The 224,652-nt window shown below is 45.2% G+C and overlaps 8 protein-coding genes, 3 long non-coding RNA genes and 1 other non-coding gene across 19 annotated transcripts; 7 read left to right on the plus strand and 5 right to left on the minus strand.

Moving 5' to 3' along the window:
* Nucleotides 1-3,334: 3,334 nt before the first annotated feature.
* PEX6 (peroxisomal biogenesis factor 6) lies at nt 3,335-16,850 on the plus strand. The gene is made up of 17 exons (XM_020914059.2): nt 3,335-4,311; nt 5,982-6,145; nt 6,614-6,697; nt 10,908-11,010; nt 11,276-11,409; nt 12,040-12,151; nt 12,814-13,022; nt 13,590-13,785; nt 13,981-14,057; nt 14,199-14,331; nt 14,413-14,618; nt 14,756-14,817; nt 15,001-15,109; nt 15,420-15,536; nt 15,651-15,728; nt 15,887-16,026; nt 16,221-16,850. The coding sequence occupies exons 1-17, from the start codon at nt 3,430-3,432 to the stop codon at nt 16,355-16,357; spliced, it is 2,943 nt and encodes a 980-aa protein (XP_020769718.2). The 5' UTR covers nt 3,335-3,429; the 3' UTR covers nt 16,358-16,850.
* Nucleotides 16,851-16,954: 104 nt separating this feature from the next.
* Nucleotides 16,955-20,420, minus strand: GNMT (glycine N-methyltransferase). The gene is made up of 6 exons (XM_070456414.1): nt 19,962-20,420; nt 18,608-18,735; nt 17,869-17,985; nt 17,589-17,731; nt 17,363-17,484; nt 16,955-17,265 (listed from the first exon to the last, which is right to left on the minus strand). Exons 1-6 carry the CDS (start codon nt 20,222-20,224, stop codon nt 17,094-17,096), a joined length of 945 nt encoding a protein of 314 aa, XP_070312515.1. The 5' UTR covers nt 20,225-20,420; the 3' UTR covers nt 16,955-17,093.
* A 7,519-nt stretch (nt 20,421-27,939) lies between these two features.
* Nucleotides 27,940-36,359, minus strand: CNPY3 (canopy FGF signaling regulator 3). Of its 3 annotated transcripts, none has more exons than XM_070456416.1 (7): nt 36,082-36,174; nt 32,501-32,624; nt 31,784-31,850; nt 31,591-31,687; nt 29,228-29,350; nt 28,878-28,995; nt 27,940-28,600 (listed from the first exon to the last, which is right to left on the minus strand). In XM_070456416.1, the coding sequence occupies exons 2-7, from the start codon at nt 32,544-32,546 to the stop codon at nt 28,383-28,385; spliced, it is 669 nt and encodes a 222-aa protein (XP_070312517.1). In that variant the 5' UTR covers nt 32,547-32,624; nt 36,082-36,174; the 3' UTR covers nt 27,940-28,382. The 3 variants fall into 3 exon arrangements, with proteins under 3 accessions (XP_070312517.1, XP_070312518.1, XP_020769719.1); XM_070456417.1 differs by lacking the exon at nt 36,082-36,174 and adding an exon at nt 35,540-35,638; XM_020914060.2 differs by lacking the exon at nt 31,784-31,850 and having other exon boundaries at nt 36,082-36,359.
* Nucleotides 36,148-37,115, plus strand: LOC110150961 (uncharacterized). 2 transcript variants are annotated; one of them, XR_002317913.2, is made up of 4 exons: nt 36,148-36,237; nt 36,489-36,648; nt 36,773-36,870; nt 36,984-37,115. It is a non-coding gene; the product is annotated as an uncharacterized lncRNA (long non-coding RNA). The 2 variants fall into 2 exon arrangements; XR_011483913.1 differs by having other exon boundaries at nt 36,773-37,115.
* A 1,925-nt stretch (nt 37,116-39,040) lies between these two features.
* PTCRA (pre T cell antigen receptor alpha) lies at nt 39,041-44,379 on the minus strand. The gene is made up of 5 exons (XM_020914143.2): nt 44,322-44,379; nt 42,154-42,186; nt 41,406-41,726; nt 40,284-40,328; nt 39,041-39,713 (listed from the first exon to the last, which is right to left on the minus strand). The coding sequence occupies exons 1-5, from the start codon at nt 44,377-44,379 to the stop codon at nt 39,208-39,210; spliced, it is 963 nt and encodes a 320-aa protein (XP_020769802.2). The 3' UTR covers nt 39,041-39,207.
* On the plus strand, nt 42,824-57,124 carry LOC139031432 (uncharacterized). Its single transcript, XR_011483914.1, has 3 exons — nt 42,824-42,956; nt 49,300-49,382; nt 56,636-57,124. It is a non-coding gene; the product is annotated as an uncharacterized lncRNA (long non-coding RNA).
* Nucleotides 57,125-72,180: 15,056 nt separating this feature from the next.
* On the minus strand, nt 72,181-77,690 carry RPL7L1 (ribosomal protein L7 like 1). Its single transcript, XM_070456911.1, has 8 exons — nt 77,653-77,690; nt 77,255-77,361; nt 76,638-76,777; nt 75,840-76,003; nt 74,172-74,309; nt 73,389-73,498; nt 73,039-73,253; nt 72,181-72,623 (listed from the first exon to the last, which is right to left on the minus strand). The coding sequence occupies exons 1-7, from the start codon at nt 77,688-77,690 to the stop codon at nt 73,045-73,047; spliced, it is 906 nt and encodes a 301-aa protein (XP_070313012.1). The 3' UTR covers nt 72,181-72,623; nt 73,039-73,044.
* On the plus strand, nt 74,832-74,904 carry TRNAR-CCU (transfer RNA arginine (anticodon CCU)). The gene has a single exon. It is a non-coding gene; the product is annotated as a tRNA-Arg (tRNA).
* Nucleotides 77,691-84,078: 6,388 nt separating the features above from the next.
* On the minus strand, nt 84,079-189,238 carry BICRAL (BICRA like chromatin remodeling complex associated protein). 3 transcript variants are annotated; one of them, XM_070456418.1, is made up of 13 exons: nt 189,187-189,238; nt 160,192-160,457; nt 117,963-118,008; nt 117,442-117,490; nt 117,284-117,352; nt 112,796-114,475; nt 96,253-96,358; nt 95,311-95,411; nt 93,597-93,658; nt 92,875-93,020; nt 91,526-91,620; nt 88,859-88,961; nt 84,079-87,904 (listed from the first exon to the last, which is right to left on the minus strand). In XM_070456418.1, the coding sequence occupies exons 3-13, from the start codon at nt 118,001-118,003 to the stop codon at nt 87,117-87,119; spliced, it is 3,240 nt and encodes a 1,079-aa protein (XP_070312519.1). In that variant the 5' UTR covers nt 118,004-118,008; nt 160,192-160,457; nt 189,187-189,238; the 3' UTR covers nt 84,079-87,116. The 3 variants fall into 3 exon arrangements, with proteins under 3 accessions (XP_070312519.1, XP_070312520.1, XP_020769643.2); XM_070456419.1 differs by lacking the exon at nt 189,187-189,238 and adding an exon at nt 167,249-167,322; XM_020913984.2 differs by lacking the exons at nt 160,192-160,457; nt 189,187-189,238 and adding an exon at nt 118,840-122,648.
* LOC139031434 (uncharacterized) lies at nt 167,387-174,602 on the plus strand. Of its 3 annotated transcripts, none has more exons than XR_011483916.1 (3): nt 167,387-167,619; nt 168,372-168,596; nt 173,331-174,602. It is a non-coding gene; the product is annotated as an uncharacterized lncRNA (long non-coding RNA). The 3 variants fall into 3 exon arrangements; XR_011483915.1 differs by lacking the exon at nt 173,331-174,602 and adding an exon at nt 170,148-171,795; XR_011483917.1 differs by lacking the exon at nt 173,331-174,602 and adding an exon at nt 170,476-171,795.
* A 111-nt stretch (nt 189,239-189,349) lies between the features above and the next one.
* TBCC (tubulin folding cofactor C) lies at nt 189,350-192,287 on the plus strand. The gene has a single exon (XM_020912600.2). It carries the CDS (start codon nt 189,477-189,479, stop codon nt 190,512-190,514), a length of 1,038 nt encoding a protein of 345 aa, XP_020768259.2. The 5' UTR covers nt 189,350-189,476; the 3' UTR covers nt 190,515-192,287.
* A 13,444-nt stretch (nt 192,288-205,731) lies between these two features.
* PRPH2 (peripherin 2) lies at nt 205,732-222,167 on the plus strand. Its single transcript, XM_020912602.2, has 3 exons — nt 205,732-206,536; nt 217,585-217,831; nt 220,588-222,167. The coding sequence occupies exons 1-3, from the start codon at nt 205,956-205,958 to the stop codon at nt 220,798-220,800; spliced, it is 1,041 nt and encodes a 346-aa protein (XP_020768261.1). The 5' UTR covers nt 205,732-205,955; the 3' UTR covers nt 220,801-222,167.
* Nucleotides 222,168-224,652: the final 2,485 nt, after the last annotated feature.

Raw genomic sequence — 224,652 nt, forward strand, 5'->3', positions numbered from 1 at the left:
GGTGAAATGAGATGAGAATCCAGGATTTGTTCCAGCTTTGAGAATGGCATCCCCGTTCCTACTGCAGCAGGCCTAGGGTTGGGGAACCAGCTAGACACGAGCCCTTGGGAACGCAGTGGACATGCTACCTCATTCTTGAGCGTCTCGAGAAATATATCCCTTACTCCCCCTAAGCCAGTGCCCTAAAGGAGTTCACAGTCTGGTGAAGTTCACAGCCCTGTATAAACCTGAGTAAGATATAATGTAAAAAAAAAGATACAACGTAATAAATTACACCAAACTAGAGGTGGCTGGAGGAACGTTTCAGAAAGTCAACTCCAGCAGCAGGTTGACCACATGAAGACCCTGAGGAAGGCTCGAGAATAAGCCTGTGGTCCTTGTCCAGGAGAGCAGTGTTATAAGGCAGTATAGGCATGGAGAAGAAATTACAACATTGGGAAACGTGTAGAACTAACAGGATTTGGTGGGTAATCCGATTGCGAAGAGAGTGGTAAAAGGAGGAGCTCAGGATGACTTCTGAAAGCCATCAGAGACGTGAGAGGAAACTGTGTGTCATAATGACAAAGGAAGTATTAGAGGATTGGTCAGTAATGTCAAATTCCAGAGAAAGGTTGATCAAGATCGAACAGCATTAAAAAAAAAAAAAAGATCGAACAGCATCAGGGCTTCTCTGTGGTTAAAAATCCACCAGCCAATGCAGGGGACCCAAGTGCAATCCCTGGTGTGAGAAGATTCCACATGCCACGGGCCTACTAAGCCCACAACTACTGAGCCGGTGAGCTGCGACCACTGAAACCCACACCCTAGAGCCCATGCTCCACAGCTCCGCAGCAAGAGAAGCCACCTCAATAAGCTTGCACGCTCTCAACCAGTGAGTAGCCCCTATTTGCCACAACTAGAGAAAACCCATGCAGCAACAACCCAGCACAGCCAAAAATAAATAAATAAAATTATTTTCAAAAAGGGTACAGATAATCTTTGCAGGAAAGTTTCAGAAGAATGGAAGGAAGATTATAGTGGGTTAAAGAGGAGCAAGAGGTATGGAAGTAAAGGCAACAAATCTAGGCTGCTAGCTGTCTTACAGAAGCAATTATTTGACTTTCATTGACTAATGATGATTTCAAGGTAATGCAGAGTGGGTGACATGCTAACCATTATTTGCTCAGGGAAAAAACCTGAGAGAAAAGCACATTTATCTGTGAATGGATATTTGCATCTATGTGGATGCCAACCCAGGCAGGATACCAGATATATTTACCCATTCACAAGACCTCAAAGAACACCATAGCTTGCCTGATACTGTGTAAAGGAGACATATTCTCTTTGGAATCACTCCACCATCCTCTCAGTCCTTGGGTCTTCTGAGAGACAGGGGACAGAGACACATAACAGTTCCAAAGTGAAGTCGTTCAATTGTGTCCTACTCTTCGTGACCCCATGGACTGTAGCCTGCCAGGCTCCACTGGTCCATGGGACTTTCCAAGCAAGAATACTAGAGTGGGTTGCCATTTCCTTTCTCCAGGGGATATTCCTGATCCAGGGATCAAACCTGGGTCTCCCACATTACAGGCAGACTCTTTACTACCTGAGCTACCAGGAAAACCCCTAAGAAAGTGTGAAAGTGTTAGTCACTCAGTCATGTCCAACTCTATGCGACCCCATGAACTGTAGCCTGCCAGGCTCCTCTGTCCATGAAATGGGAACATTCATCCTTGTGAATTCAGGTACCTAGTACATTCCTGAAAGTGAAAGTCGCTTAGTTGAGTCCAAATCTTTGCGACCCCATAGACTATACAGTCCATGGAATTCTCCAGGCTAGAATACTGGAGTGGGCAGCCTTTCCCTTCTCCAGGGGATCTTCCCAACTCAGGGATCGAACCCAGGTCTCCCACATTGCAGGTGGATTCTTTACTGGTTGAGCCACAAGGGAAGCCCAAGAATACTGAGTGGGTAGCCTATCCCTTCTCCAGCGGATCTTCCTGACCCAGGATCAAACTGGGGTCTCCTGCATTGCAGGTGGATTCTTTACCAACTGAGCTATCAGGAAAGCATGCTGTTTTAAAGATGTACACCTCAGCAATTTCATGTTTAGGACTAGAGGTACCTCCAGGAACTATAATCAAACATTAAATATATATATATATATTTTTTTGTTTTTCTAGGGATAGAAATAACTTACAATATGTAAATTCACCTCTCATATTTTCAGGAAATTTTCAGGAATGCAAAATGTACAAAGTAGAAGACTACCTCAAGATGAAGGAAAGCAGAAAGTTGGGCAGAGAAGGCAAGGAAGAGAATGAAAGGTCCAGAAATAGGAGATTGCCACCAACCAATCCATTGATTCTTTTTAGTTTTCAGTCACACTGAGCAGCATGTGTGATCTTAGTTTCCTGGCCAGGGATCAAACCTGTGACCCCTGCAATGGAAGCACTCAGTCCTAACCCCTGGACTGCCAGGGAATCCCCCAATCCATTGATTCTAAATGCAAGTATACTGTTAATAACTGGAAGTGTGGCCAGCTAGTGTCCAGGTGTCTATACAGAGCAGCAGAGGTGGGGACAAGGCAGGACTGTTAAGTAACAGCCCAGATGAGAAACAAGCTGTTGGTTGGTACTCATGACTGAAGCCTTGAATCTCTCTCTCTCTTCTGCTGTCCGCTTCTCTCTAGGGTGGAAATAGGAATGGATCTCCAATCTACAAGGATTGGTTGGAGAGAGCATCTAGTTTTGGAGAGATGAGAAAGGGAAGCTGCTTTGTCTCTCTTTTGAGCTTGGTGGGAGTAGAATGAACAGGACAATAAGCAGAACAAGAAACACTGGAACGTGGGTTTTGTGTAGGATGTGTTGGAATAGGTGTGGCAGCACCAAAGGAATCATGAATCACTTGCAGTAATTTAGCCAGCAGCCGCTCCACATCCAAAAGCCTGTCTGAGACATATAACCCTACCACTCCCTCCTGCAACCTTCCCGCAAACCTCCAAACCTCAGTGCCTAGAGTTCCACGAGTGGACACCTTCCTAAACACTCCACCCACAGCTCCCAGCAGAGGGCCAACTTTGGTCCAGGGCACATGGATAGTTCACTGATCATTCAATAAACTGTTGAGGACATGCCGGCGGGGAGGTTAGTTGACAGACGTTTCTCCCCAGGCAGGCGCGGAAGGTAAATCCCTGTACACGCGTCTCACAAGCAGTGTGCGTAGACTACCCGACCACAGTGTCTGTGTTACTGTCACCGAGGCACACCTTTCGGATCGATCCAAGGCGCGGCTAACTCTCCGGGAGCACGCCCTTGAATCCGACGCCCCGCCCACTTCCCTAGGGCCGCCCCTGACGGAAGCGGAAGCGGCGTGTAAGTCGCCTGGACGTCTAGCTTTCACGCTCAGGAAGCCGCCCTGCTTCGCTGTGCTTTTTGGTCTCCTGTCACCATGGCACTGGCAGTCTTGCGAGTCCTGGAGCCCTTCCCGACCGAGACACCCCCGTTGACGGTGCTGCTGCCGCCCGGGGGCCCGTGGCCTGCATCAGGGCTGGGCCTAGTACTGGCGCTGAGGCCTGCAGGGGAGAGCCCGGCGGGTCCGGCGCTGTTGGTGGCCGCCCTGGAGGGACCCGGCGCGGGCACCGAGGAGCAGGGCCCGGGGCCCCCGCAGCTGCTGGTTAGCCGCGCGCTGCTGCAGCTCCTGGCTCTGGGCTCCGGGGCGTGGGTGAGGGCGCGGCCGGTGCGGCGGCCCCCGTCGCTGGGCTGGGCGCTGCTTGGCACTTCATCTGGACCCGGACTCGGACCGAGAGTCGGGCCGTTGCTAGTGAGGCGCGGAGAGACCCTGCCCGTGCCCGGACCGCGGGTGCTGGAGACGCGGCCGGCGTTGCAAGGGTTGCTGGGTCCAGGGACGCGGCTAGCTGTGACTGAGCTCCGTGGGCGGGCCAAACTGGGTCCAGAGGCTGAGAACAGCAGCCGGCTCCCTCTCCCGCCGGTGGTGTCTTCCTTCGCGGCCTCTGGCACAGTCCGGCGACTACGGGGCGTTCTGGGAGGGACTGGAGATGCACTGGGGGTGAGCCGGAGCTGTCTCCGCAGCCTCGGCCTCTTCCAGGGCGAATGGGTGTGGGTGACCCGGGCTGGAGAGTCATCGAACACTTCCCAGCCACATTTGGCCACAGTCCAAGTCCTAGAGCCTCGCTGGGACCTCTCTGAAAGACTGGGACCCGGCTCTGGGCAGCCGGGAGAGCCTCTCGCTGACGGACTGGCCCTCGTGCCTGCCACTCTGGCTTTTAATCTCGGCTGTGATCCCCTGGACGTGGGAGAGCTCAAAATCCAGGTAGGATACAGGATTGCGGTCAGGAATGCTTCCTTCTCTTATCTCTTCTTTGCCTTAACTGAAATGGAAGATGAGAGCTGTAAAATTTGGATCCTTTACTCCTTAGAGCTTGGACTTTTCCCTTAACACCTCTTAGCCTTATTTATCCATTCTCTACAATTAAAACATGTTGGTGCAAGGGAAAGGCTTTCACTATTCAGGTGAAAGGTGAGAATTACAACCAAATTACCATGTGTAGTAATCTACAAAATCTAATCAGTTATTTGTTAAATTGTTGCAATGTATGCAACATTCTGGGCTTCCCAAGTAGCCAGAAATCCACCTGCCAATGCAGGAGGCTTGGGTTTGATCCCTGGATCAGGAAGATCCCTTGGAGGAGGAAATGGCTACCCACTCCAGTATTCTTGCTTGTAAAATCCAGTGGACAGAGGAGCCTGGTGGAAGTTGGACATGACTGAGAATGCATGCACACACCTCCAGTATTGTATTGGGTAGTGTGGAAGATCATACCTCCATCTTTTGCTCATGCTGTCCTTGACTTCAAGTTCCTTCCTATTGTGTTAACCTCCTCCTCCTCCTTCAAGGCCCTTCTACAGATGCCACCTGCTTCTTAAAGCCTGCAAAATCTCACACCACAGGCTTAACATTGCTTCCTCCTATAGCATTTTGTACATTTCAGAAAGCTTTTATTTTATAGTTTTGTTATGAGCACATACTCTAATTCTCAATTGTATATTTTCCTTGAAGGGAAGGGCTTTTTATTATCCTTAGTGCTTTGTGTTTAATTTTAATATTAGATTAAATACATCCAAGAGGAGTTTTGGCTTTCTACCTTTAAGGAACTTACTTCAAGAAGATAATTGTGTTCAGGGGGACAAATATAGTCTACTGTTTAATTAAGCACCTGGATGTATGATTTAGGCCTACACTGACCAGTACAAAAGCTGCTAGCCCCTGGGTGGTTCTTTACATCAACTGAAAGTAAGTAAGTAAGTAAAGTAAAAAATTCAGTTGTTTGATTGCTTTAGTTACATGTCGAGTGTTGAGTAGCCACATGTAAGTACAGAACATTTCTATCACTGTAGAAAGTTATATTAGGTTATGCTGGCATATCTAGTTAGTGCTGTAGGACATCAAGAAGAGATAAAAGATATGCATGAATGGGAGTCAGGTGTGGCTTTCCTTCTAAATGGAGGAAAAATACTGGAGCTCTCAGGAGCTCATTCACCTGACCCAGCCCTTTCAGCTTCAGTGAGATCATGTCCTTTAACTGGAGCCTGAATTCAGTGTCTTCGCTAATGTCCAATTAATATTCCCAGTGGTTGCCTGGTGTCACTCAAATGACTTGTGGGAATTAAATGTCTTTACCATTTCACTGGCTCTGGGCCAGTATAAAGGTGTCACAGAATGGTTATCATCAGTGAACTTTTTGGAGCTAGAGTCAGGAAAGTCAGAATCAGAAGTCTCTTCCAGGTGTCCATTAGAAGGAGAGGTTTCTGTTTTCTAAGGAGGATAAAGGTCTTCAGCTCTACTCTCTTAGGTCTTCTGTCCCACAACCCTTGTGGTTATTGGAAGGATAAAGGATGGAAGTAGAAGTGTTGGTTGCTAAGACTGGGCAGAGCCTGAGTCCTTGGGAGAGGGTTCTAAGGCGGTGGTTATTTCTCTCATAGAGGTATTTGGAGGGCTCCAGCAGCCCTGAAGACAAGGGAAGCTGCTCAGTGCTGCCTGGGCCTCCGTTTGCCAAAGAGTTACACATCGAAATTGTGTCGTCTCCTCACTACAGCACTAATGGAAACTATGACCATGTCCTTTACCGGCACTTTCAGACACCCAGGTTAGCCGCTTCCCCCTTGCAGGAGGGTAGCACACACCACCCTCAATGAACTCCTCCTATCCCAGGCCTGAGATTGAGATACCAGAAAGCCTCTGATTTTAAAAAGCCGTAGTTTAAGGCAGTATGGTGGCTAGAAGCCTCCTGGTGTGTCAGATAGACAAGAGAAATCTGGGCCAGGAGGGTAAATCCAGACATTCTAGATTGAGAAACCGCTTTGATTTGAGGAGGCCCCCCAAAAAGCCAGGATCCTGCTTTGCCCCTCTCTCTGGTCTCTGATCCCCTCTCTACTGTATCCCAAAGCTCTTTCTAGGTCAGGCTTATTCTCTGGACAACTGCTTGGGATCTCTGGGTGGGCAGTAGGCCCTGAGAAACAGTCTGCCGGTTGAGAGGGTGGGGCATGCGGGGATATGTTAGGTGCCTGCCATTGACTCCTACTGTGAGCTGACCAGGCCTCCCGCTGTGTTACAGGGCAGTCCAGGATGGGGATGTCCTGTGTGTGCCAACAGTTGGGCAAGTGGAGATCCTGGAAGGAAGCCCAGAGAAACTGCCCAGGTATGGAGCTGGCTCCTCTCCTGCAGCTGGGATTCTTAACCTGAGTGCAGGAGTCCTCAAGTTGAATGGAATAATTCTGTGCATAAGAACATTTTGTTGTTGTCATGCATGTTTTTCGGGAGAAAAGGTACCTACTCCATGTTCTCAAATAGGCGTGTGACTGAAAAGAGAATTAAGAGCCACTGCCTGCTGGCTTTGGGAGGTGTTTATCCTCAAATTGATTGGTGGTCCTAGGTATTGTAAAGTACTAAGAATGGTTTAATGGCCTAGTCCAAGGTGGGATTCCTCACTTTCTTTTTTTTTTTTTTTTTTGGCTGCACCTCGTGGCATGGGGAACTCCCCCAACCAGGGATTGAACTCACAGCCCCTGCAGTGGAAGCTCAGCGTTTTAACCACTGAATCTCCAGGAAGTCCCCCCTGCTTTCCATTCTTCTTAAAATAGTTTTATTTGTTTATTTATTTATTTTATATTTTGGCTGTGCTGGGACTTCATTACTGTGTGGACTTTTCTCGAGTTGTAGAAAGCGGGGGCTAATCTGAAGCTGTGGTGCACTAACTTCTCATTGCAGCGGCTTCTCTTGTTGCAGAGCACATGTTCTGGGGCATGTAGACTTCAGTAGTTGTGGCTCCCCAGCTCTGGAGCACGGGTTCAATAGCTGTAGCACATGGGCTTAGTTGCTCCACAACATATGGGATCTTCTCTCACCAGGGATCAGACTCGTGTCTCCTGCATTGGCAGGTGGATTGATCCACCTGCCATCAGGGAAGCCCTACTTTCCATTCTCAACCAGTGTTGTTTGGGCCACACCTCCCGTATACTGAGCTGGAGGAGCCCCAGTACCATCATGGTTTCTGCTCTAATGGGTGGAATGTGCACATGCTTTTCAGTCTTGTCTCCCAAAACAGGAGAGGAAGGGATTTGCCCTTGAGAGGCCTGCTGTCCGTATCCTCAACAGAGAGTGAGAAAGAGAGTGTAACTGAGCCAGGGACCCAAAACAAGGAGGCCAACCTTTCTCCTCCTCCTGTTGATTCTGACTGCAGAGACTGCATATGAAATGGTAAGGCAAGGACTTCCTGTGGTTAAGACTGCACTCCCAATGCAGGGGAACTAAGATCCCACATACCACATGATGCAGCCAAAAAAATTCAGAATTCAGAGACTGCTTGGCTTTATGTGAAGGGGGGAAATGTGTAGCTTCCTACCCCCAGATGGATTTCCTATAAGGATTTATTAGAAGAAGAAGACACTAACCCAACTTTCCAGGAAATTCTAGTGAGGTGGTGGGACCACCCTGCAGAAACTTGGGCACAAGAGCCATCATGCCCAGGGTCTCAGGCCAAGCCAGCCAGGGTCCTCTGCTAAGAGAGCGGTGCCTTGTTTGGAGTACCTAATTCAGCTTTGGTCAACATTCAGAGCTTGGTTCTGGCCAGTGCTCAGTCTCTCCAATTTCAGGGCTGTGGTACCCAGAGGAGGGGCCTGGTGGTGCCATGTGTAATTCCATTTGGTGCTCCAGGGTGCTTCTTTGAGCCTTCCCATTAAATTTACAACTGGAGCCTGGTGGAGAATGCCCAACTGCTCTCTGTCACTTCCCACTTCTGTTTTCCATCGTGTGTGTGTGTGTGTGTGTGTGTGTGTGTGTGCGCTCAGTCGTGTCTGGCTCTTGGTGACCCCCTGGACTGTAGCCCACCAGGCTCTTCTGTCCATGGAATTTTCCAGGCAAGAATACTGGAATAGGTTGCTATTTCCTGCTCCAGGGGATTTCCTGACCCATGGATTGAACCCATGTCTCTTGCATCTCCTGCATTGGCAGGCAAATTCTTTACCATTCTGCCTCCTGGGAAGTCCATCTTAAATAGAGCAACTGTCTATGAGCTAGCTCTCTGTAGGAAAGCTGCAGAATGCCCACCCTTTGTACTTTGAAAGGAAAACAGGCACTCGACCCTCCTGAGACAGACCAGCAAGCCAGTTCTGTTCCTGGACTTCCACCATACCGGCCCCTTGGAGACCTGCCTCCCTCCTCTGGGTGCTGAGCATGTAGTTCTTACCTCTGGGTGGGTTTGGAAAGGCAGGGCCGGGTGGGCAGATGGGTCCAAGGACAGAGATGAGTGCTGTACCCCCTACTCCCTGGACTTGGTAAGAGGCTCCCTGGACGGAGGCTCCCCTGATCCCTGGCATGGAAGTCCACCGGGGGTGGTGCGGCCCATCCTGCACCCCTCGGCGCCACCTCCCACACCAGGCCGGGCGCCAGGATCGAGCGCCACTGTCTGCTGTCTGGCTCTCAGGAACGCAACCCCGTGTTCCCCAGCAGTGTCCAGATATGTTCCAGAGGTCTGGCCCACCTCACTGAGGTGGCCCATCCACTCTCCATGGACGGAGAGTGGGGGCGGGGGGGATTGTTGGGGGAGAGGTGGGCGTGTCTCCCTCCCCCCTCCCTGCCCCAGTGCTCTTCCTCCTTGGATTCCACTGGCTGCCAGATGCATCTGACTGAGGTGGTTCAGCCTGATTGAGAGTCTAGGTTGTAGACCCACCCATCACTTATTTATGGGCTTCCCTGGTGAAGGAATCTGCCTGCAATGCGGGAGATCTGGGTTCAATTCCTGGGTTGGGAAAATGGGTTCGATTCCCTTGGAGATGGGAATGGCAACCCACTCCAGTATTGCTGCCTGGAGAATCCCATGGACAGAGGAGCCTGGCGAGCTACAGTCCTTGGGGTCCCACTGAGTTGGACATGCCTCAGCAGCTAACACAACACTTATTTATAATGAAGAGCAGTGAGACAGGGAATTCCCTGGTGGTCCAGTGGTGAGGACTCACTGTTTTCATTGCCAGGGCTGGGCTCAATCCTCGGTTGGGGAACTAAGACGCCACCAACCACACAGTGCAGCCAACCTAACAAACAGAAAAAACTAGTGGGACAGCTTTCCTTATGTTCCAGTTCTTATAACAGTCAGCGCCTCTGGTGGTAGTTCCTAACCTAATATGCCTCCCCTTCCACGTGAAGGCGTTCCCACCCCCACCCCTCTCTGCTGCCAGAAGGAGCAGCTGTGTGACTGTGGGCACAGCAAAGGAATTTGTACCCCAGTTAGACCTGAAAGAGGCCCAGGCTCTGCCGTTGCCGTGCTGCCTGAGGCTTAAAGATGGGAGTAGTTCCTCTCTCTATCTGGAAAACTGGACTAGTAATTGCTGTCTGCTACCCTCGCCCCCTTAGTAGGTTAAGTAAGCCTAACTCACTCTAACACTAGCCAGTGACTACACAGCCCTGGTTATGGCTGGGAGCTTTTGAAAAATAAAAATGCCTGAGCCCCACCCCAGACCTATTAGAGCAGAATCAGGGTGAGGCTAGAGCCTGTGCAGTCTTTTTTTTTTCCCCCCAAAGGAAGGAAAATGTTCATTGTAAAATTCAGGTATAATTCACAAATAAAATTCACACTTTTAAGGTATATAATTCAGTGGCTTTTAGTATATTCACAGGGTTGTGCCATCAACATCACTAATTCCAAAACTTTCCTCACCCCAGAAAGAAACCCCCACCCACCAGCAGTCACTCCCCATTCCCTCCTTCCCTCTGCTTCTGGCACCCACTCCTCTACTGAATGGAATCACAGTATGTGAGAGATGTTGGGGTTTGTTTTGTTTTTTTTTTTTTAAGTTTCACAGATAATTCTAATGTACTGCCCAAATAGAGAATCATTAATCACTAAATGTCATTATGAAGGAATCTGCTTGCAATTAGATCTTGTGGGTGACCGAGTAAGAGCTGAGGACTCTTTCTTCTGAGGTTTTGGGTGGCCTTGGTGGTACATTTTTTTTTTGGTGGGTGCATATTTGAGGGAGAGTCTGCGTTCTCAAGCTAGCGAACACAGTCAGATGGTCACTGCTTGGTGCAGCAGTGGCTTCTCCCATTGGGGTGAGTAGGCAGGAGAAACACACCATCAAGGTGATGTTGGTATGAGGGATGCCAAGGACAGGCACAGCTCCTGCTCTCAAAATGTGTATGATCCCGTCAGAGAGATGAAGAAGACCACCTGCTTTCCTTTACCACCACATCCCCCACTTCCTCCCCACCTCCACCACATCTGGGGGGCATTTCTTTGCTCTGCTCTTCCGTTTGTCCCTGCAGTGGACCTCTGATTGAGGCAGTGCCTTCCCCTTAAGGAGGGGTGGATGGGGGCTCTGGATCTGGGGTTCATTGGGCCTCTTTCCCTGCAGGTGGCAAGAGATGTTTTTTAAAGTGAAGAAAACAGTTGGGGAGGCTCCAGACGGGCAAGACAGAGCCTACTTAGCCGACACCACCCATACCTCCTTGTACTTGGTGAGGCCCTGGCAGTGGGGTTGACCTGGGGAAAGGAGCAGAAAGAACTTCTAGAGAACAGACTTGTGGCTGCCAAGGGGGAAGGAGTTGGGGAAGGCATGGAGTGGGAGTTCGGGATTAGTAGATGCAAACTTTTGTATACGTGTATAACTGAATCACTATGCCGAATGGTAGAAAGTAACCCCACATTGTAAATCAACCGTACTTCAATAAAGTAAATTAAAAAGTACTTCTAGAAACTAAAGCTTCCTCCCACCTTTCACAGGTGGGTTCTACCCTGAGCCTGGTTCCAAGGCTTCCTTCAGGGGACTCGACTCCCTGGAGCAGCTTGTCTCCTCCAGGCCTGGAGGCCTTGGTGACCGAGCTCTGTGCTGCCCTGAAGCCTCGCCTCCAGCCAGGGTGAGTGAGGAGGCTGCAGCCTCAGTGTGAGAGAAGCCTGCCTGGAGCATCCCCGGAGGAGCAGCAGGCCAGACAAGCAGTGCCTGATGCCCTGGCCATGGTGGGATTGGGTGGGCCTCCCTCCAACCATCGGGCCCAGGCCACTAGCCCATGTCCCGCCCATAAGCAAATTCCCAGACTTCTTTTCTGGAGTAACCTCTGCCCTCCAAGGTCAGCTGTGGAGGGAGGCTTTCCCCCACCATCATTTGTCTCTGAGGCTGCCCTTCCCTTGGGGACCCCATTAGTCATCCCAACCTTCACCACCTGGGCCCTGAGAGACAAGGTCCTCATACCACTGGCCCATGTGTAGTCACAGACCCCTCCCTAATTCCCTCCATACAATCCAGACCAGACAGAACAGCCAAGGCTTCACTGATGACAAAAAGAATTTAGTCTGCTGGATATGCCCCAGGTCCCTGCCAGAATTCCACTGATGGTATGGGAAATACGGCTTTACCATGTAGTGATGGCCCTGGTGGGGAGGGGTGCCTCAAGGAGAGTGTCTGCTTTCTGGACCCAAGGGTGCCTGTGTCACTGGGGACTCCCTTCTGGGCAGGATGGAGGAAGCAAATGTCTTTTCTCTGGTTGCAGGGGTGCCCTGCTGACAGGGACTGGCAGTGTCCTTCTGCGGGGCCCCCCAGGCAGTGGGAAGACCACTGCAGTCGCCGCCGCCTGCAGCCGCCTTGGGCTCCACTTATTGAAGGTGAGGGTCCCTGGAGAGTAGACCCCCAACTCCATCTCCTCCACAGCCCGTATTCTCCCTCTCCCCTCTGACCACTAGCTAGGCTCTACCACTTCAGTCCATTGGGCCAGTGGATCAGGCATAGTGCTGTGATGCTGAGCTACCAAGAGATGCTCTCAAGAAGGACACTCTGGGACTTCCTTGGTGGTCCAGTGGTTAAGAATCTGTCTGCCAATGAAGGGGACACAAGTTTGAACCCTGATCCAGGAAGACCCCACATGCTGCAGAGCAACCAAGCCCATGCACCACAACTACTGAAACCCACGTGCCCGGGAGCCCATGCTCTGCAACAAGAGAAGCCGCCGCAATGAAGCTTGCGTGCTGCAACTAGAGGGTAGCCCCCACTCGCCGCAAAGAAAGCCCATGCACAGCAAGGAAGACCCAGTGCAGCCAAAAATAAAGTTAATAATTTTAAAAAGAGGACACCACCAAGGTTTTGGTGGGCAGTCCAGGGAATGTGGTTAGGGAAAAGAAGAGTTAGGGCTTGGCCAGTGTTACCTTCTGCCCCCATCCCCACCCTCCTAAAAGACGGGTTGTACCTTCTGACCTGTCCCCCCATTCTCCTGCCCTGGTCATGCCTGCCCCTTCCCTTGCTCACAGGCCCATTGGGAACTCCTCCCCAGGTGCCCTGCTCCAGCCTCTGTGCAGACAGTAGCGGTGCTGTGGAGACAAAACTGCAGGCCATTTTCTCCCGGGCCCGGTGTTGCCGGCCAGTGGTTCTCTTGCTGACAGCCGTGGACCTGCTGGGCCGGGACCGTGATGGACTAGGCGAGGACGCCCGGGTGGTGGCCACGCTGCGTCACCTCCTGCTGGATGAAGACCCGCTCGCCAGGTAGCATCCAGCACTGAGCGGAAAGGAGGGAGGTCCAGCACTCTCCCCCACCCCCTCAGTGGCTTCTCAGACAGCCACCTGGTGGCTCTCCAGGCAGCCCTGAGCTGAGGGGGTGGGGGTGCCCAGAGGGAGGAGGGTGCGGGCCCTGTTACTCCTTATATGTGCTTAGTTGCTCGATCGTGTCCAACTCGGCGACCCCATGGACTGTAGCCCACCAGGCTCCTCTGTCCATGGGATTCTCCAGCCAAGAATACTGGAGTGGGTTGCCATTCCCTTTTCCAGGGGATCTTCCCAACCCAGGGATTGCACCCGCATTCTCTTTCATTGTAGGCAGATTCTTTACTGACTGAGCCATGGGCTGTTTCTTGGGGAACGCTAAAGCACAGCCTCTGCCCTCATTGAGTTCCCTGTGTGTAGGGGGATGCCCCATCTGGGAAGCTTTGGGGCTCCCATCTCCCTCTCCCATCCCTGCCCCCCAGCCACCCTCCTGCACCAGCCTCGGGACGAGGCTGCACTCAGGGGCTGCTGGCCACCTTCCCACCCTCAGGACCCACTCCCTGTCCACAGCTGCCCTCCCCTGCTGGTCGTGGCCACCACCAGCCGGGCCCAGGACCTGCCCACAGACGTGCAGACGGCTTTTCCCCATGAGCTGGAGGTGCCTGTGCTAGCGGAGGCGCAGCGGCTCAGCATCCTCCAGGCCCTCACTGCCCACCTCCCCCTGGGCCAAGAGGTGAACCTGGCGCAGCTGGCGCGGCGATGTGCGGTGAGTACCCCCGACAGGGCGCCGGCCTCCTTGCGCTCTCTGTTGGGGGGCAGTCCTGCTGCCACGCAGGTGAGGGTAGAAAACCCAAGGCCTCAGTGCTGGGCCTTGGCACCAGCCAGGGGACCACCCCTCCCTCCCCCCGAGGGTGCCTCCCTACTGTGCCCTGCTGACGTGTGCTCTCCTGTGCGTCCCCAGGGCTTTGTGGTGGGGGATCTCTATGCCCTTTTGACCCACAGCAGCCGGGCAGCCTGCAGCAGGATCAAGAACTCAGGGTAAAGAAGCTGGGCGCGGGAGGGGCAAGAGGCAGTCTGGGCAGGCAGGGGGTGGAAAGGGAGGGAGGAAGGTGAGGGCCGCGGTTGGAAGGAGGCCTCAGGGCTGGTCCTCCACAGGCCTCCCCGGGTTTCTCTTCGCAGCTGGGCCGGCGGTTTGAGTGAGGAGGATGAGGGGGAGCTGTGTGCGGCAGGCTTCCCTCTCCTGGCCGAGGACTTCGGGCAGGCGCTGGAGCAGCTGCAGGCCTCTCACTCCCAGGCTGTCGGAGCCCCCAGGGTAGACACTCGAGGCCCTTGGGGGTGGGACCGGAGTGCCCTCCACCAGCTGGTGCCCAGCCACGCCCTTCCCGTCTCCTAGATCCCCTCGGTGTCCTGGCACGACGTGGGCGGGCTGCAGGAGGTGAAGAAGGAGATTCTGGAGACGATTCAGCTTCCTCTGGAGCACCCTGAGCTGCTCAGCCTGGGCCTAAGGCGCTCCGGCCTTCTGCTCCACGGGCCCCCTGGCACGGGCAAGACCCTCCTGGCCAAGGCGGTGGCCACGGAGTGCAGCCTCACCTTTCTCAGGTGGCAACCGGGCCTGGCCGGGAGGGTGGGTGGACTGGGGTCTGTGACTGGCTGGGGAGCAGGAGGGGGTGGCCAAGAGGTCAGTTGTGTGTTTCTGTGTCTTGAGGAGTCTCACCCTCTCCTATCACCTCCCACAGTGTGAAAGGGCCCGAGCTCATCAACATGTACGTGGGCCAAAGCGAGGAGAATGTACGGGAAGGTGAGTGAGTGGGGGCGGAGGGAGAGCCCTCAGGTTGCTGGCTAGTCTTCCTCTCCCCAGGTCAGGTTCCTGCCTGGAGGGGCCTCTACCTGAAGTGCTAGTGATCAGCTGTCAACCTGGGTTGCCCTCCCCGTCTCCTGACATCTAACCCCCAGCCTGTCCTATGGGCCCCTCTCTCCTCAGTGTTTGCCCGGGCCAGGGCCGCAGCTCCCTGCATCATCTTCTTTGATGAACTGGACTCCTTGGCCCCAAATCGGGGGCGAAGTGGAGACTCTGGAGGTGTGATGGACAGGTGGGGGTCTGAGCCAGGATTCTAGGGTCCAAGACCCTAGAGGGAGGGATGGCGGGATGTGAGACAGGTTGTACTGGTCTTTGCCGCCCAAAGAGTTCCTGCCCTTCTGGTTCTGTGATCATGTAGCAGAAGCTAAAAGGGGCCGTGGAGTTGGGTGTGGGGTTTTGAGGAGATGGGGGCCAGGGTGGCAGGGTCCACAGGGCACGATCGGGCAGGGGGCCCTGTGCAGACAGCCTGCAGAGGGGCACCCGGTGGAGGGGAGAGGGTGAGGATGCACCGAGCACTCTCGTTTTCACTCCCTCCTTCACAGGGTGGTGTCTCAGCTCCTGGCCGAGCTGGACGGGCTTCACAGCACCCAGGATGTGTTCGTGCTCGGAGCCACCAACAGACCAGACCTGCTGGACCCCGCTCTCCTGCGGCCTGGCAGGTGTGCACCCCGTCCCTCTCACCTCCACCAGGCCCCTCTGGGCTTGTCCCGTGACCCGTCTGTGCCTCTCCACCCTCACACCAGGCTCCCTGACACCCACCTATCTCCCTAAAGGTTTGACAAGCTGGTGTTTGTGGGGGTGAATGAGGACCGTGCCTCCCAGCTCCGTGTTCTGAGCGCCATCACACGCAAGTATGCCCCATTAGAGGGAGACCTCCCCCCGCCCCCAGGGGCTTGGGCCATGGGATGGTTAGATGAGTGCAAAGCCCTCAATAAGCTGGTCAGGGATGCCTTCTGATGGAGTCGGGGAAGCCAAGTAGGACTCTTTCTCTCCTGTGTCCCTACAACAGGTTCAGGCTGGAGCCCTCTGTGAGCCTGGTGGACGTCCTCGACCACTGCCCGCCCCAGCTGACGGGCGCCGACCTCTACTCTTTATGCTCCGACGCCATGACAGCTGCCCTCAAACGCCGAGTTCGGGACCTGGAGGAAGGTGAGCCACTCCCCCGGCCCAGAGGTCGACCAGAAACCTAGTGGGCACAAGGCCTGCTTCTGGATTTCAGAGGACGGTCTATTGACCCCTGGGGGACTCGGGCAAGAAGGTGCCTACCCAGGGTGCTCCCCTGCTCGGGCAGAGACCACAGCATCCATGCCCTAGCTGTCCTCACCTCCCCTTGTCACCCCCAGGCCTGGAGCCCGGGAGCTCAGCCCTGCTGCTCACCATGGAGGACCTGCTGCAGGCCGCGGCCCGGCTGCAGCCCTCGGTCAGCGAGCACGAGCTGCTCCGGTACAAGCGTATCCAACGCAAGTTTGCCGCCTGCTAGGAGCCCCCTGCTACCTGGGACCTGCCCACAGGGGCTCACGGAGCCCAGAGAGACCAAACGCCACCGCCCGCCCACCTGAACGCTGCCTACCTCCGGGCAACCCCCTGGGTGCTAAGTGCCATCAGGAGCCCCAGGAGAGCTCAGGACGCACCCTCTTCGGACCTGTCTGCCCTCTAGGCCAGCTCCAACCCTCAGGCCTCTCTGCTCAGGAGGAGGGGTCAGGTCCTGAGGGAAAGCCCCAGTGGGAACTATGGAAGTCACTCAGTTGTGTCCGACTCTTTGCGACCCGTTGGACTGTAGCCTGCCAGACTCCTCTGTCCATGGAATTCTCCAGGCCAGAATACTGGAGCGGGTAGCTGTTCCCTTCTCCAGGGGGTCTTCCAAACCCAGGGATCAAAACCCAAATCTCCCGCATTGCAGGCGGGTTCTTCACCACCTGAGCCACCAGGGAAGCCCCATTTGGGCCTGAAAATAAAGTGTGTGCTGCCCCCTGCTGGAGTTGCAGTCTGAAAGGTCGGTGTGGGGACGAGCGGGGCTGTGGAGGTGCTAAGCCCCAGAGCCTCATCCTTCTGACATGAACACAAGGGGAACAGGACCTGAACAGGCACAGACTGTATTGTTCAGCTTTCCGTCCTCCTGAGCCCAGCGGCAGTCTGCCCCTCCCCACACCCCCAGGATCCGCACCGAAGGGGCCACCGGTCCCCTCCTCCCCAGAGGGAGGGAGCCGAGGGCTCGCTCAGGCCATCTTCTTGAGCACATGGATGAAATAGCAGGGAATGTAGGCCTGGCCCGGCTTGTAAGGTTTGAAGTCGCCCAGGACGCTGTGCTGGCACTTGCCCCCGAAGGCTGTTCGAAGCAACTCCGTAAAGGATGCCAGGCAGTGAGGGTAGTAGGAGAGCCGGAACTTACTGCAACAGAGCCCCGGCCCCACCTTGACGACTGGTGGTCTTGGCACCCGCCCCCAGCCCCACCCCGCCCCCCGCCCCCACCTTGCCAAGTCAGTACCTCAAGCCGGGAGAACCGCTCTGGCCAGCCCCCGGCACCTGCACCGTGTAATCCAGGGTCACCATGTGGGCCTTGTTGTTCACGGTCAGCACTGACGTCGTGATGTCCTTGGTCAAGTCACTCTGCAGGCAGTGTTGCCAGCTGTGTCAACCTCTGCAACTACCATGAGGCTGGGACCCCAGGATCACACCTCCCGCCCTGGGCCTGCCCTGCCCAGGGGCCCCACCTTATAGTAGATGTTTTTTCCTGGGGGTGCGCACCCTGTGCTGAGGATGTGGTCGTAGTTGCGGTGATCAATGACCAGCACGCCCCCTGACCGCACCATGCTCGCAATGTTCCTCAGGGCCAGCCGGTGCTCACTCTGGTCCCCTGAACCAGGTGGGAACAGAGAGGCTGCGTCTGCTCAGGGCCCCCAGTACCAGTATCCCTCCCGTCTTTCTCCTCCCCAGGGGTCTGGAAAGGGTATAGTTCAAAGCAGGTTCCACTCCCAGGCCACCCTCTCTCACCTTTGCAGTCTGGCAAGTGGGCAAAACTGTTTCCAAGGCAGATGACAGCATCAAAGCCACCCCCTGGTGGCTGGGGCACATCTTTGTCCAGAGTCATCCAGTTAGCTTCTTCAATGACTGGGGGCCAGGGAGGGGAAGGGGGATCAGGGAGGCACTCACCTCCACCAAGGGCAGTCCTGCCTCAGTTTCCCCTTCAAGACACACATAGGGACTCCCCATCCGGTCAGGGGGAGGGGATCATTATGGACATGGAGGGTGAAGGGGACGAGGGGCCCAGGGGAGGGGAAACCATGGTTGGGAAGGAGGGCTCTGTGCTCATGGGTTTTTATTTGGGGGGACAGCACACTGCCCACTGTCCAAGATGGGCTTCCCTGGTGGCTCAGTCGATTAAAAAAAAAAAAAAAAAAAAAAACCTGCCTGCAATGTGGGAGACCGGGGTTCGATCCCAGGCTTGGGAAGATCCCCTGGAGAAGGGAACTGCTACCCACTCTAGTATTCTGGCCTGGAGAATTCCATGGACTGTATAGTCCATGGGGTCGCAAACAGTCAAATACGAACTGAGTGACTTTCACAGGACACTATAAACATAATAAAAACTAGTCCCTCATTCTGGTGTGTAAGGCTCCCTTTTCAGGGAAATGACAGTGATTTCCTCCTTTGAGGAAAACAGCTCCCCACCACGATTAATAAAGGAGCCCAGGGTAGGGAGAACTGAGGACACCTGGCCGGACCCACGTACCCCACTTGTCAAAGGCAGGATCGTGCCTCCGGTTCCAGCGCTCCTTGAGAGCATACTTGAGCATCTTGTCACTGGCATCCACGCTTGTCACGTTGAAGCCCTCTTCCACCAGCATGATGGAGTCCACCCTGGCCAGGACCAGGAATGACAGAAAGGGGCAATCAGGGAGGCCTGGAAAGGCAAAGAGGAGGCCCTGTGCTGGACACTCTTGTCCCTTCCACTCTTCAGAGTCCACTCCTCTGTTTTCTATCCCCAGGCTCTCTCCACTGACCTCAAGTGACCTGCCAAATATGTTTCTTATCACCCAGTGGTAACTTTTCTTTTTTGTTTCTCAGCACCAAGTCAGGTATTGTACAAATGTGCAGTTAATCCTTATGGCAATCCAGGGACTTCCCTGGTGGTTCGGTGGATAAGACTCTGCACTCCCAATGCAGGGGGCCCAGGCTGGATCCCTGGTAGGGAAACTAAGATCCCACATACTGCAGCGAGAGAAGTCTGTGCCCCACAGTAAAGACTCAGTACAGCAAAAATAAGTAATTAAAAAAAAAATCCTCATGGCAATCCAGTAAGGTAGGTGATGTTATCCCTATTTGAGAGATGGGGCAAACTGAAGCTCCTGCAAGTTAAGTAACTGGAGCACAGGAGGTAGTGTAGCATGGTGGGTCTTTTTCTTTTTGTTTTTGGCAGTCCCATGAAGCTTGCAGGATCTCAGTTCCCCCACCAGCTATTGAACCCAGGCCCTGGGCAGTGAAACCTCAGAGTCCTAACCTCTAGGCCACCAGGGAACTGCCAGATGGTGGTTCAGAGCACAAGCCAGACATTAACCAACCTGGGTCCACATCTTTGTTCCACCTTTACCTCTCTGAGGCCAAATTTCTGCAACCGTAAATAGCTATCACTGCTTACCAAACGGAGTTTTGTAAGGATTTTAAAAACTGATGTGGCAGAAACACATCACATTGAACAAGTGTTAAGTGTGAACGCTGCCGCTGGAGCTAGATTCGACCTTATGTGAGGCTGGCCCCAAAACCCGGTCCTTGGGCCGCCGCCCTGGCGAACCCGCCTTCCCCATCCGCTGTGCCCACACCCTCGCTCTCATCCTGGGTCTCCTCGGCCCCGTCCTGCCCGTTCTGCCTGGGCAAACACTCATTCCCCGCCCTGGCGTCGCGCCCCAGCCCCGGCTCCCGGGACGGCGGAGGAGGCTGCCCCGACGTGCCCGCCCGTGGTCCTGCGGCCCGGCTGCCCCGGCCAAGCCGACCCCATCCGCTCGGTGCCCCGGGTACCCGCTCTCCCGGGTCCCCTGCCCGCGCCCCGCTCGCGCTCACTGCGGCCCCTGGGGCCCCGCCGCGCTCACCCGGTGCCGCAGGCCACGTCGAGCACCCGCTGGCAGCCGTGCTGGCGCAGTAGCTCGAGCAGCCAGGCCTTGTACTCCGCAGTGCGGCTGCGGGTGTCCCCGATGTAGAGCTGCCACACGCGCGCCGCCTCTCCGTCCGCGTACTGGTCCGGGAGCCCTTCAGCCGCCACCCCCAGGGAGCGGGTCCGGTACACGCTGTCCACCATCCTTCGACACGTCTGGCTCCGCCGCCGCCGCCGCCGCCACCGGCTCCGGCTCCGCATTTATAACGCGGCCCCTGCCGGAGCGCCGGCCGCCCCACCTGCCCAATGGCAGGTGAGCGCGCGGACACGCCCCTGCCGGGCTCCCGGCCCGGGGCCGCGGGGAGGGCGCGGCCTGGCAATCCTGGAGAGCCCTACCCGCCCGCCTGAAGATCCGGCCCTCCGGACCATCCCTCGGCTGGAAAGGACCCTCCCAAGGCCCCGGCCCACTCAACCCGGGTCGCTGGAGGGCCGGGGAGGCGGGGCAGGAGAAGGGTAGCAGTGAGAATGCCCGCTCCACCCTCGCCCCAGGCTGGAAAGAAACTTGAGTGAGCAGAGTTGAGCGCCCAGGGCTGAACCGTTCGTTGCAGGGGGAGAAAAAAAGGTATTAGCATATCTAAAGAAGGACTGTCCAGCTGAAGGAGGGCCTGGTCAGCTAGGGAAGGAAGGAAGGGGGATAATGCTGGCTCGGCTATTCGAGTCCAGGAGCGGCTTAATTCCACCCGGCTGGGGGCAGGCGCTCCTCTATCCTGCAGGTGAGGCATCAAGCCTTTTCTAAACGCCTCAGATGCAGTCTGATTCAAATTCCTCTCCAACCACGCGCCCTTCTAAAGACCAACTGCTTTCCACGGAGGTGCCCACAGTGTGGGAAGTCCAGGGTCAGGGCTGGGAGTGTCCAGTGCTCTTGCTATCACATTGTTCGTTGTCATTTCATAAATTGGTCTTTTGCCTTGATTAGTGTACATTCAACCTTCCTTCCCAAAGCAGAAGGTCTCTTCCTGGGACAAGACCCTGCACTAAGATGGATGGTGCCCAGAAAAATGATGCTACCCAGGGAACCCCAAGACAGCAAGAACAGCCTTCCCCACCTGGCTTTGTTCTTCTGGGTTCAGAAAGAGCCAGGATGGGGCTTCTAACCCTAGTGATTAAGAATCCGCCTAGCAGTGCTTGCTTCGGCAGCACATATACTAAAAAGAATCCACTTTGCAATGCAAGGGACACTGGTTCAATCTCTGATCTGGGAAGACCTCACATGCCTCAGGGCAACTAAGCCCCTGGGCCATGTTGTAGTCATTCCTGGAAGCAAATTCACTCAGAAGGACAATGCAGACAGTGGAGTGCAGTTTATTACACCAGCGGGCCCAAGGCAGAGTCTCCTCTTGGTCAAGGACCCTGACCAGTTTTTGTGAAAACCTTATATACCCTAAGCGTACGCGCCCAAACCCACCTCCCCAAAATTTCCTGAAACTAGTCTGAACAAAGGAAAAAGAAAGATACAATCAAAGTTAACCCGTGATACATAAGCCTTAAGCCTAGATAGTTAACAGTGGACAATTATCAATAGGCTTGTGGTCATACCCCATTAAACATAATAGAATGTATGATTCTATTCGGTTACACAGATAATTAGGGTATTCTTTTAGGCGATGGAGAGCCCTGGGGCTCTTCCTTCCAGGGGCCCAGTTTTCCAGTTGGTATGTCGTTTCCATAGATACTGGGCATATAGCTCAAAGTCCACAGTCCGGCCCAAAATGGAGTCCGGCTTTCAAGATGGAGCCTGTTCTGTTTCCTCCTTCAGCCACAACTAGAGCCCACTTACCTGGAGCCTGTGCTCCGCAGTAAGGGAAGCTGCCACAATGAGAAGCTCACAGGCTGCAACTAAAGAGCGGCCAACACACAGTAACGAAATAAAGAGCCAAAGGACCCTCCACTCCCCTCCCACTTCTACCATCTATATAATCCTGCAGCTGGAGGAACTCCAAAGGTGTGTAATCCTTCTTACCTTTCAACAGAAAATATCAACACACAAAGCACCTCGAATGGGCCTGCCCATTTGCAGGTAGTGGAGTCTTGTGCTCACACCACGCTACAGATAGATCTTTGGCCACATGCTTAGAAAAACATTGTACTGGGGAGTTTATAATAGAATTTTTAAAAAAATAATATGGATGCTGATATAAATTTGGGTTTTTTAAAATATTTAGTTTATTAAAAATTATAGCTTCTAAATATACTTTTCATTTCAAAGATAAGATTTTTGTTCTGAAGTTAGTAATTATTTGATTTTTTTCTCATTCAGAGGCATTTTTTAAAAAGTCAAGATCAGAGTACATGTAAAATTTCATAGACCTTTTTGCTTTCTTTCTTTTTACTTTTAACTGTCAAAAGCATTCTTTCTTCTCTTGACCATAAATTGCTGGCCTTAAGCATCATTTTTGGCTACACTGAGAGGATGTGCTGTGACTTGTTTAATCACTCCCCATGTTATGAGCATTTAAAATGCGCTCATAATTTTTCAAAAGAGTGAACATGTAGATGGTTATGATGGAATCATTTTCCAAATGGAATTTTTCTATTAATTGATACTGTCACCTAAAACAAATATTTGTTTCAATGCTTCTCTACATGAAGATATTATTCATGGATATCTCACTGGGTAGAAAATTATACCTAATTGTTGTAATCTTTAATTACCACCAAAATGTACCAAGTAATTGCAGTCCTTCATTGCTAAATTATTTGTCCATGTCCTCTGCCCACTGAAATATATCAAAACTGCCTTTTATTTTACTTGGTTAGTCACTGTGAATTTTAGATAACCCAAATCTGAGGCCCTGGGCCGAGGAGGAAAGTCATAGAATATAAACCAATTTATAGTTTGACTCAGCTGAAAATAAGAATGGGATTCTCTAGGCAAGAATACTGGAGTGGGTTGCCATTTCCTCCTCTAGAGATCTTCCTGACTCAGGGATCAAACATGCGCCTCTTGAGGCTCCTGCATTGTCAGGTGAATTCTTTACCACTGAGACATCTGGGAATCCCCCCCAAATGTATAATATGTTTAAAAAGAGATTCTAGGTTGGGAATATGGCTGCAATGGAACAAACTCTAAGACTATACCTATTTAAGGACACATTAAAATCTTAGGGTTGGAATTATATACAGTAACTACAAATGGAAGACATTCTGGATGTCTTTGTTTTGATTTAGAACAGGTAGAAATTCATTGTTCAGAGGAGGGATGCCAATTTCCAAACTCTAGTTCAAGCTGCTGAAAAGAAATCTTCTCTGCTGACAACCCAGATTTACCACTGTGATGCCCACATGAAGTCTGCTAATGGATTTTTATCACAGTGGATCCTTTCTTAGCCTTTTCAATATATGATGTAAGACTCAACCTGCTTTAATAAAGTCCCATCAAGTAAGTGTAAAATTGGTCCCTATATTGGTGGGTGGTAACACTAATTGATGGTGTTACATTACTATTAAGCTTAGTGCATCTATGAGTATTTCATCAATGTGCTAACCTCCAGTAAAATCTCTTATGAATATATTGATCTCACTGATCTGGATTTTTTTTTTTGGATTTTTTAAAATTATTATTTTCTGTTTGTTTGTTTGTTTTGTTCTTTAGTTTTTTGCAGCTTGTGGGATCTTAGATCCCCAACCAGGGATTGAACCCAGGCCCTTGGCAATGGCAGTTCAGAGTCCTAACTATGGACCACCAGGAAATTCACTGAGCTGCTCTCCCATGTAAAAATGACATACATTTGAGCCCTGGTAACATACTGCTCCCCAAAACAGGTGACTGGGCACGTGCTGTCACATGTTGATGAAAGGAATAATAAAATACCAAGACCACTTTGGTGAGCAGTTCTAACAAAATAACACCTGGGGACTTCTCTGGTGGCCCAGTGGTTGAGAATCTGCCTGCCAACTCATGGGATGTGTGTTCGATCCCTGGTCCAGGAATATTCCACACGCTGCTGGGCAACTAAGCCAGTGAACCACAGCTACTGAAGCCTACACACCTTAGAGCCCATGCTCTGAAACAAGAAACCACCACAGTGAGAAGCCTGAGCCCTGCAACTAGAGAAAGCCCGCATGCAGCAACAAAGACCCGGTGCAGCCAAAAACAAATAAATACATATAAATTAAAAAATAACACCTGGCTTTTGAGTGTCTTGCTTTTTTTTTCCCCCCAGACAGAGAACCTTTTCTACTTTAGAAAAGTGATGATGTTAGGAGATGTTACCACCCCTGGAGCTGGTGATGCAGTTGGTCAACTTCTCCCATCTTCGGGTGCATCTACACCTCCCAGTAGAGAATCACAACCATTTCAGTGGAAGTTTAACAGGTGGAGAATACACTTTTAAAGAATGAGTAAAATTGGATTCCTTTTAAAGAAATTGTAAGAAGTCAGCCCTTGAGGGCAGCGATAAGGGTCAAGCTGCCTTTTTAAGGAAATGATATACATTTTTGGCTGCGCTGGGTCTTCGTTGCTGGCTTTTCTCCAGTTGCAGTGCAGGGGCTTCTCACCGCGGTGGTTTCTCTTGTTCTGCAGCACTGCCTCTAGGGGACTCAGGCTTCAGCACTTTATTACGAGGGCTCAGTAGTTGCGGGTCCTGGGCTCTCGAGCACAGGCTCAATAGCTGTGGTGCACGGGCTTAGTTGCTCCACAGCATGTGGGATCTTCCCAGATCAGGAATCGAACCTGTCTCCCCTGCACATGCAGGCGGATTCTTTACCACTGAGCCACCAGGGAAGCCCCCGAGCTGCCTTTAAGCTATACACACAACTGTAAATTTTGAACAGGGAGAAAGACTTGAAGGTTAATTCACTTTTAACTGCATGTCCAGCCTTAAACTCTGAAGACATAAATAGACTACTGGACAGCAACTGGTCTACCTTCTGGAGAGCCAGGTGAAGGGCAGGAGGGTGGATGAGCCAACCAGCTGTGGCTGCAAAGCTCTATCAGAGGCTGTACCACAGGACACTGAAGCCATTCTTTCTGGGTTCATAACCTGGTTGGCTCACTTCCTAAATGTGTGGTCTGGGAAAATTATTTGAACTTTCTGTGCTCCACTCATTCAACAGATATTTCATTAAGTAGCTACTCTGGGAATTCCCCAGAGGTCCAGTGGTTAGGACTCTGAGCTTTCACTGCCGAGGGCTTGGGTTCCATCCTTGGTGGAGGAACTAAGATCCCATGAGCCCTGTAGGGTGGCAGGGAGCTGGGGGGAAGCAGCTACTCGTGACGGGGGCTGTATTAATCACTGGGGATCGAGCAGTGAACAAAGTAGACCAAAATCCCTGTTCTTTTTGTAGAATGTGTGGGGGTGCTGGTAATAGTGTTTTGTGATCTTCCTGCTGGTTGATTTTGATATTCAGTTCATAAAAACTCATTGAACTGTACATTTTGATATAGGTACTTTGTATATTTTATTATTCTTCAATAATGTTTAAAACTCCATGGCCTTGTGTAGATCACAGCTGTATTAAATGAGTTAATTATGTAAAAGCATGTAGAGTGGTGCTTGCCACGATAATATGCATTCAAAAAAAGTGGCTACTATATTATTATTGTTCCAGTGAAATTCCTTAATAGTACAAACCAGGCCATCAGGTGATGGTCAAGAGGGATTCTGCTGGCTCTGCCGCTAGGATTAGTACACAGAGTCCATCCTTAAACCAGTTAGGCATGGACTGTGCATCTGTCAAGAAAAAAAATGTGCTTTTCTTTCAGGATCAAAGACTAAGAAGAGGAATTTTGCTTGTACTTGTGAACTAAAGTGATTTAGGGCTGCTCTGACGTGTGGACAAGCTGTGAACTGCACAAAGTTTCTGCATTTAAGGGGTTTCCACTCAAATCTCCAAACCTCAGGGGCTTTATTTATCATTTTCTGGCAGGAATTCTGGCAGTCAAGTGTCTTATTCTAACAAAACTTTTATTAAAACAACTGTCTGACAGAGGGGAGTCACAGGTGTGAAAAGCACCGCTAAGTTGCAAAAAGGTGTTGCAGGGAAACACCACCCAGGGACTTGGAAATAAAGAGGATCCTGCCTCCTAGGAGCTGTGGCTTCAAACAAATACACAGGGGCCCTGAGGCAGCCACTTCTGAGCCTACAGAGCCCCATCCCCTGAGACTTGACTGTCGCTGAACTTGAACAAACTGGACTTGTGGCTAGTCCATTAGCCTTTGAGGTTCTGGATGACAGAAGTCTTCAACACATCCTCTCTAAGGTGCTGACAATTCATGTTTCTGAGGACAAGACTTCCTTCCAGTGTGGCTTCACTGAGGTCCCGGCCCCTCTTAACACAACATCCAAATTCCTCCTGGTGAAGTGGGTTCCAGCCAACCTCCTCCTAACAGCCATGCCGACTCCTAGATCCCCAGACTGGCAAGTCTGAGCGGCACCCAGACATCTGTCTGACAAGCATCCAAGTGACTTTTAGGTCCACGTGAGGGTAGAAACCATCCTGGTTCACTGAAGCTCAGCCAGACCCCTCACCTTATGGAGAGAAGGGTTGTGGAAAAGTGGGAGGCTATAGTCAAGCTCAGAAAGGCTGGTATGTGTGGTGGGGAGAGGGAAAGGAAAACCTGGAAAGTGGATCCTGCTCTTTCTTTCCTAGGCTGGGCCAGGGAGAAGCTGCCTGCTAGGGTGGGTGGGTGGGTGGGAAGAGAACTAGAGTGTGCAACATGCCTGGCCTTGTGGGGACGGGGGTTGGGGGGTGCGGGGTGTGGGTGAGGGCGCTCATCCTCCAGCAGCCACAGGTCAAAGAGCAGAGCAGTCACCACGCTGCCCTCCCTCCAGTCCCAGCCTAGGCCTGGGATTGGGCTCCTGGTCTTTGTCTCATCCTATTCACAGGACAGTGAAGCTCTGGGGACAAAATTAAGCCAAGCACTGGAGCTGTGGAATAGTGACAGAAAGGGAGAGTCAGAGACTGGCCACCAAATTGTAGACAGTCCAGGGGGCTGCAAATGGTTCCCTAGCCCTGAGTTCCAATGCCTGACCTCTCCCCAGTCATCTACACTCAGAACAGAGTCCAGGATGGGACCAGAGTCTAGAGTGGCTTCTCTGCCCACAGCCCCTCCAACATGGGGACAGTCTCCGCACCGCAGTTGGCGGGGGGGTCACTAGACCACAAAGAATCATCCTCTCAGGGCCTGTTCCAAGCCTCATGACTCAGGGCAGCAGCAGCTTCCAGTCTGCTCCACTCTCTGTGGCCTGGCTGTCCCCAGCCCTGGGGAGGGGACCCCAGAGCATTTTTGCCAGAAGCTGGAGTCTGGGGCACCTGTAGGGTTAAAGCACGGACTACCCGCAGCCGTCATCACTATTGCTTCTGACGCCACCACCGATCTCTGCCCTCAGGACAGACAGGGAGGTGCCTCCCACCCCTTCTCCTCAGAGGCCAGCCTTGCTGTTCGTCCCCTGCTCCCAGAGAACATGGTGTAACCGGTGTTGTTGGGGGCTTGGCCGTCCTTCCCTGTGGGTTCCTGGCACAAGGGCTAGGGAGCGCAGAGTGGTCAGGTGTGGTCATCAGGGAACAAGGGTCAAGACCAAGAGGCCAGAAGCCAAGAGGCAGGACGTGGAGAGGAAGGGCTGGGGCTGGTGGGGTCACTGGGCTCACTTTACACAACCAACGGGAAGGCCTTGGAGGGGAGAGGGGAGGCGGGAGGCCAGGAAGGAGAGAGGGCGGTGCTCCAGGCCTGAGCAGCTCAGGGAGACCACAGGCAACTGAGGGCCAGGGCCGGGGCACGATGCCCACCCCATTCCCGAGGCCCGGCCCTCACCCCAGCCACAGCCCCGGGGCCCTCCCTGCACCTGCTTTCCCCATGGCTAGCAGGTTTCAGAACAGCCTCCCATCCTCAGCCCACGGTGGGAGCAGGGGGCAGGAAAGAGTGGCAGGGGGCTCCGGCCCCTCTGAGCAGCTGAAGGGGACTCAGAAATCTGAATGAAAAAGGCCGAAAGGTTTTTACTCTGTGAGCCCCAGGGGAGGGCCGGGCAGAGCACAAGGTGTCCACAGGAAGAGGGGATGCGGAGAGGAGGAGCTGGTGCTGGAGGAGCAAGGGGGTGGGGGGCTCTGGAGCCCCAGTCCCGGGTCCAGCTCGACACCTGCCCACCAGAGTTCACACCGGAGTCCTCGGCAGTCCTGAGATCACGGGGCCCGCCTGAAGTCTGGGTCGGGAGAGGAACGCTGGGCAGAGGGAAGAGGCTGGCCCGGGCTGCCCGCGGCTGATCCGAGTTCTCCCGGGGCTGGAGTTTCCACGGCAGGAGGCGGCACCGGCCAGGCAGGCACCGCTGAGGCCCCGCGCTGCTGCGTCTGCGGGAGCCAGGGGCCTCAGACCCTTCGGCTCCCAGCTCAGGCTCTCGGTCAGCAGGAGCCGCTAGGTTAGGCTCAGAGCTCATCCGGGGCGCTGTGTGTGAGCGGGGAAGCCTTCTGGATGCCCTCATCCTCCTCGGGGCTGGGGTCTCCCTCGAGGCCGCCCAGCTCCTTCCTCTGTTTGCTGCCGCCGCCACCCAGGGCCTTGGCCCGACCGCTCTTCTTCTTGGATTTCTTGCCTCCCAGGGCGGCTGTGTCCCCCTTCTTGCCAGACCACTGCTCTGCCAGGCAGCCTGCGGGGAGGAGGACAGACACCCTCAACAGGCTGGCTGGCTGGGTGGGGAGCTGGGGCTGCAGAGCCCCTGGGGGCGGTGATGGGATCTGGCCCCAGCCCTGCCTCGCTGTGGCCCCCCGGGCCCATCTGGGGGGCATCTGAGGCACCAGGCCCTGACCCCGCCCTGTACCATCCAGTTCCCTGAGGACGGAGGCTACAACGCCCCCAGTTCTTATTTCTTTTCCATCCTCTCCTCACCCACCTCCCCAAATAGCGGGGAGGGCCCTCGGACTCACTGGCGTCCTTGCCCTTCAGCACGTGGTTGGCGCAGAGGAACTGAGTCAGGTCCTCCTCCTGGTGGTTTCTGTACCAGTCCTCGATCACCTCCTCGAACTCCTCTACCAGGACGTCGCACTGTTAACCGCAAGGCCTCACGTTGGCAAAGCCCGGCCCTGACCCCTCCCGGAGGAGCCGGGAGAGCCTGAGCCTCGTCTCGCCACCCACGGGGCTGGTGGCTGTGACTCCGGCGAGGAGGCTGCAGCCAGAGGCGGGGTGAGATGGCTTGACCACAGTGCCCCGGCTTCCTGTGGCCCTCGTCAACCGAGGACCCGCCCCCACCGAACCCTGGGGGCGGTGGGGCCCCTACCTGCTTCTTGAGGTCAGCCACCTCTGCCGAGGTCTCGTTCCACAGCTCGTAGGGGATGTCCATCACCACCTTGACCCCTTTGTGCACCAGGTTGTGTAGCGTCTCAAACGTCTCTGACATGCCCTGGAAGACGCGATGGGATGTGAGAGGCAGAGTCCCTTCCCCTCCCTGCCCTGTGCCTCTCCTGGTGGGGCTGGAGACCCAGGGACCCCGCTCAAGGTCAGGACCCTTTCCGGCTTCTCGTCACGCTCATCCTCACCTTCCCCTCCCCAATTTGAGGCCTGCGTCCCACAACCCCTCAACACACACAGCCTGTCCTGCCTCCCCACACCTCCTCTTGGAAAGGTTGCTCTCGGGACCCTTTGAGCAAATACTCCTTTCCAGGTAATAAACTGGCCTTGTCTCTTTCCCCTCACTGTGGCCTCCCCTGTGTCCAGGCCACTCCCTGCTTCTGGTTCTTCCCACATGTATCCTTCCTTGCTGGGAAGAAGCACCGGTGAGGCAGGGAAGACTCTTGGTTCTGTACGAAATTACTTCTGCCAGCCACCTAGGTCTTCTCCACAGAGACAACACACTACCTGTTTCTTCTGTCTCCCAGAGACCACACATGAGGATACAAGCCACTACACACACAAAAATAGCCTCTCCTCCACCCCCGTACAAGCAGCTGTATGTATGTATCATACACGCTATTCTGCACCATGCATTTTTTTACTTAATAATATCCTTTGGAGAGGGCTTCCCGGGTGGCTCAGTGGTAAAGAATCTGCCTGCCAATGCAGGAAACTCAGGTTCCATCCCTGGGTCAGGAAGATCCCCTGGAGAAGGAAACGGCTACCCACTCCACTATTCTTGCCTGGGAAATCTCATGGACAGAGGAGCCTGGAGGGCTATAGTCCATAGGGTCGCAAAAGAGTCAGACACAACTTAGTGACTAAACAACTATACTTTGGAGGTGATTTTAGTTCAACTCATAAAGAACTACCTCATTCTTCATTGTACAGTTTGCCTAAGAGTCCACTGAATGGCCAACTTACTTAACCACTCCCCTACTAGCGCATGGTCAGGCTGCTTCTAATTTTTTCGCTCTAGAAAGTAAATTTAAACATTGTTACATTAAACATGGGTTTATTACCAAGTACAATGTTAATACAAATTATAAAGATAAAACCTAGGACTTGTGTGGCTTAGAAGTATTCCTCTAGGTTTCCCAAGGGTTTCTGAAGGCTCTCCTTTGCTAGAAGGGTACTTAGGTGGAGAAATGTGGGAGACAGCTCTTCTACCAGGCATAGAAGATGCAGAGATAAAGAAACATGGGCCCTTATAGGAGTGACAGGAGACATATGAGCCTCCAGACCCCCCACAGCCCCCTTTGGATCCTTGTGGAAAGACACATGGCAACAGGTATACAGGGAGGGGTGTGGAGATAGGTGGGTAGGATGACATCTTATCAATCTCCAGGAGCCCTGGCATCATTCAGCCACAGAAGAGAGCTTATTGTCAGTTTATTGTCAAGCTACACCCTGGAAATTGTGTGGCTGGTAGATTCTGTGTATGAGTGGTGAGCTCACACAGATATATTGACTTCTGAGCCGCTGCATCCATGTGACACAGTCTTCAGGCAGAATGTGTGAGATGAGGCAAGAGGGAAAGAAGAGGAAAGGGAAGACATCCAGTTTTTGATGGGACTTTAAAACCCTGGGCCAGGGCATGATTGCTATTGTACGCACCTGTTTTCCCATCGCACATCTCATTTTGGATCAGAACTTAAACTAAGTCACTTTATTTTTTCACACATTCATGCACCTTTCTTTTGCGGATAGAAAAGTAAATAGCACAAGGGAAAATGAAAAAAAAAAAGGAAACATGGGCCTTCCTGCAAGCAAACTCATCTACAGTGAAAGAAGCATTCATGTACATGGTGAGTGCAATAAATGTCATAAAGGCATCATGATGGAGGTCCAGGTAGGGCCCCTGTGGACCCAGAGAAGGGACATGGCAGTCATCACCCCCTCCCCAAGAGTTTTCTGACATCTCCTCTAAACTCCCACAGTTCTGCGCATCCTGAGTTCTCCCCACACAAAGTGCTCTGGCCCCCAGGGGGCTGCCACCTGGGAGCGTTTCTGTCCTAGGCTGAGGCAGGACCCCAGGGGGCAGGCCCAGACATCAAGAATGTGCCCACCCGCACTGAAAAGTCAGGCCGCTCAGGATGGGAGGGATGCAAACAGCAGTGGATAAAGAACAGGGAGCTGCCGAGAAGGGAAGCTCCCAGGGCATGATCTTCCGATGGCACCCAGACCAGGGGACACATTGAACCCCGAAGCCCGGGCCCAGCGGGGAGGAAGGGCGTATACAAAGCCAACCTTAGCGAATCGGTTGCTGCCGGTCCTCTCCTTGTGCAGGCTGTAGTCCAGGAGCCGCTTGCAAATGGTCTCCGTGACTTCGATTAACCTTAAGTCCCTGCCAAGACAGCAGCACAACACAGTCCCTGCCTGAGCTCCCCTCCTCGACCCTGCGGGTTAGGGGTCCAGCCCTCCAGCCCTGCTACCCCGGCACCTGCACGGCTCACCAACGGGAAGGCAGAGCTGGGAGGGAGATAGGTCATCGGGGGGGCTCTGAAATGCTGGAACACAGACCAGAGAGACACAATTTTAACAGCTCTATGAAAGAAAGTTGTTGTTGTTGTTTTAAATATAAAGTTAAATGATTAGCTAGATTTAAAAAAAAAAAAGCAAAATGTATGGATATTTGATGTCGAGATATTGTTTCATTTTGAAAGGATGATCATAGTTGATGGAAAAGCTTTTTGGTTTGTTTTTAATATTTATACCTAGCAAGATTAAAAGTTGGTAAGCCTGTTTTTTCTGGCTGCACTGAGCGGCTTGCAGGATCTTAGTTCCCTGACCAGGGATTGAATCTGGGCCATGGCAGTAAAAAAAATGTCCAGCCCTAACCACTGGACCACCAGGGAATTTCCCAGCAATCCTATATTTTTAAAGACTGGTCCATAAATTCCAATCACTGGGAGTCAATGATGAGGTCCAATAGTCTTGATTTTACAGATGAAGGATGTGAAGCCCAGAGGCACTTGGGGATTTAGGAAGGCCATACAATCAGTTCAGGGTAGAAGCAGTAGGCAAACCTGGGTCTCAGTTAGAGCTGCCTCCTTTTGGTGGGTCTGCCTAGCGGGAAGGGAGAGGGAACTTCAAGATGCTGATGCCTCAAGGAACAAAGCAGAGCAGGCTGCTGCCGCTTGCCCTCTCCTCTACTTACGACTTGGTATATTTGACGCCTGAGGCCTTCCGGTCCAGGATGCCATAGCCTGTGTCGATCACCTCCTTGGTCTTGCCAGTTTCCTCAAAGGCTGACTTCAGCTCCACGGCGACATATTTACACACTGGGGGAAGAAGACACAGCACCACCTGCTGAGTGCATCTGAGTCTTTGCAGGGAGCTGGCTCCCAGCAAAACAGACCCAAGCGGACGCCTCTCCAGGACTGGGTTGAGTTGATGCTTGGGGCAGAGAAAGGAGTCAGCACCAGACCAGCAGTAGAGTTCAGTGGGTGAAAGTAGGCTCCAAGATCCACTGTCCCCTGTCATCTCTGGGCCCTTATCCTACTGCTTCCTTCCATTTCTCCCAGCCCCTTCCTGCCCCCCACCCCCACCATCATTTATGTCACTGAAAAGAATTTCAAATATATAGAAAACCTGAAAGAGTACAATGAATAACCATATACCTTACACTCACAGTCAAGAGTTGTTAGTCAAAAAGAATAAAAATAAATTAAAAAAGAAAGAAAAAGAGAACAGAAAGAGCTATTAGTAAAAAAAAAAAAAAACCACAACAGTGATTTACCACTATTTCCGATTTATAATATAAAGCAATGTGATAATAATAGATGTCAATAATATACACAGCTTTTGATAAACCATTTTGAAAATAAGCTGCAAGACATCATGATCTTTGCTCCTAAACAAGTCATCGAGCACTTCCTGAAAACAAGGACCTTCCCCTACTAATCATAAAACAATCACCATTCTTGGAAAATTTAACAATTCCTATCTCATCTAATACTCACTTCATGTTCAAATTCCCCAATTGTTCCAAGATGTCTTTTATGGCTGTTTTATTTCTTGATTTCATATGTTATTTCAACACCAGTTCTCTAGTCCTACCAAGTTAATTTGCTCCATTTCCCCCCACAGGCCTGTTTCTACTGTTTTTGTACATTTATTTTCTCATTTCCTCTTACTCTTCTTCAAATAGTTATTAAGCAACTCCTATGTGTCAGGCACTGCCTGGGGATACAGAGAGGAAAACAAGGTCCCTCCCTCCCAGATACTCAGTCTAATGGAGCAGAAAGAAGTGTAAACAAATAATTACTGTTGCATAAGGAGTGCTACCACTGAAAGTGTGCAGTGCTTGGGGCCTTAGGGAAGTGCATGATGCCCTCTAGGGCTTTAGGGCCTCTCTGTCCTTTCTCTCCACCTCATCTTAAAAGCCTGCTCCCCCAGGAAGCCCTTCTGGATGAGTCCCACCTGCTCTTGATTTCATCCTGAGACTCTGTAGGACCATGTTCTCACCAAGGGCCTTGATCATCTCATGTGACTCTCTAATTAGACTACAAGGGCACTCTAAGTGAGGATCATGGGCTGGATTTCTTCCTTATTCCTCTATTTTGGGACTTGGTATGTGCTGGATACTTGATAAATACTGCCCGGAGAGACTGTGCCTTGTGATTCAGCAGCTTCTGATGCCTCCGAATGGAATATGATCTGCAGGCTAAATGTCAACAGCATTGTTTTAACAACAGCAGAGTTGGATAGAAAACCAATTTACCACCGAAACAAACAAATCCCCTACAGGCCTGCTTGGTGAAATTTTATAACATATGCATTAATAGATGGCTTGGAGAACTTGGAACACATGAAGATTCCAAAATGTCAGCCACTGATCCCAGAGTCTGGGATGAACTGAGGGTGTCTCACCTCCCTGGCTCTCCATCCAGGACCATCGAGGCTCCTACCCTCTTCTGTCCTGCATTCTGTGCGAGCTCATCATTTTTCTGACTCCAATGCTCCACCTCTCCCAGGTGCTCAACATGTAGTATGCCAGGCCCGGGGGGTTGGAACCCATCAATCCATATCTCTTATATCCATCAAGTACAACCTTGCTTCTCAACTCTTCCAGAGCTTACCTCTTCAAGACCCCCTCTGGGGATCCCACCCAGAACCAGACTTGGAGGAGACTCATGGCATAGACCCCAGATCCCCATGAACATCCACCCACTTCTTTCTGGGCAGGTTCTCTTTCCTCTGCCAAGGCCTCTTCCACTCAAGCTACTAAGCCAGAGGCAGGTTTTGTGGGCCAGTCAACACTTAACAACTAAGGTGTCACAGTGATAAATAAAAGTAAAAATACACTTAGGTTAAGCCATCCCGTGACTGAAAAGCCATCCCTTTTATTCTTTATCAATTACCTACAAAATCAGGTTGGATTAGAATGATCTAAAGATTTTTGCCAGCTCTATGCTTTTATGAGTCTCCTATGGAAAAGAAGTGTGAGCTTCTTAGGCTGTGAGAACAATAAGAGAAACCATAAGGGCTCTTTGGCATCAAAATAAGATAGAAAATGAGAAGGGGAAGTGAAATCCCCAAAGGATCTTAGCTGTGGCCAGAAGAGTGAAAGGAAGGCATTATAACCCTGTGACTGTCTGTTCAAGATAGTGAGGGAGAAAGTACAGGCTAGAACCCATACTGGAAGACTGACCCAGTGAGGTCAGCTCATCTCTGAAGATCACCTTTAATCTCTCAAATGGAAGGATTATGCCTCCCAAACCACCCACACTTCCCAGCACTCAGGAAATATCTGGCTGGCTACAGGCTTTGAATTAGGATGCAACTGGTTTATAGCCAGCTTTCAGGGGTGAGGGGCTGGGGTTAGAGAGGTGAGAACAGAACGTAGGAGTGTGTGTAAAGGTCTGAGGACATAACTGAGAAAAGGAGAGGAGGAAAAAAAAGGTAGGCCCTTGGCTGGTGTGTGTGTGGGCATGCTTCTCTCTCTCTCCATCTCTCTCCCTCCGTATCTCTGTTTCTCTCTCACGCACACAAGTGCCACACTTCCACCTCTCTGTCTTTGGGATTCACTCTCTTCCCATATCCCTAAAATCTCCCTCTCTCACCAAGTTCCCCCAGGTTCTGTTTTTCTCCTAAAGTGACCCCTTAGGTCTCAGACCCTCTTCCTTCCTCCACACACACCCACAGCACCCCCAGCTTCACCCACATTCACTCATGCCTGTGTGTGAACAGCTACCTGAGACAAGGTCCCTTGCCCTGGAGGAGCTCACGGCTAGTGGAGGAGACGGCCGGTGACACACAGCCGGCTGTGGTCAGGGCACAAGGGGAGCGTCTCAAGTTCTTCCCCCAAGACCGATCATGTGAATCTTTTCAGTTCCTCAAATTTGTCCTTTGCCTGTAGGCCTCTGCATCTGTGACTTCGCTTCTCTTCACTCGACTAACTCCTAACCACTCAGGGCTTCCAGGAGGAAGTCTTTCCCCGCATCTAGGGTCTAGATTTAGATGCTCCTCACCCAGCCCCAAAGCCCGGCGCCTCCTCTCTCATGGCACCTACCACCCCCATTATGACTGCTTGTTTTCACCGATTTCTGAGCTCCAGGTGCACCGAGACCTGATCTCTCGGTCGCCCCTGCGTTCCCAGCGTCCAGCACAGTGCCAGGCACAGAGGAGGTTCCAGGAGTGGAGACCCGCTCAGAGCCCGGGACGGTCCCTCCCCCAACCCTTCTCCGCAAGCCCCGCCCCCCAGCAGGATACTCCCCACGGGCCCCGCCCCCTCACCTTCGCATTTGCTGGGCAGTCGAACCCAGTCGGTGTCCTCGGCTCGGGCCTGCCTGGGGCCCAACTCCGGGGCCGGCAGTAGCAGCAGCAGCAGCAATAGCAGGGAAAGAAGCAGAAGACGGTGGGGCCTGGGTCGGGGCCCGGACGCGGGCTCAGGTAACGGCTCCATGGCCCAGCCGGACCCGACCCGACCGGACCGGGGCTGTGCTTCCTCCGGCCGCGCGCGCTGGGCAGCTTCCCGGAGCCGCTTCCGGGACTGCACACGTGCCTCGGCGTAACCGGGGCAACGGCGAGCCCCCCCGCCCCCCAACACACCAGCTCCCAGTCCAGCTACCTTGGCCCGCCCCCAGAACGACGTAGGCCCGCGGACTCGGCAGCCAATGGGCTTTTCGGGGTTTGCCTTCTAGCGAATGGGAGGACGATCTTTTTTCGGCCTCGGCCAATGAGGGAACGGATGGTGTCCTCGGTGACCTATGGCAACATCTTTTCCCACCTCCTAACGGAGGCTCTGAGAGGGACTCGAGAACCAGGATTAAGGGAGAGGAAGCAACGCTCTGGTCCTGAAAGGTATGGGAGAGACAGTTTACACTGCTTTCTCCGCCTTCTTGCACGCCACTTACCCCTAGGATCATAAGGCAGCCAGCCCTATGTCTTATTATTATTATTGCTTTTGTTGTTACTGTCACTCTAGTAGATGCTGTGGATGAGACCTGGACGATTCAGAGTCCCCTGCCTTCAAGCAGCTTTCTTTGTGCCCTGTAACCCTGGGCTTCCCCGACAGCTCAAACGGTAAAGAATCTGCCTGCAATGCAGGAGGCACAGGAAACACAGATTCGATCCCTGGGTGGGGAAGATACCCTTGAGGAGGAAATGGCAACTCACTCCACTACTCTTTCCTGCAGAATCCCTTGAACAGAGGGACCTGGCAGGCTAAACGCCGTAGGGTCGCGGACACAACTGAGTATGCACACGCCTGTCGCATAAAACCCTAAGTTTATCCCGGTGGTAACTAGAATAAATAATTTCCTCTCTGAGCCTCAGTTTTTATCTGACAACAAAGTGATCCTCCTAGCTGACCTTCAAGGCTTACCTGTTCCTGGGAAGCTCGAACGGGTTAATAGAATTAAAGCTTATCGAGAGGACTGTAAAAAGTTCATGCATTAACTTTCATATTAGTGTGTGATCTCGCTTCCTTTTCTGGCCTATTATTTATTTCTTTGGATTCTGAACTCCCACAGGCAGGGACTTGACTAGAGAACGATTGATTTCCCGTCCACATCCCCGGCATCAGGGCGCTTGGCACAAGGAGCTGCTGGGTGAAACCTCCTTATGCTGTGTCATCGGGAAGAGGACTCTCTGGGTTTTGGGGGATGGCTTCATGCTGCCCCTGAGCTCAATGGTCTAGGGACACACACAGAGCAAGGCTGCTTCTCGGGGAGGTTGCCTGCCACTTCCATTTTTGCCCATAAATCCCTGTTTCCAGTGCCTCCTGTTTCCTTCCTGGAGGTTGGATATTTATGGTATTTTATAAAGACTTTAAAGGACGGATGCTCAAGTCTGTTGACTTGTCGTTTTCTGATCTTAGCTTCTTGCTCCTAACAATTCTGTGGCTGACAGGGCACTCTTGGATAGCAGGAGCTGTGGTGTGTAGAATTCCACAATATAGAGGATCAGATCACCGTCCTGAGGTCCTCCATGCTCTCTAGGCTTCAGAAGACTTGGGGAAGCTCAAAGTCTGGCCAGGAGCCCTCCTGGGAAATGATGTTAAGCCAGCCACAGTGGGGATTCAGAGTCTGGGGCAGGGCAGGATTGGGGGAAGGCGGGCAAGAGGGGGAGAAGCACTGAAGCTCAGGGAGGTTTGCTTCCAGAATAAACAAAAGGGCCTCTGAGAGCACACTTAGTGAGACATAAATTAGTTTGGTGGGAGCTCTGGGTTCAACACATGGGCTGAGAGCAGGGAAGGGACAGTGACTGTAGAAAGTCTGCCTTTGCCCCTGCCCCCACCCAGTCGACCCCTTCCTCTGTGTGTTAGGGAAGGAGCAGACCCTGTGGGGCTGGTGGACAGATTGACCCCCAGAAGCTGTGTCCTCTTTCTTGGAGAATCCAAAACAGAGGTGGGAGAACCTCCTTACAGGCTGGTGAGAGCGTCCAGTGGAGGAGAGGTGAGGGTTTTCATGGAACAGCAGCTGAGAGGGCTTAGAGGCTCTGGGAAGCTGGGAGTGTCATTGACACCTTGTGTGTGTGTGGGGCGGGGGGCAGTGTTAGAATGGAGTTCACCACTGCCTCTTGGGAGAAGGAAAACTACAGTAGGGCCATTGATCCAGGTAATTGTCCTGTGCTGCCCTGGGGGACATCTGAATTCACATGTAAGCATCCAGATTCTTGGGGTGATGACTGGAGAGTCATCCAGAGTCCTGGATTTCCTGCCAGCACTGGATAAACAGGGGACATACAGGTTACACTCCATTGTGGGAGCCTCATTCTATCAGTGCAAAAACCCTGTTGAAGAAACAAAACAAAAGCCTCTCTAGTGCCTGGCTCAGAGTTGATGCTCAGTGAATATTTGTCAAGTGAATAATGATCTTAATTGATTAATGACGTATACCCTTGGAATTACTGTCAGTGCTCTTGCCCTTGGATATGATCCCATTACTCTGGAATCCTGGCCCTGATCATTTCCCTCGAGTCTATACAAGCCTTCACATCAGGCCCAGCACACCCTCTTCCTGGGTTCCTGGGCCCCTCCCCCTGACCTCTCAGAAAGTTTGGGCAGCTGTGAGGAGACAGAGGGGGCCTGCCCAGTGCCTGATGATGGGGAAAGGAGACAGAGGTGGGACTGCATCCTCCCTAACTCCCAGCCCACTTTCCAGGCTGTCACCCTCAGGCAGCCTTCCCAGATTTCTGCCTCCTCTAAATGTGCCAAATACCCTTCTCCCAGAGCAGACATTAATTAAAAGACTTTTTGTTTGCTTGTGTTATATAAGTTCTTTAATTGTTGTCAACTATCTGCACCTCAGATGTCCTGGTGCCTGGGTGGATTACCACCCTCAAGGGGTTTCCAATCTAATCGGAGAGACAAAGATTTTTTAGCTCAGAAAGAACCTCAGTCTGAAGGGGAGACGGAGCCTAGCCCCCGGGGAAGCTCGGGTCAGTTGGAGGAGGCAGAGTATAGAGAAATGCTCCAAGGCTTGAGGTGGGAAGACTGAAGGCGGGTCCCGAGCTCCAGGCCCTGAGAACCGGCGGCCCCTCCCCCCAGACTGGGTTCCTGGGATCCCGGCAGGGACGGCGGGTGTGAACCCGGCGGCGGCGGCGGTCCCGGGGCTCCAGCGCCGGCGAGGCGGACACGCTGAGACCTCGGCCTGTGGTCCCCCCATGACTGCGGCGAATCCGGTCGGCGGGGCCTGCGAACGGTCCCTGGGGCGGCGGAGGCTGCGAGAGGAGGCGGCTATCCGCCTGGGGGACCTCGGAGGGCGCGGGGAGACCGGGGGCCCCAGGGCCAGACGCCCCGGCCGGGTTCTCCCGCGCGGCGGGAGGGGCGCGGAGGCGGCTGCAGGTCAGCAGCACGTCCAACAGCAGCAGCTTGAAGAGCAGCAGCCGCAGCGCCCCGAGTCGCAGCACCAAGGCCCGCGTCCCTGCGGGAGAGGAGGAGCCGGTGAGCGGCCTGGAGGCTGGCGCGGCCCCACCTGCGACAGAACGTTCCCCAGAGGAGGGGAACCGGGGGACAGCCTTCCTGGTGTCTAACCTCAGCTCTGACTGCTGGTAATAATAATAGACACCTTCCTAGCCTTCATGTTATTTCATCCCACAACAACCAAGGGGATTGGTTGTTGGATTGGCCAGGCAGGAAGCAGAGCCTGGCTGTGAACACCACTCTATGTCCAGCAGGTGTCCAGTCTCCTGAGGCTCCCTGGACTCCCAAGAGTGTCCCAAGACCCTCATGCTGAGGCCAACCCTCTGGGCTGCCCAAGCACCCTTTTGCCAGCTCTCACCGGCGCTTCTCAACCTGGTGTCCAGAAAGGATGCTGGGGTCAGAGGATCTACCTCCTTCTGACCCAGGAGTAGACAGAGGCCCAGGTTAGCCAGTGCCCCAACCCAGGGAGGCAACCTGTTCAGGGGATACCCACCAACCTGCACTGCTCCCCCAAGGGGGCACATCAGCCCAGAGCCCAGCGTGGGCTGAGGTCCTGGTTCCCGGTACTCACCCCTGAGAGGCTCCCAGAGGCAGGTCCTGACCGAGGAAGCGTCTCCTGGCAGCCAAGGAAAAGGGAGTGAGTCTTTGGGATGGGCTGTGCTCTCCACCCCAGTGCTATGCCCCAGCCCTGCTCAGGGCAGCTCTTCTGGGCGTGTTGGATAAATGGACAGATGAACCAGCAGTGGGAACCCTGAGCCCATCTGTGGCAAGTCCTGTCAGGGGCCCAGATTTCCTTGTCTCCTAGCTGTTCCCTGTTCTCTGCCCCAAGAGATGCCTCAGCACGTTTAGACAAGGAATCAGTTTTCTTAGCAGTCTTCTTTGGAAGGCAGGACCTTTATTCAACAAACATTCCCATTTGGAGGATGAGAAAACTAACATAATCCTAAAAAAGGAAGTAAGTCATCTAGTTAGTAATAATAATAGCTGCCTTTGGACATGTTACTTGACCTCTCTGTGCCTATAAAATGAGAAGAATAACATGACCTACTTGTAATATGACTTAAATGTAAAGTATTTACAACAGTGCCTAGCACAGAACAAACAATAAGTAAGTGGTAGCAATTTGCTATTTAATTATTGTTTTGTTCTATAGGTAGGGTGTCATAGTTAGGATGATATAGATATTAACCCTGAGTATACATGGAGAGGGGCTTCCCTGGTGGCTCAGATGGTAAAGAAAAATCTGCCTGCAATGTGGGCGACCTGGGTTCGATCCCTGGGTTGGGAAGATCCCCTGGAGGAGGTCATGGCAACCTACTCCAGTATTCTTGCCTGGAGAATCCCCATGGACAGAGGAGCGTGGCAGGTTACAGTCCATGGGGTCGCTAAGAGTCAGACACAGCTGAATGACCAAGCACAGCACAGCATAGCACACACAGAAATGTATTGACCTCAGGATGGAGGAGCCATTATTACCTCTCAGAAGTCACACATCAGACCTTGGATCCGAATGAGATATCACAGTTGCAAATCCCAGGACTCAGGGGCTCTGAGCCCACCCTGCTCTGAGCCCAGGCATCACCTCACCTAGATGTTTGGTTTGGAGCCTGTGCTCGCTCCCACCACATCCTGATTCCAGAGTGTGTGAAAAGGGGCGAGGAGCAACCCCCGGGGGCCCAGGCCCTGTCCCCACCTGACAGCCGTAGGGGCTGTGTGCTCTGGCTGTGGTCCCCAGCTCCAGGCCCCGTGTGGCAGACCAAGGTGTCCCAGGCTGCCAGCTCCTCGGAGTGCAGGGAGAGCTGAGCCAAGCGAGTCCAGGTGCCATCCTCCGCCGGGGAAGGGCCATAGGTGAAGGCATCCAGTGAGCTGCCATTGCCAGCTGAGAACCAGATGGGACTCTCAAAGCCAGGGGGTGCAATGTCGAGGACCAGGCAGACCACCAGCGTCTGCTGCTTCCCGTCCACCAGCAGTGTGATTGGTGGGGCCAGAGAGGGGAAGGGTGTGCTGCCCACGCCTGCAAGAGAGCACATACTTGTAGGGGGCCTAGAACTGCCCATACCCTCCCAGGTCCTCATCTCATATCCTTCCATCTGGGGTTCTCTTCCATCAGTCCTTCCACCAACCATCAATCTATCCTACCCACCCATCCATCCTCTCCTTGCATTTACCTACCTAACCACCTTCCTTCCCTCCATCCTTTCTACCATCATCCGTCTTCCTACATCTCTTCTTTCTGCTTTCAATCTCTATGTATCCATCCATCCATTTATCCATCTTCCCTTCCTTCCATTCATCTATGCATCCTTCCATCACCTATCTGTCACACCTGAATCTCTGTGCCAAGCACTAGGGACACAACAATTAATTAAAATATTGTCCTTGCTCTTGATGATTTCAATCCCATGAGAAAGACCACAGATGAAAACAAATACTTATAGTACCTTGTTGTGCCAGCCTCAGGAGAGAGGTTCCCTCTGGGGAGGAAAGAAAGGAGGTAGGATATGGAATGAGATCAAAGGGACCTCAAATGCTCTGCACCTTTTTGTTTCTTTTAAAAGATATTTGATTCAAATGTGGCAACATTTTAACCATTTGCTAATCTGAGTGGCCTATGCTGGGGTGCTTGTTGTATTCCTTTCAGTTTTGGGTTTTTTTTTCTTTTCTGTTAAGTCTGTAGCATTTTTAACAGCTTTGTTTGGATATAATTCACGTGCCATACAATTCGCTGTTTAAAGTGTATGTCTGTATTATTTTATAATTTAAAAAAAGCAAAAATAAGTCATGTGAGTACTGCAAACATTTGTCCTGTATTTTTCAGAATAGTCCTGATTTTCCACAGACTTATTTGTTGCAGTAAAGATGACTCATTTAATATATAACAAAAATGCTATTTTTGAATGGGTGGCTGTCTTTTCATATAAACAGAATCTCAAAGGTTAAAACCTACAAATAAATTCCCAGCATGAGTTAAGTGCAGCCAAGCTAAAGAAATGCCTCAGGGTTCAGGGAAGGCACTAGAGAAACTTGTGGGGATCTAGAGGTAGGGGGTGCTCACAAAAGTTTTCTTTTTTTTTTTTTTTTTTTTTGGCTGTACCATGCAGCATGTGGGATCTTACTGCTCTGACCAGGGATCGAACTCGTGCCCCCCTACAGTGGAGGTGTGCACTTTCAACCATTGGACCTCTAGGGAAGTCCACAAAAGACTGCTTGAAGGTCAAATAACTGACCTAGAAGCAGGCAGATGGTAAGTAGTCCACTCAGGGTTTGGATTCAGACCTCTGTGACTCCCAGTCTCACAGACCACCCCACTTGGAAAGATGACCAAGATTTTCCTACATGTCGCAGAGGACCAAGCCTGGGACATGGCCTCAGGGTTGGTTTGACTTTTCACTCATCCACTAAATTTACTGAGTCTTAATTGTCCCATCAATACAATGGGGTTAATAACACCAACCCAGGGAAACTGTGGTGGATAATAAAGATCATGAATATAAAACACCTGGCAGATAAGGATTAGTATCATCAATACTAGTATTAATAAGGCATCATGAACAAAAGGAGGAGAAAAGGCTGAGAATGAGCTGCAGGAGCCTCAGCCTCTTGAGCCTTTCCAGCTGTACATGGAGAAACACTCCTCAAGTTGAGTTTAGCATCTGCCTCCTCCACGAAGCCTCCCAGAATTGCTCCTTTTCACCCTGGCTGCTTCCTTCTCAGAGCTCAGGTCTCCCACTACGGGCTCTCCCTGTTCCATGTGGGTGTGATTTATCTCCCTAGCAAAGGAGTGCTGGTGACATACTGGGGGCCAGCTTTAGAACAAGGAGATGTCCTGATTCAAAAGTCAAGGACCTGGAGAAGGAAATGGCAACCCACTCCAGTATTCTTGCCTGGAAAAGCCCACGGACAGAGGAGCCTGTCGGGCCGAAGTCCATGGGATTACATGACTGAGCATGTGTGCACGAGGGAGGAGGGAGATGGGTTGGTAGCAATAAGTGGTAGAACTAAAAAAAAAAAAAAAGTCAAGGACCTTTCCCCACCACAAACATACGAACATGCACATGCTACTAGATGAACCTGGAATTCTCAAAAGTTTAGTCCTTCGTCTCCAGCCCTGATCTTTGTAGGGGTGGGCTCAGGGGTCAATACACATGGAAAGTCACTGAGGCCTTGAAACTTCTAAGCACCTATTGGTAAGGGGAGGTGGGAGCGAACGTGAGATACACTGAGCCCTGAGGGCAGGAGACTGGACAGGAAGGAGCGGGGAACTCACCGTGTTGCTGTGTCCTATGGCCCCATATAGCGCAGCACAGCCAGGCTACCCCACCCTACCCATCATGCACACCTGTCCCACTCACTCCAAGAGGTGAGCACCCTCCCTCTCAACACGGTGGACTCCGGGGGAGCAGGACTTGGGGGCCCTGGAGCAAGGTAGCTGGGAGGTAGGGTACAATGGGGAAGGGGATAATGGGCTTCTGGCAGGACCCTCCTCAGGGGACCCCAAATACCTCTGTCCTGCCTCTCTGCATCCCTCCCACACCAGGGACACCCAGAGTGAGGACGTGGGTTTGGGCCCACTAGGGGGGCACAGAGAAGGGTGCAGGGGGGTGCTCACCTGTGGGCAGGGTTGGACACCCGAGGGCCAGGAAAAGCAGCAACCAAGACTCGGCCATGGCCCACCTGAGAGGAGGCAGGACCCAGCTGCAGACCTGCGTGTGGGCTGGGGGAGGAGGCAGCCACAAGACGGCCTCGCAGGCCACAGGCACAGCTGCATCTCAGCTGCTCCACCACGGAGCCGTTTCTGGGTGAGGAGCCTCCCACCCCCACCCTGGCCCCCAAACCCAGCCTTCTCTCACCAGTCCAAGGAACTCAGAGCGCCACACCCCCTCCCATCTGAAGAACACTCCGCAGTGTGCAAGGCCTTTTCCCAGTCACTGCCCCTGTCACCTACAGGATCTAGAGCACTTGACGGTATGTCAGGGGCTTAACATCCAGCACTTCATTCCATCACCCAACTACTGTGAGTTTCATTTCACAGGCTAGGCAACTGAAGCTCAGAGAGATTGAGTGACCTGCCCAAGGCCACCCAGCTGGCCAGTGGCAGAGCCAGGGCTTGAACTGTTTTCTGATGGCTAGCCTTACTATAGCCAAAAAGCCCAATAAGCTCATTTCCATGTAGTTAAATATAACCCTTTTAAATAGAATTTGTTTTCTAGATCAGTTTCAGGTTAATAGCAAAAGTGATTTCCCATATACTCCCTGATCCATCGCATCAAGCATCAAGCCACCTCCCCTGCCTTTAAAAAAAAATTATTCATTTTTGGCTGTGCTGGGTCTATGTTGCTGTGTGCGGGTAGTTGTGGCAAGCAGGGGCTACTCTTGGTTGGTGCTTGGGCTTCTCATTGCAGTGTCTTACTGTTGTGAAGCACAGGCTCTAAAGCGAGTAGTCTTCAGTAGTTGCAGCGTATAGGCTCAGTAGTCTTGGCTCATGGGCTCAGTAATTGTGATGCACGGGCTTAGTTGCTCTGTAGCATGTGGAGTCATCCCTGACCAGAGGTGAAACCCATGTCTCCTGCATTGGCAGGCAGAGTCTTATCTACCATACCACTAGGGAAGTCCTCAAGCCTCCTTTTTAAAATGCCATTTTCAGTGACTCCTTTAAATTTTAGCTGTAGCTATCGTTTTGACCCTGAAACTTTACATCCAGGTATATATCCTGATGGAAGAAGAGATTCAATCATTGTAAGACAAAGATTTCTGCACAAAAATGTTCTTTCAAGTATTACAGTAGAAACCAAAAGAGGGAATTCCCTGGTGGTCCTGTGGTTAGGACTTCATACTGCCAAGGGCCGAGGTTCAATCCCTGGTGGGGGAATTAAGATCCTGAAAGCCGCAATGTGCAGCTAAAAAAAAAAAAACACACAACTACAACAAAGTTAAACCAAGAGAAATAACTACCTAATGTCAATGCTTGGAGAAGAGTTAAATGAACTAATGCTTGATGTACTTATGTTAGTAAATATTATGCAGCAGCATTTTTTTGGCCATGCCTGGCCACTTGGGGGAATCTTAGTTCCTGATCAGGGATTGAACCCAGGTCATGGCAGTGATGAGTGATGAGAAAGTGATAAGTCCTAACCACTGGACCACCAGGGAATTCCCGTATGCAGTACCTTTTAAAATCATGTTTTTAAAAGAATATTTTAAATAAATAAATAAATATAAAAGAATATTTAATGACACAGGATATAGACCAGGGTTTGGTTCAGTGTGTGGGCTGTGAAGCCAGAACAGCTGACTTTCAATCCTGACTATATCATTCAGGAATTGTGTGATTTTCACCAAATTACTTACTTCCCTGAATCTCAATTTCCTTATATGTACAATGGGAATGATAATACCTCAACTTAAACAGATTACCCATGAAGTGGGTCTAGCGTTATTCTCTCTATATAGTAAGAAGTCAATAAATGTTCTCTTTCTTTATATATGTGTATACTAAATTACATATACAGAAAACTGAAACAAACCAGATTCAAATTTAAATGGAAAATATACACCCAATTTTGCATAAGATATATATGATTATTCCTAGAAGGAAGCAGATGAAATGTTAACAATGGCTATCTCTGCATGTGAGGATATTGGATAGTTTTTCTTTTCATGTTTATAATTGTTTATTTCTTAAATTTTCTATGATAAACCTGTATTACATTAAAAATCAGGATAATAAACATTATTAAAACATAAAACTACAGACATATTAGAGCTTATTTAGCCATTCCTTTACTTGTAGATATTTGGGTTTTCCAGTTTGGGGCAACAGTTATCTTTATTCATAAAGTATTTTCCAAATTCATACTTACTTCCTTAAAATTAGGTTAAAGGCCTCAATAATTTTGAGTGGTTTTGTTTAACTTAAAAATTTTTTAAATTGTAGTAAAGCGGTGGGGGTGGTAGTTAAGTAGTTTCTGACTCTTGCGATGCCATGGACTGTAGTCCACCAGGCCCCTTTGTCCATGGGATTTCCCAGGCAAGAATACTGAAATGAGTTGCCATTTCATTCTCTAGGGATCTTCCCAACCCAGGGATCGAACCCAGGTCTCCTGCATTGAAGGTGAATTCTTTACCACACAGTAAAGTACACATAACATAATATTTACCATTTTAAGATCAGTGATATTAAATACATTCACATTATTGTACATCTCTCAGTGGATATCCCTCAATGGTTGCTTCTCTGTTGTAACTATTGTGAACATGGGTGTACAAATCTCTCTTCGAGATCTTACTTTTAGTTCTTTTGTGTGTATTCCAGAAGTGGAATTGCTGGATCATACAGTAATTTAATTCTAACTTTAATTTTGACAGTGGCCATTGTAATGGGTGTGAAGTGTTATCTTACAGTGGTTTCAATTTGTATTTCCCTAATGATTAGTGATGTTGAGCATCTGAGGCCTCTGTGTTTCAAGTCTCCCTGATACACCTGTTATACTAATTTTGTGCTTGTGGTCAGTCACTCAGTCATGCCTGACTCTTCTCGATCCCATGAACTGTAGCCCTCCAGGCTCCTCTGTCCATGGAATTTTCCAGGCAAGAATAATGGTGCAGGTTGCCATTTCCTTCTCCAGGGGATCTTCCCAACCCAGGGATCAAACTCATGTCTCTTGTGTCTCCTGCATTGGCAGGCAAATGCTTTGCCGCTGCACCACCTGGGAAGCCCCTTATGATTTATGTTAGTATAAAACCGCCGCAATGTCTGAAAGGCCCACATCATCCCTACCCGAGCTTTGTTGCTGTCGTTCAGTTGCTCAGTTGTGTCCAACTCTTTGCAACCCCATGGACGACAGCACTCCAGGCTTCTGTGCCCTTCACCATCTCCCGGAGCTTGCTCAAACTCATGTCAATTGAGTCGGTGATGCCATCCTGTCGTCCCCTTCTTCTCCTGCCTTCAATCTTTGGCATTTCGTCAAAAAATAAAGTAAAAAATTGAAAAAATCCTACTTTAATCAGTTAATGGTATCTCATTTCTCTGATGACATTATTTTCCCATTTTAGTTGTTTCCTTTACTGTACTGTCTATAGTCCTCTTTTAGTCCTAGTGTCTACTTAATTTTGTAAGGGCTTTAACATATTAAAGGCATCAACTCTTTGTATGATGCACTTTCATCATTGTTGTTTTAGTCGATAAGTTGTGTCTGACTCTTTGTGACCCAATGGACTGTAACTTGCCAGGCTCCCTTGTCCATGGGATTTCCCAGACAAGCATACTGGAGAAGGTTGCCATTTCCTTCTCCAGGGCATCTTCCTGACTCAGGGATGAAATCCGAGTCTCCTCATTGCAGGCGGACTCTTCAGCACTTAGCTACCTGGGAAGCTCTACAATGCCCTTGACTGGAGCCTTTTCCCAATTCACTGACTACTTTTAATTTCACTTTAAAAAAAAAACCTGCACTTGTTTGTTTTGTATGAACCAACATATCCATCTTCCCTATTGGGATTTATCTCATACCTTTAAAGCCTAGAAAATCCTCTCCCCTCTAAAGGATGGATACATTTCCACTTGTTTTTTTGTGCAAGTGTTGTTTAATCCCCCACCTCCAATTTAACGCCATCGGGAACTGAATTAATTTTGGTATGTTGTAGAAGATGTACCTCTAAATTTCATTTTTCCCCCCAAAGAACAAATCAATTATCCCAAGATTATTCATAGATAATCCTTCCTGTCCTATTGCGAAACGTTCTTTATTACATGTTACTATCTTTTACATTGGCGGGTTTATTTCTTCCTGGCTCCCTGATTTCTTTATCCTGGTACCATCTTCACTCCGTTTCCGCCTGAATGGTTCTTTTAATAATCTTGTCGATGGCACTCTCCGGTGTCCTGAGGGACCCCCTGAAGCCCAGGTTGAGCTCCCACCCCTTTCCCGTGGGGCAGCCTGGCGGCCTCGGGCGCCATGTGTTCCCAGGCGCCACCCGGGCCCAGGTGCTCACACAGTCTTGCAGTCTCAGTGGGTTCCCGCCGGGAGGGGGAGGGAGAGAGGCAGGTGTCCTTAACGACTCCCCTGCCTTCCAGCCGGTGGAGGTGCTAGCTTGGGCTCAGTTACCACAATACAGATGGGGAAGAGCCCTTTGGCTTGCTTTGTTTTTGAGTTTCAAGATCTTCCCAGAATAAGGCGGCTGAAGACCCCCACCCCCATCAGTGCCATCAGCAGCCTGCCTCACCTGCTGTCTGCTTGGGCCACCTCGAGTTGGGACAGCTACCCTTCTACTAGCCCATTCCCAGCCCTCTGACACAGGTTGGCCTGGAAGATTTCTTTGCCCACTCTTACATTGGTTCCTTCTTTCCAGCAGCCCCAGGAATCTCCCCCCACCCTGACCCCACAGCCTGGCAGGTCCTAAAGATGCCCTCCCCCTAGGATGATGAGAATGCTGGTCTTAGATTCCAGAACTGAATCCCTGCTCTGAGCTCCTCACTTGGGACAGAACCTGCCATTTGTAGATCCTCAACTTAGAGCCGGATGGTGTTCACAGACATCTCATTTAATCCTCAGTTCAACCTCTCATCACATGTTATCATCCCAATTTTGCAGTCGAGGAAACTGAGGCTCTGAAAAACGCAGTTACGTCGCAGAGGATTCTCTGGTAGGCACGTGAAGTTGGGCATTCATTCCAGGTATGTGTTCATAGGTCTGTCTCTCTCCAAAGCTTTTTTCACAAGGTTGTGGGGAGAATTCAGTTTAATACAAGGACCGACCTGACTGCTGGGTACACAGCGGTTTATCCTTCTCCCCTCTGTTTTCACAGGCACAGGTAGAAAACCAAAGGCTGTTGTTAAACTGGGACAAGCCACATAGAATGTGAAAAAGAAAATTTAGCAGTGCTTACTAGAGAAGATTGGTGATGCTACCAAGTAATTACTGAGTGTAAATCTGACCTATCTGATTCAACTGTAACCAGAGGGGCAAACAGGGAGTCAGCATGTGTGTGTCTACTGAAAAAGCGAGTAGAAGTTTCTTTCAGTAATATGGATGGGAGACTTCCGTGATGGTCCAGTGGCTAGGACTCTGAGCTCCTGATGCAGGGGGCCCCAGTCCCATCCCTGATCAGGAAACTAGATCCCACATCCTGCAAACTAAGACCCAGTGCAGCCTTAAAAAAAGTACTAACAGGGATATCTGTTCCATTGATCAACTTAAAATCCTACAATAATTTTTATTTATTTACTTATTTTTTGGCCACACCCAGCAACAGTCGGGATCTTAATTCCCCCACCAGGTATCAAACCCACACACCCCACAGTAGAACTGTGGAGTCTTAACCACTGGACCACCAAGGATATCCACTCTACAATAATATTTAGAATGAAAAATTAAAATCACCTGAATGTTCAATGTTAAGGTAATAATTGAATAAACTAGGATGAGTCTACATGATGAAATATTATGCAGGCCTTAAAAGTGTCCTTTCATTCAGACCCATTTATTGGTCTGTTTTATGCCAAAGATTGGGGCTGGACATAATAAGACAAAAAGAGAAACTCCTTGTGGTCATGGAAGGAGAGGGGCTCATAAGCAGATCAGGGACTTGGAGTATGACAGAGGCTTTGACTGAAGCATGTCTGTGTATGTGTGTATGTTTAGGGGTAGAGAATGGGTACTAAAAGAGGGAGATTATTCTTCTAGAGTTGGAGTGAGAATCAGGAAAACTCTTTAGAAGATGATGCTTGATCCAAGTCTTGATTCTTTCTAAAAAGTTTATAATGTCATGGATGTGAATTTGGGCAAACCTCGGGAGATGGTAAGGGACAGAGCAAACTGGCATGCTGCAGCCCATGGTGTCGCCAAGAGTCAGACATGACTGGGCGACTGAACAATGACAGATGCCATGGTAAATTTTTATTATTATGTTAAAGGATTAAAAAAAAGAATATGTAGTATGGTCTGATGTTCATGGAGACACCACACCAGCTTGCATTGCTTAACACCAAGTTTAATTTACATAAGAAAGATGTAAATTTTATTCTGTGTACACTATTGTTATTTTAGGGTTTCTGTTGCTCATTGCCGAACTAATCCTAATTAAAATACACGTTGTATGTGCCAGGGTAATTCAAAGAGAGTTTAGTAAAGGGATTATTTGTAAAGGTGTGGGCAGGGTATAAAGAAATTGCTGAGGCTGCTGCAGCACCCCATGGCTAGTAATAGTGGGGTGTCAGCCCCTGAGGCCAGAAGAGGAGAGGGGAGCAGTTACAGGAACCCAGACAGCTGTGTGGAGAGGGTCCTTGACAACAGCTGTGACCTCCCAATAATGGAGGTGCTGCTGATCTGGCAGGGAGGGAAGCAGGAGAATAACGGACCTGACTTTACCATCCTCCCATCCTTAGACCTCTGGCTGGTCCCCCACTGACTGAATCCAAGTAGGGGCGTGGGAGTCCTCTGAGACTTTCCAGGGCACAAGGCTGGTGGGATGGGAAGAGGGAGGGAGAATCTGGAAGGCCACAGAGAAGCTCCTCTTAATCTTTGTGCAGATGAAAAATCCATATCCCCAGCACAGAGAACACTCAGGGACCCACCAACTATTGTATCATTGGGAAGTGATGTCGTATGTCAACTGAAACCTAAAATATTAGCTCCCATCAGTGTTTTTCACATAAGGTAGCAGGGCACAAGGGAGGTTATGAGAACTAAGTTCACATTCACAGCTGCCTCCTTTTCCCTCCAATGATGTATTCTTTTTATCCTTTGCCAGCACCTTGGGTTCTTTACCTGGTGGTGACTCAAACCTTTATTCCTATGGGGTCTGAGTCCTTGAGAATCTTGACATAGTGGGTTGCTGAAGTTTTCTGTTAACCAGGACAACTGAGCAGAGAATTCTTTTTTAGGGAACTGACTCTTTAAAAAAAAAAAAAACATTTATTTATTTGACTGCGCTGGGTCTTAGTTGTGGCATGGAGCAGTGAATTAAGAGGCACTTAGTGAATCCCCAGGGTTCCAGATCTAGTACCTACTTCTACAGTGTGGTAGCAAGCAAAATTTTCTCTGGTAATTGAGATTAGTCAACCCAGATATTACACTAACCTCTTTCTCTGCCCGCTGGTTCAGTAGCATGAGAAACCAAAATGGCCAGGGGTCATCTCAGCTTTTCTAAACCATTAGTACTAGGATCATTCCCCAGTGCAAGTGTTTCTCCTTTGAATGCTAGGATTGTCAAGCTCCCTGAGGTCAAGGTTATGGGGATAGGTAGCAAAAGTTCTTCCAGTAGATCCTAAACTTTAGCTATAATAGGGAAAAGCCAGCAGCTAGCCCCACCTCTTGGTTATATATATGTGTGTGTGCTCAGTCGCTTTAGTTGTGTCCGACTCTTTGCGACCCTATGGACTGTAGCCCGCAAACTCCACTGTCCATGGGATTCTCCAGGCAAGAATACTGGAGTGGGTTGTCATTCCTTTCTCTAGGGGATCTTCCCAACCCAGGAATCGAACTCACGTCTGCTGCATCTCCTGCATTGCAGGCAGATTCTTTACTCACTGAGCCACCAGGGAAGTCCCAGTGTATTGTGTGTATATATGTATACACACACACACACATACACACACATAAAGACACACACAATTCTGGTTTTGGCTTAAAGAATACACTGTATTCTACAGGATAGAACGTCCACCTTGTAGGCTATAGTTTCTCTGCTCTAACTGAGCCTAGAGCTGGCCCGTCCTCCATTCTATCAAGCCAGCTGCTCCTGGGTCATGGGGCACCTGGTAAGATTGGTGAATGCCTTGGGTGTGAGCTCATCTGTATGCTGTCTTGGCAATAATACATGTGCCCATGTGGAGGCAATGTTATGTGGCATGCTATGGTGATGGATAAGGTATTCTGTAAGTCCATAAATAGCAGTGATGACAGAAGCACTGGAGGCAGCAATGAATTCATATCTGGAACATGTGTCCTCTTGAAGATAAAGCATCAGCCCATCCATTCTAGGGGGGCCCAATCAAGTCAAGATGAGAATGGTGCTCTATCACGCTGTAGGTAGGATGGTCACTCAGCACTGGCCACAGCCAGACTAGCCTCAGGGGCCACAGGAAGTCCTCAGGGAAGACCATGTTATTAAGCCAAAGCATAGCTGCCACGCCTGCTACCATGGGTCCACTGAACAAGCCCTGGAGTGCCTGGGGAAAAGGCTGACCGTGGTCCATAGCCTGTCATTTTTGCCCACTTGCTGACCATTCTTTCCCATGCTTTATTCTGGGTCATTCTTTGGTTGTTAAACCTACTGTTTACCCCACTAGGATACCATTATTCTCATCAAAGATCAGGGAATTAAGTTTCACTATCTGGTATCCCTCATTAGCATCTCCAGCCTACAGAGGATGGCCATCAGAGCTAGTCTAGGAGCTGGTGGCCCTCACCAAGTCTTTTTTTTATTTTCAGATTTTATTTATTTACTCATTTTTGGCTATGCTGGGTCTTTGTTGCTGAGTGTGGGCTTTCTCTAGTTGTGGCGAGCAGGGGCTACTCCCTAGTTGTGGTGTGAGGGCTTCTCATTGTTGCAAACCACAGGCTCTAGGGCATGAGGGATTCAGTAGTTGTGGCACATGGGCTCTAGAGTGAGCTCACAGCTCAACGACTCCAGAGCACCAGCTCAGCAGTTTTGCCGCACAGGCTGCCTTGCAGCGTGTAGAATCTTCCCAGACCATGGATCAAACCCATGTCCCCTACACTGACAGGGGATTCTTAGCCACTAGACCATGAGGGAAGTCCACCAATGCATTTCTTAATCCTTTGGTAAAAGGGAGTATTTTCCAGACTGCCTTAAAATACATGGCTAGGAGTAGTTAAGCAGATTGCACATAATAAATTCAATCCAGCATTCCCATCTCTCTGAGATTTTGGATTCCTTCCTCTATAGTATGCCAGGGAAATTCTGGCATTTCAAGTTTATTAACTCTAGGCTACCATTAAGTCCAGGCTTTAATTAAGCATCTTAGGAGACTATTAATTCCTCTCCCAGGTGCTTGAGCCAACACATAAAATCCCAAATCCTGTATGAGCATCCATGGCCATGAGTTTGGCCAAACTGTATCTTATATTCCACACTCCTGGGTCTATTTCCCTTAGTACTTCTCCCACACATGTTCCCATGGCTCCTGCCAAGGCAGTTTGGCAGGGCCTGTGACTGTCTGGGCTTCCTTTTCTCAGCGTGGGCCTTGTGCTCCTCCACCCAGGCTGTGTTGAGATTTAACTCATGAAGGACCCGGGGTCAGAAGGGGTGGAGGGGGAGGGGTTCTGAGACTGGCCTCCCAGGAGACAGGGTCACAAGAGGAGGTTGTCTCTACAGACAAGACACTTCAAGAGAATCTGGGAATTCAAGTTCTTAGTCTTGTCCATGTCTGCCCAAATGTCCCCATCTCAAGGTCCCACCCTTTCCCATCAATGCCCTCATCTTAGCATAAGAGACCTAGAGGGGTGAATTTTTTTTTTGGCTATGGCTTGCTGGATCTTAGGTTCCCAATTGTCAGTTAAAGCTCAGAGTTACAACCACTGAACGGCCAGGGAATTCCCTAGAGGACTGAGTATTTAATAAGCCATATAAACCCTCTCTTGGAGATGCAGGTTCAATCCCTGGGTCAGGAAGATCACCTGGAGAAGGAAATGGCAACCCACTCCAGTATTCTTGGCTAGAGAATTCCATGGACAGAGGAGGCTGGCAGGCTACAGTCCATGGGGTCACACAGAGTTTGACACGACTTAGTGATTAAACAACAACAATGAACTCTATCTGTAGAAGGTGAGGGACTCCTTCAAGGTCCTATCAAGGAGTCCACATTGCTCACTCACTTTCCTCATCAGACACTTGTAACTCCCAGGTCTCCTTTCCCCTGCAAGTGTTCCCCAAGGCCATCAGAAGGTCACCCTGATGACTGAAACTGACACAGGCCACAGAGAGAAGGTGAGTTCTCCCTTCACCCAGTGTTCGGTTAAAAACCCCAACTGGAGTTCTGTGTTGTCTAGGACTCAGTGCCTGTAGTTAGCACAGATCCCACAAGTTCAAGAGCGACGTCCCCAACAAGATTGCACTTAGTTCAGATGCCAACTGAAAATTCAGAGTCCTGGGCCACAGGCCCTTTTGACTCACTGGGTACAAATTTGTGAGATGCCGCAACCCCTCGAGTTCAATAATTCGCTAGACAACTCACAGAATTCAGGAAAGTTCTACTTTTAAAATTATGGTTTTAAAAAATAAATAAATACATAAGATTATGGTTTTGTTAGTATGTGTGAGTGTGTGTGTGTGTGCACCTCTCAGTCGTGTCCGACTCTTTGCTACCTCATGGACTGTAGCCCGCCAGGCTCCTCTGTTCCACTGGATTCTCCAGGCAAGAACACTGGAGTGGGTTACCATTTCCTTCTCCAGGGGATCTTCCCGACCCAGGGATCAAACCCACATCTCTTGTATTTCCTGCATTCGCAAGTGGGTTCTTTACCAGCTAAGCCACCTTTTGTTAGAGAGGATATCAACCAGTGAAAGTGTGTGTATTAGTCACTCCTGTGTCCAACTCTGCAACCCCAGGGACAGTAGCCAGCTGGTAGCCTGCCAGGCTCCTCTGTCCTTGGAATTCTCCAGGCAAGAATACTGGAGTGGGTTGCAATTTCTGCCTCCAGGGGATCTTCCCAGACCAGAGATCAAACCCAGGTCTCCTGCATTTTGGTGGATTTTTTACCTTCTGAGCCACAGGGAATAAGAAGGGCCAGTCAGAGGAAGAGGCACCTAGGGCAAGGTCTGAGGATGGCCTGCATTCAGAGCTTCTGTGTCACCTCCTGGAGCCAGGGCATGCCACCCTCCGGACACTCTGATGAGGTCACCAATCAGGAAGCTCCACTGAGCTTCGTGTCCAGGGTTATTATAGAGGGTTCATTCCACAGGCACTGCTGATTAAATCATTGGCTGGAGGCTGAACTCAGCCCCACTTCCTGGACCCCCCATGGCTCAAAGCCCCAACTCTCTAATCATACGACTGGTCATTTCCAGTCCTGAAACCCCTAAACGAGTCATTTTCTTGGCATAAACAATCAGGGACCACCATGAATACCACTTGTAATACTTGGGAAATTTCCAGGATTTAGTCTCCTTGTGAGGAACTAGGGACAAAGGCCAAGTTCTTTATTATACGACACTAGTGTGGTCAGTTTCCTCCAGACTGGTTTCTATAGCTCACCCTTTCCAACTTTTTGACAAATTTCAAACTGTTTAGATTCACCAATTCTTAGCAGTTTTGCCACATAAACCTTTTCTCTCTTATCATGACATTCATGCATAAGTACCTCAGCATGTATCTCCTATTCCCCACATAAGGAAAGCACAATTACTGCACTTAATTTAACACTGATATAACATTGTCATCTAACATATAGCGCATATTCAAATTTTCCCAAGGGTAAAATGTCCTGTGTAACTGATTTCTCTCTTATCTTCCTCCAATCCAGGATGCACACTTTGCATTTTTCACATCCCCTTTAGTCTGACATAGACCTTCAGTCTTGCCTTTTTCTTTCTGTCTTTGTGTTTTATGACCTCAACATCTATAAAGCGTCCAGGTCAGTCATTTTTTAGAATGTTTCCTACTGTGTCTATTAATTTCCTCCAGTTTAGATTCAGAGCGAACGTTCTTGGCAGGAACGCTACAGAGATGTAGTGTTTCTAAACCTGTAGCGTGCTTCCATCACTTCAGGAGACAGATGAAGCTAGTTTGTCCAATTAGTAGTAATTAAGCTTTGCTCGCTTAATTAAGGCGGTGTACGCCAGATCAGGCTAGCTTTCGATAAACACAGAAACCTGGCTTTTATTGGTATTGACTTCCCAAGCAGCTGAAGGGAATGTAGCCCTCCTAGCCTGCCTTCATCTTCACTCCTCCACTCTGAATGCCAGGAATAGCCTCCACCGAAGGACGTGGGGGGAGAGTCGCGAGGCTCTGCAGGGGCGTCGCTTGTTCCCAGTTCTCCTGAGGCCAGCGGAGACATCGCCTCCGTCATTTTCTGTCTGGCACTACTGGGCCCGGGATGGAAGTTATCCCCGCACCCCACCATGCGCCACGTGTCTACGCAGTAGTCTCAGCCTGTGAGTGAAAGCAGGTGAGTTGCCATGGCCCGGGCATCTGTGCAAACTAGGGTCTTTTTGCTTGTATCGGCGTGTGCGCATACAGTTCCGTTCTGTGCAAGCCTTCCCGGCTTATAAAGCATTCTATGTCAGCGGCTCTGGGTCGAGCTAAGGGCTCTATTTGTGAGTAAAGCGTTTCGGCGCGGAGCTTGCTCCCCGCTCTCTGGGCCACTTGGTACGGTCTGCGCCCCCCTTCACTTCCTCCGGCGGTGGTTGCGCCTATCCAACCCGGAAGCGCCCAGGCTCCGCGCCCGCCATGGAGCCTCCTGGCTGTCTGAGCGAGTCGGGCCCGGCTCCCTCGCCCGCGGAGTCAACGCCGGCCTCGGTGACACTTGCGCAGCTCCTGCAGCTGGTCCAGGAGGGCCAGGAGCTCCCCGGCCTGGAGAGGCGCCAGGTCGCGGCGACCCTTGCCGAACCCACGGCGTCCCGACTCCCGCGGAGACCCAAGCCCTGGGAGGCCGCGCGCTCCGCGGAGCACCCAGCGCCACAGTTCCAGACCGGGGACGGTGGGCAGAGGAGCCGCCTGGAGGAGCCTGGCTCGGCCGTTTCTGAGGCTCGAGGTCCTTTGCAGCTGTGAATGAAAACTTTTGCTGTCCTGTCGACAAAGGACCCTGCAGCCACCCATCCGCCAGTACTGCAACCCCAAGGGACAGCCCCCAGAATGAAGGAAATTGGCCTGACAACTGCTGAGCCCTCAGCCACCACAGACACTCCCAACCGTGCACCCCGAGGTGCCTGCGGATAGGAAAGAATAAGATACTGGCCTTGGATAGCTAAGGTTCATAGCAAAGGAATGATTTTAGTGAGCCCGGACTCATGACTTCCTATGCATGAGAAAAGCTGAACTCTTTAACGTTAGCTGTCTGGTTTTCTTTAACAGTAATCTTTTGATGGTCTGACTACCCGGTTTTGTTGCAAAACTGTTGTATATCCTACACAGCAGTCCCTCAGCTATGTGAGGCTGCGTCCTGGGTTTGAGTTCTCAGTCTGCCAAATAAAACTATTTTCCACTTTTAGATTTTGCTTTTTTTTTCTTCCAGTCCACAGTTTTGATGACCACTGAGGAAACCCAGAGAAGACTTCTTTCCTTCGCCTGAACTCTACGGGGAAATGGAGCCTTGGTACTAGCAGAGTCTTCTTGTGCCCATCCACCTCCTCATAGAGTTCAGACGAATTTGGGTGAGTCTCTCCTTGTTCTCGGATCTCCTGATTTTTGATGGGTTATCCCGAGCTTTGATTGCAATGTCTAACAGGTACCTGGCTCCGCAATTGAAAGATATTGGGGAGTGACCTCCCTAGTTGAAAGATACTAGAGGAGCTCTGTTGAAAGACACTGGAAGAAAGTACCCTCCAGCGGAAAGATACAGAGGGAGCCTGGTTGAAAGACACTGGGATTTGCCCAGTAGAAAAGATAAGGAGGAGCCTGGGCTGAATGTTTCAGTAAGAGGCTGATACGAGGCCTTCCTCAAGTTGGATACCTTAAAAAGAATTTAAAAGTAAATCTTATCCCCGAGAAATTCACCTTTAAAATGGGAAATAGATTCTCTCAAACAAAAATGAGGGACATCAGAAAACCCACCTCAGACTAACACTCCATCCAGATTTGTGAATGTACAGAGTTCATACTTGCGAGTACATACTTAATTGGGAATTAAAGGAAATCCCACCCTGAAAACGACTTCAGTCGGGGCTCTTTTATTGACTATGCAGTTAAGTTAGAAAAAGCCAACTTGATAAAAAACATCTGAATTCTGACCTTAAACAAAAGCCCTTGTAGGGGGAACTTGCATTTCTCTGTGTCTTTGAGATGTAAATATTCTACCTCATCTTTTTCAGGCCTTTTGTGTTAGGCCTTTTGTGTTTTGAGAACTTGGTCTCTGCCATCCAGAAGTGCACATATGGTGTACACTTGGCAGATCAATCATATAGACTGGGATTCTGAACAGTCTTTTGTCTGACTACCAACTCTGACGGGCTCTTTGCATATATATGTATTTTTAAATTGGGGAATAGCTGCTTTACAATATTGTGTTGGTTTCTGCAATACATCAATGTGAATCAGCCACAGGTATACATATGTCCCCTCCCTCCGGAGCCTCCCTCCTTTCTCCCACCCATCTAGGCTGTCACAGAGCGCTGGGTTGATCTCTCTGTGTCACACACGAGGTTCCCACTCGGTATCTGTTTTCCATACAGTACTGTATATGTTTTCATGCTGTTCTCTCAATTCATCCCACCCTCTCCTTCCTCTGCTGTGTCCACATGTCTGCTCTTTCTGTCTGCTGCTCCATTGCTGCCCTGTAAATAGGTTTTCAGTACCATCTTTCTAGATTCCATATGCATGTGTTAACACACAGTATTTGTCTTTCTCCTTCTGACTTACTTCACTCTGTATAGTATGATCTAGGTTCACCCACCTCATTAGGACTGACTCGAGTGTGTTCTTTTTTATAGCTAACTAATATTCCATTGCATATATGTACTACAGTTTCTGTATCCATTCATGTGTTGATGGACTTTCGGTTGCTTCCATGTCCTAGCTATTGTAAAAAGTGCTACCATGAAATATTGGGGTATAGGTGTCTCAATTATGGTTTTCTCAGGGTATATGCCAGTAGTGGAGTTGTTGGGTCAAATGGTAGTTCTATTTCTAGTTTTAAAGAAATCTTCGTACTGTTCTCCATAGTGGCTGTGTCAATTTTCATTCCCAACAACAGTACAAGAGGGTTCCCTTTTCTCTACATCCTCTCCAGCATTTGCTGTTTGTGGATTTTTTAATGATGGCCATTCTTACTGGTGTGGGGTGATACCTCATTGTAGCTCTGATTTGCATTTCTCTTAATAATGAGCAATGTTGAGCATCTTTTCATGAGTTTGTTGGCCATCTTTATGTGTCCTTTGGAGAAATGTCTGTTTAGGTCTTGCGCCCCCCCCTTTTTTTTTTTTTTTCTGGTATTGAGCTGCATGAGCTGCTTGTATATTTTGGAAACTGACCCTTTGTTAGTTGTTTTGTTTGCATCTATTTTCTCCCATTCTGAGGGTTGTCTTTCAATCTTGTTTACTGTCTCCTTTGCTGTGCAGAAACTTTTTAAGTCGCATTTGTTTACTTTTGTTTTTATTTTCACTACTCTAGGAGGTGAGTCAAAGAGGATCTTGCTGTGATGTATGTCATTGTATGTCAAAGAGTATACCTCCTATGTTTTGCTCTAAGGCTTTTTGCCATCTTAACTTTTGTGGCAGCTGGTACCACAAAGGCCTTTCCTTTCCTAGACAGTTTTTGGGGAATACACTTTCTGGGTCTTGTTTAGGTGGCATCTTCACACACTCTTGTGGGGAATGCCTCTTGCATCTTACTGGTTTGAGTCACTATTAAGATACCTCTCATTAATGGCCAGATGATGGACCTTTTAAATTGGAGAAACTCTAAATTGGTAAAATTTTAGAGAGCTTTCATTATAAACACTGTTTTATTGGTATCTGTGAGGAGAAAGGAAAGTGGGGAAAAAATAGGATGGTTAACCTAAGAACTCCCTTAGTTTAAAACAAACAAGGTTTGGGACGCCTTCTTGTGGCCTCTTCTTCCCCTCAGTGGGTCTTATAGATGATAATAAAAACATTGGAATAATTAATTAGCTTGACTAACAGGAAAACAAAAAACTGAAGGGAAAGTCTACAGACTTCCCCTCAACAAGGTGGAGATTTTAAGGTGACTGGTCCCAAATGGATAAAGAAATCTTTAGATGGTTACTTGAAAGTGGGATAAATAAAACAGACGTTAACAGGATTAAATCAAAGGTTTGATAAAACACTACCTAAGGTTGGATGGGCCAAAGGGACCCATTAGTGGTCTTCAACTTTAAAGGGTACCAAACAAATCCACTCTATTTACCCCAGTTAAAACATATATTTAAATGGCTGAAAAAAAAATACACTGAGGTGCCTGACCAACAATTATTTGGGGTGACAGGCTAATTAATTAAGTTAAAAGATTGACTAAAGGGCCTGAATCCCTTGGCTTGACTGGGGACTCCAGAGCCCCAGTATAAAAATACAAAGTAGGTAAAATGGTTGGGGGAAATAAAGAGTTCTAGAATTTCTTGTAAGACCAAAACTTGTTGATGGGTCCTAATGAAAACTAAAGTTAAAGGTATAAAAGTTGATAGAATTGAGATGAAAGTTAATAAAAATTGTTTTATTCAAATAGGATTTATATTCAATAGTTACATCTCTCTTGCTGAATTATATTGTGGAATAGACATGTTTTGCTGGGGAATGCTTCCCTTGCTTGATATTATAAGAAGGGGCATATATATCTACCCCTCAGGAAATATTAAACATGCTAAAGGAAATCTGAGGATTATCTGAGCCCAGGCCATATAAAGAAAGAACCTGAGAATTCATATTCAGGAGCTAATAAGAGATTTTGCTCTGGGCCTAACCTATGCACTCAAAAAGACAGCCTTTCTTGAATGCCTTTTGCAAGATTTTATTTTAATTGCTAAGTTAAGTCCAACTCTTTGCAACCCCATGGGCTATAGCCCACTAGGCTCTTCTGTCCATGGGATTTACCAGGCAGTGGGTTGCCGTTTCCTTCTCCAGGGGGTCTTCCCCATCCAGGGATGGAACCCATGTCTCTGTATTTGCAGGCGGATTCTCTGAGCCACCAGAAAAGTTTTTGAAGGCATGACAAATTAAACCCTAAACTTCTAGAACACAGAACTCTGAAATTTATAAATCTTTTCAAAAATCTTTTAATATTATTTAGGTGACTAATCACCTTGGAAATTTAAGTTTTTGCTCACAAGTCTTGATAACTCAGAAATGTGAATACAACCCACAAGAACCTGAAACTGAGTCTAACTGACTCAGAAAGAACCTGAAACCAAGGAGGAAAAAAGGAAAAGGTGGCCTTTTTAAACTTAAACAGTTGCAAAGGCACCCTCCACCAAAATCTAATTCATAGCCTCCTTAAGGGTTTATCAAGATCAAATACAAATCTTAAAAGTCTTTTCCACAAGTAATAAAGCCTTTGTCATCTTAGCAAGCAAATTTAATTTACTCCAACTTATTTATGAACTAGTAAGCTTATATTGTAATAACTGATTCATAACTAAGTTTTAAAGTGAAGCTATGAGATCTCTAGTTTGTTTGTGTCCATGTGTACGTTAGTAGGAGACATTATTATGAGATGTCTCTACCTCTAGGAAATATTAAAATTATATGGTTTGGTTGGACAGGATGTGCTCTTCCGTTGTGTAAAGGTGCTGCACTCAACATTTTTTGTCCTTCAACATGGCACTTAGTGGAGTTTTTTTCTTTGGATTTCACTGTGAAGACATTAAAAAATTGTAAAATCATGTGACAATATCCAGTAGGTTATAAAAGAGGAATTATCAGCTTGTGTCTTCCCCATGAATAATTCAGAACTGATGTTTAATTTTTATCATGTTTGAATGTCCTATGAACGTTATATCCCTTGCAGAATATAAAAGATGATCATTAGTTTATTTAAGTGTGCTGGCTGTAAATGATGTGCAGTATAATATTTTATGCAATTAAGGGCTTATGGGACATATTACCACTTTTTTACTTGTACTGGTAATAAGGAATGTTTGCACCTCCACTGTTGTATTGCTTCTGGATGTGAGCCATGTGATGATTTCTGCTATTATATTAAGTGCCACAATTTTAATAAAGCAAATGTACATATGAAAAAAAATTAAATTTTCAAAAGAGCTCTATATAATTGACTTAAAAGTGAGATGTTATAAACTAAATATTTCTAAATATGAAAGAAACTGGCCAGAATGAATTTCAGGTTTACATGATCTAAGAACTATTCAATATTAATGTCTCATTAAAAAATGTTTTATTGACATATCATTACTTATAATGTGTTAGTTTCAGGTGTTAGTGCAGCACAGTGGTTCAGTTTATATACGTATACATACACATACAAATAGATATATATATTTTTTCTTTCTCAGACTCTTTTCTGACAAGGGAAAAGAAAATATTGAGTATAGTTCTCTGTGCTATACAGTAGGTCCTTTTTGGTTATCTATTTTATATATAGTATAAAATCTTATATTAAAAGTAGCTTAAGCTTGCTGGCTTAATCAATATAGACATGTCTTACTTTATTGTACCTAGGTTTACTAAAGGTCAATAGATTGATGTTTCTGTTAATGGTTTGTCAACAACACATTTACTTGGTATGGCAGTATTTTTTATAAGTTGCAAAATAAAGGTAACTATGATGAGAGTTTCAGGTGAACTCTTTTAGAAGTAATTATATCTTGGCTATGTCTATCTAAAAGTTTCTCCAGAGTTTTGGTAACTTGAGTTTTGCTAAGTTAACTGAGGAGAATGTATTGAACTTCCACATTATTTCAAATAAGAAAATGGTGATACATTAACTGCTAAACATGTCTACCACTTTTCTTCTTAGGAGAAGAAAACTAAGGGTTTATTAGAAACATATCTTGTACCACATTGAGGAAAGAAATCATGGTATATGTTTCTAAAGGTTTTGGAATATTCCAATCAGGGAAGGCTAATGTGACAATTTATAATTACTTGCTGCTTGTTGGTTTTTGCTAGTGATTAAGGGTTTTTTAAAAAACAAATTTATTTATTATTTATTTGGATGCCCCAGGTCTTCGTTGGGGCATGTGGGATCTAGTTCCCTGACCAGGGATCAAACTCTGGTGAGTGCAGTCTTAGCCACTGGACCACCAGGGAAATCCTGAGATTAAGATTTATAATGGTTAAAGTTGTAGTATGTAATTAGAACTACTAAAGATAATAAGGGAACTATTTCAGTATGCAAGGGAAGTAGGATGTGTGTTTTTAGCAAAAGAAGGTATAAGGAATGGAAATACATTTTATTAAGGGGAAAGAATGATTCTCTACAGCTGGTTATTTTTGGATTAAAAAATGGACAAATTAATACAAATACAAAAAGTTGTAGAAGATTTGTTTAAAAAAAAAGCAGCCATGAAAAAGTTTTGTACATGGGCAGGCTCAGATTAGATAAATTAGGTAAATGTATAATGTTATTAAAAGTAGGCTGGTGCAAGCTTGGATTTGATTTTGTCTGTTAAGAGAATGAAGTTTTCTTGATGTACTGCTTTTCGTAACTGATTGTGTGAAGTTTTTTTGAGTGTTCCGTTTTTTGTTGCTTTTTTAAAAAATTTTTTGTCACTTTGGTTAAGCGAGTATTATTTTACAGTGACCTATGATCCTATTTGAAATGGCTAGTTGCTCAGTCGTGTCTGATTCTTTGTAACCCCGTGGACTGTAGCCCTCCAGGCTCCTCTGTCCATGGGATTCTCCAAGCCAGAATATTGGAGGGGTAGACATTCTCTTCTCCAGGGGATTCCTAATCAAGGGATTGAACCTGGGTCTCCTGCATTGACAGGCAGATTCTTTACTATCTGAGCCACCAGGGAAGCCTGTGATCCTATTTGACCAAGTGTTAATATTTTTGACACATTTCCCAAATATCAAACTTTAAGGTTCATTTTCCTCTGGTTAAGTCTGGGATGTTTCAGATGAACCATAAGGCATCTTAATTAGCCTACTAGGCTAATTAGGCTTATTTGATACGTTCCACTACTTAAGAAACATTGTCAAATGATCGGAGATGAACCCAAGGTTATATTATATGGATAAATGTTATATTCCAAGTTTTATATGAATTTTCTAAAATTCTGATATGCTTTGGTATAATGTTATTAGTCATAATTCTAGTTATTATCTTAAAATATTATATGTCACAGAAATATCCAAGTTTCTTGCCAGTTGCATTGCAATCAGATCTTTAACCATGCCGTTTAAGTTATCATTTGTTGACAGTCATAGTTTTACTCTTATGCTTCTAAAAAAGGAAAATCTTTTAAAAAATTCATAAAAAGGAATTTTGACAAATGTAAATTCTGATAACTTTTAGATCATACCACTGAACTGGGTAAGAAATTATAAAACTCTAATGGAAAACCTGAGTATTTCATCCAGATCGTCAGAAATTGATTACATAGGACTGAACGAACTGGTAAATAAACATTATTTATAATTTTATGACTTTTTCTGCAAAACACTGGCTTTAAATCTTTATTTTCCAGAAAAACCTTTCCTCTGATGTTGATAAAGTATATACCTTTATAAAGATGAAACATTTATCTTTTTCTCTCTACCTAATGCTCTCAGAATTTGGCTTATCCAGCTAGGTCTCCTGTGGACTTGATGGCTTATTAAAACCAAATTACAAGTAGTTATAGGCTTCCCTGGTGGCTCAGATGGTAAAGGATCTGCTTGCAACACAGGAGACCTGGGTTCAATCTCTGGGTCAGGAAGATCCCCTGGAGAAAGGAATGGCTACCCACTCCAGTATTCTTGCCTGGACAGTTCCATGGACAAAGGAGGCTGGTGGACAACATTTCATGCATCACAATAAGTCAGACATGACTGAGTGACTAACATGTTCACTTTCGTACTAATCATTGTTTTAATTTGTTGTTTTCAGATTGTTTATGGTTTGTGTCTCTCTCTGTTGTACTATGATCTTATTAATGCTACTACCTCTATTACTTATCTCAGCTAGTTTATAAGATGGTCCCTTGCATTACTCAATGTGTAACCAGGTCTCTAACAAAATTAATGATGGTTAAGCATCTCAAGGAAATAGATCAGTGGTCGTAATAGTGTGATTCTAGATATGGGAAGAAGCAACAATGAAAAACCTTTCTTCAATCATAATAGACTAGTAAGACAAGGGATCCAGAGAATTTTAGATTGTCAACAGGGCCTGCTCCAAGAAAACTTCTCAACACATTGAATAGCTTATCAACCTAATCTTGGCCTGATCTAGGAATGAGCCTTCCTAGCACCATGGGACCATGTTGGTCATGAAATGTCTCCCAAATGTTGGTCGAATTTTATTACTAAGGGGAAGCACTGTGGATGAAAAATGTTGCCTGCCATATCAACAAACAAAAGGGGCTGTGGCCATCAAACCATCAGCTGCTACAGCTGCCCCTGATGGTGAGCCCTTAGGGAACTCAGTAGAGACAGGTGGGCTGCCTGCTGCCAGGCCCCACCTGGGTGCACCCTGAGGGAACTCAGGATGGAAAAGAATAGGATGCTGGTCCTGGATAGCTAAGGTGCATATCAAAGGAATGGTTTCAGTAAGCCCAAACTCTTGCATCTTCCCATACATAGAAAAGTATTAAACTTGTAAATTGAGATGTTTGGATTTTCTTTAACAGTAATCTTTTGATGTTCTGACTACCTGATTTTTATTGCAAAACTCCTAAATATTCTGGCTCCTTCCTCTTTGGAGCAGTCTCTCGGAGCTGTCTGAGAGGCTGCTTCCCAGGCTTGATTGCTCAGACCATTCACCAAATAAAACATAATTCTCCAATTTAAAGTTGTGTGTTTTTCTGAGATCTGGAGGGAATGACCATGTCCCACATAGACTCAGACCTTGGGTACTGGCCACTCTGCTCTTCTTCCTTTGTGGTTTCACCCCTACCTATCAGCTGGACTTAAGCCTCCTGGGAGCATCACTGCAGTGGTTTTGCATTTGTATCTTTGGACTGGGAGCCTCAGTTAAAAAATTATCTTTTTAGACTCTGTTTCAGTCCTTATATAAATTGAAACAAATCTCATAACTTTACTACTTGCAGTGCATAGATATGTTTTCATTTTTTAATACTACTTAGGAAACACTAAATGGTTCTGACCCACTGGGAATGATTTCTTAGGAGTTTAGATGTCAGTGTTTATCTCCTGGTTTAGTTTATACATGGTGGTTGTGGAAGTGAATTTGGGATCCAAGTGGCATTTTGATTTCAGATAACCATTCTCCAGATAGGCAGTGTTAAAAAAAAAGTTCTGATGAGAAAACTTGGCCCTAGAATGACAACGAATGAAATCTCAAAGCATAAAAAGAGCCAGTCAACAACAAACCCTAGAACCCTAAGCTCTGAGAACCAGCTGGGTCAGGCAAAGGGGCTAGAGGGTCTAGAGCTGAGGAAAAGCTTTAACTACCTTTTAATGTCAGTCTGTTTAAATCAGCTACTTGGCTCACTGTACCTACTCTTGCTTCCTGAAACTAGGTTTTTTTGTTCTACCTACACCTAGAACATATCTGGTTCATGACTCATGAACCTATATTAGCACACATTAATTAAAAGGACTAACTTTTCTCAGAAATAAGGATAGTCCCACAATTTGTTCAAGGAGTGGTATATATTATGGTATACAATACAGAGGAGCATAATTTTTAAAACTCCCTTTATAATAATACTCAACTATGAGAGGCAGATGGGCAAGACTATATTAGTTCCATTTTACAGGCAAGAGTAGGAACATTCTCGTATTTAGTATAAGATCTGGGATATAAGCCTTGGGCTTCCACACTCACAACTGCTCATTTCTCATGACTTTGATACATTATTTTAAATAAATCTGACTTCACAGTGCTTTATAGTATAAGATTAACATTTATTCCTGAAAGGTTAATTCCTGAGCCAATTAACTGTGAAATAAAATTCATATTTTATGGCAAGAGAAGAAAAATTTTAACAAAAAATCTCTGCCCTTTCGCCTCCTCTCTCCCTCTACTGTGCATTGTGTATTTGCATTTTGCATCAATCGAAACCTTCCCTATCGGTCGAAAACCTTTCCCATCTGTCAGAACTGCCACTCAACAGTAAAGAGCAACATTCTCCTAAAACAACTCCTTAAAGGTAATATTCCTTCTTGATAAGAGGTCATTTGGTGCTCAGATCTGGATTATGTAAATTGTCAACAATATGTCATTTAATGTACAGCCCTGTGTCTCAAAAAACTTACATAGCTTGACTTCTTATGCACATAATAGTTCTCAGAGCTTTCTGTGATGTTCTTCCTGGATTATAATTCTCAAACTTGGCTCAAATAAAAGCTTAAGTTTCTCTCTTAGACTTATTTTTCATTTCATTAATATATGCTTGGTATAGTCGACAGGCTGTCAGAGGTTTCTGCCAGAGGCTACCTGGGGTCTACTCAGAACCAGCGCTTGCTACTGGCATGGGCCCATTGAGCCCCACAAGCTTCTCAACACTCCTCGGTTCTTGATAAGTTCTCCTGATACTCAGATCTCATTGTTTGGGTGTTGATCCTAAAATTTTTATTTCAGCTGGTTTTAAGACTTGCTGTCTTTGGGGGCACTGGTGCATTTCCTAGGCACCTAGGGGGTCTGGGCAAGAGGACCAGGGAAATGTGTGCTTGGGTTTTGTCAAATTTGGCTTAAATTGAAAAAAAAAAAAAATGAGTTGATATATGGTCTGAACAAAATTTTACTAGTGAAATCAGAGGCTGAATTTTTCATCTCCAAAGAATAAAGGGACATTTTGCTCCTTCGAATTACAAGATACTCTTAGATGACAGAAGATCTCCTGGAAGTGTCGAAGGATCAGTTTTCATGACCTGTAGCAGTCCCATAAGGCAGCCCCATCATGATCATTAAGTAAGTACTGCTTATCTGGGGGCATGACAGAGGCTGATTGCCTGGTGCTTCAAGCACTCATGATGGTGTCATTGAGAGAAACTAAGCCACCTGAAAGAACTCAAACCAGGGAATTTCTGGATGGTCCAGTGGTTAGGACTTGGTGCTTTCACTAAGCTCCAGCAAACTGTGTGGTGGGGCAAAAATAATAATAATAGTAATAATATCTCCAGATCTTGGTAACTAGAAATTAAACCAAATTAAATTATGAGAATTCATTTGCTATCCAGGTCATTTCAAATAGGATGAAATCCCAGAACATTAACTGTTGGGGAGGTCTAAGTTCTTAAGAGAGGAAAATTAACACATTAGTTTGTCAATCAGGAAATACCAATTTCACAGCAGTTTACAATTACTTGCTTCTTGGTTTTCACTAGAGATTTTTTTTTTTTTTGGTGGCCATACTATGCATGTCAGGTGGATCTTAGTTCTTTGACTAATAATCAAACCTGTGCCCCCTGCAGTGGAAGCTCAGAGTCTTAACCACTGGACAACCAGGGAAATCCCGAGATTTAAGGTTTTAAGGTTAAGAATTATAAGGGAGACATTTCAGGATGCAAGGAAGGTAGGATGTGTGTTTTCAACAAAGAAAAGTATAAGGAATGAAAATGCATTTTGTTAAAGGGGAAAAAACGGTGGTGTCCTAGAGCTGGTTGTTTCTTTATAGGTAGAGAAAGTTGTGGAAGTTTCTGGAAAAGGACACTGAGAGTTTTGTGCAAGGTCAAGACTGGCTAAGACTGAACTCAAGAAAAAGTTTTAAAGTGGTACAAAACCTGAATTTGGCCTTCTAAGAGGACAAATTTTTCTTAAAATATTGAACTGCTTTTGTTACTAGATTATGAGTTTGAGTGACCTGAATTTGCCCTTGAGATCTTTGTCACTTTGGTTAAGTGAATGGGAATTGTTTCACAGTGACCTGTGATTCTATTTGACCAAGTGTTTTAAAACTTTTTGATATTTTTGACAACCTTTCCAAGCATCAAATTCTAAGTGAAGTTTGTTTGACCTCTCTAGCTAACTTTGAGGTTTTTCTAAATTGTCCCTGGATCACCTCAAAATACTTGTTTTCTCCCCATCTCAGAAAGAGGAATATTAAACTAATTAGACTTATTTGGTATGTTAAATGAGAAGCATTGTTAAACAAGTGGTGATAAAACTTCTTAGGTTGTCATATGGGTAAACATTTTTAATAGATATACACTAGAAATTATAAGGAACTCCTAAAATTCTGGTATGACCTGGTGGTATCAGTCATAGATTTAGTGTATGTCACAGCAGTCAGTAATCAAGTTGCTTTTCAATTGCAATGTAATCAGTCTTTAACCTTGACTTTTAAAGTTTTTGTCATGTATAGCTAACTATATGGTCAGTTAACCACTTATTTGGTAGAAATGAGGGTAATTTTAGAAAAAGATTGTTTCAGTGAACATTCTAGTTTTGTTAATTGAAGTATTTACTAAGACTCACTTCCCAGATAGCTCCTTGTAAGTTTAGTTATTAAAAGGACAGTTTTTGAAGTCTATCACAGTAATCTAACTTTGGGTTTTTTTGTGTGTGTTTGTGTGCATGTTTATTTGGGATATAGTTGCTTTACAACAGTAATCCAACCTTGGATGAGATTGGATTCACCATCATGTGCAACCAGGACATTATTCATACTGGAAAAGACATGGGGATAAAGGATTCCTTAAAGCCATGATAGAAGACCTCTCCTGAATGAACTGAAACTCCTGTTTTTGACACCTGACTTTAACTAAGACCAGCACTACCAGACCATAAGACATCCGAACTAAGACAGATGACCCAAGATTCTGGACCAGACTTGTGTACTATTTTGACAATTGCTCTTGGTTTTGCTTAGGAACCAAATGTTTTTCTTGGGCTCAAACACATGCAAGTTTCAAAAACCAATTATTTTAAGACAGTCCAGCACTGTGCACAGTTACACTGCCAGTATCGGAGACCCTTAACCAGCCAGTTAACAACGCCTCTTCTGCCATGTTGTTGCTGTGTAGTCACTAGGTTGTGTCCAACTCTGCGACCACGTGGACTGCAGCTCGCCAGGCTCCTCTGTCCAGGGGATTTTTCAAGCAAGAATACTGGAGTGGGTTGCCATTCTCTTCTCCGGGGGGGATGCACTGGCAGGGATTCTTTACCGCTGAGCCACCAGGGAAGCCCTAATGGTTGTGGCACACAGGCTCAGTTGCTCCATGGCACGTGGGATCTTCCCAGGCCAGGGATTGAATCCCTGTCTCCTGCATTGGCAGGTGGATTCTTTCTGCAATATATAATCCCTTGTATTAGTGGCTGGTAGTTCCTACTAGGACCCAGTAAAGTTTTGGTACAAGTTTATGACCTTAGCTCTCCCCAGGATGGTTAGGGGGATGCACAATGAAGTTTCCCCCGGGCTCAAGGATACTCACAGGCAGCCCGGGAAATAGTCCCTGCCGTTATGTCTGCCTTCAGCGCAGGCACACTGGTTTCTGTCTTCCAGTGATAGGACCATGTGGCCATGGTTATTTGTTCCCTCATCTTAAGACCCATGAAGAGGCAAATTTCTGCTTTGAAGTTCAGATGTTTGAATGACTTGAAACTAGACCACATCTATAGTTTTCTATAAAATAATGGACATACACAATGTACATGCAAGGAAATTTAGCTCAAGTCCCTTATTGGACAATCTAGAATTGGCTGTCAGTCCCTGACGAACACTCTTGCCAGCATAACCCTCCGAAGAGAGAACCGGGCTATCAGGACTTAGCATCAAGGGACCCGATGGCACTGAAGCAGGCAAGCAGCCACCCTTGCTTTGAGGGACCAAACACTTCATCACCTAACACTGTCAAAAGATTAAAGATTGACAGGGGGAAACTGTGAAGTACATACCTTATGGCAAGACTTTTAAGTGTTTTATTTGGCTGAGCCAGGTCTTCTACATGGGATCTTCCATCTTTGCAGCATGCGAGCAAACTTAAGACATTTGGGATCTAGCTCCCTGACTAGGGATTAAACCCTGGCCCCCTGCATTGAAAGCACGGAGTTTTAGCCACTGGACTAAGGAAATCTCCAAAACAAGAAATCTTCCCTTTGGCCTTCTCTCTCCTGCCACTGTGCATTGTCTATCTAGCTGCATTATGCACTGATCAAACTTTCCTCATTGGCAGAAATTTCCACTCAACCATAAAGAGCAATATTCTCCTAAGACAAGCCTTCAAAGCTTATGTAACTGTGTTTTCACTTCTAATAGGCAAAACAGTTCTTAGAGCTTTCTGAGATGCTCTGAGTTATGATTCTTAAATTTCACTTGAATAAAGTTTTCCACTTTTTAGATCGACTGATTCATGGCACAGGGGCTCAGCATTCTGTAGTGGATGTAGGGAACATCCACTTGGCTTGAAAGGGAAGAAAACCCCTTGGTAAGCTTTGGTCTTCCCACAGGGCACAGAACCAGGGGTGGCTGCAAGATCAGAGCCTGTGTGACCAATCCTGATGGTGCAGGACTTCTTCCCATAAGGTACCAGGATCCCTGAGAAGGAGCTACAAATACCCTAAACTTCAAAGAAAAAACTGGAGTGTATGTTTTTCTGGCAAAGGGCCCTTCTCACAGATCCAAGAGTAGGTTAAAATCCTGAGCTAGAGAAAAGCACTAAGCCAGCTGCAATGATAAGAAGGCACTGGATATACCTAGAGCCAGCCTGAGAGCTTGCCAAGCTCTTGCTGAAGTTAGAACATGAACTCACGGGATAGACAACCAAGTACTATATTTGTGTGCTTTCAATTTTAATTTCAAGTTCTAATTTAATTTAATTCTAACTTCAAGTTCTTCCAAAAACAAGGTCCCAGGAAACCCCAGGTTCAACATGCTCCTGGGCTTGGTCCACTGCTGTCTTGTATTCATAGCTAAGTGTCCATTCACCAAGAGTAAAGCCCAGGATAGACCTGATAAAAGAGGACTTCCTCCTTCATGGCATCAGTCCTTTGCTGGTTTCAGAGGTGGATGGTGGTCATCACAGAAAACACACAGGAACTTTTCCTTGGAACTGAGGTGGGATGCAGTGCCTGCTGTGAACATCACCATGTTTCCTCTGACCCTTTCCTCCAGTTTCTGAAGATATATTCTAGCAGAAAACAATCTTCCTTGAAGATACTGAGTGACAATTCCATAAAACAAAAACACATGCTTCCAGTGCACTGTTTTCAGGTACGCTGAGGAAGAAAAAACCACTTCATTAATACAAATGTACTGTAACCCTAACCCAAGTGTTAACCACAACAATAAAAATCAGTTTTGAAGGATTAAGATTTCTTCAACAGAGGTGATGGTTTACACCTTCATATCCTTTTTGAAATCAGTTTTTATTCTCTCCATCTCCAGCTAAACGAACACAGCAACACAGAAGGCCTTCTCGTCACTCGAGTGTTTTCTATCCTGTAACTCACACAGCCCCATGTCCTAACCAGGCATTCACTGTTTCAAGTATCTCCATCCATTTAATCTGTGAGTACCAGCCACCTCCCACCCAAAGTTATTCTCATACACGTGTAAATGCAAGGGGATCTTTTAGGGGGCAAGGCCTGGCCCACCGAGGGCCCACCAAGGGGCAGTTTCAGCCCCACCTACCTGGGTTTAGTTCAGTTGCCGGATGAGCTGATTGATGTGTTCACCTCGATAGCCCGGCGAGCCCACTTCCTTAAGGAAGCCCACTCTGTTCTTCGTCGCGTGACGGGCCACTGAGAGTTGGAAAGGGCGCAGGAACCTTGAGATTGCCTGGAAGTTCTTCCCCGGGAAGGCAATTTCGTGAATGAGATCTTCCAAGCAAATGACATCAAACTTCCCTAAGAAACGTTAAGATTCAGATTCCTGTATTTAGCACTTGCCCAGCACATAACGCAAGGCTCTGATATGCCAGAGCTCAGCACTCTGGCCAATTCTGGGGACCCTTTCTGCTGACTCCTCAGACGCTCACTCACCCAGGTGCTCCTCAATAACTGTGTTGTCTGTCAGAGGGATGACCTTGTTCTTGACCTTTGCTTGTCCACGTTTCAAGATAAGTTCCCGAACAGACTTCAGATTTGGAAATCTACGAGAGGCAGAATGAAGCTCAATCACAGAGCCACCCCGCCCCTAGCAGGCTGCAGTATGCTGGCAGCGCAGCCCTGTAGCCTGCTAAGGAGTCTCCCAACCCCTTCCCCAGGACTGTCCCCAACACACTGCGGCTGGGACACTTGGGAAGCATACACCCAAAGGAGGTGAAAAAAACCCACACAGACCCGACTATGTAATTAGAAATTTACAGATACAAATGCTCACCAGGTAAAGATGTTTATTTCCCAGCAAAAATAAAGTCTTGGCTTATCATCTAGGACTCTGGCCTTATGTGACCCCTATTCAAGACTTTGAAAAAGTCTGAAATGAAATCCAAGTCTTTTTTCGGGTTTTGATGTTTGAAGGAATACTACCCTAGCTCTGCTTCAAGATTCCAAGAGTTAATCTCTTATCTTACTCAGCCTTAACCTACAGCTGACCAAGCCCTACCACAGCCCTGTTCAAACCGTTATGAGCTGTACCAGGAACCCCTGCTCTACCTGCTCCATGTTCCAAGATTCTTAAGGCCAGCAGTTGATCCCTGATGACTGTGGTCGCGGCACAACATTCCCCTGACCAGCAACGTAAGTGCTGGAGAACAGTACCCTGTGCGTCCCAACGTTCTCCAGTATAATGTAATGTGAATTCACACAAAAAACCATACTCACCCCCAGGTCACATAAGGTTCCACAATACGAAGCGTCTTTATGGTTTCAGGGGTCACTTTCACAAAGACACCACTGAAAATCTTACTCAGGCGAAGTCTGGCAATGGTCCTTTGCACCACCGAACTCACCCCATTAATCCTAAAATAAACAGCAAAGTCAGGCTCTGCCCAGCAAGCACCACGAAGTGTGTGCCACTAATGGGCACCCAGAGGGCAGGGCACAGAGCGTGACTTACAGAGTTCAGCTGAGTGGGCAACAGCTGTGTAAACAGGCCATTTACCATGCTATGTGGGCACTGCCTGAGGTGCTACAGGAACAGAAATGCCCCTGGACTTGTACGGGGAGAGTTGTATGTGTCAAGCTAAGGACAATGAACTTGTGTCTGTGGGTATTAAAAGCTAGGGAAGATTTTAAGTAAAGGAGACCATTTTGACAATCACCAAAGACAGCATATAAAACAGAAACAAAGTGACACCAAAGTCTGGGAGGTTTAGCTAGAAAGCTGATGTGATGGTCCAGGAAAGAGACTATGGGCAATGAAAGCCAACTACACTCTAATTTTAAAAATACAAATAAAAGGTAAAAAAAAGAGAAGAGATTATGGGCAAGGGCAAGGATAGGAGGCTCACACATACTTAAAACCCACAGGTTTCTGGGACTTCCCTGGTGGTCCAGTGGCTAAGACTCTGTGCTCCTGATGCTAGAGGCCCAGGTTCAATCCCTGGTCAGGGAACTAGATCTCACATACCACAATGAAGATTGAAGATCCTGTGTGCTGAAACTAAGACCTGTTGCAGCCAAATAAAAAAAAAACCCCAAGTTTCTGACTTTGGATGACTGGCTCTAAAAGGAAGAGGTAATGCTGTATGTGCAGGTAGGAACGTGTAAGGTTATCGCTGAATGTGAAAAAGCTTTCTGTGCTCTCCCCAGCACTGACTATGCACTATCTGCTGGACTCTGGTTCAATTCCCAAGAAACCATCTTGATCCTACACTTGAACTTTCTGCATCTCTGCCTGGAAAGCTGCCCCCCAACCTTTTCACGTGGGCAGGCCGCAGCTTCCTGCTTCAGAGTGTCCTAAACCACCACAGATCACACTGTGGCCCCCGTGTCCTAACATCCAGCCCTTTGCCTTCATAGCAATTAGTGTATTTTCATGTCTGTTTGCTTAATGGCAGTCTCCCCAATATATTTAGGTATTTTTTGGCTGCACCGTGTGGCATGTGGGATTCTTGGTTCCCCCACCAGGGATCAAACCTACCCTCCTGCGATGGAAGCAGAGTCTTAACCACCAGACCACAAGGAAAGTCCCAATCTCCCAAATCTGTTTTTTTTTTTTCCAAAACCTGGATAACTTTAGTAGAAGTCTTTATTGAATTTATTACAGTATTGCTTCTGTTGTATGTTTTGGTTTTTTGGGTATAAGGGAGGTGGAATCTTAGTTCCACTGATCAAACCCACACCCCTTGCATTGGAAGGTGAAGTCTTAACCACTGGACCTCAGGGGAAGTCCTCCAGTCTCCCTAATTTTGAAGACAAAATCTGTTTTGCTTAGCTCAGAATTCCTAGCACAACTTGCCTTAAGGGCTTAAATCTCATCTCCCTAAAAAGGCTCTAAAGCTGAACAAATAATTTCCCCAGCCTCATGGAATCCACCAAGTTCCCTACCTTTCAATGCGTACAACAAAGGCCAAGGAATGTTTGTCTGGCACTTCGAAGGCATGAGGTTTCACTTTTAGCCGTCTGAGTCGCACTCTGTCCCGAAGCTGCCGCCAGGAATCATGTACAAACCATTCTAGTCGCTTAAACTTGACTTGTTTTCCTTTCCTCTGCTACAGAGAAGGTAGACCATCATCACCATTTTTTTTGCCTCTGTAGTCATCTTTTTCTTTCACAACGGTAATTCACTAGTCACTATTCATAGAGCTTATTGCCCCTATGCTCTGGAAAGGGGCACAAACAAACATCCTCCGTTTTTTTTTTTTTTAAAATTTTAACTTATTTTCTGACTACATCTCAGCATGCAGGATCTTAGTTCCCTGACCAGGGATTGAACCCGTGCCCCCTGCAATAGAAGGGAGGATTCTTAGCCACTGGAATGCTACGGACGCTCCCTCTATTCTTATATAATGAAAAAACAAGATCGACAAAAAAGAAGTGGAGAAAACTTGGGAACTATTGGGAAAAGTCCCTGATAAACAAAAAAAAGCAATTTACACGCTGTCAATGTTTACCATCAAGTGTTTAGGGACCCTAACACTGTGTTAGGCATCATAAACTGCCTCCAAAATGTATTTCTCCAAAATCATGTAGCAAATAGCAAAAATTGTACAAAATTGGTACATTATACCTTCCATAACCCAACCGATGGGGGAAGAGGCCATCGGTACCAAGTCGACTTCAACACGTACCGGATACAACTCAAACATAAACTCTAATTCCCTCCACCTGGTTCCCCACCATTACCTCCTTCCTTTGCAAAAGCGCCTGTTTTGCCTGGGTGGCTTTGAGGGCCTGATAAGCCTTCCTCTTTTTCAGGAGATTCTCTGGAACCAAAGGGATCTTTCTTCTTGGTCTGATACAGAAAATGGAGACCAGCGACAGTACTTAAGAAACAAATATGGACCGGATTTCCAAAAGATATCCCGGGCCTAGGGAAACACTATCTTCAAATTCGTAAGGGCTGTGGCCCGTCCGAAATCTGTGGTTTCTAACGCTCGCCCTCAAAATGGACCCCTCACATTTCCTAGGACCCAAAGCCTTAATACGGAGAAGGCAAAAGCACCCCACTCCAGTACTCTTGCCTGGAAAATCCCATGGATGCCTGGTAGGAGCCTGGTAGGCTGCAGTCCATGGGGTCGCTAAGAGTCGGACACGACTGAGTGACTTCACTTTCACTTTCACACACTGGAGAAGGAAATGGCAACCCACTCCAGTGTTCTTGCCTGGAGAATCCCAGGGACGGGGGAGCCTGGTGAGCTGCCGTCTATAGGATCACACAGAGTCGGACACGACTGAAGTGACTTAGCAGCAGCAGCAGCAGCAGCAGCAGCAGCAAAGCCTTAATAAGTCACGAACCCTACAGCCACTGGTCCTCATATACGTCAACGGAGCTTCTACTGCCACGGCTTTATAGACACTATCAGCGATGAGATTCCGCCCCGCGGAGTTGGGTCGCGTGCAGACCCAGCTACAGAAGTAACACTTAAGCACAGCTGGGAGAACCCAGCCTGCTCTCAGTCCGCTGCCCGAAAGTCAATCCTCGCCCCCTTGAGAAGACCCGAGCTCCGCGGCGGCCCCCTCTGCCCACCCACACCAACCCCTACGGCGCCTCACTCCTCCCTCTGTAATCTGAAGCCTTTCCTAGTCTCTTCTTTCAGTCCACAAATACCCCTATTTTCCGCCAGCGAGAAATAAACACTGTGGATGGCACCGGATGCTCAAGAAGCCACGCCAGAAATACATCTCCCCAAACACTTACTCTTCCTCCATCTTTCCAACGCGGCAGCTACTACTCATGCGCAGTTCCACCCCGCAGTGACGAGAAAGGCATCTCTATGTTTACTTGACCATAGAGACGTCTACTCTAGCTCAAGGCGGGGGCGGGCGGGGCGGCCCGGGCCGTTTTAGTAGTAGTAAGCCGCTGAGGTTTTGCTAGCCTTGATTCCAGCCAAAAGTTACACAAAGCTTCCTTCGCACTTCTTGGAAGCTTTTCGGAGCCGTGTCATCTTCAGAATCTAGTCCTATCCATTCCAGGTGTACTCGCTTAGTGCTGGAGGCCGGGATGTAAATAAACGAGACGCTTCCCACAATGCACTGACTTCCGGTGGAGGGTGGGCGCTGGGCCTCCGGTTTCCGCTCGTTGCGCTACGCGTCTGCGTGGCTGAGTGGGGAGAGCTGGGTGGGGCTACGGCTTTGGCGCTCTCGTGTGGGTAAAGATGAGTAAGAACCGTTTGGGATGGTGGAAAAACGCCGCTGTGATTACGTCGGCCTGGCTCCATCAGTGGATCTCTGAGGAAATTCTTTGACCCCTGTGTCCCTGTCCCTGAGTTTCTTTTACCCATAGATAGACATAATGGATCTTGCCTTATTACTAGCCTCAGGCGAGTTATATGAACTACTCCATCTAAAGCTCAGCACAAAGTCTGGCGCTAAGCGAACTTTAACACTGTGTTAATTGTTACTGGTGCTGAGCCGAAAACTAGAAATTCCAACCTACTATCTCAGGACCTTCCCTCATACAGCTTTTACCGCCTGGAATATGCTTCCTTCTTTTCTGGTCTTCATAAAACAATGAAAACTCACGTCTTGTCTCTTCTGGAAACCTTACGAGCAGCGTGTCTCAGACATTAATGTGCATAGGAGTTACCCGAGGATGTTAAAATGCATGTTTTTTATTCAGCAAGGGGCGGGAATCAAGACTCTACATTTTAAACATGCTTCAAAGTGATACGGGTGCTTCAGGCCTGAAAACTACACTTTGACAAGCAAGGTTTGTGGGTAGTCTCTGTCTTGAATTCTATCAGGAAGCTGTTATATTTTTAACATCTCTTCCCCATGATACTTGGAGAACAGAGATCATGCCTGCTTTGCTCATCACTGATCTAAGGGTCGTAAGCACAGGTTTTTCAGTATCAGCACTACTGGCATTTGGGGCCAGAAAATTCTTTGACAGGACAGGGACAGCTGTCCTGTGCATTATAGGATGTCTAGCATCCTCAGTTGTGACAAAAAAAAATGCTCCAGGCGTTGCCACATGTCTAGCATAGTACATATATTTATCTTTCAAATATATATATTTGAATATATATATATATATATATATATATATATATATATATATATATATATATATTTGTGACAAAAAAGAAAAAAATGCTCCAGGCACTGCCACATGTCTGCACGGCAGCCCACCAGGCTCCCCCATCCCTGGGATTCTCAAGGCAAGAATACTGGAGTAGGTTGCCATTTTCTTCTCTGCCACATTTCTAGCATAGTACATATATTTATCTTTTAAATATATGTATATATATTTATCTTAAGGTCTAAAGCAGTGTCATTATTTGACAGCACCTAACCAGGTAGCACTGGTGGTAAAGAACCGGCCTGCCAATGCAGGAGACATAAGAGACACGGGTTTGATCCCTGGGTTGGGAAGATGCCCTGGAGGAGGGCATGGCAACCCATTCCAGTATTCTTGCCTGGAGAATCCTTATGGACAGAGCACCTGGGGGGCTGAAGTCCATAGGGTTGTACAGAGCTGCACAGGACTGAAGCGACTTGCAGGCATATCCACAGATATTATCCTGTATTGTTTGCCTTATTGTTTCCCTGAGTAGATTGGGTTCTCTGAAGGCTGAGAACTTGTCACATACTCCTCTGAGTCTTCTACAGCACCTCTCAAAACAGTGGACACCTGCAGGGACTTATTAACCATCTAAGCTCAAAACATCATTTTGGTAAGTGCTATGTAACTATTAATAGTTCAACCATAAAGTGCCATGCACAGAGCTCAGTACCTGATGAATAAATGTCAAAGGACAACATGGTCTTCAGAATCACAGACTGTGGTGTGAGGCTCATTTTTACTTGCTCTTTCAGCACCTCACCATGTGTCTTACTTTGTGGAAAGGCAGAAACAGAAAGGCCAGAAAACTATGAAACATCTATTACATAGTAAGCAAGAAACAAAGTAAATGTTTTGTGAGTTCCCCTCTACACATAAAAGATAGGTTCTGTGGTACTAAAGCTTCTTTCAGAGGTGTTAGTAATACATAACACCTCTAGCTGAGACTTGGAGGCCAGGAGTCAGGAGAGGCTTTCCAGGGCCAGCAGATGGTGCTAGCAGAACACTTATTCTCAGACCCAAAGCCATCATTCCACCAGACTGATCCAGTGAAAAAAGAGATGGCCTACTTCTCAAGCCTAAAATGTTTACTGACTACATGTTTATAATGAATTGAGTATATGCCCTGAGCTCTGGGCAAGAGATTTTTTACTTGAAACAGGTTCCTGAATGAGAATGGGGCATAGCCATATACAGCCTTTAGAATCTGATTCTTTATAGCCAGACCTCATAGGCCTGTTTTATTTTTTTCTTGACCATTTCAGTTGTCCATCATTAGGGAATGGTTAGAACAATTTATGGAAGACTATGCAATTATTGATATATGCAGAGAGGTAGGTCTTTATGTCCTGAAATCTCTGGTATTTTTTCTTTTTTGGCCTACTGACCTCCATCCCCTTTTCTCTTGTGGGCTGAGTGAGCTCTCCTTCATCGTGTACAGTCTTTGGAGGGTGGGGCATCAAATCCAAACACACTTGACCTCCCAATACATCCATTGAAGGGGTTTCTGGAACATCTTTTCAACTCCCACCTGCCCGTAAGACCCTCACCTTCTCTTCTCCAGATTTTGAATCTTCAACAGAGTGATGATGGAAGAAACAGAATTAGTCCAGGGCAAGACTTCTAAGGATTTCTATCTCCTAAGGCCTCCTGGAGTTTTCTTATTCCTGTCTTTCTCAAGTCTTCAAGTTCTTTTGTTTTTGGAATTTGACCCCCAAATAATTTTTTTCTGGTTAAAGTGAGAATTTTAATTTTTATTTATTTTTTCTCCATGCTGTTTGGTTTGAGATATTTTAGTTCCCTGACTAGGGATCAAACCCCTTGGCCCCTGCAGTGGAAGCACAGGGTACTAACTACTGGATTAGCAGAAAATTCCCTTAAGTCTTCAAGCTCTTCAATCTTCCCTTTCATCTTTATCCTTCCTATAAAACTTTATGCTGTTACTGACCAGAAGGGTTTCTGTTATGTAAAACCAAAGAATCCTAACTATAAAACTCCCAGACATTTGGCTACATTTGAAAAATTAAGATACAGAATAGAGTAAGAAGGATACACAGGAAAGTGTGAGCTGCCCTGGTGGCTCAGAAGGTAAAGAATCTGCCTGTGATGCAGGAGACCTGGGTTCAATCCCTGGGTTGGGACATGGCAACCTGCTCCAGTATTCTTGCCTGGAGAATCCCCAGGGACAGAGGAGCCTGGCAGGCTACAATCCATGGGGTTGCAGAGTTGGACACGACTGAGCAACAAACACACACATAGGAAAGTGTTGACGGAGGTTATTTTGGGGAAATGGGAATAGGGCCTGGAATAGGAGAAAGACTTACACTTTGTGGTGTGCCCTTTGTTTATTACTTACGTATTAGTTTAAGAAAGCACTCTCTGGGTAATTAGATTCTTGTGATTTGCCTGTTTTAGAAACCACTTGACTATATGTTTGTTTTTTAGGACTCCTTGCAAGGGACTTCCCTGGCGGTCCAGTGGTTAAGACACAAATGCAGGGGCACCGATTAGATCTGATGGGGGAACTAGGATCCATAATAAAAAATTCAGAGCCAACATTCTGTGGTTCTCTGAATTGGCTCTGGGATTCCTTTCCTTATATCTGCATTTTGGGATTATTTTGAATCATGCCTTCTCAATAAGGCAAAAGCATCACACCCCACACACCCAAAAGTGGGCCCAACTTGCAATTTCCCATCCACCCCAGACCTCTTTCTTGGATTAGGGCCCTCCTTGTAGTTGACTTTGTTTCAGGAGTTCCTGCTCGCCTCCTCAGAGTGCCATGGGGCCCCCAGGCGGCAGGTGGGAGAGAGCAAACACGTGAGCCTGGAGTTGGGAAAGACAACATGGACAACAGCTTTAGGTCCTGATAAACAACGAGCAAAGGGACCAAAAGTGAAAGGGGAAAAGGAGAGAACTGGTGGAGGGTGGCAGCCTCCTGAGGGTCGACGGTAGACACTGGAGAGCTGAGGGGGTGGGCAGAGAGTGTGCTGTAGGTAAGACCAAATGCAAAACAGAACCACTCAGACCTCTTGTGAATTATTCTGGGGATAAAGGAACTTTAGCTTTTCCCTTCCACATTCCCTGAAGACTTCATTTTACACCTTAAAAAGTGGAGGATCAGGACAAGTCTTCCCAGTTGACAGGCAAGGAAGCAAAGGATGACAGTAACTTGCACGAAGCTGTCTGATGACAGTTTAGGTGAAGTCCTGGGGCCTGTTCCCAGGTTCTGCTGCTAAAGACACTTGCCGTGCCCACCCGCTCCCACCTCCCATTGTACCGCTTTCCTTGACCTTCACACATGATTTGCTCCAGCACATGCCTACAAGGAATACAGATCAGGGACTCATGAAGGCCTTTTAACCTGCAGTAGTGTAGATACATACAGCCTATTCACTTTAGCCTGTATGTATCCTTTATAATCTACTTGATAGTGCAAAGGTGCTCCTACAGTTTGTGTGTCTGCTGAACCAAATTTCTCCATATAGTTAACACTACAAAATTCCTCTATCTTCATTCATACAAAAAGTATCATACTTATTTTTTCTTAAACGTACCTCAGGAAATTGCACTAAGAACCACGGAATTAAGAGGGGCATGGGAATATAGATCATGGCTCTCTACCAAGTGGAGATCTGGAAAAATTTTAGCCCCAAGTTTCTTTTCTCTTGGAATGTAGCTATTTATGGACTTGTTTCCTCTCTAGACTGAGCTCCTTGAGTACAGACATCACACCCGAGTGATCTGTAGACCCCCAGGGTTTAGCACATTGCCTGCAAACTCCTCCATAGTTTGATACTTAATGCCAGATGCCTGGGAGTCCTCCCTCTGTCTATGAAGCTGAGCCAGAGCTCAGATCCAGTGCCACAGATATCCTGCCTGAACGATGCTGCTTCTGTGCCCCAAGATGGTAGAGTTTCTTTCCTTTCCCTTCCCGTTCCCCCAGTAACTCCCTGGCTACTCTCCCACATCAGGTAGTGCTAGGGCCCCTTTCCTGGGACGGGGCCTCTCATACACAGGGCTCAGGGCTCTCACCATCCTAAGAGCTTTTTCCTCTGTGCGTGCTCCCGTGCAACACACAGATTTCAATCCTAACCAAGTAGCCAGATGATCCTTCTCTTTATTCATGGGGCATACCCCCTGCAAATGGGCGGAGGAGGGGCAAGCGTGTCATGTTGGACACATATCTGTCCTTAGCAAGGGGAGAAGCTCGACAGCAGGACACCACTGTGGAAGACATTAAGGGATCCATCCACTGATGTCATTATTCTAACTTCTGTTAAGATAGAGGAGAATGACTTCCTCTTTATATATTGATTACTGAGGAATCTTGATATCCCAACTGCTACCACCTAATGGTGGGGGTGGGGAAGGGAGCCATTAAACCATAAAGTAAGGAGGCTATGTATAAATTCTAGGCCCCAAAGAAAAAGGTAAGCAGTCTTAGACCCTTACTCCACGAAGTTTCCACTCTGGTAGTTTTCCTGACCATTTTGGTAAAGTTACACTTGGGAGGGAGGCCAGGAATCAGAAGTGCCCCTGGGGCTGACTTTATAGATATAACAGGGGTTATTTCTCAATATAATTTGGTCAAATGTGTGAATCCAAAGGGAAACGTGTTTATTCTGGAACAAGTCTCACGTCAAACAGTTGTTAATCTTTTTCATTTTTTTTTTTAATCTTTTTCATTTTTTACCTATCCCTTAGCCTTCTTGTCCCTGCAGAAACAAAAGAAATATAACGACTAAAGGAAATTTCTTGCAGATTGAGACCCTTTTATCTAACCTTCAAATGACATCATTTTTCCTTCTTTAGTTAAGGGCCCATGTGGCAGGAGTCCTGGGAGGGATTGACATGTACATGACTAAACTTTCTTACTGACCAACTTTAATTGGCAACTGTTTGGAAAGGCTGATCAATTAAAATCCTACCCCTTCACTGGCAGAGCTAGTTTTGGGTAATAGGATTTAATAACAGAATGCCCGCTGGACACTTACTTACCCTTTTCTTCTGGGAAAAGCAGCCATTCTTCTTTGCAAAATCAAGACAATCACAGTTGCACATTTTCCCAAATCTTTGGCTGTATTGCAATGGTTGTTTCATTTTGTAATCTCCAACTAAACATTTCCTAACCATGGATTAACAATATAGTTACTGACTGGTTTCTTTTAACAGTATTTATCCAACATAACAAAATAAACTGCAATTTGTTATACTTTTTTTTACAAAACATTTTATAAATATTTTTACAAAATGTATACAAAGCAATTTCAAGTGAGACATACTATACAAATGAAGGTATTTAAGCAAATAAAGCCCACACCACACTGACAGTGAGTGACGCGTCCTCTTTAAGTCAAGTCAGTCTGTAAGGCCTCCCTAATCTAACAAAGTCTACTAAATTCTTCAGCACTAAAATAGTTCTTTTTCGTAATTGCCAGTTTAAAATTTGCTTTATCTTTAGGCAGTACTTAAGGACACAGAAAATCAAATGCTTAATAACAAATTCACACTCTTCCACAACAACAGAAAGAAAAAAAAAAAGAAAATGATTTTTGTTACTGAGTACGAGTAGCTCTAAAACTTAACTTTGACTAATGAACCTTAACAACTGAATGTTGGCCATCCGAGGCTGAGCTCTCACCCTCCACCAGAGGGGCCTCGACATGCGAGTTATGACCTAATCACAGGAATAAAATACATTTCGTAATCGTCATTTGTCATTATCTAGAATCTTTCCTCCGTTAAAAGTAAACTTACATACAAGGACACAAAAATTTACAAGTTTCATTTTGGTAAATTAGGCTCTCCGTTTTCTAGACAAGTGTCAAGTCTTTAAAAATCCCTTTAAGATGGTATATTGAAAAGCTGGGACTGGGGTAGCAGGGCAGGGTAGGGAAGAAGAGAGGTGACAAATACACATGAATCTATCTTGTCTCTTAAGAATTCCACTGATTTGGTAATTAATGTAACTCATTAGTAGCCTCCAAGAAGGCTTCCAGGTATAAATTTCCACAATGAGAAGAATTTGATCAGGAGGAACCACCTTTAAGTCTTGCTAGTAATTAGGGGAGCATGAGCCCTAAAAGAAGAGCCTGTGACATCAAGGGGTTCAGAGCAGGGTGTTACCCCAGGGCTGCCCAAACAGAAAGTTCCAACTGGCAATACCAACTTATCTTTCTAATATGTTACAATACGGGGAAAAAGGGGAAATCTGCAACTTGGGACATTGGCACAAATAAGGAAAACATGGCAACCGTGAAATGGCCCAGATTTTCCGGTTTCTATTGGCTCAGGGGTGGGAGTGGGGAGAAGGTATTTTGCTTTTGTGAATCCTGGCGGCCTCCCAGGATTTCTCTGTGTGTTGGGGGGTGGGGCACTCAGGGGCAGGGAGAGTCTAGGTCTTCTGTTGTTGTGTTTTATAGCAATCAGAAGCCCTCCTTTCCATTGCCGGCCAATTCAGAAAAGAAATGCCCAACATGATGACAGGGGGTTGTCCTCATTTTGGGGAAGGCCAGAAGTAGATCTTGGCAACGTGTTCGAGTGAAGACCAGTGGGAACTCCTCTAAAGCCAGAGAGGTGGACAGAAGAGATGAGAGCCTGTCCACATAAGAGGGAGGGTGACTGTGTACATGCTGTAGCCAAAATAACCTCTGTACCTGAACAGCCCAGACACACGCACACACGTATGTCAGACAGTGCACACAGAATGCCACGTGTAGCGTTCCCAGTGCTAGGGGACACTGACGGTTGCAGTGATCTTGAGAATGAAAGGGACGACAGAAATGGGAGGACCTGGGGCAGGTGTACAAGAAAGGAAAATAGGGAAAGCTCCCTGAAAAGAAATATAAATAAATAAAGCAATAAGTCACATCGATGAACATGAACATGGGCCAAACAGAAACTGTGACGGGGCGTGTCCTTTGGCTCTCCAGTGGGCATCCGGGTCTCAGATCTTTCCTTCAGTGGTGGGCTGGCTGGTTACCTTTGGTTTGTCTATGTTTTGGTAATGATTGCTGCCGGGGGGTGTGACTACTGTTCTCAGACAACAAGAAGCAGAAACAAGGCCAAAGTCCCCTTAACATTTAAACTGAAAAATTATAACACAGTTTTCAAATGAAAGTGCTTTTGACGCTTGGCTATTTGTTGTGGGAGGGGGTGCAAAGAGAGGTTGAATGAAACAAAACCCAGCAACCAACAGAAACATACATTGTATGTTGACGAGATCCAATTGTAGAATGCAAAACGCTTGTTTTTTTCTCAACAGTGGACATAATATATATGCTTTTACATATATACATATTATATTCCTCAAGGCTCGATCCTGGCCTCCCCCATACACGTGCCACTTATCTAGTTTCCATTTTTCCTTTATTTTGCCTGGTGAGATTATCTCAAGTCATGCTGTCGCAACTCAAAACAAAGTTTTCCCTAGATGAAATTCAACGTGGATATGCTGAAGAGGTGAGCTTTTGCTCAGGGGGCATCAGAAAAGCACTTGGATGAACAGGAAGCCCTGCTGTGCGCTCCAGGTGCTCAGGCCGGGGCTGTGGGTCCCAGCAGAGCAGCCGGGGCTAACTGCTCACAGATGGCCGGGGGGAGAGCCGTGCGGTCTCCTGGCCCATGACCACCCCGAGACCCACCCCCCTCAAAGCCCAAATTTGGAGATACAGTGGGGATATTCTTTAAAAAGTATCTTCTAACAGTCCTGTTTGATTTTCTGTAATAAAGTCTGTTCTTTTCAAATGACTTATGATTGTCAGAATTTTACCTAGGGCCAAGTGTACTGTGATCTCATTGAATTACAGTGTTTGGGAAAAAACAAAAAACAAAAAAATGACGATAAGCACTTTGAAAACACTTGAAATGTATAGGGCCTATCAGACTGCTTTCTAGTAACGATCAGCTTTACTGAAAGATCTCCCTGTAACCACGAGTATTGCTCTTAAACAAAGAATGGGATTGAAATTAGAAAGAATAACCTGTGATGAAAGATCAAGCAGGCTGGAGACAGGAGACCGTTTCCATTGCTTTTGCCAGGAAAGAATGTAACTTGTCCGGGGCGGGGTCTCGGGGCGGGTGCAGGGAGGACTGCGCTATTAACACTCTAGGATACTATTTACAGCTGCTTCTAAAATAGAGTCAGTTTCTACAACGCCTTCACTGTGGTCCGGGATGAACTTTTCCAGGCAGTTTTCCTGTGAAGCCATTGGAGAAAAGTTGGGGAAATCTAACTCGACAGAGCCGCTAACCGTGGGGTCACTCTGGGACTGCCGCCCAGCCTTTTTGAGTTCCAAAATGTTCTTAAATGTCGTTTCTAAACTCTTAGTGAGCTGGAGATCGGGCTGGGGCTCGCCTGACCCCTTCATGATGTCTGTGTGTAAAACTTCATTCTTTGGAGAATTCCGCAGTGTCTTGTCCTGGAAGGAGCTATTACAGGTCATCTCCAGGTGCGAATCTACGAGGAGGCTTGAGAGTTTGCTGTCAGGACCGTGATCTGCTCTGGATAAGTTTTTCCGGTGGCCTTCAGGGCCGGGGGAGCACTCGCTGCCTTTTGTGGAGTCTCTCCGGCTGGTTTTCTCTTCAGACGCGCTCCGGTACTGAGCAGAGCCTACTTTGTCAAATTTCAGTGCTCTGCCGAGGCAGTCGGTTTTTTTAGAAATGTTTCCTTCTGCGGAGACCACGATGTGATTAGGCACTAGATGAAACTGGTCATGATTCGTTGGTTCTGCCAGGCCTGCTTTGCCTCGGTCTCTGCTCTGGGCCTTGGCCGTCAGATGCACAGAACTTGTTGTTTTACCACCATGCTGGTCACTCCGGCCGAACTGCGTCTCATGGGCAGCTTTATCGAGTTTGAAGGAACAACAGAAATCAGCCTGAAAACCCTCTGAAATTAGGAACGAAAAGAACGTTAATGAAAGAAGGAGACAGTGAGGACGAGACAGCAGCCCCTCAGTGGATCAGGTGCAAACTGCCCCACCTCACCCTCTAAGTCAGTCGTTCACGTCCAGGAACGTGCAGAAGCACAGTTGGAGGGTGTCCTATAAAAGCAACCTGTAAATGATAATATGGAAGTGGGAACCAGAAGGGGAAGAAAACTTGTAGGAGTAAAAACATTCATAGGATGGTGAAAATATGGGTGAAAATCCATACTCCACAAATTTTTATAATGTTATTGGATTTAAAAATTTCAGAGGCTAGAAAATAGTATGGAGAATACTTTTTTTTCTATTTTTCAGCCATACCGTGTGGCATGCAGGATTTTAGTTTCCCAATCAGGAATAGGACCCATGCTGCCTCCACTGGCAGGCAGATTCTTAACCACTGGACCACCAGGGCAGTCCTGAGAATCCATTTCTAAAAGACGGGATGTAGGTTGACACTAGCATGATGCAAACGGCAGGGAGCTGATGGGGTGTTCAAACAGTACCCACAAGGAGCGCTACCATCCATTAGCTTATGGGCAGGGACTGGGCCTCACTGACTCCCCACAAGGTCTGGCACACAGTAAGACAACTCAATAATTGACTGAGGTTTAGTTGCTTCTGGGAAGGCTTCTGACTTTAGTTCTCAAAAACTAGAGAAAGATTGAGAAGTGCTGAGTTTACAGGAGAGAAGAAGATTCAGTTAACCGAATGTAAAATTCCAGTTTGGATTTTGCAGAACATTGACCTTCTCAGAGGATTCATATCCTGCTCTCAACTCCAGATTTTTTCTCCCTGGAATCCAGGATCTACCTTCAGGTCTCATATCGCAAGGTCAGTTCAGAAAGTCTCCCCAAAGCCACAGCCCCGGAACCCTTGCAGGAGCGCTCCTCGGCTTTCACTCTGACATTTCTTACCAGGGTCTACGAGTGCCAGACGCTTGTCCCGGGACAGAGAAGCTCTTTCCTCCTGGTTGAACATTCTGTCGATCATCACCATCTCAGCGGAGGGGTTGATCCGCTAAAAATGAGAGAGTCTAGTCATTTCAGATGCCTTTTAACAACTGCGAACATCTTGCTGCATTTGGGGGACAGAGGAAGCAATCAGAGAAGAAAATGTGTTTATCATTGACATATTTTTTAAAATTGTATTTTTTGGGAAAAGGTTATTTATAACATTGATACAAACTTCAAAAGGTACTAAAAGGGGATGTGGAAAGTAAGCCTTCCTTCTTTACCTGCCCTGTGCAATGCCTTGCCCACCCACCCAGGGCCCTCTCTGGAGGTACCCTCTGCCAAGCAGTTTAACAAACTCTTCCAGAGATATTTTATGCACACACACACATTATTCATTCTCTATTTTTTGCACACAAATTACAAGCAACGACATGCACTATTCTCTGCTTATTTCCTCTTCTGCTTAATAACATGTTGGAAATCTTATTGTTCAGATACTCTTTTACTTTATATTTTGCTATGCTATTTCTGTGTTTTCTTTTGGCCTTGCAGCACAGCTTGTGGGATCTTAGTCTCCTGAGCAGGGATTGAACCTGGGCCATGGTAGTGAAAGTGCAGAGTCCTAACCACTGAACCGCCGGGGAATTCCCCTATGATCGTGTTTTGTATTACGGCTTTCCTTAGAATTATTTCATGCTGTACAGAATCAAATCTTATTTATTCTTAGTTAACATAAAAATCATGGCAGACATAATTTGTCCAAATAATTAGTCCATTTGTCCAAATCTGTCCAAATGATCCTTTTCTCATGAATGACAGAGTTAGTCTTTTTGATATCTGTTTTATTACAGAAATGATTGTCAAAGTAAGAACAACTGTTTCAGACTTTGGTGGTACAATTTAAAATAAATATATATAGGTTACAGGCATATCTCGTTTCATTGTGCTTTGTAGATATTGCACTTTTTTTTAAACAAATTGAAGGTTTGTGGCACCCCTGCATTGAGAAAGTCTATTGGCACCATTTTCCCAACAACATTTGCTCACTTCATGTCTCTGTGTCATGTTTTGATAATTCTCCCAATATTTCAAATCCTCTGGCAGCAAAAAGATTACAATTCACTGAAGGCTCAGATGATGGTTAGCATTTTTAAGCAATAAAGTATTTTTAAATGAAGATATACATATTTTTGTTCTGGACACAATGCTATTGCATACTTAACAGACTGTAGTATAGTGTAAACATAACTTTTATATGTACTAGGAAACCAAAAAGTTCATGTGAATAACTTTACTGTGATAGTCATTTTATTGAGATGGTCTGGAACTAAACCCTCAATATCTCTGCGGTATGCCTATATATATATATACATACACACACACACACACATATAAACACATACATACATACATACATATTTACACTATCCTGTATACATATATAATGTAATTCACCTATTCTTCAAAGGTAAATTTTCAAAGCTGATTTCAAATTAAAAGCCAGCTGTGGACTCCCCTGGTGGTACAGTGGATAAGAATCCCACCTGTCAATGCAGGGAACATGGGTTCAATCCATGGTCTGGGAAGAGTCCCACATGCCTTGGGAAACTAAGCCCACATGCTATTAACTACTAAGCCTGTGCTCTAGAGGCTGGGAACTGAAACTACTGAAGCCCACGAACCCGAGACACGAGAAGCCACTGCAATGAGAAATCTGCACACCACAATGAGAGAGTAGCCCCTGCTTGCTGCAACTAGAGAGAAGCCAGTACATAGCAACAAAGACTCAGCGCAACAACAAAAAAAGCCACTTGTAAGAGACCAATTTATTAGTCTGTATGATTTTAGAACTTCTTCTAAAATCTCAGATAGACTTGGGCTTTCCATCATTTTTGGAGCTATCTTACTCCTTTCTCTAATTTGCTGTGCTTTAAAATAAATTTTAGTTTCTATTTGGAGGGCTGAAAATGCTCTGAAATTAGGGAGTGCTGATGGCTGCATAGTCTGTGAACATATTAAAATCCATCAGGTGATACATTTTAAAATGAAGCATGATTTTTATGACTTTAATGATCAACTGAAAACAAGACAAAATTAATTTTAATGTCTGTCACCTCATCTCTTAGGATATTATTCTGAACACCCTTCAGCAGAAGCGCCACCAGTCCGCTCCTGCCTCTTTCGGTTGATGAGAGGCAGTGGACGGCATTGGAGTATGGAGGGGGTCAGGTGGTCCTGGTCTGAATCCCAGCTCTGCTAAATACAGAGCAAACTTACTGGCTATGTGGCATCTGGCAAATTACGTAACCAAGCCCCAATTCCTCACTTGGAACCAGAAAAACAATGGCAGAGATTGAGAGTGATCAGTCATGGAAAGCACAGCGCTTGTATTTGGGTCGGCCAATAAGTTTGTACGGAAAATGTACAGAAAACCTGAGCAAACTTTTTGGCCAACCCACAGCTGCTGTTAGTAGTAGGTGCAGGCAAAAGCAAGTTTTTCTACAATTCTAAGTATCTGTTCCTTTTTAACTATGGTGGGAAAATGTAATTCCTTGAAGTTTTTGTATCTGAATTAGTAGCTGTGACCTGTGGAGTTTAAGAAACAGACTGTGCTCAGTGGAACTTTACCATGGCGTCCTCCAAGAGCAGGCATCTGTACTTGTTAAGCATAGCTTGGGTCCTTTTCAGGAGCTGAGTGGCGACTGTTTCAAATTCATTGTCAACTTTAAAAAGAGAGAGAGAAAAAAAATAGTAAGAGAGCGCACATCAACCACTAGGTCCTTCATTTCTCGCTTTTCTCTCTGAGTTTAGCTCTTCCTTGGTTAGACATGATGCTTCTGCATGGCTTTCCCTTACTGTTCACTGGCATGTGCTCTCAGAAACTCATTTTAATACTAGCTTGTTTTAACTCTGATTAGGAAACCAAAAACATAACTCCTTTAAGATTATCTATGAAAGAAAACCACGAAACACAGAACAGCAGCGAATATCCATGAACAGAGAATCATCTACTAGCTCAGGTCACCAAAGCCTCCACTTCCTTCCAAAGCATGAAAATCTGAAACCATTGAGATAATGAGGTCCTACTGTCTGGGCTGGGCAGACCAGGTTCCCGTAACCACACCAACTAGTCCACGGAATCTTGCAGGTCATGGTCTTGTGGCTCTGTTCTTTGTCTCCAAAGGTCTCACAGTTTCCACTTCGCTCTTCTCAGAGCCTCCACATCCCTATTTTATGCTGGATGAGGATGAAAAGCACCCTGGCCCTCCCAGGGAAGCTCTCAGTGGGCTGAAGGCTGTGCTCCCGTTAGAGACCATGGCCGGAGGGACAAGTCTGCGGGCAGCTGGGGGACTGATTCAAGCAGCGGAGGGGGCCTAACGGGGCCCAAGCTGGGAACGGTGGTGGGAAGGAGAGTAGAACTGGGCAGCATGGCTGGGAGAGGCAGCAGGGCCAGGCATCGGAATGGGCTGAGCTCAAGGTGGGATAAAAGGACATTACCTCTAAACATTTTGCCAGTTTCTGGATGTGGAGCAGTGCGTTGGACTGCCTTTGGAACCTCAAAGCTTTTGGAGGGCTACAGGATCTATCTAATTCATAAAGGTGATGCTAACAGCTCAGGGTATATGTGCACTCAGCCTAAATGCAAGGACTGTGCCTGAATCACCGTGCAGAGCACGAGCCCAGGGCTGTCCCACCTGCAGCCAGAGTCCCGACAATGTTCTGCATTCACTGCCCTCAAACTTGCCCATAAAATATCCAGACATTTGGGTACCCCTTCACAGAATGCTGAGAAAAATAAGTCACAATGCTCAACATGAACTGGGAAACCAAGTAAATTGGGAAGACGGCAGGTCTGCGATAAAAAAGAGTAACCCAGCGACCACCTGGGGGCACCGTGCCTCGGGTTCTCCTGTGGGGCGTGTCCCCGGCAGGCGGCCTGGGGGCAAGGTGGCACTCTGGGGCTCCAGCCTGCTCACCTTTCTTCAGGTCCTCCTCCGTGGGCATGGAGCCCTGGCACACGTGATAGGAGAGCAGCCTCTGTACCGCGTCACTAAGTGACCGGAACTGGCTTTTGTCAGGCGTCACCGCAAGGGCTTGGTCCCTCTGTAACTGCTGGAGAATGCTGTCAGAGAGAAATTGCCCATGGCTGTGTTGAGTCGTGTCAAGAAATCTAATCACAAAAATTCGCATGCAAAGACAATGAGACGCCCAGGGATGTTATCAAATATAGTATAGTTTTATACTTTGTACATCATGGTGGGTTTAGTTTAGTCTGACCCTGAGTTTAGTCTCAAACTATGACCCTGGCCTCTAAAGCACCATGTTCCCACCAACCACTCAAGTGCGGGTGCTCACATAGACCCTGGCAATGCCTCACCACTGGCCAGCTAAGCTTATGGTTAACATTTCTGTTCTGAACATAGGGATTTATCAAACCATTCTTCTCAGAGACCCTGAGGCCAGTCAAAGGGTATGTGGCTGCTAAGAAGACAGAGAACTATTCTTAAGAACAAAAGGGTAAGCAGTAGGCTCAAACTACATTTGATATATATACAGGTGCTAACAAACTAAAGGGAAGGACTTCCAAAATATACTTTTAAAAATATATAGTATCATGACCCGACTGCTGCTGTCTATCTGTTGAAGGTCAGGAACCTGGAAAAACATTCAGAATGGGTCACTCCCGACGGGGACTCACAAAGCTCCTTTAGTCAGCTGTTTGGCAGCGGGCCTCTTCTGTCCTCCCACGGGACCATCCACCTGGGGACAAAACACAGCTCTCCTTAGTCCCTTCTGCAGAAGACACAAGCAGAACACAGTTCATAAAGGTTGCTGTGGCTGCAGTCTTCTCAACTTTCCATCAATAGCACACTCTAAGAATGAAGAATTTGCCATGTTGGAAAACAAAACAAGGAAGCCCCATAGATCCATGCAGCAAAGCTGCACTGTGCCAAGATTATAGAAAGCTGAGCCATCAGCTCCTGGAAGGGAGTCACTTGCACCTTAAAGCCTGAATTCCTAGCTCCCTCTACAAATGCTTCATTATATTTTTGTTTTTTCCTTTGGCCACCTTGTGACACGTGGAACTTCCCTGACCAGGAATCAAACTCATGCCCCACTGCAGTAGAAACAGAATCTTAACCACTGGACAACCAGGGAAGCCCTTAAATGCTTATTATTATTTTTCTTTAATTTGGCTGCACTGGTTCTTAGTTGCAGCACGTGAAATCTAGTTCCCTGACCAGGGATCGATCCCGGGACCCCTGCATTGGAAGCACAGAATCTTAGCCATTGGATGACCAGGGAAGTCCTTTCGTTATATTTTTGAAAAAATAGTATTTTAAGTGCCAACTTCATAAACAACTGAAAATTCAGTAGATAGTCTTTAACTCATCTTCTCAGTGGTAAATAAGGGAGCAAACACATCTGAGCTCTTGTTACATCCAGTCCAGGTGTGTGATCTATCAGGGTATTTCTTAGATCATAGTAAAGAACAAATACTCCTTATGTCAGAACCTGAGAACTGAGCCAAATCCTTCACTGAGTATTCCAGGCAGGCCCAGACGATCACAAATTTCATTAAGCTATTAACTTGTAAAACTGATGGAAAAGAAACTAAGGCCTTAAAAAATGGAAGACAAAAAATTTGTTTCTTCTTTTTTAGACCAGTGGATGAGTTAAAAGACCACAGGGTCTGACTACTTCATATACTCTGACAGGGGAAAAAAATCTCTAGTATAACTAAGAGGAACAGATCCACTTTTGATAAGATAATGGTTATTATCATTCAACAGTAAACTACATTTTTTGAGTGCCCATGATGTGCTGGCTGCTGGTATATTATTTTTTATATTCAGAATCATTTTTATTTTTAAAAGATAAATTTTTGCACTGTTTTATTTAATAAGTACTTAATATTTTCACAGGAATACATTTTCCAAGAAAAATCAGAATGGAATTTTTCAACTAAAATGTAATTCAAAGGCTTTAAATTATTGTTTATTTAAACAAATGTATTAATGTATTACTACAATTTATTTTGGGACACATTCTATTTACTTTTTCTCTTGAGGATTAATTTTTTCTTTTTAATTAATCTTTCCGTTTTGGAGTATAGCTGGTTAATAATGTTGTGATAGTTTCAGGTGGACAACTGCTGGTATATTATTGATTAATGAGGAAATGATAGCACCGAAAGTATGTAAGGAAAAGATGCATTCATCCTAGAAACATTAACATTACAAGACCTGGCCCTTGGGGAAGGTCTTCAATGAGTACTTTTGTGGGCACACAGGGCATCAGGGCTGACTGTGCAGACGATGCCAGAGAGCCTCTAGTAAGCAGAAGGGGATGTGACATTTTCTTTCAATCACACTGAACATTAAGAAGAAGCCAGGCAAACTGTCTTCTACCTGCACCGTTGGCTGGCCAGGAGGTGATCCAACGACTTTTTCCTGTTGGGGCTGTGTGGTTCCTAAGGACGCTGGTATAACTTTGCTTCCAGAATCCTGCCCTATTAGAATGAACACATGAGACAACGTTCAACAGAAACAGTAAATCAGGCCCAGCAGGTAACCCCTAGAGTCCAGTATACACACATTACTGAACTTGTTGAAACAGATTTATCATGGATGTTGGCTATGAGAAAGGAAAGCAGGAAGTACATTTATCTACCAAAGCGCAAAAAGCAGAGGTAAGGGTTATGAAAGATTATTTAGGTAATACATAGAAATAAACATATACATAAATGGTAATAAACCAAAAGCTGTCAAATGCTACAGTTTCAAGTCATCTAAGGTCTACGGAATAGGCCTCAAGCCAGTGATCTGTCAGTACCACCGAACCTCCAAATACTCACAACTTAAGGAAAGGGAGGCCCAAACAGGGAACAGGCTACTAGTGTTCATAGTGTCATCTTTTCTAGTACTTATTGAGCAGTGTGGGTGTTCAAAGCTTTAGAAGAAATGGGAGACATGACCCATGATACTTTCTGTCTCAGATGGGTGAATTCTAAATATACCTATACAAAGCAATGTGAGGATAGCTGCAAAGTCACATGTGCCATATAATACTATTTTCATTTTACTATTTTCAAAATACTAGGTTTCACTCTTTCTAAGCAACACACTTTTTGAACATAACTTAATAGAGATGTTTTAATTTCTCATTTTTTATATAAAATGATGGCACAGATGCAACACAGTATATAACTCAGGTGGAAGGGATACAGAAAGCAGGGAGGATCAGAGTGGAGGTGAGGCGGAGTGAAAGAGATGCAGGATGACGGGTGTGCAGAGGGTGTCCCCTGGGAAGACGGGCACAGATTGAGGAGAGCTCACGGCGGGGCTCCTGACCTGGCAGTGCGGTGCTCAAGAGGCCTGGCATGGGCGCTGGCCTCAGGCCATCTGTGGTCTTGGAAGCAGAAATGGGGGAAGTCTGATTCAAGCTTTTTTTCTGAGCCTGTGAAAAACATGGCCGAGATGGAAAAATTAAATCCACGATAAAAGCTTTAAAAGATCACTTAAAATGCCAACCAAGTCAGTTAATGAGTCTCCTGCATCACCTTCAGGTTAGATTATAAAACAACTGTCCCTGTCACATTGGGAGAACTGCAAAGAGCACCTTCTAAAGTCTCCAGGCACGCTGAGTCTTCTTGACACCAGTCAGGGATGCAGAGTTCATTGACACCAGCTGCTTTCTTGCTCCTGGAACTCCTGTGCTCATGGTGCTCAGATGCAAAGCTGAGCCTGGAACTCAGTTTCTGCCCCCCAACAGTTTCTAGCTTCAGGAATGCTCTATCACACCTGCAAGGATTATGACCTTGACTATGCGGGGTCTGCAGGAATGCTGACCACCCAGTCAGGACCTAAGTGCCAACCCCAGTCTACTGTCAACGCTTGCTGTTTGCTGTGTAGATGATCTGAAGCACCTCTCCCCCTGCTGTCTGGGAGGTCTTTGGTTCGTGAAATGACAGCCTCAGGTGGCAGGTAACTGGGAAATGTAAATTCAGCTGAATATTAGAGCAAAATATCACTAGAAAAATTAATCTGATGTTTAAACTGTTATGTGCTTTTCTGTAAATAAGGAAGAGGAAGTGGATGATGTTTAAGGGCTAACAAGGTCTTTCTAGCTCCAAAAAATATTATCTCTATAATGCATTTAAAGTGATAAACAGTTTCTGGGCTTCCTTGGTGGCTCAGCGGTAGAGAATCTGCCTGCAGTGTAGGAGACACAAGTTCAATCTCTGGGATGGGAAGATCTCCTGGAGGAAGGAATGGCAACCCACTCCAGTATTCTTGCTTGGAGAATCCCATGGACAGAGGAGCCTGGCAGGCTAGAGTCCATAGGTTCGCAGAGAGTTGGACATGACTAAAGCGACTGAGCACAATAAAGGGTGGGTTTCTCAACCACACCCAGTTTTTAATCCTTTATGTCATGACTATTTCACAGTGCAGTAAGTTTCAGTTTTTCCTTCACTTTTATACTTTGTACACCAGCAGATGATTTAGTGTAACCATCTCCATGGGTGATGACATGTGACTCTGGCCTAAGAAAAAGTTTCCCACCAACTGTTCACGTGTGGACGCTCACACAGAACTGGGTAATGCCTGGTCACTAGCCAACTAAACCAGTGAACTAGATATGTTAATATTTCTGTTCTAAACAGTTAATTATGCTAAACAATGATCTATTTGGCTCCTTTTTCTAATACAAAAATGGAGAGGGATTTGACATCTTCCAAGAGAGACTGGAGGAGGTCATTACAAAGATGGAAATGGTCACCTTGCTCATCTTTCCATTAGCAGGGAAGCTTGGACCTACATCTCAAGTCTACAGGCAATATTCATATGTTCTTAGTCAGGACACCACAGGGGAGAACCTCCCAGTCCTCACAGTTTCCCCTGGAACATAACTCCACACTCTCCTACCGCAGAGAAGCCACAAGGAGGATATCCATGTTGTAGGGAGGCCTGCGGCTCTCCTCACAAATATCTCCAGCAGACAGACACTAAGGGCCACCTGGATCTAGTGGTTAGGACTCTGGACTTTCACTGCTGTGGCCCAGGTTCAACCCCTGGTTGGGGAACTGAGTCCCTACAAGCTGTGATGTGTGGTCAAAAATAAAAAGAAAGAAAGGTGCCACTTTGGATAAAAAAACAGATAAAAGTTGGGAAAATGTGGTCTAACAGGGTAAGGCTATATTCTAGATGGGACTCTGAAATAACAAAATCAACAGATGAATGCATGAACCAGAAGGAATATGTTCAAATGACCAAAGTCCTCATAGCAGTGCTGGCAGGACACAACATTTTTGGAATTTTCTTCAATATGCCTAGTTCACATGAAACAGAAGAATTTCATCCTTATTGCTTAAAAGCATACAACTTTGAAAAACTGAACAAATAAATGGCACTACACAGCCTGATCTCCCAACTTACTTGTCAGTCAGGACCTTGAATGACTCTTAGCTATTAAACAGACAAATAAAACAAAATCCGTGCACACGAAGCAGTGAAACCAGGGAACCCTCCAGCAGTTCAGTGGCTAGGGCTCCGAGCTTTCACTGCCCAGGGCTCGGGTTTAATCCCCGGTTGGGAACTAAGACCCCACAAGACGTCCAGCACAGCCAAAACAACAACAAAAAGAAAGTAAAAAAGTACGTAAGAAAAGCAAGGAAGAAATCATCATAAAAGTCAGGAGAAGGGCTGGGTTAGGAAGGCACACAGAAGGAGGTGGTTTGTGGGAGTACTGATAACATTCTATTTCTTGAGTGGTTACTCACACAGGCATTTGTTTATAATTATTTGGTTACTGTACATTTATGTTTTCTTTATTTTCCTAAATGTGTTTTTTTTTTTTTAATAACATAGAAGAGTAACAAGGAAAAAAAAATACCCTGAACAATCTAATCTAATGTCAAAGTTGCTTTCCAATTGTGATGTTGGAGGAGACTCTTGAGAATCCCTTGGACAGCAAGGAGATCAAACCAGTCAATCCTAAAGGAAATCAGTCCTGAATACTCATTGGAAGGACTGATGCTGAAGCGGAAGACCCAATATCTTGGCCACATGATGCGAACAGCCAGCTCACTGGAAAAGACCCTGATGCTGGGAAAGAGTGAAGACAAAAGAAGAAGAGGGTGACAGAGGATGAGATGGTTGGATGGCATCACCGACCCAATGGACATGAACTTGGGCAAATTCCGCGAGATAGTGAGGAACAGGGAGGCCTGATGTGTTGCAGTCCATGGGGTCGCAAAGAGTGGGACATGACTTAGCGACTGAATGACAATAATAGCAAAGGGAATAAATTGCCGCTGTGTCTGATAGTAAGGTTTTTATCTGCAGGATTCCTCTCATTTGAGCAGGTTCTGGTATGAGTGTTTTACAGGCCTCCTGCCCACCCAAGTGGGGATTCAATCCTTGCATCAGTGCATTTTCATCCTCCAGCTACTGCTGGTACCCCTCACTGTGTCCCTCCGCTGGGGACTGGAATGATCTCCCCAGTTGGAACACTTGGGGGTAACATGGAGGTTGGGTGGGCCAGGTAGGGCCAGGGTGGTGGGGGAATAGCAAGCCACCGGGAATGTGGGTTACACCTCCATTCACCAGGTCTGTATGTTTGGAAAGCTCTGCTGCCCGACAGGCCCGCTCCATTTCCAGATGTTACTGGTCGCTCCCAGTCCCCTGCTTTTCAGGGCAGGATTTTTGTCTGTCTGGTTCACTGCTGAATCCCCAGCACCGGAAGAGGGCCTGACACCACAGCGAGCACAGGGTGAATCGCTGTTAGATGAACACGAGTGAGTGAATTCCACAGCAGCATAAGTTATAGGGGCCTGTACTTCCTCCTAGTCCAATGCCCTCCTCAGCAGCCAGCAGCTTTCTGTCATTCCCCTCCAATTTAGGTTGCCCCCAACTGACCATCTTTTCCAGAAATAAAATTTGTCATTCTGGTCTTTTTTTCCTGAGCTCTAAGGAGAAAACTTCCTCTTGAAATATATTTTCTTTACAATAAACTATTGAAGGCTATTTTCTTGAGAACTTGGATCCAAGAACTCTGCTCACATCAGTGTATGATTTTAACTCTTTAGATCCTGCATTATCTTGATACTATGTGAATACAGAGAAATCCCCCAATGAATCAGAATACCGAATCTAGCCCTACCCAGCTCTGTGGTACACTTTGTAAGAAGCCCACAACAAACTAGCAAGATGATAGTCACCAGGCATCTGCTGAATCAGAGAGGCTGCTGGGAATCTTCCCAGCCCACACCCTCCTCTGGGAATTGTCCCCCGCCACAGAAATGGGGTGGAGCCGGTGTGGTGGGCACACAAGGGATGTGAAGAGCTAGAATCCAGGGCAGGGGCACCTCTTCTTCCTGTGGAGAAGCGCCAACCCTGCCAGTGAGCAGCTTCTCCCTCCTAGGGGCACCTTTCTTTATTTCCGCTCAGGGGGCACTTCTTCCTAATTTGAACAAAGACTCGGTACATAGCAGCAGTGGCCCCGTGTGGCTGCTTCCTCACGTCACTCATGACGGGCTCCTCTGGTCAAGGCTGACTGAACCACGGGGCGCCAATCAGATGCTCCTTGGTACTGAGAATGGGGGGGAGAGGGAGGGGTACCTAAGAGCAGTAGTTCTCAAGTGCAGGTTTATAGCCTAATTGTACCATGATCACCTGGGGGCGTTTCTGAAAGACAAAGTTTTGGGGTCATATGCACAAAGATGGATTCAGAAATCCAATGTGGCGTTTAGGAATCTATTATTTAAAAGAGCTCTCCAGGGGATTCTGATGTATTCTCAAGCTGGGGAAACCACTGCACTTGCCAGTCTCCGTTTTTCTTTTGTCTCTTTTTCCAGTCTCTGTTACATGGTTGGCAAATATTGTGACGTTGGCCTGGGGTGGCCATTTGGGGCCAGAAGGGTGAGAGGGGGCCGTGAAGGAGAGAGGCAGGCACATGCCATCTTGGAGAGGCCAAGGAAACAGCAGAGAGCCTGGTTCTGACCCTTATAAAGGAGCTGCACGCCACGAGATGTTCTCTTTTTTTTGCTAAACAAGTTAGAGTGAGCTTCTGATAGTTGCAACCCAAAGTACCTTGACTAAGACGTTTAGGCGTTCACTGTATATACTATACTACGGTAATCAAAGAAAGGGGCTGAAGGATACTGCTACGGGCCTTGCCTTCTGAACATGTACCAGCCAGAGAATACTCAGGCGGGCCCAAACACAGCCCACCAGTGACCAGTTACGGTGGCCGATCTCAGGCCCTTAGGCCTGACCAGCAACCCTTTCTTTCTCTGGCTAGCTCCCTGCTCATTTTCCACGAAGGCTATTTCATTGTCTTCAAACCTGTAAGCCAGGTGAGAATTCATTCCACCTTCTACCATCAAAGATATGACCTCACCTAATCCCCAGTCATCCCTTCCCCCTTCCCTGTTACAGTGGAAGAAGCATCTCCCCCTTTCTTTCTACAAAGAATCCCACTGATGTCCTGGAATTCATGTCCTTCTTCTTCCCAAGAGCTTTGGAAAAAAGGTCAAGGCTTTCCTGTATCTTATAAAAATCACCCACCAGACTCCACACATCTGTGGAACTACTGCAGGGTCAGTTACTGTCATTTTTCTGGAAGTTGTCCATGCTCATCACCACCCTCCTCATCTCCCCTCATCTATAATCTGGCTTCTGCACATATCACTCCATGGAAACAAATGTTACCAAGGTCAACAACTGCCTCCCTGTTGCTAAACATGTCAGAAACATTCCCATCCTGACTTCCGCCAGCCCCTCAGTGACACTCAACTTTATGGACCCCAGCTATCCCTGCCTGCCTCATTTTCCTTTCTTAGTTCCAAACTGCCAAGACCTTTTGGTTTTTTGGAATGTTCTGAGTCTTGCCTGCGGACTTGCCTTTCTGTGTCCACCCTCAAAGTGCTGAAGTGCGTTAGGGTTCTCTTCTGGTCACTCTTCCTCTCCACTGACACACTCTTCCTGATGCATTTCCTCCACTCTGGCCGCTTCCAGCATGATATACATGCCAGTCAGTCCCACTTCAGCTTGCATTTCGCCCTCTGCTTCAGCATATGGAGCCGTTTCCCATACAACTACGTTGTCACACAAGTACCTCACCCTTGACAAACATCCTAAACTAAACTCAGAATTTCCCTTCAAAACCACGACGTCTTCCCCTGTTCTCTATTTCAGTGAACTTGGGTGTCACAGTCGGAAATCTCAGTTCAGTTCAGTTGCTCAATCGTTTCCGACTCTTTGTGACCCCAAGGACTGCAGCATGCCAGGCTTCCCTGTCCATCTCCCAGAGCTTTCTCAAACTCATGTTCATCAAGTCAGTGATGCCATCCAACCATCTCATCCTCTGTTGTCCCTCCCCTTCTCCCACCTTCAGTTTTTCCCAGCATCAGAGTCTTTTCAAATGAGTCAGTTCTTCACGTCAGGTGACCAAAGTATTGGAGTTTTAGCATCAATCCTTCCAATGAGTATTCACAACTGGTTTCCTTTAGGATGGACTGGTTGGATCTCCTTGCAGTCCAAGGGACTCTCAAGAGTCTTCTCCAACACCACAGTTCAAAAGCATCAATTCTTTGGTGCTCAGCTTTCTTTACAGTCCAACTCTCACATCCACACATGACTACTGGAAAAACCATAGCTTTGACTAGACAGACCTTTGTTGGCAAAGAAATGTCTCTGCTTTTTAATATGTTGTCTAGGTTGGTCATATAGCTTTTCTTTCAAGGAGCAAGCATCTTTTAATTTCATGGCTGCAATCACCATCTGCAGTGATTTTGGAGCCCCCCAAAATAAAGTCTCTCACTGTTTCCATGGTTTCCCCATCTATTTGCATGAAGTGATGAGAACAGATGCCATGGTCTTAGTTTTCTGCATGTTGAGTTTTAAGCCAACTTTTTGGCTTAAAAAAGTCGGGAATCTGTATCACCCTTATTCCACCACTCCAGCCAATCAACCAGAAATTCTATCTAACCTGCTTCAAATCCATCTCACGCCTTGCCACTCCCACTGCCACCCGGGTGGTTGGTTTTCACTGTCACGCTTAGGTTGTGATACCACGATGGCTCTGTGACACAGCATCAAGGTCCCTACGATTTAGTGTCCGCTTACCTTTCCCACCTAAATCCTCATGCCTCACTTGAACCTGCTCTCCTCCCCCTGCAGAACCACACTGTCTCCCCTCCCCAAGGCCCTGCACTGGCTGATCCCACCGCCTGAACATTCTCAACTCGGACCCTCTTGTACTGGATAACTTGCTTTTCCTTTGAGAGGGCTCAGTCAGAAACCACTATTTCACGGAAACCTGCCCCATCTGGGTGAGAGGCTCCTTTCTGGAGCCCGGAGCTCTGGGCTGCTCCCACCAAAGCACTGAGGATGCTGGTCAGCTTGTCTGCCGCCTTCTGCCCCTGCAACAGCCTGTTGTAGCCCTGGGACATGGCCCAGGGCTGGCCACGCAGGTGCTGATACACTGCTGAATGAATGAATCAATGAAGGAAACAGTACAGTGAGTGATTATGTACCTCGTGGGCAGTGTAAACAAAAAGTGCAGAGAAGAGATCAATGGATGGTGTGAGAAAGGCTTTACTCTTTTAGAAGCCTGGATACCCTGATGGAGGGGAAGCCGTCAGGCCAGACAGGAAAGGACATCCAGTGGATACCCATAAGCAGAGGCCTGGGGCTCACGATGAGTCTGGCCTGTTTGGGGAACCATGAGGGGTCGTGCCTGGCTAACCTGAAGAGTTCAGCTTGAGTTCAGATTAAGGGCTGGGCTGGGGGTTTGTACTTTTCTCCTGTGCAATGAGAAGCTCCCAGATGATGTGGTTTAGGTCACCAAACAAATGTTTTGGGAAGATGAATGTGATGGAAACCAGACTTTGAGAAGAGGCTGAAGGCAGATTAATCACTCAGACAATGGTGACAGCCCCCTAATGATAATACAAATGGGCCTTGGGAACCATCTACCCATTGGCCCTTCTTCCTGTTTGCACTTTAGAATCAGTTGGGGAGCTTTTGAAAAATGCTAATGCCTAGAGCCTTTAATCCAGACCATTTAAGTCAGAATTTATGGGGGTATCCATATTTTTACAAAGCTCCCCAGATGATTCTATGGCTTGGCTAGGGTTTCCTCATTTTCAAGAGAAAACAAGAATTTAAGATATGAACTTAGATCACAAAACCAGTCAGTGGCAGAGGAGGACCTGCAAGTGAGCTCTGATTGCTATTCCAACTCCTGTTTTCCCCATTATATCGCTGTCCCTCTTAAAGTCTAGCCCCAAGTATGGATGCAGAAAGGAGAGCAATGGGAGACAGTGTAGTAAGACAGCTAGCAGGTGAAGTCTGCCTTTATAGCAATTCGCCCAAGCTCTGAACCTCCAACTCTGTGATTGCAAAATGGGAACAATAATGCTACCTGTGGCCCCAAAGTAAGGATTAGAAATAATACAGATAGCCCCTGCATGTACCAGTTGTTAATAATATTATTACTTTCACTGTTATTGGGAAGAATGGATATGAGACATAAAAAGAAGAATTTGTAGGATTCAGTAACCTATTAAAAGTACAGAAGGAAAAGAAAAAAGCAAGAACATCTAGATTATGAAGTCTGAGTGTCTGAGGATTCGGTGGTTCCATGGTAAGGTAGGCAGGCTGAGCTGGATGGGGAAGGAATTAGAAAGGGGCAGGGAAGGCTGGAGACTTCAGTGGTGACCACTCCTGGAAATCTCTCACACAAAGCTGTCAGGGAATTTAATTAAGATCTACTAAATCTATTAGTGATCTAAAGAGAGTTAGACTTAATTTGTTTACTTTTGTTTGACAGGTTAAACTCTTGCAAACTGCACCTCTTTCATCAGTGACTTGTGAAATATTAATCCATTCATGAGAAAGCCTAAATCCTGTAAATGACCCTTTGCATGAAGAGATTTAAATTCACAGGGCTCCTTAGAGAGATGACTGATTCTAGGTGTGAGGCAAGGAAATCATAAGACATGCCTGCAATGTCTTGTCCCATAGAGTGCACAAAGGAGGTGGGGAGGGGACAGAAGTACAGAAGCCATGTTAAGTAGGCCTTGCCTCCACTGGCCAAACTGGGGACAATTTAAGCATCAAAAGAATAAAGAAAGCAATAGATTGCAACATTAACTATGAAAGAAAATACACAATATTTTAGAGAAATACACTAAAAAATTAGGAGATGAACTTATATGTCTTGATTAGCTTCAGAATAATACTGGGCAGGGAAGCCTGAGTCAGGTATGGCTAACACAGAAGCAACTGTGAGTGGGTGAGCCCTGAAGCTGATTGAGCATGAGGGTTCAATACACTATCTTGTCTACTTTTGTTCATGTTTCAAGTTCCTCACAGGGACTCCCCTGGTGGCCCAGTGGTTAAGAATCCACCTTGCAATGCAGGGGACATAGGTTCATCCCTGGTTGGGAAACTAAGATCCCATACGCTGTGGAACAACCAAGCCCACGCGCCACAACTACTGAGCCTGCATACCACAACTGAGTCAGTGCATGCAACGATAGATCCCCCATGATGCAATGAAGATCCTGCATGCCACAATGAAGACCTGATGCAGCCAAATAGAGTAAATAAGTAAGTAAAAAAATAAAATAAAATCCTCCATAAGTAGTTTTAAAACGAATGAAAAAACAAACTATGATGTCGGGACTTCGTCCAGTGGCTAAGACTCCACACTGCCAATGTAGGGGCGCCTGGGTTCAATCCCTGGTCAGGGAACTAGGTCCCACATGCTGCAACTAAGACCTGGCATAGCCGATTAAATAAATTAAAAAGAAAAAAAAAACAACTATGATTTCATAGTGTTATATACACACATACACATATATGCTGGAGAACGCAATGGCACCCCACTCCAGCACTCTTGCCTGGAAAATCCCATGGACGGAGGAGCCTGATGGGCTGCAGTCCATGGGGTTGCTAGGAGTCGGACACGACTGAATGACTTCACTTTCACGCATTGGACAAGGAAATGGCAACCCACTCCAGTGTTCTTGCCTGGAGAATCCCAGGGACGGGGGAGCCTGGTGGGCTGTTGTCTATGGAGTCGCACAGAGTTGGACACGACTGAAGCGACTTAGCAGCAGCAGCAGCAGCACACATATATACACAATGTGAGAAGAAGAAAAAGCTCTCTTTTTTGGAAAAATCTCAGTCACTAACAGTAGATAGGATAATTAGAAAATCATTTTGCAATCACTAATGTAATATATATATCAGTGAAGTCAATGGTGAAAGGCTGAGAAACAAGAAGGTCACATAGTCCCAAAACACCGTCCCAGAGATTATGTCTTCCTTGTACTGGAATAAGATACTTTTTGAATACCTCGAGGAGAAACCTGGCCAGGGGCGGCATGGGAACCAAGTGATCACCCATAAAGGGTGATAAACAAACGCTATAAACAAACGCTATAAGTCAGCCACTCGGCCAGAATCTAATCATGAGGAAACAATCAGTCAATGCACTGAGGGCCACCCTTGAAACAATTGATCCAGGCTGCTGTAGCCTAAAGAGACGTGACAATAAGTGATCAGAGCGAGGCATTGTCATAAAGGGCATTGTCATAAAGGGCGTTACTGGCTCAACAGGAAGAAATCTGATATAATGTTATTATACAAATGTTAAATTTCCTGGGCATGATAGTGGTACTGAGGTTGTGTTGAAGACAGTCTTTGTTTTTGGGAGATACTTGCTAAAGAATTTAGCGGCCAAGGCTCATGCCATTTTGCAACTTACTTTCAAAATAGTTCAGAGGAAAGTGTGTGTGTGTTTGTGTGTGTGTGTGTGTGTTTGGAAAGAGAGAAAGACATCCAGACACAAACAGAACAAATGCTGCAAAACATAAACAAGTAGTGAATCTCGCTGAGGAGGTTCACTGTACCCTCCCAACTTTTCTGTGGTTTTGAAAGTTTTCATAAAAGAAAAGGTGGGGCGGGGACTTAAGTTCACTCGTTAAGAAGCTGGTAAAACTAGAGGCAACTGAGTGGCTGGCGACAGGAGGAAGAAATTTTTCACTGTAGTACACAACTTTCTGTACCTTTTGAATTTTGAACCAAGTAAGTGTATTTCGATGGCAAAAATAAATACAGTTTATATTTAAAACTCATTTAATATTAATGCTTTGTAGTATCAAAACTTGCTAAATGAAATTTCCCCAAGTAGATAAACCTTGAAAGCCCTTGATGATGGTATTTTTGTTCCTTACAATGTTCTATAAGGTAATTTATACAGAAATTATAAAGTAAAAGAGTCACTGTGCTTCTGGATTTCCTGGGGGGGGTAAATGTTAGATGGCACCTCAAGACTACTTTCCCAGTTTGTGCAGCCTCCAAGGTTATGCCCTCCTTATTCCAAAATACCTGATGTTTTAATTGTTCTGGAAAACCTACAGCAGAACACATGGAGTATAATGCAAGATTTAGTTCCCAATATTCTTTGACATTAAAAGTCACAAAAAATTACTTTGGAGCTGCTGGAATATGCTTCTTGTTACCTTTGGATAATTGAAACTTCGGGGAGTTAATAGAGAGAGATTTTTCCCCACTTCATTGAAGCATTATTGAAAAAAATGAAAAAGAAAGGAAATGACCATGCTGTGGCTGATTATGTATAATTAATTATAATAAACATAAAGTAGACCAATATATACAGATATCATGAGATCCTCAAGTTATCTAATTAAGTAAAAATGCATATGGTAATGAGTACAGTGTGTTGCAGAGTTAAGTGTATATGTGACGTGTGCTGGGTATGCAAAGGATGTCTCTGGGGGAAGAGAAAGAGAAAGAACACAGAAACACTGGTGGCCTCTGATAGGGAAATCTGGAAGAAGAGGGCTTACTTTTCATTCTAAGCTATTTTGGAACTGTTTCTAATTGTTACCAATGGGAAGTTTTACTTTTTAAAAAAATGCATCAATATGTTGATAAATGCTTTCCAGGTATCACCTCCTCTATGTGGGTAAATTTTTTAAATTAGAAGAAAACAGAGTATCTGTAATTCCACCATCCAAGGAACTGCTGTTAATGGAGTAGTACATTTCCTTTTAATCAAGTTTCTGAGTGTTTGGTAAGCAAGAGGGTTTTCTATTTTCTAGTTCACCATATTGTCTTTCATCATTTTTCTAAAAGAGAAAGCAAATTGCTTATTAACAATTTTGCAGTTAAATGTACATTTTAAATATGTCATGTTTAAATGTGCACTTAAAATGATTTTATAAGTGAAAGTTGCTCAGTCAGGTCTGACTCTTTGTGACCCCATGAACTACAGAGTCCATGGAATTCTCCAGGCCAGAATCCAGGAGTGGGTAGCCTTTCCCTTCTCCAGGGATCTTCCCAACCCTGGGATTGAACCCAGTTCTCTCGCATTGCAGGCAGATTCTTTACCAGCTGAGCCACCAGGGAAGCCCAAAATGATTTTATAAGCCTTCCCTCAAATCTTTAATTATTTTTCAAAAACATTTTAAACAGTTATATAATACTTCAGTATATTCAGTAATTTATATATATATAAATCCTATAGTAGGAGAATTACTATATTGGGTTTAGAAAACTTTTTTGCAACTGAAGTATAGAAGAATATCTACAGTATACTATATTTGAGTAAGAAAAGAGGGGAAATGAGAAAATATACATGTATCTGCTTACTTGTGTGAAAACAAACAGATGATAAATAAAGGAGAGACTACTGAGACTGGCAAATAGAGGTGATGGAGGGGAACTGGCAGGAAAGGATGGAGGGGTTGTGAGCAGGAGAGGGGCCAGCGAGGAGGGAGACTGCCCCGCACACTCTGCCAGCCCTGACGTGTGGGACTGCGCCAATGGTTCACTCGCTCAAAAGAAATTAAATAGATAAAATCAACAAAAGTAGCAGGAAAGAACTCTAAAACAAAATACAAACAGAAACAAATAAGCAAAAGCATAGTTCAAAAGAATAGCACAGCCACACCAACGAAGGAAAAGTAAGTACTAACCCTAGTAACTTTTAAACAGTGTTTTGACTATATACCTTTAGGGTAAAGAAGGAGCTGTAAGTCAGCAATCAAATCTGAAGTAGGTTTGTTTTAAACAGTGGAGTCATGTCTGACTCTGTGACCCCATGGAGTCTAGCCTACCAGGCTCCTCTGTCCATGGGATTCTCCAGGCAAGAATACTGGAGTGGGTTGCCATTTCTCCAGGGGATCTTCCCAACCCAGGGATCAAACCCAGGTCTTCTGCATTGCAGGCAGATGCTTTACCCTCTGAGCCACCAGGGAAGCCCATGCATTAGTGATTCTAAAAACTATTTTCTATGTATTCTAGGATTGGGCAAATAAATATATTATGGGGCAGGCTTTTTCACTATTAGAAAAGGGAGTGATAAATATGGAAAAGGAGACTTGAATAACGAATCTGGTGGTCCTGGATTAGAATTGAAGTAACAATATGAACCTACTGTTTTAAATATAGATATATAGATAAACAGATAATAGATAGCTACAGATGTTGTGTATGTGTAAATACACATAAGTCCCAGTTGAGACAATGTCAGTAGCAATGAATATGTAGTGCTCAGATCTTGGCTTCTAAGTACTGTTCTCCACTAGAAGGAACAAGGCCTTTGTTGAATGGTTGAATTCCAAGGCAGGGGCAGGAAAGTGAAAGGCAAACATGGAACATCATGTTTTCCCAGAAATTAAAAGGCAGTGCTCAAAGCAAAATGTAAACATGTCAGAGGGACCAGAAGCCAATTTGGAGGGGCACTCAATGGCCATCAAATCAACTTGAGTGGAAGTTCCCTGGTGGTCCAGTAGTTAGGACTCTGCGCTGCCAAAGCAGGCGATGTGGGTTTAACTCCTGGTCAGGGAACTAAGATCCCACATGCCATGCAACCAAAAAATTAAATAAACATGTAAACCCAAAGAAACCGAAGCATCAAAGTGGAAAAAAAAAAGAGCATATGATCTCAAGTTTCATGTTAAAAAATAATTTAAAAAATCAATTTGAGCATCAAAATAAATGATTGCAACAATTTTTTTTTATTGCAACAATTTTTAACTCATTAAATGAGAATCTATGAGTCTATACTGATAGAAGTAAAAGGGAGAAACAGGAAAGTTCTTCCTTAGAGCAGAATGCTAACAATTAAGGTAGAATAAACTTGATGGAATTAGAAAGTCTCTATGTGGTGACCATCACAGTAACAGCTGACTGAGTAATAACTGATTCAGTCGGGAATTATCAACGAAAGCTAAACTAGTTTGTTCAAGTTTGACAAGAAACAATATCTACATAATCTCAATGTAGCTCCCCAAAGAAGCTTATTAATGATACATCAGACACCACATGAAGCAGATCCCATCTTAAGCAAGTGCTCAACGTTAACATCACCAGGAATGGGACAAGTCCACACCATGAGGACATATACACCACTTCTGTGAAATCCTATCAAAACTGTGTTGCTGTTTAGTTGTTCAGTTGAGTCTGACTCTTTGCGATCCCACATACTATAACCCACCAGCCTCCTCTGTCCATGGGATTTCCCAGGCAAGTATACCAGAGTGGGTTGCTGTTTCCTTCTCCAGGGGATCTTCCTGAACCAGGGATCAAACCCACATCTACTGCATTGGTAGGCAGATTCTTTACTGTTAAGCCACCAGGGAAGGCCACCAAAAATGTATAACCTGAATTTCATCATGAGGAAACATTAGAGAAACTCAAATTGAGGGACACTCAATAAAATAACTGACTTGTACTCTTCAAAAAGTCAAGGTCATAAAAGATGAAGAAACTGTTTCAGATTTAAAGACATGACAACAGAATTAGGCAGTGATCCTAGGTTGGATCCTGGACCATAAAAACAAAACAAAACAAATTTTATTCTCTCTTGCCATAAGGGACATTATTGAGAAAATGAACTACACAGAATAAAGTCTGTAGATTTGATAGTAATATTGTAGTAATGCTGACTTCTCGGTTTTGATAACAGTACTGTGGTTATGTAGGGGAATGCCCCTGACTTCAAGAAATAAACATGTTAAGACTGAAGTATGTTGGGGTCAAGAGGCATCATGCCTGCAATTTACCCTTCAATCAAAACTCTGTGTGGGTGTTTGTGTATGTGTTTGTGTGAAACAGAGAGAGAGAGAAGAATAAAACAAATGGGGCAAAAAGTTAACATTTGGAGAATTTTGGTGAAGGGTACACGAGAATTCTTTACATTATTCTCACAACTTTCATTTTTCTCTAAGTCTATAAGTCTATTATTTCAAAATACACAGAGGAACTTCCCTGGTGGTTCAGTGGCTAATATTCCTCGCTCCCAATGCAGGGGTCCTGGGTTTGATCCTTGTTCAGGGAACTAGACCCCACATGTCACAACTAAGATCGAAGATCTGGCATGCCACAATTAAGATGTGGGGCAGCCAAATAAATATAAATAAAATTTAACAAACAAAACACACAAACAAACAGTTTTGATACCAAAAGTGTACACTGAACATCCTTAATCATAAATAACCTGTTTCCTTAGGATTCTTAATGGAATTACTAAGTCAAAGGTATACAATTTAAAAAATATTGACCTACGTGGTAGAGAGAAGTTTTTGAGTTCTTCTAAGTGTGGAGAAGAAAGGCAGGGAAAATGGAGGTGTTGAGAGGGCAGACCACAGCAGGAAGGTGGGGTATGGAACTGGAGCTGCAGAACATTCTCAGAGTGAGCAAGAGCCAAAAGCCACAGGAGTTCAAGGACTGGCTGATGGGGTGAGGGACCACAGCTGACAGATATTTGAAATGCTTTTCAGGAACATCATCTTCACATGGGGTAACTGACTGCCTGGTCATTCACCTGCACTGCAGCCTGGTAAGAACAGGCGCAAGTACTTGGTCCAATCCACTGCCCTGTATCCTTCCCCCTGTACCCATCCCTCTGTGCAGGCCAGTTACCCACTGCTGAGTCTCAGCGGGTACCTGGGCCTTTCCAGTTGGCATCCAAGAAACAGCCACGACTTCTCTACCCAGTCCATAGCCATAGGACCCCGTGGCTTCTATATGATGCAAGTGAGAGGGAAGCCAAAGTGTTAGTCACTCATTCCTGTCTGACTCTTTGCGACCCCATGGACTGTAACCTGACAGGCTCCTCTGCCCATAGAATTCTCCAGGCAAGAATACTGGAGTGGGTTGCCATTCCCTTCTCCAGTGGATCTTCCCAACCCAGGGATTGAACCCAGGTCTCCCACACTGCAGGAAGATTCTTTACTGTCTGAGCCACCATGATGTAAGTAAATAATCTGAAATAATCTTTCCTTTTAAATGCCTATAACACATTCCACCAAGTATATGTATTAATATTGGCTCTTTGATCCCCTGGAGGAGGAAAATGACAACCCACTCCAGTATTCTGGCTTGAAAAATCCCATGGACAGAGGCCGGCTAACAGTCTGGGTTGCAAAGAGTTGGACATGATGAGCTAAGCACATCTGAGCTGAGTGTTTGCCACTTGCCAGGGACCATGCTAAGCACTTTATACAGATTATTTCACTTAACTTTCTCAATAACTGTGTGGGATGGTAGTATTATTAATACAGACTACATTATACTGATGGAAAAACTTAAGTCTAGAGAGGTTAGTTAAGGTAAGACTTGTTCCCAGTCATACAGCCTAGATTGAAATCCATGAAGTCTCCACCCTAAACCACAATGCTATGCAGGATAGAACATTTTAACTAAGAAGAAAAGAGGCAATCAATCATAAGTTGAACATCTTAAGATAATAAATTGGGAACCTAGGATGAAAATTATATTCTTACAAATACATATTCCATTCTTCCATTCCGTAATCACCCAAGCATTTGTTTGATAAAGGGAACGTTACCTGACAGAAGAACTGTTGCTGGCTTCCTACTCCAGGTGTGTTACTGAAGGTGCTGGTAGACTTGGAAGAAGGAACTGGAAGACGATGGGACACGCTGACCGGTCCTGGAGTCCTGTTGGGCTGGGTCAGCTGATCTCCCGTAAAGTTTGATCCTGATGCACCAGACTGAACCGCAGACCCAAGACTAGGATGGGCAGTGCTGGACGAACTGACAACAGGGAACCGACTAGGTCCTGCCATGCTTGTCACCGAGGGCATGGTGGTGAAGCCAGGTCTTCCTTGGGAGACGCTGCTCTGCCCAGGGGACAGGTGCAAGACGGTGGGTGATGCCTGCTGCAAAGGCACCTGTCCGCCGACGATCTGAGGAGAGGCGTGGTTGACAATCACCGGGCTTCCGGAGGTGGCGAATGTCTGCCCAGACACTAACTGGACGGCGGCACTCTGGTTGTTCAGCATCTGTCCAGAATATGGTTGATTGGTCCTGAGCATGTTGGAAGAGTTTCTGTTCAACATGACATGCTCTGAGGCCACCTGGCCGGAAATGAGCTGAGAGGGCTGAGTCTGAAGAAGCTGCCCATTGATGGTCTGGACGTGGTGTACCGAGTTGGAACTGACAGAAAGGCTTGTAGGTATGAGGAACTGACTCTGGGGTGTGTGAGGCTGGCCCATGGGAGAATGAATAACGATACTGCCCCCGGCGCTGCTCACAGCCTGCGAGGTGACGGGCTTCCTTGTGTTCTGTTGGTTTACGATGTTCACGGACATGTGCGGACCAACCACTGAGCCCTGGGGTGAGCTTGCAGAGGCAAACGAGATCCCTTGCTGAACATGGTGCTGTTGTATTCCCAAGTTGTTCACATTGTATGTGTTTTGCTGACCCATCTGGATAGGCTTTGGCTGGATATTAACTGGGACTTTATTTGAATTTGGTGCAAGACCCCTTTGTATGATGATGTTATGCACAGGTAAAGATGTTTGGAAATTTGTGCTGTTAAACGGAACAGTAACAGGCTGTGCTACTGGGCTGGAACTGGAGTTCCCAAACAAGGAGTTGCCATTAGGAGTCTGTCTGTGAACGAGAAGCCCTCCACTCACATTTGAGGGGGCTTGCTGCCCACTACCCTTTAGTATTATTTGTGATCCATCTAGGTTATTAATAGTCATCATGGAAGGTTGATTACCAAATGACCCAATTAACTGTATTTGACCAGAACCACTAATCTGACTGCTATTAGACAAATGCTGGCTGGGCACACTGATCCCCACGTGGTGCATAAAGCCATGGTGCACACCCACCGTATTGCTTGCAAACGATGTGCCAACAGGCACATGAGTCACCCCTATAGGCTGCAGTGTCTGACCTGAGTAATTAGAAACATTAGAAGCCTGAGTAAAGGATGCTGATGAAGAGGGATGAAGCTGAGCTTGTGCAAACTGTTGGCTCGAACCTATACTGGCGTCCAGATATGCCTCTTCTGCCAATGTCTGTTCAGTGATATTGGCCTCCTGCAAGGATTTCTGAAGAATGTCGAAAGGTTGGTCCTCACTGAGATCAGGAAGAGGAGAAGACTCAAGTTCATCTTCGAGAAACTGAAGGCTACTTGAAAGTGGCAGTCCATCACTGGGCCCTTCTCCAAGCTGGCTGCTTACAGCTTTGAGGGCTGACTTAGGATCAGCATTCTAAAAAAATAAGCGGGAGGTTACACAGCATATCTCACCTCTGAAAGATTCTTAAACAAAAAACGAATCTCACTTTTGAATATGAATAAAGCATAACAGTCTGCTTTTTAGACTCAACTCTCCAAACTGCTCATCTTATTCTGATACTTGATTCCCTTAGTAATGATGTTTAAGTTTGTTTTTTGGGTTTTTTTTTTGGTAAGTATAAGCATTCATTGCTCTGGTAAATTATTTTATAGGGAACAGATCAATAATGCAAACATACTCATGGCTACCTGAGTAGCTTTATTCTTTGAGATAGTGGCATAGGCATTATTTTTTCAGGATCACTCCCAAGTCCAAAGCTTGAATGGGACTCAGCCAAGGGTATGTGTGTATCCAGGAGACAGCAGTGTCTAGTTCTTTGTACCACGGGATGAGACATGAATTTTGGGAGTTCTGAGTGTGGTTCTACTAGATGTCCCGAAGGTATCCCAGATTCAGCCTTGACTTTCAAGGTTTCTCAGAACTCCCCTAGTGCTAACCTGTCCCAGTCCAGGAAAAATCAGTCTGGATGAAAAGAAGATTCTGATGTGAAATGAGTGAATGGGCATTTGATTTCTTAGAAGTAATCAGCTCACTATGATGCTTTAAAAACTATATCAGTGTCCTATTCAAGAGTAAAAGTTGGTCACCACTTGTCAAGTGCTCACTTGTGCATTAGTGTCTGTCCGTAATGAGTCCTTAAGGTCTGGGCATTCCAATTAGAGACAACAAAACAGGCATATATAGAGAACTGAACACAGTTACTGATAAATCAGAGACACTCCACTGGGTCAGAAGTTTATCATGGGATACGACAAGATTATAAAAGAAAGAAAAATGAAATCAATAGTTATTTAACACAAGGTGAAGGCAATGTAAATATACTTAACACTACCAAACTGTATTCTTAAAAATGGTTAGGATGGTAAACTTGTTGTTATATATATTGTAACATAATTAAAAATGTTAAAAGGTGAAGAAAAACATTTAAAAATAGATCAGTCAAGAATAAACAATCCAGGGATTCCTTGGTGGTCCAGCAGTTAGGACTTGGTATTTTCACTGCCAGGACCTGGGTTCAATCCCTGATTGGGGAACTAAGATCCTGCAAGCCACACAGTGTGACTGAAAAAAAAAAAAAAAAAAAAAAAAGAAGAAGAATGAACAGTCCAGCTTTCAAAACCCTAGAAATTCTCAGCCATGGGTTAGTAAGGTATGGTGCTCTGGGGGCTAGAAGACGGGAAGAAACAGGTAGAAAAGCAAGACTAGTTCACCGGACACCCAGTTAGAACTTGAAGTCATTTGAAAGGAAGTGGGGAAAAGCCACTGAAACCAAGGAGGTTTGTTTGCTTATTTCTGCAGAGAAAGGTCAAGGCAACAGTGGATTATCTCCAGAGTGGTGATGTTTTCACAGTGCACAAATTAACAGACCATGGGTTTGAAATTTCATATTTTTCAAAGCTTTTAAAATATTTCTACTGCCATGACATAATCCAAGTTCCCCAAAAATACACCCTGAATGAAGCAGCCTGAAGAGTTAGAATTAATACTCACATGGAAGTGGGAGAGCTGGTGAGTAAAAATCATTAGTGTTGGGAAACAGGCTAAATATCTCCTTTATGGGTTATAGGCTTGCATGCAGTTATTGCCCACTCAGAATGAATTTCAGAATTGCTACTGATTCACAAGCCTTACAGGAGATAGTGTTGTGACTTTAAAGCCATCCCTAGCATGTGGAGGAGTCTTACATGTTATGATCTGACATACTTTGTATACACTCAAATACGTTAAAGAATTGTACATTTCCAAGAACTTTCTAAATGCTACTCCAATGGTACTCCATATTATGGATGAAGAAAATAAAGACCCTGATGATGATGATAAGTTGACATTAACTGAACAGTGTGCCCATGGACTAGTTCCATTCATCTTAACCAGCCTATGAGGTAGATCTATCATTCTCCTGGATTTACAAATAAAGAACCTGAGCCTCATGGAAATTTAGTGATATAAGCAAGGTTACAGAGCTAGAAAGTGGCAGAGCAAGGATTCAAACTTGGGACTCTAGACTATCATCTGTGGAGAACAAAGCAGCTAAAAGATTAAAGTAACATGGGCTTAAACACAGCCATCTGGATACATCTCCAGGCAGGACTCCCCTGTCCTGAAGGTCAGATTTCTTGTCTAGATGCTCCTAGAGTTTAAGGACCTGCACCCTGGAACCTGGTGGCCTGGGTTCAATTCCAAGCTCTGCAACTCCTGGCTGTGTGTAATACTCGGTAAGTACCAATCTTCAGTTCCCTCATCTTCAAATATGGATACTAATAGAACCTGCTATATTCTTCACGGAATTATTTTAAGGGTTAGTGAGGTTGATATTTGTTAAGCTCTTAGTGCCAAGAACATACTGAGTGCTTAATAGTTATTAGTTACTATGATCTTTTTCCTCGTTTAAGATGAAAAGGATGAGAACATAACCATAATTCAGAAGGATTTTTTCTTAAAGCTTATGTAACAGTGTTCAAAAGACTCTAAGTTTCTTAGGTTATGTGTCCGTGGCATTTTAGAAAGAAAATTGAAAGCTTAGGAAAATAGTAAAGTAAAAATCTTAATAGGCTAAGTTAAAAGTAAAAACTGTCAACATAATTCAATAGATTTTCCTCTTGTGGCAACTGTAAAAGATGAAGTGAGGATTCCCATCATGATTCAAAAGCAATTATAGCTTCCAGTCATCAGGCATCAATGAGACAGAAACACCTGATCATTGCAGTTTCCAATACTCACACTAGAGTTGGCGAAAATCGAATTTGAATTGGCTGCAGAATATCCTGCATTAGTCAAGTCCTCATTGCTCTGCAAAGGTACAAATTCAAAAAAATGATCACTTAGACTGTAAAAGAAGAAACAAAATGTATGACTGTGACAGCCTGAGTCTTACTCACCGATTTATTACTAGGTCCATGTAGAAAATAGTTCAATGCTTGTGGGTCTCTAGAAAACAACCACCAAACAGAGACAACAGCAAATAAATACATTACTTATATTTAGAGTTCATTTTTATGAGGGTAAAAAGAAAAGGACATATTAGCTCAAGTAAAATCCTCTCCTTGTTTTAAAACTATTAGTAGTTTTTGTCTGTTTTGTTTTGCTGTCATTTCATTTCTTACTATCACTCATTTCAGCCTCCTGGGATTTCTTAGAAAATGAATTTAATAAAGGATTACCTAATGATGACTCCTATGTTAATCCATGTCACTCTATCTTCCTACTATACCTATATATACCTATAGGTAGGTATATTATACTTTCCTACTATACCTATATATATATCTACTATACCTCTGATGATTATTTAATTTTTATTTAAAAACCCCCCACTTGGTTTCAATGTGCTTATTAGGTTGTTTCAGTACAGCAGACCTCACACACTCAATTCACCCCAATCCTGGAATGAGAGTCTTACCCAATAAGATCAAGGAGACACGAGTCGTCATCATCATCCATGACAACTATAAAGAGAAGGAATAAGAAAGCACTGTTTCAGCAGAGCAGATTAAAGCCACCAGCATCAACGCAACACAAAAATACACCTTATACTTTCCGAGAGAAATAACTGTAATTCATGTGCACTTCTCTCTAGTTACTTATTATGAATGTGATTTTTAAATTTTTGTGGTCATTCAAGAGATCAAGTATTCAATTTAAATTGTTTTTATTGAACACAAATTCTTAACTTACAAGTCAAAAAGGAATCCAGACAAATCTAAGGGGGTTGGCAGCAACCCTTCACATGCAATTCCCCAAAGGGCCAGTAAACCAGGAACAGTAACTTCCTCAAAAAGTATAGTGAACAAGAGGAGCAATCACAGTTTTGTTTTTAAAAAAATCCCGTGCATACAGAGGTCTTTGAATTTTGTGACTAGATGTTTCCAAACCTGGTGAGCAATCCGGATTTCTAGCCATATTTTCGCTATCTTTAGGAAAACAGAAAAGTCAATTCTCCCTACTTTTGGAGACAGAAGAGGCACCACTGCCCCAGGCAGTACTGTGACAGGCTTTGCACTGAAGGTCCCAAGTTCCTCCCTCCGCAGCAGCAATGCCAACTGTTCAGTTGTAAACAGTGTACATCCTAACACTAGAATCTTTAAAGTAGAAACTCTCAACTCCCAGTTCACCCCAGCTCTAAGCCCAGAGCTCCCTCTCTCCCCAGCCATCGAGAGCATCCAGCTCAGCCAGCACAATCGCTGTGTTCTGGCTGAAACAATAACAACTGTACAAATTCCAAGAGCGGTTCTCCCCCTTTTCTTTCTCCTCCCTCCCCCGAGATCCAGGAAACTTACACTAGTGATCCGACACCTGGCAACATTGCTTCGCACCCATTTCGAGCCATGCGTGGAATAATTTACATCACGGAATGCCAAGGCCAAGAGTTCTGGAGCCGTTGGAAAGGGCAGTTGTGAACGGCAGTTGGACGGAGGAATGAAATCCTGAAGAGATGCCCAGAAGAGGGACACGCCCGAAGAAGGCAGAGTTTCTACTAAGGTTTTTTTTTCTCGGTTAAAACTGCCACCTCCTCTCCACTTCCCATCCCATCGGTCACAAGGCCAAACAAATATAAAAATTACTCCTGCCACATGGAAGGAAACTTGCTTTCCTCAGGAAGGGTCTGGAAGGGGTAAGTATCCCCCCATGTGGGACCTCCCCGTTGGTGGGTGACAGGGTTCAGCTGCTGGTGGATTATCCCTCTGAGTGGATCACTGGTGGAGAGGAGAGCTGATGGGAGACAGGAGGAGGTCAGTGCGGACAGCTTATCCAACGCTAACAGCCATGGCCACAACTGTGGGAGGCGCACGGGCCAAGTGAAATCTGTGTCTAGGACTCAGATGTTGAGTCGCCCAGGGGCATGCTAGGATGACTTTACTCACACGGCTTTTGAGGGGTGAGAAGGGACAGGAAGGAGAAGCTGGAAAACTACCATCAAGTAGACATGGTAGAAACTTGTGTGAAGGTCCGCCCTTAAATCCTGGCATTTAACATGTGGAACCACATTAGCTGTTGCTCATTACTGTTCCCTGGGCTGGTCTCCCAGACATCACAATCACATGGACTACATTAGCTAATTATGATGTATAATTAAGCCTATAAAATGCATATAATTTCTTTACTTCAACATGACTATTTAAATGGAGCTCCACTGTACCCTCTATAAATTCATTTTTTTAAGTGTCTAACAGTTTTCAGAATGAACTAAATGTATGTGAAAAACAGCTTGCATCAGGGCAGAACCCTTTCACGCCTCTCCCTGGTTCCCCTAACACCTGTACCAGCTCCTCCAGCGCACGAGACGCCCCAGGGTAACACACACCCCGAGAGGAAGGCAGCGCCAGTGGCTCCTCCCAAGTGTCACCGCCACCAAGACTTTCAAGCACAGACAGCCTCTGCTACCCCACAGCTCGGGGACAAGCTACTTCCTGAGCAGACCCAGTAAAAGAACAACTGTACAAGAGGGATGAAGTTAAAGGCCACTGCACACCCTCCCCTACCAAGTGGGCTGCCCAGACACCCGACAGAACACTTGTTGGCGACATCCACCCTACTCGCGGCATCAGTCCTGCCAGACAGACCTTCTCCTCCAGCGCCCCTTCGGTAGAATGCCACGAGCCTTTATAGTCAGGGCAACTCTGAGAATTCTACCTTTTAAAGGGCCACACTCTTTTCTGACTAAGCACTTTCAGATTAGAAGAGGTGACTCTTACCTCTGCACACCCAGTTCTACATGGTGTCAGAACACAGTCACAACATAGCCCAAGCCAGTATTTCTTTCCCCAGGAGGACAGATGGCCCCATCAGATAAATCTACCAGAACGACTGTGTAGAAATTGACTAGGATTCTAAAACAGAAAGACAACCTGAGGATAGAAACTAATAACTCCAAAGTGAAGAGCTGAGTTTTCTTTGGAAAGATTCCCCCATTACTTCTGGGCTCTTGTTGAAGCCCTCATTAAAGTAATGACTCTGGATTCAGGAGATGGGCCTCTGGCCGCCCCTCTTCCAAGAGGAAGTCCCTAGATCAGAGGTTACAAACTACTTCTTGGTTTCACACACTAGAGTAAGACACATCCCCTGGGTGATAGCAGTTTGCAGTAGTAGGATCTGGCAGGGAGAGAAGGGGACTGCAGTTCTTATAGGTGCCCCAAGAGATCAGAAGGCACTGCCCAAACACCTGACTATTACTTTTTTTTAAAAAAATTAATTTATTTTTATTTCCTGACCACATGTGGGCTCTTGGTTCCCTGATCCAAGATTGAATCAGCGCCCCATGCATTAGAAGTGCAACGTTTTAAGCACGGACCACCAGGGAAATCCCTGACTACCACTCCTAAAGAGTGAAAGCGAATATTTAAAATTGCTCACACTGTTCTTAATCAAGAGGACAATGTAAAAGTGACATTTCAAATCAGTGGGAGAAAACGTTAGCCCTCTAGAGAAAAGAAGGTGGAGCCATACCTCCTATCTTACACAAAAATAAATTCCAGATGGATCTAAGAGTTAAATGTGGTGGGGCAGGTGAGGGATGAGAAGAGACTTACAGTTTAAGAAAAACATATGGGAGAATTTTGTTTTATAATCTTGGAGTAGGAAAAGGCTAAGTATGTTACAAGACGCAGAAGTCTGCCAAATTTGATGACAAAATTTTTTTAAAAATTCTGCATGATAAAAGAAAAAAAATGAATAAAGACTAAAAAACAAAAAGTGGGGAAAACATGTTAAGTTCATATCACAAGCAGCTTTTCTCCCTAATACATAAAGAGCTCATATTTTTAAAAAGGTCAGCTACCCTGTATAAAATCAAAGGGTATGAAAAATCAGTCCAAAAAAAAGGAAAGACAAGTAACCCCTAAACATGTAAAAGTAATCACCCTCACTTAGGATAAGAGAATGCAAATGAAAATTACAATGAGATAAGATTATTTGTCAGATTGGCAAAGATAAAGTTTGGTTAAGGACTATGCTAGTCAGGAAATGGAAAAGAGGGACTTTTACACCCTGGTAGTGAGAGCATATGGCAACCCACTCCAGTACTCTTGCCTGGAAAATCCCATGGACAGAGGAGCCTGGTAGGCTACAGTCCATGCAGTAGAGTCAGCAAAGAGTCAGACACGACTGAGCAACTTGACTTGACTTAGTGAGAGCATAAACTCTGGAGAGGGCAACTACTTTAAAATTTTTAAATGCACGAATCATGTCACCTAGCATGTGCTTGTCCTACAAATATTCTTGCACAAGTGTGAAATGGTATGTGTATAAGACCATCCGGTGCAGGGGACTTCCCTAGCGGTTAGGGGCGTGAGTTTGACCCTGATTGGGGAACTAACATCCAACACGCCCACAACACAGCCAAAAAAAAAAAAAAAGACTTATCCATTGCAGCGTGATTGGTTTTTAACAACAGACTGTAAAAACCTAGATGGGAGGAGTATGGGATTTCTTAAGGTGATGGAAATGTTGTGGAATCAAATCACTGAAAACTGTACACTTTAAAGGGTGAATCTTATGGTACTGAAATTATATTTAAAGCATTAAAAAAAATGAAACGAAACAGGTATACACCTTTCTTGTGCCTTTGATCATATACCTTTCCAAGTCAGTTCGTATACATCTGCCTCATTATTTTCAATGGCTGTGTAACACTCCATTGTGTGGGTGAATATAATTGATACTACAAGTGTTGGGTAGAGGGAAAATATATAAAAATGTGTGTATACATATCCAGACCCTGAAATAAGGCACAATAACCAGCAATACCAGCTGCTTCTGGGAGGGAAACTGGGTGGCTGGATTTTGGGCTTTCCCTGTTTGGGGCCAGGGTTTGATTCCAGGTTAGGGAACTAAGATCCAACAAGCTGAGCAGTGGCCCCCACCCCAATACAATTAATAAAACAAAGAGGATGGGGTGATCCATGAAACACAAGAAGCTCAAGTCAGGCTCACTCTACATAAACATACTGGACATCAAATACTTGGAAAATTTTCAAGCAGTTCAGTGGCCTCAAGAATAACCCACATTAGCTATCTCAGAAGAAATATCTTACAGACAGTTTGATATTCATTAAGATCACAGAAAGATTTTAAAGACTGTCAAGCCAGAGATAAAAAGGAAGATGGTAGGCTATATATATATATATATTTACATAGGAGGAAAAAGATCTGAGCTCTTATATCAAGAAATGTGTTGGTTTCAAGAACAAATTTCAGGAAAGCTAGCTAAGCAAATCAATTCTACTGATTTAAGACATTATAACCTAGGAGCAGAAGAAAACGTTAAAAGTCATAACACAGGATTTCAAATAACTCGCAAAATGAAATCTTGTATGTGGCTGCTATCACAAATGATTCTCTTCTCTCCCTTATATGCTTTTCTGTTTTCTCTTCTTCCAAAAACATTATCTAGTGAAAATGATGACTAGTAAGCTAAAACTTTAAAAGATCACCAAGAATCAATAAAACAAGTTATCTTACCAACATACAAAAAAAATTACTGACATTTGCTTTATTTGTGTTGATTTGGTATAGTATCAGTATTTGTCATAATTTCCCAATCATTCACAAATTTGCCTTTAAAAGGTGCTGAGCTAGCACAGGAATCAGTAGGAAACTTTATTTAAGCAGTCCTGAGCTACGGAATGGGTAGTCTTCTCAGGTGATCTCTGAAGGTATACCGAGCTGCAGTCACTTATTTTTACCCATATATCTACCAGTTCCAGTGCTGTTCAATCCTTTGACTGATTCAGATTTTCATCTGGTATCATTTCCCCCCTCCTGAAGGATTTCCTTTAATATTCTGAAGTACAGATCTGTGATGAATTCTTTCATATGTCTTTAAATGTTTATTTTGCCTGAATTTTTGAAATGTATTTCACTGGATATATATAGTTCTGTCATTCAGCCACTAGGTCGTGTCCAATGCTTTGCCACACCACGGACGGCAGCATTCCAGGCTACCCGTCTGTCACTCTCTCCTGGAGTTTGCTCAGACTCCTCTTCAATGAGCCTGTTTTCTTTTGGTTCTTCAAAGATACTGCTATACTGTTTCTTGCTTGCCCTGTTTCTAAACAGAATTCTGCTGTGGTTCTTACTTTTGTCCTTTTGTACATAACAGGTCTCCCCTCCCCACCCTCATCCTCCACCCCCAATACAAAGATTTTTCTCCTTATCACTGGTTTTAAGCCCTTTGATTATGATGTGCCTTGGCAATATTTTCTTCATGCTTCTTGTGCTTGGGATTCATTAAATTTCCATGATCTGTAAGTTTATAATCTTCCTCCAATTTAGAATAATTGCAGCCATTGTTGTTGTTTGTTGTCCAGTTGCTAAGTGGTGGCAGACTCTTTGTGACCTTGTGGACTGCAGCACACCAGGCTTCCCTGTTCTTCACTTTCTCCCAGAGCTTGCTCAAACTCATGTCCATTGAGCTAGTGATGCCACCCAGCCATCTCATGCTCTTTCGCCCCCTTCTCTTCCTGCCCTCAATTTCCCCCAGCAGCAGGGTCTTTTTCAATGAGTCAGCTCTTCCCATCAGGTGGCCAAAATATTGGAGCTTCAGCATCAGTCCTCCCAACGAATATTCAGGGTTGACTTCCTTCAGGATCGACTGATTTGATCTCCTTGCTGTCCAAGGGACTCTCAAGGGTCTTCTCCAGCACCACAGTTTGAAAGTGTCAATTCTTTGGTGTTCAACATTCTTATGATCCAACTCTCACATCCATACGTTACTGGAAAAATCATGGCTTTGACTGTAACGAACCCTTGTCGGCAAAGCGATGTCTCTGATTTTTAATAGGTTGTCTAGGTTTGTCATAGTTTTTCTTCTAAGAAGAAGTTTTTCTTCTTCTTCAAGTATCTTTTAATTTCATGGTTTCAGTCACTATCCACAGTGATTTTGGAGCCCGAGAAAAGAAAATCTGCCATTGTTTCCACTTTTCCCCCATCTATTCGCCATGAAGTAATGGGACCGGATGCCATGATCTTAGTTTTTTGAATGTTGAGTTTTAAGCCAGCTTTTTCACTCTCCTCTCTCACCTTCATCAAGAGGCTCTTTAGTTCATCTTTGCTTTCTGTCATTAGAATGGTATCATTTGCATATTTGAGGTTGTTGATATTTCTCCCAGCAATCCTGATTCTAGCTGTGAGTCATCCAGCCCAGCATTTCACATGATGTACTCTGCATATGAATTAAAAAAGCAGGGTGACAATACACAGCCTGGAAGCACTATTTTCCCAATTTTGAACCAGTCTGTTTTTCTATGTCCGGTTCTAACTTCTTCTTCTTGACCTGCATACAGGTTTCTCAGGAGGCAAGTAAGCTGATCTTGAATAATTGCAGCTATTACTTCAGATTCTCTATGTCCTACCCTTCCTTCAGGGACTCCAATTATCTATGATTATGCTGTTTTTAAGTGGTTCCACAGCTCATTGGTGCTGTTTCAAAACTTTTTAAGTGTCCTTTTATATCTCTGGTTTTTATTTAGGATAGTTTCTATTGCTATGTCTTCAAGCACACTAATCTTTCCTTCTGCAGTGTCTAATCACTTATTAATCCTATCCAATGTATTTTTAAATTTTCAACCATTGTAGCTTTCATCTCCAGTAGTTGGGTATTTTTTAAAAAATATCTTCCTTGTCTTTAGTATGTTCAGTTTTTCTTCTACCTTCTTGAAATTATGCAGAATAGTGACAACTTTTTAATATCCCTCTCTACTAATTCTATCATTTGTATCATTTCTGGGTCTGTTTCTACTGATTGATTTTTTTTTTTTGTCCTTACAATGGGTAGTGTTTTTCTTCTTCTTTGTATGCCTAGTAATCTTTTGGATTGGATTCCAGACATTGCTAACTTTACATTATTGAGTACTGGATATTTTTGTATTTTTGAACTCTGTCTAGGACACAATTAGGTTGCTTGTAGGAATAGTTTAATAGTTTGAGTCTCTTGAGGTCTGATTTTAAGCTTTGTCAGTCTTTAGTCTAGGGTCAGTTTTGCCCAATACCCACCCGAGTACTTCACTTGATATTGCAGAATTGTAAAGATTTTTGCACTCTTACAAGTGGAAACACAAACTATTCTCTGCCCTGTGTGAGCTCTAATCCTTTGGTTGGTTCTCTCGCAGGACTTGGGTAGTTTCCCTATACGCATGAACTGACTGGGTATCAGCTTGAGTCAAGGGAGACACTCCCCAGGGTTTTATATTTATCTCAGTGTGGCTCTCTTCCCTGGCTCTGCCCCCACGAGTTTAGCCACTTTTACATCCCAGCACATCAGCTCAACTCAAGAAGACTACCAGATGCCATCTGGGTTCCTTTTCCCAGTGCCGTGGCCTGGAGACTCTCCCCAGGCAGGACACTGGGGAAGCTGCAGGACTCATCTTATCCATTTTCTCTTTCTCATGAGTCACTGTCCTGGGCTGCCTGATAGTCAATGTCTAATAATCATGTTTTATCTAATATTTAAATTTTATGAAAGAAAGTCAATCCAGTCCCTATTATTCCATCTTCAGAAGAAATTACTTTAGCAGATAAGAACAGCTTATATGAGTTTATTAGCATGAATTGTGGGATCAGAGAATCCTAAAAGGAGGAGGGAAGGAGAAAAGGAGGACAGTAAATTGCTTTAGTCCTGCCTTCTTTTGTTTTGTACCCTGAAAAAAAGCTTAGGGTATGGGGAAACCCACTTCTTTAATTACTACATTTAATGATGTTGCTCGGTGGGTGAAGAGAGTAAGTATTTAACCAACACTCAGCATCTACTATGTGCCAGTTCTTGTGTTAAGGACTGGGAATGTCAAATGAGTATGACATAAAATGCAAGGGTAAATATAAATACCCTTAGCATTTTTGTAGGACTGTAAAAGCAAGGCCAAAAAGTAAGTTACTGTGTTTATTTAAGCAAACAATACCCCAAGAAGTGTCATGATCAACAAGTTACACCATAAAACAGCCACTTACTCAGGGAAAGTAACTGTTTATGTCACCTAGGATATAAAGTATTCTCATCTTACGTCTTCTATTGTATTGTTATGGACTGTTAAATTTTGTAATTGTAAGGCTGTGTCAGACTTTCTGGCACAGTTCCTGATTGTAAGGAACTCACTCTCTTTTGGAAGACAGATGCAATAATTCACCACAATGCAATGTAAGAAGTGCTAGAGCTTTTGCAGGGGGTTCCCAAGCTTCTTCAGGTGAAGTCACTGGTCGCTTTTTGTGAAATAATATGACACTTTGCTAGGGAAAAAAAATGACTATATCTTCACAGTTATACCCATATGTAATAAAAGGAAACTGTTAAACTCAGCATGATGGCTTCTGAGTTTTTCTGTTGTTATTCAACCAAGAACTTCATTTATTTTGTCACCAGCTAGAGCCCACTAGCAGCAAGGAAGTAAGGTGGGAAAAACTGAAACATTATTAGGAGAAAAAGTTAGGAACCAAAGAATTCCCTGAAGTCAGAAAAAATGACCATTATTAATGTAGGCAATTATCAGTATTTCATGGTTCAACTCATGAAATGCAAAGTTTGGGAATTCCCTGGTGGTCTAGTGGTTATGACTCTGGACTTCCATTGCAGGGAACATGGTTCGATCCCTGATCAGGGAACTAAGATCCTGCTGTGCAGCCAAAAGAAGAAAAGGAAAAAAAAAAAAAAAGACTTTGAAAGCCTTAAAGTTGCTTTACTTTTCAACTTGGAATGAGGTGGGGTAAAAACCTAATAAATTAAGCAATCAAGCTCACTACACAACATACTATAACGTGGGGAGAAAGAGGGACCAATCTGAGAGGGTAAGGGAGAAGTCTGGCCAGACTTTACAGGGGCTGTGGATGGGGGTGGGGGCCACTGAATTTGGAAGTCAAGGGGCTTGCTCTGGACACTGACATTGACAACTACTGACACACTCCAATGTTTCAGGGCTTGTTTTTTTTTTTTTTATCCTTAATGAAGTTAATAGCCAGGATAGTGATTTTAAATCTTTGATCCCTGGAGACCTTGGATTCTCTGAGGGGTCCGGGCACAAAATTCCAACACAGTGATAATGACCTACGTTTACTGGCTATAGAACCATTTAATCATACACAGACCAGTGTGTCTCAAACTGGTATCTTTAGAAATAATCTTGGCTGGTCTGAATTCTCAAGTTTGAGAAACATCAACCGATTCTAAAACCAGCCAGAAATATACATGCTGAAATATTTCAGGACTGATAAAAAATTCTTCTTAACATGTTTGCTAAGGGCCTCTCAAATTTTTGAGATCTAATGGGAATCCACTAATGGAAGACCTGTGTATGCATTGTCAGACTGATGTGAAGATGGTCCTGGGGAAAACAACTCTCTTCATCATCCTTTAATGTCAACTGCCATGTGGTGCCAGGCTGGGTAGATGGGAGGGTCTAAAACAAAGGAGGACATCAAAAGAGGTTGGGGGTTGAGTCCTGAAAGTCTTTGAGATGGTTCAAGAGAAACCAAACTCTGAGAGTAACGTGGCATGTGAGGATGCTCTTAACCGTCTGCTCTCCTGTTGCACAGCTAGTGGTGGGAAAGAGCTCTGGGTATTAAGTTACGGCTCGGGTACAGTGGAGTGAAAGTGTTAGTTGTTCAGTTGTGTCTGACTTTTTGTGACCCCATGGACCGTACCCCACCAGGTTCCTCTGTCCAGGGACTGATGCTGAAGCTAAAGCTCCAATATTTTGGCCACTTGATGCAAAGAGCTGACTCACTGGAAAAGATCCTGATGCTGGGGAAGACTGAAGGTGGGAAGAGAAGGGGGCACCAGAGGATGAAATGGTTGAATGGCATCATTGATTCAATGGACATGAGTTTGAACAAACTCTGGGAGATGGTGAAGGACAGGAAAGCCTGGCATGCTACAGTCCATAGTGTTACAGAGAGTTGGACATGACTTAGCAACTGAACAACAACAATAAGTACAGTGGACCAAAAGACTCACCTCAAATCTAAATGTTACTAACAGATTTATATATAAGACAATATTACAGTGCTACCCTCACTGATGATGATGGAATTCCAGCTGAGCTATTTCAAACCCTAAAAGACTATGCTGCTAAAGTGCTGCACTTAATATATCAGCAAATCTGGAAAACTCAGCAATGGCCACAAGACTGGAAAAGGTCAGTTTTCATTCCAATCCCAAAGAAAGGCAATGCCAAAGAATGTTCAAACTACCGCACAATTGCACTCATTTCACACACTAGCAAAGTAATGCTCAAAATTCTCCAAGCTTTAGGCTTCAACAGTATGTGAACCGAGAACTTCCAATGTTCAAACTGGATTTAGAAAAGGCAGAGGAACCAGAGATCAAATTGCCAACATCCGTTGGATTATAGAAAAAGCAAGATAATTCCAGAAAAACATCTGCTTCATTGACCATATGGTAAAGCCTTTGACTGTGTGGGTCACAACAAACTGTGGAAAATTCTTAAAGAGATGGGAATACCAAATCACCTTACCTGCCTCCTGAGAAATCTGAAAAATGAACTGGTTCCAAATTGTGAAAGGAGTACGTCAAGGCTGTATACTGTCATCCTGCTTATTTAACTTATATGCAGAGTATATCATGTGAAATGCCAGGCTGGATGTAGCACAAGTGGGAATCAAGATTGCCAGGAGAAATATCAATAACCTCAGATATGCAGATGACACCACCCTTATGGAAGAAAGCAAAGAAGAACTAATGGGCCTCTTGATGAAAGTGAAAGAGGAGAGCGAAAAAGGTGGCTTAAAACTCAACATTCAAAAAACTAAGATCATGGCATCTGGTCCCATCACTTCATGGCAAATAGATGGGGAAACAATGGAAACAGTGACAGACTTTCTTTTCTTGGACTCCAAAATCACTGCAGACGGTGACTGCAGTCATGAAATTAAAAGATGCTTGCTCCTTGGAACAAAAGCTATGAGAAACCTAGTGAAAGTGAAAGTTGCTGTCATCGACTCTTTGCGACCCCGTGGACTATACAGTCCATGGAACTCTCCAGGCCGGAATACTGGACTGGGTAGCCCTTCCCTTCTCCAGGAAATCTTCCCAACCCAGGTCTCCCGTATTGCAGGCGGATTCTTTACCAGCTGACCCATAAAAGAAGCCCAACAATACTGCAATGGGTAGCCTATTCCTTCCTCAGAGGATCTTCCCAACCCAGGAAATCGAACCAGGGTCTTCTGCATTGCCGGTGGATTCTCTATCAACTGAGCTATCAGGGAAGCCCTGACAAATCTAGACAGCATATTAAAAAGCAGCGATATTCTTTTGCTGACAAAGATCCACATAGTCAAAGCTATGGGTTTTCCAGTAGTCACAGCTATGATTTTTCCAGTAGTCATGTATGGATGTGAGAGTTGGACCATAAAGAAGGCTGAGCGTCGAAGAATTGGTGCTTTTGAACTGTGGTGTTGGAAAGGACTCTTGAGAGTCCCTTGGACTGCAAGAAGATCAAACCAGTCAATCCTAAAGGAAATCAGTCCTGAATATTAATTGGAAGGACTGATGTTAAAGCTGAAGCTCCAATACTTTAGCCACCTTATGCGAATAACTGACTCATTTGAAAAGACCCTGATGCTGGGAAAGATTGAAGGCAGGAAGAGAAGCGGGTGCCAGAGGATGAGATGGGTGGATGGCATTACCGACTCGATGGATATGAGTTTGAGCAAGTTCCACGTGTTGGTGATGGACAGGGAGACCTGGCATGCTGCAGTCCATGAGGTCGCAAAGAGTCAGACGCGACTGAGCAAGTAAACTGAACTGAACCCTCAAAATCGGGAATCTTGTCATAGTCATCTACATCCCCAGCAAATATCACATAAACAGATATAATAAATACTGAATAAACATTTGGGGTTTAAACGTAGGGCAGCAGTGATTTGTGTAAAGATTGTGTTCCCAAAGGTACTGTCTTAAAAACTCACATAATTCTAGTTTAATCCTGACAAATGTAAAATTTCCCAAGGTCCACCAGCATTGAAAATTTGCAATTACTAATGACTTATTAAGTTACCTCCCATTAAAATTTTTTAGGTGTAATAATGACATTTGGGTCACATTTTTTAAAAGAACTCATATCTTTTAGAGAGCTCACACTGAAATAGGCACGAATGAACTAACTTTTAAGATGTCTGGGATTTGCTTCACAACAACATGGACTGGAGTCAGTTATTAAAAACATAGAATCCTGTCTCCCCTGCCCACTCCAGAGATTCTGGTCCGCCAGGAATCTGGGGTTGTAGGGGGCTTTTTCTCTGGCCCCTGAGGTTGGTCACTCTCTTTCCCTGTCACAGCACATATTTGGGCACATCTCAGGCAAACTGGGGAATCTGTCCCCCGCAGTAGGCAGTCCAGTTCAGTGAGCTTCGTCCCCTTCTCCTCCTGCCTTCAATTTTTCCAATGAGTCAGTTCTTTGCATCAGGTGGCTAAAGTACTGGAGTTTCAGCTTCAGGTTCAGTCCTTCCAATGAATATTCAGGACTGATTTCCTTTAGCATGGACTGGTTGGATCCCCTTGCAGTACAAGGGATTCTCAAGAGTCTTCTCCAACACCACAGTACAAAAGCATCAATTCTTTGGTGCTCAGTTTTCTTCATAGTCCAACTCTCACATCCATACATGACTACTGGAAAAACCACAGCTTTGACGAGACAGACTTTTGCTGGCAAAGTAATGTCTCTGCTTTTTAATATTCTGTCTAAACTGGTCATAACTTTTCTTCCAAGGAGCAAGCGTCTTTTAATTTCATGGCTGCAAGTCACCATCTGCAGTGATTTTGGAGCCCCCAGAAATAAAGTCTGTCACTGTTTCCATTGTTTCCCCATCTATTTGCCATGAAGTGATGGGACCAGATGCCATCATCTTAGTTTTCTGCATGTTGAGTTTTAAGCCAACTTTTCCACTCTCCTCCAACTCTCCAGACTCAGGTGAAGGGTTGCTTCTTGGTGATCTGACTGAAGGAAATGCTGTGGACGGGTGAAATTTCATTTGAGGATGCATCACTCTCGACCACCCTCAGTACCAGTCCCTTTCTACTCCTCCCTCTCAAATAATTTATTTCTCCCTTTCCGTCTTTACTGTATTGACTTATATTTGCATTAGGACATCAGCTCCACCAGGGCAGAGGTTTGTCTGATCACCAATGAACCTCAGAACAGTGCCTGTCAGGAGCTCAAAGAACATCCTTAGATTTATTGAGATATAATTGATAAATAAGATCATGTAAGTTTAAGGTGTACAATCTGATGATTTAACATATGTCTATTAATGTGAAATGATTACTACACACACATCCATCACCTCATATAGCTATTTATTGATTGGTATAGTGAGTACATTTAAAGTCTACTGTCTCAAGAAATTTCAGGTCTAAAATATTTTAGTAACTATAGTCACCATGTTATACATTAGATCCCCAGAACCGATTCATCTTTAACTGAAAGTCTGCACTCTTTGACCAACATCCCATTTCCACCCCTCACCCCCGTCCCTGGCAACCACCAATCTACTCTGTTTCTACAAGTTCAGCTTTTGAAGATTCTACCTATAAATGAGATATCTTTGTCTGACTTACTTCACTTCGTCTATGTTTCATCCATTTTGTTACAAAATGGCAGGATTTTCTTCTTTTTATGGTTGAATAATATTCCATTGTGTGTATGTATACATCCAACTATCCATATGTTTATGTTTACATGTAACAATCTTTTTATCCATTCATCCATCAGCGGACCCTGGGGTTGTCTCCATATCTTGGCTACTGTGAATAATGCTGCAATGAAAATGAGGGTGCAGCTATCTCTTCAAGATAGTGATTTCATTTCCGTCAAAATATACATCTAGAAGTGGGGCTGCTGGACCATATGATGGCTCTACTTTTAATTTTTTTAGGACCTTCCATACTGTTTTCCATAGTGGCTGCACCAATGTACATTCCTACCAACAGTGCAGGAGGGTTCCCTTTGTCTTTATCCATGCCATGCCAACACTTGTCATCACTTGTCTGATAGCAACCATTCTAACAGGTGTGGGGTGATATCTCGCTGGGATCAATGAACAGTTTTTGAATTGAACTTATCACCCTTTCCAGTACATCAGCCACATAATGGAAAAACCTGCAACAGGATCAGACACACCAGTTTTCCAAGAAAGCATGCTTATTTTGGACACCAGGTTATTTCTATGGGAGAGCAATCTAAAGTGGAAAACAAAGAATTATATTTAAATCTAGAATATACAGTGGGACAAAGTTACGTCCCACTATTCCCCTGCACTCTATTTCTGGTCAAACTGCCACTCTTCTAGCCCCCAAATACAATGCACACTTTCCCACCATCTGCCCTTGTCCAGGTGACAATTTTCTTACTTGAAATGTTCTTTCTCTTCTGCATCTACTGAAATTCCATCCATTATTCAAAACTTAGTTTGACTCTACCTTTGTGAGTCTGTCTCTGACAAGCTTAGGTTGTCTCTAGGATTTTCTACCCAGAATTCTAGAAATTTATCTATTTTTGGCTGCACTGGGTCTTTGTTGCTTTGTGTGAGGGCTTTCTCTAGTTGCAGCGCCTGGGCTTATTGCGGTGGCTTCTCTCATTGCAGAGCACAGGCTCTAGGCATGCAGGCGTCAGTAGGGGCAGCACATGGGCTCAGCAGTTGTGGCCCACGGGCTTAGCTGCTCCTCACCATGTGGAATCTTCCCGGACCAGGGATTGAATCCATGTCTCCTGCATTGGCAGGCAGATTCTTATCCACTGAGCCACCAGGGAAGTCCTTTTTACCCAGAATTCTAAAAGGAACAACCATGTCTTTTCACATTGATCAGACACTGTTCTGGGTGATTAACTTCATTATGTCTATGCTTTATACCCAACTGAAAGAAGACTTTATATCCAACTAAAAGCAGAACCCAAATGTAAACAAAAAAGTATAAAATGCTACAAGAGTACAGTGAATTCTCCCATCCTAAATGCAAGCAACTTTTAGACTGCATGGTTTTTTTTGGCATCAGTGAACTGAAAACCCTGGCCCATTACAACAGGCTGTGGCCTTCTTGCTTCCTTGCCATCTTGACCATTTAATGTCCCCTAAATTTAACATGTTATTTTTCCAAATTCTTTGGCTTTGCACTTTTCTCTTTACTTAGAAGATAAAAGACCTTTTACCAATCTCCAAGTGGTCAACTGACAATATCTCCTTATCTTTTAAGGTTTTGAGTAAGATGATTTTGCCTTTCTTTTTCTTAATATAAATTGATTTATGACTGTATGGGGTCTTCGTTGCTGCGTGGGCTTTTCTCTAGTTGCAGCAAGTGTGGGGGCACTCTCTAGTTGCGGTGCATGGACTTCCCGTTGTGGAGCAAAGGCTCTAGGGCACGCAGGTTCAGTAGTTGTGGTGCTCTGAGGCACGTGGGGTCTTCCTGGACCACAGATTGAACCGGTGTCTCCTGCACTAGTAAGCAATTTCTTTACCACTGAGCCATCAGGGAAGCCCATGCTTTTCTTAAAAAAAAAAAAAAAAATATTGAAGCAAAATTCCTTATTTATTTGTATCCCTACAGCATGTCTGACATTTTACTAGACCTGACATGTGTATCACAAAACCTTGCTTTTCTGATTCCTTTATTAGCTTACAAGTTCCATGAAAGCTGGGTCAATTCTTTCCATCTTCCTGTCACCAGAGTTTAGTGCAATATCTGATACAAATGTGCCCAATAAACATGTTCTGTCAGTTGAATTACTTAAAATTTTAGTCTTAGCTTTTTCAGGGGTGATATCAGTTTCTTATCATCTGGTTTCCAAGAACATGCAGCTAGGCTACACAGCACTTTAGCACAACCACAAAGCACAGGATCTGATGCAGGGTTGGTCATCCAGGGGCCCCTGGCTCATGCTGGATCCTGATCTATCGAGCCAGGTATTCCTGCCGGGGAGAAAAAGCCTTGCAAGGTTGACTGATTTCCCCATCTCTGCTTCAGATCAGATGGTTCAACTCTCTGCCGCATAAGGAAATGTCATTTTTTAAGATCCATATGATAAAAAAAATTGTTTATCCTTTCATGATAACCCTGTTAATATTTAATGTGTGTGTGTGTAAGTCACTTAAGTCATGTCCAGCTCTTTGTGACCCCATGGACGGTAGCCCACCAGGCTCCTCTGTCAATGGGATTCTCCAGGCAAGAATATAGGAGTGGGCTGCCATGCCCTCCTCCAGGGGATCTTCCCGACCCAGGGATCCAACCCGTGCCTCTTTAAGTCTCCTGCACTAGTAGGCAGGTTCTTTATCACTAGTGCCACCTGCAAAGCTCATAATATTTAATATACCTCCTTAAAACAGGGATTTATGCACTGAACATAAAATAATTCCTAGAGTCCCCAAATTTTGAGCAGTTAATTTATTATACTAATAATAGTTGTGTTCATTAAGACTCAGAAGTAAAAGATGAAGAAGAATCTCTGGCATAGCCATGTAGGGTTTCTGAGGGCATCAACACTAGATTTTACAGAAAAAAAAAAACCAAAACTCTACAATATAGGAAAAACAGATGCTCTGCCAAAAATGTTTTCATAATTTCTTTACTGTGCTTTATAATTGACAAGATTTTAATGACTATGGAAATTAATACCCAGGAAATGACTGAGAAATGACCAAGAAATGCTTCTGTCCTAATTGCTACTAAATGCAAGTAAGTAAAATTAAGTTGAAACTACCCTTGTGATAATTCACAATGCATCAATACATAGAATAATAAATACTAAAAAAAATGAGTCAGTTCTCTTCAGTTACACTACATTTCAAAGAACTCTCCTATTATACTTCTAAATAAAAGGTGAATTTGTTTTGATCACTGATTGCCATATTTACTACTTTCTTCCACTAAAAATAATCAGTCATTCAGAGAATCGGCTCCAGTGAGAATCTGACTTAGCAAAAGGAAGCAATGCCAACATTGAAATAAACACTCATGAAGACAAACCTGGTTACGCATCAACCAAAAAAGCATTAGCCAAAATTTTAGGAACAAGAATTAAAAACAAGAAAGCCAAAAGTAAGTCTTACTTGCATCCTCTCCATAAAAACAAACTACCTGGATATTAAACACAAACTGCCCTTGACACTTCTTAAATTTCTAGTTTCATTCAGAAAAATATATATTTTATTAAATGAAGATTTACTGAGTCATTTGTGTTTTTTCTAACAGAAAAGGATTTCTTTTAGAGAACATTTCATTTATTAAATGAAGTAAAAGAAAAATCCAATGCAATTTTTTTCTACTTTGAAAAACAATGGATATGAGTGCACAATACAGTCATAAATAGAAAGGACTGCCATCTGCATTTCCATCCCACAGTCACAAAATTCACTAGAGTACAATATGGTAATAAGCTATTAAAAAAATGAAAGGCAGTCTTGTGTGCCTCTTTGCAACCCCATGGACTGGAGCCCACCAGGCTCCTCTGTCCATGGGATTCTCCAGGCAAGAATACTGGAGTGGGTTGCCATTTCCTTCTCCAGGGGATTTTCCCAACCCAGAGATTGAATCCAGGTCTCCCGCATTGCAGGCAGACGCTTTATGATCTGAGCCAGCAGGGAAGCCAGATCTTTCTCTATATTTCCTCAAATATAATAGGACACCGTTGCTCTGTGTTAGCATAGTTTGTACATGTTATTGTCTCTACGGAACTACTTTTAAAAATACTTTGAAATGGCAGTAATTATAAACAAAAAATATTTTTCTTTTATTGAGCTTTAGTATTAGCAATCCAGTTAAAGTTATTATGCAAACTCTTGACTCCTATTGCTGTTGGTCAATGAGTAACATTCAAAATATTTTGGTTTTATGGTATGTTCCAAGAAAAACAAGCTCTATAAAAACAACTAACAATATTAACAAACAAAATTCCATTTTACAAAGTCAACAATGTTACCAAGGAAGACATGCTGAAATTCCCTTTTACAAAAGCAGGCTCAAAAGGAAGATGTATGCATGAAGTCCACTTTTTAAGGAGAAGAAAATATAAGGAAATTTTTAAAGCTTAAAAACCATTTCAGAAAGAATATCGGCAAATATACATGTGGCATACTATGCCAATAAAGATTTCCAGGTTTCTACAAAAATTGTAAAGAAGTTGAATTAATCTCACTCTGCTAAACTCCATTTAAGAAACAAACTTCCCTCTAGTGTGAAATTTTTTACAAACTTTCAGAAATGCCATGTGAACTGGAATTTAAATTGATAGTTATTTCAATCAAAATACCATAAGATACAAAGTTTCAGTTGAGGAAGATGAAAAAGTTCTGGGAAAAATAGTAGTGATGAATACATGACAATGTGAATGTACTTAATGTCACAGAACTGTACTTCAAATGGCTAAAATGGTAGGTTTTGTGTCATGTATATTTTACCACACATAAAAAAAAAATCATCTATGAATATTCCTACTTTAAAAAATACCCAAAAGGGTTTGCTTGAAAATAACTAGCTGTACATCTATGGTCAAAAGTCTTCCTACTTCTGGAAAAGTATCCTCTCCCTCAAGCTGGCAGCGTTAGGGCAGATGCTCAATGAGGGGAAATAAGGGACCTGTGATTCATCAGTTAAAATTAACCCCAACAATCAGTGGGGTGGAAGAAGCTGAGGCAGACCACCCCACAACTACCAATGGGCACCGACGTATTAATAGAAAGAAATCATCACACGAAGGAAGGAGGGTTCTTAACCTCTGGTGTGCCTTTTGGCTGTTTGGTGAAACCTATGGATCCCTCCTCAGAGTAATATTTCAAAATGCATAATATATAGAAGATTTTTTGAAATAGGGTTCTAAAAATACTGTAAGAGTTGTATACATGGTTTTTCATCAATGTATTAATATACTAGATATCGTGGTGAGTCTCCTGGAGAAGGGCATGGCAACCCACTCCAGTATTCTTGCCTGGGAAATCCCATGGACAGAGGAGATTGGCGGGCTAGAATCCACAGGGTCACAGAGTCAGACATGATGAAACGACTTAACGCACACACACAGTGGTGAGTCTATAACTACTACCATTTAGGAGACAGTAATCTTTCAAGATATCAGCAAATGTAATATGATAGATAATATTTCTACAAGTAATATTTTCAGGCACTGTTAATATCAATAATACTGTGGCAAGTGGCCTTTACTTATAGATTTAGGAAATAACAGATTTCAATTGGAGTCTAGTGAAAATAACAGGCAATTTTTTTTTTTTCCTTTAAAAGATCTAACTGGCTCTATTGAATGATTCATGAATCATGCAACATCCCCTCCAGTGAGCAGGGCTACAGAAAGCGAAGATTTTTAAAGGCAAGACAAGAAAGTCATGAACAAAAAGGATTATTTCAGGCTTAGGTAACCCATCTATAGGGGACAGAAGGGGTCTGTGTGGCAGATTACCTCATCTTCCTTTGGGGGATGGAGAGGACCCATGTGACCAATTAAAATGTGACTTTTTTCATATCCAAATTCATGGGCCTCCCTCTTCCCAATTCTACCCATAGATCCTTTAGGGGTCACTCCATGGAGCCCTTGCATTGCAGGGGTCCAAGACAGTTTGTTCAACATGTGAAACAAATAAACTCAATCCAGTAACAAACACAATGGGATTCTGAACATCTGAATATAATTCACAAGATATTTTTATACTTGCTAAGCACACAGTGGCCATTTCTACACACTGTACTTTTTTGCAATATAAAGATGCTGAAGGTGCTGCCAGATACACAGGATAGTGGCAGCAAGCTGTCAATTTCCACAAAATAGAAAGGACACTCTTCACTATCACCAAAGTTATCAAAGAATTCTCTGAGGGAGGAAGGTCAAGTAACCTAGTTTTCTGCAAGCTTAGCAGAGAGCAACAGAAATGCATTTTACAATTTAAAAAGCCTGACACTGCAGTGGAAAAGACCATCAACATTCTCAGTCTTGGACCAGAGTGAGTTACAAGTTCCATCTGATAACTCGCAAGTTTGTTTTTTTTTCTGGAAAGCTTAGTCAAAATTTGTATCTTCATTCTCCCAAATGTCCAATGCAGAAAATAGTCACATAATCATTAACTTTTCCAGTTTTTACATGAATATTTGGAATTGAACACATATCTAAATTAACACCTTTGTCTATACTCACTTCTGGGCTATCCCACTATAGATTATTGAACCTTCACATAAGAGAGTCAAGTAATTTAGAAACAGCCTTTGGAGATCTAAGAATGAAAATACTACATTTGTTTTTTAAGGCCAACCCAGTGTAATTAAAAGATTTTAGAAATTAAAACCACATCATCCTGAAGGTGGCAGTTATATGTGCTGGAAGTATAGTGCTGGGGCAATGTTTACAACAGCCAAGACATGGAAGATGGGCCTTAATGTCCATCGACAGAGGAACGGATAAAGAGATGTAGTATTAATACAGATATACAATGGAATATTACTCAGCCATAAAAAAGAACAAAATAAGGTCATTTGCAGCAATATGGATGGACCTAGAGATCGTTATACTGAGTGAAGCAAGTCAGACAGAAAAGGAGAAATATCATATGACATCCCTTATATGTGAAATCTAAAAAGAAATGATACAAATGAATTTACAAAACACAAAGACTCACACAGAACAAACTTACAGCTGCCAGGGAAGAAACAGTGAGTTTGGGATGGACGAGTTAAACCATCAAGGACCATATGGCAGTTCTAATTCCAGTCTTTTAAGAAATCTCCACACTGTTCTCCATAGTGGCTGTACTAGTTTGCATTCCCACCAACAGTGTAAGAGGGTTCCCTTTTCTCCACACCCTCTCCAGCATTTATTGCTTGTAGACTTTTGGATAGCAGTCATCCTGACTGGCGTGTAATGGTACCTCATTGTGGTTTTGATTTGCATTTCTCTGATAATGAGTGATGTTGAGCATCTTTTCATGTGTTTGTTAGCCATCTGTATGTCTTTTTTGCACTATTTATAATAGCCAGGACATGGAAGCAACCTAGATGCCCATCAGCAGATGAATGGATAAGGAAGCTGTGGTACATATACACCATGGAATATTACTCAGCCATTAAAAAGAATTCATTTGAATCAGTTCTAATGAGATGGATGAAACTGGAGCCCCTCATACAGAGTGAAGTAAGCCAGAAAGATAAAGACCAATACAGTATACTAACGCATGTATATGGAATTTAGAAAGATGGTAACGATAACCCTATATGCAAAACAGAAAAAGAGACACAGATGTACAGAACAGAATTTTGGACTCTGTGGGAGAAGGCGAGGGTGGGATGTTTCGAGAGAACAGCATCGAAACATGTATATTATCTAGGGTGAAACAGATCACCAGCCCAGGCTGGATGCATGAGACGAGTGCTCGGGCCTGGTGCACTGGGAAGACCCAGAGGAATCGGGTAGAGAGGGAGGTGGGAGGGGGGATCAGGATGGGGAATACATGTAACTCCATGGCTGATTCATGTCAATGTATGACAAAAACCACTACAATACTGTAAAGTAATTAGCCTCCAACTAATAAAAATAAATGAAAAAAAAATCCCATAAAAAAGTAAATAAATAAACACCTCATTTGTGCCAAACAAAAAAAATAAATAAACCATCAAGGACCTACTGCATAGCACGTGGAATTCTGCTCAGGGTTATGTGGCAGCCTGGATGGGAGGCAGTCTGGGGGAGTCTGGATACATGTCTATGTATGGCTGCGTCCCTTCACTGTTCAACTGAAACAACTACAATGTTGTTAATCAGCTATACTCCAATACAAAATAAAAAGTTTAAAAAACAAAAGAAGTAAATGGTGTTGGGAAAACTATATGACCTGCTTAGAACACAGTCCCTTCTTCTGAGAGACTTGTGGCTACAACACAACCCTTTTCCTTGGGAAAGAAGTAAAGACTTTTCATTTAGTTTGACCTTCTTCTATTACTTCTGGGTCATTTGAAATAGAACAGACTCTGAAATACGACAGACTCAGCTCTATTACTGCCATTATTCAATATTGCTCTTTTGGACAAATTAGAATGAATTTTTCTGGCTTCATTGGGTCTTAGCAGTCTTGCCTGTAGAACACCTTATTTACCTCTTAAAATATTTTAAGTTCTTCGACTTTGCCTCACTTAGTAAAAATCACTTTTCTATGAAGGTCTGTCATTATTTAACTGTTCCTTAAACTTCTAACGAAAGCTTGCAAATTTTGTTAATGATTCTCAGATCATTAATATCACAATTTTTCTTTAAGAAAGTACATTAAAATAGCATGATATGTTAAGCAGTACCATAATTTACAGTACTAATGGTAATGATGACTTGATTCAATGATTGTTTATTTATTAAATAAGCATGTGCTGGAAGGGGAGGGTACAGGATTACAGAAACATAAAAGACCCCACACAAGTATATATGTCCCAGCTCTCAAGTAACTGATAATCTTATTGGAAAGGCAAGACCTCTGAAATAATTTTCCAAACTGTAGAAAGCATTATCAATGTGCATAAAAGTAAACATATACTAGCATGGACATTTACAATAATAACAAGCTTTGTTTTTACAATTAATTATTATTACTAGTATAAATATATAAATATTAATTACTATTAATATATGAAGGGACGTGATGTGATAAAAACTATAGTAGAAATAAAAACTGTAGTAGCAGCTAACATTAGGTACCTTTCCCCCTGCCATGTACTTTACATAGTGCTAATCCTTCTAACATGGTCTTGAGAGGTATGAATCCTTATCCCTGTTTTTAGAGAGAATGTAAGACACTGGCCCAACATTGTAGTTTACAAGCAGCAGGACAAGAGGTTTGAACTCAAATCTCTAACTCCCAAGCCCATACTGCTTCTCATCTCTGTGAGTGGAAACGTGGTTCTTGGAAGGTCTGATTTCTGTCAACGTTTCCCATGTCATTTGGTCTGGTGAGATTTGGTGAAAATCTTAAAAAACATTTCCTCCCACAGCAAAAACCCTCACTATTCCATCAATTAAAATTCTAAAATTTTAAATCAACTTGGAATTTTTGCTGAGAAAAGTGAAGCACATTATTGTAAGTCTATCACTATGAAAAGTAGGGAGAAATATATTAGAACTGGCTTGGATAAAGGAGCTCTGGGAACACTGTGGCTGACATTTTACAGTCTTTTTTTCCATGTAAGATTTGGGGGAGAGGAGTCTTTTCAATAGAAAAGGCTGGAAGAGGCTCCATGATGAAGTAACTTTGGAAGATGCTATACATTACATACCCTTCTCGTATGTGCACATCAGATCACCTGCTTTTTAAAAGTCACTGTTTCCCCCATTGACTTTGCCCCAGATCCCTCCGTTCTCTCCCAAGTTCACTCCCAGCAACCATGAACTCCCAAGGGTCGAGAGCAGCAGAGCTGTCCAACAGAAACACCACGAGCACGAGTGAGAGGCACACATTTTGAGATTCAAAATTTTCTAGCAGTAAAATTTTTTAAGTGTAATTTGTTTTAATACACAGTTGATCCTTGAACAATATGGGTTTGAACTGCGAAGGTCCACTTATACACAGGTTTTTTCTGATACATTTACAAATATATACATGTAGAACAGCATATGTAAGACTTGTATATGGATAGCCTATCCTTACACAGGCATGGGTGAGTGGTATTTAATACAAAGTTAATGGTGTTTGTTTTCTTACTGTTTTATAACTTTGCTTTCAAATAATTACCATAAAATATGCCTCTCTCTCTTGCAATGGGAGAACCTGCATATCTGCCTATCATCGTGGGGTTTTTTTAAAGAAAAATATAACAATGTTTCCAATACTGTATTATGAATATGACTGTTACCGTATGCCATCAACATTTGATAATGATTCATTCATTAGCATAGAGGCTGGGCTACTGTGAAGTCATCATACCAATGACATTAGGCCACCATAAAGCAATCACATAGCTGCTTCTTCATTACCAATGCATGAATCACTATACCTACAGATAAATACATAAATCTTTTCCATATTTTCTTTTCATTTTTGATGTCTAATATTAGAAAGAATAGATTTTCCAGTAGTCATGTATGGATGTGATAGTTGGACTATAAAGAAAGCTGAGTGCAGAAGAACTGATGCTTTTGAACTGTTGTGTTTGAGAAGACTCTTGAGAGTCCCTTGGACTGCAAGGAGATCTAACCAGTCCATCCTAAAGGAGATCAGTCCTGGGTGTTCATTGGAAGGACTGATATTGAAGCTGAAACTCCAATACTTTGGCCACCTGATGAGAAGAGCTGACTCATTTGAAAAGATCCTGATGCTGGGAGAGATCGAGGGCAGGAGGAGAAGGGGACGACAGAGGATGAGATGGTTGGATGGCATCACCGACTCAATGGACACAGGTTTGGGTAATCTCTGGGAGTTGGTGATGGACAGGGAGGCCTGGTGTGCTGTGGTTCATGGGGAAACTGAACTGAACTGATAAGAAAGACATGTAACATCTACAGTGTTTTATATTTTATAAGACAATACTGATACAGGTATTGACAGACAAGAAAGTTCATCTGTGAACAGATATTGTAAACTTATGATATGGATATACAGAGTAAAGTACTCTAAAAAGTGTTTCTGTACGGTTTTCTTAATAATTTTTTTTCTTGCTTTCTCTTTACAAGAATTCAGCATATAAGAATGTTAACCAGTGAGGCTTCTATTCAACAGTAGGCTATAAGTTATTTTAAGTTTAGAGGGATAAAAAGTTGTACATGGATTTTTGACTGCTAGGAGGCTGGTGCTCTTAACCCTCACATTGTTCAAGGGTCAACTGTGTTTTATTTTGTCCAGAACACTCAAAAAATATTTGGACAAAATTTTTAAAGATTTTATTTAGAACTTAAGATAATCATTTCAACTAGATATTTTACATTCTTTTTTTCATACAAAGTCTTCAAAATCTGGTGTGAACTTACAATTACAGTACATCACTACTGATGCATTTCAAGCACTAATGGCCATAATACGTGGCTTGTGGCCATCTACTGGACAGTTATCATCTAGAGACTTTCTTTTATAGAACTTAGTTTAGGAAAAACACTGGCCTACAGGCTCATTTGCCCCTTGTTAGTCTTTATGGACAGTCACAAAGTGGAAATCATAAGAGTTAAGAACAGCTGACAAAGTATGAATAATTATTTACATATGGCTTCCAAAAGGTTTTGTTGATGGGATTTTTTTTTTATGGGAAGGGGGGATGAAGGGAACGGAGTTGCCATTAACACTTGCTTTCACCAGAGTATCACACACACACACACACACACACATACATAAGGGCATAATTTAGAAAAGGAAAAAGTTGAATATTAAGTATCAGTTCCAAAGACAACCCTAGTCTAGCCATTGGACTGAAATAATCCTAATCTTCTAAGAAGCAAAGTTAATTTTACATGCTTCTCATATATTTGAAGACTTTAACATATATTTCTAAAAACAAGTTAATTCTTCATGTTTGTGCAAAATGATCTTAAATACATGAGAAAAAAAATAAATTATTCAAGGAAAAAACAAACAAAAAAATTTGCTAAAAAGAGATTAAAACTGATGTTGAGAGTTCCTGAATCAGGTACTCTCAGATAAGCCTCACAACTGGCTCTCAGACCCATTTGAACAGGGAAAACCAAGACTTGCTGTAGGCTTCTCAATCACACGGGAGTGTGTTAAAAATCCAGATTCTCAGGCCCATTCCAGGCCCACTGGATCAGGAACTCAGGGTGTTAACCAAGCCATCGAGGCAGTCCTGATGCACACCCATGTCTGAGCACAAGGTCAACACAGAAACAGCATGTAAACCCAGTCTGTTTAACTCCAAAAGCTACAAATATTTTTTTAGAAGTTTGGGGCGGGGGTTCTCGCTACCCTTTTTTTTTTTTTTTTGGTCCTTTCTTCTGGAGAAGGGGCTGAGAATTTTTGTGTATATGTGTGGTAAAATAACATAACATACAATTCACCATCCTAACCATTTGTAACTGTCCAGTTCAGTGGTGGTAAGAACACTCACATTGTTGGGCAATCATCACCACCATCCATCTCCAGAGACTTTTTTCATTTTGTAAAAACTGAAACTCTACCCATTAAATGCTAACTCTCCCTTTCCCCTCCCCCTAGACCTTGGCAACCACCATTCTACTTTCTGTCCCTGTGAGTTTGACCACTCTAGGTAACTCATATAAGTGGAATCTAGAAGTGGAACCCAGTTTCACGCAAACATCCTCAACTGCAGAAAGTCTGCAAAATACTGAAATTATAAAGAAAATGAAGATCACTTATGATTCCCACTGCCTAGCAGTGACTGCCATGGACTGAGTTGTGTCCCTCCCAAAACTCATGTTGAAACCCTAAGCTCTAAAGTGACTGAATAGAGAGACAGAGTCTTTAGGAAGTAATTAAGATTAGATGAGTTCACGAGAGGAGAGCCCTAATCCAATAGGGCTGGTGCTCCTGTAAGAAGAGAGTCCAGGGCTCATGTGAGGACATCAAGAAGGCAGCCTTCCCCAGCAAGCGAATTGGCTGGCACCCTGGATCTTGGATTGCACAGCCTACAGAAATAGGAGAAAATAAGTTTCTGCTGTTTAAGACATCCAGTCTATGATATAGTTGACCCTCAAACCCAAGGTCTGGGGCACTGACCACCTGCACAGTTGAAAATCCACATGACTTTATAGTTGGGTCCCCTACATAGACAGTTCCTCTGCATCCGCAGATTCAGTCAACTGTGGATCATGAGTACTGCAGTATGTATTCAGGGGGGGAAAAATTTCCACACATAAGTGGACCCATGCAGTTCAAGCCCACATTGTTCAAAGGTTAACTGTATTTTGCTATGGCAGCCTGAACTAATACTATATGCCTTTTTTTTTTTTTTTTTAACTTTCCCAGCATTTTTTAAACCTGCATTCTGCAGACCAGTGTTCTGCAGGACACTGAGTTTTGGAAAGTGGATTTTAAAGTGACGTCAGGTTTCTACTAGTAAATTTCTCAGTCTTTTCTGTACTAAACTGAACTGAAAATGTCAAGAGGGGAATTTGTTATATTTGATCTCTAAAAGCTTGGGAGGAAAACATGCCCTGCTGTTCTGATAAAAATATAATACTAGACAACTAACAGGAATTTCAAGGGGCAATGTCTAGGTCTTGGAAGGCAATACTGGCTGACAGGGATAATTCACTTAAGATAAAAAGTAATTTTCTAAAGGAGCCATTCACTCATTGATTCACTGTTAGCAGACTAGTCTAATAAACACTGCTTTAACATTATTTTTTTTTAATAACAGTAATTTTAAAAAGCAGGACAGCTAAGCTCCAAATGAGTGAGGCACTGTTAACCCTTTGTATGCATGACCTCACAACTAATTCTGGTGAATTTCCTCTGCAAAGTAAAAACTCAATCCAGAGGGAGAAACAAAGGCACAGACTCCCAGAGAGGTTACATAATTTACTGAGTCAGCACAGAAAGGAAGGAAAAGAGCCAGGATTGGAATACACATCTGTCTGGTTCCAAAGCTATTAATAACTACAATGATTCTTTCTTTCTTCGTTAAATAACTGCCTTGCTTGACAAATTTTTATTTTTTTATACATAAAGAAAAATTCAAACACTGTGGCCTTGCACTGAGTGTATTTCACAAATGTTACTCCAGTGTCCGCCCACCCATACCCCAGCCTTCCTTTTCTCTCTCTCTTCTAGAAACTTCTCTCTTCATCTAAATAAGTTTCCCCAGTCTCATCATTTTCATACACTTTTCAATTTCTTTCTTTCCCACCTGAATTCCTCTGCTTTGCCATCTTCTCCTGGTCAACACATTTCTTAGGCTCCAGTTCAAATGCCGTTTTGTATGTGTAATCTTTCACTGCTCATTCTCTTATGCCCCACATCCCATCTGTCAAGAAATCCTATCAGCTATACTTCCAAAGAGATCCAGAACCCAGCCACACACCACCTCCACTGCCGCCCCCCTGGTCTGAGCCGTCGTAACCTAGCCTCTCTGCTTTCCCTGCTACAATCTATTCTCATTCCAACTTCCTGAGTAATCCCTTTAAAACATAAAACTGTTCAATGAATTCCCATTTTTCTCATTGTAAAAACCAAAATCCTTTTCTGTGCTCAACTGTGAATGCCTGTAACACACTATATAACTGTTCCCACTACCCCCAAATCTCTGAACGCTTCCTGATTCTAGCCCTTGCTGACTTGCCATGCCTTGAACTCACCAGGCCTCAGGCCGTTTGCATTGGCTGCTCTCCGCCTAGAATGTCATTCCTTCAGATAAGGCCTTACTTCTTTCCATCCCCCCAGCATTCCACATTTTTCTTTTCTTGCTTTCTTTTCCCCCCGCTATGACTCACTACAAAGTTTATCTAGGTGTATAGTTTGTCTTCTCAAGAGGGCCCTGCTCATTGAGGCATCTTGGAGCCTAGAATGGCACCTGGAATATATTAGCTGCTCAATAATATTTGCTGAACAAGTGAATGGATGGACTTGCTCATCACTTTAGTCAAAGGCTGTCTCTCCTTTGCTCTCACTTCTATCAGGCATCTGGGATTTATCATATACCGCTGTGTGGTGGTGGTAGTTTAGTCATTAAGTTGTATCTGACTCTTGCAACATCACGGACTATAGCCTGCCAGGCTCCTCTGTCCAGGAGATTCTCCAGGCAAGAATACTGGAGTGGAATGCCATTTCCTTCTTCTCTGCATGTATCTATTATCCACCCACCTAGATCATGTGTTCCCATCCCCTCCAATTGCCCTGTACAAAATCAGCATTTAATAAATACTTGATGATGAATTATCAGTACAGTGCCTTCTTCTCCTGGGATAGATAGTTATAGTAATAACCTTTCAAAACATGACATTCCATTTAGAAAAGAGACATCCTGGAAAGCAAAGGGGAAAAAAAGAATATTTTTAATTTTTTTTTTTTCGGCTGCACCAGGTGGCTTGTGAGATTTTAGTTCCCCAGCCAGGGATTGAACCATGGTTGAACCATGGCCCTTGGCAGTGAGAGCACAGTCATAACCTCTGGACTGCCAGAAAATTCCCAGAATATTTTAGATTACTCTTAAAAGGGTATAAGATATTTTAAAGGTATGTACAGATAATGCATATACACATACCAAATCTGTGTCATGCTCTGAAAACAAATTATTTGCTTTGTGACCTCCATGTATATTATATACTGAAGACATTCCTGAGAGCCAAGCTTAAGGTCACATTTGGATAGGAGGGTAATTTGCAGAAAACACAAGAGAAGGAAAAGACCTACAAAAAAAAATAAACCCAAAACAGTTAAGAAAATGGTAATAGGATCACACGTATTGATAATTACCTTAAATGTAAATTGGTTAAATGCACCAACCAAAAGACACAGACTTTACAGACTGAAGTAAGGGGATGGGAGAAGGTATTCCTTGCAAATGAAACTCATAAGAAAGCTGGAATAGCAATACTCATATCAGACAAAATAAGACTTTAAAACAAAGACTGTTATAAGAGACAAAGAAGACACTACATAATGATCAACAGTTCAATCCAAGAATAAAATGAAACAATTATATATGCACCTAACATAGGAGCACCTCAGTATGAGAAACAAATATTCACAAACATAAAGGGAGAAATCAACAGCAACCCAATAATAGCTGGGGACTTTAATACCCCACTGTCATCAATGGACAGATCATCCAGACAGAAAATCGATAAGAAAATGTAGGCCTTAAATGGATAGTAATTTGGAACACAGAACATATTTTAAATAATGAGTCAAGAATTTATGTAATATATCACAAAATTAAAAGGTTAATGTCAAATAGGTTTTATGGCATATTTTTTTATCTAGTATCAGTTCTAGTTGGGAAACATCTAAATTATAATGATAATGTGTCCTATAAAACAATTTATTATATAGAACTAAAGTCTTCATTTACATGAAAACTGTAACATCTCTCTCTACATTGTTCATTTTGCACTGCATATCCAATATGCATATTGTTAAAAAACAGTTTAGCCAACTTTAGGATCTTTTCAGTCATTTTTTAAAAATTATTTTTGGTTTTGCCTGCCTAAGTGTCTGCTGTGCATGGGATTTCTCTAGTTGTGACACAGGCTTCTCACTGAGGTGGCTTCCTTCCGGTACTGAGGCTCACCGGCTCTAGAACACAGGATCAGCAGTTGTGGCACATAGGCTTAGTTGCCTGGTGGCAAGTGGGATCTTCCTGGACCAGGGATTGAACCCATGTTCCCTGCATTGGCAGGTGGATTCTTAACCACTGAACCACAAGGGAAATCCAAATATTTATTTACTTTTATTTACTTGGCTGCGCCAGGTCTTGGTTGCAGCACAAGGGATCTTTAGTTGTGGCATGTGGGATCTAGTTCCCGGACCAGGGATTGAACCCAAGGTCCCTGCATTGGGAGCAGAGTCTTAACCACTGGACCATCAGGGAAGTCCCTATCTTTTCAGTCATCTTGACTATAGCATATGCACAATTCATTTTGTGAATATTGGTGGGAAGATAAGTAAACAGACCCCTGCAAGACTTTTGGTAATTTCTTAATTGATTATATAGCTAATTTAAGCTTAGACTTTTAACAGTGCAAAAGAAAAAAGACTGTACAGTAATAATCTAGTACTCATAAAATCTACTAAAAAGACAAATCTTCTCTGGTATGCACAGGCATTTCACATAGCACAATGTCCATTTTACATTTCTAGATAAGTTAAGGCCCTCCCCACCCTTCTTTTTCAAACATAGTTCCTCAAATTTTATTTTTCTTTGAGTACTCTCTTTGGAAATTTACTTTCAGATTGTTTTACCTACATAATATATGTTGTAACAGAAAATTATTCTAAGTATATCATGTGACATAAAAAAGAGAAACAAGTAAAATACTTTTCAAAATGTGGGGGGAGGGGGCCCTAGAGGAGCAAAGAATTAGGGCAGTAGCTGGAGGGAGAAGTGAACAAAAGAAAAAAAAAATCAGTTATTGTTTACCTTTTAAACTAGACCAGTAAAGTGAAAAGAAATACCTAAAATAAATAGATCAGCAAGCCATCTCAAGGCTTATGGATAGAAACAATTCCAAACATCTCAAGGTGAAAATATTCATCCATTAAGTGTGATCACACCTGAAGAAAAGGGGCTGGCCTCTCATGGATCTCTCCAATCCTAAGATTCTCACAAATCTGAATAATCAGAATACAAATAGGTCAGTTTATTCTTACTTTTTATTTCTAAATATATTTCTTTGCATTTCTAGGAAATACCAGAGTTAAAAGAAATCTAATTATAGAAGCATTTTTATTTTAAATCCAAGGAGAAATACTTCCAAGTTAAAAGCACACCATCAAAACAACCTTTACTCAAGAATCAGGAGGGAATAAAACCTGATTTTGTGTGTGTGTGTGTGTGGATAAGTCTCTACACATGAAATGTAAAGAATCTGTCTGCAATGCAAGAGACCACCTATATTGTTATAACACTTTAAAATGTTATTCTAAGGAGAGTTGAATGCCAATTCTAAAATAAAAAATAAGAAACTAAGTAAACTGATTATCTTTTTAAAAAAAAAACAATAAAAATCTGAAATACACTGCAAACAACTTTTAAAGGTAGGTGATTTTAATACATATAATAGCAGTCTTAATATTCCTTAGTTGTGTTTGAAATATTTAGTCTACATAACAAATTTTGCAAGTCTCTCCCATATTACACTTACCACAAGATTTTGAAATTCTCTATCTCCCCAAATTAAGCTTACCACTAGTAAGTAGTGAAAGGGCTGGTTCTCAATGAGGGAGAGGGAAAATTCAGGTTAGTTCTAGCCTTCCATGAAGAACTCAGGTACTACCTCAGACTGTACAGGGAGCCATTTAAAGCCCAAGAGCCGTGAGTCAGGCGGGGCGAACTAAAACATCCACAGTAAGACTGTTTCATCATCTTTTACTATTGTCCATCAGGGCTCAGCTTCCTCAGAGTCAAAAAGAAAAGGAAAAAATCCTTCTGACGCAGTATCTTACTGGCCTTAAATTCAACCTACAGCATGGCCTCTTTAAAAGAATGTTTCTTTATAGAGTGAATCATACTTTGTACATTTTAAATCCTTTCCCCCAAATCTGTACTATGATTACACTGACAGCATTCCAAGCAAGGGAACAACTTGAGCAGCACCATATCATGTTTAATTAAGGTTCTGAGTGTTCTCACTTCCAATCAGGAGTTTTGTTTAGTGAAAGATATGATTCATAATCTGATTGCTTCCAAGTATAGAGCTAAAATGGGCCCTATGTTTGATTCACCATGCTATGCAAATTGAAACTGAATTATCTGCAGAAGGAGCTCTGACCTAAAATCTGATCACTGACACAAGATTCTGGGTTTTTTGGTCACCATTTTTTTTTTTAATTTTTTTTTTTGGTCACCATTTTTAATTATCAACAAAACACTACCTTTTCCTATTTCTCCTACTGAAACAAAGGTCATCCAAGTTTAATTTTAGGACCTCAAAATATTTGAACTTGTAGGCAGTCATTTGTAGATAAAATTTCAACATGGTTTTAATACCAATGGCAAACTGTATGAGGTATGGACATGCAGTATATATTCAAACCCCACCTCTGCCCCTTAGTAACGTAACCTTGGGTAAGCTATTTATCATTTCTAAACCTCAGTTTCATTATCTATAAAATGGAGACAAACCTATCTACAGGGAGTTCTTTAGGATTTTATAATACTTAACACCCATCAGGGCCTGAAATAATATTAAGGTTTAACAACATTCTTTCTCTTTCCCCTATTTTCTTTCTAATCACAGGTTGGGACTCCATGTTTAATTTCTGATGATACTAGGAAGCACCATGGATTTCAGTTGAAAACTGAAATAAGCCTAAGCCTTTCCTAGAAAGCCCACCGTGTGGGTTTCCCAGGTGGCACTAGTGGTAAAGAACCTGCCTGCCAATGCAAGAGATGCTAAGAGAAGAGGGTTTGATCCCTGGGTTGGGAAGATCCCCTGGAGAAGGGTACGGCAATCTACTCCGAAATTCTTGCCTGGAGAATCCCATGGACAGAGGAGCCTGGCAGGCTACAGCCCACGGGGTCGCAGAGTTGAACACAACTGAGCATGCATAGAAAGGCAATACTTTTCATATCTCATTCCCTCACATTCAGGATTTTTATTTCAGGTAAAATGAATGTTCAGTGTGTTTGCAAGATAAGCCAAAGAACCCACAAAAACAGAAAATGTTCAATTTTCCAACTTTATTAAAAAGAGATGTATAATTAAACACAACTACATAAATCAGAGTTGATTAGGAGTACAGGGAAGGGGAATCTGGGTTAAACATCCGGTGCAGTGAGGTTTCAGGTTTCTTCCTGAATGGAAGCACACACGAGGTAAGATCAGGCCCCTAGCTGCCTCTCCCCAAGACCTCTTTCTTCCACGTCCCCATCCCATTTTCGCTGCCAGTTCTGAGGCCTCCTGAGCTACACCACGCATGTACAACCGCCGCAGCAGAGCGGCCTTCCGGGCCCATTTCCATTCCATTCAGTTTTCCTTTTAGGGCTTTCCTTTAAAGGCAACACCTCCTTTCTTCTCTGTCTACATTCCCACTTCACCTTCATTTAACCACCCCCTCCCCCACTGTATTTTTCACTTTTACTCTAGAACACTACTGTCATGAGAGAACCATGCGATGCAGGTGGATTTGGTGTATTGTTTAATCCATGTTGCCTCCCTGCAACCAAGTACCACTCCTTTCCTCCATCTTCCCCCACATCTCACACATTTCGCAAATTTCTTCCCTTCAAACTCAAAACCTTTTGCCTCTGCCCTCTGACAAATGACCTTGCGATCTTCTCAGGAAAGACCTCTATTCTGAATCCTATCATCCACCCTGCTCTCCTCTTATTTTACAGTTACTTTTTCTGTAGGCAATTTGGGGAACAGAGGAACCTTATGAAAAAGCGAGTAACAGCAGTGTGAGGAAAGAACAGAAAAAAATGAGGTTAAGGAGAGTGCTACAAAGTTCCACTTGGTATTATCTGAATTTCTAAAAAAATGACCTTCCCTTATTTCTCTCCCTCTCCCTTTAACCTGACTTTCCTCTCACCCACAGCCATCAGAATGTACTACAAGTCCTTGCTGATTTCTATCTCTAAAAAAAGTTTTTATTTAGTTCCCATCATTCTGTTCTACCTGGTTGTCTAAGTAGTTAGCCAGCAAATGTTTACTGAGTGCCCAGCTTGTTTTAAATGCTCTGCTAAAGGCTTAGAGAAAGTCGGTGAACGGGGAAACGTAAGATTTCTCAGTCCTACTCCAGAAGCTCTGTCTATAGATGATTGTTTCGCCTACTCAAGTTTGGGACCATGATAAGAGGAGTTACTGTCTCTTAACTCTCAATAATTTGAGATATGATTTCGAAGTCTTTCTTCCATAGAACCTGGGTCCTCAGCATTGAGAGCACAGAGTCCTAACCACTGGACCACCAGGGAACTCTTAAATTCATTTAATTGTGGTAAAACACACAAGATTTACCACTTACGTGTACACTTCATTGGCTCTAGGTACACACACACTATTATATTCGGTTGGCGAAAAAGTTCATTCTGAGTATGTTGTTCAATAGTTCTCAGTGAAAATGAAAAACACGTTTTTTTTTTTACTTAAAACCAAACGAACTTTTGGGCCAAACCAATAAAACCTATAGTCACGATCCAGCTCCAGAACTTTTCATTATCCCCAGCTGAAATTCTCTACCATTACGTCACTTTTTACTAACCAAAAGTTATTTTCATGGTTAAATTCTTGGCCCCCACTCCCATTATCTTGGTTCATCACTGTTACCCCCTTGCAACCACCCTCGAATCCCTGGCATCTCTCTTCCTATCACATCTGGGGGCAAAAATGCCAATCTTGGTTGAACTGATCACCTGGTTGCTTTTACTTCGCTTGTAATAAACAGTGGTGGTTAGCTGGTGGCAGAAAACCACACAACTAACTGGACTGATTGGTTTCACCTTAAATGCAGATCCCCGCCCCGCAATGTGCACCTAGGCATTCAGCAATGCCCAGCCACCCAATCGAGTATCACAATGAGTTCACTGTCCTGCCGTCCAAAGCGAGGTGTCCTCCTTCTCTCACATCCACACCCCTTCCTCCTTTAAGATGCTGGCCCTGCCTCAGACTCCGCTGAGAGAACAGAAACCGTGAAACAGAAAGCCCTGTATTCCACCTCCAATTCCTAAACCTCTCTGCCTTCTCTCCTGCTACACTGCAAGTCATCCTGCTCCCACCAAAGACAAACCCTCTTGTATTCTGACTCTTCTCCTACGGAAGAATGTTGTTCCTTTGGCAGGAATTCCCTAGTGATCCAGTGGTTAGGCCATGCTGCTTTCACTACCTTGGCCCAGAGGCAATTCCTAATTGGGGAACTAAAATCCCGAAAGTGCAGCGAAGGAAGGAGGGAGAGAAGAGAAGTAAAGAGAAAGAATTCTGCTCCTTTGGTAGTCTTATCTCTCTTCTGCGTCAGTCTCCCTCTATTAGACAGTCTCGGTAGCTTATTGAAAATGCTCTTCTATTTCCCATCAGTTTTTAAAATGTGCTTCCTTGACCCCACCTCTCTCTCTCTCCAACTACTGCTGTACCATTTCTGTCCTTGCTTTATGGCAAAATTTTCCCAACAAGTGGGTCACATTTGCTTCACTCTCATTCTCAGTTCAGTTGCTCAGTCATGTCTGACTCTACGACCCCATGGACTGCAGCACGTCAAGCCTCCCTGTCCATCATGAACTCCCGGAGTTTACTCAAACTCATGTCCATTGAGTCAGTGATGCCATCCAACCATCTCATCCTCTGTCGTCCCCTTCTCCTCCCGCCTTCAATCTTTCCCAGCATCAGGGTCCCTTCAAATGAGTCAGTTCTTCACATCAGGTGGCTAAAGAATTGGCAGTTCAGCTTCCAATGAATATTCACCATCCAATGAATATTCAGGACTGATTTCCTTTAGCATGGACTTGTTGGATCCAAGGGACTCTCAAGAGTCTTCTCAAACACAACAGTTCAAAAGCATCAATTCTTCTGCGCTCAGCTTTCCTTATAGTCCAACTCTCACATTCATACATGACTACTGAAAAAACCATAGCTTTGACTAGTCAAACCTTTGTTGGCAAAGTAATGTCTGTGCTTTTTAATATGCTGTCTAGATTGGTCACAACTTTTGTTCCAAGGAACAAGCACCTTTTAATTTCATGGCTGCAGTCACCACCTGCAGTGATTTTGGAGCCCCCCCAAAAAGTATTGTCTCTCACTGTTTCCATTGTTTCCCCATCTATTTGCCACTAAGTGATGATAGTGATCATCACTATGTGAAGCCATGATCTTAGTTTTCTGAATGTTGAGTTTTAAGCCAACTTTTTCACTCTCTTCTTTCACTTTCATCAAGAGGCTCATTCTCTCAGTGCATTCCAATTTGGCCTTCATTCCATGTGCCACTAAAACTACTTGTCAAGACCGCCAAATCCAAGTGGAATTTTTCTCTCCTCAGGATTTAACTTCTCAGTAGTATTTGGCACAGCAGACCACTCCCTTTTCTTGAAATAGATAAATTCACTCTCCTGCTTTAGTGCTGAGCCTCCTCGGTCTCCTTTGCACCCACTTCACTCACGGGAAAGTTTCAGGCTTGATCGTTAAGTCTTCTATGCTCACATATGACCTCAACCAGTTCCATGACATACCATCTCTATGCTGGTGACTCTCAAAATTTATGTCCACTCCCTTCAGCTCAACTTGAACATTCACCGCCTGCTTGACTTTCCACTTAGGTTTCTGAAACACTTGTGAGACATCCAACGGGTTCCACATAGATCTCTAGTTACCCACCCCTCCCAGTCTTCTCTACAAGCAACTGGCACCACCAGCCACCAGGCCGTAAGCCAGGAATCTGAAGGAATCCTTTGATTCCTCCTCCTGTCCCTCCACAGACAACCCATGAAGCAAATACTCTTTGATTCAACCTCCAAAATCTCTCTGAAACCCACCATCTGCTCTGCTCCATCTCCATGGCACTTGCCTAAGATACTGTCAAACTTGAGCTGACCACTGCAGTAGTTCCCTAACTGCCCTCTCTGCTTTCTGTTCCACAGAGCAGCCAGTGATGTTTAAAAACAAAAACATATCACTCCCCTAATGAAAGCCCTACAATAACTTCTCCTTTTCATTAAAATAAAATCCCCAAGCCCCTGTATGTCTTAAGAGGCCCTGCACAACTTCTCTAACTCCATTTCACTGCATTCTCCTCCTGCTTCTTTCTGTTCCAACATTCCTGTCCTTCTGGACCTTTCAGGGCTTTGTACTTGTTCCCAGGCCAGGAATGTCTCCCCAGCTTTGCACAAGGCCAACACAAGTTCATGTGTCAAGTGTTAGCTCAAATGTCACCTTTTCACAGGGACACTCCTTGACTCTTCCTAGCCAAAACAATACACTCTTTCCCCCATAACACACTCTTTTGGACCCACCAGCTTATTAACTTCTTATAAGTTTTTTTCTTAATCCTTAATTACCTTGATTATTTGTGTTTCCTTATTTCCTGTTTTTCACACTACACTACAAATTTCATGAGGGCAGAGATCTTGTCTGTTTTGAATTCTACTGAAGGCTACTTGAAAATAAAGCTACTCTTTCCCTCTGAGCAGGCTGATTTTAGATCCACGCCCCCCCCCCCCCCCCCCCCCCCGCCCCGGGCGCCCCCCACCCCTTCAAGCTTTACTGGATTTTAGTCAAAATAATTGCTGTGGCATTTACTCCATGAAAAACAAGCAGAGAAAAACCACATGGGACAGTCAAATACTAGAACTCCACCCACTCACTAGCCTAGACAACGGACTGCACACAGGTATCCGCAGTGGCCCCTTACAAAGCTCTTTAAAATGTAGGACAGAGAAATGTGGATATAAGAAAAAACAATATAACTCTGACACCTGCATCAAAGGTTTCAACCTTTCCCCCTAGCAATCACTTAACACAACAGTGATTTCAGAAGAAAGAAAAGCACAAAATAACTCAAATATGTGATCTTTGCTCCAGAGAAGTTAATGATTTCCTGACTTGGTTCTCTCATTTTGGTCTGGCTGGCTAGTCATTATCTGCTCTGGATGTTTCTTTCTAACCTACCGTGTTCTTAACGCATATTCTGTTCCTACCAAGTCTCATGTTTAGAATAAGTTCCCCATCCTACTTTCCAAAATGCAAGAAATATCTTCTCAATTTAAAATTCAGAAAAGAACTCGTTCTTTCAAGGATTTATCTCTAGGTTTTGATTTCAGGATATCTTCTATCCTACTTCTAACTTCTGTATTTCCTAGATTCAATTCTATTTTTGTTCCAGAGCTATCTTGACTAAATTAGATGGCCTGGCTGGACGTGAAACCAGTATGTTATATAACTTCTCAGGAGAATGAAGCTATATATGTATTTTAAAATGTACTAAGATTTCAAAGTCTTGGGATACCTAAGATTTCTTTCTGTAAGGAAATCATTTCAACATTTTGATAAATGGCAGAGGCAAAAAATAAAAATAACGTTAAGCAATAAAATTATGCTGAAACTCAAAATGATATGAACCTCAAGTCTCATGTTCCAATTCAAAAGATAGCCAGCAGCACAGTGCATAGTTTAACACAGGGATGTTCTGAATACGTCTCTGGGTCACAATGAAGTCGCCTGGAGAGCTTGGAATAACACAGAGTCCTACATATTTAGATCCAGGCGATCCTAGATGAGCAAGAATTTCAAAATTTTTGGAGGGAGTTACAAGCATCAAGAAATGGAAAGTCAGAAACTTAAAACTGAGAGTGTCCAATACATCAGACCATTTGAAAAACCCCAACTGTCCCTAACCAATAATGGATATTACAAATCTGCATTTTAAAAACATCTCACCAGTTGATTCTGATGCTCAGATTTGGAAATTAGATACAGAGCCAAGAATAGGGCTTCTGGGACCCACTGTCAATTCTATCACTTAAAACTTTGAGCCTGTGAACAATTCAACTATCTTGGCAAACATTAGTAGTTCCTTCCCTGGTAAGTAGATATTAAAAACCAATACTGCAGGGCTGATATAATAAATAGGAATTAAAAAACACCAAGCACAGTTCCTGGCAAACGACAGTGTTCAGCACAGGGTAGGTCTTAAAGGGCCTAAAAGCATCCACCACAGTGACTGTAAACACAAGGACATACCTAACGGTGCCACTATGTTACTTTTATCCACTAGAAATTAACTATTTACTTTCCATCTAGACCCCTAAAAAGATCAGAGCTTTACAGACTCCTCCCAAAAATCTTTTCAGTAACAAAAACAAAGTTAAAAACCCACACACCCATTGTTATACTGCTACTACAAGACAGCTAAGTATTTTTATGAATGCTTCTAGGAAACATTTTAAACAAAAAGTGGGGGAACTGAAAAGTCTTAAACTGATTAGAAAGATATGAACCAAAACAGTACCCCCCCCCTTTTTTTTTGAAAGGAAAAAGTATCCGGGGTGTTTCAAAGCGAGTTTAATTTTTCAGATCAGCGGTCTAAGAAACTACCGTCATTTACTACCATTTGTAACAGAAAGGAAGTTTCAAACCACTGGAACCCATTACCTTCCCACAAATGTAACAACCAGAGAAAAGGTTGTCCAGGATTGTGAAAATACAACCAAGAAAACTAGCAGGGGACCCATACAGAACCACGATACTGGAAGGCAGACAGACACTCTCCTCGACTTTTTTCCTGCAATTCTGCAACTGGGTTTGACTCTCCTCTCAAAATGACGTGGAAGAGGGCGAAGGGAAAGCCTCCATGATCTGCCCCCAGCCAGGCCAGGAAAAGCAAAGTCTTCCAGGTTCAAGCCCTAGGAAGACATGGGGAAGCCTTCATCTCCAGTCTTGACTGGGGCTGGGGGTGGGATGCGGGTTTAAGGAGAGATCCCTCGGCTGCAAGGCCCGACTCTGTTTTCCCTCAAAGGCAAGTGGTAAAAGGAACAAGACGCCGCGGTCCCCAACCCCTTCCCGCTCTGAGCCGGCGGCCTACTCTTTCGGGTCTGGGGGCACCGGGAAAGACCAGACTACTCCACCCAAGGCCCACATACAGACTTCGGCCCGCGGAGCGTGGCCCCCACGTCCCGGGCCTCCCAGCGCTCGGGCCGGCGAACCGTCCGAGAAGGGCGCTGCCCGTGCCGCCGGGGAAGATGGCGCCCGCAGAGCAACTGCGCCACCACCACTGGCGAAGGGCCAGGCCCAGCGCCATCTTAGCGCCTTCCAACCGCCCCCTCCTCCCCGCCCCGCACAACCCCCGCAAGAGCCTGCGTCCCGGCCGGTCGGGGGGCGCGGAGCGCGATGAGCTCGCGCACTCTCAGCCGAAACAGAGTGCCACCGAGCCTCTCGTCTCTTCGGACCGGCCGCGCGGGGCCCGCAGGAGGAGCCCGGCTGGGCCGCCGGTCCTCCGCGCGGCGCGAGGGCTCGTCCGGGCCCGGCCGCGGGTCGTCGGCGGTGCATCGGCCCAGGCGGCGAGGCCACCGGGGAAGGGCCAGGCCGGCCGGCCCCGGCGCGCGCGCCGGGAACCAGGCCGGAGCGGCCGGCTGGCCCCGAGCTCTCCCCGCCGCGGCCGGCGGCACAAGCGCCGGGAAGGAGGAAGCCAGGATGAAAAATAAACCCCGTCCCCGCCGCCTCCCTCCCACCCGCTCCCCTCCCCCTCTCGAGACGCGGGGTCCATTTTGCCGAGAAGAAAGAAAATGCGATTCACACCCAAGAGCTTCCGAGAGAGAAAAGAAACGAGGCGGGGGGAACCGAGGGGAGGAGATTGGAAAAGCTTATTTTTCTTCCTCGCCCGCCGTCACTCCTGGCCCTCCCTGCCCCCTGCTCGCGGCCCCGCCGCGCCCGTCCTCCCCTCACCGAGCCCCGCTCCCTCCTTCCCGGCTCCCGGCGGCTCCGGGGGGGCGGAAAACACACTCGCACTCGCGCACACAACTAATTTTAAACCGGCTCAATCAATGAGTCATTAAAAGGCTTCCCTCCCCTCTCCTCCCCACCACCAACCGCCACGCCACCCCCCTTCCCAGGCTTCTCCCTCTCCCCGCTCCAGAAATTTGCATCCGCGGAAAAGAAAAAAAAAAAGGCGCCAGGGCCCCCACCCCGCCGAGGCGCCCCCAGCCCGGCCCCGCCGCCCCCTGCCCGCCCGCGCCCCCGCCCGCGACACTGAACTTGGTCTTCCCGGGGCCCGGGCATCGCTGGGAAAGGCATAAACACTCGATTCCCCTTTTCTCCGTGTCCATTAAACATCCACCCACCACCACCATCACCCACCCACAAACCCACCCCCCCCCCCCAAAAAAAAAAACACAGCCTTAGCCAATAGCTCTCTGGGCTGAAACCTAATATCCTGGTTTTGGCAACTCGGTGTTTAATTTGCTCCTCTTTCTTTTCTGTCTGTCTGGAGATAGATCTCCAGCCCCACCGCCCTCGCTTTTCCCCTCCCCGAAGGAAAGAGGCAGAGGAAGGAGGTTGTGTGTGTTTTTTTTTTTTCTCCTTGAAATTTTTATCACAAAATTATAATACACTCAAAGGGAAACTCACCGTCATGAAAAAGCAGTGCCTTGTCAACGGGGTTTCTGCGCCATCGCACCAGGGGCGGCGGCGGCGGCGGCGGGCGGGCGCGGGGCGCGGGGCGCGGGCGCGGGAGCTCCCGGCCGAGCGGCGCCGGCCACACGCGCTCCGCTCTCTCTCTCGCTCACCCCCGCGCCGGGCGGCGGGCGCCCGCTCCCCGCGCCCGCCCGGCCTTCATGCTCTGCGCCCGGGCAAACCGCTCGCCTGCTCGTCTACCTCCAAACTTCGGTTCTCGCCTAGCAAAAAATGCGGAGATTAGGATTTTTTTTAATTAAAAAAAAAAATTTTTTTTGTTGTTGTTTAGAAAAATCAAACTCCAAAGCTGATAATTCCTGCTTCCTTTGGGATTCTTTTTAACCTCAAGAAACGTAGTGGTTTATTCAAGAAACAGGGTTTTTTGGGGTTTTTTGTTTTTTTTTTAAAGATCTACGAGATGCGTGCTATTCTCAGCAGGCGCCCTACACACACACACACACACACACACACACACACACACACACACACACACACACACACGCCAGTTTTAGCTGTGGGGGTGCGGGGGGAGCGCCAAGAGGGGGGTTAGTTTAAAAACAAAAGACACAATATTTGTTTAAACTCTAATTAGAATATGTCCCAGTAAATCCTTTTTTGCTTATGCTTTAAAAAAACAAAAGCGAAAACATCACTTTTAACTTATTTGGTAATTCATTCCAACTTTTAATTCTACTAAGCTTTCCTTTGCAACACCCTCTTTCCATTCCGAAGTGTAGTGAAACCTTATCTGTAAACCTGTATGTCAACATTTAAAACACACACACACACACACAACACTTTAGCAGCCAAGATGAAGGTGAGGCGGGAAGTAAGTCACTCTTAAAACATCCAGTTCCCAGTGTTTACTCTTTATGCAGATACCTGTATCGTCACATTTGTGGAATTTTCACGATGTGATCCCCAGTCTTAAAAAAAGAGAGCTACCCAAACATCCATTGAAATAGAATAGGTTAAAAAAAGAGAAAGAGAGCTACCTAGCCTTTTAACACTGTAATCCAAGCATGATTACCACCCATATTTAATCTCAAATTGAGACGTCTCCATAACCATCCAGCATCCAGAGCACTTAAAGAAATGTTAATTATGACAGTGTGGATTGGGAGTAGGTGCCTCGGTGGTTTAGGTTAATTACATTTACTTTTCCTGTAAATGCCCACAAAAATAATGTCGGGGGGGGGGGGGTTGTTGTCTTTTATTTTAAATAAATATCAAAGTAAAAGATGGATTTTACAAAAATGTAATTCAGAGTTTTAAAAATACATATGTAGGCCCCAGAAATACTTTAAAATTATTTTAAGTTAGTTTATAATACATATAGCAATGGGGTTCTGCTGATAGAAAGCTCAAACTCATATCCCCCAGATACTGAGTTCTAAAATTATCCTTAGATTTAAATTATTTAAGTGAAATTGGTTAGTTTCTAATACAAATCCCCTGAGCATTAAAAACCATAATGGTAGCATACCATGTTTGCTTTTATAAGGATACTGTAACTATGCTATTTTATTGTACAAAATAAATAATGTCAAGGTTGGTATACAATGTTGTCATATTCAAGATAGATCTCTTCAAAAAACAAATCATATCTTGTTCAAGTAACTGCCACTCTGTCATTCACAATGTGTGCTTTGTATTTAGACTGGCCTTAATAAATACAGTCAGTGATTTAGTATCACATAGTATCATGGAGGTGTTTTCTCAGAAGATACGTGTTGTGTTCACATTCAGCCAAGGTCTTCCTGGAACTGAAGTCTTTGCATAAATTAGCATTATTTCTCTACACTTGACAGTTGAACCAACCAGTTTTCTAATTGGCTTGGGAAATTTTAAAACCTGTTTTAAAGTGCCTTTGGATTGGCTGGAATTTAATTATAATACACATTTTGAAGAATTACATTTCAAAGGAGTCCATGGATTATTCATTGCAATTAGGGCCCACCAAGCAAGTTTTACAGCTGTTGGTTCACAGCTCCAATGAAATATTAATGGATTTCAGAAAGCTGTTCTCCCTAGTCGGCCAAAACCCCTAAAAAAATACAAATCTGACTTTAAAATCACTCAACAAAGAGGTGAGCTCCAGAAGAAGATAGAGCACTGTGGGCTTTCTCACAAATGCCCAAATATCAGAGCTGACATTTATTAAGGGCCTACTAAGTCCTGCCAGGCATTATTCTAGCTACTTTATTCTTATAGTATATATTATTGCCTGAACCTTCACACAAACCCACAGAATAATGTTTCATTATCCAGATTTTCGCCAATGAGTCTCCCAATGTTTCTCATAATTTGCCTGAGGTCATCAGTCTAAGAAGAGCTGGGGGGAACCCAGGCCTGGTTGACTCCCCAACACACCCTCTCTTCAAGTCCCAAAAAGGATCCTGGGAACAAGCAGTCTGTGCTATTTCAATAAAAACCAAGTTCAGTGGTGGTTAGGGGGACCACTCTCTCTCATTGGCAGAGGGGCTTATAGGCAGATGGGACCATCCTTTCTCATTGGGGAAAATTTAGTTTGCCAGTTGTCAAAGCTAATTTAGAATATTTGGGTCACAAAATACTGGGACAGCAGTGGGGAGAATCTCAGACTCACCAGGTATAACACCAAATTGGAATCATTTAACAATAAAAACAACTTCTTAAAATTTCCCACATGTAAATTAAAAAAATGTAACATTTAAAATAAGGGATATGCCTTTGTACATAAAATTTTAAGTGATGGTTTATATAGACAGGATTTTGGTATCCGAATATAAGATTAGAAAACTTTTAAAAAAGAAAGTTCTTTAAATGGCTTGACCATAATGCAAAAAACTTTAATTGTGTACAGTTATGTGTAAATTCCCTCCTATGATGCTCATCTGTATATGTGACCTAGTAAGAAGGGCAACTGGACACAGGTGGAAAAGAAAGATAAAATTGAAATACTCTAGCATGGGTTTGTACCTCTAAATAAACAGGTTCAAAACCAACATAACAAGTAAAAGTGGAAATGTTGCTGTTTTTTGCCTTCTTCCTCCACGTGTTCCCCTCAGTTCGTTAACTATTTTCAGAGCGGGGAGAATGCAAATACCGGAGATTAAGTGGTGATATGCATGACCAGATGTGTCCAGATCACAGAAATCCGAGATATACCCAATGAATGTTTGTGGTATAAAAAACTTAAAAGTTCTCAATGTGTATAAATAAGCTCGGTACTTTTATTTGAACCTCTTGAGGTACTTATAATCTGAGGCTTAAGTGCACTGGCTATGTATTGAGATTGACTGGGGTTCAAATTCCATCTCTGTCACACACCAGGTGTGTGGCTCTGGACAAGTCACTTCACCCTTCAGAGCGTCAACTTCCTCATCTATAAAACAGGGATAATTATAGTACTCACATCTGAGAGTTATTTTAAGGATTCAGGAACTAGTGCATGTAAAATGTTTAGAATGGTGCCTGAAACATAATGAGAGGTCAGTATGTTCGGCTGATATTCTATCACCTCGTTTTAGTTATGTGTCAGGTTAAATCGTGTGAAACCTTCCCATGTAAATTTCCAATGGCAATCTCACATGATTCCACCAAATGCATCTCTCTTCTGTTCTGTCCAGGATAAGGAGCTCCTCAAAGGCTTTTTATTTTCTAAGGGCCGAGCAGAGTACTTTATATATACTAAGTTTGCAACCAGTACTTGTAGGATAAAAGAAAAACAACCCAAGCCACAAGATGTGTTAGAATGCAAGAAATCATCATATTTCTACCTAGACAGCTACATATTAAGTGAATGATAGAGTCAGTCTCCCTGAATCACATAAAGCCACTGCCCAGTTGATCCCAGGCAGTATTGCCTAATGGTTTATAAGTTCTTCCTCACTCTCTTTCACTTCCTCTCTCATCAATCAGAGCTTTATCATTGCTGCATTCTAGCCATGTGACCGTGGCCTATTTTTTTAACTTCTCTCACCTCAGTTTACTTATATGTAAAATGAAGGTGACAGTATCTGTATCTTGGGTCAGTAGGGGAAGAGTTTAATGATATTAGGGATGTAAAACCCTTGCTTTAGTGCCTGTATACAATAAATACTCAATATTAGTTGCCATTACTGTTGTGGTTGTTAATACTATTATTAGAAGTAACATGGAATTGTTTTCAAAGCAGTGGTAAGTAGGCAAATTGCTGGAGTGATTACAAATGTTTTCAATACCTTGCCTACATTATTACTTAATTTGATACATGAGTATAAACATTTTAAATCATCTTTGTAGAGACTAAGGCTATTCTAGTCCTGACATATTTCAAGCTGGTTATTTTTCTTGACAGACTTAAAAAAAAAATCTGAACTCCTACAAGCTTCTAGTATAAGGATGAGAAATATAGAAGAACTGTTTAAGAAAACAGAGGCACAGTCACTCCCACTGGCCTTGCTGTCTTACAAATCCAGCCTGTTTCCCCACTGAATATGTGAGGGGGAGGACAGTCATTAGGTTTGGAGGAGGCGTCACACACGCGGGAAGCATCATTCACCGGCTCCCAGGCCCCTGTGGAGCCGGGACTCTGGACATGTCCTCAGCAGAGTGTCCCTTCCACTCCACCATGCCCAGCAGGATCGTGGGTCATGGAGACAGTAGCGGAGAGGTCTCACAAGCTCAGAATTTGGAGAGAAAGCCAACCGTGAAGATAGGCTACCCATGCAAAGGGGCTTGCTCAGTAAATAAATGAAAGTGTCCTTTCTGAAAATGAAACCAAGAGGGAAGATATAGGAAGAAGAAACTACCCCTAAAAGATGACTTGTACATACAAATCGAATACAAAGAAATAAGTAAGTGCAAAGCACACAAGATACATCTTCAACATGGAAGAAAAAAAAACCAAGGGAGCAGAGACACTGTATCACTTCCACAAGTATTCTGATCACATTCTAATGTGAGCAGGGCAAAGTCGGTCAGGCAATTGCAGAACCTCCATGAAATACCTCCCAGACCATACAATTCTCTCTTCTCTAAATCTTCTAATTTCTGGTGCCATTTCCCAGGTCCTCTGATACTGCTCAGCAAAGGTACAAGTACCTTTGTACCCAAAAAGGTTAAGGCACCTCGGTCACTGTAAACCGAACCAGTCCACTAGCAGTGTAGATATACTGATCAGTCCCTTGTAGAGTTAGATTAACCTGAGTCAGGTCTAACATCCAGGACGTTGTTCACAGATGGGCGATCAAAGCAAAGGACATGTACTGCCTACATATTTTAGAACCACCTGTGACTTCTTATTCTCTTATCGCCCTTAACCCAGGCAGCCCACCTCCAAAGTCTCCATCAAACCTAGTTCCTTTTCTCCACCGACTGCCTCACCTAAATTCAGGCCCTTCTCTCTTGCTTGGTCTCTCGATTTCCCTTCCCTCCAGTCAATCTTCTATCTAAATTACGGCCCCAAATCACCTTTCAAAAACCCAGAGTTGTTGGTGCCACACCTCTACTAGCACCTCACTGCCCAGGGAAGCTTATTAGAAACACAGATTCCCATGGCCAAGCCCATCCGCAGAAAAATGGAGTTTCTGGAAGAACTGAGGCCCTGATACTTGTACTTTCAAGTGGTTCATTGGCTCTACCCGCCTGTAGCTGCACCTGCAGCTACTCCTCTCCCCACCCTGCAGTCCAGTCATGAACACCCACCCCTGGACAAGAACAAACTCCTCCCCCATTTGGCCATAGCCTTCTTCCTCTGCATAGGAAAACCTCTCCGGAGACTCGGTTCGATCCCTGGGTCAGGAAGATCCCCTGGAGAAGGAAATGGCAACCCACTCCAGTATCCTTGCCTGGAAAATCCCATGGACTGAGGTTCCTGGTAGGCTACAGTCCATGGGGTCGCAAAGAGTCAGACACGACTGAGCGACTTCACCTTCACTTTTCACTTTTTTTTTTCCTCTGCCTGGATTGTCCTTCTTTTGGGGCAAGCCCACCATTCTCCAAGGCCCAGTTCAAATGCCACCTCCTCTGGGAAGCCTTCCTTCCACCCCTCAGTGGCTTTCAAATATCTCTGCCTGCAACTCAATCTCAAGAAACAGACTTCACATTGCAATGAAGTAGATGCCTAACTGAAACAAAGTTTTCCAAAAACAGTACCTAAACTTCCTGTGGAGGATGCAACTTGATCTATTTTACTCTATTATCCCATTTTTAAAAATGCTGTTTGCCACCTTATAATGGATTTCATGATTCACTAAGGGAGGCAACCTTCATTTGAAAAATACTGCTGAAAGTGAATAAATAACTCCCCTCTCTATGTATGTAATACATACTCTATTATAGACTATTTATCACACTCTACAGTAATGATCTGTTTACAGTCTGTCTCCCACCCCCACTTCCCTCCCCCTAACAGGCACACACCACAAGGAAGTCAGCATATCCTTGGGTAGTTACCCAGCCGTTAATAAATGCAGAAATGAGAATATTGGAGAAGGAATAATTTAATTGCTTTTGCGCGTGTCTAATTTTTTTTTTTCATTTCTAGTTATGGTTCACAGCATAGTCTATCAGCAAGTCCCATGAGCCTGGAAATCATATTAGCTTCAACCCTTGAAGTTAACAGCAATTTAAAACAACAGCCGTTGTATTTCAGAACAATTTAACCAAGGTGTAAATTTTTCTTCCCCTCAAAAATAAAAACCACGGCACAGGCAAAACCAACCAGAAAATATTTTGTCAGGTTGCTAGCTTGCCAAGATAGTACAAATGTGGGCAAACAAATCTCTTACTTAAGATACTCAGAAGCAAATATTCAAAAACCTCAAAACCCTCCTTCCGTACCACTTCAGAAAGGAAACCCCCCTCCTGCAGGGCGGGTGCAGATATAGAGGCCTTTCTATCTTGCTGCCTAAAGCTCCCTCTCTCACTAGGCTGTCCCCATCGACACAAGCACAAGAAAAAAGTAAGGAGAAAGAAAAAGAAACCAAATCAGCTAAAATGAACAGCAGTAATGAACCCCGGCAGCCAGTTCCGGTGCGAATTATACCTGTGATGGATGAGCGGGACACGGTCGGCCGTGGGGGAGGGATCCTTTTTCTGCAGCACGTGGCTCCATCGACAGGAAACCTGCCTGCAACACCCCCAACTCTGCACACCGCTCATTTGCAGCACCGTCATTTGTGTGATGCTAATTTGCTCAATGTCCTAAACGTACTGAGAGAGATTCAGTGAAAACACAAGGTGGGCTCGGAGTAGCTGGCCCTAGGAGAGGCTGGAAGTGGAGGAGGGACCAAGTATCCGGGAAATGCTCTGGGGGCCAGAGGATGGAGCAGGAAGAGGAGTCTCACTTTAAAGCTGGGCTTTAAAGGATGAGTAAGAGTTCTCCAAACCATGTGGGGAAGGAGAGGAGAGCTCCAGGTAGAGGAGCCTTTTGTGGGGTGTCATTATTAATATGAATGGGGAGGAGCTGCAGACAGGTAGATGGTGAGGGGCTTTGTTGTGCGTGGCAGAGAGTTTGGACTTCTTTAGACTACTGCTTTCCACAACGCGACAGGCTGTGAAATCCATGAGATTGTGACCAACTTTCGCAAAAAATGAAATTGCCTAGAGTAGGAAATATTTGAATATATTGCGGGCAGTGAGGGTGTAAACTCTTTTGTGAAATTTGTTTCCAATATAAATGTGTCTATGTATGTACTGGTTTGTGATATAAAATGTATTTCTTATTGTGGCAGTGACTTAAAAAAAGCAAACCAAAACTCCATCTGGGCAAACAAGGGATCTACTTGAGGATGGTTAAATGAGAGACTGCTGTGAACAGATGTGAATCTCATGAGGATAAGTGTGGTGGCTCAGAGGACACATGGTGGTGTTTTTAATAAGGTGTCCCCCCACCAGACAGTGAGCTCCTCAGGGACGGAAACTCTGTGTGACAAGCTCTCAGTTTATAGCTCCTGGCACACACACAGGCACTAAATCACTGTCTGCGGACTGAGTGTGCTAACGGATCTTCAAGGTGATTCCCAATGAGCCTCAGCTGTTGGTATCCCCACCTCTGTGTATCCCCTGCCCACATTGCACCAGGGTTGGTCTGTGTGACCAACAGAACAGGGCGCTAGTGATCGTCACTTCTGAGGTTAGGTTATAAAAGGCTGCGGCTTCCATTTTAGGTGCTCCTTCTGGAACAGTCGCTCTTGGGGAAGCCAGCTGCCACGTCCTAAGGGCACATAGCCATGGCAAGGAACTGAGGTCACCAGCCAGCAGCCAGTGAGGAAAGGAGGCTTCCTCCCTGTCATGGAAGCAGGTCAGCCCCCAGCCCGCCTTTCAGATGGTGACAGCCTCACGGAACAGTGTGACAACAACCTTATGAGAGACTCTGAGGCAGAAACACCCAGGTAAGCTGTCCCTGGATTCTGGACTCACAGAACTGGGTATATAATATAATAAACACTTATTATTTAAGCTGCTAGGTTTTGGAGTACTCTGTTATACAGCAAAAGACAACCAATATACTGAATCAGTGAACAGAGCTGAACAATAGTATCAGTATACTAGAGTTATCCAGGGTTGACTACTTTTTTTTTTTCCTCTAAGAATCTATCATGTCACATTTCCAGCCTGACTAGATAAGGGAAAGGCCCCTGACCCAAGCTGGAACAATGGGATCCTCTCAAAGTTTTAGTACTTGAGAAACTGGGTCAGGTGTGAGGAGCAGACTGTAAGTCTGACTAGGGGTCAAGACCACCATTTGGGGGCAATTATAACGGGGTCCATGCAAGTGAATGGGAGGAGAAAGGCCAATGTGTCCAGAAGAAAGCAGATTCTCAGTGGACATGGAGGGAAGGAAGTGGGGAGGAGAAAGGAGCTGGGATATTCTAAGCCCCAGAAAGTCTGGCCGCCTTTCTAGTATTTGAGGTGGAAGATTCCCCTTCCTTATAATTATTTCCCATTTTACTTGCTCATTGATGAGTGAGTTCCTTTTCTTGAAACCAAAAGATCCTCGAATACGGCCTTTCTCCGGTGCTGGCCAGGGGAGCGGTTCCTCCTGCAGGCCAAGGGTCTTTCCAGAGAAGAGTAATAACTCACCAGAGACTTCAGCTCTGTAACTACCGCTATGCAAAGACAGCAATAGATCGAGTGGAAGGTCTGTTCAGAACATTAAACTCCTTTTGCCTTAACTCCACTTTCACCGAATAATCCTTTGATTATTAATGTACTTCAATTTAAAAAGCTGTGTTCTGGCCAGCTGACCTAATCATTCAAGTGGTTGGGTAGGTTCATGCCCATTATAAATTCAGAGATTGGCTTTCGAGTACAAATCATTCCGGCGTAACCTCCATTTCATTTCCACTGCCCTCGGTCAAGCCCTGTCATTTATCCAGTGACCCACTGCAGGAGCCTCCCCAAGGCTTCACCCTGCTTCAATCCATCCTCTTCAACTTCCCTTCCTGAAACACAAAGCACCTGATGCCTTGCTCCCTGCTCAAAACCTCTGATGGTTCCTGGTGCCTTGGGAATGACTGCAGACTCCAGCCCCATCTTCCACCACACACCTCGACACTTCTCCTGACCTCCTGACTCCTTCTTGCTGCCTGGCATCACCCCAAGTTCCTCCAGTGCAACTGGTGCCCACACTGCTCAGCTCCGGCTCTGCCCTTGCTGGCACCCTTTCCCCTGGGCGCCTCCTCTGCCCACTTTCTCTCACTCCACTCTCTCACTGTGCCCTCTTCCCTCTCCTCTTTGTACTTCCACGGAATTCCTCTCTCTCCTTTATAACCCACACTGGGGTTGACTTGACTTATAATTAATTGTCTTCTTGTCTATCTCTGGGTCATGAGCCTCAAGGAGACTAGGCTTTGTTCATTTTTCTCTTCCCCTCATTTCAAGGCCGAATAAAGCACCTTGCATCAACACTTTAACATTCATTGCATGTTTTCTGTATCCAGGCACCTGGCTGATGTTGGAGGTAGCAGGCATTCAACAAATGGCCACCAAATCAATGACAGTCAGTTAGGTGGCAGGAACAAGTTTCCCCTGGATCTTGGCAGGAACAAGTTTCCCCTGATGATGGTCAGGAGAGGTGTCCACCTAGCCTCTGCAGGTGCAGAGCTGAAAGAGCAGAGTCAGACTCCTGGTGACGTCTATCATGCAGCAATAATGAATGAATCTCAGCGTAACTTTTTTTTCTTTTAAATAAAAATCGAAGTGTAATTTCTCATATCCTGATAAACTAACATGCACTTCCCTTTCTTCTCTTTCTCTCTCTTTCTACAGTTGCAATCATGACTCACAGGTACCTTACAGAATGCAAGCTTTAGGTTAACGACTACGGGAGAATGGGGATGGGGATGACCCTCCAGTTACTGAGTTTATATGGTTTAGAAGAAGGGCACATGGGTTAACCCACCAGTGACTTTAGAGTCCTTCTTTCAAAAGAGTCAGCATCTACATGCAAAGGAAGGAGCAGAATTTGGTCCTGATTTGTCCACTGATAATCTGTCTCCTGTCCCAAACTCTCCCTCTCCCTCCCAGAGTTTTGAGAAGGACTCAGCTTTGGGCAGACCTGAGATGGACAGGTCTATCCTAAATTTCCTAAAGATCATAGCAGAGAATGTAACACAGTCATTCCTAATGCAATTGATCAAAAAGTATCCGGAATTAATAAGTAAAAGACACACACAAAGTGCATGTTTTGTCCTCTTTTTAAATAAAAGTGAAGATTTCTACCCTCTAAATTTCTATCTTCCAGAGGTTATATGCTAAATGAATGTTGCCTCAAATCAAGGCTTACCCCCACAGGTTCTAAAAAGGCATCAAGCATATTCCACAGGCCCTTGACCATCTCCCTCATTGCGGGCAGATTCTTCACTGTCTGAGCCACCAGGGGACGCCTGCTCTTGACAGTCTCTAGAGTGCCAGGAATCACCAACCCCGCAGGACTTGGGAACTCTCACCGTGGAGTTGGTTTCCTGGGAAAATCGCAACTTTGTCAAGAGGCTATCTTTCTTGGCTTATCTTCACAACTTTACTCAAACTTCACCTCTCACTTTGTGGTCATTCTTCACACAAAAACCAACTTTTTATTACTTTAAGAGAATAGTGCTCTTAAGACAAAGATAGTGGAGAACAGGAAAGCCTGGTGTGCTATAGTCCATAGGGTCGCAAAGAGTTGGACACAACTCAGCAACTGAACAACAACAGGATAAAGAATAGGGCTTCCTGGTGGCTCAGGGGTAAAGAAGCTACCTGCCAAAGCAGGAGACTCTGGTTCAATCCCTGGGCTGAGGAGATCCCCTGGAGTAAGAAATGGCAACCTGCTCCAGTATTCCTGCCTGGGAAATCCCATGGACAGAGGAACTTGGGGGGCTACAGTTCATGGGGTCACAGAGTCAGACACGCTATAAAGCACAGGATGCTCAGTTCAGGTTTGGTGATGACCTAGAGGGGTGGGATGGGGGTAGGGTGGAAGGGAGGTTTAAAAGGGAAGGGATATATGTATACACATAGCTGATTCACTTCACTGTACAGCAGAAACTAACACAACAATTGTAAAGCAATTATACTCCATCCCCACCCCCACCCCACCCCACCAAAAAAAAAAAAAAAAAAAGACAAAGATTAGAAAACCTCACAAGCTCTGTCTAATGCAGAGGGAGGGCAGGGGGCGTGGCTCCCTCAAAAGCTAAATCACTGTCTCTCTCCACCCACAAGCCTGGGATGTGCTCAGATCAGTGCCTCAGCAAATTAATTGGGAAAGGAGTACATCAAGGCTGTACATTGTTACCCTGCTTACTTAACTTATATGCAGAGTATATCATGCAAAATACCAGGCTGGATAAAGCACAGGCTGAAGTCAAGATTGCTGGGAGAAACATCAATAAGCTCAGATATGCAGATGACACCGCCCTTATGGCAGAAAGCAAAAAGGAACTAAAGAGTCTCTTGATGAGGGTGAAAGAGGAGAGTGAAAAAGCTGGCATAAAACTCAACATTCAAAAAACTAAGATCATGACATCTAGTCCCATCACTTCATGGTAGATGGGGAAAAAGTGGAAACAGACAGATTTTATTTTCTTGGGCTCCAAAATCACTGTGGACAGTGATTGCAGCCACGAAATTAAAAGACAATCCTTGGAAGAAAAGTTATGACAAACATAGATAGTATATTAAAGAGCAGAGACATTAATTTGCTGACAAAGGTCCATACAGTCAAAGCTATGGCTTTTCCAGTAGTCATGTATGGATGTTGAATTGTGGTGCTGGAGAAGACTCTTGAGAGTCCCTTGGACTGTAAGGAGATCAAACCAGTCAATCCTAAAGGAAATTAACCCTGAATATCCACTGGACGAACCAATGCTGAAGCTGAAGCTCCAATACTTTGGCCACATTATGTGAAGAACTGATTGACTGGAAAAGACTCTGATGTTGGGAAAGACTGAGGGCAGAAGGAGAAGGGGATGAGGGAGGATGAGATGGTTGGATGGCATCACTGACCCAATGGACATGAGTTTGGGCAAACTCCAGGAGATAGTGAAGGACAAGGAAGCCTGGCGTGCTGGAGTTCAGGGGGTCGTAAAGTCAGAGACGATTTAGCGACTGAACAACAGTAACAACAAATTTTAAATTACCGCAGGTCAGGGACCACCGGATCCCTCCCGGAGAGCAGAACTCACACTTATCAGACACACGTGTCTTATCTGGTAGCTCCCATCACACACCCATGGTCCTCAACAGTATGTGCCATTGTTCCCATGTCCAAGTTGGCATCTTTCATATTCTGTAAGCAAACGTGCATTATCCTGACAAATGAAGGAGGAGGAAGTATCGGCAGCACAGAAGGATTCCCACTGTGCAGCCACATTTCCAGACTGCTGCCACATCCTAATGACACAAGACATCCCTTTATCCATGTCAATGAGCACATCTGAGAACCATAATGTGCAAAGCATCATCACCAAACCCTTTTTTCCAAACTTTTTTGACCATCAACTCTAAAAAGACATACATTTTATCCTGCAAGTAACATATATGTATATGTAAACTATATATGTATACTATAAGCCTACTTATGCAACACAATGAACTGTGATATTTTCCATTCTATTTCTTTTGTCTTTTTTTAAATGCAGACCTCTATCCACTAAACGGATTTCATGACCTTATTGTGTTGGAACCTGCAATTTGAAAGCAGATGATATTTCACATAAAAGTGGGGCTTTGTAGAAAATAATAAAATTCTTTCTAAAGAAGAGAAACTTTCAACTTCTAGGCAGAAAAGTGGAAGAGGAATAATATTTTTGCTTCTTTAACTTTCAATTGCCAGGACATTTTAAAAGCATTTTATCTCAGCAAATGAGCATTTCTACAAAAACCCATCTCAAAACATTGTGGGTCATTATTCCCCTTATACCGAAGAAGAAAAAAATGGAGGTTGAAAAGGTATCGCCCCCACCCACCCACCTTCCATGTGCAGTATTTAAAAATGCACATCTGTTTGGGAATTAAAATTTGGCTATATCTTCTGGGACTTCCCTGGTGGTACAGTGGATAAGAATCCGCCTGCCAATACAGGGGACACAGGTTGGATCCCTGGTCTGGGAAGATCCCACATGGTCAAGAGCAACTGAGCCCATGTGCCACAACTACTGAACCTGCACGCCCTAAGCCTGTGCTCTGCAATAAGAGAAGCCACCACAATAAGCACATCCACGTGCAACATACTGCACATACTGCAACAAAGAGTAGCCCCTGCTGGCCACGACTAGAGAGAGCTTGTGCACAGCAAGGCAGCCCAGCCCAGCCAACAACAAATAAATAGATAAATTTTAAAAATAAAATAAAAATTGGTTGTATCGTGTAAAGAATTTTGAAGTTGTGCTGTTTGAAATTATTACCCTCCAGGCAAGGTGACCGTGAAGACTAAATGAGATCATATGAGGGAAGCGCCTGGCAGCTCCTGCTGTCCTTCAGGTTCTTGGGTTATCTTTTCCTGGACGTGCCTGAACTCTGTGTGGCCTGGGGGCTCATTCACTGAACACCTGCCCTGCTGGGCGACAGAGGATCCCACAAGGGGTTTACTGGTTCCATCAGTTAGAATAAATATCATTACAAACTAGGATTCTGGAGTGTCTGGGCTGAGTATTTCACTTATTCCTCCAACAGATAACTACTGTGAGCTTTCCATGCCAGGCATGATCTGCCCATGTGCAGAGACTATGGGGTGTAAAAAAAACAGGAGACACAACTGCAGCCCTCATGGCGCCTGCAGTCAAATAAGGGCTTATAGTTTGTGAAAATACTTCACGTTCCATTAATGTCACATAGCCTGTTCCCTTATCTGTAAAGTGAAGTAAGATTAGATCAGTGGTTCTCAAAACTGAAGATCTCACAGATGAAAAAGGCTTTCATAAAAGAAACTGGGAAAAAAAAAAAAAGCAAATGATCTCACAATTCTTTAAACTAAATGAATCATCACTTTAAAAAAAAAATTACATAGCCTCATTTTCCCCCTTTACTATATAAGAAAGGTTTTGTCCTGGAATTTGAGGATCCCTCAGGACTTGCCCAGCTCTGACTTTGTAGAATTCTTTGGTTTTCTTTTGCAGCAACTACTTACATGTAAAGTGAAAAGTGAAAGGGTTAGTCACTCAGTCGTGTCTGACCCCTTGCAACTCCATGAACTGCCAAGCTCCTCTGTCCATGGGATTTCCCAGGCAAGAATAGTGGAGTGGGTTGCCATTTGCTTCTGCAGGGGATCTCCCCAACCCAGGGATTGAACTTGGGTCTTCTGAGCTGCAGGCAGATTCTTTACCAGCTAAGCCACTAGGGAAGTTCTACTTACATGTAGATTCTACCCATATACACCCCAGAATTGCGGAAAGGCCAGAGACCTGTCCCTAGGAAAATCATTACAGGGTCCTTGATGAGAAAATCTTAGTACACACAACATATTCTGGCTCCACCCTTGACCCTGGGTGCTGAAAAGTGCAAAGGGACCAAGCTCTGGTGACCAGAAGGCAGAAAGGAACAATTGTTGAGGAGCCACCACAGGTCTAGCCCAATACTTGGTACTTTCCCACCCACTACTTTAACATCACAGCCATTCCAGGAGAAATATATCTTCTTCTTTATCTCTACTTTTCAGCAGGAGGAAAGTGAGTTCAGAGAAATTAAGTCTCATGCCCAATGTCACATAGCAAGTAATCAGAATTTAAACTCAGATCTACTTATTGCCACAATCAGACCTCATTGGCAGGAAGAGACATCAAAAACAGAATGAATGCAGAAAGGCTTTAAGAGATTTATGCGACTTTTGACATGAGAGAAATTTGAAATCACGTTCAAAAACTCAAACCTTTGGTGGGAGTGTAAATTGGTGCAGTCACCATGGAAAACAGAATAGAGGTGCCTCAAAAAACTAAAACTACAACTACTATATGACCCAGCAATTCTACTCCTAGGGATATGTCTGAAAAAAAGAGAACATTACTTTATAAAGATACGTGCACTCAAATGATGTTTATAACAGCATTATTTATAATAACCAAGATGTAGAAGTAATCTAAGTGTCTGTCAACAGATGAATGGATAAAGAAGATGTGATAAACACTCTTACACATGTGGGTGCATGCACATACAATGAAATACTACTCAGCCATAAAAAAGAATAAAATTTTGCATTTGCAACAACATGAAAGAACTTGGAGGGTATTATGCTTAGTGAAATAAGTCAGACAGAGAAAGACAAATAGTGTATGGCATCACTTATATATGAAATCTAAAAAAATAAACTAGTGAACATAACAGAACAGACTCACATATCTAGAGAACAAACTAGTAGTTACCAATGGGGAGAAGGAAGTAGGGAGGGGCAAGATACGGTAGGAGGTTAAGAGGCACAAACTACTATGTATAAAATAAACAAGCTACAAGGATATATTATACAGCACAGAAAATACAGCCAATATTTTATAATAACTATAAATGGAATATAATCTTTAAAAACTGTGAATCACTATGTTGTACACCTGAAATCTATATATTATACAGTACTATACCTTGATAAGAAAAAAAAGACAATTCAGATAGCTTACTAAATATAACACTCTATGTCAGTCAGCACATTGGCACGTCTTTAACTAGGTCTCTTTTCTGATCAGCTCAGCAAACATCCTCTTTTCTGCCTCTGGACTCCTATTCTTTACCCTAGGAACGAGAACAGCAAGCCCCCGACCCACTTCCATTCACACTCCTAGGGAGAAGCTTTGCTTCTGGCTCAACTCTCCATCCATCCCTCATCAATTTAACAAGCATTTATTAACATGTATCAGGTGTTGTGTTAGGCACAGAATAAAACACATCCCTCCTTGAAGGAGCCCAAGCTATAGAGATACCTATAAATACAGGCAGGATACTGACTTTACAACTGGACACTCGCCCAGAGCCAAAGGAGGGCAGGATCCAGGTAGGCTTCCTGGAAGAGGAGATGTGTAAAACAGCTCTTGTGGGAGACAAGTGCCCTGTCACAAGAGAAGAAAAGGTACAAGACTGCAGGCAGTGGAACAAGGGAGCAGGTGGAACAAGGTCCCACGTGGACCCACCAGCTCTCTCTCCAAACCCGTTCGTCCTGGCACCAAGCCCATTACAGACCCAGCTCCCCAAGCCAGAACCTTCCACAACTCCTTGCTCTCGTATAGCCTTTGCCTCCAGTGAATCCCTGAGTCCTGTCTAGTCTCCTTCTAAGTCTCTCAGACATCTCCCCTTCCTTCTCTATCCTCACTCCCCTCACAGTAGCCCAGCACCAACGTTTCTCCTTGGTTCCTGCAACAGCTTCCAAATGGACATCACTTTACTTTTGCTCCATTGAATTCACTCAGCACAGAGCATCTAGACTGAATCTCTAAGGCAGGGGCAGGTGGGGGAGGGCAGCAGCAGGTTGGTGGGAACCATCTGATCCTGTCATTATCCTGCTTAAGTCCTTCACTAGATCCTAGTGCCTTCATGATTAAGACAAAACCTCCTAACAGGATTTACAAGACCCTTGGTGGTCTGGCCTCTGCTCACCTTTCTAACCTCATCTCTGATCTTTAGTTCCTCATAAGCTGTGGCTTATGAGCCTGGTTACCCAGCACCACCACCTGGGGAGCTTTAAAAAAAAAACCCAGGGCTTCCCTGGTGGCTCAGTGTTAAAGAATCTGCCTGCCAATGCAGGAGACCCAGGTTCAATCCCTGGGTTGGGAAGATCCCCTGGAGAAGGAAATGGCAACCCACTCCAGTATTCTTGCCTGGAAAACTCCATGGACAGAGGAGCAAAGGGGTCCATGGCGTCACAAAGGGCTGGAAACAAGTGAGCAACTGAGCATGCATGCAACTCAACCAGTGCTTACAAAAGAAAAACTCAGTAAGACTGGTAAGGATGACTGACCCAATATTAAAAAAAAAAAACAAAAAAAAAAACAATATCACAGTCCCACTGCCAGACACTGTGACTGAATTACTCAGAGGAAGACCCCGGGCATCTGGGGATTGTAAAGCTCCCCTTGTGATATTAACGCTCAGCCATGGCTGAGAACACTGCTCTAGTCCAACACATCTGACAGGTTTGCGGCACATGCCCAGTCTCTGCCATCAGAGGCCCTGGAGCTATCCTGGCTTGAAGCCAGTGGCTTTCTGTCTCATTCACTGCAGTATTTTCCACAACCAGAACAGTATCTGAGCTATTCTGCTTTCTCCCTTCACCTGGTCCGATGACACTCATTCTTTAAGATCCAGCTTAGGCTTCCTAACAGACACTCCCTCCCTCGATGCCTCTGTTCTGGGGTTAGGTGATCCTGTGTGAGCTCAGACCTAGATTTCTCCCATTATAGCATATAATGGGATCACCACCTGGTGATCGTCCGCATCCCACAGCTAGTCTGTAAGCTCTGAGGGTGACCCGCTGTGTGTTCATCAGTATAGCACCTTCATCCTCCGGAAGTGCCTAGCAGAGTCAGTGCTGACTGAATAAGTGTGGCAGGAATAAATGGAAGTGAAGGGGCTCAAGTGTGGGTGTAACGGCAGAGGATGGTGTGACTGGGGTGATGGCAATGGGAGAAGAGCGGGAGAGGTACACTGGGGACAGGTCATGAAGGGCCGGCGTCCTCACCAAAGACTCTGAACGGCATCAGACAGCGGAGTCAAGGCAAATTTCAGGTAAAGCGACACAACCAGCTTGAATTTTAGGGCAGTGAGTAGCTGAGGCAGGGAGCGCCGGGGAGGTTAGGGAGGCGCAGTGGCCAGGGACCAGATGGGGATCTAGAGCAATAGCCCACCCGGAAGAAGATGAGGAGGGGGCTCAGGCCTGAAGACAGGGAGCTGGCGGAGACAAAGAGGCAGAGAGAGGGGGAGGGAAATGAGAGTGTCTGGGGGCTTGGTGGCCCAGTGAGGAGGAACGAGGCTCTGTGGATGACTGATTTCCTGCTCAGAAGACTACAACTGTGGTGTGAGGATTGTGACCAGATGCAGTATCATAACCAGACAGGGGGCATGAAAAGAACCTGACGGCCTCCATTCAAGTCTTTTTTTCTCAATTTTTTTTTTTTTTGGTTTGGTTTGATATGGACCATTTTTTAAAAGTCTTTACTGACTTTGTTACAATATTGCTTCTGTTTTATGTTTTAGTTTCTTTTTTTTTTTCATTTATTTTTATTAGTTGGAGGCTAATTACTTTACAATATTGTAGTGGTTTTTGTCATACATTGACATGAATTAGCCTATGTTTTGGTTTCTTGGCCAAGAGGCATGTGGGATCATAGCTCCCTGATCATGGATGGAATCCACACCCCTGGCACTGGAAGGCAAAGCCCCAACCTCTGGACCGCCAGGGAAGTCCCACCTCGATTCAAGTCTTAGCGTCACCTCTTCCTCGCTCACCATCCTAAGGAAGTCACCTTCAGCTCCTCATTTCATCTGCTCAATGCGGGTCACAAGTAGTACCTATATCACAGGGATGTTGCAAAGGCCAAAAGGAGTAATATGTGTACATGGTCAGCCACTGCCTGGCACAAGTAAATGCCACATGAGAGTTCACAAAATTATTTAAATACAAGGTGCCGTATTACCTGCTAAGAGTTACGATCTGCCAACAATTCCTTCCCTCCCTCTGAAGACTTGTGCTCCACCTGTCAAGAGGTGTAGTCTGTTTCTCCTTGTCTTGAATCTGGGCAGCTTTGTGATGCGCTTTGACCAAACGAAGTGACATTGCACCAATTCCAGCTCAAGCCTGAAGAGAACTGGTGGCACCTACTTTTGGCTCTTTGGAAGCCAGGCACCATGCGAAGCTGGAGCCCAATAACAATGTTAGGAGACTGAGGCAGGAGACAGGCTGGGGGGAGGGGACGAGGTGCACAGGCCGATGGCAGTACCAAGGCCGCAGACACATGAGAGAGGTGGCCTTGGAGGCTCCAGACCCAGTTCAGCCCACAGAATTGTGAGAAATAAGTTACTGCTATTTCAAACCAGTAAGTTGTGAGTTCGTTTGCTACACAGCAATAAACTGAAACTTATGAACCGAAGAAAAAGGACATCACTGGGACAATAAGGACTTCATTTGAAGCCATCTTAAAATAGGTATTTTGGACAGTAGAAATATGGAGACATAGAAATATCAAGAAGGGTGTTGGAAGTCCAAGTTTGGGCTCAGGAGAGAAGCAGGAGGAGCCAGGGATTCCAGAATCAATCAGCATAAGGACAGGACTCGGTTCCCTGGGAGAAGGACCTCACCAGGGGAGGTGTGAGGAGCTAGAAACTGGGTACCAGGACAGAAATCCGGCCCCGTGGATCCTTAGAGGGTAGGTGGAGAGAAGCTAGTAAAGAAGACGAAGAATAGTGATCAGGGATGGAGAGAGAACACACAGAACAAGGGAGCTGTCCTCTGAGAAGGGGTTATCCAGCGCTGAGACTGGTTATCCAGTGCTGAGAGCTACCAAGAACAATGGACTTGAACATTAGGAGGGAAGGGGGATTTCCCAGTGAAGCAGCAGAGACAGAAAGCAGGTGATAAGAGACTAAGGAGGGAATGAGATTGAGAATCTGAACACAGCAAACATAGATGACTGTTCTTAAAAGTCTGTTGTTACAGTTGAACCCAGAGAAACAGAGACTAGATTGGCAGCTTCCAGGGGTGGGATGGGAGATGGACAAAGGTGGTCAAAAGATACTAAAGAAGGAATTCATAGGGCCTTGACTCCATCTGAGGCCTGTCCGTGCTGATCGTGCTCGGCCACCTCTCCAGTGGACTCTGAACTCTCTGCTTAGCGCCTGTGGGAACGACAATGGAAGGATAAGACCCCCTCCAGACAGGGGAACCTTGAAGATCATATCCAGGTTACTCATCACCTAAGAGAAAACAGACACTAATCACCCCTGCCTCCGGACAGTATCTATCAGAAAGTAACCATAGGCTTATCGGTTATTAACTGGTTGGAATGTAACCGCGGGCTTATTAACTGTTTGAACACATAACACGTGAATGATGGGGTTATTGTGATTGTATTTACCCTTCCTTTGTAAGCCTCAAGGGATTTGGGGTGGTGGGTTTAGACACGTACACATGGGGTATAAAAGATTTTCACAAATGCTGGTCGGGGTCCTTGGCTAAGAGGAGACTCTGCCTTGGGCCCGCCGGTGTAATAAACTGCACTCCACTATCTGCATTGTCCTGAGTTTGTTTCCCGGAAAGCGTGGCTATAACAATACAAACTTCCAGGCACTTCCCTGGTGGTGAAGTGGATAGAAGTCCACCTGCTGATGCAGGAGACACAGGTTGGATCCCTGGTCTGGAAAGATTCCACATGCTGCGGGGCAACTAAGCCCGTGGGCCACAACTATGCACCTAGGGCCTGTGTTCCTCAACAAGAGAAGCCACGGCAGTGAGAAGCCCGTGCACCGAAAGGATGAGTAGCCCCCGTTCACTGCAACTAGAGAAAGTGCAGCAGTGAAGACCCAAGGCAGCCATAAACAGAAAGTTACAAACTTCCAGTTACAAGATGAGTAAGTTCTGGAGATGTAACATATAGCATGCTGATTACAGTTAACAATGTTGTTGCTGAGTCCCTAAGTCAGCTCAGACTCTTTTGCGATCCACGGACTGCAGCCCGCCAGGCCAAGTCCCCTGCATTGGCAAGCGGGTTCTTCACAACTGAGACACCAGGGAAGCCCCACAGCTAACAATGCACGAGTCCCCGGTGGCTCAGTCATACATACAGTAAAAGAAGGGCTCATCCTCCCCTCACTACAAGGTCTGGTGCTGAAGCTGAAGCTCCAATACTCTGGCTGCCTGATGCAAAAAGCTGACTCGTTGGAAAAGACTCTGCTGCTGGGAGAGATTGAGGGCAAGAGAAGAAAGGGGCAACAGGATGAGATGGTTGGATGGCATCACCGGCTCAGGGGACACGAATTTGAGCTAACTCGAGGAGAGTGAAGGACAGGGGAGCCTGGCATGTTGCAGTCCCTGGGGTTGCAAAGAGCTGGACATGAACAACAACAACAAATGCAAACACACACACACACAAGTCAAATCATCACAATGAGTACCCTAAACTCACACAATATATCTCAACAAAGCCAGGAAAAAATAAATCTGACTACCTCTCCCACAAAATTTTTTTCCAAAAAGTTGAATAAAATAAAAGTCTATTAATAGGGACTTCCCTGGTGGTACAGTGGTTAAGAATCTGCCTTCCAATGCAGGGGATACAGGTTCGATCCCTGGTCGGGGAGCCAAGATCCCACGTGCTGCAGGGTAACTCAGCCTGTGCCTGCACTCCGCAACAAAGAGCCCAAATAACACAATTAAGACCTGAGGCAGCCTGGTAAATAAATAAATGCATATTTTTTATTTATTTATAAATATTTTAAAAATACATATTTTTTTAAAAGTCTATTGACAAAAGAGGGAAAAAAGTATTTCTTTGGGTGCATGAAAGGACAAAAAGAAAAATGTTTTAAGTGGGGGGAAATTGCTTGTTCAGAAGAGAAGCCAAAGAAGAAGCATTAAAGATCCTGAAGAAAGAGAGGATGGGGGCGGCTCAAGGTTCCAGGAAATGGGAGGGACACAGTTCAGGTGGAGGCATTGGCCTTGAAGAAGGGCGAGAGGCAAAGGGGTGGATCTTCACAGAGAGGTTATAAGAGTGAGCTGCAAGGTGAAGTTCCTCTCTGGGGGTCTTGCTGTCCATGGGATTCTCCAGGCAAGAACACTGGAGTAGGTTGCCATGCCCTTTTCCAGGGGATCTTCCCAACCCAGGTCTCCAGCATTGTGGGCAGATTCTGTATTGTCTGAGTCACCAGGGAAGCCCAAGAATACTGGAGTAGGTAGCCTGTCCCTTCTCCAGGGGAACCTCTGACCCAGGAATCAAACCAGGGTCTCCTGCATTGCAGGTGGATTCTTTACCAGCTGAGCTACTCGGGAAGCCCCTGAGAAGAGTAGGTTAAGGTCATCTGCTGACAGGCAGAGTGGGTCTTGGAAGACCGATATAAGTTTCTGAAGATTTTGGAGCGAATGCAGGAGGGGCCACAGGAGTCAAGCTTCCAGACCTTTCCAGAGAAGCCACGCCACAGGAATTCCTGCCTTCTGAGGCTCAGGCTCTCCACACCAGCTTCTCTCCTCTACCCTGCCCCCAGTCCTGCTCCATCCCCTGAGTCAGTCTCTGGCCTAGATGGCCCCCTGGAAGGTTGCTCCTTCATTCTCAAGTATTTCCTGACCATCCACACCACCAGCCCTCCTCTCCGGGCAACATGCTATCTCTCTTCCCACAAGGCTTCCAAACCTTCCCCCTACTTTTCAGATACCCAGTACCTCTTTCCTTTAACACCCAGCAGAGGACCCCACTGCCCACTCATAGAGAGCACAGACACCGTCAGACTCATCGAACATGCAAGTTTACCTACAGCTGCACCCTCTCCGACTGATGCATCAACTTAAAACTGCTGTTTAATTAGGAGGTCTTGGACAACATTTTAAAATACAATAAATAGAACAGAAAATAGCATCTACTATATATCCCAAGAGTATTTGCTGTTTCTTAAAGCTTATGTTTCAATTATGATGCATCCATTACTATGAGTTGAGAGCAAAAGGTTTGTGTATGTTTGAAAACTCACAACAAAAAGTTAAGACAACAGCACTGCCGTAGAGAAAGCTGTCCTTCCCTTTATCCATGGCTAATCTTCGCACCTGTGTTTTGCATCCCATCTCCTCCAGTAATTTCAGGGCCCTTAGGTTATGTCTTTTTTTTTTTTCTGTAAAAAACAGAAATACCTCACTGGCCTCCTTGCACCCCCTATTTATTCCCTCCTCCCTCCTCACAAACTTCTCCAAAGAGTTACATGGATTCGGCATCTGCTCCCGCCCCTCCCTCTTACCTAACCCCTGCGGGCCTCCTGCCCCCAGTACTCCTGGACACAGCTCTCCACAAAGTGACCAGCGGCCCCTGAGCCCACATACCTAGAGGACTCCTTCCAGGGTTCACTGCCTTCGCGTTCATTCCTGTTCCTGCTTCCAGCCAGAGCTCAACCCTGTCCCCTCCGGAAGACTTTGCTGACCTCCCAACAAGGTCACACCTCCCATGGGGGGCACCCACTGTTCCTCTGTCCTTCCTAACAGTTGTCAATTGTCACTGTTACAATTTCACATTTGTGTAATTATCTGCCCAGATTAGGCCTCCTCAAGGAGGAGAGGGACTCTGCCTATCTTGACGCACTTGGCAGCCAGAGAACCTCCCTAGCTCAGTGCTGGGTATCATAGCCAGCAGCAGCCCCTGTGCTGGGTCTGAGGGGTACAGTGAGGAAGGAACACCCCAGAAAGTCACGGGAGCTGAGGAGGTAAGAAAGCCAGGGGCAGAGGAGGAAGGCAGAAGCTGCTCCCATTCTGCTTCCCAGACCAATGTGGAGCCTTTTCCAGAATAGCACGTGCCTGCACGGCTGACACCCCTCACTGGCTTTGTGTCAGAAAAGTCAGCCACCCAGACTGGAAAATTGGCTATATATTTCATACCTGACACGCAGAACTCGTAGTGAATCCTTTTAATCCACTACACATTCAATATTTGCTGAAAGATGAATAGGTGACACCTACTTCTGGAATCCAGCTACTAGAAAACAGAGCCTGGATTTGTTTATTTGCCCAGGAATGGCCTGCACAGGGTCCCTGATAAACACCAGAAAACACAAAAGGCCTCATTCTTTGCTATCTGACCACACCCAGACGCTTTTATTGTGTTACCTGCTTTCATTCCTCAGTTACTGATTTCCTGTGGCATATCACTACACAAATATTCTTAAGGATGTAAAAAGATCAAATAAATACAAATATTTAAAATGACAAACATAGAATGCAGATGCAACCAGAAACTTCAAACTGTGGGAAACTATTAAAACAAATGATCATTTTTCTCAACAAAACACTTGAGAGAAAGAGGGGAAGGATTTAAAAGTGATTAAAGAGACATATTTACTAGGCACACTGTATAGAAATTGTTTGGATCCTTATTCAAATAAAGTAATTTTAAAAAGGAAATTATAGTCAGAGAAATGTGAATATTGGTTTGGATCAGTGGTTCCCCTAACAGCCTGAAACTCAGATAATAATGGAGAAACAGTCGCCACTTTTTTTGGACTGTGGCTCAGCAGTAAAAGAATCTGCCTGTAATGCAGGGGACTGGCAGGAGATGCAAGTTCGGTCCCTGGGTTGGGAAGATCCCTTGGAGGAGGAAATGGCAACCCACTCCAGCATTCTTGTCTGGAGAATCCCAAGGACAGAGGAGCCTAGAGGGCTACAGTCCATGGGGTTGGAAAGAGTTGAACACGACTCAGTGACTACACAACAACAAGAAATGGTATTGTAGTTATGTTTTTAAAAAGACAGCCTTAATCTTTTTGAGATACACACTGAAATATTTGTGGATTGTAAAATATGAAATAATATAAAGTTTGGGATTCATTTTAAAACAAGCGAGTTAGAATCAGAAATGGAACAACTGATTGGTTTAAAATTGGGAAAAGAGTATGACAAGGCTGTATATCGTCACCCTGCTTATTTAATTTATATGCAGAGTACATCATGAGAGATGCTTGGCTGGATGAATCACAAGCTGTAATCAAGACTGCCAGGAGAAATATTAACAACCTTAGATATGCAGATGATGCGACTTTAATGAAAGAAAGTGAAGAGGAACTAAAAAGCCTCTTGATGAAGGTGAAAGAGGAAAGTGAAAAAGCTACCTTGAAACTCAACATTAAAAAACTAAGATCATGGCATCCAGTCCCATCACTTCATGGCAAATAGAAAGGGAAAAAGTGGAAGCAGTGACAGATTTTATTTTCTTGGGCTGCAAAATCACTGCAAATGGTGACTGCAGCCATGAAATTAAAAGATGCTTGCTCCTTGGAAGGAGAGCTATGACAAACCTAGACAGCATATTAAAAAGCAGAGACATCACTTTGCTGACAAAGGTCCATATAGTCAAAGCTGTGGTTTTTCCAGTGGTGATGTGCACATGTGAGATCATAAAGAAGGTAGAGAGCCAAAGAATTGATGCTTTTGAACTGTGGTGCTGGAGAAGACTCTTGAGAGTCCCTTGGACAGAAAGGAGATCAATCCTGAATACTGATCCTAAAAGAAAATATGCTCCTGAATATTCATTGCAAGGACTACTGCTAAAGCTGAAGCTCTAATACTTTGTCCACCTGATATGAAGAGTTGACTCACTGGAAAGGATCCTGATGCTGGGAAATACTGAAGGCAAAAGGAGAAAGAGATGACAGAGGATGAAGTGATGAGATAGCATCACTATCTCAGTAGACATGGATTTGAGCAAACCCTGTTAAATAGTGGAAGACAGAGGAGTCTGGCATGCTGCAGTCCATGAGGTCACAGAGAATCACACACGACTTAGCAACTGAACAACAACAACAAATCAGAGTGAGGTGGGGTGGGAAAGTGGCTAGGATTTTAGAAGGAATAAGACTGCCAGTTATGAATTGCTGAAGTTGGGTGATAGGTACATGTAAACACTTTCCTCTCCACTTTTTAATTTTCAAAAAGTTAAAAAATGTTATCTAACAAATAGAACCATTAAAGCATTTAAATTTTTGTTAAATAATTTTTAAAGTCTGGAACACACTGGAATTCTTTCACTTTCTAAGATGTCTAATGGACAGCAGTTCTTCGATTCACAAGCTTTGTAAAGTATCCATGAAAGCGGGATCCAGAACTCATGGGCAGCTTGCTTTCTGCCACATTTCCACTGTAAAGCATTAGCCTGCTTCCTTCCATCAGAACAGGCATGTCCTTCTGAGGAGCTGGGGCCCTTTCAAGGATGCAAACTGAATCAACTGCCCTCAAACGTCATAGTGAAAGCGCACATACAGCTTGGCAATGCTTTCCTACTGCTTTTGAAATGTAGCTTTAAACCTGTCTTGATCACCTACCCTGGCTTGCAGCTGTGCTGGGGTCTGTCAAGAACTGTCAAGCCAGACCACCTTCATGGTACAGTGGTTGAGAATCTACCTGGGACACAGGTTCATTCCCTGGTCTGGGAAGATCCCACGTACCATGGAGCACAAAGCCACACACAAAGTGTGCCGCAACTACTGAGCCTGCGCTTTAGAGCCTGAGGGCTGCACTACTGAAGCCTGGGCACACCTCCAGCTTGTGCTCCACAACAGAAGCCACGAGCAGCCCACACACCGCAACGAAGGGTAGCTCCCGCTCATGGCAACTAGAGAAAGCCCGAGTGCAGCAATGAAGACCCAGCACAATAAAAAACAAATGATAAATACCCTATAGACTGTTAAATGATATATATCATAATAAATGATACATTATATATTATAAAAAAGAACAGTCAAGCCAGCATTTCACAATGACCAGACTTCTGACCCCTGTCCATTCCCACTGGGGCCTCACATCTGTCTTTGAAGGCGCCTCCCACACACTGATGGCACCCTACTCCAGTACTCTTGCCTGGAAAATCCCACGGATGGATGAGCCTGGTAGGCTACGGTCCATGAGGTTGCAAAGAGTAGGACAAGACTGAGCAACTTCGCTTTCTTTCTTTCCCACACCCTGGGTCTGCAGGGTGACCCATTCATTCTCACCTATTCAGGTGCCCTTTACTGCCCCTTTCTCATTAAAGTCTGAACTGGCCAACTTAAAATACTTGGGAGACTTCCAAAATCTACTGGACTTTATGCCCAAACTGCTCGCTGGGCAGAAGTGAAGTTCTTCAAAGGGTTTAGTGGCCTTTCATTCCACTTCAGATACCCACAACACTATCCCCTACCCCCAGGGTCACTGTAGCTAATTCAAAAACGTTGTCTCACTCCTGTTGCAACTCCCAAGCCCAATAAACCTTGTTTGCTACAAACTTTCTTAATTGGAGCTGGGACAGACTGTATTGCTGAAATACTTGGGGAGGCAGGTCAGATTTTTTTCCCTAGCAAAATAAACCTTATCTAAACCTTCCCTGGTTAAATCAATTATTCACAAAATAAATCAGTTATTGCATTCCCCCATATGACCCAAAGACAAGATAACCAGTTGTATTTCGTTCACCAGCCTTGGAAACATACTTCACACACACAAAAAGTCTCCACCTATCTTGTCCATGAAACAAAGCAAATTAAAACTTATCATATATACTACAAGCACAAGAACAACATGTTTTCAGCAACGTCGTTTCCATCAGGTGCATGTCTACAAACACACAATAATTCCATCCCCGAGTGGAATTTGCCAAACAATGTGACCTGTGCTGACTTTCAGCAGAGAAACTCGGGAATTTATGTTTGGTTTTCGTTTTAAATGAGAAGGAAGGAAGGAGAGTGGGTCTTGAAAAAGTGGGAGAGTAACCTTAATCCTCTCATTTCCTCCCATTTTTTTCTGCATCAAAATGCAGGTATATCAGTACCATTTCAAGTGACAGTTTCTCAGGCAGTTAACTACCCCGACGGAGGTTGGAAACCAGGGGTGGAGATAAGGGTGGAACCGGCGACTGTAAGGACGGGCAGGGTCAGAGGCCCCCGCGCTCAGCCGAGCACGTGAGGTGCCCCGCGCCGACTGCCGGCCGCGCCCGGGTTCTCGCCCAGCCCACTGTTCTGGGTTTTGCCAGCGATTGCGCCGTCCAGGCTGCCCACTCACACCTCTGGCTGGTCCAGACTTTAGGGGAGGCTCATTTACTTCCGGTGATAAATCCCTCCCACCACCTCTAAAAATAATGTAACATTTCCCCCATCACTTTCCTAACCACCGACGGCCCCACAGATGCCGCCGAGTCCGGGGCTGGGGTTTCGCCCCCCGCGCGGCCAGCAGCGGCCAGCTGCGTAGGGAGTGACGGCCCAGGGGGGTCAGGGCGTGGGAGGAAGAGGGAGGGGGTGTGGAGTCTCGCCCTCCCCCCGCGCTCACCCCCCACCCCTTCGACTGCAGCAATTGGCAAAAAAAGAAATAGTAATCCGTTTTTAGACTCCTCCGGGGCCCCCTGGACCCGGCTGCAGCGAGGACCTCAGTCTCTCCCGTACGTGCCCTTCGCCTTCTCCCGCCCGGGTAACTGCCTTCGGGAATCCAGGAGCCCCAGGCCACGCGGAACTGCAGCAGCGCGGGGGTGGGTAGGAGGGTTTAGGGGCGGCAAGAATGGGTTGGGGGAAGGGGTGGTGGAAGGAAAAAGAAAAAAAAGAGAGAGACATGCAAGCGGCTCCCTAGCCAGCTGTTCCAGCTGCCGCTTCCACCCGCGCCGGCCGGGCGGTGTAATATCCCCCCCCCTCCATCTTTCTCGCCACTACCTGTCCCCCCCCATCCACCCACCACACGCACACATTCCCCCCACCAGTTGCGGATCTCCGGCCTGTAAGGGGGTAGTAGGGAGGAGCTGGGGGGGAGGGGGAGTCCTGCGAGTTTCTAACCTTGTTCTTATAAACAAACCCACATGTGCAGCTGCCGCTGCTGCAACTCACCCCACAATCCCGGATATAAGTCCTGCCCCTTTAAGAAGAAAAAAAGCTTCCCCCGCCTGCTCCCACCCCACCCATCCACAAGGACCTTTGTCTCCCCACCCCCTCTGTCAGTCGGCCCCGCCCCACATCCCCGCCCCCTCCAGCGCAGAGGAACCAATGGGCGAGGAAAATAAGGCCGGGGTCTGACGTCAGCATGCCCGGCCAATCACAGGGCGCGTTGGTGAGAGGCCTCGTGAAGGGCGCGCCCGGAGGAAGGAAGGCAGGCAGGAGAAAGGAAGCTTGAAGTCAAGATGGAGACTGGTGGTTTGTCCGCAGCTTCTCTAGCGAACGGGGACTTGGGATCCCAGCGAGAGCGGACCCTGGTGCCCGAGCGGCTTCAGAAGCGAGAACATGAGCGGCAACTGGAGGTAGAAAGGCGGAAGCAAAAGCGGCAGGACCAGGAGGTAGAAGGGGAGAAGAGCGACTTTTTCGCCGCCGCCTTCGCTCGGGAGCGATCGGCTGTGGAAGAGCTTCTGGAAAGCGGGGAGTCCGTCGAGCGGCTGGAGGAGGCGGCCGCTCGGTTGCAGGGGCTTCAGAAACTTATCAACGACTCGGTTTTGTTCCTGGCCGCCTACGATTTGCGGCAAGCGCAAGAGGTGCTGGCGCGGCTGCAGGCGGCCCTGGCCAAGCGGCGCCAGGAGCTTCAGCCTAAGAAGCGTTTCGCTTTCAAGACCCGCAAGAAGGATACTGCTTCAGCCACCCAAATAGATTCGGCTCCCGACGCCCCGGCGGCGGAAGGCATCCTGACCTCCCCGCAGCCCTTGAAGAAGGAAGGAGATTTCGACTCCAGCTGGGTCTGCGGCTTCTCCAATCTGCAGTCCCAAGTTTTGGAGAAGAGAGCTGAGGAGCTGCACCAGCAGGACGTCCTTTTGACTCAACTGAGAAACTGCACGATCAAACTCTACGGCAATCCCAACACCCTGCGGCTGACCAAGGCCCAGGGCTGCACGCTGCTGTGCGGCCCGGTGTCCACCTCCGTGTTCCTGGAGGACTGCAGTGACTGCGTGCTGGCCGTGGCCTGCCAGCAGCTCCGCGTACACACCACAAAAGACACCCGCATCTTCTTGCAGGTGACCAGCAGGGCCATCATGGAGGACTGCACCGGGATCCAGTTCGCCCCCTACACCTGGAGGTACCCGGGCATCGACAAGGACTTCGAGGGCTCTGGTTTAGACAAGAACAAAAATAACTGGAACGACGTTGACGATTTCAACTGGTTGGCCCGGGATGTGGCCTCCCCGAACTGGAGTGTTCTTCCTGAAGAAGAGCGAAGGATCCAGTGGGACTAAGCTGTTGTCACTCTTCACTTCCACCAAATACTTCCCTGTGGGACTGATTCCGACTCATGGGACCCCAAAGTTTACTGTCGTCATGCTTTGTTTTCATTATTTTAAGACTTTGAGGTTGTGATAGGCTTCTACTTTTGATTTCCATTAAATTTGTGGCAGGTGTAGCACTTTAAAGAAATTTTGCTATTTTGGTACTGCCCAGGACCTATTGTTAGACGGTGATACTTTGAAGCCATAAGGGGGAAAAGTGTGATTGTATCTTGGTTTTTAATGATTTGTGGTGTTTAAAACTTATTGCTTGATAGAGTAGGCCTTTAATAAGTATTTGTTTAATAAACGAATTCAGTAGGGCTCTAGTAGGAGCCGGTTAGTCTGTAACTAAGGTATCAGACCTGTTTAAACTGCCATTAACCAAGAGCTTTTTTGACTTGCAGGTTTAACTTCCATAAGTATTTTTTAGTGGATCGATGGAAGGACTCCTCTCTGGTCTTCAGCTACATGTTGGCTTGGGTTTTTGGCATCCAGCTACTCATTGACTGACTTGGATCCAAAGTTTTGGCAATGGGCTCCAAGAGCCTCATGAGTCTTAACCACACATAAAGCCACAGTAGTTATAGCTACCAATTTTTGTGCACTTAAAATTTTATTGACACCAATGTAAGCACCTTACTGGTGTAAACTTACTAAGTCCTCAAAATCTTAAGAGGTAGATTCTGTTAACACCATTTTTCAAGTAAGGAAACATAAGAAAGTTGCCCAAAGCCCACACAGCTGGAGTGGTGGGCTGGATTGGAAACCAGGTACTCTGGCTCCAGAGCCCAGCTTCTTTAATCTCTACTAGATATTGATAATTGAGTTGGGAAGAAAGCTTCCAAAATTAAGAAGGGCAAATAGCTTTTGGCATAATGTGCTAATTATTCTCATATACTAAAAGAACTGAGGCAAACATGGCTCAGTCTTAATTTTTCGACTCATTTTGCTGTAATTCTCTGCTGTTACAAATTTGGCCTTCTGCTCTATACACTACGACTCATTACTAAATGGAAAGTTGTATGATTTTCAAAAAGCTGTTTTGGGTCAGTGGCTTTGTAACTGTGGATGTGCTTTTTATTTAATAACTGCTACAAGTATTAAGGTGCTTAAATATCATCGTCTTTATAAGTTTAATATTACATGTTCTCTTTTGTTCCAAAGAAGGATTTACAGTGACTTCTAGGATATGTGAAATAGAACAAAATGATAAATGACAAGGAGGAACCAGGGCAGAGTGACAAACTGCAGGCAGAAGTGAAGCCAGTAAACATGTAGCTGCCAAACTCGGTTCCTTAGCTGGATGTGAATGCAGATTATTTTTTTCCTCAACCATTAACTAACTTGAAAAGGTAATCAGTTTCGCAATTTGCATCATCTACAAACAAGAGGGGAAAATATCATTTGCTTGGGAGAATTAATTCTAATAATAAAAAGAGACAACATAGAATGAGATCCTCAACCATATTTTTACATTAGAAACTTGTATATCCTAAAGCTATACCCCTAGAGACGGATAGTTTAACACAAGTGCACCTAAGGATAAACCATGCTTAAATAAAGAAGGTTTAAAAAAAAAGAATAAACCATGCTTGTTTTTCTGTTTGGGCCACACAGCCTGGCGTTTGGGATCTTAGTTCCCTGACCAGGGACTGAACCCAGGCCTTGGCAGTGAAAGCTTGGAGTCCTAACCACTGGACTGTCAGGGAATTACTCAAGAATAAACCATGCTTGTGACACTAATGGGCTTTCAATTCATTTCTGTGGACTGATCATTTTTATAGGAAAGTTTACTTTGCTAATTAAATCTAAAAAATAAAATGCCTTGAATCTCTTGCAAACCTTATGGCAGTATGAACCATAGTAATGCTTGCTAATCTCAGCCAAGCTTTCTCTGCTGCTCAAAAAGCCTGTCCTGCCTTCCTGAATGATGCTGAGTTGCCCAGACCCTTTGCTACTTTTTTTTTAGCCATGCCTCCCAGCTTGTTGAGAGTACCTTAGTTCCTGGACCAGGGACTGAACTCGGGCCCCCTGCAGTGGAATCCTAACCATTGGACCTCCAGGGAAGTCCCATTCCCTTTCTTCTTAAGTTCACAATTATGTACCTGTAACTCTACCGACAACCCAACCAGTTACAGGCTATCCAACTAGCTCCCCCAATGCCCCTCAGTATTTGAAAACATTTCCATCTTTGCTGATCTTCCTCACTAGAGGCATGTCTCTTGCCCAGAGATTCCTCTTCCACTCGTGGAACTAACCTCCTATGGCTGTCACTCCCTTTCCACAGGCCTTTATCTTTTAAGACATCCCATCCTGGGATCCTCCACCCTACATGTCATGAATGATGCTCCAGCTCCTTTCTTGTGTGTCTGACAACACAGCTGTGTCCACTTACTCTATATATCTACACTCTCTTTCAGTCTTTGTAATTTTAACTCTTCTCTGCTGAAAGTGTGCTTTGATGATCTTTGTTGTTTAGTCACCCAGTTTTGTGACCTCATGGATTGGGATTTTTCCAGGCATGAATACTGGAGTGGGTATATTAGTGGCTTGATCACCAAATCTACTGGCTCCTTCCCCTCCCCTCAACTTAGCCTTTTTACTCTAGGTACAGTGTACACTTACCCTTGAAGTTCTCTCCTCGACCATAAGCTTTCTCTAACCTGTTTCCGGTAGGATGGCTTCCCTTCATTGGGATTCTGGTGATTTATAGCCTTTAAAGATAAGTGATGCCCAAAGTTTTGAGCATCAAAACTTAGCTTTAAAAAAAAAAAAAATTTACTTATTTGGCTGTCGGGTCTTAGTTGTAGCACACAGGACTTTCGTTGCTTCATGGGATATCTTCATTACAGTATGCAGGATCTTTAGTTTCAGCATACGGGATCTAGTTCCCTGACCAGGGATTGAACCCAGACCCCCACATTGGGAGCACAGAGTCTTAACCACTGGACCACCAGGGAAGTCCCCTTTAGCTTTTTTTTGTATTCATTCTCTCAGAGCCTCAACTCTCAACCTATGTGCACAGTCTTGGGTTTATGCCCCTAGCCTCGACCCTTATTGGGCTTACCTGCCTTTCAGATTCCAAATTTTTATTTTTCTTTTTCTCTGTTGTTTTATTTTGGCTGTGACCTTAGTTCCCTAGCTAGGGATAGAAGCTGGGCCTATAGCAGTGAAAGTGCCACATCCTAACCAGTGGACCATCAGGAAATTCCCTCAAATTCCATATATTGTTAAAATCTCCACTTTTCACTTTTTTCTCACCCAAGTTCCATGTTCAAGGATGTCACTCTTCTCCAGGCACCCAATGCTTACCAGGTCTAGTGACAGACTTTATTTTTGGGGGCTCCAAAATGACTGCAGATGGTGACTGCAGCCATGAAATTAAAAGACGCCTACTCCTTGGAAGAAAAGTTATGACCAACCTAGATAGTATATTAAAAAGTGGAGACATTACTTTGCTAACAAAGGTCCGTCTAGTCAAAGATATGGTTTTTCCAGTAGTCTTGTATGGATGTGAGAGTTGGACTATAAAGAAAGCTGAGCGCAGAAGAATTGATGCTTTTGAACTGTGGTGTTTGAGAAGAGTTAATTAAGAGTCCCTTGGACTGCAAGGAGATCCAACCAGTCTATCCTAAAAGAAATCAGTCCTGAATATTCATTGGAAGGACTGATGCTCAAGCTGAAACTCTAATACTTTAGCCACCTGATGCGAAGAACCGACTCATTGGAAAAGATCCTGATGCTGGGAAAGATTGAAGGTGGGAGGAGAAGGGGATGACAGAGGATGAGATGGTTGGATGGCATCACCGACTCGATGGACATGAGTTTGAGCAAGCTCCTGGAGTTGGTGATGGACAGGGAGGCCTGGGGTGCTGCAGTCCATGGGGTTGCAGAGTTAGATACAACTGAGCGGCTGAACTGAACTGAACTGAAGCTGGTGAAGTCCATGAACAAGGCTGCTGAGAGAAAGTCACTAGGGAGTGGGGGACCAGATGACTCGGCAGACAAATTCAGGTATTTAAAAACATTAGACAAGACAAGCACAACATTTTTTGCACTCTGCATCTGGTCCCCAAGTTGGCCAGTGATGAGTGATGCCCAAATCATGTCAGTTCCATTCCCAGAAGGTCTCACCTATTCATCCTGTCCTCTCAAGTCTTTCTGCTATTTCAGGAAGATAGACCCTATCTCTTTCCCTTATGCTTAAACTGGGATGGATTTTTTTTTTTTTTACAAAGACAAAAAGAAAACAAATCTATATTAAAGTCATACCCCTATATTAAAATCATTGACTTAAAGTCACTTTAGTTTTTATTAAATCTAATGACAATCGTCATTGCAGTGAGGGCATATTCACCAATTAGTGTAATGACCATATATTTTCTCTAAGGTCAACTCTGGAAAAGCAATAAAATTGCATAGCAGTCAAGCAGTCAGAGTTTATTGAATTTCATTTATGATCAGTTATGTTAAATACAACAGTACATGCTAGATGCATGTGTGAGTGCTCAGTCCCCCAGTTGTGTTTGACTCTTTGCAACCCCATGGCCTGTAGCCTGCCAGGCTCCTCTGTCCATGGAATCTTCCAGGCAAGAATACTGGAGTGGTTGACAGAAAACAACAAAATTCTGTGAAGCAATTATCCTTCAATGAAAAAAATAAATTAATTTAAGAAAGAATACTGGAGTGGATCACCATTTCCTTCTCCAGGGGATCTTCCCGACCCAGGAATCCAACCTGTGGCTCCTGCATTGGCAGGCAGATTCTTTACCACTAAGCCACCTGGGAAGCTCCCACGAAGCTATTATGTGAGTATTGTATAATTACAAAAGTGTTACTCCAGAGTCTCAACCGCATAAGAACAGGAGAAAATGGTCAATTTACTTAAAAGTTTTAATATTAAAGTTCTGACTGCCATGCCAGAGTCATTATTTAACAACAACAAAAAAAAATAGTTGTGTTAATCAGGCAGAAATGAACAAAAACAGTAAGATGTAAAGATTCAACTTCCTGTGGCTAATATTACTTCTTAGTAATACAGTGGTTTAGAGACATCATGGAATTACTGTAGCACCACAGAAACTGCACAGCTAAATTACATTTAATTCAAAAGTTTTACTACCCACTCATGCTATTTGACTATTTCCTTTGCTTATAGAGAAAGTAAATTGGCCATTACAATTAGATGAATGGTCCATTGTTTACCATCTTTAAGTTTCAAAGGACAGGGATGGACTTCCCTGGTGGTACAGTGGATAGGAATCCACCTGCCAGTGCAGGGTAAATGGGTTCAATCCCTGGACTGGGAAGATTCCACTTGCCAAAGAGCAACTAAGCTGGTCCACCACAACTACTGAGCCCACGTGCCTAGAGCCCACGCTCCAGGACAGGAGAGGCCACCACAGTGAGAAGCTGGTGCCCTGCAACTATAGAAAGCCCCCAGGCAGTGGCAAAGACCCAGTGCAGCCAAAAAGAAAGAAAGAAATACATAGGAAAGGAAAGGCGTGGACAATATGACACAAAAGCCATATTCGATTCAACTGAATAAATATTTGAGCATCCACTACACACCTTTTCCACGTTAGGTGCTAAGAGCACAAAGGTAAGCAAGGTAAGTGTGTGCTCTTCCTTGATGGAGGTTACAGCCTAGTTGAAGATCAGATAAATGAAAGAACAATCATGAGAGAGAAATCCTGAGAGCTCCAGTAGGGTCGTGCCCCATTACTGTAACTTCTCCTGGTTAGAAGGAACTTAAGTAAGTCTTCTATATCAACCACCAACCGAGGGTCTGAGTTCCCTGGATGACAACACTGCCCACTACCTACTCAGATCTGCAGCAGTCACAGAAGGAAGTATTTACCCTTCAAAGGCCTGCCTTCCAAAATTTCAGATACTGTACACTCTGAACCTTGAGGATGGACAAGAATAAGCAAATAATTTGAAGCTATTTCCTCACCTGGTAACCAAATTCAATATTCTGTGCAAGCATTTAGGTACTTTATTACAAAATATTTTTTAGTTGAATATCTTTTAGTTGTGTTTATTTCAACAACTAAGCTATACATAATTTTTGGAACTGATAACAAGGTAGATGTTTGATTCTGAGATGATAGAGCAATGGATTTTCAAAACAGATCATTCATGTACAGGCATCAAAAATTAAAATTTCCTTCTTTCTTTTGATCCGAGTGATTCAGTTTTTTTCAGGGGGCAACCACCCTTAACCTGTTTCCTTTGTATTTTTTTGGTCTGTGCAGTTACAAATTTATGTGCAATATACTTTTCTGTCCTCCCACCCCAGTAGAAGCACACGATGTGTACACTTGGGCACTTTGCCTTTGTCCTTAACATTATATTGGAGATCTTCCCACATAAGTACATAGCCATCTCATTCTCTAACAGCTGTATAGTGTTCTGTTAGGTGGAGTGTGTCATACTTATTTAACCAGTCTCCAACTGAAGAACATTTAGGTTGTTTGCAATCTTTACCCAGTAGAAAAATGCTATAATGAGTATTCTCATACATGAATTATTTAGCATGTGTGCATTGGGTATTAAGGAATAGGCTAAGTACCTCCAAATGGAATCGCTGTATCAATAGGTTATAAAACATTTATTATGTTGATTTGTTGTTGAGTTACCAAGTTGTGTCTGACTCTTTTCCACCCCATGGACTGCAGCATGCCAGGCTCCCCTGTCCTTTACCGCCTCCTGGAGTTTGCTCAAATTCATGTCCATTGAGGCCGTGATGCTATTTAACCATTTCTTCCTCTGCTACCCACTTCTATGTTGACAGATATTATCAAATTGCCTTCTGAAAAGATTTATCAATTTACACCCTCACTAGCAAAGGTCAAGAGAGCTATTTCTTCGCATCTTTACTGATACACTGTGCTATCGAATTTTTGGATCTTTGCCAATCTGAAAGTTACAAAATGTTATCTTCCTGTAATAGTAATTGTCTCCTAATTTGTCTCCCCAGCTCTAGTTTCTAAACCATTCTGCATGCAGCTGCCAAATTGTTTTCTTAAAGCATGTCACTCCTGGTCTAAAACCTTCTGAGATTCCCAGAGCCTGCTAGACTCTCTGGCCTGGAAGGCAAGTACCTTCACCACTGGCTTTTAGCCTACTGTTCCTACATGATGTTTTACTGTCTCATCACACACACTTCATGCTCCAACTAGTCTGAACTAATACCCATTAATCAAACACATGGTATCAGTGAGGGGCCTGGCAGGAAACAGATGGCACACTTGGATAATTTGAGAAGAGCCTAACACAGGAGCTATTTATAAAGCCACGGGCAGAGTTTAGGAAAAGTAATGAGAGACAGTACAGCACCTGTTATCACTCTTAGGGCTGAAGGGACTAAACTTTTCCCTGAACCCAGAAAGAGAGCGTGCTACTGGACAGAGCTGTGGCCTTCAGTAGACGGATGCAGCCAATCTGCTATGACCTATAGGTGGGAGAGCAACATGAACTTCCAAACTCTCTTCCATGATGCCTTCCACCGGCTGAGCCCAATTAAAATTTTAGGGCAAGGAGGTCGGTTGATGCAGTCCCTACGGGTCAACTCCCAGAACACAGAGCTCCAGCGTGGAGGAAAGTGAAGGTTAGATTTGGAGGAACAAGCGGAATATATTTGGTACAAACACAGTTCTGCCATTCTTCCTGGCCTTTTCTCAAGTAGTTCCCACACAGCTTGAGTCCATGAGTACTTGCCAAAATTTTGCACAAACCAATTGCTACCTCCTCTGGGAAGTCTTCTAGGATTTCCTTCAGTCTCTTTGAGAACAAAGAATGATATTTTGAGACAATAAGAGCAAGAAAAAAAATAAATAAATGAGTCAGTCTCTGAGGCCAAGTTGCATTCTCCAGTAGGGGCAGTTTTTGAAGGAAAGAAAAAGATGTCAAGAAAGGGACAAGTGTAGGCCAATACCTGTGATAACAGAACTTTAGAAGGCCTGGGAGCATGATCAGATACAGAGGTTTAGGTCCAGCAATACTTTCAGCAGTCACTGTCTCTTTTAAGAAGTCTAAGAAAATATATTAAAGGAAAAACTTCTCAGAAAGACCAAAGAATGACCTCCAGAGGAAAAGAACAAGTGAAGCTTCCAGTACCAATACAAAAGTCCCAAGACTTATACTGAAGTTAGCTGTAATCTTTGAGAAGGAAGTGGAGGAGGGAGGAAAAGGGGAGGGCCATTCACACACACCTTATTGGTTATGGAAATTTCCAAGAAGGAAACCTGGAATGTTGAAAGATTTTTAAGGTCCTTGAGCAATTAGAAAGCTTGTAGACATTCACCAAGAACAGTACATTGAAGCTGTAGTTTAAGAAACATTAGCAAACCCAACTTGTACATAAAACTTCCTCAAAAAGAATATCAACAACTTCTATAATACATACTTGCTTTATGTTCCTTGTATATATTCATTTCTTTTCACCTTCAGTTTTGGCATTTTTATGGTAGAAAATTGTGTTTCCTGCACTGGAAATATGAGTGACCTGAAGCAGCCTGACTTGTGACTGACAGTAAGGAACCATTCAATCTGTTCAGTCCAGTAGCTCCCATGACTGGGATGTGTCCTCTGGGGGCTTCATAAAAAGTGCTGGGACTTCCTGATGGTCCAGTGGTTAAGAATCCACCTTGAAGTGCAAGGAACTCAGGTTCGATCCCTGGTTGGGAAACTAAGATCCCACATGCTGCAGAGCAACTAAACCTCCGCCTGCAACTACTGAACCTGCACACCACAACTGGGGAGTTTGTGAGCTGCAATGAAAGGTCTCACAGGACACAAGGAAGATCCTGCGTGTTGCAACTAAGACTTCATGCAGCTAAATAAATCAATAAATATTTAAAAGTGTTGCTTGTAACTCACAGATACAGAGAACAAACTAGTGGTTACCAATGGGGAAAGGCAAGGGGGTAGGGAATTAAGAGGTATACACAATAAAATATAAACTAAGGGCTTCCCTAGTAGCTCAGATGGTAAAGAATCCACCTGAAATGCAGGAGACTTTGGTTCAATCCCTGGGTTGGGAAGATCCCCAGAGGAGGGCATGGCAATGCACCCCAGTATTCTTGCCTGGAGAATCTCCATGGACAGAGGGGCCTGGTGGGCTTTATGGTCCATGGGGTCACAAGGTCGGACGTGACTGAGAGACTAAGCACAGCCCAAGAAACAAGGATATACTTTACAAAATGGGGAATGTAGCAGAAGTTTAAAAATGACTATAAATGGAGTAAAATCTTAAAAAAAAACAAGTAAGTAAAAAGTGATGCTTGTGATTTCTCTTATCAGAAATTTTCTTCAAAGAGCACTTTCTATTATTTCAAGTAATATCAGGGTAACAGAAGGGGCCACCGACTGCTCATATTCCTTGGACTTTTCATTCCTTGGTGCCCCAGTAGACGTTCAACTGCCAGAATTTGGTCCCTAGGGTTCTGGTTCCCAGAGCTGTTGGAAGCCAAGTTGCTGTCCTCGTGTGGCAGGCTGGAAGAGCTAAAGCACTGCTCCCTGGGACCAATTAAATGGTGGTCAGGAGTCTGTGAAGGGAATAATTCTGAGGTGTGTTTCCTGGGGGAGTTCTTCAAGGTGGAAGCCAGCTTCATAGCATACTCCTTATTAACCTTCCTTCCTGTATCACTTCCTCACCTCCCTATTGGCGTTACCTGAACTTTACTGTGGTTTTCATATATGGCTTTTATTACAGTGAGGTTCAATTCAGTTCTGTTCAGTCGCTCAGTCGTGTCTGACTTTGCGACCCCATGAATCGCAGCACGCCAGGCCTCCCTGTCCATCACCAACTCCTGGAGTTTACTCAAACTCATGTCCATCGAGTCAGTGATGCCATCCAGCCATCTCATCCTCTGTCGACCCCTTCTCCTCCTGCCCTCAATCCCTCCCAGCATGAGGGTCTTTTCCAATGAGTCAACTCTTCCCATGAGGTAGCCAAAGTATTGGAGTTTCAGCTTCAACATCAGTCCTTCCAATGAACACCCAGGACTGATCTCCTTTAGGATGGACTGCTTGGATCTCCTTGCAGTCCAAGGGACTCTCAAGAGTCTTCTCCAACACCACAGTTCAAAAGCATCAATTCTTTGGCACTCAGCTTTCTTCACAGTCCAACTCTCACATCCATACATGACCACTGGAAAAACCATAGCCTTTGGTGAGGTAGCTTCCTTCTATTCCTGGTTTGCTGAGTGTTTTCATCAAGATCATACCTATGTCTGATCAGAGTTTCAGAAATAAAGAGCTGCACCATCCAGGACAGTAGCCACTGGTTGTGTGACTATAGAGCACTTGGAATGGACTCGTCCCAGCTGAGACGTGCCATGGGTATGAAGCAAACAGCAGCTTTGGGAGACTGAATATGAAACAATGTAAAGTAACTTATTAATATATTTTATTAATAACATGTTGAAATGATAATATTTTGAAAATGCTACAGTGCATACATTCAAATTAATTCTACCTTTTTCTTTAACTGCGTACAAGAGCATCTAAAATGTGGCTTGCTTTATATTTCTATTGAGCAATGCTGCTCCAGAGCAGGCATTACAGCTGGTGTGTGAAGCCTGGCCTGTCATCTGTTTTTGGAAATAAAGTTTTATTGGAAAAGAACCATGCTCATTAGTTTACTTATGGTCTGTGGCTGCTTTCACACTACAGAGGCAGAAGTGAGTAATTAGCTGGCTATCACAGAGGGACATGCAGAGGGACATTTTCTTGCTATTTAACTCTTCCTAAAAATATTCTTTAGTAATAGTTCTTATGGTCTTGCTTTGTTCATTCGTATCAAGTCAGAGCTTGTGTTCATTATGGAGTTTTCAAGTTTAAACTGGTTCCAATGGTCCTGCTTGGTATTTTTTTTTTGGCTGTGCTGGGTCTTTGCTGCTTTCGAGCAGGCTTTCTCCAGTTGCAGCGAGCTGAGGGTACTCTTCATTGGAGTGCACAGGCAGTGGCTTCTCTTGTTGCGGAGCACAGGCTCTAGGCACTTGGGCTTCACTAGTTGCAGCACTCGGGCTCCGTAATTTCGGCTTGTGGGCCCTAGAGCAGGAACTCAGGAGTAACTGGGGCACGGGCTAAGCTGATCTGCGGCATGTAGAATCTTACCCGGACCAGGTTTCAAACCCCTGTCCCCTACATTGGCAGGCAGACTTTTATACACTGTGCCACCAGGAAACTCCCCTGTTTGATCTTCATTGTGAGGAGTAACCAGGACTATCTCTGAAAGACGGAGGGCAAAGATTCATGAGAAAAGATTTTTGTTGCTTTGCAGTTCCCTCCTTTATGTAGTAAATGAACATTATTCTTGATGCTCTTTATGTATGACATATTTAACAAGAAGAAAGAAAAGAAGAAGGAAGGGAAAAGGCAAAAGAGCACTGAGTAAAGAGTCAGAATGATAAGGGAGGTAGGTCAAGAAAACAGGAATCAGCTAATTCTTCAAAGAGCCAAGGTGTCCTTCATTCTTCCTTGGGTAGGAAATGCAGGGAGAAGATCTCTTGGGTTCTTTTTTTTTTTTCTTTAATTGTATAAATTCATTATTTTCATTCCATTAAAGAAAATAGTAAGGAAGGAAAACTAATCACTCCTAATTCAATTAACTTAACGCTATTCTCTTTATAATAGATTTACAGAGTCTAGACTGGTCCAGTGGGGGAGATAGCCAGCTTTCCCTGTCCTCCTCCAGAGATGCATCTTTCCTCTGCAGTCTGCTTTTCTTGGCTCGTTCCTCATCACATCCTGCCTTGCTTCCTACTTGAAAAGTATGGCCAGGAACATGTCCGATGTGTCCTTTCTGTCTTGCCTTTCTGCATAATTTAACATCCTGAGTGATTCTAGCCTGAGAGCCGAAATCTCTCTTCGATTCACTGAGGTCATTCTCTTTTGGGCCACTAGGGGGCAACCACAGACTTGCCGCTACTCCACAGCGCCCCTCCTCAGGGTGCACACCCTGGGGTCATCTGAGGAGAAAAAGGTCCTCGACTAATTGGTTTATCCCTGCAGAGCTATTTTAAACTTTTGTTTCTGTTTTCAGTGTCAAATCTTTCTTCTCCTTCCCTTTTATTTTCTCATATGCATATGTGCTCCTAATAGATTCTCTGATAGCTTCACAATCATCCAGGTCCCTTTTCTCTGGGAACAATTGTCCTCAGATTTTGTGCATATGAGGTATGTGTATGGTCATATTTCTGGTTGTCCAAATGTCCCCTCTTAGGCAGAGGGAGAACTTTGCAGCACATTCTATTCAGTGTCTCCGATGATGAAGAGTTGAAATCCTCTGAGAGTCCAAAGCTATTTAGAAACTGAATCTTAGCTGTGAGAAGTGGTTTGACAATAAAATAACAAGGCTGATTTCCCCATAAGGCTCAGAACCTGGTCTCAGAGATCAGTCCCAAATTGGAGTTCAAAGTTGGGTCTAGCAATGGAATAAATGTTTTGTTTGCTGAGGTGACTACATTGGAAGGGAAAACAAAAATCATGCCTCATTGCTTTGTTCTCACACCTCCTCTATGTGTAGAGAAATACTCCTTTGATTTTTACTTAGTAACTTAAAGAGGAGATCTTAAAGAATGTGTAGGTGGTGAATTTAGCAGAATCAACACGGAAGGAAGCAAAGGAGATTCCCGGTTGGAGATTTGACCCTCTTACTGCCTTGAGCTCATGTGCCTCTTATTCTAATCATGGAAACTTCCTTAGTATTCAGTGGACAGGAATTTGAGGACAAGATGGTTTTGTTCTTAAAACTCCCTGTCCTTATGCATAGACTGTTTTGAGAAGTCAAATTGCATCATCATTGGGAATGTGCACTTACAATTTTAATACAGATAGATAAATTACTCTCTCAAATGTCTGCAGAAACTTACAGTCTAAAGTAAATATTCCAATTAAAAAGTGGGCAAAAGAAAAAAAAAGTGGGCAAAAGTACTGGACAGACACTCACCAAAGAAAATATACAGATAACACATAAGCATATGAAAAGATGCTTTGCATCGTATGCCATTGGGAAATGCAAATGAAAACTAGTGAGATGCCACAACACACCTATTAAAATGGCTAAAATCCATCCAGAACACTAACACCACCAAATGCAGCTAGGGTGTGGAGCAATAGAAACTCTCATTCATTGCTGGTGGGGATGCAAAATAGTACAGCTACTTTGGAAGATAATTTGGCAGGTTTTACAAAGCTAAACATAGTCTCACTGTATGATCCCGCAATTGCACTCCTAGGTATTTACCCAAATGAGTTGAAAACTTATGTCCACACAAAAATTTGCAGAGCAGAGTTTTGGTAGCAACTTTATTTATAATTGCCCCAAACTGGAAGCAATCAAGTTGCCCTTTAATAGGTGAACACGCCATGGCACATTCATATTAATGGAATATTATTCAGTGATAAATAGAACTGAGCTATTACCCCTGAATATTCATTGGAAGGACTGATGATGAAGCTGAAGCTTCAGTACTCTAGCCATCTGATGTGAAGAGCCAATTCACCAGAAAAAAACTCTGATGCTGGGAGAGATTGAGGGCAAATGAGAAGGGGACAGCAGAGGATGAGATGGTTACATGGCATCACCAACTGAATGGACATGAATTTGAGCAGACTCTCAGAGACAGTGAAGGACAGAAAGGCCTGGCATGCTGCAGTCCATGGGGTCACAAAGAGTCAGACACAACTTAGTGAATGAACAACATTAAGCCACAAAAAGATGATGAAACATTAAGTGCATATTGTGAAGGGAAAGAAACCTGTCTGAAAAAGTTACATGCTGTATGATTCTAACAGTATGACATGGAAAAGGTAAAACTATAGAGACAGTAGCTGCCTGGGATTGGGCAGGGAGGGGAGGAAGAATGAAGAGGATATCTAGAGCAGTGAGAATATTCTGTACAATACTACATGACATAATAATGATAAAATATTATATGATGTTATATGATGGACTTCCCTCATGGCTCAGATGGTAAAGACTGCCCACAATGCAGGAGACCAGGGTTCAATCCCTGGTTTGGGAATATCTGCTGGAGAAGGGACTGGCAACCCACTCCACTATTCTTGCCTGAAGAATCCCATGGATGGAGAAGCCTGGCAGGCTATAGTCCATGGGATCGCAAAGAGTCTGACACGACTGAGTGAGTAACACTAACACTAATATGATATAATGGTGGAAATATGCCATTATGCATTTAGCAAAACCCATAGAACCGTGCAACACAAAGAGTTAACCCTAATGTAAACTCTGGACTTTAGTTAATAACGTACTACAGAAACTGACACATCAGTTGTAATAAATGTATCACACAAGTGTAAGATGTTATATAAATATAGGGAAACTGGTTGGGGGAAAGGAGTATTTAGAAACCCTGTATTTTTTGTTCATTCTTTTGTAAACCCAAAACTGCTCTAGGAAATAAAATCTATTACTTAAAAATACTAATAAATTTACAGATTCATCAAGGATGTACATCTCATTTCTGTTATCTTTGTTTATACTGGTAACAGAATTTTGACAGATGTTCAATTTGATGGGTAAGTCTGGTCTTTTATTGTTGTTTTAACTACAATGCCCATTCGTTCTACTTAGATTGACATGTTTTCCAGATCCTTGGACTTTCCAGATTCACTTGTTATAAATCACCTGTTCATTTCCTTTGCCTGTTTTTTCAGTTGATTGTTGATTTTTTAAGATGTGGAACTGTGACAGCTATTTTTTTTTAATGCTTATTCATTCTTTTAACATGTTGCAAATGTTTTCTCACAATCTGTCATTTGTTTTTCAACTTGGATAATGATCTCTTTTGTCCCATTTGTTGTTGTTTAGTTACTAAGTACTGTCCAACTCTTTGCCACCCATTAGAATGTTTCAAATTTTCAAGGAGTTTGGAGACACATGATCTGATCTGAGGCAGACTTGCAGATGAAGCCCATTCCTCTGGCCAGTCTTGTCTTTTTTGCTCCTGATGCTCCAAGCTGAACCCAGAGCTCTCTGCTCCAGGGTGTCCATGGAGGCGCTTCTTGAGCATGTTCTGAAACTGGCACGGCTTTATCTAATGGGATGAACCTGGCTAAAGAGATTAGCAAGATGTCTTGTGGATCCCACTTTTAATCTGCAGCCTTCAGGCTGTCCCTCTTTGGTTGGGAAGGGAGCTACAGTGACGACGGGGAGGACTGGCCCCTTCATGAACTGTGACTCTGAGGTCCCTGCTCCCACTCGTGGGTTAACAGGGGTCCCGGGCTAGGGGGCACAACATGGGCAGCCCCCAGAGCAGCTCCCTGCAGCTTGGACCATCTGCACCTTTCCCAAGGCCCTGAGTCTTCAGCATCCAGGCTTACTGAGGTCAGGAGTGAGAGCTGTGCTGTGGGAGGCTACCCGGACTGCACCCTGCAAGTATGGCGCTGCTGAAAGTCAAATTTGACCAGAAGAAGCGGGTCAAGTTGGCCCAAGGGCTCTGGCTCATGAACTGGTTCTCCGTGTTGGCTGGTATCATCATCTTTGGTTTAGGGCTGTTCCTAAAGATTGAACTCCGGAAGAGAAGCGATGTGATGAACAATTCTGAGAGCCATTTTGTGCCCAATTCCTTGATCGGGGTGGGGGTGCTATCCTGTGTCTTCAATTCTCTGGCTGGCAAGATCTGTTATGATGCCCTGGACCCTGCCAAGTACGCCAAGTGGAAGCCCTGGCTGAAGCCGTACCTGGCCGTGTGTGTCCTCTTCAACGTGACCCTCTTCCTGGTGGCCCTCTGCTGCTTCCTTCTGCGGGGCTCGCTGGAGAGCACGCTGGCCCACGGGCTCAAGAACGGCATGAAGTTCTACCGGGACACGGACACCCCGGGCCGGTGTTTCATGAAGAAGACCATCGACATGCTGCAGATTGAGTTCAAGTGCTGCGGCAACAACGGCTTTCGGGACTGGTTTGAGATTCAGTGGATCAGCAACCGCTATCTGGATTTTTCCTCCAAAGAAGTCAAAGAGTGAGTGGCCTCCAGTCCTGGGGTCAGAGTGATGGGGGGCACAGAGACCCCAGCCTCTGACTCCCCCTGTTCAGTGCCTTTTCCTCCCCATTGGGTGCTCTGGGTATACAACTTATTACTGGTGTGTGTGTGAGGGTGTACTTGATTGGACATACAGAATTGTCAATATTCTACCATTTTTTACCTATAAAATTAGCAGCATTGTACGGTTCAACCTAATGTTCGGCTAAGATGGGAGGCCAGTGTCAAGTTACAGAAGCAGCCTGAATGCAGATGGCCAGGGGAGACCCAGCCAGGACTGTGTCTGCTTCAGACAGGAGGGATGGGTCACAGATACTGAGACGGTATCTGGCTGCTTGTCTCATTCACTCAAAGTGAATGGATTCAGTCCTACAAGTGTACATTTCTGGACTGTTCCCATGGTTTCCAATTTTTCAACCCTGAGCATCCATTCTCAAAGTGTTTATCCCTGGATATGGTGGAAAAAGCAGAGGATGGGGGCAGTCAGGGGGTCTAAGCTGTTAGCTTTATCTCTATTGTTCATTAGATGGTGACCTTGGACAAGGCCTTTGACACCTTGGGCCCCCTGCTTGACCATCTCTCTCTTAAAATTACTTATTGCTGTGCCGGGTCTTCATTGCTGTGCATGGGCTGTCTCTAGTTGTGGCAAGAGGGGTCTACTGTCTATTCTCTAGTTGAGGTGTGCAGGCTTCTCACTGGGTGGCTTCTGTGTGGAGCACAGGCTCTGGAGTTCACGGGCTTCAGTAGGTGGTGCATGGGCTCGGTGGCCCCGTGGCATATGGAATCTTCCCTGATTAGGGATTGAACCTGTGTCCCCTGCATTAGCAGGAGGGTTCTTAACCACTGGACCACCAGGAAGTCCTATTTGCCCATCTTTTAAATGAAGGTACCAAAATACGCAACCTTGGTGATTACCTCCTAGCTCTGTCTAGAGCCTGGTAAACTATGGTGCTCAATAAATGCCTGCTGGTGTTTACTACTTAAGTAATAATAATGCAACTTGATAAAGTGTTTCTGAAGTGTTCTTGGCTTGTGTAAAAATAAAATCCTGAGGGGGATGTAAGGAAATGTTCAAGAGGAGACTCTCACCCTTTGTGTTGACCCTGGCATACCCCTCTTCCCAGAGACCCACCATTTGAGCCTTGAGTCATTTTCCGGGGAAAGGTTGGCCAGCCCTGAGTCAGCGACTCTCCCCTACCTCTTCTTTCTGTCCAACTCTCCCCATTCCCTGGCTGAGGCTAGGGGTTCAGTTGCTCCCCCAGGTGATTTATCCTTTTGAGTGAGGCTGGTGAGTTAGGGGGCTGTGCACCCGGGACACAGGCACACTGGCTGCGGGATGTGGGTGAAGCCCAGACAACACTGGTGAACCCCAGATGGAAGGGAAGTCAGAATGAAGGTCACTGCTTGGGACTGTATTTTCTCTGTGGGAGGGGATTACTTCTATAAATCCCTCATCAAGGAGGCTTGTAAACCACTCTGCCCTTCCTAGGGGACAGGTCTGCAGAGATGGCACAAAGTGGCATGATTTATATATGTCGCCCCAGAAGGGTGTGAAGCCAGAGGGACAAGCAGAGTTCTAGGGGCTGGGGAGAGTGGGAATTGATGGTAGAACCAGCTTTTGTGATGGGCAGCAAGGGGTTTCTCATCCTCTCTGTCATTTTCCTTGAATGTCTTCTGCAGGGTCAGTCCTTGACAAGACTTACAGGATCTCTCTGTAATCCCCAAATCTCCTTCTGTCCCAGGGTAGAGCAATGTTCCAGGCCGCTCCACTCCCAGTGGTAGGCATATCCAACTGGTCAGGCCAGCATTAAACTTGATCAAAATCACCTCAGTGCCCCATACCAACTTATTGGTGTGAAACTATCCTAACTCCACTGACTTGGGAAAAATTTTCTCTGCTGCACACACACACACACACACATATGGTCACAACATTAAGAGGAATTGAACATCCCTAACTGAGCCTGGTACTTGTGGGCTCAGCCAAGCATGGACAGATGGTTGGTTTTGGGAGATTTCTTACAGAAATCTTTAAGGTCAATGGCTGGCTCCTGAAGGTTCCTGATCATGGAGATCAAGTGGACTAATGCAAGATGTTTTACAAGAGATTACAAGCCTTTGACCCACCCCCGGCCCCTCACCCGAACCTGCCCTGTTGCTATGTTGCTGGGGATTTTGGAAGGAAAAGCATCCTTATTTGGTGGGCACAAAACCTCTCCTGGGGGATTTGTATTATTTTTAGTTGTTGTTATCTCTATTTTGTAGAAATTTGAGCCTCAGAGCGGTTACGGGATGTTCCTAAAATCTCACAGCAGGAAGTAGCAAGATGGGACTGGGGGTGGGGTGGGACAGAGTTTTGGAAAACAAACAAACCAGCTTTATGGACAGTATACTCCATATACCACACAACTCACCCATCTAAAGTGAGCAATTCAATGGTTTTTAGTATATTCACAGAGCTGTGCCGCCAGTACTGAGGCTGATTTTAGAACATGTTCATCACCTTGCAGAGAAACCCTGTACCCTTCAGTGTTCACTCCGACGTCCCCTGCCCCGAAGTCCAAGTATCCACTACTCCACTTTCTGTCTCTATAGGCTTCCCTGTTCTGGCCACTTCATTTTGAATGGAATCATGTGGGATTTGTCCTTTGGGGTCTGGCTTCTTCCGTCAGCACACCATTTTCAGATTTCATCCATGTCGCAGCAGGTGTCAGCGCTTGCTCCTTCTTCCGCTGGGACGCTGTCCTGCTATGGGGAGGGCCAGCTCTTGAGTCTGTTTTTTTCACTTGCCGTTTCCACTCCACCTTGCAGGTGTTAGATGAGTGCTTGTTCCCCGATGACTGAAACCTCTGGAGGGGGCTGGTTTGCCTCAGGTCATCCCTCCTCTTGTCTCTGTCTTGTTCTTTCCTTCCTTCTCCAGAGGCACAGTGGAAGGCGTAGGCAGACATGATACAGGCTCAACAAACACCTGTGGATCATGGTGGGATTCCTATCTTTCTGTGCCTGGATCTCAGATCATCATGAGGCCCTCCAGAAGCCAGGACCCCCTTCCTGAGACTCCCCGCAGGCAGTGGCACCCGAGACAGGACTGTGTTCCATTCTCCTGTGTTTACTTTCTCTCTCCCTCCCCGGCTCAGAGGTCCTGAGCTGGGGAGGGGGCTGTTACAACTGGGGTGGTGGGGGTGGTGGTGTCCTCAGAGGAATCCAGGAATGCCACCTCCCTGAGAGACTCTTGAGTCTTCAGAGCAAGGAATTGGGATATAGATTTGTAGTTCTCAACCAGAACTGCTTTTATTATTATTTTTTGCATTTCAACTTTAATTAGGGAAAATTGCAAGCATTCACAGAAGTAGAGAGATTGTAAGAAATCCCCATGTACCTATCACCTTACTTTGATAAATGTAAACATTCTCCCTTTCTCGTTCCATCAGTACTGCCCTTGCTCCCTCAAAACACACATTTTCCCTGGCCTGAGTATTAAGAAGCAAATCCAGGGCATTGTATCCTCCTCTCTGTAAATACTTTGGGAGGAATTGCTAAGAGATAAAGAGGGTTTGTTTTTTCTGCCTTTTTGTTTTTGTTTAACAGATGCATAATGGTAATCATGTCCACTAACACTACTATCATCTAATACCCTGTCTGTGTTCAGTATTCTCTGATTGTCTCAAGATGTCTTTTACAGTTGGCTTGTTCAAATCAGGATCTAAATCACACTTTGCATTTGGTTGTTAGGAGACCTAACAACCTTTCTTACTCTTTACAGTTACTTTTTTCATGCCATGTGCGTCTTGGAGGATGTCAGCCACTTGTCCTGCAGAATTCCTCACATTCTGGGCTGAGGTCGTTACAACCAAGAGCTGTCATCTAACGTGTTCTGTCTTCTGTGTTCCTGTGTAAACAAGTAGTGGGGCTAAGATGCGGCTGGATCCAGGTTCAGTTTTGGCAAGAACACCCGCTAGGGTGCTGCTGTAGCACCGGGTGGGACATGAGGTCTTCAACCAGTTTATAATAATAATTTTTTTTGTTCACGCCACTGGCACGTGGGGTCTTAGTTCCCCAACCAGGTATGTGCCCTCTGCAGGGGAAGCATGGAGTCTTAACCATTGAGCCACCAGAGAAGTCCCTATAATCATTCCTTTAAGGTTTCTTCCTGTTTTCATGACAAGATGAGCTTCAGGGTCTTGGGGTGAGAGGCAGAGCATGAAGATACTGAGGTCTTGGCACTGTCAGCCTGAGGGAACTGTAAGCCAGGAAGGCCTGGCCTGGGGCCCTCAGTCTGATGGAGAAGCTGGCACTGAGCTCTCGCACTTTACTGTCCTTTCCACAGAACCCACAGGACGGTAAACTCTTCCTAAACAATTAAGAGATATTTCGAAAATTCTGGACCTTAGCTAGGAGATCCCTGAGGCGGGGCTGTGTCTCCCCTCAGACTGGGGCTCCCTGAGGCAGGGCTGTGTCTCCCCTCAGACTGGGGCTCCTTGAGGGCAGGACTGTGTCTCCCCTCAGACTGGGGCTCCCTGAGGGCACAGCTGTGTCTCCCCTCAGACTGGGGCTCCCTGAGGCAGGGCTGTGTCTCCCCTCAGACCGGGGCTCCCTGAGGCAGGGCTGTGTCTCCCCTCAGACTGGGGCTCCTTGAGGGCAGGACTGTCTCCCCTCAGACCGGGGCTCCCTGAGGCAGGGCTGTGTCTCCCCTCAGACCAGGGTTCCCTGAGGCAGGGCTGTGTCTCTCCTCAGACTGGGACCCCCTGAGGGTGGGGCTGTGTCTCCCCTCAGCCTGGGGCTCCCTGAGGCAGGGCTGTGTCTCCCCTCAGACTGGGGCTCCTTGAGGGCAGGACTGTGTCTCCCCTCAGACCGGGGCTCCCTGAGGCAGGGCTGTGTCTCCCCTCAGACTGGGGCTCCTTGAGGGCAGGACTGTGTCTCCCCTCAGACTGGGGCTCCCTGAGGCAGGGCTGTGTCTCTCCTCAGACTGGGACCCCCTGAGGGTGGGGCTGTGTCTCCCCTCAGCCTGGGGCTCCCTGAGGCAGGGCTGTGTCTCCCCTCAGACTGGGGCTCCCTGAGGCAGGGCTGTGTCTCCCCTCAGACCGGGGCTCCCTGAGGCAGGGCTGTCTCTCCCCTCAGACTGGGGCTCCCTGAGGGCAGGGCTGTGTCTCCCCTCAGACTGGGGCTCCCCAAGTACAGGTCTGTTTCTCCCACTGAGATTGGACTCTCTGGTGCTGGTCTAGACCTCTCATCAGATCAGTTCTCCCTGAAAGCAGCGCAGTGTCTCCTCTCAGACTGGAGCTTCCTTGGTAAAGACTGGGTCCCCTCCTCTCCCCCTGCCTTTCAAAGAAATACTAATACTGCACTTGCTGTATACCAGGTTCTCTATGTGTATTAACCCAACTAATCTCCACCACACCACTGTCAGAGACTTTATTGTCATCTCTCAGGTGAGAAAACTGAGGCTCTCAGAGGTCAAGCGATTTGCCAAGGTTCCACAGGTGTCACTCAGCTGGCACACGGGCTGGGAACTGACTCATTATCAGTTTACACTCCTGGATCCCTCCTCTCCCCTCCCCTGCTTGTTTCCATTTGGTGTTCCTTATTGGTTTATTAATTCACCTACTAAATTATATTGTTTTTTCCAGGAAAACTCCAGTGTGATGACTTTCCCAAATTGTATCTTGGCTGTGAGAGAGTGAGCTAGAACAAAGCCTTACCTTAATCAAGACCCCCTACAACCCTTGGTGAGCCCTGAGCAGAGATTTGTAGTCTGGGAAATACTCTGATATAAATAGCCAGCTCACCAACTAAGGAGCTCTCCTCTGCCTGACTTTGTCTTAAGAGGGTGAGTGGAGGCTTAATCTGTGGTTGGAACCAGGGCAAGTGCGAAGTAAACAAGACAGTACTCCTGAGGGAGAGGGAGGGCTAGTTCCAGAGATATGGGACCTCAAGAGGTCCGAGGCTGGGGGAACCCCAATGCCAATCAGGCCAGAGCTGCCTTTCCTTAGGCCCCAATCTGAGGAGACACAGCCCTGCCCCATGGAGGATGAGGCAGGTCTGCAGGCCTTACCCCAGTTGAGGGAAACCTGGAAAGTGCGCAGGAGAGGTGATGGTCGACAAGGAAGGGCTCCTGGGACAGGCAACAGTGGGGAGAACTCACACCTTTCTAGGAAGTTTAGCTAAAAAAGGGCTTCCCTGGTAGCCCAGCTGGTAAAAAATCTGCCTGCAATGCGGGAGACCTGGTTTGATCCCTGAGTCGGGAAGATGCCCTGGAGAAGGGAAAGGCTACCCACTCTAGTATTCCGGCCTGGAGAACTGTATAGTCCATGCGGTCGCAAAGAATTGGCCACGACTGAGCAACTTTCACTTCTCTAGCTAGAAAAAGCCAACAGGCAGAAAGGCTCTGGAGACTCTGAGGAAACTCTGAGGGGAGAGGTGGGAAACTGCCGTGGGCTGGTCTTCCACTTCTTGTGTAGTTTGGGTGAGGGCTTGCCCTGCTCTGGGCCCCATTTCCTCCTTGGTAGAACAATCCGGTGGGCTGCAGGGTCCCCCCAGATGGCCAAGAGTGGGGAGGAGCCAGCATTCTCTCAGAGCCTATGTCCTGGGCATCTGCTGACTGCCTCATCTCACCCTCCCCACAGTCCCTGATCGGCCCACCTCACACAGTCCGCAGCTCACACAGGCAGACTTGGGGCTCAAAGGCCAGCTCTCTGTGCTCTCACCCACTGCGCTCCATGGGGACCCTGGGGCCGGCCCAGGTGGGAGTGGGTTCCAGAGGCTGCCTGCAGGTCAGAAAGAGGGATGAACAGCATCTCCATTTGGGGACTAGGGCTGTGGGGGCAGCTGGCCTCTCAGGACAGGGCTGAGAGCCCCAGGGTGATCTCTGCTCCTGTCCCCCCACTGGGACCACCTCGGCCAGCGGAGCCTGGTGCCTCACGGGGCTGTTCAGACAGCTGCTCCCAGACGCTCGGTGCGGGTGAGCTGCAGCAGCGACCCCTCCTGTCCTTGGACAAATGCCGCCCAGACCCAGCCGAGGGCCAGCAGGGAGCTCTGCCCTTGAGGTCTGGGTCACAGCAGGGGCTCCCCCTCTGCTCCACAGCCGGCAGGGCCATGCCACCCGCTCACGCATGACTGCTCCCCAGCAGAGTAGAGTGGTCTATTCCACCTCACAGCTGCTCCCCGAGAACACACAGGGCTCCTGTGAAAGCTCTTGTTCTGTCACCCGGCCCAGCCCCAGCCCAGGAGTCCACATTTCCTGCACAGTTAATACGTACCAGGCACTCTTCTAAGCCTTTTTACATGGATCCCTTCACACAATCCTCATGTCAAGTCCATTTTACAGATAAGTAAGCTGAGACCCACAAGGGTAAGGAACTGGTCCAGAGGGATGATCTGGAATAAACTAAGGCTGTCCTGCTCTTATCATGGTCCTAGACCACCTGTGCATCCAGGGCCCGCTGTGCTATGGGTCCTGTCCATGAAGCAGAGGCCAGGGACTGCACGGCAGGTGGAAATATGGTCGCCATGACCCAGGTGAGGACTGTTCTGGAACCAGAGGCCACACTGTGCAGTATGGTCTTAACCAAACCAATCAGCAGACAGTTCACCGAAAAGAAACCACAAGCGGATCTTAAAACATATAAAAAAAACCCCCCAAAAGCAAGAAAACATCAAAAGATTCCCAATTTCACTTATAATGAGAAAAAAAAAAAGAAATTTAGAACAACTTTGGAGATATTATTTTTCATCTATCAGGTTTTGGCAAAGATCAAAAACAGGACTTGTGTGGGTGTGGCCACTGGAGATGTCACTGCAGGATCCCCCAGAAGAGAGACAGCAGAGCTCGGGTGCAACCACAGATGGGCCCGATGCAGAGACGCCTCTCCTAGCAGCTGATGCTCTAGATACAGTCCCAGTATGTGAACTGATCCGGTCCATGCTTGTATTAACACAAAACTGGGAGAATCCCCGATGTCCATCAGTAGGGAACTCGATAGTACCCCATGGGCTATCTGCACACTGGGGACACCACGCACCTCATTAAAACCTGGAGAACACTTCCCCCTGACAGATACAAAAGATCTCCAAGGTATTGTTAAGGGAAAAATAATGGTTTAAGGCAGTGTCAATATAATGTGACCATTTGGGTAAAAACAAAACAGGAAGAATTTTTGCAAAATCTGAATTTGCTTGTCCACATGTGAGGCCTCTGTAGAAGGACAGACAGGGCTGGCCACAGTGAGGGCACCTGAAGGCCAAGAGACAAGAATGAGTGGGAGAATTTTTTGAATCGAGGAGTTTTCACTTAGAAGCTAAACAATAACATCTTTTTTTTTTTTTTTTTCTTTTTTTCTGGCTGAGTGGCATGCAGAAACTTAGTTCTCTGACCAGGGACAGAACCCATGCCCCCTGCAGGGGAAGAATGGAGTCTTAACCACTGGACCTCCAGGGAAGTCCCTGAACATCTTTTAATTTTTTAAAAAAATATTTATTTATCCGGCCCTGCCAGGTGTTAGCTGTGACATGTGGGATATCTAGTTCCCTGACCAGGGATTGAACCCAGGCCCACTGCATTGGGAGCACAGTCTTAACCACTGGACCACCAGGGAAACCCTTGAACATCTTTTTTAAGAGTATAATTAGTTACCATTTCAATGAATATTGTTGGAAATAATTTCTATTATGAACAATTACATGCTTCCTATTCTTATGTTGTTAAGTCTGCTGTTACTATGTAATGCCTTGCAATTAAAAAAAAATTAAACTTAAAAAAATCTTTTTATTCAAGATAACGTGCACATAATCAAGTGTGCAAATCTTAAGTGTGCAGCTACATGAATTTTTTTTTTTTTTTTGGCTGCATCATGAGCTTTGTGGAATCACAGTTCCCTGACTAGGGATTGAACCTGTTTTAATCACTGGACCACCAGGGAAGTCTCTGAACATCTTTTAATTTTTTAAAAAATTTGTAAAAACATTTATTTATTTATTTGGCTGTGCCAGGTCTTAGCTGTGGCACTCAGGGTTGTCAACCTCTGTTGTGACACACGGGATCTAGTTCCTTGACCAGGGATTGAATCCAGGCCCACTGCATTGGTAGTACAGTCTTAACCACTGGACCATCAGGGAAGTTCTTGAGCATCTTTTTAAGAGTATAATTAATTACCATTTCAATGGACATTGGAAATAATTTCTATTATGAACTACATGTTCCCTATTATTATGTCATACAAGTCTGCTGTTATTATGTAATAATGCCTTGCAATTAAAAAAAATTAACTTAAAAAACCCCATTTTTTTTACTCAAAATAATGTGCACATAAGTGTGCAAATCTTAAGTGTGCAGCTACATAATTTTTTTTTTTAAATTTTTGTCTGCATCATGAAGCTTGTAGAATAACGGTTTCTTGACTAGGGATTGAATCTGTGCCCCCTGCAGTGAAAGTGTAGTTTTAATCATGGGATCACCAGGGAAGTCCCTGCCCCTTTTGAATTTTGAACCCACCATGAATGCATGGTGTGCTCTAACCAAATATAAATAAATAGAGAAATGTGAAAGTTGTGCAAGCTGCATCCTTCAGGTGAATAAGTGGGGAAGGGTAGGGCAGAGCTCAGTGTGGATACAGAGCAAGCCATGGGCAAAGACTCATTCCTTGCCCCTGCTGCAAAGGCCCAGGGCCAGAGCAGACCTTCTGGAAACATCTGCTGGACAGAACTGATCTGGCCAGAGAGGGCGTCGGTTGTCCCCAGAGCTGTAAGGAGGAGATGAGGTTAGAGAAGGGGCTGGGAGCTAATGTCACGAATTAGCTGGGCACGAATGCCAGGTAGAGCCTGGTCTCACACTTACTACCTTTCCTGCGGCTCTCATCCTACCAGCCTGGCACGGCTCCAAGAAATCAATGCATGCCAAGCCCTGGCAGCACATAGAGTTGTTGGGTGATTTTTTTGCATAACTCTTTATTTTGGACTTTATAAAAACCGATGTGGTGCTCCATAGACTGGGGTCAAATGTTGTCTACAGGGCAACATCCATGTTCTGACATACATGATAGCTTCCAGGAGTACAGTGCTTGTGTTGATCTTGTGTTCAGTTGGGTTAAAACAACCGGCAATAAAAGAATGAACACATTCTTCATGTATGTGATTCGCTCTTGTCTAAATGCCCCCTCCTGTGACTTCCTTCCTATCTACACTGACAGTTATCCCAAGATCTTGAAGAAACACTGAACCTCTAATAGGCTACCCTCTGGCAGTGCGAGTGAACAGCACTCTGGATCTCAGTCTTACCAAAGGTTGCTCACAGCCTTCCAGGGTGTTTCAGGATCAGCAGGTCCCTAGAATCCTTGAAATGTCTTGTAAGATTTTGTCAAATCTCCATTGCTATACAATGGCTAGAATACATATGTTCCTTACTTACTTGCTTCTTGGTTTATCATCTCTCTCAACCCTCTAAACATAAGCTCCAGGAAGCTGGGGCCTTGGCTTTCTGGGCCACTCCTCCATCTTCAGCAGCTGGAATAGCAGCTGAAGATGGAATAGCAGCTGGCTGGCACGTAGCTGACAAACAGCAAACTATTTCTCAAGAAGAATGAGTGATATATGGAATTTAGAAAGATGGTAATGATAACCCTATATGCAAAACAGAAAAAGAGACTCAGATGTATAGAACAGACTTGTGGACTCTGGGAGAAGGCAAGGGTGGGATGTTTCAAGAGAACAGTATTGAAACATGTATATTATCTAGGGTGAAACAGATCACCAGCCCAGGTTGGGTGCATGAGACAAGTGCTCGGGCCTGGTGCACTGGGAAGACCCAGAGGGATCGGGTGTAGAGGGAGGTGGGAGGGGGGACCGGGATGGGGAATACATGTAAATCCATGGCTAATTCATTTCAATGTATGACAAAAACTACTGTAATGAAAAAAAAAAAAAAAGAAGAATGAGTGAATGAACAGCCCAGATTTTCAGAGATGAGGGATGGGAGAAACTGGCACCTGCTGAGAAGTGGAGGCTGGTCTCAATCCATCTATCTGTTCCTTCTGCAGTCGCATCAAGAGCAACGTGGATGGGCGGTACCTGGTGGACGGCGTCCCCTTCAGCTGCTGCAACCCCAACTCACCGCGGCCCTGCATCCAGTACCAGCTCACCAACAACTCTGCGCACTACAGCTATGACCACCAGACGGAAGAGCTCAACCTGTGGCTGCGTGGCTGCAGGGCCGCCCTGCTGAGCTACTACAGCAACCTCATGAACACCATAGGCGCCGCGACACTCCTTGTCTGGCTCTTTGAGGTAGGCCCTGGTCAACGAGGGGGCAAGACGAGAGGGACTCACCTGCCCCACTGGGACTCATGGGGTGGAGCTGGGCCCGGGGCTCCCTCCTGGGCATGCAGGCAGGCCCAGGCTTGAACACTGGCACTTCCACTTTTTGTTTCTATCCTACCACTTAAAGAAGAGTTGAAATTCATAGCACATGAAATTAATCTTTTTAAAGTGAACAAGTTGGAGGCATTTGGTACATTCACAGTGTTGTGCGACTACCACCTCTATCTTGTTCCAAAATACTCCCATCACCCCCTCAAAAAAACTCATATTCATTATGCAGTCAGACCCCTCCAGGCCTCCCACTAAGCCCCTGAACCACCCATTTTTGTTCTGTCCTTGTGGCTTTATCTATTCTGGACATTTCATATAAATAGACTCATGTAATATATGACCTTTTATGTCTCACTTCTTTTACTTTGAATGTTTTTGAGGTTCATCCTGTGTCTCCACTTTTTGCACCTGAGGTCTCAGAAACTTATTGAACCTCTCTGTTACAGGGGGCTGACAGCACTTAGCTCTGCGGCTACTGGGAGGCAACAGGAGTTACAGGCACATTGATTTGTGCTTCTCTTGAAATTCTGGTAGCAGTTTACCTGGTATTCTGATTATCTCTAGGTTCATTTTCCATCATCTGTTAGGTTTAATTCCTCTCTGTAGCTGCAGGGCTTGGGATGTAGCAAGCCCTCATTCATTCATTGAAGAAATAAGCTCAAACACCTATGAGTGCTGGGTGCTGTCCTGGGTGCTGAACAAGAGCCCAAGGAGGGGTAAACTGAGGTAGTATAGAGGGTGACTCATGGGCTCCTGCTTTGAGCTGATGGCAGGAGACCCAGCCTACGAAAGTTAAATTTACAAAACCAGAAATATTAGGTGAGGAAACTGCCCATCAAAGAAGATTCACTGCAAGTTTCCTTTAAGTAAGTCTATCTTTAGTGCTATGGAAATTCACAGGTAGGTGTGCTCTCATCTGATACACACCACTTCTAACTCACCATATCACACCAGAGGGATTGAAGTGCCTGTTGATGGGGGATGAGATGGGGAAGGAGACCTTCTTCTTACACTGAAGTAAAGGCAAACATATTCATGGAGATTTATTGGTCCCTGGCTCCTTGAGGCAGAGTCTTAGGAATGAGTCTTAGGAATGAGTGGGTACAATGAGGAGAAAAGGTTAGAAGGTAGGATGAGGATAGAAGGTTAGAAGATTGCATCCCTTGAAAAGCCATTAAAAGAAGACTGAAAGTAGTTATTGGGAAAACTGAGTTCCATGGCTGCCTCTCTGCTTACCCACTTTTCCAGAAATCTAGTGACTGCTTAAGAAGAGGAACAGTTCACTGGGAACAGGGAGTTTGCATGCCCCTGACTTTTGCTTGAGGCTTTTAGTGGGCAGACTCTGTGATGCACACAAGGGTGGCTGAGCTGATAAGATTCTGCCCTCAGTCTTGCCCTCCTGGGTTTCACAATCCAGTGAGGATATGACACCTCAATACTACTACTAGCGCAAAATTCATACTGTGGCAGGAAGCCTTCTTGAGGAAAGAAGGAAAGAATCAGAATGGGCACATGGATACCAGGAGGACTTACTGGAGGAGGGATTTTTTCCACTGTAAAAATATCTTATTAAACTTTCAGTCAACAATAATTATAACAAAACCCTAAAACTACTAGTTACTAATATCATACACTACCATAATTATTAAATACTCCCAGAGCATTCATTCACAGATGTCTACTGAGGCCCTACCACCATGGGGTGCCCTTCTAGGGCTGGGTCAGCAGGTGAACAAGATGTATCAAGGCCACTCCTGCCCTCGGGGGGGTCAATGTACTCTGTTAGTGGGTCTAGGCCTCTCACGGAGTTTGCTATACCATCAAAGGAAGAGGGCAAGCAAAGCAGGAATTTGTGTAGAAGCAAGTGGCCAACACAATACAGGGTTAGAAAAGTAGAAAGAATACTTACCATGCTGCCTAACAACCAACTACAGCTGACACTCCTATTCATCCTTGCTTTGCATGAGGTGCCACGCTCCACACACAATGAAGTGTCACAGCATGCCCATGGAACAGGCGGTACTTCATCTGAAAATCTGCAAACCAGACAAGTAAACTGAGGCTTCCTGGTCACATGGCTGGCTAGGTGCCAGGGCTGAGGCTTGAATCCAGGCATTCTGGCACCAGAGTCTGTAGCAGTGACTGCCAGTGAACAAATCCAAACCAATCACCCACTCATCCCCATACTAATCAGAAATAACAGAAGTAGAGGGAAACCATCTATCACCTTGTTTGCAGGAAAAAAGATGACTTTTTATTCTGTCCAGCAAGTAGTTGCTGAGCACCCAATATGTACCAAGCAATGTGCTAGGAATGAGGTGGGGGTGGGCATGGAGAAGGAGCCCAGGATTAATGCCCCCAGGACAGGGGAGACCTAAGGGGAGGGGCACCCCTAATACTCTAGGCAGAGAAAACGGCACATGGTAAAACTGGCAAGGAGAAAGGCCGGGTGGGCGGATCCAAAGCAACTTGGAGTGACCGGGAAGGGAGGAGAAGAGGGCCAGAGGTGAGGCGGGGGCAGCGGGAGGCGTTTCGAGCACTCAGGCACGGCTGGGGCAGGCCCTCATCAGCTCAGACCCAGCAGAGCCTTGTCTGCAGGGCCCCCGTGGCTGCTAGGTCACCCCTGCCCCGGCCACTTCCCCGCTCCTGTAAGTCTCCTCTCCCCACACCAGGCGACCATCACCGTTGGGCTGCGCTACCTGCACACGGCACTGGAAGGCATGGCCAACCCCGAGGACCCCGAGTGCGAGAGTGAGGGCTGGCTTCTGGAGAAGAGCTTGCCGGAGACCTGGAAGGCCTTTCTGGAGAGCGTGAAGAAGCTGGGCCAGGGTAACCAGGTGGAAGCCGAGGGCGAGGACGCAGGCCAGGCCCCGGCGGCAGGCTGACGGCCCTTCGGCCCCCTCCCCTCTCAACACTGAGAAGTAGTGGACTCCAGGAACCTCGGATACCCCCGATCCCATCAGACTCTCCCAAAGAGGGCGGCCGTCTCACAGAGCCTCTTCTGGATGGTGGGATTTAATATTCAGGGCCCCTAAAAACCTCAGTTGAATGAATGTCTCAAACTGTGAGTGCATGAGTCCTGCTCAGCCCCACTGCCCTAGGACGCACCCCCACGGTGGACTCATGGAGGGCCTCTCAGCAGATGAGTCTTCAGTCACAGGAATTCAGTTCCACCCGGAGGCTACTGGCCACACCTGAGGGCTGCTCTCCTTTCACAAGTTGGCCATTCTGGTGAGCTTCAAGTTGCTTCATTCTATATCCCAAGGGTCACTTTAAGTCCAGGAATTTGAAAAATGTACTGGACATGCTGTCAGGTTTTTCAAATGCAAAGACTGGGAGGTCAGCCATTTTATGTAATTATAGACGGTGAGGGACAGTTATATTTTTTTGAGTAATGGTCTCTCCAAAGCACTGAGGGCTCCAAAGAGGAATTCTCGATCACAAGGCAAGAGAATTTAACGAGAGGGGATTATATCCCCCTGCAAAAACACAGCTTTTGTGTCACCTTCACAAGCCCTCAGCACTTAGCCAGAAGTGAGCCACAGGCTGAGGGAGTGGCGCTGCTGGCAGGTTCCAGAGAATGTGCCGGCTGACCTCCTTGGGCTTGTCCATGGAAGCGCTGGGTCTGTGGCAAAGGAGCAACAGTGAGGCAAGAGCCCACCGTTTGGAGACCCGGCCTCACCTCCGGTGGGCCCAGGGAGGCCCAAAAGGTGCTGTGACAGCCCCAGACAACACGAGCTCTCCACAATGGAGGGTGGAGTCCTCGGCAAGCTCTGTCCTGCTTCTTCCCCCAAATATCCATCCTGTAAAGGGTACTTCCCAAACAACTCTGCGTTAAAGATTCTTTGCGATTTCTCCTCCTCCCACGCTAGTAACTGTGAAAGTTTTCACTTCCCTCCGGAAAAAGAGAGAAAAGCAGCTTTCAGGGGAAGGAGGGAATGATTTCATTGCTGTCCTGAGTCTTCAGTGTGGAGATAGTAAGACTTCCGGCGCTGCCTGGGCTATGTGCTGGGGCTCGAACTCTCCCAGATCAGATCAAAGATGTTTGAATAGCCTGTTAGACTTTGGTGCCAGGTTGAATTCAATTCAATTCTGTGTGTGGAGACCAAGGAACAATCCATGTGGACAACACTGAGGGAGTTAAGCCCTGGGATGAGGGTCCCGGAGCTCTCCCCTCCCAGGGGTGCTGAGAACCATCAAGAAAATGCCACTCTAGGCCCACGCACTTGACGATGCTGTTGACAGCTGTACAATAGACATTAAAAATTATATTATACAAAAATTACCTTTGTTAAATGCTTGTCTTACATGTACGTGTCTAGCACAGGATCCCTGATTCTTGCTGATACTTGCTAACAAAACCAAATGAATCCTGACACTGAACGGAGGCACTGCTCATGATCAGGGAGCTGTCTCAACAGCCTGGGTGTCACCTCACCTCTGATCTGCAAGAACAGGGACCATCAGGTTATCCAGAAAATCTCAACATTTCCTAGTATTTGGACCAGAACTGAATTTAGTATTTTAGTATGTGGAATCTCAATTTAGTGATTTAAGCAAAAATTCCAAATCTTTTCTCTTCTTCCCCTGGTCAGAATTTGAGTGCTGTTGAGAGGATCGAGGGTGAAGAGACTACAATAAATATCAGTTGATTCAGAGCAGATTGTGTGGGGAGCCCGGAGCTGGTGTACTGGATTAAGAACATGCAGATGACAATCTGCTGGATGAGGAGGCATGAGCCACAATGCAGGAAGCTCCCTCAGCATCCCACCTCCCACTTCGGGGAAAAGAAACCACTGGAGGCGGTTTCAATGCGCTCATACAAAGGGAGTAAATTCACAGTCTGTGACTTACAGGTCCCAGAATAGAAAGGGGTGGGGTGGGGTTGGGGCTGTGAACTGAGCCAGTGGAAGGGCAGTCCTTCATCCCAGGTCATGAGAGCAGGAGACAGAGAACAGGGCAGTGAGCACCAATTACGTAAAGAGGTGGTTGGGCTAAGCTCCATCTTGAGTGTTTATTTTAAAAGGACCCTCGGGAAAAGCAGACTAGGAATACTGGGGGAGGGAAACCTAAGCTCGGGTTTGTCTGAATGTCCTGAGCTGGGCTGTCACACGGTAAAATGCTTAGGCAGCAACTCCCAATAGCTGCTTTCTCATCACACAGACTGCATCTCTGACTGACGTGGGCTGCATCCTCAGTCTTCTCAGGTCGCTCCCAGAGGAAACTGCCCATCTTGCTTGGTCCTCTACAAGTGCCCAGCAAGACTGGGATCAGGCTTTTCTTTGTGTCTAACCTCACTCTTTCTTTGGGCCAGTGTGTAAGTTCATTTCTCCCAAGGGACTCGGCTTTTCAAGTCTTGCCAGCCTAACCCTGGGGAAAGGTGAGAGGTAAAGACAGCGTCTTAGGATTTCCGTTTTTAAAACAACTACTCCACAGTGAAGGAGCAGTAACAGCTACTTGTTCTGAACATTTAATAGGTGTCCTAGTATCTGTGGCCTCAGCTCAAGACCACACAGCCTCCTGCAGCATTTTCAAGCCCAGGACTGAGCCACCAGTCAATAAACCCTGAGTAACCTCAATTCAGGTTAATGAGATTAGGCACTTGCTCCTCACACTCCCCGCCTCTTCTCTCCTTCTCCAGGCACCTGTAATGCTAGGCCAGCAGGTCTGCAGCTTAGTCAGGGGCAGGCGTGGAGTGGTGCAGGACAATCAGGGCCTCTGACCTGCTACCAGATCCAAAGGCAGTGCAGCCAGCCAGGAGCACTGTGTGTGAAGGGCTAAGAATGTGTGGGAATAACATGCAAGTTCAGGGGGAGGATGCCCTCCTGGTCTTAAGAGGACATGAGATTGGCTGGAAGAGAGGAAATATTAGACCTTGATTCCTGAGGGCGTTGTATCTTGTCCTCTAAATCAGAGGATGCGTGTAAGTGGCAAAGTGAAGGGGAAGGTCATGTGAGCCTGGTATAAAGAAGATTAAGACATACAACAACTCTTGAGTTCTTCACCTGAGGGAAATGGAAACAGGTGGTCCACACAAAAACCCGAACAGCACTGTCTGTCGTGGCTGTGTTCCTTATCATGAAAAATCGCCCAAATATCTTTTACCTGATGACCGTGTAAACATCTGCACAATGCAACTCGACTCAGCAATAAGAAGGAACACAGATGGCTCTCAAATGCATCAGTCTTCTTAGAGGGAAGCCAGACTCAAAACGCTACATGTGATATATTTATATAACACTCTGGAAGAGGCAAGACAAAGGGACAGAAAAAATTACTGGTTGTTTGGGGTCACGATTGGGGAAGGTGCCCAAAAAGGGGCACATGAGAACTTCTTGGGGTGATACAATGGAACCAAACCAAGTGTGGTTTGTTAAAAAAGCACCTGTATGCATTTGTTAACATGTATAAAATCATCCACTAGAAAGGGTGAATTTCACTATTTGGAAAATAAACTTCAATAAGCCAGACTTAGACAGAAGTAGGGACAAAAGAAGGGAGCATGTCAGAGGGACTTAATGAGTCCTGGAACTTATGATGTAAGGATCAGGGAAGGGAGTAAGCTGGGAGCAGCATTAATGACCAGGAGACAGAGAAAGCACAATGGAAACTATTTGATGCTTTCCTTTTAAGAGGATTTTCAAGAGCACCTCGTTGTAGGCAATGAATCCCTTGCAAATGCAGGATGCAGCTTCATTTGTGTCTGGGGAGTGTAAGGAGAACCTGGCGATCACCAG

Source organism: Odocoileus virginianus, chromosome 27, assembly GCF_023699985.2.
Source record: "Odocoileus virginianus isolate 20LAN1187 ecotype Illinois chromosome 27, Ovbor_1.2, whole genome shotgun sequence".
NCBI lineage: Eukaryota > Metazoa > Chordata > Mammalia > Artiodactyla > Cervidae > Odocoileus > Odocoileus virginianus.

Excerpts from the sequence above, each read along its gene's own strand:
- RPL7L1 (XM_070456911.1), bottom strand. The coding sequence starts at position 77,690 with ATGAGTAGTAGCTGCCGCGTTGGAAAGATGGAGGAAGA. Across the intron at positions 76,004-76,637 it reads CGCTTTTGCAAAGGAAGGAG|CAGAGGAAAGGAAAACAAGT; the intron begins GTAATGGTGGGG and ends CCTTCTCTGTAG. Across the intron at positions 73,499-74,171 it reads GAACCTTATGTGACCTGGGG|ATTTCCAAATCTGAAGTCTG; the intron begins GTGAGTATGGTT and ends TGCCTCTCGTAG.
- PTCRA (XM_020914143.2), bottom strand. The coding sequence starts at position 44,379 with ATGGCCGAGTCTTGGTTGCTGCTTTTCCTGGCCCTCGGGTGTCCAACC. Across the intron at positions 41,727-42,153 it reads CCTGAGGCTGGCACAACAAG|GCGTGGGCAGCACACCCTTC; the intron begins GTACTATAAGTA and ends GCTCTCTTGCAG. Across the intron at positions 40,329-41,405 it reads ACAGCCCCTACGGCTGTCAG|GAGACGCTTCCTCGGTCAGG; the intron begins GTGGGGACAGGG and ends CTTGGCTGCCAG.
- GNMT (XM_070456414.1), bottom strand. The coding sequence starts at position 20,224 with ATGCGGAGCCGGAGCCGGTGGCGGCGGCGGCGGCGGCGGAGCCAGACG. Across the intron at positions 17,986-18,607 it reads TCCTGCCTTTGACAAGTGGG|TCATTGAAGAAGCTAACTGG; the intron begins GTACGTGGGTCC and ends CCTGGCCCCCAG. Across the intron at positions 17,266-17,362 it reads AGCGGTTCTCCCGGCTTGAG|TAAGTTCCGGCTCTCCTACT; the intron begins GTACTGACTTGG and ends GCTCTGTTGCAG.
- CNPY3 (XM_020914060.2), bottom strand. The coding sequence starts at position 36,250 with ATGGAGCCGTTACCTGAGCCCGCGTCCGGGCCCCGACCCAGGCCCCAC. Across the intron at positions 32,625-36,081 it reads ACTGCCCAGCAAATGCGAAG|TGTGTAAATATGTCGCCGTG; the intron begins GTGAGGGGGCGG and ends TTCTTCCCCCAG. Across the intron at positions 28,601-28,877 it reads GCTGAAGGGCAAGGACGCCA|GCTGCCTGGCAGAGCAGTGG; the intron begins GTGAGTCCGAGG and ends TCCTCCCCGCAG.
- TBCC (XM_020912600.2), top strand. The coding sequence starts at position 189,477 with ATGGAGACTGGTGGTTTGTCCGCAGCTTCTCTAGCGAACGGGGACTTG.
- BICRAL (XM_070456418.1), bottom strand. The coding sequence starts at position 118,003 with ATGGATGATGATGACGACTCGTGTCTCCTTGATCTTATTGG. Across the intron at positions 95,412-96,252 it reads CTTGAGCACCGCACTGCCAG|GGCAGGATTCTGGAAGCAAA; the intron begins GTCAGGAGCCCC and ends TCATTCTAATAG. Across the intron at positions 87,905-88,858 it reads TCTGGCACTCGTAGACCCTG|AGGGTTTTCAGGCTGATTTC; the intron begins GTAAGAAATGTC and ends TCCTAATTTCAG.
- PEX6 (XM_020914059.2), top strand. The coding sequence starts at position 3,430 with ATGGCACTGGCAGTCTTGCGAGTCCTGGAGCCCTTCCCGACCGAGACA. Across the intron at positions 14,058-14,198 it reads AGCAGGATCAAGAACTCAGG|CTGGGCCGGCGGTTTGAGTG; the intron begins GTAAAGAAGCTG and ends TTCTCTTCGCAG. Across the intron at positions 15,110-15,419 it reads TCTGGAGGTGTGATGGACAG|GGTGGTGTCTCAGCTCCTGG; the intron begins GTGGGGGTCTGA and ends CCTCCTTCACAG.
- PRPH2 (XM_020912602.2), top strand. The coding sequence starts at position 205,956 with ATGGCGCTGCTGAAAGTCAAATTTGACCAGAAGAAGCGGGTCAAGTTG. Across the intron at positions 206,537-217,584 it reads TCCTCCAAAGAAGTCAAAGA|TCGCATCAAGAGCAACGTGG; the intron begins GTGAGTGGCCTC and ends TTCCTTCTGCAG. Across the intron at positions 217,832-220,587 it reads TCCTTGTCTGGCTCTTTGAG|GCGACCATCACCGTTGGGCT; the intron begins GTAGGCCCTGGT and ends TCCCCACACCAG.